Raw genomic sequence first — 237440 nt, forward strand, 5'->3', positions numbered from 1 at the left:
GTTTAATGAAAGTTATTATGGGTATGGAATGAGTGTCAGACAAGGGTCATTCAAAGTTTGTTAAAAGAAATTTTTTTTGAATAAATACATCTTCCTTGTAGGATGCTTATCTGAAAAAATAAATAGTTGAATAAACAAACATTCTTGCAAAAAAATGTATATTTAAACCTTTACATTTCACCTTTATAGTTCCCCGAAAAGTTACTTTAGAATATGTGAAATAAACGTTTGCACATGAAGTTCCAATTACAGCCACACGAAGGCGACACTTGCGTTTGCTGGGCGGAAGTGGTTTCCTCTTCTGTTATGTTTTGGTTCTGTTAGACGTGCACCTTAGCTAAGTCAGTGGTTGTCGTTTTTTCGTTTTTTTCCCCCCACGACAGCTAAACAAAAATGAAGAAGTTTTTTGAAGACTTAAAAAAGGACGTGAAGTTTAAATCAGCTGGACCCGGAAAGAAGCTAACCGAGGACTCAAGGTAAACTGGGCGCTTAGAAAAACGTCACTAGGCTAATTAAAAGTAATCTAACTATCTTAACAGGGATCATTGTAAAACAGTGCAAGCATGGTTTCTGTCTGATCCCCTCCCATCGACAGTCGATCGATTTGAACACCTCACAGATCGATAAGCATTGTACTGTAGCCGACTAAATCCATCGGCTGATTATTTCAAGAGAATTCCGGCTTTTGTGACACCCCTCCCCTAATTTGGTAAAATTACATTACGTGTGCAAACTATCTAAAAAAATAAAAGAGCGGAGCTCCGGATCATCTGCCGGAAGCTGATAACATTTACTAAATACCGGAACCTTCCTGTGGTTGTGATCCTTACGTGTTTCTCTCATCACTAAACCGTTCAGCTCCAACTCCAAGCCCGCCCGGAGCGACTGCAACTCCCGGCAAAACCGCCGTCCTCCCAGCGAAGGAGCGCAGATGGCCGGAGCCGCCGCCCTGGCCAGGATCGAGCACCAGCAGCGCCCCAAGGTGCACACCTCCCAGGACGCGATCAGGATCCAGGGTGAGAGACGGGGGGCTGCACGAGCCCACCCGAAGATGGCTGTCTTCTGGGGGTTGACATGGCATGCAGACTTGGATTACATCGATGTTGTTATCCTGTCGACCAAAAAATGGATATTAAGGAGGATCCTTTTGTAGACCAAACTGAGGGGGTGTGAACTGACCTGATACGGTGTTGAAGGTGATGATGATCTAAATCATATAAGTTTAATCAGCTTCTGGTGACTCGTTTAATCACTAAAGTAGTGACAGATTGGTTACATATGACAATAGAAATGTAAAATAATATAAATTCATTTTTTTAAAGATGAGGTAGTGTTTTTTGTCAGTCGATAAATGAAAATGGATCACAAAACCAGGGGTCTGCAACCTGAGGCTACGTGTGGCTGTTTTACCCTTCTACTGTGTTTCTCTGGTTAATAAGAATAAACAGTACCTGTAAAGTAAAAAGCAAGTTTCTCCATCAATCCTTTGTAGTTTACCAAATTCGTACCAAAACACGGACGGATTTTTACGTTTAAAATCAATATAATGCCAGTATCAGAATTCATACTTAAGATGTATCAGATTATAACGCAGATCGTCTGTTTTTGAACTCAGGGATTTTAAATGCATCTCATGGTTTAAAAAATACAGAAGAGTCACTTAATCAGCTCTAATTTAGTTTGTTAGATTGATGAATTTCTGGCTGAGATGCAACACAAATGGTAAAATAAAGTAATGACACTACATTCGCTGCACTGAGTGGATCCTTTGTGGCATGGGGTGTTTTTTATTTTTGAAGGGAAGTCATGGGTCTATGAATCAAGTCATAAACTATTCAGATTTTGGGGGAAAAAAGGCTATTTTATGTTTATCTTTATGTTTTATCCATGCCAAAAACAAAAGTTGATTCATATTTATCATAGTCGTAACAGAAACAAAAATACAAATCTGTGCTTTTTTTCCTCTAAAGGGAGAAATAAGACTTTTGTGGCTCCTTCCCAAATGGAATTGAAGGTTGCGGACTAAACGGTCTAAACGGACCAAATGTTTTTCACCAAGGGCAGCAGAGAGAGAGGTGGTGACCTCTGACCTTGTGTGGTTTCGATGCTGTGTAGTTTCCAGCCCCTTCAACTGTTTCCAGTCACACCCAAATCTCCGGAGAGCTTTCTGTCTGTGAAAGAGCAGTATTCCTGTGAGTTCATTTGTTTATGTTTACAGTCAAAAAAGAGCTGGAAGCGGAGGCAGCGGCAGTGGCTGAAAAGGAAAAAGCAGCAACGGCAGAGGTACGAGTGCAATGAAGCAGAGGGTTTGCAGTTTACTGATGTTTATGGTGAACAGTGACATCGAACAGCAGATAAGTAACAATAAAACCGTCTGTTTTTTATTTTTTCTTTTATTCAGGGATCCAAAGTGCCGGTGAAAGATCCAGCGTGCTTCTCAGTGTCAGGTGTTTACTTTACCTGTCCGCTCACCGGAGCGACACTGTCCAAGAGTGAGAGGGAAGTGCACATCAAAGAGGCGATCCTGATGGTGGGTCTCCTGCACTTTTAGCCCCGCCCCCCCGAGATGCGTTGATTTGAAAACAGACAAAAATAATCCCGCTTCTGTTGTTGATAAAATACGGACTGTTTTTACACCAACAGCGCTTTGAGGAAGATCCAGTCGAAGCTTCAGTCATGATGGTGCACACCTTTAACAAAGATAAAGAGAAAGTGAAGGCAGCCGTGGAAATCATCAGCAAGTAAGACGTTCATTGCTGATTCTATTAATTAGACTAATCAAACTCCACCTTCATGAGGATTTAACTTCCTATTAGAATACAGTTCAAACATTAATTTCTACTGTTTGGTCTCTGACTCCAAAATACCTCTTTGTTTTTACAGATATGTTGAAAATATTTGCAAAAATCCAACAGAGGAAAAGTACAGAAAAGTCAGAGTCAGCAACAAGGTTTTCCAGGTGACGATCAAACTGTTTCCTTTGACTCTTGGCTCTGCCCACACAAAGTAATGAGAATTATTTGTCTTTCAGGAGAAAGTGCGTTGTGTGGAGGGCAGTCGAGAGTTTCTGCAGGCTCTGGGCTTCATCAGCATTATGCTCCCAGTAGATGGACAAGGTAAAATAATCCAGACAATTATTTTACCTTCTTCTTATTTTTTTTTGAATCTGAGATTATTGCTAGTTTATCTTTTGCTTACATGTGTCTGTCTGTCATGGATGTCAGAAGAGGAAGAGGAGTTCCTGGTGTTGCCGGAAGCAAATCCCGATGCCTTGGAGCTGATGAAGGAGCAGCGAGATCGCCTTCAGAGGGGAGAGCCCGTCAGAGCAAAGTTGGACCGGCAGCCTCGAGCTTTTCGGCCCTCCCCTCACGCACAACAATTCGAGTTGCCGCCTGAGTTCTACAACCTGACAGCAGAGGAGCTCAGGAAGGAGCAGCAGCAGAGGTGGATGACATCACAGAATCAGTACTCTTTAAATTGGCTTCTGACTTAACATAAACACTAGATATCTCTTCATTTTGGTTTCATCTGTGAATAAATCTTCCCTCCTCCTGACAGGGATCTTCTTGCCTCATTTTCAACATGTGGTACTGAAGGCTGTCTAAAATAATCCTCAGCACTCGGATTAATTAGAGTTGAATTTTTGTTCTTCAGGAGTGAATTGGTGGAGAAGAACGCCATGCTGCGCACCAAAGCCATGAGGGAGAAGGAAGAACAGAGGGAGAGGAAGAAGTACAACTACACCCTGCTCAGGGTCAGGTTGCCTGATGGGAACCTGCTACAAGGTAGAAGCTCACTGATCTTTGTCGACTCGTCATAAAACAGAGACTGAGTTATATGTCTCAATCTTTATAGACCCACTCCAATTAAATGTTTTTGGTATTTTAACATGTTCATATCATATTTTCTTTTTATGATGGAGGACATGTATAGCAAAAATCAAGCTTGAAATTGCATTTCTGACATTTCTTTATTCAAATTGTTATGAATAAGAAGCAGATGAAAAAAGGCAGTTGGGACTATCAGGGACTGTAAGCTAGCGAGGGAGCACGTAAACAGCTAGATGATGGGAAGGGGGGGACCAGGCTTACTCTGCCCTAACAGTCCTGCCCCCTGCCGTTCTGCAGAAACTATGTCCTAGAAAACGACACAGATTATATAAATTCACTTCCTTCCACTTCCTTTCAACCAATATTTAATTTTATGTCTAATTATCCTAAGTTTGATTCCATGTCAAATCAAATCAAAAATTAAAAAAAGACCACTTTTACATTAGATCAAAAGCTGATAGGAGTGGGACTTTAAAGTTTGGGAATACTCTAGAAATATTTCACCGCCCTGTCCGTGACTCCGCAGGGACGTTCTATGCTTGGGACCGCCTCCCTGTGCTGTTTGAGTTTGTGCGGGAGTCTCTGGTGGACGGCTGGCAGCCCTTTGAACTCATCGCTCCTGGGGGTCAAAAGCTTCAAGAGTCTGAAGAAGTCAGTTTTGCTGAATCTAACTTGGTGAGTTGAAAGTTTTTAGTTTTTCTGATGGTATGGATCAAAACCAGAAAAACAGACGTGTTTTACAGTTAACGGGGCAAACACCCGGAAATTTTATTTACACAATAATTTATTTGTATCCCAGCTTCTATTAATGTTTTTGTTGTAAACATGCGCCAAAAAATGTTTGACCTTCTACACATTTTCTATCATACAAAGATGATGAGAAACTATTTTTTCCAGAATTACAGGTGATGTTTAACTGCTCTCTGTCTAGGTCCCTGCAGCCCTGATTACATTTGCGTGGGACGCAGCCGTGCAGGCGGACATCGCAGCTGCAGGCGGACAGAGCCAGAGTCTGCTCAAGCCGCAGCTGCTTGAAACCATCGGGACGTTGAGCTGAGCCCTGACCTCATCCCTCCCTCCCTGCTACCTCCATCTCCCACACGCACGCACAGCCAGGGGGAAAAGTGTCCCGTGATAAAAGTGATAAATGTATTTTTGTAAACTCTAACCTGAGGTAGAATCAGAGAAAGACAGAGGAGCGACTTTGTTTCGCTGAGCATGAACACTCAGCAGGTTGTGTTGAAGGAAGCTGTCAACTTATTTTTGTTGCATTGTGCGTGTGAACGCGGTTTAGTTGATGTTCTCTTGTAGCAGCCCTTTGGTGCTCGTACCAACAAATCCAGCAGTCAGGTAGTCTCTGAATTCTTCTCTGTTAACACTTTCTTCCTTTTTTAAGGGTGTATGTTGGGTCAGGAAGCTCCTGCTTTTCCTGTTCAGTAGCCGTCTGGCTTTGTTTTGTTGTTGTACAGCAGATCCTTTCTGTGGGAACTTTAGCTGTGAGCAAAACTCACAGCTTTTCTTCATCAGACTGAGACCAAGAAAGGCATCTGTCATTGCAGGTAGCTGTAGATCTTAATGCAAGAGAGACTGACTGTAACCATGTCCCAAGTATTATTCCACTTTTCCAACCTGAAGCACTTTTGAAAGAGTATTTAAATGTTCTAAACAGCTTTTACTGTTAAACTAAACCCGGCATCGCCTGCTTCTGTGATCAGCTCTTTGAGTTTGGATGTGATTTATTTCTGTCCAGATCGGCAGCATGAATTTCTGCCATCCGAGATTTCTGGAGAATAATGAAATCATGTGAAACAGTTTTCAAATAAACAATGTATCAATGTTTTGATGACCCACTTTATAAGTTGGCAGAAAGTCGTTAGCTGGTCTGTTATTTAAACCAAATTCTCACGCTTTTCCTGCTAGTCTACAATGACATGTGACAAATAACATTTGAAATAAATGAAATTGGATTACATTAAAAGTACATAAATAGCATTTGTGGTCTGGAGTTGGCAAAAGCAAGTTCAAGACAAGTTTGAAGTCCATTAATGAGAGGCTGCTCCCATCCATGCTCACATGTAGAAGAGCTTCACCTCTGCAGTTCTACTTTACTGCATTTGTGTTTCGTTACACAAAATTTACCGGCTGCCTGTGAACGTGTCATGTCTGTCAAACAATTGGACATTTCCAGACTTGTAACCCTTGTGCTATCCTAGGCACTTTAACTAGTGGGTCATCTAGACCCACTACTAGACAGTGCGGTGAACCTTTTTTCTTCAATGATTTGTGATCTTCACTGGTGTCCATGGATTACATGAAATCTTTCCACCTTTGTCATGGTAGGGAGAACACGTCAATGTAAGGATCGGGTCATCTGGACCCCATAGGATAGCACAAGTTAAAGTGGCAGTAAGCAAAAAAGTTTAGCTACACGATCAATTAGGTTTGGGGTATCCTCACATGACCCGATACTCTTGAGATGAATAGATTCGTTTCATCTCCTCACTGGAACAAACACAATCAAACCACCACAAAATGAAGTTGGGGCAGCCAGGTTTTTTTTAAAACACAGAAATGTACTTGTTTCACCAATTACTTGAGGTTTTTAAATAAGCATGGACGGCAATCTGTCAAATAATGCTTAAATTCACCTTTATTATAGCAATGCCTCCGTTCATCTCTATAGGTTCTGGTCAAGTGCAGGGTTGAAGTTGTAGCCTCTACTGTCTAGTACTGAGTGATAGAGGAAATGTAAAAGGTGCAGTACTTTTTATTTATACTTAATGAATGTATCCCGTTCAAGTATTCTTAGAAAATATAGAATACATATTTATAAAAACAGACTGTATCTAGCTGTACACACCACTCCAGTGAGGAATCTGAGAGGGATTACACTGAATAAAGGAATCAAAGGAAATCACGTAAATGTACAGATGAATTTTTAGCGCTGTTCTTCAACCATTTCTATTTACAGTTAGGCAAAAAAGAAAATATGATGCTTTTTTTGTTCTCGACCGCTCCAGAAAGCAACGGCAAAACCTCTCCTCCCTTCTCAAAGACGCTCGTCCAAAACCCACTGAATTTAGAAAATGTTTGAAACTTTTTCTGCTTCACGTTTCCAGGAGACACGACCCGTCTTGGACAGAGTTCTAAACCCGTGGTTTGGATGGGGGCAGCAGTCGGTCCAGTCTTCAGATGTTGTTATCATGGAGAGAAGAGGAATCAGAGGGGGTGACCTCCATGGGATTGTCCGTCTCACTGGGGGGGCTGTCTTGGTTGGGACCTAAAAACAATTTTTTTTTTTTACTTAACTATTAAAATCTTTGCAGAACATGAAAGGCTGAAGAGGACCAGCTGTTCTAGCATTTACCAGAACGGTGTGTTTCACCCCTCAATCATGAGTAAAAATGACAAGTGTGTTAAAGCAACCATCTGTTCTATGTTAGCTGACCGTTCTGAGTAGAAACGATGATGCAGTCGTCCTCATCATCCTCAGTGTCAGCCTGGAAACCGTCAGCCTCTGTTGCTTCAGTCTGAAGGAGAAAAGAGCTGCAGTCAGAGACGATGTTCTTCATCCAGCGACCAGAAGACTTCCCAGAAAAACAAATCCAACATAAAAACTGGAAGGGGTGATCGGTGACTACCTGCCGCGGTTCAGAACGCCTCTTCATAAACTTTGTTATGGACAGGCTGCCTGTACTCTTCCTCTTGCTGGAGGAGGAAGGCATGGAAGGTGTAGTGGGAGGATTCCCCTGAGGGTTTGCAGGAGGCAGGTTTTCCTCACGGGACTCCTCTCGAGCTCCTGTGGTGAGGTAGGTCCAGTGGCAGGGAACCGGCAGAGCCTCCTGACCGTAGCGGGACAGAACCTCAGCGTGCACATACCAGCAGCAGCGCCGAAAGTTTGAACGCTTCTCATAGACCGCGTTGCTCCTGATGAGACGTTTCAGCTGTATTCTGATCAAAGAGGAAAGGAACAGACATCCATCAAATGTGGCTTTATATCAGGGGTGGGCAAACTACGGCCCGCGGGCTGGATCCGGCCCACCTCCATGTTTGGTCCGGCCCACTGAACAATATCAGAGACCCATGTTTTGTTTTGTTCTAATCTGGCCACACGATCAAGACGTGACATTTTCTTCCAACCTTCTGCAGTCTGTGTCCCGATCTGAAACCCTCTAAAAGTCTCTGTCAAACAGAACAGAAGACAGTCTTCCCTTTCTGCGTCGCAGTTCATCGTTCAGGGTTTAGCTCGTTCTATTAGAGCATGTTGTTTTTTTAAACGGCGCACCCTGTTCTGGGCCCTGATTGGCTGGAGACCCTGTCAATCAATCTCCTCCGTGTCTCCTGTACAGAAACACAGAGCTCTTCAGATCTACAGCAATCTGCGATCGATCACAGATCAGATCTTTGTTTTCATTTCAAGATCCTGGACCTAATTTCTATGAAGGTTTGAGAATTTAAGTGTGAAAATTTTCATGTCTGTCTGAGAAAAGTGTAGAACGTGGGCAGTGAGGAGTTTTACTGCCATAAACATCTGTAATCAGACTCCGTGGATTTCACCAATCAGGGTTAATTTTAGAGTGCAACTCCCGCAATAAACGAGGAAACTCTATACTGGTGAAACGGTAACGCAGAAATATGCGTAGCTGCAGCAGAAGACAGAAATATGCTTTTTCCTTATTGTTTTCATTATTTTTTTAAATGTATCAGTATATTTTTTCTAAAATTTGGCTTTGAAAATCATGGTGTTATTTGGTCCTTGCTTTATTTCATAAATAATGTTATTTTATGAAACGGATCATGAACGAATGAAACTTTATTCATACAGCATTTTACAACTTCTTGAAGGTAGCAAAGGGCTTCACAATAAAAAATAGATCTAAAATGAGAACCAAAGTTTTAACTAAAATCTCTAGAATATTCTGTTTTTGAATATAATTTTCAATCCAAATGCTTTCATCTACATTCCATGTTATGTCATTCTCACTCCACGCATCTGCTCATGGTCCGGCCATTCTGTCCAATTTTAGAACCCAATGTGGCCCGTGAGATAAACCCCCCCCCGGTTTATATGGTGCTACAGGCAAACACAGCTTTGTTACCTGGTGGGAATGTTGTCTGTTTGGCTCTGAGGTGTGACTGAATCCGGTGATGATGCTGAGGAGCTTTGACGGTAAAACTCCTGAAACTCGGTGATGATCACTTTGCTGCTGTTGACATTGCCATGCAGCAGCGGCAGCAGCTGACCAAGCACTGTTGGAAAGATGTAAACATGAGACGAGTGAGTATTGGACCATTTTAGTTTTAGAGATGACGCCTCAATAACACGATCTTTGACACATCGTAACTTCAACTGTTTATGCGATCAACACCATCCAGGTGATTCTAATTAAAGAAGAGCTGCTTTTCATACTGGCAGCTGCTTTTCTATGCTGCAGGATCCGCTTATTTCTGCCGAACACTTCAGAGGTAGTGCACTTTGCAAGTCTCTCAGCTGGCCTGGGATTGCCTGAAGAGCTGAAGGAAGTGGACGGGGAGAGGGAAGCCTGGGCATCTTTGCATCGACTTCTGCCCAGCAACCCGGTCCAGGATGAGCGGAGGAGATGGACGGATGGACTTTACTACTGTCAAGTGTTGCTCATCAGTGCAAAGCTACTTTTCTCTGCCTCAGAATTTGCTGGAATTACGTTAACTGCGTAAATGGTCGAAGGGTTACGGTAGTCAAAAGACTGGAGCTAAAAGACCGTTGTAAAAAAGTTAAAGATCAAAATAAAAAAGGTCACGCTGTTTGTTAATTGTGTCTATAACGATCTTTCAGACTATTCTCTAAAGTCATCAGACTTTAAACAAATTTCAGCTATAACTGAATTTAAACAAACGTTTCATCTCAAAGTTTGTTGTTCTTCATAAGGGCCACCAAACAAAGCTACAACTGCGATCGTCATGCCAACAAAAGGCCTGTAGAGACCCACAATGGAGCACATGAGCATAAATCTCTGGGCGTTATGAAGTACTTACAGTGATCTTCCCTCTGAACCCTCTGCGACAGCTCCTCTGGACTTGGACTGGTGTCCGTTTTTGGCAGAGGCTCAAACAAACACACAGCATAACACTGGAAGCTCTCCAGACCATCTCCGTCTCCCTCCCAGACACAGCCTCTGACCACAGGCTCCAGCACCTTCATCTTCTTTTTGCTGGACATCAGTTCATCCCACTCTCTAGCTTTGAGCTTCTGACGCAGTTTCTGTTTTTCCAGGTCACCACCCTCCTGAAAAGTTTCACATTTGTTTAAAGTGATTAATGGAAAAAAGCAAAAGGAAAATCCTAAAAAGACCAGACATAGATTAACCATGTTTGACATAACAACCGCACATTGCCCCTCATTGCAGCCAAAATGTGTGCGCTTTTGAAAAAAATGTGTATTTTGTACAGTTGGGTGAAAAAGTAAATGGCGTATACTTATATAGCGCTTTTCTACCTACAAGGCCCAAGGCGCTTTACAGTCACAGTCCCATTCACACACACATTCACACACTGGTGGCGGCTCCGCTGCTGAGCACAGGCGCCCGCCTACCACCAGTGGCAAGGTGGGGTTCAGTGTCTTGCCCATGGGTGTGCAAGGCGGGAATCGAACCTGGGTCGACCGCCCTACCGCTGCACCACGGCCGCCCCAAAGCATCAGTCATGATTCTGCAAGTTGTCCTACTAATAAGATAAGTTTGGTCTGTAATGTTCAAAGATACACTTTAACTGTGAGACAGAATGTAAAGAAGAATCCAGGTAAATAACATGTTATTTAATTCATTCATTGAGATTTTGGGAAAAAACCCTCTTCCGCCAATGAGAACATTGAGGATGAAACGTGGCTGAATCTCCCAGCATGACAATGATCCCAAACACATTGCCCGGGCAACAAAGGAGTGGATAAGCACTTCCAAGTCCTAGCCAGTCTTAAGCCTGTCCCAAAACATCAGAGCTCTTGAGAAGATCTGCATGGAAGAATGGACCAAAATAGCCCCTACTGTTAGAAGTTAGCATTAGGAAACCTTAAAAATGACCTAAACAGACAACCTGCAGAACTTCTATACTCTCCTGAAAGTAATTTTCCCTCTTCTGCATCAATAGCGTCATTGAAGCTTTAGTAAATGCTCATTCTTGTAAAATAAACTTCAGAACCTGACGGTCCTAAAACTGACTGAGCCTTTTAAGTTTGACTTAACAAAATCAACCTGAGTGGCAAACGTTTAGTGTTAAAAAAACATCCAATACCTCCTCTAAGGCCCCTTCATCTTCTGAGAGGTAGCCATGAGGAACAAAGAAGCCGTCATCATCATCGTCATCTTCTCCTCCTTCCTCTTCATCTTCCTGCAAAAGATGAAATGAAATCACTGAATAAATAATGCTAGTACTTTTTAAATTCACCAAAATTTATTTAATATGTATTGTAACGATAAATGCCTTTAACCACCATTATATAATCAATAAGCCAATAATAAACATGTTGTCCTTAGGACTGTGTAAAAAACCCTTTAATGTCTGTTGTTTTGTGCTGATCGAGTTTGTTTTTATGCTTTACTGTTATGTCATCATTTCTATTTTTGTTTTACTGCCCTTTAAAGCTGAATGAGGCTTTATTTTGACATTAGAACAACAGGTTGAACTTCTTTAAAGCGTGCAAGGAAATCAAATCAATGGTTTCTTGGTAGGAATGGGCTGCCTTGGACACAGCACAGCAGACGCCACCTAGAGGTCTCACGGCTCATCAAAAGTTGAACGTGTCATGAAGAATTGTTGGATCCACAGCTCCTCTGAAAAATCAGGGAAAATATTTCCCAAAAATCGCTTCATTCGTAGCCACGGCAACATGTAAGGAGGTTGCAGCGCCACGGCCTGAATGAGACACCAACATCTCCTGTGATAGATGATGATGAGCGCTAGTGCTGCGGCAGAAATTTGAACATATCTGCTGTAAATCATTGTCACCATTTTTTTGAATGAGTTGGTTCGCATTTATTCACACGATTATGTTTCAAAGGAAACAGTTTCTATTTCAGTATTAAACATTTTTTTTGAATTTCGATAGTTTTGCACATGTGTAATGGAAACCAAGCTACTGTTGTCTGGCTCCAAAATGGCTAGCTCCGCATCACAGAAAAATGGAGACCGCATTGGCTTCACTCTGTTTGAGCCAGAAGTAAGACATTTCCTTTGGGAGACGTCACGCAGGATCCGTCTTCTCTTACACAAGCAATGGTATAAGTTGTGGCCATTTATGGTATTTCCAATAAAAGTAACCATTTTAAACCTCACGCTTTTGGAACCTAAAATTCCAGGAGAGATTTTATTGGAGGAGGAGTGGCAAACGTCAAATGTCAATAGTTTTCAAAACAACAAAAAGTTTGTAATAAAGTTTTAAAAAGTTACCCTAAAAAGGTACGCAAGAACAAAAAGGCAATATGATAAGAAACACGATTTACATTCTAATAAGTCACCCCCATCCCAAAAATATCAAAAGAGGTTTAACGATGCAAAAACTTGAGAGAAAACAACAAACATGGAAGTTTAGGTGAGAGGAAAATGTTATTATAAAATAATGTGGAGAAAAGTTGAAAACAGGCAAAAATTGTTGGGATTTAATAAATCTTACCCCTTCACTGTGAGACAGGGACTCTCCTGGTTCCTCTTCCTCCCATTCTTCATCACTGTCCACCTCATAGTCAAGCAAATCCTGTGCAAAGACAACACATTTATTTACAATCTAAATTCTTAGGGTAATAGGGTAATTTTCCATAAACGGATTCAAATTTAAATGCGATGGAAAAGCAAAGACGTGCCTGAAAACCCATCTAAAACAAGCAGTTCTCAAATTGCCATCCTAAAATAATAGTAATATTAATAACAATCCTAGGAAAAGACAAAAAAAGAGGGGGAAAAAGAGAGAAAAAAAGAAAGAAAAAAAACGATCCAAATGATTCCAAAAAAAAAAAATTTTTTTAATGAATGTAACATTAAATCTAGCGTCACACTTTTTGAACAGTTTGTAGTTTTTCTACTATAAAAGCTGATTTTAGAAAACTAACGGTAGTTTACCTTGTCTTGTTTGAAGGGGCAGCGAGGGGAAATACTTGAAGTCTTTTTACTCCAGGTGCCCCAGTACGCTGGACGGTAGTTCTCATGGAACTGCAGCAGTTTCATGGGTCCGTAGCGTTTGCGATCCGGTACTCCATCTGGTTTTGCCCCTTCGGCAACTATACAGTCACTGAGGGAACAGGTCAATGTGAAAGGGTTAAAAGGTAGCGGGGAATAAATAAAAACAGAGTACCGTAATTTCCGGACTACAAGCCGCTACTTTTTTCCTGCGCTTACAGCCCTGCGGCTTTTTCAGTGACGCGGCTAATTTATGGATTTAATTAGCGGCTGCCATGTACGTATTTTCGAACTCAGTGAATAGTTTGAATTCTCTATCTAACACCAAGCACGAGGCATTTTTATTCAACACACCTCTAAGCAGCCAAACAGCATGGACTTGACTTCAGGTCTTAGACACTTCAGTCATGGTTCAACAAAACGAAACACGCATGCCCGGCCGCATCCCAGAATCCTTTGGGGCCATTAGACCCAACGTGCACGTGATCGCCGCTACATTATGATGAAGCTTTCAAGTTAAAAGCAATCGTTAAAAGCAGCGTAAAAAAGTCCACCGTCACCAACGGGTTTGGAAAAGCCGGTTTGCTGCGTGACGGAGAGAACAGCGCATGGAGTGAATGTACACTCCATTTACGGTTTCTAAGGAAAACGTAAAAGCGGAATTTTGCTTTGAAAAACTCACAGCCTCCGTGTGAGCTGGAGACATCTTCTCCTGCTGATTGAGCTGCGGGGCCGATGGCAGTCTGATGGCTCCCACACGTAACAACGCACCCGCCCCTCATACACAAAACGTACAGTTTTAAGTCCGATTGCTTTGCACAGAAACGATTTGCTCCATCCACCGGCGCAACGGGGACGAAGTGCTCCTCCTTGAAGCTGCCCTGGCCAGAGGTGTCGGAGTAGATAGGAAGGGGAGACAAGGAGCGCGCGGGGCGGGAGCGGAGCGCAGAGGCTTCTGAATTCTGACGCACGCGCCGCACTGAGGCGCGCGCTTTTCAGTCGCCGCTGCTTTATTTTACCGTTGTGTTTTCTAACCAGTCCTGTTACTCCCATAACGCTGCTGCGACACAAGCGGAAGGAGAGCTTTTCCCGTTCACCCCTCCATGCACTGCTGCTACTTGCTAATTCTTAAACACGTACAACAGAATGGCGAGCCGGGCGTTGGCCCCGCCTTTAGCCCCTAAGACTCATGGGAAATGTGGAATCGCGGATGTAAATTTCCTCATTATAACTGAGGGATGTAATGTTGATTATATGGTTACTGTTTGTAATTTTATGTATGATACCTAGATTGTCAATAAGTAAAAAAAAAATGAAATAAAAACACCATAACTGAGGAACTTGTGAACAGAATATAGGTCCATGCTGTTTGTCAGATGTCGATACACTCAAATACGTGACTCAGAGGCAAAATTGGCACCACCCACAATGTGCTAATGAATTGCACTCACTCTGGGATGCTGGGCGTGATCTGTCAGGATGACAATATCGGCTATCACATGCGCGGCTTGTACTCTGATGCGGCTTGTGTATGTATAAAAGCAGTCAAACACGTGAATATGGGTGGGTGCGGCTTGTAATCGGGTGCGCTTTGTAGTCCGGAATTTACGGTAATTACATTATAAAGTTGGATTTCAATCCCAAAAATACAGCTACACAGCATTTGGTTTCACATTGTCATGTGTTTTGCTTCAAATTTGTGTTTACGGAACCAGAAAACCGCTTTTTGTGTCCTGAAAATAACTGCACACAATACAAACAATATTATTAGTAACTTTCGCATTTTTTATAATTAAAGACGAAGTTTGCAGGATAATGGAGACACACTAATAGAACATACTTGCTGGAGCAATGACCTTCAAAATACTTGCAATGTTTTTGGTTTTTGTTACCGTTATATATTATATGTTCAATAAATGACCATTTAAAATGTATCTTCTAAGAATTTCAGTTTAAATTTAAACCCTTATGGGTATAACGTTTGATCGGCTAAATCACTTTATATTCTGAGATCGAAGCAGATCGATCTGTCTGAGTCAAATCGATCTATACCAGTATAAAGCTGGCTTGAAATGAAATAAATTGATTATAATTGCTATTGGAAAATACCATTTGGATTGAGGTACAATTGGGTTATTTTACTTTAATGTCAATGTGTTGAAACACTTCAGCTGTATGTCTGAATTCCTTCACTACTCACTACATAGAGCACTATATAGTGCATTGGCCATTTTGTAGTGCTGTCCAAATTACAATTTTTACATCGAGTGCCCTAGAAATGCGTGCATTGATGCTCACTAGATTGGTAAAAAATAGACCACAATGCATTGCATTTGAACAAGTAAGAAAATGTGTTTGAATGTATTTTTTTAATAACAAATAATGACATGAATTGTTGTTCAAATGAATCATTACACCTCTATATCGATATATATACGCATTTCTGATTCAGTCTCATATTCTGAGGGTTTCATTAAATGTATGGAGTAAAACTAAATTCAAATTCTAAGATTACAAAATCAAAACAAAGTCTTATACATATAAATTTGTTGTGATGAACGTCTAAATAATTGAGGTCAAAAGGTTTCATTTTGCTGATATTCTAAAAATATTGTACTGACATTGAAATGAATGCATTTCTTCATTTTAGTTTTACCTGAGTGAGTCTGTCCGTCTGGGTTTGGTGGCTCCCGATTGCCGTGGTTTTCTCCCGATCCAGTCCTTTAGTGCGTTTGCCTTTTCAACAGGATTCAATAAACAGTGGTCCAGCTCCTCCAGAACAGAGTCCTTGCACTGAACACGGGTCAACGGCGCCAGAGCCATGTTTTCTTTGATCTCGAATGGAGCAAACTTCCCACATGCTGCTGCAAGAGTCTGTAAGTGCAGAGAAACAAGACATTGATTTTTATTGATGCAGCAGATAAGGAGAAACATGGAGACACAACCTATAAATATTTCATGAGACAGATTTCCAGACCTACACAGAACTGTCTCTCTAGAAACAGAACAACTATGACGCAAAATACAACTTCCTTTTCAGAAGAAAACGTCTTTTTTTTAAACAAAAACCGAAAAGTCTGGAGTGTAAAACGTGACAAAGTGAACATCGACAAACCTTGGGAACCTGCTGTGTTTTGGATTTCTGTAGAAACCGTGTTATTTCTGCTTTTTCCGCTTTCAGACGCTGCAAAAAGGATCAAAAGCTCATTTTAAAACCCATTTTAAACAGGACTTCAAATCTAGATTTTACTGCCTTATTAAAAACAAAAACAATATGAACAAACGTACATCCTTCTCTTCTTTCAACCGTTTCTCCTCCTCCTTAATTCGTTTTTCTTCTTCTCTCTTTCGTTTTTCTTCAAGTTTTGCTCTGAAAAACATTAACATTTGTTTCCATCAATGGTCTTCTTTGGTTTACGTTTGAGCAAACATTTGGGTGACCAGGGAAACATTTTCTCAAACAGGACATTACTCACTCTATCTTAGACTTCCGCAGCTCTTCTTTTGCTTTTACCCTTTCTGCCTTTTCTTTCTCTTCTTTTTCCTTTTTCTCACGTTTTTCACGCTCATCCTTTTCTTTTCTCTCGCGTTTCTCCTTTTCTCGTTCCTCCTTCAGCTTGCGGGCCTCCTCCTTTTTCTTTTGCTTTTCCGCTTTGGCCTCTTCTTTCTGCCGCTCCTTCTCCTGTCGCAGTCGGAGCTTTTCATCATGTTCCTGCAAACCCTAAATTCACATTATATTTAAAAAATATTTACTAATGAGGCGGATTACGTTGTGAAATTCCAACAAGAAAAATATAAGGGTTTAAAAATGCTTCAAAAATTATTGGACTGGTTGTACGATGCAAGTCTCACCTTCAAAGAGCGTCTTTTTGTGTTTTTTGGGGTCGGGGGGCTTTGCATCTCCTATAAAATAGTGACAAAAGCAAGACATGTGATGTCCTCCTGTTAAGAACTACATTAGAAAGATTTAGAGACAACATTGCATCAGTACATGTATTTTTTGAAAATACCTGTAGGTGTATTAATATGCTTTTCATTCAATAACACCTTGAAGTCCAGCATTAGTCTGATAAAAGCCCCTGAACAGATACCCGCATACCTTAGCTGTTCTGGTGGGTGTGGGGTCACCAGCTTTTCTGCTCTCTGGAGAGCTTTCAGACAGCGGGCTGCCAGGAGAAGCCGACCTGTTTTCACAACTTGAGACATTCCCTGACTCATTCTGCTCCTCCGGCTCACTGTGAGAGTCCTGTGTTGTGTCAAGTTGTGATGTAGAAACTGGAGGATCTTCCGCTTCCAACTCATCTGCTTCATCATCACTAATTATTACAGAGTCTGAGCTGCATGGTTTCAAAGTCTCCTCAACGTTGGGGGGTTGGCCAGAAAACGCTGGTTTATCCTTGGAACAAAGTTTGCTCTTTGCTGGACGACAAGCAGATGCAGGGGAGGGAAAGCCTTTGACGGGGGACGATGACTTGTCCACGGTTAAGTCAATGATCATCTTTAGATCAGAGGGCGGAGGGTGCCGGCGGCTAAAGAAGCCGTCAATCGGACCCCGACCGTTGACTAAAGGCGGCCCGCTCCGCTCAGATAAAGGTGTGGACTCGTTTTCATTGTGTCCGTCTGAGTCTCCGGGTTGAGGGCAGGCGTGGGCACAGGGGCGCTTTGGCGGCTGGTTCTCCTTGGGTTCAGTGTTAAGGCGCTTGAATGGGAGACGAGCTGGAAGCAGAATTGAACATTAGACATTTAGGACAGCTGTGTGGAGTAAACACCAGATTTAGGGATTATTCTATTTAAGTATTTGATAAAAGTAATAAATATTTATGTGTTTTACGGGTCAAGAACGTCTATAAGTTGTATTGTCACGTTGCAGATTATGTTATACGGCAACATCAAAAATTGCTTCATTCATCCATGACTTTTTTTATTGCATAACTGTAGGTTGTTCTTAGCATATATATTTAACCATAATATCCTGCACTTCTTTATTAAAATGTTATGCAAACAATATTTCAGATATTAATAAATATAAAACCAAAATTATTTATGGACTTACAGACTCACTCTGATGAAAATTGTGTTTTCAACATGTTCTTGTGGCATTTTTGACATGATGGAGGACGTATATTTATTTTATATTGTTGTGAATGAGGAGCAGACGGACAGTCGCTGTTTGAAAAAGCTTGTAGTTCTGGACGTAGAACCTACAACGGGAAGCCATAGGCTCCTTGTTTTGCTCCATTCTGATGCATCTTCATTTTCCACGTCTTAGCTGGAATCTGGTTCAAAACTGTACGGCTGGGCGAATCTGATTTTGCTCGACATTTTTGTTGCACCGCTAATTTTAGTTGGGGTTGTGGGGGGCTGTAAGCTAGCCAGAGAGCATAAACACAGATGGATGACAGAAAGTGGGGGCGGGCTTACTTCACGCCAACAGTCCCGCCCACAATTTAGAGGCGCATATTTAACAAACTCATGCCACACTGCACAAACTATGTCCCAGATTTTTTTTCTTTTTTATTATTTTGGCTAAAAACTGCACAATAATAATTAAAAGAAGATTGGAACACTTTTACAATAGATCAAAAGATCATTGGAGCGTGGAACTTTAACATACATATATATAAATAGAGAGAGAGAGATTTATATGTGTTTGTGTTTATTTATCATGTAAATCAAAAGCAAGTGACTTTAATGTGTGAGATAAATTCAACTATTCTTTAACTATTCCTCATGACCTTTTCTTTGCTTAGTACAGATACACATAAATGTGTGTAATAAAAACGTGTACTGACCTTGAATTAATTTCTTATTAGCATTATTATTTGATTTGCAGTCCATGCCTGAAAAGGAAACAAAAACAGAATCAAAAAAAGAACATTTGCAAGAAAACTGAGGGGAATACAGCAAATATATGGATATGGCCAGCACTAAAGCAGCTCTTCACATACATATTCACTATGTATACATATTCAATAGGTATGTGAAGAGACATAATAAATATTGTTACTGACAAAAAGTTAAAAATCCTAAAAATATAAAGTCAATCAAACCCCTATTGTTGTTGTTTGTTTTAGGATGGTTTGTTTATAGAAGGTAACAACAGTCATAATGCAACTGCAGCACAACAAGTGCTGATTTATTATCACAGTACTTTTAAAATGACATTGTACTACAGAACATGCAACAAATTGTTGACAATAGTTGTGTGTGAACTTTGTATCATACAATGGCTGAGTTTAGTTTGCTCTCCCGCCAACGGCTGCAGGGCTGCTAAAGGCCTGAGTCCGCGGGGCGACCCGGTCGGGTCTGTCAGCCAGTAAAAAAAAAAAAGCAGCAGCTTCCCTTTACTTCATAACAACCATAGAAATCGACTCCAACTTCATTTGACAGGACAAAGGTTGCAAACGATGCACTTATGGAACTGTCAAGCCGACAACGCATTTTACAACTTACGACCAAACTTTCGCCATAGGAACAAACATGAACTCAGTACGTGATGGGACTAGGCTAGCTTCTCAGCTAGGTTTAGGAAACTGGCATGCCATTGTGCTCACGCGACTAACATGTAGCAAACAACATATATATACAAGTAGTACTGATAATTTTCATGTATCTTCAATTTTATAATGTACCAGGGTCTATTAAAAAGTGGGTAATGTGTTTGTTTGTTTGTTGGAAAAAAAGTTGCTCCTAACACACAAAAGTTGCATTTATATTAGTGTTCAGAGCACGACACACTCCACAAAGCACACTCGCGTAAACGTGAAAACTGTTGGTTAGCTAACAGAGACGGCATTACCTCCTTTGCGTGGAGTCGATGCTGCCAAATGTCCGTCCACTGATGGGGTTTCCGCCGCCAACATCCCAACCACAGAGCCGGTCAAGGGTCGCTCCGGCGCACTTCAACACTCAACTTTAACCCCAAATGATAAAGAACTCGCTCCAGTAAGAGTATAATATCTATTTGAACGCAACGTACTTTCTACTTTATTTAAAATAAAACATATCTTCTAGTTTCGCGGCGTCCCTGTGTGCTGCCTTGATTTCGCCCTACTGTGAACCTCGCGCTCCTGAGTCGGAATTGGCGGGACTTGGTTCCCTTCCGCCAGAAACATTCTTTTGCTTTTAAGTGACTGTCAATAGACAGGACATTTTGCTCATTACCGCCACCTTCTGGCGGGAGTATTAAATGCAAGTAGATCATGACGGTGTTTTATTATTTCTTTTTTTTTTGCGATATATATATATATATAAACTATAATATAAATATAAATATAAACTATAAATTATATGTAAAATAGTTTTATATTTTAAAATAGAAAACAATTTTAAAAGTTGGACCTTCACTGAATTAAGTTTATTTTGCATTTTTTTCTTTGATTGATAATTAAAAAAAAATGATAATTGAAAAAAAAATGTAATTTACGTCTAGTGTCATAATTGCGTTCTTGGAAACAATGTATGTAAAACATATCTTTGTTTTATCTAATAAGCCTACTGGCTTATGGTGGCTGATAGCATAATAAACTGTTGACAGTAACGGCTCCGGGTGGAATGACTGTGGGTGGGTTCGGGGTCATATTACAGTCACGCGTTTCCTGTTTGCTGCCAGGACTACTCTCGGACTTTGTAGTTCTGAACAGCCCAGCCAGAACGTTAAGAAGCCAGAAACACACACCAGGAACTACAAAGGGTAAACCGTGACGCGCAGTCGCAGTACGTTTGAAAGGGGAGGATCGAAAAAGCGCATCCTGAATGATTTCTGGATCCCTGAAGTTGTCGACGGAAGCGTGAGGAGATAAGAAGTTCTTTCGGTACATAACGTAATTTCTTTATACTTTACGTTGACTTAGGCTGCTTCTTCTTTGTGTCATTATTTATTTTTACAAACGCTGACAATTAGAAAAATAACCAAAGGCAGAGAAAGAAAGACGGCTTAGTTACTACGAGCTGTAAGGACTGCGCCTACGATCTAGGCTACAACTAGGATTTTCAAAGCGTAAAATAAGCCCAAATGACCAAAAATGTTGTGTTTATGCGTTTTGTACACACCTACACAAACTACACAAACCGTTATACACACAAACTTCCATTGAAACGGTTTGTGTAGTTAATTGAAGTCACTCCTGTCTGTGCATGTCGTTGAAGGCCACTATTAGGTAGGATGACAAACGGATCCATAAATACAAAAAGTTGTGCACAAATGAACACTTTGTGTTTTCGGGACTTGATTTATATGCCTGTGACCCCGTGACGTATTTTTGACATTTTATATTCAAAACAAAGGCGCATTATACTGTATTCAAATCACAAGTTAAACGTAAAACCAAATGTAATTTAGATTTTTCTGCAAAGTGTGTCCTTATGAATACGTTTCATTTTGACAGAGTCCTCACCCCATACACGCAAAAGTATGTTGTGTGTAGCAACCTAATCTATGCACAAAGCATGTGTTCACCTTCAAAAGAATTAGTTTTGTTTTTTGTCTCCAATTATGTCTGAGTATAAACTGATAATGTGTATGTTATTTTCTTGTTCTTTATTTATTTTTAGGAATTAAGAAGCAGGATTTCAATATGACAGGTTTGAATACTTTCGTTGTCCATCTTTGGTTGTGATTTTTAGACACATTCAAGTTCAAAATGTAAAACAAAAACAAAATATGTGCTGACGAAACTTTGCATCCCTTTTTAGAAAGAGCCAATAACTTTCCTCCCCTGCCAAAGTTTCTAAGAATAAAACCATGTTTCTATCAGAAGATTGATGAAGAAATTCCTGCTCAGTACCAGCAACTGGTGCGCAGAGTGTTCATGCTGTGGATAAGTAAGTTATTAGTGAAATCTTTGGAACAGCGTTGTCATGTTAAGGAGTCTCTCACTTCTCCTTTTCTTTTTTGTCTTTCCTCAATTCGTTTCCTCCCTCTGCAGTGTATTCAGGGACGCTTTTCCTCAACGTGATTTCATGCATCGCTTGGTGGGCAGGAGGTGGAGGGCCCACTAACTTTGGCTTCTCCTTGCTTTGGCTCATCCTCTTCAGCCCCTGTAGTTACGCCTGCTGGTTCCGACCTCTCTACAAAGCTTTCAGGTTAGTTCTGATACAGGCTAACAGATGAAGGACTTCCAATTGTTTGCTTAATAGAGTAACTGGATTTCTTTGTATACACAGCAGTGACTCAGAGACCCACTCCAATAATAATGGTGTTTTTAACAAGTTCTTGTGGCATTTTTCTCGTGACGGAGGACATGTATAAAGAAAATTAAGACTAAAATTGAATTTCTGAGTATTTATTTATTCAAATTGTTTTGCATTGGGGGCAGATGCAAAAAATGCTGTTTGAAAAAGACGGTATTTGTTACATGTGAAATGCGCTGGGGGGGCCGCAGGGTCTCTGCTCTGCTCCATTCTGATGCATCCACCTGGAGACAAACAGATCCATGTAGTTCTTTTTTTTCCTCGTCTGAGCTGGAATCTGGATCAAAACTGTACATCTGGATACATCTGATATCGCTCGCCGTTTTTGTTGCACCGATAATGTTAGGTGGGGGGTGTGAGGGGCTGTAAGCTAGCGGGTAGAGAGGTGGGTGACAGGAAGTGGGGCTGGGCTTACTCCATGCCAACTGCCCACACACTCAGACGTGAATTTCTAATGAACTCCTGCTGCTCTGCAGGAATTAAGTCAGAGGAAACAAAAAAGCCTTTTTTTTGGGCTAAAAACAGCATAATCATAATAAAAAGACTCCTGGAAATGCTTTTCCGATAAACCAAAAGATGATCAGACACAAATCTACCAACTGTTATGAACATAACATTAAACGGAATGATTGTAATTAGCCGGGAAAGCTGAAATGCCGCAGAAGTCATTTGTTTACTGTAAATAGATGGGACTTATACAAGATAACCTTGGTATATAATCAAAAATAATAATAAATAGTCTAGAACAACGTGTGACTGTAAGCGATTAACCTTCTGAAGCGTTTAACTGCGTTGTCCGTTTAATATAAGTTCACTACATCCTGTTGCAACCTTAGATCCCGTGTTTGCCCAGAACCGGTTTGTTTTCCTGAATCGATCCAACAAAAGCATTAAACAAACAAGTTTTTAGTTGTTTTCTTTATGCTACAAGATGTCGTGTAAATGTGTTAAGACCCTTGTTTTCTGTGCTTCCTTTGGTTCAAGGGCTCCGTGTCCTTCTGTGCGAGGAAAATAAACATTCATTTAATTGTAGAGCATGGTGTAGAGAGGTTAATGATTTGTGACTGATTTACTCCCTCTGGGTCAGGGTGGAGGCTTTTTTCTTGTCGGTGTAAAAGTTAGATTATTTTGGAATTCCAAGCCCCGTCCCTGCAGGGCGCCACCGTAAGGAAGTGGTGTTTTATTTATGTATTTATTTATCAGCACTGAGTCTTTTCTTATTGAGTCATTTAAAATCAGCATAAAAAGGTGTCTGGTTGAGATGGCATCTCTAACTTATTTTCTGCTTTTGGCCCGCCATGATGAATACAAGACTGAAGCAGTGCACGACAATCTGAGCAGTTTAAAGGATCTTCTGTGGTGTAATTCCTCTGTTTTTCTCTTTGTTTTCATGTGCTGATCAGGGCGGACAGCTCCTTCAACTTCATGGCCTTCTTCTTCATCTTTTTCCTCCAGTGTGTGTTGGCAATTATTCAGACTTTAGGTATCTCTGGCTGGGGAACGTGGTAAGTTTAAGAAAAAAATGTAATTTATAATTCCTTGCATATTTTTTGAATCAAAGAATCTTTTTTTTTACATTCATTAAATAACAGAACAACATTCTCCAGTAGTTCACTTCCACTTATGTGGCTGGTTAGCATTTTCCTGCCTGCTTCGTTGTACCGTCATTCTTTTATTGTTTACAATAAACTTTAAAAAGGAGGAACAATGCATGTCAACCCGGCTAATGCTAAACACAAATTCAAAAATGCATTTCATTTGAGCAAATCTCAAATGTTGAGAGGGCTGTTGTCAAAACTGCAAAAGTTTATCTTTGAAGGGTGTTAAATGATCAACAACTAATAAATTGTATAACTTCTATAAATGGGACTTTTTTATGGTTTGTTGGATCTATTTTGTCGTTTGTGTATTTTTCCAGACGACTTGCTCTTCCCTGGGTCTGTATTTTACTTATTTCCTCTGGCTCTGATGCTTCGACCGCAGAGTCCGATTATTATTAAAAGCTGCGATAAGTGTCTTAACTGAACACATGTTTGCAATAACCCTCCCACTGACTGTTTTTTAAAGGTGCCATGTTTAGCCAGCTGACTGTTCCTCCCCTTAGCATCTTGGCCTGAGTCATTTTAAATATCTGATCATGTTTGTATTAAAGTCACTTGAGTGTGCTGTCGGATGCACTAACCCATGCCACCTCCATTTCACTCTCACCCACACATCAAAGCGGCTGGATTGCCACAGTGATGTTTTTCAGCACCAATGTGGGCTCCGCTGTAGTGATGCTTATCACGACTCTGCTCTTCACTCTGGTGACTCTTTTAATGGTATTTGTTCTCATCAAGGTTAGTAAAACACGAAAGGACCAAAAGCCCTGGCGCTTGAGTGCATCTTTACTCGTGTGATTGCATCCCAATGACACCTAACGAGCTGAGTGCTTTCCTGCTGCAGGTGCACAGACTGTACCGCGGCGGCGGCGGCAGCCTGGAGCGCGCTCAGGAAGAGTGGAGCACTGGTCTGTGGAAAAATGCTCCAGTGAGGGAAGCTGGACTCAATGCTGCTGCTCACACAGCACAAGGCCCCAGTTTGCCCGAGTACCCCGCTGCCGTGCCGAGTTACCCTAACAACAGCAACTGGTAATGCCTGACAATCACCCCTAGATGGCGACAGGTGATCTGCCATTTCCCCTGTGCTTGGAGAAGCAGCAGTGGGTGCGTCTTAAATCAGAGGAAAGGAGAACTAAAGAAGTTATGGCAGGTTTGCTTCCAGAGTTCATTTGAAGAAAAAAAAAAAAAAAAAGTGCCATTCCATTTAAACTTTGTTTACAAAAAGTTCGTAAGAACAGATGAGGATGGTTCTCTCTGGTTAAAGAACAGATTAATTTTGGAAGGTTTTATGTTTTTCAGATAATTAATTGGAATTTCAAATAGAAGAGTGAACCATTACATATGTGTATAGAGCATGTGCCTTATGGAAGTCAAAAGTGCTGAATTCTAGGTGTGTTCATGAATTTTTTTTTAAACCACCTACTGCTATGCTGCAACTGTTTGCTTCTGTTCCAACTTTGTTTTTGATATTTCTTTCTCAATTCCCACCTGCAGCTCACCTATATGTTTTAATATGTCCCCATACATCATGCATGTGAAAAATGTCTTGCCTTAACAAATGCAGCTTTTTTTTGGTGAAATTAGATATATGCTTCAGTGAAGCAACTCTTCTTTATTTTACTGATGTGCCAAAAAACACACCTCTTTCTATTTTGATACTGGAGCAGGTCACACCCAAAGTAGACGGCGTGCTTTAGTCTCAGCTTGAGTTTTTACCGTTTTATTTTTTCTGGAGCCTCCTGCTTGGCTTTGAGAAGTCTGAGCCGGGCTGAGAAATCACCACATCGACTGTTCTTGGTGTCATTACTATCTCTGCATGTACGTTTTTCTTTTTTTTCTTTTCTTATGTGGGGCACGACTCGCCTGTCAAAGCTTGTGAGGTTTAAACCCGGACTAAGAGAAAAAGAAATATTCACTACCCTTTATCTTGTTACTAAAGTGTCTTTTGTGGCCGACTGCCAAATTTAAAATCACGTTTTTTCTGTAATTTTGCCAGTGACACTAACTGATACTAATGTGACATTTAAATATTGCAAGATTTCAATAAAACATTGTTGTTCACATCACCTTTGTGTTGCGTGATTTATGATGTTGAAGTGAGAGAATTTATCCAACAAGGAGCTTTTGGTTAGAATTGTATCCAATAGTTTTCTGCCAGTAAAAGCATTATACTTTTTAGTGCACGTGTAATTAAGACTTTTATCTTTTTCCTTTATAACACCTCACTACAGCTTAATAGAGATCAGTCATCTAGGGGGAAAAAGCGACTCTTAAGAGCTAAGACAGCGAATTTTGTACATGTGGGTTGAAAGAATTTGATTTTATTCAAAAGAACAGTTAAACTTTGATAGTTTAAATCTTTTTGTGTTCTCTCCCATAACTTTGTTTAAAAAAAAGGGGCATATTTGAAACATCAGCTTAAGTTGCTGAACTTTACAGGTGACATTCTTTTAAGAAAATGATTTTTTTTTTAATTGTTTGTAATGATTCAAATAGATACCAGAGCAGAGGTATTGTAGGGTGGTGTTGATGGAAAGGCTTTAAAAGAAAAAAAAAAGTAAAATACAGATTTTCTAGATTCTGCAATGAACTTTCTTAAACAAAAATGGTGAATGGCGTTTACATATATAGTCCTTTAGAAGGCCCAAAGCGCTTTCTGGGTTAGGTCCCATGCGCACACACATTCACACACTGACGGTGGCTCCGCTGCCGAACACATGGCACCAACCTGTAAACGCCAGGAGCAATGAGGTTCAGTGTCTTGCGTTATTCACTTTGGGTGGACAAGGAGGGAGCTGAACCTGCAGTCTTCCAATCAGAGGTTGACCACTCTACCTTTGCACCATGGCCACCCCACCCTTTTACTAAACAAAAATAAGATCATTCGTTTTATCTAATATTAGAAACCATATTAATGATCAGACACCTCAAAAAACTGCAGCATGTTGGAACTCTTGTGAAATGGATATAAATCCATACAGACAACTGAACATAAACTAGCACTTGTATATATAAAAAACCCAACTATTTCTTTATATAAAAAACATTGTTTTAAAGTTGTAAATGTGCTGAGATTTTCAGCAAATTCAATGAAATGTACATTCTCCAAATAATCTACATTCAAATGAGCCTTTAGGAAAAAAAAATACCGTAAATTCACGTCTGAAATGAACCCGTGTACCTTGCCAAAAAGTGCCATGGTTACATGTTAACCCCAGATAACATTTAAGAAGAGTTGCAGTTGTTTTTTTTTTTTTCAAACACAATCAATAGATGGTATTATTGGAGTGTGTTCACGTGTGTGCAGCAAATCAGTGCCTGACAGCACAGGTATCAACAGCTATCAGGAAACACAGCAGCACAGTTGAATCACTGACAGTCAAACTCCAATAGAACCGTTTTGGACAGAAAAAGTCACCTTTTTCAAAGGGGTCAACGCCCTGCTAGTTTGTGTGCTTGTTTTTTTGTCTTTACAAGATGTAAAAAAATAAATAAATAAACATATTGCAGAAATTGAACCCAAAGTTGTAAAAACGAGCTTTAAAAAACATAATAAAGCCCACTATGGTGTTCTCACAAAGAACATGAGCCCCTTTAAGAGGAAATTATTGGTAATGTAAATAGTAGTCTATTATGAATAATTTCATTATAGACTTAGCAGTAAGAAGAACCTTCTGAAGAAACCCCTCAGCCTGTGCCTCAGTAGTCAAATCTCGGACTCGTCGCATATATATCCCAAACCATCCAAGCCTGAAATGTTGGCCAAGTGGTTGTCCCCGTTCACTTTGAAGTCCACACAAGAGTGATTGTTGTTGGCAATGACGGCTCCTGCCTTTGGCTCCAGGAGCTTTGTCTCTGAAGTTTTGTTCTGGCTGTGTATATACTCCCCCGACGGCCTTCTCCCCTCTCCACCACCGAGGGTTTGCACAATTCTCAGACACCTCAAGTGTTTTCGACCCCAGAACCAAAAAATGGCCCCAAAAAGGCAGAGACAAAGCAAGGACAGCAGACCAACAGCCACCTCCAGGTGACTCACTCTGCCATTGTCTTTTCGGTTCTCAGGGAGTAACGGGCTTGGCATCACTTCCTCTGTCTTTGTTGTCAGGGTGTTGGTGTGAGTGTAGTCTGAATATTTTATCATTGTGGTCCCTGGAGTGGAAACGGCGACCACTGGGGGGGCAGGGGGAGTCTTAACGCTATAAAGAGCAATGGTCCTGCTGAACGTTCTGCTGCCTATCTGCTCTACGGAGTCACAGGTGTACAGGCCGGCATCCGACTCAGAGGCATTCAGGATGAGGAGGCCTCCGCTGTAGATGTAGTATTTGTTGTTGGCCTCTAGTGTTTGGTCAGAAAATTGCCAGTGGGCCTGTGCCAGGTTGGAGTGAAGCCTGCAAGGCAGCTGGATGTTGTTCCCAGGAACTAGGTGAAAGTCCACAGCTTCTACGGGATCTTCAAACCAAACAAAAGAGTAATCACACAAAGATATAAAGATACAAAAGGGGTTTATACAAATATACACCCTGTTAGTTTGAATATCCATAAACCCCTATTGTAACAGTAAAACAAGATGTCCAAAACAAAAGGGCATTCAGCTCTGATCTGCTTGCTCAGCTGTTGGACAGGACAAGTAAAAAATAAAATAAAAAGAAAATCACCCAAAGACCTACTCTGTTTTGCTCAAAAACTACTTTTTACTTGTGAGTTACCCACCTACACCTATGTGGGGCGTTGACCCGCATGGATGCTGTGAGTTTTTGGATCATAGATAAAAGCAGCAGCATCTTAAGGGGAGCGCTGGTGTGTGTTGAGGTTCATGCGGCCACCTTGAGAGACTTCATGAAAATAGAACCTACGACTGTGGTGCATTTGGTAAGTGTACTGTGAAGTATTTATAAAGTTAAGTGGCAGACCCTTAAGACGTACTAGTGATGCTGTATTAGTATGACGCTGAAATCAAATAATTTTCTTCAGTAAAGTGCGAGCACTGGCCTTACAGACTTACTTACTGACCGCATGCGAATGCTGCGCAGACTGGGTGTGCAGGTGATTCCTATGCACCTGTAGGATTACCACACAATCTACGTTCTGAATGCTTAATTTCCACATTTCTAACAGTCAGACTGCATGCAGGAAACACACACTTATGATGGAAACAGCACTTACAGCCCCTTTGTGCAGTGTGTAGGATTGGGGGGGATAAAAATCTGTAAGAAATGCCTGTGTCTTACCAACTTCCCCCTTACTTTACCCCTATTATTTTGTATAAATGTTCAAAACGACCTGTCAACCACAGCATGCCCGTAAAAAAATGCAAATTTTCCCTCTTGGTGCTGGCAGAGCGGCCTACGACTTTAATATTTTGTGCGGACCACCTGCGTTCAAGTTTGTCCATTTTTCACCTGGCGACAGCCCATATCCACCCATAAGGGGAGTTGTCACTTAAGCTTTATGGATTTCATGAAAAAATGCAAATGAGCCCACCTGGTGCAGGACATTCCGACACGTCTCCCTCCTCCAGACTCTGCACCATATTCTTGGAGGAGGAAGACAAGCTGTGGACCCGGGAGCACTGCTCAGAGGAGGTATCCCAGGCACAGTAGGGATCCCTGGAAAGGACGCAGTCCACACAACTCTCGTAGCGACCACAGTTACTGACTGGCATCTGGATGACACTGCTGTCTGAGCCCGCATACAGTTGGCCCTGTAATCAAATAACATCTTTAGCAAAAATGATGCTTTGATGTTTAGACTTCAATTTAAAATCAGACGAAAACCCAACCATGACTGAAGGGATAAAAAATGTTGGTGACTTGTAACGACAGACACAGCAACTCCACTAAATGTCTTCAATTTACATAAAAACTTCTTCTGGGAGAATTCAAATATTAACTTCTTTGGCAAGTCCTGCTGGTACAGGTTTTGTGTTTCTGAAATGCATCCAGTGCAAACTGAAGTTTTGCTGCAGATGGAGCAAGACTGTTATAATTACCATACACTACCTTTGGGCAGCAGTGCCTAAATGTGTCCAGGCTTTTGATTTGACAATTAACACCTGACCCGTTAATACATCCACTGGCTGAACAATAAACTCTACCATGTAATAAAAACAGAGAGGAGGATCATGGGAATGAACTTAAACAAAACTGATCCCCCTTTGATCCAGCATTTGTAGATAACACTCCAGGATCCAAATGATATCCTAGAACCCCAGAGATCCCTAGCCTGAGAATACCAGTTGGATTTGCTGTTTTTTCTAAACACTTTTCTATAAGCGCAAACTGGGTGTCTTAACATCTAGGCCCACAGCATGATTTCTAATGTGTACTCAAAGATGCACTAACATTTTATGGCACAGTATTGGAACGTATTGGAGCCCGAGTGCCCAGAGGCTACTGATAGTTATTCGGTGAATACCTTGCTAGATGAGAGACGCAGGATGCCGACAGGCTCAGGGCTTTCGAGCACTTGAATCTCCTCAATGATTAACATCTCTCCAGCGTAGTTGACAGCTTTCTGGATAAATCCATTTTCTGATGTGGAGACCAAAAAGAATGCACAAAATGAGAACCACACAGACAACCTTACAGTTCTCATGTGTATTAAATGTTTTGACACCAGAGTAAAAAGTTTTGATTTTTTAGACAGATGATGTACCAGTAATAGTTTAGCAACAGCTTTGCTCAGTTTAAGTTCTTAGTGTGGCATAAAGTGTCAAGTTTTTTTTTGTTAGCTTCATCGTATGCTTTTCTGCGTTTAATGCCTTAGTCACAACTGCCCCTACAGGTGGATATGGGCTTTCTGGGAGGGAAAATGGTCACATTTGCACGGGGCCCACAGGAAATATCAAATTCATAAACCACTCTGTGGGGCGAATATGTTCATGCACATTTTTTCTATTAGCATGCTGCAGGCGACAGGTCATGGTGGACGCTTAAACAACAAATAGGGGTAAGTAAGGGTGAAGTAGGTGAGACGCAGGCGTGTGATAAAGATTTTTTTTATTTTTTTAATCCCCCTGAAACCTGTGCACTAACTGCAGTAGTGCTTTTCAATTAATGAGTGCACGCCCTTTGCGTACTCTGAGCTTGCAGCACGACTGTTGTGAATCAGGAAATTAGACAACCAGAGGGTAGTTTCTGTGTTCATCCTATGGAGTCCTACAGGCACAAGTGTATCACGTTCACACCCGTGCTGTTATTAAGTCGCCAGTGCTTGCAACTTACTAATTAGTAGAGTGGAGCGTAAGGGCATTACATGACAGCATCACCTGTACGTCAAAAGTCTTTGTAACTTACATTATCACCAATACTTCACAATACATTTACCACAAGCATGACAATGGTACGTTCCATTTTCATGACATCCCTTAGTGGGGTTACATGAGTCTCAAGGGAACTGCAAGACACACTTGCACTCTCTTGAAGATGTGATTCCTCCTCTACGACTCTCCAAGGGCCCAGACAACCCAAAAACCCTTAGCAACTGTACGGGCCACCCCTCGTACGTCAGCATGTGACTAAGGCATACATCGGAGCTAAGCAATGTAATGTTAATGCATTTTTACCAGTGCCAATGAACATGACATGATACGTCTGTTGGTTCAGTGCAGTCACGCTGTCCACCACAATCCGGGTCAGCAAAGGTCCCTTCTTCAGCAGAAGCGGTCTGCCCGTCACTGGACTGACGGCGTCGTCCATCAGGGGTCGGTCCCTGACAAACTGCAGGGTTTTGTCTGGAAGCTGCCGCGACTCATTCACCCCCATTTTACGCGCCACATTGTTGATGCACTGAAATGTATGACAGCAGTTTAGATTTAAATAAACCTTTCAGTGTCTCATGTTTAGCTATGTTGAGAACAAACTCTCTAAACCCACCGCTCCTGGTCTTGGGACTGGCACCTCCCCAGTGTACATCACCCACTTGTCCTGAGATGACTCCACAGCGGCACGGGTCTTAAACTTTCCCTCATTGAAAATGTTTCTAATATCAGAAATGCTGTACGCACACACTGCAGACACCTGAGACAGGCCTCTGGAAGCATAGCAACACAGGTTTATAGTTAAGCAAACACAAACAAAGGCAAAAACATCTATTTAAAAAGCTGCTGACTCATTATCCCCTTTATCATTTAATGTTAATGTCCACGTCGCCACAGATCTAATAGTAAACACTTACGACTGTGGTGTGAAGATACCATAAAATACACTTTTTCTCCAGTCATTGTGCTTCATCAGGAAAACATCCTGGACAATAAGGGGCAGGCTGGGTTCAGGGAGAGAACAATCCAGACGAGCTTTCAGGAACGACGTCCATTTCCTCTGCAGCGTCCGCTGGCCGCCCATGTCTCCCTACACTCAAAACACACGTTGATTAACACATGTTTCCCCAAAACCCCACATACAGGGGTTTAAATCTGTTACTTTTAATCATACCTTGCAGACACGAGCCACCCGTGACACTTTGACTTTAGTGTAAAAGTCATATTCCACAGCGTTCTCACTGAAGATGAAATACACTTTGTCGTCATCGCCGTCAGGACTGTCAAGACTCTCGCCAACAATGTCCATGAAGACGAAGTTTGGCTCTGAAATAGCAAAACATAAGAAAAAAAGAAAGAAACCATCACAAAAGTGTGGAGCTGCATGATATTTAAAAAGGTCTATTTTTGCAGAAGAGGAACTCACCATTGAGCCAGAAATATTTAAAGTCACTGCGAAGAGCTGCTGAGCTGGAGCTACGCAGAATCACAGGCTCAGAGCCCAAGAAATTGATGGATGTAGCAGAATACAGGTCACTTCCTGTCAGGGAGGACCAAGAAAGGATTAAACATTCCTGGAAATACATTACTCAGATTTAGTTAAAACAATAAAGCCTTTATGTGCTCACTTATCGACTAAGCAGGTTTGGTTGACTACTTATACTGCTGTAATGATGGAGCAGGTGAGGTTTATCAGGTGATCTCTGTAGTGTATTTGGAATATGGTGAAATGTCCACACAGAGAACATTCAGCGGTTTTCTGCTTTTGTTCTCTTTGGCAACAAAACCAGACACTCACCGACCATGAGGGAGGAGTATCTCTGAAAGGGATCAAAAGGACACTTCCCCTTTCCCTCCTCTGGCTTTCCCTTCAGCAAAAGCTGCCCATTAGCAAATGTCTGTGGGATTTAAGGAGATTAACAGAAAAGTAAGCTGTTGGATCATTCTTGAGCTTAAAACTGAAGTCAGTAATTAATGCAAAAGCTAAACAGTATTGGATTATTTATTCTAGCTGCACTGGACTCAGCTGCATGGAAAGCCTGGGGCTTTAAGGTCTTCTATTAGTCATAGACTGTGCTACATGATACAAGCATGATGCAGCTGTAGTCAGGCTTCCGTTTATTCCACTGCACTACAGCGAATCTCCTGTGTCAGTTCAATTACCCATCTTCTGTGTGATAAGGCTGCACTCTTCCTCTGTGAACCAAGACCAACACGGTTTTCTCCATTTATGGAGCTCTAACTTGTTGTTTGTGGGTTGTTGTTTTTTTTGTTTTTTTTGCATCACATTGTAGCAGCGTTTTAATCTGGGAGCAACATTAATCTCACTCCAAAAACCATCCACTTGCAACCTGGAAAACAAATCCAGATGCCGTCTCATTTCATTGGAGGAACTGCCAGAAGTGGTTCTTTGTGATTTCTTAGAAGTATTTTTTTAATGCAGTTTGAATATTCAGATCTATCCATCTCCATACCCAAATATTGTAATGTAAATGTTTTTTTTGGTCAGTAAAAATATTAAAAGAAGTCAGTTGCCTGTTCTGACACAAAAAGTTGTTTTAAGGTTTTGCAGATGCAGGTAAAAATAGTTAAAGTAGACAAACAAGCATTTCAAGATGTACAAAAACGTTTTCCAAACTAAAGTAAGAAACAACACATATAATCTTGGGAACACATAAAAGGTAAAGGGACCTAATAGTTTTATATAAACATTAATATTAGACCATAACTCACACATTTAACAGAGGGGAGAGGTTCTACACAGACGAATAAATTCAGAGACATATTTGTCTAATGAATATTTGAACATTTAACTCAAGTAACAAAGACAAGTAAGGTGATGGATTTTGTGTGCGATTGTTTTTTTTAAATAATTATACAAATTAAGTCAGTTGTCTTGTTTTTAAGTTATCTATTTTCGATTAGTGTTAGCATGAATTGGAGTGTACCAAAGTTCATATGTTCATATATGTATAAAAATAAATAAACTGTGTTTTATTGAACTCCTGGCTTTACCAAAAAGACGCAAAACCAACTTTTTGAAATTTAATGAAAACAATTTTTTATTTCTATGAAGAATAAAAAAGGAAAATAAATTGACACACTCACCAAATAATCACAGACTGGACTAAAAGCATATGTGCCACAAACGTAAATTGTAGTGTCATTTATGGTGTGCAGGGTTCGAATGTAGTTACGGCATTCCACCTGCAATGTGATCCAGCAGAGAGAACGCCAAGGTCAGAGTTTTGTTAGCTTAGTCCCAAAAACACAAACATACCACACACGTACAATGACAGCACACACTGCCAAACACTGAGCAGTGGGCCTAAAGGTCAAGGGTGCTTTTTCTTCTCATGCCTTTATTTGAGCATCTACTACGCAGCTTAGCCCTTCAAAGGGATTGCTGTAAAGCCAAAAAAACACAAAAATTCCCAGATAAATTATTTACTGCGAGAAATACACTGTAGGGTCAAACAAAGCATTTTGGGGGTTTACCAGATCCTTTGAGGAGCTGTGGTTATAAAACGGATTACACAAACCTCAGCTTGTTTACCCTTGTAGGTGCAATCCGTCTGCTTCACCTCAGTCACAGGCCAGTATACCTGCAGGAAGAGATTTACAAGAACTATTCAAAAACAGAGTTATGATGATGCAGCCATGCAGAAGTAGTCTGTTCACGCCATCATGACATTTAACAAAGTTAAGAGAAAAACACCTCAACACTAGAAAACTGGTACATCTGCATGTGAATGTTAACATAGCCCTGTGATTTGAAAAATGCTTAAATAGGTTTAAACATGTTTAAATGTGCTTGAATAGTTTAAAATGAATGATGCAAAATAATGTATGTTCTTTGTTGATAAAAAACAACAATTGTTGCATCCATGAATATGGTTATTTACGCTTTTAAAATGTTTTTACTTTTAAAATACAAAACAAAAATGATTTTTTTTAAAAATCAGTTGTCTTTTTTGAACAATATATATAGGGAAACCTACTAATTTATTTTTAAAGATCAATAATAATTGAAAAAATTGAAAAGTTAGATTTTTTTAACCTATTTCTAGGAACATTTTCACAGCCATGTTTTTTTTTCTTCTAACATTCAGTTTTGGCCATGATTAGCCAAATTTAAAAGAGTGCTAAAACAGCTGTTCGGTTATTTTGGACACGACAGGTTTTATGCAAATGCATTACATGGTGATTTGGACTAACGATAGAAAACAACACTGTGATAAACAAGAGCGTTTTGTCATTGGAAGCAGCGACCAATGTTAAAAAATACAAACACTATGGAAATTAATTTGTTGTTGAATACTGCCTTTTTCACATGAAGCAGAGGGTATCTTGTGCTTTGTTTCCTGGTTTTTTTAGGCTAAAGGGGAGGGAAAATGTACCAATGAGAAAAATTCAAACTTTAATTTTTTCAATGGCCAATCCACAAAACTCAGTTTTATATTAAAGGAAAAAAAAGTTGAGTTGTGTTTGTCCATTTTCCCTTACCCTTGTTATTCAGAAGTTTCATCAAACAGCAGCAGTGCCACTAACATTTGTTCCTGCCCACACAACATGAGTATAACTGTAACCACTCTGGTAAGCTCACATAGGTCTGTTAGTTATTTCCAAATGTGTTGCTGGATCAGCTGAAACCAACTTTTAAAAAATATGAGACTGGAATAATTTTTCAGAGGGGAACATGTATTACTTTTTAGAATGAATCGTAAAATAAATTTTTAGCAAACAGCGACCTGCCCCAATGGTGGCCTCTGTCTGGCAGATAATTACATTTAAAGGTAGATAGTTTGTATTATTCTAAAAGCCTTCCTATTGGTCTTTTAATTATGATTATGCAATTTTTTTTAGCAAAAAAAAAAAAAAACGTAGTTTATGCAGAGCGGTAGGATTTAGTCAGAAATTTGTTTCTGAGTTGCTGCTGTGTTGCTGACGCTGAGTCGTGTCAGAAGCAACCCTGCAGCCCTTCCTCTCTCTGTTCACACTCTCTCCAGCTAGCTTACAGTACCTGACACTCCCAACCTAACATTACAGGTCCAACAAAGAATGGTGAGCAATGTCGGCGCTATCTCACCATGCAGTTTGGAGCCAGATAAAAGCTCAAACGAGGAAAACGAAGACGTACATGAAGCTTTTTGTCTGCAAGTGGAAGCATCAGAATGGAGCGGAGCAGGGAAGTTGTGGCCTGCCGACTCTAGACTCAACGTCAAAAATACAAGCTTTTTCCAACTGCTTTTTTTCCCTCTGCTCCTCATTCACAACGATTTCAAAAAGAAATTCTCAGAAATGCAATATAACAAATAATTTTCATTATATATGTCCTCCATCATCACAAAAATTCCACGAGAACATGTTAAAAATGCCAAAAACATATTTATTAGAGTAGATCTTTAAGGGGTGGATCAAGGTTTTAGTTTTTGGACCTTTGCTGATTTGCATTTATATAAATGTCTCACGATTTTGTTTATTGTAGTTACTTTCCTGCCAAGTGGTAAAAAGTCTATGAATAAATAGTTGCATTTTGTCATATGTGTTTTTGGTTTGCTGGACCAAAAAAAATGCTTTTTGTTTTTTTATGAAATTCGTCCAGTTTTTCATTGGACAATCATTATGTCCACTTAAAATGCTAAGTTTATGAATGAAAATAAGTCTAAGGTTGTAAAGGAAAGCATAATATTTATATTTTTTCTTTTGGTTTTCTTGTGTAAGAGAAAGTTTAATTACTTTAAGATTAAAAAATGTATATTTTTGAGTATTATCCCCCTAGCAAAACTCCTTTTGAATTTAAGGAAAGTTCCAATTTTAAGACAAAAAGAGTAAATGATTACCGAATAAAATTATTTGACTGCAGGAAAACAACTACATTTTAGAAAGAACATTGAATCTTTTTGATAGGACTACTGACAGTTGCTTACCCAAGATTTTTTGGTAGAAATGTTGTTGATATCCAGAGCAAAGATGGCCTCTCTTGCCCCGATGAGCACCACACCCAGGTCATCTCTGAGCTGCATGGTTGTGTAGTTAAAGATGTTGTCTTCTCTGAACACCTTCAGATCATCTGCCCAGAAAAATCTGCATTACCGCTACGCTCACTCAAGCTCAAAACCATCTTCAGCCAAATGCTCCCACAGCCAAAAACAGCAAAATGCAAATTTACACCAAAGCAAACGGTTTTCTTTTCAATATACCGTACTTGATCATATAGAACACCCCCCCCCCCCATACACAAATGCAATGATGCACAGATGTTAAACTATTCAAATGTTAGTGATGTCATATGACGGGAAGACTTTGTGACTTACTGGGATGTAGGATGGTGTTTCTTGGGACACCGTAGTGGTTATGGAGTGCACCACACCAAACACAAAGCATCAATCTACAGACGATGCTGAGAGTCGGCAGAAGAGACATGGCTCAAAGTTCCCGTTTATCGAAGTGGGAGAGCTGTACAGTCCAGCTCTGCCACCAAAGCAACGAAATCAGAGCCTGAACATGTTCCAAAGTCTACATCTGTATGTCGCTCCTTTGATCTCACGGTCCTGCACACATGAATCCTGTTCATCTACGGAGGATTTCCAAAGGGGGTCGGTTCAGGAAGGGTGTCCACTTGAAAAAAGCAGGTGCAGTCTGTTTGGAGGTTGGTGGGTTTCTATGTTGGCGTTACCCTCCAGGGCAGTTCTAATGAGCTGGTGGTGTCTTCTCTGCAAGGAGAAGCTGGAGCCATGTTGCTCAGCTAGTGATGGGGGATTCTGCAGGAGACCATTGTCATGGTTCTGGGAAAGACATGAGAACATCTATGAAATAATCAAAGCAGTAAATAAAATAAAACAGTTGACTCCACTTCAAAGTATGATTTTCTTCAAAGCAAAGAAAATAGGGAGCTTGGTTTCCTTCAACAACTTTTATTATTTTTTTACTGAGTTATTATTCAAGAGTAGCGGCAAGTACAACCTTAACTTTGACAAGTCATTAGAATGAATCTTGCAGAGTAAACTAAATCTGGCGTGCCATGTTTTCCAGCAACCCCCACTACCTCTTCCTCCCCCACTCCCCCAGTATTTTCCTGTCCTCCTCCCTGATAAGAGCCTGCTTCCTCTGGGCTCAGCGGGGTTTGCACAGCAGAGGGGGATCAGCTCAGGTTTGGGCATGCATTCACGTCACGGTCATTCCTCGCTTTAGTGACTCAAGAGGAATTGTTACCACATCTTTGGTTTCTGTTGTGCCTATCTGAGCAGTGGGAGCTCATTCAAAATTCATCAAGGTTCTTAATCCCAGTGCAACACGCAAACTTACTCTAGAACACACTCACATAGTGAGAGCATAAACCTTTTGGGGGGACACGGTGAGCTCAGAAGCAGCCGCAAAATGCGGGCTACTTTGTAGCGGTTTCTTTCTTCTTTTTTAGATTTTAGCTCCCAGAGAAAATTCCACAGCTAAATTTATAGAGATGCCTTCTTTGAAAAACACCGCAGCATCCTCCACTGTTGACATAAAAAGAAGGATCGACTCCTCCAGAGGCACTCCTTCCTCCTCTGCCTGAAAATGTCACTTTTGAGACTGTTGTTTGGCATCCAAGTGGCACACTTTCACTTTGTTGTCAGTTGACAGAACAGGACAAGCTGCTGCACTCACATGCCGCAGTCTGTTGCTGCTGGCAAGTTTAGCACCACAGTTGAATGCAATAACTGCTAAATGTTTTTGACATCCATGCTTGCAGAGCGCGGACAGACGAGCTTAGCTGCAACAACAGACACGAACATATCATCATCCATCTTTTCTTCTGCACTGTTTACTCAAGATGACGCGTGAAACAGGTTCAAGAGCAGCATGGAGGCAAACGGATGAACAGAAAGACTGGATCGATATACAGTTACATAAGTTGGGAAATTAACCAAATTAAACTTTTATCATGTTTATCATGTTTTGGACTAGTATGTCCATCAAAGGATTCTTAAGGCCTGCTGCAACAAGCACCAGAGCAAGAGGTCATCCAGTCATCACTGAAAACCTTTAGGACTCCTCTACTTCTTTAGGTAATCTGATCACTATCAGTCAGATGATGCTCTAGCAGATCATGTTTGCTTATCAGATTTCTTAAATATCCCAGTCCTTTTTTAGTTCTTTTCAGGTATGCTAGTGCAATAAAAAAAAGTGTAAAACTAAGACTGTTTTCTTATGAGATTGACTCCTTGAATTATTGAATCCTTGAAACCTTAATTTAGCCAAAAGGCTATTTTTCATCTGGACAAGTGGTAAACGTGTCTACCTAAAAACAAAGTATAATTAACAACAACACAAAATCAACATAAAATATAAACCTGAATTAGATGTATAAATACTGTTAAAGGGCAAAATACAATGTATTATAATAGAAACAATATTGTTTCTCTGTTTTTATCTGTTGTATCAAGCTTAAAGATATTTTAAAAGAACATAAATCAAGGAAAAAGTTGCCTCAAATATAAACCCATCCAGATCTGAGTCTCTGATCCTCTTTTGATTATTTCATCTTTTTTGTTGAACCATGTGACTTAATTAGGATCTTCTTTTTTTAGTTGGACATTTCAAAATTTTAAAGAAGAATCCACCATAGCACTGTTGACCCTTAACCCACAGACCACAGCACTGCAGCGACTTAACAGCTTACAGCATTAACATCTTTAGACCAGTGTGGGAGGGTTATTAATATCAGTTATATGATCACCACCACACCTACAGTATTTTAGTCCCAGTCAGATATTAACAACGTATTGCATGTTTAACAAACACTCTTGTATTAATGTGTGACTGATTTATGAATATACGGGAGCTCTGCAGAGCTCCTTATCTGAAACAGGAATGTTTGCATTTCTTGTCGATGCTTAAACATGACCTTTGGGATTTTCTCTTACAGGAAATTGGTGAAATTTCTGAGAGTCAGGTTTGTGTGTGGCAGGTTTGAAATCTGTTTTTTTGGAGAATCGGATTTGATTCTAGTACAGCCAGCCAAACCTGCAGCGGTAGCTGTCATTAAACACACAGCAGTTCTCAATCACTTCTCTTTAGCTAAGGTCCTAATGGAGGATTTTCTTTAAAAAGTTGCTTTTTTTATTATTTACTTCTCATTTGAGGCTACAGTGAGTCACTATCAGGAATGATAATCAGTGGTTTTTTATTTCTTCTTTTTTTTTGTGGCTAATCTAGCAACACAGCATGAACTGCAGATGAACCAGCAGTTAAAGAGGCTCTGCAGCTGTATGTTCTACCACTTTAAGAATATTTATAGCCAGGTCAGGAGCCTCTACAATATCTACAAAGTGAAAAACAACGAGAGGCCATGTAAAGGTCCATGCATGTTTATCTAAAGCATGGACTATCACACTTATGTTGTGCACCTCAGCCACAACACCACAAGAAAAAGTGTTGCAGTGTAACAGGCTCAACATCCAGAAACTGACATCCTTGTGTGTTCGGCTGCTGCGGGTGAGGCTGTAACTGATTCACCGGCTCAGCTGACTAACTGATCCACAGCTCTGGGGCTGGCTTGCTCGCTGGAACTTCGTTTTTTCTGCCTGTCACTCGGTGGCACGGCTGGCGGCCTGACGCTGCAGCCCACCAGCTGGCGTGCTGGCTCTCTCACAGTATTCCATCTCGGAGGGAACCAAACAGGAAACCTGTTGTGGGAGGGTGTTCACCTCTGACACCCCTCTATGTCACAGAGTCCGTTGTGAAAAGATATCTGGAAAATACAGCCTGGGACAGCACCTGGTTATACAACATCAGACTGCCAACAAAATGACAGCTAAATAAAAGCTTGTATTTTGATGTTCATGGGAGAGGCCGTCTGTGTGACGTGTTCCAGCATGCTGGGACATGTACCGTTTAAGTCACCAGACAACAAACGAGTACAGCAACCTGTTTCTTTGGGTCCTCCGCTCCTGACAATTTGTCATTAATGAGAAAAGTCTAACCCACTGCCAGGCAAGTCTCAGCAGGACAACAGCAGGAAGAGAAAAAAAAAACTGGTGTTGATGAACTTTTTCTTTAAAGACATTTAAAACTGAGCTGTATTCTGATTAGAAATGTCAGTACTGAAATTGTATTTAAAATGTAAAAAACGATGCTACTTCAGTGTCATGATGCGGCATGATAAGAGATCTTATACTAACTTTGTCTTCCATCACTCTTCAGCAGCAGTTTTTATGCAATCTTGAGAAAAAAACCAAACCCCGAGCTGTGACCACAACATGAGAGTGTAACATCTGAGGAGCTCCTCTGCTGTGTGAGCTGCAGTGACAAACCCTGCGGTTGGTCTATAATTGTGGGCTCAGACGCACAGGTGTGTGTGTGTGTGCGCTTCATTTTGCATTTTGGTAATTTTCAGAAATGTCTGCGCGCAAAAGGGAGATGCTCGTTTTTGCTTTTTATCAGTAAACATTTGAGGGAAAACAAACAACTAATAAAGACTTTATGAAGTTCGGGGCAGTAAATCAGTGTCGCAACAACTGGGCTGAGTTCAAACAGTTTGGCTGTCCTCCCATAGATCCAGGCGACTGACAACACTCCTTCGTTCGGCTGAAGTTTGAAACCAGATCACCGCGTTTCCAGGCATCCTTACAACTGCTTAGTTCAGCTTCTTGTGGCTATTATTAGATTACTTTATCTCATAATCTTTAAATAAGTCGGGCCATTTGCAGCGTGCAGTCTCTACACCTCTGTCCAGTGCGCACAACCGCAGCACAGGGGACCAAAACGACCACTTTACGCACACGCGCGCTCTCATTCAGACTTACCGGGACTCCACACGAAAGCTCAGCCTCAGCTCCGCTTGTGCTGATTCAGGTACTCCTCTGCTCCACCTGCAAGCTTTCACTTCGCGATTTGGCCCCGAGAGGAGCGCTCGGCGGCAGGCACTGCCCTGTCACGTGACCCCAGGCCGTACCTTTCCTTACAAACAAAACAACCCTTCGCAGCCAATCAGACGGCGCGGAAAACAACCTGCTCCCATGGAACCGGCCTACGACGGAGTTTTAGGGCCACGGTGAGGAAAAAAAATTCTGGCCAACATGACGAGATTAAAGTCGTCATGTCGACTTTAATCTCGTCATGACGAGAAAAAACTCGACACAAAGTTTCGAGAAAAAACTCGTCGTGTCGAGATAAAAGTCGAAATAAAGTTTCGAGATTAAAGTCGCAATATTGCGCGAGAGCAGTGAAGCTGAGTCTTTCAGGAGCATTCAGTGTTATGGCTAATGTTAGAGAGCTAGTGGCTTTGTAGTTAAGAGTTTACAACAGAGTTTAATGGCCACCAAAAAAAAGTAAATTTATTAGGAGATAAAAACTCGTAAATTTACGGGAAAAAGTTCATAGATTAACAAGGAGAAAACACCGAAGTTGTCTGTTTATCGGAGCCTAGCTTGAAGATGAAATATGTGGAGCCTTTTGTGAAGCTTTATTTCCGGATTATAGGTTTAAAACAAAGAGATTTTGAACCTTTTGGCGACTCAAAATGAGATTATTTTCCGTGTAGCAGTCTTTCAGGGGTTCGGTGTCAGTAAAGCGGAGTTTCATCTGTAAAATAAGGAGCTCAGAGACACGTTTGGGTGTAGAGGATCGCTGCAGCCTTTATTCTCCTTTTCATTAGTTCGGTAAAGAGTTATTGAGGCCGGAAGTCCGAATCTGTGAATATCTTTCTAACTTTACCGAACTCTTTTCATTCACATAACCTGAAGTTCATCTGTCACATTACGTCATGAACCTGTCATCAGATCACCAATGCGGAAGTAAACAGTGTTACATACGCCCCCTCCTGCAGATGAAGCGACCCGTTTGATCATTAAAAAACAAAGATGAATGAAAATAGTCTGTTATATTAGCATTACAACGTTGAAAAAGGCAAAAAGTGCTTCTCCTCCTCAGACAGAAGCATCACACAAACATAGAGATCTGGTCTTTGGTGGAGGAAGAAAGGATTCAAGCAAACAGCTGCAGGGACACCCGATGGCTTCATGTTCATCGGGCTGCAGTGATCCTGCAAACCAACCATCAATAAATAAAACTTTAATAACTTGTGAATCAATCAAATGAGCCTCCAGACATTTGGAACGTTATCAATTAACATTCAGCTCACCTGTTCAGCTACGTTTAGTCGGTCTGCTCTGCTGCTGCACGGCGATCACCTGCTGCTCTGCATGCTCACTTCCACAATAATCTCGTAAATTTACGATTTTTTTTCTCTCGCGCGCAACATTGCGACTTTAATCTCGAAACTTTATTTCAACTTTTATCTCGACAAGACGAGTTTTTTCTCGAAACTTTGTGTCGAGTTTTTTCTCGTCATGATGAGATTAAAGTCGACATGACGACTTTAATCTCGCCACGTTGGCCATAATTTTTTTTCCTCACCGTGGCCCTAAAACTCCGTCGTAACCGGCCTGGGTTTGGGTGTGTGCGTTCTTTTTTTTCTCTCACTCCAAGCGGTTCATAAATCCGGAAACCCTTTATCATAATCTAAAAGTCATTTCAACAAGAAACAAACAAAAAAAAAACTATGCAGCCTATATTTAAATATTGATTTAATTGTCACCAGAGGAAGACAGTTTTACCGAGTTTGTTTATGATTTAGCCAAACGTATACAAATATTACATATTTTAATTTAAATTTTAAAAAAAAATTGAACGGACGGTAACTTAAAAAAGAAAACTTATTACAAGCAAAAATATTCTCTAAAAGCGACATCAATCGCCATCTAGCGGCGCATGACAAAAACGGAACAACCTGAAAAGTCACATTTAAATCATCTTTCATATATATATTTACAGAAAAGCAGAAAGGGTAAACAGTGGATGAAAATGGATAAAATGAGGACTGGGTGGGTGGATTGTCCTGTGCGCCCCTGGTTTGGTCAGGGTCTGAGTCTGCGTTTGCCCTCTTCGTACCTCCTGGAGGGGCTCGGGGTCCGCAGGTTCTGATAGGGTTCGGCCAGCTTCAGTTGATCCGGCCGGGGCGGAGGCCGAGGGGAGCGCTCCTTCTTCTTGGGGTGGGTGTTTGCATAGACGGGGTCTAGTTCATCTGTAACCCAGATGGAAACAAGGAGAACTTTGAAGATTTTTAAAGATGGACACACAATAGAACAAAGATGAAAGGTCCTTTAACGGGGAACCATCTGAGTGGGGCCAAACTGCTGGTGTGTTCATGTTTATTTATTATTATTAATTATGTTTTTATTTTATTTCATTTGTTGGTTTTGTGTTAAAGAACATCTATCAACTGTATTGGATTTATCTCATTGCTTTACTCTTTGCTTTTACTTGTCAGGACCAAAATGTATTGATATTGAAGAAAAACAATAAAAATACAACAAAAACTATATAGACAAAAATTCTTAAACATTAGAATGATCAAATACATAATAAATAAACAAGAAAAGAGTTGCACAAACTTTTTGCTTTCTGAGTCATCTTATTTTTTAAGTGCTTTCATGTATAAAGAAAACGTTGATTTTTCTCCAGTTTCTCCTCTAGCTAAATGAGTGTGATTGACTTTTATCACCTTTGTTCTCGTCTATATATGAGCCACCCGATATAATTTTTCTATGTGAAGACAGAATACAGTAACACATGAAACAAAGCAAAAAATACAACACAACCAGACGTCAAAGTTAAAATAAAACCATGTTTTCATTTTTCACCTCTCCTTATAAAAATGTTTTAAATGTAATCGAAGCCGTGCTCTGTCTGTAAAGCAGCAAACATTCTGCTGCCTTTCAAAATTCACAGGGTGACTTCTCACTGATTCACACTTTATTCACATGAAATGTCTTCTCCATCATTTCCATCATTGAATCAGTCTGAGTTGGATCCTAATGGAAATTTTTCCTGAATCCTTTAATCTGAACTGCCAACCCTATAAAGTCTTTTTGTGCCAAGGTTGTAAATTTGTCACAAATATTTTTCTTAAAACTCCAGCCGTCAAATGTCACTGGGACGCTCCGCGTCAATCAAGAAACAGCTTTTGTTTAAACTAAAGTATGAGAAAAATATGCCTAAAAGATGTTTTCTTTTCCTTTTTTACTAAATATTTTTGATTGATCTTTTAACAGCACATGTACAAGATTGAGACCAAACTGATGTTAATCTAGAACATCTTCCTGTATGTAACATTAACATACATGCAAAAGCCTTTGCAGTGGCAGAAACATTAAAGACAACTCATGAGGCTGTTCTGCTTCTGCTGCTCTGTCTTTTAGGCATTTCCTGTGGTCAGACCACACGGATGACTACTTCTGTGTTAGTCTCACAGTGAGTTATGAAAATGAATTGTAATAAGTCAGAAGGACTTCTTTTTTTGGGTGTTTGAAACAGTAGATAGTGTTTACTGAAGATGGTCTTAGAGCCCCTTCATCACTTTAGTTAGAGCAGGATAGAAAATCATCCTCAGAACAGAATTCTGAGAGATGAAGACAGAGACGGATGAAATCTGATCCAGATGAATGGAAACACTTGCAGAAGTTTTAACTTGGGTTTCTAAAGGGATCAAGTAAATTTTCCTGTTTTTTTTGTAAATAAGAAATGCTCCTGCATCAGAAATGTAATAAACTCAAAGGAGAACTGAGCTAAAAACTTTCATGTGAAAAAGTTGTGGTCAATGATCTTACCAATAGGTAGATACCTTTTTGTGAAAAACTCTCAAATTTGATATTAAATCTTTATACATCTAGACCCAAGCCACAGAGAAAAAAGATATTTTAGTCAAACAGTTTACATGTCATCACACCTCTTAAGCATCCGCTTAGAGTCAAAGTCCATCTGTCAGTATCTTTAAATAGCATTACCTCACTATCTCAAAGTGGGCTTGCTGAATTTGTATCAAGTTTATCTGCAATCTGTAAATGTATCTGCTGTTCTGATGTGCGATCAAACTTTGCAGAAGGCAGAAAGACTGGTACCTCTGTTTCTGAGGCACGCTCTTCTGAAGATCACACACAGAACCATCAGGATGACCACGATGAGAGAAGACACACCCACCAGGAGCCACGGCCACATCGAGGAGGATGGGCTGTTTTCCAGTGGTACTGTAAAAGGAAAACTCAGCGTTAAAAAGTTAAAACCTCTTGACCCACTTTAATAATCTTCACAATTACATCACAAAGTAGCGACATGTGAAGAACACCACCAGCATAAAGGAAGTTTGTAGTGTAACTCTTAGCAAACAGAGAAAAAACCCTGCCCCATCCCTAACATGTCCTGATGTTCTCCTGAAAATGATATGAATGTAAATGCAAAAACATCTCCTATGCATTCAGAGTCTGGACTATTCTATACCAAGTACCACACATCACATGGAGACCAAAAAGAACCACGCACACACCTTTTGTTTCTGTCCTTCTAGACAATGTTGTACTTTCCACTGAGCTCCCCTCTGTAACAATTAATACAAGAAGCTTTCCTCAGTCTTTGGGAATGTGAAGATTAATACTGAGTCTGTTTAAGATGGGACGCTTAAGCATTTCAGAGATACAGAAAGTCTTTGTAGGTCGTATTCAAAGAAGTTTTGTTCAAAGACTGAACTGTATTCTTTAAAACAATACTCACCGATGAACACTTCCACTTGCGTGCTCTTGTTCGTTCTTAGATCAGGAATCTCTGTTACAGTTTCACAAGAGTAAAATCCATTGTTTGCACTGGTAACATTGTGTATTTCCCACGTTGTACAGTTGCACTTCATGTAAGGCTGTGTTTGATTCTTTTGCTCCTGCTTTGTAGTGGAGGTTTCCAAATTACCACAAGTCCCAGTCTGACAGCTCAGGGAATTGTTCTTGGTATCATTGAAAAAAAAAGTCACACGATAGCGGACAGAATCAGCATGAATGAGGCACTTGAAAGTTAGAGATCGAGCAGAAATATTCCACCGTTCCTTGGGTGATCCATGACCTCCAGACTCTCTCAGAAGAATTTCATCTGAATTTCCCACCATGGCTGCTTCTGCCACTGAAGATTTAAAAATAGTTCAAGTCAATCATCACCAAAAGCCATAAACAAAACAGATTTGAAAGTGTTAACACATCAAATCATGTCAGTTCCTTTTGTCCTTTGGTTTAATTCTTAGCTAAAAGTCTGCGCTTATTTCTTACCTGTGAGTAACACCAGAACTGCCTGTTTCAACCACACTGCCATTCTATCAAGTGACAAGTGGTCGTGCTCTGAGTTTCATCCTCTCTCAGCTGCCTTTGTGAAAATGCATCAGACAGAGCTCGACACAAACCTGCGTGTGTGGGTGGGAAGGAGGGGTGAATTTCTCTTAAATGCAGAGTGACAGCGTTGGTTGCTATGTGGGCTGGGGTTTGGGGGGGGGGGGCTGTCTGCGGAAGACGAAAAGAACTGTATATAAGTATGCTATTTTAAAGTATAAAAGATAGAAAAAGAGCTCTCCTAAATACAAAGAGAACAGAGGAACCAGATTCTGCAGTAATTTACAAGCTTTCAGTCGACAAACATCAAAGGGTCCAGATCTTGTTTCACAATGTGAACATCCTGCTTTGGTGCTCAGTGGCAAAGACAATAATGCTCACTGTTTGATTACCCTACGGGGAAAACAGGACAACAAATCCAACTGGGGGTTTGTGAAACTCTTGTGGGTTTTGGTACTAAGGTGCTAAACACATTTACCCACCATGTCTCAGTAGAAAGGGAACACTTGCATTCTGGTGAACCAGCACAAAACTGGTCTTAGAATTCTTTATCCTGTCTTCAACTACAAAGTTATGTAGAGCAAATAGAAGACAAACAGCATTATCACCATCCTTTAATGATTTATGAAAAACAAGGAGCAGAAAAATGAAAAAATAATACGGCTAATGTCAGCACAATGAACTGCTCTGAAATCAAACTTTCCTCCTACTAGCCAAAAATTCAGTTATCAAGTAAATTTTACTGCTGTCGGATCACAGGAAAGAGACTCAAACATGAAGGTATGTGGGGGGGCGTACATATGCTGAAACCTCAGCTTTAAAAGTTTCCTTGTACAGACTGAAAGTAGGTCCCATCTGCTTATGACGAAGACCAATAATCTACAAAATTCTTGCAGCTTTGCATTTGTTCAAAAGGATTTAAGAAGGTTTTAGAATACTTCCTGAACCTTAAATAACTGAGAAATGCTGTCATTGTTTGTTTTATCGCAGCTTGCAGCTTTCTTTAAATCTGATGGTCTCTGATGGTATTTTACCTGAACCAACAATTTGAAGTTTATTGTTTTGTACTTTATGTTTCAACGACTGAACATTTAAAATTATCCACAACATTTGTTTTGGATGGAAACATGTGAAGCCAAGGCTTATTTCCCATACAAACATCACATCTTCCTACAAATTGAAAGAACCTTAAAAAAGAAAAAAAAAGAAGAGGAAAAAACAAAAAAAAACACTTTTTAAAATTTAGAGAGAATATGTGTTATGTGTGGTTTCCATGATAATTTATGATTCAAAATTACTCCAAGATATTTTATTTCATTTACTCTTTCAAGAACAACATCCTCAATCTTACCTCAGAAATGTTTTGCAGTTTTCTATAGCCAAATATGATGTACTTGTTTTTTATTTTTATTTAAAGGCAGTTTGTTTGAATCAAACCATTGTTTGATTATGGATATTTCTTTTGTTATGTCTGCAAGAAGCTTTTCCAGATTATTTCCTAATAAATACAAAGTAGTGTCGACAGCATATATAACACAATTTAACAAATCAGAAACTTTACAAAGGTTGTTTATGTACAAAATAAATAATATATAAAATAAATAATATAGGACCCAGTAGGGTGAATTAACAGAGACGCCATCCAAATGTCACTACCAAGTCTCTGATTAGTCAAAGTTTGACCTGGTTTAATTTTCAACACATGCTAAATCACTATGTTTTCTATGCGGAGCCCAAAAACGGTTAGAAAATGTTGTGTAGCAGCGAGTATGTGGTAGTTTTTTTAATGCAGAACAGCGAAATGCCTCGATTTTTCATTGGAAGTGGCCGCTTGAACATGCGTTGCTGAAAGCAGCTTTACACAAGTTTGTTTTTTAACAAGTTTTGAATTAAATATGTGATCACCTGAGATAAATTGACATGTGTCATACGGTATCAGTTCAGTTACACCTTTTTTTCTCTTGTAGGACATTACCTGAAAAAAGCCGAAGTGGTTTGAAAAAAATGTGTTTGTCTGGAACTCCACACCACAACTTCTTCCAAAGCAGAAATGAAAAGTCTAACGTGTTATGAAAACACAAAGAAGGGCACAAAATAAAAACTGTGCTTCAATTTCAAACTTATTTGAGAACAGACGCCATTGTTTTAAAGTCTCAGGAAAGTGCGCAGATATAAAGTCATTGCAAAACTTGTTTTCGTCGCTTTTCATTTTCTGCAACTTCTCCCCAACACAAAACAATGTGATGATACTGACATTGAAACAGTGTGTCAAAATGTGATGGGATATCAAGAAAAGGAGCAAAAAGTACTGAAAGGAACGGATTTATTGACTGCATCAGCAATGCAAAAGAGAACTAATACACAGAATGACCAACGTCAGGCTAATTCTTAAGAACTGAAAACTACAATGTGGTTAAAAAAGCTTCCTGGTTTAAATGAACGTGCTATGGGGGTCATAGTGGTGTAGTGGTAAGCATGTTAACATCGTCAGTCTCACCCTAGGCATCATCTTTGTCCTCATGCATGTGAGACACTACAGCTTCCTTCCATGGCCCAAAAACATGCTACAAAGTCTCTACAAAGGACTCTAACTTGTGTGTGTACTGTGGAAATGTACAGCACTGCAACACATTGGCAACCTATCCAGGGTGTACCCCACCTTCACCCAACAGTAGCCAGGACAGGCTCATCCAATTCTAAGACCCTGGAAGGGATCCAGCAGGTTCAGAAAAGGAATGCGTGTTGAGCAGGTTTTAAGAGGATCCTTTAATTTTAAGAAGCCCACCATTTCAAGAAAACACATTTCTTTTTTACTTTCTTTGTGCTCAAATAACATGTATCATGTTCAGATTCTTTTTTTTTTTAATTCTGTCTTTATAATTTTTTATTTTACAAACAGCAATTTTGAATAGTTTAAGATATGTGTGATGGACTCTCAGAGAGAAACTATTGGGTTTAAAGTTACAGTTTCCTGTTTCCTTAGAGATGTAATCCTCAATTCACACCAGGGATCTGGCTTCACAGGGTTTTGGGGGTGCCGTTTCTGACCCAACATGCTGCAGTCAACCAGACTTTGGACCAGCACAGGCAACACTCGAGAGCGCCTCCCGGTGGTAACAGTATCTTACAGCACTTGGTGGTCACAGGTCACCTCCAGGGCCTAACTAACCCTGCTCAGCTTCTGAGATCAGACGAGATGTGAAATGTTCAAGGGGCAACCTCGATCTCTGAAGCAACAACTGTGGCCCAAAGTGAACATGTCACCACGAGAATTTAACAAAGTGCAAGACAACTTCCTATTAAAAAACATAAACAAACAAAAAAGTAAAGTGTTAATGTTTCTTTTGTGCGACTATATGCAATTGTTATTATATTTATTATACATTTAATCACATTTAAAATTTTCAAAAGCAATCATCTGAACAATTGCACGGATAGAAAAAAAGACAACTTACAGGCAACATTTTAGAGTTGCATGACAAAAACAGAACAACCTATATACATTATATTTCAAGCTATTTGTTCGATACATATATTTCCAAAAAAAAAGAAAGAAAGTAAGATAAACGGAAATTAATGGTTAGAAGCAGATAACATAAAGACTCGGGGGATGGATTGTCCTGTGCACCCCTGGTTTGGTCAGGGTCTGAATCTGCGTTTGCCCTCTTCGTACCTCCTGGAGGGGCTCGGGGTCCGCAGGTTCTGATAGGGCCCGTCCAGCTTTAGCTGATCGGGTCGGGGCGCAGGCCGGGGCGAGCACTCCTTGCTCTTGGGTTGGGTGTTTGCATAGACGGGGTCTAGTTCCTCTGTAACCCAGATAGAAACAAGGAGAACTTTGAAGGCTTTTAAAGATGGACAGTTTATAAAACAGTAGTAAAACAAAATCTGAAAGATGAATACGGACGCAGATGAAACATAACTTTTGCTTATGTTGAACTTTCATGGTAAAAAGTCATATCAGCGATCTTTGCCAAAGAAAGAAAGCGACTCTCACTTTGTGAGAAGCTAAAAAGTGTCCCACATTTTCCCTGGAATCTTTACACCTCCTAACTCAAGACATGAAGAAAAAATGACATTGTAGTCAAACAATTTACATGTCAGCAAACCCATCAAAGTCAAAGTCCATCTGTCCGCTGTATCTTCTGTTCTGTTTCCAGATAGCATCACCTCACAAAGCTAACGCAAATGTTTGGTGGAAAAATTAAACTTTTTTTGACAGGTCTTCTTTTTTTCTCTTGACCTCTTTATCTCAAAGTGGGTTCGCTGAATGTGTGCAAAGCTTATCTGCAATCTGTAAATGTATCTGCTGTTCTGAAATTAGATCAACAACGCAAACTTTGCAGAAGGCAGAAAGACTGGTACCTCTGAGGCACGCTCTTCTGAAGATCACACATAGAACCATCAGGATGACCACGATGAGAGAAGACACACCCACCAGGAGCCACAGCCACAGTGAGGAGGATGGGATGTTTACTGGTGGTACTGTAAAAGGAAAACTCAGCGTTAAAGACCAACTCCAATAAAAACGATGTTTTTGACATCTTCTTGTGACACTCCTGTCATGACGGAGGATAAATTTAAGGAAAATTTGCACTTATGACATAGCGTTTCTTAGTATTTCTTTTACAAATATTTGTGAATTAGGAGCAAACAAAAAAATTGCAGTTTGAAAAACCTTTTAGATATCATGTACAAACTACAATCGGCAGGCTACAAGCTCCCTGTTCCACTCCATTCTGATGCACCTCTTTGTTTTCCTCGCCGTTGTTGTTACACCTGTAATGTTAGGTTGGGGTTGTGAGGGGCTGTAAGCTAGCAGGAGAGCGTGTTAACATGTGGATAGTGTGGGGACAGGTTTTTCTCCGTACCAACATTTCCCCCCAAACTCAGAGGTGAATTTCTAATGAACTTATGCTGCTCTGCAGAAACTATGTTTTTGAAAACAACTTTTTAAAAATTTTGTTATAAACAGCATGATATTAATTAGAAGACCACTGGGAACACTTTTACAATAGATCAAAAGATGATTGAAGTGGGACGTAAAAAAATTAGAACCTCTTGGCTCAATTAGAGAGCAGAATAATCTTCTCAATCACATCCCAGAGCAGCAACGTGTGAAGAACATCAGCTGCATGAATAAGTGGAACGCCTTGTCTCATCATTATCATGTCCTGATAAGGATGTGAATGATAACGCAGAAACAGCACCTGTGCATTCAGGGACTATTATGTACCACTTACCCCACACCCACACACCACATTGAGACCAAAACAGCACACACATACACACACACACACACACACACACACATACCTTGTGTTTCCGTCCTGCTAGACAATGTTGCACTTTCCACTGAGGTTGCCTCTGTAACAATTAATACAAGAAGCGTTCCTCAGTCTTTGGGGCAAAGGTGGTCCTGACCAGTTTGGCGCCCCAGGCGAATTCCCCTCCCCCGCCTGAACCTCAAAGCCCACCTCCAAGAACTCACGGCCTGTTTATATACTACCACAAGAACATCATATATTGTTTATTTTACTTCATTAACTGATATAGGTGAATATAACCCTAACACCAATTAGGAATGAATACATTTCTGTCATTTCCGTTGGCTTCATGAATGAACATCAATGGAAACGAAAGAACACATTCTTCTGTTTTTTCTGCTCAAGTGTCACATAAAACTGAACAAAAAAGACAAATGATTGTGTATATTGCATCTGAACCACATGACAACGACAGAAGAGCTCAGATGAAAGCTACCAATAGGCTAATTAACAGGACCAGTCTAGTTTAGTGCAAACCTTCATTTGCCAAATATTGCTCAAAATGTTACTCCTTGAACAAAAATTTTGGCTGTCTTAATTTTGGACACCGCCTGTATTCCTTTATTCGTGGAGTGCTTTTTACTTCCTCTTCGTTCTAAACTGGACGCTGGTGTTTCCTTTGATCTTTTGTCCGTTTTCCACAACTTGACTAGACTTTTCTGTCTGTCAAACACCCAGAGTCAAGATAAGTGAGAAGATGGAAACAAATCCACTTTGATGCAGACTCCTATTTTTTTTCTTGCACTTTCACTCAGACATTTTGGGAAAAAAAGTCTCATTTTGTATCTACCCATCTGTGTGATGATTATGAATTATTTTATGATCATATTGTTTTTAAATGTTTTATTTATGGAACATTTAAAGCAAAGACAAATTTAATTGCTAATTTACTCATAATTATGGCTAAATATCACATACATTAGTGTTAATATCCTGACAAATCCAATGTTTTCTGTTTTTCACAACAAGATGAGAAATTTGCACTAGGTGTGGAGTGTCATGTACAATATTCTGTAGGTGGACTGTGTAATATGTGCAACGATCCAGCCCAGCTGTCCAGACCAACTTTGCACTTATGCAGATATCTACGGTCAAACTTTGCACTTGCACAATAAGGATTGTACAGTCCTGATCCGTAAATGTTTTCTATTTTTTTCAACATTAAAAAAGTAAACTTTTACATTATTGTGAACATTTAAAGAAGCACCTATTATTGTTAACATCTCGAGCTAAAGTAGACGCATTCATGCATGCGGGGCACCAATCAGGCTGCCGTAAAGCTATGTTCAAAGCGGGCATGTGACGCGCCTCAAGGAACTTGCTAAACGCAGGTTATTTAACCGATTTTAGCCCCGAATGTTCACACTGGACAAACAGGAAGGGACTTCTTTTTTTCTTTTCTACCGCTTACTAATTCATGAGAGGCTTGGTGCAAAATATCAAAGTGGTGTGAATCTTGTTCTATTTTTTTTCTTTTACAGTTCTATTCTGATACATGAAAGACTTGGTGTCATATAATTCCGGTTGGGCACAAACCACAATGATTAATTTCTGCTCAATGATCAATTTTCAAATGGTTGGCACTTCCATAGAAAGAAATTAACACCATCTATATGTCACTACCAAATCTGAGTCCCTGATCAAAGTTTGAAAGATTTATTCGGCTCAATAGCCGCAAGTTTTGTATGTAGAAAATGGTCTTAAGAACTCACGTAGATACACGCGAGTCCAGGAGTATTTAATGCGGAAGCCCAAAACTCGCATTTACGTACGTTTATGCGCTCCCATGTTCAAAACTCATGTTCACACGTCGCTATGCAAGGTTTTAAGACCATTTTCTAGTTTTATGTACAAAACGCATGGCTATTGCACTCGTGTTGCCAATTCAAGTAGGTCAAACTTTAACCAATCAGGAACTCGGTTTTGGTAGTGACTGTGTGGAACTCACCAAACTCAAAGTGTAGCTTGTGTATCTTGTGAACCCAGACATGCTGACGATCCTGGCAACATATGCGTTTGTTTTTCCAAAAAAGGTAAACCAAGCCACTCACCTGGCAAGGATGCTAACAATGAACCGAACTGTTTCGTGTCTATGTCATGAGATTTTGCACCAAGCCTTGTTCAAATGTAGGTGATGGACATGCGATAGTAAACAAAAGAAAAAGAAGAAGAAGCCCCTCCCTGATTGTCCAGTGTGAGCACCATAATATCTCCGTGTTAAACTCATCAAATGCCCAGTGTGTATAGCAGAAGAGATTGCGCCCTCGGCGAACGCCCACATTGTCCGTAGATTAAACCGCCTCTGCTTTGGGGTCCAGAATGTGGGGAGACAATACAGATGTTGTGCTTCAGTGCTTCATACAAACATACAGAAAGTCTTTGCAGGTGGTTTTCAAAGAAGTCATTTTTAAAGACTGATGTGTATTCTCTAAAGTAATACTCACCAATGAAAACTTCCACTTCCATGCTCTTGATCTTAGTTAGCTTAGGAAGCTCTACTACAGTTTCACAATAGTAAAATCCATTGTTTGCACTGGTAAGGTTTTGTATTTCCCATGTTGTACCGCAGCACTTGTTGGGCTGTGTTTTATTTTGGCACTTTCCTGTTTGCTCCTCCTTTGGTAGAGTAGTGGAGGAATTTGAGTTTCCCCGAATCATAGTGCTACAGTTCAGGGTAATGTTGGTATTTGGATCCTTGAAATAAAAAATCACTCGATAGCGGTTACCATCAATTGGTATGCCACACTGGAATTTTAGAGAGCGAGCAGAAATATTCCACTGTTCCCTGGGTGATCCATGACCTCCAGACTCACTCAGAATAATTTCATTTGAATTTCCCACCACGGCTGCTTCTGCCACTGAAGATTCAAAAAGAGTTCAAGTCAATCATTACCAAAAGCCATTAACAAAACAGATTTTCAAGTGTTAACACATCAAAACATATCAGTTCCTTTTGTCCTTTGGTTATATTTTTAGCTAAAAGTCTGCGCTCATGTCTTACCTGTGAGTAACAGCAGAACTGCCTGTTTCAGCCACACTGCCATTCTATCAAGTGACAAGTGGTCGTGCTCTGAGTTTCATCCTCTCTAAGCTGAAGGGTGAAAGCGCATCAGACAGAGCTCGACACAAACCTGCGTGTGTGGGTGGGAAGGAGGGGGGAATTTCTCTTAAAAGCAGAGTGACAAGAAGTTGGGGGTGGTGTCTTCCTGCAGACGAACTATATTTGAGTGTGCTCTTTAAAAAAAATAAAAATGAAAAAGAACAAATATGATTAAATGTGCAAGCAGCGCAACCGGCCACCGCCGCCTTTGACCCGCCCTCACTGGCTGAGCGGCTGCCACACATGTATTTCTCTTCCCTTCTACCCCTGCATGAGAATTAATTCATGAAAAAAACTACTTTTTATTAATAAGACGACTTTTTATTTAAAATTGTGGCTTTTTTGTTCCATCCATAGCTACTGTTTCATTTTTTGGCCGGTTCTGGGTGACAAACACAGGTATATGTAATTTTTAGAAGAATCAGCAAAAGCAAACTTTTGGATTTCCTTGGCAACAGAGGTTTTTTGTTAACCACGGTCTGCATTCCTGTTACGTTCATATCATATGTAAAATCTTTTTGTTCAGGTTGAGCCAAGGTTTGAAAATTTTCACGCAACACGGGAACGCCACTTTCATGAGGTCGCCACAAAATCTACAACTTCTAAAACCAACATTTTTTCACCAAGTAGCTTCCAAATTATGCTCGAGGAGTTAAGAGGCTATGGATCGAAATCCCTGGGACGAGGTCAAAGTTGTAGCTGCTACTGAGGTGAGGATTTTTGGAAAATTCCAGATGGCAACCCCTACCTAAGGTCAACAAAACTTCACTCAAACAAAAGTTTTATTTTCCCATATTGTGCAAAAATGGAAAAAGTTTTAGACGTCACAAAATGCCCACGAAGCTGTAGGTGCTTTGGACACACCATTCTTTTTTTTGGGCAGTTTCTCCTGCTGTGGTGTCATCATTGGGGGGGGGGGGTTTCACAAAGTCAAAATTTATTTTTTGGTGCGTTCAAATTTTAGGGCGTTTTTAAGTGTAGTGAGGGTGAAATTTTGGCTCAAAGGCGCAGGAAGAAAGGATTATGAAAACTATGTCATGGTCCTTTCTGTCCAGATTCTGCAGTAATTTACAAGCTTTCAGTCGACAAACATCAAAGGGTCCAGATCTTGTTTCACAATGTGAACATCCTGCTTTGGTGCTCAGTGGCAAAGACAATAATGCTCACTGTTTGATTACCCTACGGTGAAAACAGGGCAACAAATCGAACTGGGGTTTTGTGAAACTCTTGTGGGTTTTGGTGCTAAGGTGCTAAACACATTTACCCACCATGTCTCAGTAGAAAGGGAACACTTGCATTCTGGTGAACCAGCACAAAACTGGTCTTAGAATTCTTTATTCTGTCTTCAACTACAAAGTTATGTACAGCAAATAGAAGACAAACAGCATTATCACCATGCTTTGATGATTTGTGAAAACGAGGAGAAGTAAATGAAATGAAATGAAATGGAAAAAAATGAGGCATCTAAACAGCCCAATAAACTGATCCAATCTCTTTTGAAACTAAAATGTCTTCCTATTTTCAGCCAAATATATAGTTTTAAAGTAAATTTTACTGCTGTCAGAACACAAAAAAGAGACTCCAAAAAAACACACACACACATGAAGGTATGTGGGGGGCGTACATATGCTGAAACCTCAGCTTTAAAAGTTTCCTTGTACAGACTGAAAGTAGGTCCCATCTGCTTATGACGAAGAACAATAATCTACAAAATGCTTGTCGGGCAGCTTTGCATTTGTTCAAAAGGATTAAAGAAGGTTTTAGCATACTTCCTGAACAATTAGAAGTTCATTTTTTTGTAATTTGTTACATTTTAACAATTAAACAATGAAAAATGTCCACAATATTCTTTTTTTTCAGTTAATACTTGATCTGAAATAGTTGCTAACATTGATACTACAGGCTGCAAAGTCAGTTTGAGAAACATTGGTATAAAGAGGAATTAGTCTCCTACTTGTGACAAGTAAATGCTTCAACCCTATTTATTTATTGTACTCCACCCCAAAGGTAGAGTACAATAGAGTTCAATTGTTAACACTCTAAAAGCCTTTATGGGTGTTATGGAACATAGATATTGAAAGGCTTCAAAGCTCTGTACAACAAAAGAAAAAAAGTACTTCTAAAGAGTTAGACAAGTTTTAAAACCTATGATCACCTGAAATAAATCGATGTTTTGATTTGGCATGAATTCAAATGCAACATGAATTATTTTTCTTTCAGACATTACCTAAAAAAAAATTGGATAAAAGGAATGTGCATCTGAAACACCACAAATTAATCAAAAGCAGAAATTAAAAATTGTACGTGTTATAAAAACACAAATAATGTCAATAAATAAAAACTGGGTCTATATTCACCAATCTAGTGAGCATCAATTTACACTGGTTTTTCGCAGAGACTTCTGGGAAATCCCAGGGCACACAATTTTGAATTTTTAGACAGCTATGCAAAATGGCGAACGCACTATATAGTGCACTATGTACAGAGTAGTGAAGGACTTTGGTCACAGAAACTGAGCCATCCAGCCAAAATGGGGCAGCCGTGTGCAGCGGTATGGCGGTCGACAGACAATCATAAGATTGCAGGTTTAATTCCTGCCTTGCACACGCATGTGTTGAAGTGTCCTTGGGCAAGACACTGAACCCCACCTTGACTCTGGTAGTAGGTTGGTGCCAGTGTTCGGCAGCGGAGCCGCCACCAGTGTGTGAATGTGTGTGTGACTGGGTGAATGGGACTGCAACTGTAAAGCGCTTTGGTCCATCAAAAGAAGGTAGAGAAATGGCGTATAAGTATACGCCATTTACCAAAAATGTTTGTATTAATTAGGTTTTTACTTCATGAAATCGGTGACAACGTCATATTTGCCATTTAAAAAAAAAAGATGACCATGGTGCCTAAATCGCTTATAAAATCCAGGACACTAGATAGTCTCGCACTAGATAGTTTTATTTAGTAATTAGGAAGCGAATTCAGACACATATAGACAAATACAAATATAGACCACAATACATTTTTGTGGAAAAAAAGCGTTTTATTTTTTTACAAACCATCCACAGTTTTAATCTTCAGAACACATCGGTTTATAAATAGTCTTCATAAAATGTTCATATTTATTTGTTTTTTTTTTCTTCTTTGGAAAATTGGTGATGTCATATTTTCTGTTTAAAAGAAGTAGTGCAGTGTCTGACTTGCTTTAGAAATCCAGGGCACTAGGTAGTTCATTTTTTCTTTTTGTTTTACTTTATACATTTACATGACATATACTGTGGAACAACAAACAATAAACTCCTCGTCAATTTTTCCTAAACACACACACACACACACACACACACGCACGCACACACACACACACCAGGGGACTAGAACTGTAAAATAGATCAATAAAAGCAGCACCATATTATTACGTTGAAACAGATAATGGGATTTAATTGCTTTTTGTTGTGAAATTGTGTGTAAATAATGTCTGATTTGAGCAATTATGTCAAAGAAATTTATATTTCTGTTACTAAATGGTTTGGGAATCTACTGTTTTGCTAAGAAAATCTGGAGAATTTATCAGATAGAAATGTGAAATAGCATTAAACCAAACAGAACGTTCTTTCAAGCAGGGCACTAGATGGACTACATAGTCTTTTAGCTGTTAGGGAATATGGAGGGAATTCGGACACAGCCAGAGAGGGAACATCACTACCCATAGTCCTTTTCTCGCGCATGCGTGTCAGGCCTTACGGCCCAAAGGCGTTGGTGGCTGGTGTCCGTCCGAAGATGCCGTTTACTCCGGCAGCATCAGTACCAGCTCTGCCCTGCTAACCGACGGCAGCGCGTGGACACAGGGGAACCGCACGCGGCTGGAGCAGCGCCCGCGCGCCTCGACGGCAGGATGGGAGACCAGAAGGTGGGCTGGGGCCGGAGGAACAGGTGTCCCTGAGGGATAGGACAAGCCGTTTCGCTTTCGGGGCGTAGCGTACAAAGAAAGGAACTGCAGGGAAAATGAAGGAGTTTATTTTCTTCGAAAGCGTCTCGTTTGACGGAGGAATCGGCAGTTTAGAATGTCGTGTCTGTCGATGGTTCGCCGCTGTAACAGTCACGGACGGAGGGGCCTTGACGCAGCTCCTTGCTCGTCAACAAACACATAGTTCTTATGAATGAATGGGCTCTTTGAGTGGGCGAGAAGCCCAGCAAGGTGCGGGGAGGGGGGGGGGGGTCACAATAGAGGGTGTCCAGCCTTTTAAAATGATCGCAGTATGACATTATCCTCTCTGCGCATCCTGCAATCCACGATGGATCCCTCCCTCCTTATTATACACGGAGATGAGGTCCCTCCATGAGAATCACGGATGCGTCCTGAAACAGCTCCACGCCTAAACCCCTGTGTGTCCACCGCAGCTAAGCACTGATTAGAGCATCCATGGGTCAGATTAAAGTGCACACAGTTTGCCGCTCTGCCTTCATGTTGTTCTTTCTGCAGGAGTCTCTGCGGAAGATCACCCACACGCTGGCCGTGAAGAACGAGGAGATCTCAAACTTCATCTGTTCCCTCAAACAAAGCCTGGACAACTTGGAGGTGCAGAGTCTCACTTCACTGTGACCCGCGATGAAGGTCACAGAAGGCACAAACGCTTTCCTTGGGTTGCCATTAATCGAACTTTGTTTTCTGTGGTGACACCAGACCAACTCCAACCGAGTGCAGGAGGACTTGGAGTCTGAGTTCAGCTGCCTTCACGCCGTTCTGGATGAGATGAAGGAGAGCATGCTGACCCGCATCAAGCAGGAGAGAGCCAGCCGCACATACGAGCTGCAGGTTGGATTTCTAATACGTAGATGTTAAAGACCCACCGATGAAAGTCGTGTTCCTGTGGTATTTTTCTTATGATGGCAAAAGAAAATGAATCCTAAAATTGCATTTCTGAGTATTTATTTATTCAAATTGTGGTGAATCAGGTGAGATGAAAAAACAATGCAGTTGGAAAAAGCTTTCAGATGTGATGTAGAAGCTGCAACGGCAGGCTCTCAGCTCTGACGCTTGCAGACAAATAGATTCATGCAACGTCTTTGTTTTCCTCGTCCAAGCTAGTGCCTGACTCAAAACTGGACAGCTGGAAAGCTCCAAACTCATGTTGTTTTAAAATAAAATACCAAATGTGGTTTATCTTTATCTTAATTTGTAAACATTTTTCAAATCTCTTGAAACTGCTCCAGCGGGGCAGAAATGTGTTGAATGTTTTCTCCCTCCTGCTGTCTGAAAATACCACAAACTGCTGGTTTTTCTGGCAAAAAATTTAGATTTTTGAATCAATTTTCTTCAAAAATGTCCAATTCATGCCTGTGGGAGAAGTAAAGTTGGATTTGATAGCCATGTTTGCATCCTTGTGGAGCATTGGGTGAAGCCTCAGGACAGAGCCATGACTCTCAAGTGATGAAGATGATTCCAGAACGGTGCTGCACAACAGCGCTATTATCTTAAGGCGAGCATAAACTTGTGGGATTGTGCGGCTGTGCTGCGTCTGACTCCCAGTGTGTGTGTGTGTGTGTGTTTTCCTCAGAGTCAGCTGAGCGCCTGCACCAAGGCCCTGGAGAGCTCAGAGGAGCTGCTGGAGCTGGCCAACCAAACGCTGTGCTCGTCTCAAACGGATGGCTTCTCTCAGGTGACTGGGACCCTCCTTACAAGCACACACCTGCTCTGCCAAAATGACGCAAATGGCGTTTTCTTTTCTCACTGATTATCACTGGATGCCTAATACTTTAACATGCAGAATCAAGAAATGTGGTTACATCTGCTCCTCGTGTGCACAAGCAGCTGTTTTTAACACACCTCACTACTTTTTTGCCTTACTTTAAAACTTGATGGACTCAGTTTTCGATCCAAATCTCTTCCCTCTTTCTCTTTCCCCTCATCTGCTTCTCCTCTCCAGGCGGCCAAAGACATTAAGGATAGGTATTGTACTGAGCCATCTACTGCCTTTCTTATGCCACAGCCTCCTGTCATTTTGTAGCCTTGCATGCACTCGGACACTGTCTTGCACCGTAGAAACTGTGGAAAACCTTCCGGTCTTTAGGCCTTTGATGTCCGTGTTTCCGACTTTCCCCTCCGCCTGTAGCGTCCTGTGTCAGCCTTTCCTGGATGAATGCTCCTCTCTTGCTTTGCAGTGGGAGAAGGTTAGAAATAGCGGCAGAAATCTTGTTGGTGACATTTTATCTGCGAGCAGAGCCATTACCTCCGTGTGTTCCTGCACGTGCTCTGCGTTCAGCTGAATAATGGGCTGTGCTTGTTTCCACCCCGTATGTTTGTGTGTTTTGGTGTGTCTCGTGTCCGCAGCGTGACGATGGCGCCGGCCTTTCGCCTCTCTCTGAAGACCAAAGCCAGCGACAACATGAGTCACTTGATGGTGGATTTCAGCCAGGAGAGGGAGTTGTTGCAGGCTCTTAAGTTTCTTCCAGGTTAGTTTTACTTTTATTTCATGGAGCTGCATTTTAAACAGTAAAGCAGCTAAATGTTTATTTATTTTTATTTTGGCTGCTGTTCTGCCCTTTTTTTGTTTCTACAATCGCTGACAACTTAAGTTAGTTACATCCCCAAAATTGGGTCCGAAAATTCAACACAAAATCTCTGTAGTTTTCCTAAACCTCACCCATAAATAAATATAATAGTTTAAATAATCGAACAATTTTGAAGAAGCTGTCACAAAGTGAATGTTCCTTATGAAATGAATCAGACCATGTTTGCTGGTAGACTTTTCTTGGCAGTCTGTACCAAAATAATCTAATAAAGTGGGATAATTGCAAAGTGGTATCTCCCTGCAGCTGTTGTTACTCTGTCCCTCTGCTTCCCTGCAGTTTCTCTCTCAAACTGTCTGTGTTGTAGTTCAGGAAATCCACATTTGTCATCGAAGTGGTTTTGAGTAAACTAACCATTCAGGAGCAGAAATAAACGGCTTTTGTTCATGTTTGTCCGCGCCTGAGATTGCAGAAGAACAGGGTCCGGTTGGAGCACTTGTTCAGTCTTTCCAGCTTTTGCAGCATTAGGATATGGATGAAATTCCTTAGCAGCAAATATTGAATTTAGGGCCATTGGACCATTCATTTTTTATGAGGACTGCACCGAGTGAGGATTTATATCCTGCTTCAATGAAATTAAGTCAATTCAGTCGCTATCTCAGATACCGGTGCCTCCACGTTGGAGCCAGACAACATCACTAAGCAGTGATTGTTGCAGATCGGTCTGAGTCATCATTTCTATGGCAACCACTCTTACCAATCAGGAGTGAGCATTTTGAAAATCCCCCACTCCCGTCTACTTCTTAAAAGTGGTCTTGGGAGAATCTGTCAACCAGACAGGTTGAAAGTTCAACGCGAGACCACAAACTCTGATCGAGGCATCTGATTGGTCTGTTTATAACTTGAATAACTTGCAATGGAAAAAATTAAGACTAGCAAGAATGTGTTAAAAAGGTAGCAGAGCAAGAATGGTTATTCTTAAAAAAAGAATGAGTAATGCCAGTTTATGTCTCTATAGAAGTCTATGGGAATTTGGCTTCTTGGAGCCAGCGGGTACTTCCTGTTTGGAACATGAGGTGGGAGGGGTCACTCGGTCCAGTTCTCATTTACAGTACAGTCAGTGATCCCAAACTGTTTTACAGTGCAGGTTAAAACTACATAAAAGACAGGATAAAGCAAGAAATAAAACACATAAAATAAAATAAAAAACAAATAACAAAAGCACACAAAGAGGAAAACTTACTCTTAGTTAAATTCTGCTAAAATGAAATGTTCTTCAAGTGTGATTTAAAAGTATCAGATGAGTTTGTGGAATGTTGGGCCAGAGGCAGAACATTCTAGAAAGAAAAACAGTTTCAAATCCTTACAGAGTAGTGTTTTAAACATTTTTTGTGCTCAATTATAAGAGACATTTCTGTAGAAAACCTAATTTCGGGCTTCATTAAAAAAACAGCTAGAAAGATACATTTCTATTTCTCAGGCTTTGCAAATGCCACATGTGTGGTGAATAAAATTACAAGGAGTAAAATGAACACAAGCAATGCTTTTCTGTTAGATCAAATCTCTAAGAAGCAGGCGAATTAGCGTAAAAATATCTCAGCGAAACTGGTGAACTGTCAGTGATGGGCTTTAACTGGCAGCACATTTTATCATATGCATTCTCACTCAATGAGCACAAAAGGCAGAGAAACAACAAAAGGAATCTGCTTTGCATATGTGCTCAACTCTGCAGGCTCTTTCTGCTCTATCTTGGGTAAAATAAACCAGACCCTTGTAGGAAAAAAGAGGCTGAAAAAAGAGCGTTAGATTTTACAGTTCTATTTATTTATAAGACCTGTTCACAACCGAGATTTTTGCAAGACGCCACGCAAACAACACCAACCGGGTTATGGTAGTTATTATTCAGTTCAGTGCAGATTGTTACAATAAGACCACACAAGATGCTTTTGGATGTTTAACACCAGACATGAACATAAGAAGGAAACTCTTTGACATACAAGATGTACTACTCAAGTGCAGATGAAAAAGTTTCCTTAAAAATGGTCACATTTTATTGCAAATTCAACTAAAAACTGTCTTTTGTTGGTATAACTTTCTAACTCCCTTTGGAAGCTTTCTTGACTATATTGTTTCTGCTTTTTAATTAATTATTCTATGCTTTCATGTCATCTTCTTATAGTTCCAGCAACTCCAGAAATTCAGGTATCAGAGTGCCAGGTGTGTGATAACACCGTGACTGTGTCCTGGACCATACCAGAGCCGGACAGCAAAATAGACCACTACATACTGGAATATCGACGCACCAATCACGAGGGGCCGCCGCGCGTCAGGGAAGACTACCCCTGGATGGTGGTGGAAGGGATACGGCAGATGGAGCACACAGTCACAGGTGACAGGACGAGAATGGAGGCAGGGCGGTTCCCAGTGCGTCATTAATCTTTCAGCAAACGACTCAAGTGTCTCTTCTTATCAGGTCTGCGTTTCGACACCCGATACATGACGTTTAGAGTGAGAGCGTGTAACAAAGCTGTGGCTGGAGACTTCTCTGAGCCTGTTACACTGGAAACTCATGGTAATGAACTATTTTTAGCTAAGCTACATGTTTGTTAGTTGTACGTGACAATCAAGACGTCAGGAGAAAATGCTTCATTGTCTCTGATGACTTGACTTGTTTACGAAATGACGAAAACATCGACGTCCTCATTGTATTTTCCCCTGCAGCTTTCAATTTCAAACTGGACTCTGGCTCAGCCCACCAGAACCTGAAGGTGGAGGACCTGAGTGTGGAGTGGGACAGCTGTGGAGGGAAGGTGCAAGACATTCGCAAAGAGAAAAACCGCACCAACTCACCAATGCACTCCCCCGCCAGGTTTGTGAGAGCAGATCTGCTGCAACGTGCACCTGCTGCAATGTGAATGTCTGAAGGGTTTTTGTGGGTTTCTTTGTGTAAGCAGGTCAGCTCTGATGTCACCTAAAAGAGCACCAACAGCGCGGCCTGGCAGAGACCGCTTTACGGCAGAGTCCTACACAGTGTTGGGTAAAAAACAGAATGCACTAAATGAACTAATGAAAAAGCATAAACATGTACGCAAACACAGTCGTGGTTCTGTCAAGTGTTCGAAGAAACTTTAAGTAAAACTGCTTAAGCTATTAAATATGCAAAATCTTCATCCTCTACTCTTTTCTACTCTTCTTTCTGTTTTTAGTAGCTGCAGGGCAACTAGACAAAAGCTGAACTATCTGTACCAGACAGGATTCCAGCTGCTCCTGTATAGTGCAAAAATAATAATAATAATAATAAACATCAGTTTATAAGAAAAAGCTGCAGAGCATCTAAGCTTGTAGAAACATTTCAATTTCAATTTATTTGTTAGAAGGATAAGCCCCTTGAAATGTGTCATCTCGTTTTCAAGGGGGTCCTCATTTGTTGGCCTATGGCTGTTATTGTTAGCCAGTTACAGCAGCCGCTAATTGTCTAAGAATAAAAACTGGGAAAAAGGGGCTGCAGTTTTACACATTGAAACCAAAGCTATGTTTCACATTCCTGAAGGTTTAGACCAGGGGTCTGCATCCCTCAACACTTAAAGAGCCATTCAGGTCAATTTATCACTGACGACAACCTACTAGGAGCCACAAAGTATTTCTTTACCCTTTAGATAAATATGACACAGCCATGTATTTTTGTTATTGTTACTATTATGATAAATATAAATTAAATGTTTTTTGGCATAAATAAAACATAAACAGAGAGACTTTAAAAAAAATGAAATAGTTTATAACTTTTGATACCGCTTCACATGAATTCCTTTCAATATAAAATACATCCATTTTTATCTCAATGTAGTAGTATTTAGTCTAATATAAGCAGTCATAAAAAATATGTTTTTTTATTGTTTATGGTGCATTTCAGCAAGAATTTGAAAAATCTAACAAACTAAAATTAAATCAGAGCTGATGAAGTTACCCCCTGCAATCTTTCTGAACAATAAAGTGCACTTAAAATCTTTGAGTTTGTTCCAAAAGTAGACATTTTTGCCCTATATTCCAGTAGGGCTGGGTTAATTCAAGCATAAAAGATCAATCATAGAAGTAGAGATCAATCTTTTATTCCTTTTGTTTTCCTAACATAAATGGAATTTCTCATAGGACGGCTAATGCTAACGCTTGGTTGACCTAAACATACATTCCTGACTAAATGAACTGCTTTATAGACTCTCACACATGAATTTTCCAAACTCTTCTAAGGAAAATTAAAAAAAAATAACCATTTGTGGTTTAAAGCACTGTTTTTACTCATATCTTTCTGGAATAAAGTGAATTGCTATAGCAGGCTAACCTGAAATGCCATACCGTAGAGGCAGAGCATTTATTTTTGTTATACGAGTCAGTTTAGAGCCTTTACAATGTTAATGATCTGCACATTTTTGTTGGAGTTTCTCTGTTTGAGAAGGCATGTTTAAAATCTCACTGGTTAATTATTTCACAAATAATACTTCTACAATAGGTGAACTGTATCAGATTAATATGAATATCTTCAAAAAATACAAAGATTATTATTATATTTTAATACAAATATGTCTAAATGTCTAAACCGAATAAATTAAAATTTGAATCGAATTTAACTGAGTGGATCAAAAGAAAGGAAACACCGTGAATCAAATCTAATCCATTCTGGAAATTATTGGTGATACACAGCCCTATAATCCAGTGGATTATTATTTAACTTGATGCAAAGGATTAATTCTGGTTGTGCTTACTGACCTTAAATTGATTTTCTGTGGAAAATGGAGCTCAAAAATCAATGAAAATGTTTTACTATGAGGTTGGTGATCTACAAAGGTTTGAAGAATTATTGTAGAATTATGGCTACTTTTGTCAGGTGCCTTGTTGAGTGAAGCTGTCCTTCAACCCATGGTGAATGAGTGGAATGAAGTTTGATTTAGTTCGCCCCCCCCCTTTTTTTTTTTTTTTTTTTTTTACTTACTTTTTACTGTTATATTTTAAAACTTAAAGCATTTTTTTTTTTTTTTTACCAAAGAGCCTCAGTGGAGGGTTACAAGAGCGGCATGTGGCCCTTGTTTTGTAACAACAAAAATTGGGTTTCATGACTGTTTTTCAAAATAAAAAATGTGAACTTTTCCTGTTATTTAGCACCACTTGGTTTGAGAGGAATTTGAGAAGCTGGTGTCCCAGAAAAATAATGATCTTTGCTCGCGTCTCATGACAGCTGACACCATGATCGATGCAGGCCAGCAGTACTGGGAAGTGCGGTTTGACAAGGAGAGCAAGGCTTTTGCCGTGGGGGTTGCACTGCGGAGCCTGGGCCGGTTCGACCAGCTGGGGAAAAGCAGCGCTTCGTGGTGCATCCATCTAAACAACTGGCTGCAGCAGAGCCTCACAGCAAAACACAACAACAAGGCTCGAACACTTGACTGTTCCATCCCAGGCAGCATAGGAGTCTACGTGAATTATGAGGAAGGTGAGGCTTTGGTGCACTTTGGTTGCAGAAAAGCCTTTTTTTTCCATGTCAAGTAGGATTTTTAGCGCTTGGTTTCCTCTCTCCAGGCATACTGTCCTTTTATAATGCCAAAACCAAGCAACTCATGCACACCTTCAAAACCAAGTTCCAGCAGCCAGTCATCCCAGCTTTCATGGTGGGAGAAGTTTCTTCTAAAACGCATTTTATTTACGCGTTTTCTGTCTTCTGAAAGTTTGAATGGACGGTTGTTTTCTGCTCTCAGGTCTGGAACGGAAGCTTCTCTGTGGTGACGGGGCTGCAGGTTCCCACCGTGGTGCAGAGCGGACAGAGGAAGAACAGCGGCACCAGCAGCTCCAACGCCAGTCTCACATAATCACGGCTGCAGATCATCCTCTGCACCCGCTGCAATCCGAGCAGTCTAACGAAAGAATTTCATCACAGGAGGGCGATAGTTACTGTAAAACACGGGCTTGTTCACTCTGTCCACCTCTGAAACTGGCTATTGTGACTGCTTGAGGGTGCATTAGGTTTAGTCTTCTTTTCATTTTGCTGCACATTAGGTCAGAACTGGCACACTGCTGCTAGAGCAACAATTTAGCGCTGGCCGCTGCCTCCTCACCAAAACAGTCAGCCGCTGGTTCAGGGTCATGATCTGTCATGTGCCTTCTTTGTCTTTTCCAAAATGCCGGGTGATCAGAGACATCCTTTAATGTCCTCCTTGTTTTAAAGCACATATTACGTCTGTGCCAGTATGTCGTAGTGTGGCTGAATCTTCCTCCAATTATGTCATTTACCCAAATAATATCCTGTATCTCGCCTGTGAGACTATGTGGGTCAATTCAAGTAATGATTATATGAAAGGTGTCTTTGCCACAGCATGCAAACCTTACATTCACTGCAGTTCTGTTTGTGAGAAAGAAGTCCTTGAACCTCCTGCTGAGAGCTAGTGTTGATTTGAAGTCTCCCTCCTTTCCAGAGTTTGGGAATTCTCCTTCTTTAGCTTCTTTTAGTGAAGTATTAGACGATGCAGATGTAGGTTGAGGGATGTGGGGATGACTACTGTATGAACTCTTCACAGTTTTCACACAAATGCTTGTATGTGTTTATATCTGAAGCCACATTCTTTTTGCAGCAGAGATCATGTCAAGTTGGGGGCTAGCTGCACTCCAGTTATGTCCATTAGCCTGTAGCTCCAGCTTACACATCCCTATTGAGGTTTTTTTTGCCAGGTTTGAAACACACTATAGAAGCGGTATTATCAAAGAAAAATGTTTGGAACTAATGTTTGTTCACCTAGCCTCAGACTCCCTTTCTCTTGTCTACATTAATTCTGCTTGTCTGTACTTTGTAGTTGTACCCTGCAGTGCTTTAAGGAAGCATTTACTTCTTATTTTTGACAAAACATCACAGTTTATTGTAAATACTTTAAGTTTTCCTAAATAATGTATCAGTCATTTAGGTAATAAAGGAATACGAGCAGTGTTTTGATGTATTATTGAACCTGGAACAAAGAGTTTAAAGTAAAAACAAGAAAACAATAGATTAAACTAACTACAGAACTCTATAAAACGGATTAATCTCACTGTTAAACTGCTGCATAGCAGATACCAAACGTTGCTTAGTGACATCTGATGTGATGTAACAAAAGCAAAAGTATAGTTTTCCACTTAAGACTTATGAATAATAAGAAACAGGAAGTTAAGCGGCTAAAATTAACATGTTGATTAGTGTTGACAGTACATAGAAACAGTGCTATCTAAATGACACACAAAAGCTCATGGATGAAAAGATCCAGTTGAATTCTACAGACTTTTTAAACTACAACACTGATCCAGTCTGATGACCAAAGGGCTCCTCCATCACTGCCAAATGTGCAAATGGTACAACAGAAAAGTGAAGATAATGTGCTAAGAACATCCGTCTCCACAGCCAGTTAGTTTTGCCAATGATTGTTCCAGAGGTAAATCCATAAAATGTAAATCTTCAAAGGGGCCTCTCAGACGGGAAATCGATGGAGAGGAGGGGTGCAGCTTCAATGCAAAGGAAGGAAACAGTCTCCGTGGGTTCCTGCATGGATGGTCTGTAAGCTGTAGTGTCGGACAGGATTTTAGTGGATGCTTCCGACCGTCAGAGCACTTCACTTCTGAATCACTGGCCTCAGGTTGAGTTTAAGCTTTAGCTCTGATATGGCTGCTAAAGGAACTGCAATACAAAAGAAGACAAGAGTTTATTCTCTGGCGGGTTATGAATGAATGTTTAAAAAACGGAAAATGTGCAGAATGTGACCGTACGCTGTTTTGGGCAGTCTGGACTGGTGTTTAGCTCAGCACTGGCTGGAGAGGCAGAGGATGGTGCGATGTAGCTGGCTCTGCGAGGAGCAGGTAGAGGAGGCATCAGTATCTTTTTTGGAGTTTCCTCTTTCTTAGCTGTTAAACAGAAATGGAAACAATTGAAGCGGTTAGAGATAAGGTGAAAACATTAAAAGCATTCTTTGTGGCGCAGAGTGCAGACACTTACGCCGTGGAGGAGGAACAGGGAGATCTGGCTTCTTTTGTTGCATCACTATCACTGTTTAAGCACAATTCCGTCAGTGACAGAAATGGGGAAAAAATGAAGACACACCTGTTTCACCACAAGACAAAAAAACAATGACACTCACGATCGTCATTCATGTACACCCTCTCCTCTTCTGTCAGATTCGGCTCTAGTTTTTGAGACGACATGGTCCGAACATCTTAAAGAAAGAAAGCATAAAGGTTAAAAAGTTAGATTAATGAGATTCCAGGTTAGAAAAATAATCAAGACTGTTGAGCTGTGACCAAGATAGGGGTGTGGATGTTTTGTCAAAGCAGAACAAAGGACTGTTTCCTCAGATGATGCTTGGTTGGTGGTGATCTACACTTAAATTTTCCTGTGAGTCACTCAATCATTCATTTTATTACTTAATAAGTGGAGAGGGGGGCCAACAGCGTTTGTTTCAGAGCATTTTTTGGAAATAGCGAGGTCATTGTGTGACGTTCAGCATCTCGTCCTTCAAGAAGTTCAACTTCAGTTCAACAAAAACCAACACACGAGGAACGCTGCGTAACAAAGCCTCTAAACTGCGCAAACACACAGTGTCATGGAATGGACTCACAAAAGCTCTTTTCTTCATGGTGTGGGTCAGTGATAAAGCCGGCTGAAAACCCGCATAGGAGTAAATTTATCACTTCTGGGAGCAGATGTGATTAAAAAAAATATAACCTTTTATAACCTTTTTTTCCATCTATTGTAAGAGTGTTCCCAGTGGTTTTTAAATTAGGATTATGTCGTTTTTAGCTAAAATAAAAAAACATTTGTCCTTTTCTAAGATATTGTTTCTGCAGAGTGGCAGTAGTTTATTAGAAATTTGAAAGTTGTGGGGCAGGACGGTTGCGGTTGGCACTGAGCAATCCCGCCACCTTTCCCCTCCCCTTTGCAAAGAGCTTGTGGCCTGTCTTGCAATTTTTTAGTTGAGTTTTCTTTATATGTGTCCTTCATCAAGAAAAAAATGCCACAAGAACATGTTAAAAACATCCAAAACATCATTTTCATTGATTTATGCTTGTTGAGGGCTGGCGAGGCTCGCCTTGAGTCGCATGATTTTAACAGGATAGTTTTCAAATAACTGACTTCAAGGAGTGAGAGAAACAGCAACCCATTTTAGAGGTTTCTGCTCTGGCTGTAGTGTGTCCACATACCCTGCCTTAACGCCCTCTGAAGGTTTGGTAAAGGCTTCTCAGTTCGCTCCCCACTTTCTGCATCTGAAGCAATAAAAGCTGTCCAGGTCATAAAAAAAGAGAAACAGATTACTTTCATTAACTCATTAGGGTGTAAATAATCATAGATAAATGAGCAGTATTGTTTGTGCATACAGAAATTTCTTTCATAGGGTCCCTCAATGATGAGAGGAACCAGAACTCCATTCGTCTGTTCTACCAAGTGGGTGATCACGTCATGCAGTGAGTCACAGTGGACCTGCAAGTAGAAAAAAAATAACTCAACAATGGAGTGCCTGAGGCTGTAGGTCACCACGTTTGCCATTACAGAGACTCTTCTAAACAGCTCTTACCACAAGTTTTTAATTCTTGTTGTGAAGTTTATCTTGATCCGTCAGAAGAACATAGCAGGAGATCCATCACAACAAGCCCAAATGTATCAGCAGCTGAAAATCCATTTAACCCTTGTGCTATCTTAGATGACCCCACCCTTACATTGATGTGTTATTCCTACCATGACAAAGGTGGATAAAGGTGAAGAGGATTTCATGTAATCCATGGACACCAGTGAAGATCACAAATCATTGAAGAAAAATAGTTTAGCGCACTGTCTTGTGGGTCTAGATGACCCAACTCCCATTGGTAAAGTGCCTAGGATAGCACAAGGGTTACGGAGTGATTCATCACTTTAGCAGCAGACAAACTTCACCTGTCTTACAGTTACAGGTGATGCAGTCAAGGCCATTAAGAATGTTTATTACTGCCACTTGAATCGTTACTGGAAGGAAGCTTCTCTTTTCCCAGCAGGTCAAATACCTGAACCGAGGTTCATATGGACCTTACATAAGGCCATAAACTCTTCGTGCGGTTAAAGATTATTTTTGCAGAGGTTGACAAGCAATAAAAGTAATCCATTTTCATGCTCGACAGGTTTATTGTCAAGAAGAGTACAGACGTTCTTGCAAGTTTTGTTTACTAGATTTGGGTTTAAATACTTACAGGATTGTTCACATCAATCACAAAACCCCCTTCTGGTCTGCTTGTCACACGGTAGTGTTTGTACAGAGCCCTTAAAAAAAGAACAGTACATATCATATTTTTCATTTCTTTTACATAATTCATATCTTTTTAGTTGTTTTTGTTGTAAAGAGACCGGAGTTGCACAAATGTTCAGATTTACATAAAAAAAGGAAAATAAAATAAATTGTAGTTCCATGCAAATGTTCTGAAATTATTTAAATATTTGGAGAATATTGGCGTGACACAAATAAAGGACATTATGACTGTTGCCAAGGCCAACAGACGAAGAGAACTAACCCTGACGGTGTGTCATTTTATCTATAGGAGGTCCAGCATTTCAAGACAATAGAAGAAATGCTTTAAAGACCAACTCCAATGAAAATAACGTTTTTGTTCTTTTTTATGTTCTTGCGGCCTTTTTCTGATGATGGAGGACATTTTCTAAAGAAAACTTAGCCTAACATTGCGTTTCTGAGTATTTTTGTATTCAAATAGTTGTAAATCAGGAGTAGACAATAAAAGTTCAGTCACCGACAAGGAGTTTCTAAGGGCTGGGATGGCCAGTTTAGGCTGTTTAGTTAAGTTTTAGCAATCAACTATCGTGTTTTAGAACTGATTTTATGTTCTATACAATTGTGAAGCCGGTTGAGAAAACCGTGTTGGAATATTGGGCTATATAAACAAAACTGAATTGAACCGAATCCACTTGTAGACAAATAGATCCGTGTACGTCTTAGTTTTCCTTGTACTACCTGGAATCTGGATCTAAACTGTACAGCTTGATAGCACCTGTATTGCTCGCCATTTTTATTCTCTGCTAATGTTATGTTGAATGTGTAAACAGATGGATGATGGGAAAGGGAGGTGGGGTTGCTCCGGGCCAATGTTCTCGCCCTCAGCTCAGAGGACAATATCTAATGAACTCCTGTTGCTCTGCTTTGTCCTAGAAATAATCAGACAAGTTTTACGCAGAAACAATCTGTGAACGTGACCTTACCTGTCAAGTTCTTGTCTTGTGGTAATGGCGTAGGACGCTCCATCCCTGCTGGGCCTTAGCAGCATGTTTCCTCTCGCAGCTTCTCTCTCGAGCAGCAAAGACGCCTCAATGCGGGAGATGGGATAGTAACATCTGCATCACAACACAACTTTTCACTTATGGCAGATCCACACCACATAATAGAGGAATCAATCTGCAATTATTTGTTCTATTAAAAAGAAAACATTTAAAAATTAGTGGTACTGACGCTGGCATATCTGCATGGACGCTGGTGTTTTGACCAGCGGAAGGTGATTGCAGATTTTTCAATCTCTCCTCTTCCTGCTCAATTACCTCATTCAGCATGTGGATTTGACCAGGCAGCAGCGTAAGAGACGGAGGTACTGACAGCTGCAGGGAGACACAAGCTCTTATTTAAAAAATATATATGTATATCTGTGCCACTGGTAAACTGAAAAACTGCAAATACAGCAGCTGATTAGACATTTAACTGTGAAGACGGATCTGTTTTCATGATTTGAAAGGAAAGCAGTGAGGCACAGACCTGAGCAATAGACTGAATGAAGGCCTTCCATAGCTCTCGACTTTCTGAGTTTGAGGCCTGCAGAAACGGTGAAGATAAATGGTAAACAAACATGTCCAGAAGGAACCAAAAAAAAGTTCCTACCGGTAATTGCATCACTTACAGTGAAATTGGTGGTTCCACTTTTCAGCTGGAGGCTGAACCTGGCCGCCTTTGAGAAATGATCTGAACTGATGTTTCTCACTGAGACAAATCCAGTCAGGTCCAGTTTTTCTATGTACTGATAACCACACACGTACACAGATCATTATAAAATAAAAAAGTCCAATTAAAAGTTTGGTTAGATGGATTTTCTGATGTTGACTTACATCGTTGTCTCTCTTTTCATTGAAGAAAAAGAGGGAGTTTCCACACAAGCATGCCCACAGCTTTTGGGATGTCTGCACAGACAGAGAGACATGGGTACAACAACAACAACAAAAAAGCACGCACAGAGCAAAGACAACTTCACAAAACACCAGAAACAAGTAGAAACCAAGTCCTAAAAAACGTTATGTCATTTAGCCATTAGATAAGAGGGTTTTCTTGTTTTTAACCCATTTCAATCCATGGTGACGTCAGTGTAACAGAAGGACATCAGAAATGTGAACTGTTGTCCACTTGTGGTTTATCCCACATAATTTTAATTTAGGGAAAAATGTGTCTAGGTTCTTATGGGTCAGGAAAATAGTCAGGACTATTTAGCTAAAGAAATCCTTCATTGAGTCCTTTGTGCCTGAGCGCATTGTTAAAATTAGTGACGCCCAGATAATCACAAGATCTGCAAATGTGTTCCATCAGTAACTATTTTGCTTTTAGCTTCTTAAAGTTGAATTTCTGAGCTCTATTTGTAAAAAATAAAATAAAAATAAAAATAAAAAGCCATCAGACTAGTTGCGAAGAAAAGCTGGGAGATTCCAGTAACATGGCAGAGTTTTAACCAGCAGCTTTACAAGACTATGAATTAAGCATCAGATGTGTTATTAAGTAACATCAACAGCACAAAAATGCTATATTTTTGTCTTAAAAAATGAAAAATATCTCTAAAAAATGTGATAAATCACATTCACTGCTGTATATTGCTACATAATACATGAGTGCTGTGATAATCTATCAACTTTGAACCGACAGTGAATAACAATTACCACACAATTACAAAGTTTTGCAGGTTTATCAAGAAAAGCTGCTGAACCTCATCATCATCAGGCGTGCTCTTCTCCAGGTAACCCTCGTGGTAACAGTGCGGCAGCTGATTCCTCTTTCGCCAGGTTCGGTTTGCCATCATGAGACGCGCAGAAACTTGAAAACAGCAGCGGCTGTGTCAGTAGTCACGTCTGAGTCATGAAAACTCCAAAGAAAAGGCACCTGTCTGACACTAACAACCGAATCCCTGCCTGCGAAGACGCCCTGATCACTGATTGGTCAGTGTGTGGAGATGGGCGGGCCAAACTACAGTTCAGGTGAGTGGAAAAGGGAAATTCCAAGGCTGAGCCACACCCACAAAAAACCTGACTTATGTGCGACTTGTGAGTCCCTGAATGAGGAAAACATTCTAAAAAAAACTTCATTCATCAAACACAATAGTATGTTTTCCTACTTGCACAACTGCATAAATCCTAAAATTAACTTTAATTTGTGGTTCAAAAATTAGAAAGAAGGAAAACAGTTTTAAAATTTTACCAATATTTGAATATTTTATGACTTCAGGACATTTTAAATTGTAGGATCAAGCCACACAAATCTGTAATTTTGTTTTTTTTAATGTTTGGATCCTAACTAGAGCTTATGTACAGTCATTGTGCAGATGAAGAGGTGTTTCATAGACTGCATAAAGAGATGTGCCAGATATTACAGCTTATTAAAAAGGGTTACTAATGTTGTTGTCTTAACTGAACTTAATTAATACTATTAATATATTAATTAATACATACAATTAATATAATAATTAATACATGTGTAAAAGCTTTGAGCATCTGGAAAAGCGCAGATAAATTCAATCCATTCTTATTATTATAAAAACTATTATTATAAAAAATTACTATAAAAACTTCATCTCTTTAGAGGATTGGAAGAATTGCCAAACAGTTTCCTTGCAGTCAAGAATATTTTTTAATAATAGTTAGGAGTCACTCATGGTTGTTTGTAAGTTTTTAGCAAGTATGTTGTACTATAGTACACAGAGAGGCGTTGGCATACATTTGCTTGTTAACCGTTCCATCACTTCCTTGTGTGCAAAAAAGCAGAACTCCACTTTAGAATTTTGTTGAAGTGGACATTATTTTGTGCAACGTAAAAACAGAGTTCACCATCTGCTTTTTTTTGGTCAAAGGTTTTACTTTTCTGTTGATCAATTTCTGTTTCTTAGAGGTTTGCAGATGAGTTAATTGTAGTTTTCGTTTGTGGTTAATCAGCCTTAAAAACCTTCAAGTTGTTTGTAATTGTGACCATCCCTATTGCTTAAATGACCCATACTAAACACAACTTTAAACCCAAAGGTTTCACAATTTGGTAGAACTCAATAAAAAGGAATTTAGATTTAATCTGAAGCACAGACACTGTTCTGACAAAAAAAAAAAAAAAGGTGAGACAACAAAGGAAGGGTAGTGGTTACCACTCTTGCCTCACAGTCCTGTTTATCCCGTCTGGGTCCTTTTTGTGTGGAGTTTGCATGTTCATCATGCATAGGTTTACTCTGGCCACTCCAGTTTAACCTCACAGTCAAAAACCTGCTTCATAGGTTAACAGTGGATTCTAAATGGTCACTTAGTTGTAAATGGTAAATTGTAAATGCCGTTTATGTCTATCGTGCTTTACTACCTTCTTAGAGGGTCCAAAGTGCTCTACAGTAACACTCCCATTCACACACACATTGACACACTGATGGCAGCTCTACAGCCAAACACTGGCGCCAACCTATAACCACAAGGGGCAATGTGGGGCTCAGTGTCTTGCCCAAGGACACAATGACACATGAGCAGGGTGGGAACTGAACCTGCGATTTTCTGATCAGAGGTCGGCCGCTCTACCGTCTCTCATGAATGTGAGTGTGTGCGTGTTCCTGCAATGGACCGGCGACCTTACCCCCCTTCACCTGACTATAGCTGGGATGGGGTCGAGCCACCCCATGACCCTGAACTGGAAGTAACCCTTGTGCTATCTTAGATGACCCCACCCTTACATTGACGTGTTCTCCCTACCCTGACAAAGGTGGATAAAGGTGGAAAGATTTCATGTAATCCATGGACACCAGTGAAGATCACAAATCATTGAAGAAAAAAGGTTCAGCGCACTGTCTAGTGGGTCTAGATGACCCAACTCCCAACGTTAAAGTTACTAGGATAGCACAAGGGATTTAGAAAATGGATGGATGGATGGAAACAACGAAAAACAGTGTGTACAAAGTTACTAAAGTAATTTGGATCAGATGTTTTTATTTATTTATATTTATTTAACCTTTATTTATCCAGGAATTGTCCCATTGAGATTAAGAATCTCTTTTTCAAGGGATTCCTGGCTAGGGGGAAACAATAAATTACATTTACAATAAAAATTTCAACATTAAATACATAAAATCAATTAAAAATGAGAGCTTATGTAAAACAGGTACAGTTAACAGTGACTTTCTCCTCCAATCTCAGCCTGGGTTTTATAATATTCAGAGGGATGAGTTCTTTTAATTTCCATCTTTTTTGTAGAGTGTTCCATGTGGAGGTGGAGTAAAGACAAAAGCCTTTTTTCCCAGTTCTGCACAAGTTCGTGGTTGAAGCATCGCGTGAAGCCGCGTCGGGGTAAGTTACGTCAACACGTAGAGCGCCCGCCCCCCTCCCCTTCCTTACGTAACGTGCGCGCTGTCTCCCATCATCCCGGCTGGCGCTGCACCACCCAAGCCGCCGGTGCAGCAGAAAAGTCTTCTCCGTCACCGCTGGGCTGTTCGCCAGCTGATCTCACAAAAATGGGGAACAGAGACGACGAGTATGATTTCTTATTTAAAGGTAGGCAGGACGGACGCTCCTCCAAGGCCAAGTTTTCCTGCATTAAAAACGGCTAAACCCGAGTTAGCATGATGCTAGCCGTGCTAATGCTCAGCTGTCCAGTTTAGCATCAGCTGTTCCGATCCCTGCTGGAGCTGCAGCGGCTGGACCCTCTCTGGCGTAGATTAGCTCATAATGATACAGGAACGATATAAACATCCGTCTGTTTTGTTTTTGCGTATTCAAACGAAACGGCACCAACAAAATACATCATTTAGGTCAGCCAATTCAGTGAAATCAATAGAATGAATTCAATTTAGTGGATTTTCTTCACAGAAACCCTCAAAAGACGCTTTGTTTTCATTTTCCCCCTCAGACTTACTCATTTTCCACACCATCCTCTTGTCTTTGATATAGCTTTAAAACTGATCACATTCTACTGATAGTAGGGGTGTAACGAGTCATTTTAACAACATTTGATTCACTTAATTTGTAATCCGATTCATAGTTGATTTTGGTTCATTTTGAATAATCTGATTCACTGACCAAAAATGGATCCAAGGCATCTTCAGCCAAACCTTCAACCAGTTTGACTCAGAGGAGATACCTGGTACTGAACAGTGCAGTTTTCCAAATTCTTTGTTTCCCTTTCAAGATAATCAAGTGTAAATTAAATATTTGCATCCATTCACATTTTAGTTTCCTAAAGTTCAGTCCACTGTTGTTTTTCCACATCCAAACAATCCAAAGTGAACATTATTAGAACATTCTAGCACACTGTTTTGTCACATGACTTTGCTAAATTCAAAGTTTCCACACGTTGGACTGGAATGATGGACTAATCCGTTTTTGCTGACATCACGTGTGTTGCTGCTGTGATGCACTTGGTTGTTTTTATGTTACAGTAAAAAAACCTATCATGCCTTAACCTAAATGGTATTTTCCAATATTGATTATAATCTATTTATTTTATAATGATTTTATATCGGCATAGGGCCATTTGATTAACACCTTTCCTCAGACAGAGGGATCTGTTTGCATCACAGGAATAGAAATCGATTCATCAATTAAGTCGATTAATCGTCACACCCCTAACCGATAAATGGGGATTTTGTTGTCAATCTACATGAGAGCAAGTCAGGCAGATTGACTGATAGAAACGTAAATGTTAGTAAAAAGCTTTTATGCTTGTAAAAACACAGTCAAGGAAGCTTTTTTTTTTTTAAATGCTGAGATTATTTTTGTCGAAATAAATCTCTGAGTAGAGAAAACTGATGATTCATCACCTCAACTGGAAGCCTCGAGTACATGATGAGTCAGCTCCTTCCTGCCAAAAGCACAACAGACCACAGTCAGATAAGACATTCATACTTTCCAGCTTAAAAAAAGCTTTCACCGAAAATCATCGAGATGGTTCAGAAGCATTTTATCCTCAACATTGCTTCAGACAAACATTTTTCATTATTGCATTCAAGTGTTCCCTTTGGGCTTTGTTCCAGTGGTTCTGATCGGGGACTCTGGTGTGGGGAAGAGCAACCTGCTGTCCCGTTTCACGCGTAACGAGTTTAACCTGGAGAGCAAGAGCACCATAGGGGTGGAGTTTGCCACTCGCAGCATCCAGGTGGACGGGAAGACGATAAAGGCTCAGATATGGGACACGGCTGGACAGGAGCGCTACAGAGCCATCACCTCAGCGTGAGTGCTCTCTCTCTTAGTCGCTCTAAGAAGCGCACACCTTTCTGTAGGTTATGTTTGTGTGGTTTCTACTCGGACAGATATTACCGGGGCGCAGTGGGGGCCCTTCTAGTCTACGACATCGCCAAACACCTGACGTACGAGAATGTGGAGCGCTGGCTGAAGGAGCTGAGGGACCACGCTGACAGCAACATCGTCATCATGCTGGTTGGAAACAAGAGCGACCTGCGCCACCTCAGGGCCGTGCCCACGGATGAGGCCCGCGCCTTTGCAGGTAGAGCTTGAAAGCTCATAGCGAGGCAGAGATTCTGGAGCCGGCACAAAACCTAAAGTGCTTTTAAAACTTTGTCCAGAAAAGAACACGCTGTCATTCATTGAGACATCGGCGTTGGATTCCACAAACGTAGAAGAAGCATTCAAGAACGTCCTAACAGGTGGGTTAAGGACTTCATCCTATAAGGTCCCACTCCGATCATCTTTTGACCTATGGAAAAGTGTTTTTTCAACTATGAACGTGTCATTTTTTTTAGCCAAAATAATAAAAAAAACAGTATTTTTCTAAGTCATAGTTTCTGCAGAGCAGCAGAAGTTTATTAGAAATTCAACTCTGAGTTGTCAGTGTGACTGTTGGCATGGAAGTAAGTCCGCCCTTCCATGTGTTAACACTCTCTCCTGCTAGCCTACAGTCCCTCACACCCCCAACTTAACATTATTGGTGTAACAAAAATAATGGAGCTGTCCAGCCGGACAGTTTCGAGCTAAGATGAGAAGAACAAAAACGTAGAAGCGGATGCATCAGAATGGAGTGAAGGAGACGGGCCGAATGTCACAACGATTTAAATAAAGAAATACTCAGAAATACCACTTTAAGTTGCATTTTCTTTATAAATGTCCTCCATAATGAGAAAAACAATACCAAAAATGTGATTTTCATCAGAGTGGGTTTTTTTATTATATTTTTTTAAAACTGTTTTTACAGTATAACAAATGGTAAAACATTACATTCAACATTTAATCTTTGTGGTGTGATTACATTTACCATTTTACTCCAATTTTCTGAAAACAGATTTCCACTTTAGCTTTATAGTTTTGTGTTTTCACTCTGAAAAAGATCCAAAACCTCCTGCCTTTGTGTGTGTTTGTCTTCACAGAAATCTACCGCATCGTGTCACAGAAGCAGATTGCAGACAGATCTGCACACGACGAGTCTCCAGGCAACAACGTGGTCGACATAAGCGTCCCGCCGACCTCTGATGGCCAGAAGGGCAACAAAATTCAGTGCTGTCAGAGTCCGTGACGCTCAGGCTGAAAATACACATCTCGGCTTTCAATTTTACTTGTGCACTTGTTTTTCATCATTTCAATTATGGCCATTTCTCTTTTTCCTCCATTTCTTTTGTTTTTACATATACATATATATATAAATCACAGGTCCTCCTGGTCTCAGAAGCCCTTATTTCACTTGATAGTTGGAGGTGTCCATGGAGTGGGTGGGTGGATGGGAATATCCCTGCCATGCAGGGATGAGGCCTTCTGCTGAAAGCAGTCACGTTCTGCTGAATATGAAACACATTTTCATGGTCAACCACTAGATGGTGCTGCAGCAACAAATTGTAATTATCAGTATTATGCATTTGACAGTGGAATCACATCAGTAAATATGCCAAAAAATCTTTATTATGTTTGTATTTAAATAATGTCTGGCTTTATTTGTTCTTTACTTTTTGCTTAAAAGTTGTAAAAAATAATGACAATAAAATTCTTCAATCAGTACATTTTGTAATGGTTTAATTTTTGGACTTTAACTTAAAAAAAAAAAAAAAAAAATTTAAGAATAACAGTTAGTTGCATCTCCCAGGAGGCTGTTGCATTGTGGAAGTAGTTGGCATTGAACTGTGAATCATTTGAGTTAATGTTAGAGTAAATGTTGACGCATTTGAAGAAAAAGGTATTTTTCAAGTTTTGTTGCAGGCATGAGCACATTTTAGTCAGAGATGGTTCAATGTTTTGTCTGCCTAGGAAAGCTCTGGCTAAATTCTGCTTTTGATGCAAGTATGGAAATAGGTGAACAGAGTAATTTTCTTCAGAAATCTGCTGAATGATAATCTTTTATTATGAAAAATAAAAGTGGTGCAATAGAAACAAGTTCCTTTATTTCTGTACTTAATTAAATATGAAGGTAGCATGACTTAAAATGTTTCCTAATTTTTAGAATTATTTGATTATATATAAATCAAGGAATTAATATCAAATCTACCAATGATTTTATAAAAGTAATTGAATTATAATAAAAAAAGAGGACGACTTATTGAAGTACCTCGAGAGTTTGTGCATTCACATTTTTGCCAATAAAAAAAGTTTAAAAATAATAATGCAGTTGGATAAATACAACTAACATCCAATAGGATTTACCTAAGGGCCAAACAAGAAGAAGATATTTATTTTCTTCTGAGACTAAAATAACACAACAGTTTGTGTTTTTTTCCTTTTTCCTTCACACAATTTCATTTTTGAAGTTTATAGTGAGCCTTTATTTGTGAACAATACGAAACTTTCCATGTAAACTTTTTCATATTGTTCCTTGTTTTTTTATTTCTGGTCTTCAAATCAGAAATTCACAGTTATTTTTGTAAAAATGTATTTAAGTCTATTTCTGCTCTATGTGAAGAAATGAAGAATTGCAACAACATTTTCATTAAATCGCTCATTTGTATTTAAGGGGCTGATTGGTTTGCCCCCCTCACCAAATGTGACCCTCTTTGCAAAAGGGTTTGGAAACCCCTGGACTACAGTTTCTATAACAAACTGCATGCAGATGTGACACAGCAGCATCTGCATGTCCCTGTTAGAGAGAATATTGTGTTTTGTAAGTTCTGGACAGCAGGGACAGGAGGAGGAGGATGAGGAGGTCACAGTTCCACCATCACCACCATCACCAGGATTACCGAGCTGTTTACCAAACCGTACTTGTTAAGGTAAAGCCCCCTCCCTCCCCCCTCCCTCCCCCACACAGATCTAGAGGATGATAAGTAAACAAGAACTAGATTAGACTCCGTTTTTAAGACCTTCCATGAAATAGAACAACACACAGCACAGCTGGAATCCAAAAGCATTTATTGGCTTTGCAAACACAGAGTTCTGGTCAAAACATTTTTTTTTCAAAACATGTTATCAGGGTTAAAAACAAAACAAAAGAAGCAACAGCTACTTTAACTGATAGCATCAACGCCCCTTCCTCTACAGAAAGGCAACATCAGAAAGAGAAGAGAAAAAGTGCTGCATGGTGCATGCATGTTTTCATTTCAATAGCAAACCATTCTCAATCTTTTTGGATTTTAAAAGCTGGAGATGATGCTTACATTTTTCTTTAAAAGTGGTTTGAACATTTTGTGCAAATTCTATTCGACGGACAAAAAAACGAAACAAAAAAAGATGGCATAATGAAAAATAACTGAAAACAGCTTCGCCTTGCCCGCCCACCCCGCCCGCCGACCAGCAAACACGATGCAAATGACGGCGGCAGGAAGAGCACTCAGCTGGCTGCATATAATCCCGTTCAGAGATCAGTCAAAAAACACAAACAAATGCTTGTGTAACGTCCGAGCCGGTGCACCAGCCAGACAGACGGAGGACACGAGTCATGTAAACGAGAGGACAGCGCCTCAGCGCCGACAGATCCTCTGATAATGTTGATCCGTCAACAACCACACTGGAGCAAAAATATCACCATCTGCTGGTGTTTAGTTTCTGCACCATAATACATCCTCCTCTCAAAACGACGCTCCCCTAACATTTATTATGTCTGTTTGAAACTAAAATGACAAAAACAAAAAAACAACCAAGAGTTTTTATTAACCAAATTTAAACCAACTTTTTGCGTAAGTTTGAGTTGTTTAAAGCTATGTTCAACTCAGAATTCAAATCTAAAGGTTTTAGATCCGTGCATCATGAGTATTTACACGTTTTACAGACATGTGTTCACAAAAAGAAGTTAAAGTTATGACAAAATCGTCATAAGAAAAAAAAACAAGCAATAAAATGAACGAGCATCTGAAGGCTCAATTAAATGCAAGCACCTTCATTCCTTATGCATTTGTCCAAAACGCAGACTTGCAAAGCAATGCAGGGTTATTCATCTGATAGTCTTTCAAACTTTTGTTTTCCCGGTCCAGTTTGTTCATTTAACAGTAGTTAAATCTCCACAGATTAAAACTCCATTCACCGTCTCAACCGCTGAACTTTGTAAAATAATGAACCAATGACTTCATCTGACTGAGCAGAAGCTGCAACGAGCTAGACAGAAGGAACCGGTCCTTCCTCAGACCCGAGTCCGCTCAGTATCAATGACATATCGGGGGTTTAACTTAGAATTTAGGTCGGCTTCTGTGAGGAAGCCACAAACATGGGAATGTAAACAAAACCTCAGCAAAATTCCAATTGAAAAGCTAAAAATGACTCCGTTTTGCAGGCAAAAATACACATCGCAAGAAATGTTCCTTCACAAGTACTTTGTCTCCACGTTCTTCACCTTTTAAACTGCTGTTTTGTACAAAAACCTTCATGACGACTCACGGAAATCTGTCTTATAATAGAAATTCCAGTTGAAATAACAGTCCCCGGTGTCACCGAAAGTGCAGTTTGCATTTGAAAAGGTTGCGTGTCGGCACACAGCTCTTCATGTCCTGTGCAGACCTGTCGCGTCCACAGTGTTTTTTGCTGGCCAGTCTCTGCGTTCTGCAGCAGCCGTTCCCGTAAACCTGCTGAGGGTCAAGCCTCCTCCCAGAGTGCATAACAAGGAGAGGATGGCGGGACACATCTGTCCGCCATGCTAAGGCGATGTTTCAAGCGCCTTTTGCATATTTGTGGTCAACGCCCAGCATGAGGGCAGCTCTCAAACTCACAAGATTTACCGACGGGCAGCAACTGAAAAACATTGCAAAGAAGACATAGAAAATAGGATTTAGATAAGAGCGCCTGTGAGAGACCAGATGACAGCAGGGTGAACTCCAACGTGATCTCATACGATGTTTTCAGTGCTGGACTTTTTCAGTAGTTCGTTCGAGAGCAAAGAATGCTGGGAAAAGTTTGCCTCCTTGGCTTCAGGAATGAGAAGACATACTCTCTGATTTGTTTTCCTCCACTCAGAGTACAGCTGACAGTGGTAGCGGAATGACACCTGTGGCAGACGGTCAAAAGTGGGCATGAAAAACACATTAAACCTAAAATCCCATTTTACTGCTACATCGCTGTTATTTTTTATTGATAACAGGTTTTTGTTTTTTCTCTTACCAGAGTCCAGAGGATATAAATGGTAAAGAGAGCAATGGTGAGAGCAATGAGACCAGTGGCCTGCAGCCATTTCCCCAGCTGGAGATGGTCCTGAGCGCCCCTCAAGCACAGCCAGCCGGAGATGGCGGCAAGGGGCGTGATAAACAGGAAACACACCATGTCCCAGAACAGCGTCCTCTTCTCGTTACGAGGACCGGGCTCCTGCAGCCACTGCAGAGTCATTAAAACAAACGAGAGGGACAGAAATGTTAGAAATAAGAAAAAAAAAAACTGCAGTGATCCCGAGTTACTTCAAGTCCCACTCCGATAAAAATGGTGTTTTGGATGTTTTCAACATGTTCTTGTGGGATTTTTTCTAATGACGGAGGACATATATAAAGAAAATTAAGATTACATTTTTATTTCTGAGTATTTCTTTATTCAAATTGTGGCGAATTAGGAGCATATTTGTTTGAAAAAGCTTCTGTTTGTTACGTGCAAACTACAATCGGCGGGTCTGAAGCTCTCTGCTCCGCACCGAGCAAGCGCATCCGCTTGCAGACAAATAGATCCACGTGCGTCTTTGTTTTCCTCGTCCGCGACGGGATCTGGATCAAAACTGTACGGCTGGATATCTCCGATGTTGCTCACCGTTTCTGTTGCACCACTTACGTCAGCTTGGGAGGGGCTGCAAGTTAGCGAGACAGCACGTAAACAAAAGGGATGATGGGAAATGAGGAAATTTCAGCAAGTGCCGCTCTGCAGAAACTATGTCCTAGAAAACAACTGGGGTATTTTGATTTCTGCTAAAAATGGCATCATCATAAGGAAAACAGATCAAAAGGTGAGCGGAGTGGGACTTTAATTGTAAAAAGGGATGAAAGGTAAAACAGTTTCGCACATTCGAGTTGCAAACACAGCAAACTCAAAGAGAATGGCGAGAAAGGCTGTTGCAATGGATGCGAGGTACTATGACTCACCTCTGTGAGAGGCCGCTGCTGGCGCTCGATGCAGAACTCCGTGTGGCAAAGCTCACAGTAGCTGGTGTTGGAAGACGACAGCCACTTCTCCAAGCAGCTCTTGTGCACGGCGCCCTGCGTTCCTGTGCAATCGCACGGCGACAGCAGATCTTCACTGCTGCCTCCCTCATGGCAAATACGACACATGGAGCCATCGCTGATGCAAAAGTAGGTAAATTATTAAAAGCACAGAATTAGATTGGAGGTGTTTTTTTCCCCCCCTTTTGACCCTTTATATATGCCAAACGCACCTGAAATGATTGACATAAAGGTTAGAACACACCCCCTCACCTTTGCACACTGACTGGCTTGAGCACAGAGGACAGCAATCGACCATCTATGGCTGTGACCTGGGTCACATAGTGCGCCTGGCACCCGTCGGCACCACCGTCCTCCACGCCCTTCCACAGGCCTGTGGCGTTGGCACAGTCACAGAGAGAGCCGGGCAGGTGGAAACACCTCCCTGTTGTCATGGTTACAGCGTCCAGCGACAGCAGCAGTGCAGATGAGGCCGCGAGGGCATCCAGGCGTTGGACGCAAAAATACAAAAAAAAAAATGCTAACACCTCCTGCTTTCCTCTGGTAAGGAGTGCTTCTATAAAATAAAAGCATAAATAATACATACAAGGTGAATGACATAATGAATTCTCTACTCTTTTTTACACTATATTCCGCCTTGAGGGGACAGTTGTAGGCTTTTGGGTTTTTGTGTCACATGACTCCACTAAACTGAATATTTCTAAAGACAATGTTCTACGGTTATTATTGACTTTTTCGGTCAATCATAAACGATTTAAGGATTAAAAAAAAAAAAAAAGAGAAAGACAAGAAACTCCAATTAGGAACCAGTGTCTGGTCTGCGTGGAATACTGGATATTCAGGTAAGAAATCCAGATTATTATTTTCTAGGAAACAGCAGCTGCTAAATCCATTATGACAGCCAGAGTAATGTCAGCGGCAATGACTGAGATGTGCAGCAGCCTGATAAACAGCTTCCCCCCCCTCAGATAACCTCTTTGTACAGATGGAGGCCTTCTGTTGCTGCTGTACTGCTGGCGGCCCACTTCTTCCCCTCTGAAAACACAACAGCAAAGAAGGCGGAAAACCAGGATCCCTGCCACTGTTAGTGTAGGGGAAATGAAGACGAAAACGTCTATCTTAAACAAAAAAAAAAAGACTTGCTCTCCTGAATGTTTGACAGCTTCATAGCATTTTTTTTTTGTTGTTGTTGTCAAATAATAAACTGGCTTTACAAAGAATTAAACTCTAATCTACCGTACATAATCCTGGACGCTACACACTGATGTTGTTGACCAGGAGATAAACCACAGATGTAAACAACAGTTATTGTTGAGGGTTTTCATTCAATTATACATCAACCGTGTTCTGGTGTCAAGAAATATTAGATTAAAAGAAAAATGTTGTCTTTTAAAAGCGGATCACTCTTTTTCACTCTTTGGTTTTTGTATTTCCAGAAACTGGAAGTGGTTTGGAACTTCTTGACATGTTGGCTTCCTCATTGAAGCAATGGTCAAACAGAGGCATTGCTCAACCATTTATGCTGATCACAACCAGATAACTGACAAAAACAACTAGATGAGCGCTTTTATTTTGACATCAGTATGATCATCACAGGTGGCAGAAGAACAAGAAATTAGTATTTCTGACTTAACGTTTTTTTTTAAATAACATAACATGTTGAGAACATAACAATCAGAGCCTCAATACCGAGAAGAAAAAAAAAACACATTTTCTTTAAAGAACAAATGCATCTGAGGGTCTTCCCCCTTCCCATCATGTCGTTTTCGGCTGCAGTCAGGATTTGGATACCGGCTATTGTCTGGATCACAGCGTTGTTTCCTGTCAGCGTTGGCCCTATATACACCACAGCAGCATAACCCGGGTCGCTGAATCTTACAGTAAATATCCACAACCCTTTGTTTTCCCCTAAACGCCCCGTAGGATTATATCAGGATGCTCAGGGAAACCTGGTTTCACCGATCCAGCACATACACGCGCTCCTGCTGTGACAGCTGTGCGAGCACTAACTGCTACGAGGTTTACTTTCTGTTAGCAACAAAATAATAGACTATTTACCCGGTGGCGTCTCATGTCCGATCAGGCATTTCCGCGCGTTGCTTCCACCGTGGGGTAAAGATCCGGAGCCCGCAGCAGCAGAGCTGTTCGTCTTCGCTGCTCTGCTAACGCAAAGCCCCCAATCAGCTGACAACACAGGCCGAGCCGAGCTTCCGCTTTTACGAGGACGTAAGCACACAGTGAACGCACCACCGGCCGCTGGGTAAGATATAAACACACGTCAAAGCACGCGCACGCGCGCACACACACATGTACAGTTGGATTTCCAAAACATTAGAATGTCATGAAAACGTGTGTGTGTGTGTATGTGTGTATATATATATATAGAGAGAGAGAGAGAGAGAGAGAGAGAGAGAGAGAGAGAGAGAGAGAGAGAGAGAGACAGAGAAATATGTATATATATACATAGATATATCTCTACATCTGTATCTCTTTCTATCTACATCTGGATTAGGACTCTTGGTGACCAAGTTATGATTGAGAATTCTGTTTAATAATTGATTCCTTGACATGTACAGTCAACGCACTAACTAAGCCCCCGTGCATGTTTGGATGTATACGTTTGTCTTGCTTTTATAAAAGTTCATTTCTTTTGGATTTAAGCATTAAGGATGTTAGCTGATAGAACTTCAAGTGCTGCATTCACAACTTAAAACGAACACAAAAAAAGGAAGCAAAAGTCACCATGTTGAAACCAGATGACTTCAGTCAGCAGTTCAGTCAACATTTCTATGGCAACCACTCTGTTCAATCAGGGGTGAGCTTGTTAGAAGTCCCCACCCCTTCTACTGACAGCGGGCTGTCAATCATTTTAAAGATCACATGCTTTTATTGAGGCATCTGATTGGTTTATAACTTGCGCTACAGAAGGAATATAATGAAAGAAAAATAGGATTATCAAGAGCATTACAGAGAGGTATCAGAGCAAGAATAATAATAATTGGTACTTTGATTCCACAATGGGGAAATTCTTCTCTGCATTTGACCCATCCCCTGGGGGAGCGGTGAGCTGCAGCCTAACCGCACTCGGGAGGCAGTAGCGTTAAGGGTCTTGCCTAAGGACCCTCACTGGGTGATGTTAAGAATGATTATTCTGACAACTAGAATGATGGTATAAAGATATATAGCCGTTTATTTCTCAATAGACGTCTATAGGATTGGCTTCCTGGAACCAGCAGGTTCTTCCTGTTTGAATGCCGGGTGGCTGGGGCCACTCAGTCCAGTTTTCTACATACAGCCAATGGTTTCGTGGAAAAAGATAAACTTGGGAATATATTTTGTCAATTTAAACTTAAACATTTCTTTGCTCAAAGCAAAATGCACTAAATGAAAAAACTATATTCATAATACAAGAAATAAAATAGTCCATTTCAACAGCCATATTTAAAATAACCACCACACACTCGAATGTGTAACATTTATTTGAGCATTTAGCAAGTGATGCAAATTTACAGTAAATGTTTTCTATTTAAATACATTGAAAGAAAAGTGAACTATTGCATGAAGCGTGGAATAAATCACACATTAAAACATTGTTACCAGAGAGATGAACTTCACCAAATTTGCATCTGTGACCAAGTTCCTTTTTTTAGCCTACAACTTCCAAACTGTTTAGAGTGAAAGACTTGGATTTTTTTTTTTTTTTTTTTTAAATGCAAAATGATCAACCCCTACTTCAACATCAGTGGATGAGAACAGTAAAAAAAAAAATGAAGAAATGTTTGAGACAGAAACTGTAGCTTTTCAGTCTTAAGAGCTTTCACGTTGCAACCAAGAGGGGAAGTTTCTTCTTTAAGATGCCTAAAGGGGGTTTTATTCCATTGAAATGACTGGATATTAGTGCAATATTTCATTTTTTTTTTTATTTCAGGACAACTTACGTGTGTCTCTATGTGCCAACTCTAATGAGAGAACTAAAAGAGGCTGTTAATCTGACCTCACAAAAATGGATCAGACAGCACAATCTGTTTTTTCTTACAGCCTGCAAAGCATTGAAATGATCACAAATCTGGTTCCTTTGGTATCTTTGTTCACCATGATTATCACATGTACAAATACATGATATGTTGCCTTTTGTTTTACACTTGCCCATGTGAATTCAGTCAGTCTGAACCAGCTCCAGTCCCTGCTGGCTCAAGCCAATTTCATGCCAAAATGGGAAAAGTGCTCAGAGTAACAACAACAAAACCCCCTCCAGACGGCATATGATGACTCCAAATGCCCCTTCTTCTCAGCCCCTCTTCTACAATGAGGTAGAACCAGACAGGCCACACATGGAGTTAAATGCTGCTGCTGCCATGAAGGACTGAGAAGAAGAAGATCCAGCTTGGAGCATTGATAAGCAGCCCCACAGATCCCTCACCACTGCCTCAGACACGGCGGGTCAACAGGATCAAGTGAATTAAAAGGGATTGTAGTTTACTACAGCTCTATAACCTCCGGTTCGCTTTCCTCTCCTATCCTGAGGCTGTCGGGCGCCTGCTGGGATCAGAAGACACCCAACCACAAGGAAAACGGCAAAAAGGAATGTCAAAGTGAAGGCTCTGAAACATCTAAATCAAAGAGGACAGCTGGACTAAACTGGACAGAAGAGGGAAATAAAAGTCAGGGGCTTTGGCAGCATGGGAGTTTGTTACCCCTCTGCCCATCCATAGTCGGGGGGACGCTTATGTCCACAACGTTGTTTCCTGGGGAGTCGTCATGCGCAGATCTGTCTGCTATCTGCCTCTGAGATACGATACGGTAGATTTCTGCCAGAGGAAAGCAAAGAGTCAGAGTTTGGCTTTGACATTTTCCATTTTCAGCACACTTCCCAAAAGACAAAGTCCTTCACCTGTTAGGATGTTCTTGAACGCCTCCTCTACATTGGTGGAGTCCAAAGCTGAAGTTTCAATAAATGAAAGAGTGTTCTTTTCTAAAAAAAAACAGAAACCAAGAAGATGATTTATATTTTCATGTATTACAGAAAAAGAAAACATATATACCGTAGTAACTTCATCCTGAACAATTGAAATACATTTTTATATTCATCCAGCGAGATTATTCATTTCAAAATGTGTTGAAGACAAATGTTTTCTTCAAGACAAAAATATTTGAAAAACTATTTTAAGCAAGTCTTTTAGAAAAAATGATCTTTTACATTTTTGACTTGTAGCTCTTTCACATTATGAACAATCAAGGCCAAAGCGCAGACACATGTTCAGTAAAGGGGGCAGTCAAATAACTACATGTGCAGATGTTTATGAGTCTCTGCCTTGCTTCAGGACACTTGGGCTTTTAAATGTGAGCACAGTTTGTTCTGTTAACAAACTGGTGACCAAAGTATTGGTCATAGTCTCTAGGTCAGTCTAAGTCTAAGTCTTTGGTGTCTGACTGAACATTGTGTCACATTGGCAGGATAATATAGATTACCCCCAATTGCTCAAACTTAAAGCAATTTACGGACCTTTACTTTTAGTAAAAGATGTTGAAGTCTCGCTCCAATGAAAACAGTGTTTTTGGTGTTTTTAACATGTTTTAGTAGCATTTTTCTCATGATGGAAGATAAAGAAAATTAATATCAAAATTGCATTTCTGAGTATTTCTTTGCTCAATTGATGGTGAATCAGGAGCAGCCGAAAAAAAGCTGTTTGAAAGAGCTTGCAGTTGTGACGTAGAAAACACTGTCGGCGGGCCACCAGCTCCCTGCTCTGCTCCATTCTGATGAATCCATGTACGTCTTTGTTTTCCTCGTCTGAGCTGGAATCTGGATCTTTCTCTAAACCTTCTGCTTTTACCTGTACGTTAAATATGATGGTATTTGTAGTAAACTGCTTTTAGACCAGATTCATAGCTCGACAAGATCAAAGATGTTCCAATTCCAATGCTTTACAGGATCATTTCCACCCGTTCTATTGCTCTTGTGGGAAGAATTTTAAAAGTGACCTGCAAAGGCGCGGGCCTCATCCGTGGGCACGGCCCTGAGGTGGCGCAGGTCGCTCTTGTTTCCAACCAGCATGATGACGATGTTGCTGTCAGCGTGGTCCCTCAGCTCCTTCAGCCAGCGCTCCACATTCTCGTACGTCAGGTGTTTGGCGATGTCGTAGACTAGAAGGGCCCCCACTGCGCCCCGGTAATATCTGTCCGAGTAGAAACCACACAAACATAACCTACAGAAAGGTGTGCGCTCCTTAGAGCGACTAAGAGAGAGAGCACTCACGCTGAGGTGATGGCTCTGTAGCGCTCCTGTCCAGCCGTGTCCCATATCTGAGCCTTTATCGTCTTCCCGTCCACCTGGATGCTGCGAGTGGCAAACTCCACCCCTATGGTGCTCTTGCTCTCCAGGTTAAACTCGTTACGCGTGAAACGGGACAGCAGGTTGCTCTTCCCCACACCAGAGTCCCCGATCAGAACCACTGGAACCCAAATGAACAAACAAAATCAATTAAACTTATTTATGGTGCCTGTCAACCTGCAGAATCTGTGCAGTCTTCATCATCTTACCCAATCAAAAGGGTCACACTAAGGAAGAACCAATCACTGGCGTTAAGCTTACACAGGATTTCAGTCAATTTCAAAGCACAATCAATTTTTATCCAGCAACTAAATAACATTTAGATATATTGTTTGTGTTGACTAGGCCTGCACAATATACCGCAAATTTATCGTTATCGCGACATTAAGCTGTGCAATATGCATACCGCAAAAGACGGCGAAAATCGCAATAAATGGTTACCTTAAATCTGCTATAACAATCTCATGGCAGCTTGAAATATTGAACAAATGAAATAAATCCCTTTATGCATTTAACCAATCGGAAGGACCCGTTTACATTGTTGATCAATCAAATGAGGCCTTTTATGTTTGATGTTTGCCTCCTATGTCAACAAGGGTCAATTGGAGCATAATTTTTAAACTGTTGCAGTGAAATGGAAATGATGTTTTTGGTTGTTTTGCTATTTGTTTATATACCGCAATTTATATCGTTATCGCAATATTAATCACCAATATCGCATATCGCGAGTTTTCCTCATATCGTGCAGCCCTAGTGTTGACCGAACAATATTATTTAGATCACAAAGACACAAAATGATTTATGATGACACCTAACATCTTAACACAAAGTCAGACTAACACAACAGATAAGGGCTGTGTCCCATTGGTGTAAAATTTTTACTTAACAATGATGAAGAAAAAAGAATTACCGGTAAAAACCTAAAAAACAAACAAACATGGAAAACCACAACAAGATATTTTACAGTCAAATAAGTTACGAGTTCATAAGATAGGACAGATATGCAAAAAATATTAAATTAAAAATATATATATATAAAAAAGAAAGGACAGATATACAAACACTGGGTTAAGAACTTCAACATATTAAAACTTACAAAAAAATCTAAATGTCATGGTTGTTTATTTTAGGAATTATATCTGGGAAAAACATTTACTAACTGTGACAAGAGTTTGGTGAATGTAATATTTCAATCTACTACTAGCTTATCAAACATTGCTTACATTTTTGCAGAAGAAGCTGAGATTGCAGGTTGTATCTTGTCAGAATGATTTGTTAGTGATGTCAAATTAGATGACTTTTTTCAATTTATTTATTTTAAAATACATTTTCAGTGCAGGTGTGGTTACTGGTTACATCCTTATATGGTGGAATTGTCAAACTGACTGAGAAGTGGTTTTATTTTTGGTGACATTTTCTTCCTTCTTTATTGTTTTAAGTTGTGAATGCAGCACATGAAGCTCTATCAGATAACATCCTTAATGCTTAAATCCAAAAGAAATCAACTTTTATCAAAGCGAGACAAACGTACACATCAAAACATGCACGGGGGCTTAGGTTGACTGTACAAGCCAAGGAATCAATTACAGAACTTTCACTCATAACAACTCATAAGAGTCCTAATCCAACATTACAGATATTTCTGTCAATATTAGTACAGGTATACAGGAGAAAACGTCATTTGTTTTGGTAGAAAACTTGTACTATTAACAGGTGCCTTTCTCAAAATGTTTGCAGAAACATAAGTTAACGCTGACGTAAAATGTTTATTATAATTCCATTTAAACAAATTGAAATAAGTAAGTGTGTATTAATATCCCTTATCAATTTATGTTTCAAACTGGTGAAAATTAGCTTGTATTACTAAAAGTTTAGAGGAGTTATCTATGATCGTAAGTAGCCATTTATATTTTACTTAAAGAAACTAATAAACTATATTTTTCGTCGTGTCCGTAAAATATACTTTAGTCAAATAAACTTCGTTAAATTAGTTTAAAAGTCACTGTTTTTCCATCAAGAAGTAGCTAGCACGCTAGCTTGACTGCTACTTTTAAAGCCACTTTATGCTAGCAAGATTAGCCTGCTTCTCGCCAAAGCTCGACTAGCAGATCGCTACACTTAAAAATATGACAGACTTTTACTGATAAGACAGTTACATAAACCGTGAAGGAACTGACGGTCTAAAAGTTACTTCGTGATCAACAACTTGACACTTTCTTTCACCGAAGCTAACTTTAGCCTCTATTCTGTTGACTTCCTGTCTCAAAATCAGACACCAAAAAACGACCAAAATGTCTACAATCGACTTGAAACGCACATTACCTTTAAACAAGTAGTCGTATTCGTCATCTCGAGTTCCCATTTTCCGGGATAAGTACTATTTCTGCAAAGATCAACAGCCCTCTTCGCTATTTGGGCGGCTAACAAGTCGACACCGCCCTCAAGGAAAAGAAAAAGCACGTGAATTTCGGAAGTCAGAGAAAGGCCAATTGGAGAACTAATAAGCTTGAGTGGCGTGTCTATTGACCAATCATGAGATGACATGCAAAAGATGACCAATCAGCGTACAGAATACGCATTGGGAGGAGTTACTTTTGTTCCCTAAGACAGCTCAGCTTCTACAGTTGTAATAGCGTCAAAGTAATGAGTATTTTACAAAGATGTAAATGCAAAAGTTATGTATAGTGAAAATAAAAGTAGGCTGAAATGGCAAAACGTATTTATATTGTATACTAAGTGGGACATTTACTTTATTAGGTGCACCTTGCTAGTACTGGGTTGGACCCCATTTTGCCTTCAGAACTGCCTTAATCCGATTCCTTGGTGGCAGAGATTCAACAAAGTTCTGGAAACAGTCATCAGAGAGTTTGATCCATATTGACATGACAGCATCACACGGTTGCTGCAGATTTGTCGGCTGCACATTCATGAGGACAACCACCCGTTCCATCACATCCCAGGAGGCCATTTGAGTCCAGAGAACTCATTATCAAGAAACCAGTCTGAGATGATTCCAGCTTTATGACACGGCGCCTTATCCTGCTGGAAGTAGCCATCAGAAGATGGTTCACTGTGGTCATAAAGGGACCGGGGTCAGGAATAATGATCATGTAGGCTGTGGCGTTGGAACCATGCTCAGTTGATACTAAGGGGTTCAAAGTGTGCCAAAAATGTATCCCCCATACCATTATACCACCACCAGCAGCCTGGACTGTTGATACAAGGCAGGGTGGATCCATGCTTTCATGTTGAAGTCAAATTCTGACCCTACCATCTGAAACAGAGACTCATCAGACCAAACAACGTTCTTCAAATCTTGTATTTGGTGAGTCTGTGTGAAATGTTACCTCAAATTCCTGTTCTTGTGACAGGAGTGACACCCGGTGTGGTTTTCTGCTGCTGTAGTCCATCTGCCTCCAGTTTGGACATGTTGTGCGTTCAGAGATGCTCTTCTGCAGACCTGGTTTGTAACCAGTGGTTATTTTAACTTCCTGTTATCTTTCTATCAGCTGGAACCAGTCTGGTCATTGTCCTTGACCTCTGACATTAACAAGGCCTTTTTGTCCACAGAACTGCTGCTCACTGAATATTTTCTCTAGATATGGTTGTGGGTGAAAATCCCAGTAGATCAGCAGTTTGGCACTTCAATCACCTTTCTTCTCTGTTCTGATGCTCGGTTTAATTTGCAGCGGATCGTCTTGACCATGTCTGCATGGCTAAATCGCAGGGGTCCCCCAAATCCAGGCCTCGAGGGCCGGTGTCCTACATGTTTTCCACCCAACCTGCCATTAAAGCTCCTTATTGGCTAAACACACCTGATCACGGTAATCAGCAGCAAATAAGGCAGGGTTTCTGGAGAATCAGCAGGACACCGGCCCTCAAGGCCTGGATTTGGGGACCCTTACCTAAATGCAGTGAGTTGCTGCCATGCGATTGGCTGATTAGAGATTTGCGTTAACGAGCCAGGTGTGCCTAGTAAAGCAGCCAGTGAGTGTAATTCACATCAACACACTGTTTTCTTTTTAAAGGTGTATGCTGTTTTGTCAAGAAAAAATGCTAACATTAATTCATAGAATTGCTTTATTTTATATTCAGTCTGATCGAGTCCAAACACACACACGCACACACACAGCCATCTATTTATCTTCATGTATAAATAGATGAATATACACAGATATACATAAATACACTTTTTTGATATGCATATTCATTTTGAAATCATGCTATGTCTCTGAAATGACTCTTCCTATTGGACGAGGGTACACAGCGGTTTTAAAACACGTACACAACACGGCTGAACGGTTGGAAGTATCCTTACTGATTAACATTTCAAATCTACCAATCTTTCGGTTTCGATTTCATACAGATTCAGCTGTTTCATACGCCATAAATGTACAGCAGCTGCATGTCAACAAACACGTCAACGTATGGGGTACAGGAAATTACAAAGACCGCCATCATTTCTCGCCTCAAAGCAAAAAAAAAACATGAAAGCAAATACAAATATTCTACAGTTGAAATGAAAATATATTTGTTTTATTTTCATATATGTATTTATATACTTATGTACACATTCTTATGAACTATGAGGCAGAAAAATAAATAAACAACAAAACAAGTGCGGAAAAGAAAAAGATAAAAATCAGACGCCAGATGAGAAATCTCTCAAAAAGGCATAAAAAAAATGAATAAAAGGTACAAAATATTGCTGCTTTGACCCCTATGAATAACAGCAACGTAAAAAACAACTGGCTAGGGCACATCATGAGGACAAACTCATTTTTGTTCTACCAGACCTGACGATGGCAAGAAGCACAGAAACGCACAAAAAAACAAACCCAAGAAAAGTCATGTGATTTGTAAGGTCTGTCGAGGTCTTCAGATGGAACCACAGAGACCGAGCACGTCATTAAAAAAGTTGACGTCAACACAAACACCCGCACGATCCTCAAAAATGAGTCGAAATCTCAGCATGTGGGAGCAGAAAATTCTCACCTAAAGACTGAAAAAACGAAACTTGCGGATGATGTGATGTGTATTCGTTTGGCCTCTGTCACATGTTCATCTTGAGGTCCCTCATAATCGCAAACATTCAAGCATCCACATTTTGTAGTGTCTCACCGACGCAGCCTCACAATGTGTTCATCCATATATACAGATAACAAGTACAATATTGACTGAAAATACAACAATGATGGTCTACGTCTACAAACACTTGAACTGTCTGTGTTGAGGGGAGGGCCAGCAGAAAGCAGCATTTCTGCCTATGCAACGTGGGAAATTTGCGTGCATCTGTCCAAAAACAGGAAAACTCTGGAAGACACTGCAGTAATGGTGATGTTTGCGTCTGAGAGGGTAGCAAGGATTATCTGAGCTGCTTCCATGTGCGATGACGTGTCAAATGTAGAAACGCTGCATGTCTTTGTGAGAAATCTTTTACGTAGAAGCTGCACTGGAGAAACGATCTTTGGATGCACATAGAAATAAAAAATAAAAAGCTCCTTTTTTGGTGAAACGGTGCAGATGGCACTTAACCATAGCATGACATATGAATAAACAACACAATAAATAAAAAGAGTTTGATACGTTTCTGTTCACGTTTCTGGATATGGAATAAAGCAAAATTTGTTGAACTCATGTCGTCCAAAAACAAATTCTTTCCTTTCATTTCTTTTTTGATCAGGCGGAGCCCTACAGGTTTTCAGACAGAGTTTAAATTTGGAGCTAAGATTTCTTCACTGGCACGTTTCAAAGGAGAAGCAATAAGTCTGAAGCTGGCCTTTTATCCTCAGAATTATGCTGTAGCATACTAAAGGCTCTAGTTTAAACTCTGAACTGCATGACGAAACAATCTGGGGCTTAAATTCACCGGTTAGCATTTCTTGTGTTGCAGCAGTTTGATTCTCCTAAAAGACCCACTCCAACAAAAATTGTGTTTTCAACATGTTCTTACCGCATTCCTCTGATGATGTAGAACATATATATAAAAAAAAAAAGAAGAATACTCGTTTCAAGTATTCGTTTTAAAAATGGTTGTGAATCAGGAGCGGACAAACAAAGGCAGTTGGAAAAAGACTGGATTTGTGACATATAAATATTTGCTACACAATAAAAATACTAGGAGTGGGTACTGTGGGTCTAACCTGTAGAGCTGGATAGCTCCAATATTGCTCGCCATTGCTCGCCATGCACCAGTAATGTTAGGTTGGGGGAGAGGGGCTGTAAGCTAGCAGTAGAGCGTGTAAACAGATGGATGACGTGTGGGGGAGGGGTTTCTAATGATTTCTAATGAACATCTGCCGCTCTGCAGAAACTATGTCCTGGAAAACAACAGAGGTTTTTTTTATTTTGCCTAAAAACGGCATCATCATAGCTAAAATACCACTGGGAGCACTTTTACAATAGATCACAAGATGATCAGAGCGGAACTTTAAGTACTTTTTCAAAGTACCTTTTCTTGTGTAAAAAATGTTATTAGATAACCAAAAATTAGAGACGACTAACAGCATTGATAACATTTTAAAAGTGACTTAATCACTTTTAGTGACGCTTTACAGTCTTACTAATAATGTTTTCAAAATCTGGAATCAAGGCTGCTGTTGAACAAGCTTGATGTTGTAAATTAGTGTTTTTTAGATCTGAACTGGACGGCTTCAATGCTTAAGTGGCCTCAGATTCAGACAGTCGTGAGCAAAACAAAAGCACAACATTAGTTCATGAAAGGAGTCATGGTGAAATTAAAAGCAACAAAAATCTTTTGGATTACAAACGAAGAGTGCCAATTGGGAATGACTCCCAAAATCTAAAGTCCCTTTAGTTTTACACATCTGCAGGTGTAAATTTGTTCTCCAGAGTGACCCGTCCTCCTGAGGGGTTAGGGGGCTGTATTTGGTTATCTGATCATATATGATTCATATAATATGAATGCCCCCCTGTGATACTGAAACTAATATTTTAGTATTATTAGTATTATTATGTTTCCTGCTGCATTGTTTTCATTTCCAATAACACCATTGACTGAAAATCCCAACCGCTGACACATGCTGTTTTTTCTAAAGTAATCAACTATTGCGCATGCATGGCGGTGACAATAATTTTGCATCTGATTTTTGCAGCCTTTGCGCAGAATCAGCGAAGTGAATGGACCGTCTCTGTACGCTGCCACGTCCAGCTGCTTGCAGCTTTAAACTGCAGCTCTGCCCACTACATTGGGAAACAGAGGTGAAGAGTATCCGACGGCTGCGCCTGTGTGAAAACAGAGCCAAAAGCAACTTACTGTGCCGCATTTCAGAGTCCGACCTGCTAAAGGCGAGGTCACAGATGCCGCTTTCGAAACTAATAAGAATGTCACTTGTTGAGGGTGAAAGGCATGGATGGTTAGATGTCATCACTGTCGGGATTCTTCCCTCCTCAGGGGCTGAAGTCACATTTTCCTCTTGGTATTTTCGGTTGCATGATTAAAATCCTGGTTCAGACGGAGATCGAGCTGCTACTGTTCATCAGGTGTGGACGTCAGACGGAGTCCCGCGGCCGAAGGCATTCGATTTTTTCCCTGCCAGAGAGCAGGACTTACTGAGGAGACACACAAAACACAGAAATGCACTTGGAGAAGGGAAAATAGTAGAAAAATGGGAAGGAAAATGTGCTAAAAAATGGAAAAGCACAGTTGATTTAAAAAAGTCATAAAGATAGAAGAGTGAGGAAAGGCAGAATTATCTCTCAACAGATTAAATGTTTAGCAACTTTTTAACAGTTGAAGGCTAAAAGAACTTTGTTAAAGCAGTAAAACAGGGTTCTACATTTTTATTTCTATTTTTACCACATTAAGTTATTTCAACTCGTTTTTTTCCAAAATATTTCTCTTTTAAAGGTTGCTTGAATTGGGTAAGGACATGAAAAACCAAAAATGATTCTTAAAATCCAGCCTATGATTACTGTCGCCTTCCTCGTCACATGACGTGTGGGTCAGTATCGGCCAATGCCGGCATCCAGATCCCTGCCCAGCATTGCGCTGCTGAGTTTCAGAGCTTTGCTCGTTTACTATTTCAAACCAGAGAGTGATTCAAGTTTAGATGTCATAAAAGACAAAATCCCATGAGACTAATCCAAAAGAAGATGGTACTGTAGGTGAAAGTTGTGCAGAATCCCGGTAAGATTTTCTTGGGACACGTTTAGTAAGCGCATCGAGCAACATGCGGGTGATGGATGGGAGGCATCATACAGCAGCTGGAGGCATGTTTGACACTCAGAGCAGCTTGTGGTTGAAGATAAAGGGAATGGCTGGTCTAATGGAACAAATGACCATGCAAGTGACTTGTGACCATTTTCATCCATTGAAACAATGAATGTTATGAGGCTGGGGTTGTTTTTATTCCCCCCCAAAACAAATCAAGTCTTCTCTTGAAATAGTTGTGCACTTTGGGACACGAGAGAATTTATCCATATTCAGTCACATCTTTCTGACTTGATGAGTGTTGGCACCCACCTAATTCTTTCATTTCAACCATATTCTTTTTTCTTTTCCTTTTTTGTTTGTTTGTTAAGTCTCACTTACTGTCTCTCTTTCCCAGTCCCCATCTGGAAGGCCCTTAGACTCTGAGCCATAGTGTAGCGGAGAGTAAACCCAGGTCCTGTCCTCTGGAGGCTGTTTTTACACACCCATCACAGCAGAGGGGGCCAGAGGGACAGAGACAAACCAGATGCACAGAGACAAGCAGCAGGAGCAGGCGGGAATCGGAAACGAAGGAGATCACAGGAGAAAAGACAAGACAGGAAATGAAGATTAGGGATGTATAAAGGAGGAAATGTTTTAGCAACAATCACAAAGTGAGAATCTGTCATGTTGGATGTGCTTTAAGGTATGAATTAGTACTGGCATCATGCCAATGTCAACTTTGACAAATAAGGCAAGTGATTTGTAGAGACATGTTGTTACACTACAGATATCTGGATGGCACGTCTGGATCATGTTTTTCTCGTGTGTTTAGTGCACAGAGCAAGTAATGAGGAGCTGCATCAGCCAAGCAGGAAGTATGAGAGGTGGAGAGGACGAGATGGGAAAAGTCAGGACGCCAGCCCACTCAGACACAGAAAGCATCTTCAATCAGAGCAAACCAGGGCAACAGGGGGGCTTTTCTCTGGAGTGCAGTCCGGTTATGTGCAGCTACTCCATGTTTAAACTTAGTCATGTTTGGGGTTTTTGTGCAGCAAATTCTCCAAAAGAGGAGCCTCTGCAGCATGGTGCATGTGTGCTTTGTTACAAGCAAATGACTGGGCTGTAGTGATTCATTTATAAAAAAAATGATTCGATTCAGTTCAATAAGGTTCATAGTGTCTGTATATGCTAACTGACTTCTTAGGTTCTTCTTTATCAGAGACGGTGACAGGTCACTCCGCCCCTTGATGTGCGTTTTCTGCTGGAGGATGTTACTCCAGGTCCGCCTCAGTCTCAATCATCTGTTTTTATACATTTCTCATCACTACCATTGGACGACTCTGATGAAGGTGGAAGACATCCGTCAAAAAAAGTGAGGTCTGGGAAAAAACACAACCGTGTCTGATAAGAGAAGAACCTAAGATGTCAATGATTCGATCATATCATAATTTGTGGCTGCTGCTACGATTCATAGTCGATATTGGTTCATTTTGATCGATCCGATTTGATCCGATTCACTGACCTAAAATGGATCCAGGACATCTTTAGCCAAAACGTCAACCAGTATGACTCAGAGATAAATACCTGGTACTCAGCAGTTAAGTTTTCCAGATTTCTAGTATGTCTTGCAAGATAATCAATTGTAAATTAAATATTTGCATCCATTCACATTTTAGTTTCCTAAAGTTCAGTCCACTGTTGTTTTTCCACATCCAAAGAATCCAAAGGGAACATTATTGGAACACTCTAGCACACTGGATGGTCACATGACTTTGCTAAATTCAAAGTGTTTCCACACATTGGACTGGAATGATGGCCTGATCAGTTTTTACTGTCATCACACGTATGTTGTCCGCTGTGTTGTTGCTTTTATGTTAAAGTAAAATAAATCTACCATGCCTCATTCTAAATGGTATTTTCCAATATTGATAATAATCGACGTATTTCATTTTGAAATGATTTTACATTTGGTTTAGGTCAACTCAAACAACAACTTGCCTCAGACAGATCGATCTGGTTGGATGGTAGGAATAGAAATGGATTAATCAATTATTAATGATTAATCATTACACGCCTACTAATGACACATTTGGTGGTCATGATTAGATACTGAAATATCAGCTGACACGCACGTGCAGCGAGGCCTGCCACAGGCCGTCAAGCGAGGGAGGAAACAGATGACAGGACTGAAAAGATGGCACAATGGCAATGACTAATATATGACACCTTCTGTGTTTTATTCTGCCACCTACACTTCAACTGAAAGAGAGGAGCCACTGAGATGAAATAATAGATCCCCTAAAACAAAGACACTCTCCAAAAAACCTTCTTTTCTCTCTACAGTGCGTTCTAATGCTTAGTGAAGGAAACGTCATTGCACACACACTGAGCCAATCTAGTCTAACACCAGAGCAGCAACACTTACACACACTTCTCACTTACTGGCCAACCGGACTGGCACTGCTTCCTTTGGCGGAAGGGAGAGACCACCCAGGTCTTCCCATCAGGAAACTGATTGCAACCGAGGACGAAAAAAGACAGAGAGGATGGAAAGAGCGAGAGGAAGGGAAGAAAAGCAAAATACACACGAATAGGAAGGCATGCTGAGGTGAAAATGGATGACTGCTCTGAACATGTGTCAGCTCTGCAAAGACACTCTATGAGTCAGCGGTGATGGGCAGATTTGGTGTTCGACTTGAACAGAGCATCCCTACTCAGCACGCTCATTATGACTCATCCCACCCATGAGACAATGCAAGGAAAAACGGAGGGCACAAAATGAAATGAAAACTGTTGGAGAGATGAGGTTAAATGGGTGATATAAGAGTGGGAGGAGTCAGGAGGAGAAGCACGCTGAAGACTCCCTGAGTACCGCACCCCCACCACACATTCACACATGATTCAATCACATTACACCGCCAGTTCACAGTGAGGTTTCCATTAGTTAGAAAAATGGAATGCTGGTAAATTATTGATGAATAGAGGTTTTAACCACTTTATTAAGACAAACCATCCCTGAAACAATGCTGAAGATCTCCTTTGTGTGTGTGTGTTTTTTGTGTGTTTAGGTCTTATTATAAGCAAAGGTGGCCACATTAAAAAACACCTTTAGCATTTTAACTTTAATTAATCAATGTACACATTGGAGCAAAATAAAGAGGTGTGGAAAAGCAGGTTGGAATGGGTGGAGAAAGGTATCAGGTGTTATTTGGGACTAAAGGGTGCCATTAGGAAAGAAAGGAAAAGTGTAGAAGACTGTTGTGAGGGCAGCCCTGTTGTTGTTTTAGAGCAGGGGGGTCAAACTCATTTTCACCGAGGGCCACATCAGCCCTCAAAGGGCAAGATATGACTTATACATGTAACTAAATGTAATGAAAAATAAATGTAACTACTGCTTCATGTTACCCTGCGACAGACTGGCGACCTGTCCAGGGTGTCCCCTGCCTTCGCCCACAAGTGGCCTGGATAGGCTCCAGCAGCCCCGTGACCCCGAAAGGGAATAAACGGTAGAAGATGAATGAATGAATGAATACACCTTAATGTTAAATAACTCATTATTTATTTATTATAACTTTAAAAAGTGACAATTACAGTTGCATAGAAAACATATGTTTGCTTGTTAATCTATCATAAATCCTTTTAAATTTGATTCTGTCAGGTTAGGTTATGTGGACAGTGTTTAAGTCCTAATGTATAGTTGCCCAATCCGATATTTCAAGTACAATTCCCCCTAGATATGAATAAATACACACCAATTTTTTATTGTTATTTTAAGAAATTTAAAACTTTTATGCTCTCGAGGGCCACATAAAATGACATGGAGGGCCACATTTGGCCCGCAGGCCTTGAGTTTGACACATGTGGTTTAGAGACTCTGATGCAGAAACAGGAGGCAGAGCTGGAGGTATCAGAGATGAAGATGAGATTCTCTATAGGAGTGATGAGGATGGATAGAAGCAGGAATGAATCCATCAGAGAAACACATCATGGTGGATGTTTGGGGGATAAATGCAGTGAAGCAGATTACGATGGTTTGGAGAAGGAACAATGATGATGTTAGTAAAAGCATGGGGTTGGAGAAAGAAGGAAAGAACTCTAGAGGAAGGTTCATGGATGTAGAGAAGGAGGACAATGGAGTGGTTGGTGTGACGAAGAAGGATGCAGAACTGAGGTGATTTTTTTACTGCAGCGCTCCCTAAAAGGGGCAGTTCAAAGACATAGAAGACGAAGAATCTTCACTAAAAAGAATGCAAATTTAATGAATCAATTTCATGTATTTGTGTCGTCAATAAATTGGTGTTGTCTTTGTTTTTAATAAAGGAATGAATAATTTTAGTAAAAGTATTTAGACTGCAAATTTGACAAATAAATGGATTGTCAATCAAATATCAGACTGTAAGCTTGTGAATCGAAACAATTCAGTGGTTTAAAAGACAAGACACATTATGGTAAAGATGTTTTTAACGTTTGTTTATTTTTCTTATGTGGGCAATCGCTACTGGTCCTGTGAGAGCGTAGTAACCCGACTCCCAGCAGCATGTTTCCTCGTAGTTATGCTTCATTCTTGTACGGCTTTGCCTCAGTCAGTATTCACAGCTTCAACAGTGAGCTGTGTATCAGCCAAAGCCCATGTCATTAAATAATAAATAAATGTTAAATCAACCTTTCTTGAGTTTCATTCCTGGTAGAAACAGCCGATAGGAAAGCAGCCAACTGGGGACAGCTAGCTACCCTGTTCATCCTCGGACACACATTCTTGAATTCAATTGAAAGCAGAGTTTCAAAAAGAGTTTGGTTTTTAATGCACAACTTGAAGTCCTAATCATTGTGTTAAAAACAGTGCAGAATTCAGAGATGCTTACTGTGTTTTCTTGCTAAAAGGTAGCTTCAATGATTGACAGCTTGTGGGCACGCAGTACCGATGAAGATACTTCCAAAAACCAAGCGAAGCATGGTATTGCATAAAAAGATGGTACACGTAATCATGCTAAATATGGTTGCTACCTTTCAGCATGAAAACATATCAAATTCACTCTCAAAGTTCCTCTATCAACTAAAACAAACACTGCAAACCAAACAGCACATCTGTGACCCATACCAGCATGGAGTTTCTGTCCTCGTGTTACTGCCTCTGTGGGACAGCGTCACACAACTCAGTCAACAACACAGGCCGAATATTATTTATGTAATAACGCTGGAACTAAAAAAACATGTAAACCTTCCAGCTGCTCCTTTTAGGAGTCGCCACTCTAACCGTCTCTTCTGCATCCTCCTCACTAACACAAACAACCCTCCTGGCCTTCACTACATCCACGAACCTCCTCTTTGGTCTTTTTCTCATTCCTGGTATCTCCAACCTCCTTTTTACCAACATCATCACTGTTCCTCCTCTGAATGTGTCCAAACCACCTTAATATGCTTCCCTGCATTTATCTCCAACACATCTACCATGATGTGTTCCTCTGATGTACTCAATCCATCCTCATCACTCTCAGAGAGAACCTCAACATCTCTGATTCCTCCAGCTCTGCCTCCTGTCTCTGCATCAAAGCATCTAAACCAACAACATGAATGCTCTCTCCAAAGTCCTCTACACCTTTCCTTTCATTCTTGATGACATTCTTTGGTCATACATCACACCTGAAACCTTCCTCCATCCGTTCCAACCTGCTTTCCCACATCCTCTTTGGCTCTGAACTATAAACTCTAAGTTCTTGAAGTCCTCCACCTTCACCTCTGCTTCCTGTAACCTCATTGTTCCACTTGAGTTCAACTTATTCAAACACAGAAACTCTGTCTTACTGCAGCTGACCTTCATTCCTCTCCTTTCCAGAGCAAACCTCCACTCCTCTAGAGGTTCCTCCACCTGTTCTCTGCTCTCACTACATACCACAGTGTCATCTGCAAACATCGTGGTCCACAGAGACTCCGGTCTAACCTCAACTGTCAGTCTGGCCATCACCACAGCAAACAAGAAGGAGCTCTAAGTGGATCCATGGTGCAGTCCCGCCTCCACCTTGAACTTCCAAAAACAGCACACCCCAACTGTCTTCCAGCTCTCACACCTTTTCTGCACAACTCCAATGTTCTTCACTGTCACTCCAGACTTCTTTATCCAAGCCACAGCTCCTCTCTCTTTAAACTGTCATAGACTTTCTCAAGATCCACAGACACAATTCAGCTCCATCTGACCTTCTCTGTTCTTCTCCAGAAGCTTCCTCACAAATTAAAATTTTAACAGTTCTCCTCTTTGGCGCAAAATCATGTAGTTTCTCACAAATGCTCCCTTCTGACCTTGGTCTAGCTTCCACTATTCTTTCCCAACCAAATGAGAGAGAAAAACTAAATGGTTAAAAAAAAATGCTTATTTTGCATTTCTTCAGACATGTTTGTTTTGTCAGGTTTTCACTTACAAAGTAGATATCCGTGATCGGCACATCATCATCATCATCAACCGAAGCCTGGCTGGTGCACCCTGACCCAGACACCTGACTGGCTCTGTCTGCCTCCACCCCTGCCAATCTGGGACTAGATGGCACATCCTCAGCAGGACCCGATGAGTAGGAGGCAGCTGGGGCAGGTGAGGATGAAGAGGGTGAAACCGCTTCAGGTGCTGGCAAAGAGTTGGATGGGACTGCCTCTTCTGAGACGTCCACTTGCTGCAGAAGCTCACTGTAAAAATGTGAAGGTGGTTTGCAAAATTACATAAGAATTCTGCCAAAAATGAGTATTTTCTTTCCCCTTTTATAGCACTAATCTCTTTAAATCAGTCTTTTCCTTTCTTCATCCCAGGTGCCCTCTCAACAAACTCCATTATTCATTAAAATAAAACAATATAAATCCACACACTCAATGCAGTTCAACTTTCTGGAAAATTAAAAAAGTTGCATGTGCAATTAGACTCCTCCTCCAGTGAGATGCCTTAGATGCTTGGGGTTTGTTTTTTTTTTTGGGGGGGGGGCGTACCTGGGCTCAGGAGTGGGCTGTGAAACAGAGATAACTGGCTCGCTGTCATGCTTTTTCAGCTCCACCTCCACTGTGATGGTCTGCTGATCCTCCTCGCGCACACGCAGCTCCTCCTGAGTCCTAAACGCAAACAGGCGCACAGAAAGAAAAGCATCCGCTGAGGGAATCAAAGGACAAAACAAACACACAGCAACGGGATGAAAGGGACGACTCACAAACACACTGAGCTCAGTCAAACAAGGTGCTGGCAGCATGAAAAAAAAACAGCTGAGCTACCTCGTTTAGAAAGGGCTTCTGATTCGACTCACCTTCCGTCATGGCTGAGAGACTGGGTGTGCCTCCTGGAGACAGAAAACAACAACACTAAACTGAGAACAAGAAACACACAGAAACAAGCAGGGTCTTGAGAGCTCACATCAGTTAAGCTTATTTTGTGGCATAGAAGACTTCACATGAACTGAACTTGCTTTTATGTGAGGGTAGAGAAAAACAGACAGATGTAAAATATTCTAAACCTTAGTAGTTCCTCTTTGACACGTCTCCATTTATTATTGGACTAAGCTACTGACAGACTGATGAAATATTTGCAGCAACAAGCGGTTTAACTTAATAAAGTAGCTGTTGGTACATTGTCACGCTGCACTATTAAGATTTGCAAGATAAGTGCTGACCCAACCACACACTTAGAAACATCAAAGACCTGTGAAATTTTAATAAAACAGGAACCTAAACATTCACAGTTATTGTTATTTTTTCTTTTTGTTAAGTTGTTGTTTAGAGCTTTAAAAGCACAGAGATGCTGATTTGTTTTTAAAAAGTATCGGTAATCCATTTTTACGTTTGTATTTATCCTTAAAACATTTCTCTGTCTTCAATTGGATGGATTATATGGCGAGTAAATGAAGTGATAGAACTTAAGAGTCAGTTTGGAGTTGGAGTTACTGTATTTGTTTGTGCAGAGTCGCAGTAACAAGAATAAATACCTGTAGCGGGGTTGTTCGGCCGTGTCGGAGGGAGATCTTTCAGGAATGGACAAAGAAGTGGTCGACGACAGAGTTGTGGCAATTGACGCTGTGGTGGCCTCCTCAAAAGATGGAGGAGTGCACGGAAGTAGATCCGGCCGGCCTGGCAGGAGAAAGACATTCCTGTTTACCTCTGAGAGATCAAGAACAAGTCAAATTCTTTTATGCCACATTCTGCTCTTCTAGCAGGACCTTCTCAGGTGCGCATCGACACGATGCTGAATGTATTTACCCTCATCTTCCAACGTTGGGAAGCTGCGAGCTCCTCTCAGGTCGTAGATGTTTTCGTCTCTCTCAGCAGACAGCTGGCTAGCCGACCAGGCGGCAGCAGGACCAACAAACTTTGGAACCGTCAACGAGACGCGGCCTTTCTTAGAGGGGGATGACTTCAAAGCTGGGGGGGCATTCAAGATGTTGCCATTAAAAAAGGTGTAAATACTATGTAGGAGATGCTTTAAGCATAAGCTGGTAAATAATTTTTACTGTGACAAACTCTTGTTTGTTTGAAACACCGCCATGAAAGTGGAAATCCTTTGTGTTTTTTTGCTTTAAAGTAATACTTTCAAGTGTCGTAAGGACCATCCTTGCTTTCAGCCCAAACTGATCTGCTTCTAAATTCCTGCTTCATCCTGTGTATGGAAAAAGGAAGGACAGTGGAAAAACCAAGTTGCTGTGGGATCAAAGAGGTCTTTTCCCCTGCCAAAGTGTTTAAAAAGCCCCTAATAAGGCTTTTAGATTTCACATCTGATCTTCTCATCAAGGCTCAGCTGCAAAAGAGAAGAAAACCTGGCCTCTGATAATTGTCTCTGTTCAGCTGTTCCCTCACAGCGCTGACTGACTATGTAAGGCAGTGTGTGGATGTCAGCTGAACTCACAGGAGCTCTTTCTGAAAACGGTGCTGCTCATGAACTTGAAGAACCTGTCAGCATAGAACCCTGGCCGGTGGACTGACACTGTGTCCTGTGGGAGAAACAGGGAATAATGAGACAAACAGTCCCTGAATTATGAAATGATCAAACTTGTCTCTAAACTGAGCTTTTTGCTTTATTTCGGTCATTCTTTTCTCTGGGTCAATTGTCATGACTGAGAATCGCACACCAACGCTGCACCAGACTGTGCTAACGCCACCAGCAGTCTGACAGATGACACTTGGGATTTGGTTGGAGTGGTGGAGGAGGGAGCTGGAGGAGGCTGACAAAGACAGCATCTCACTGGTGAGCTTTTTCACCACAGCATCCCTTTTGCTACTATGACCAGCTTAAATCAGCTGTGAGACAGTGAATATCCATCCCAGGGATTCACAGCTCAGATGTCCACAGGTTGTGTGATCCGTTACGTTTAAAAGCTGATCGAGCTGTGATTGAGGACAAGAGAATGGATTAACAGAAAATAAAGTGTTCCTCTCTATTCCTGATGCATACCCTCATTGACTGTGTAAAAGAGTGCTGGTAAAGGTATTTCATTTTTAAGGGCAGTAGAATGTTTAGGTCAGCCAAAAAAAAAAAAAAACTGTTGTTCTCTGAGACATAGTTACTGCAGAGCAGCAGCAGTTCATTAGAAATTCACCTCTGAGTTTTGGGTGGGAGTGTTGGCGCGGACTATAAGCCCACCTCCATTGGCCTATCCCATCATCCATCTGTTTACATGCTAGCTTACAGCCCTCACAACCCCAACCTAACAATATCAGTGCAAAAAAAATGGAGAGCAATATTGGAGCTATCCAGCCGTACAGTTTGGATCCAGATTCCAGTTCAGACGAGGAAAACAAAGACGTTCAAGGATCTATTAGTCTGAATTGGATGCATCAGAGTGGAGCAGAGCAGGAAGCTTGCGGTCCGCTCAGATTATTTTCCACATAAGAAATTAGCTCTTTTTCAAACTCCCTTTTTAAACTCCTGATTCAAAACAATTTTTAAAAAGGAAATATTCAAATGCAATTTTGAGCTTTGCTTTCTTAATATATCTCCTCCATCGGGAGAAAAAATGCCAAAGAAAATATTAAAAAAAACACCAAAATGTTCATTGGAGTGGGACTTTAACACGATCAAGCAACCAGTATTAAGGTTTTTTTAGTGCTGAAATGTTTCTATACAACAGAGTCGAATGCAAAGGAGCTGTGAAACTCACCCCGTCATGAACCAGAGCCTTCCATGTGTGCTCCAGTTTTTTGATTAGCCTGCAGAGACAAAGAGAAGCACAATGGGATGAGTCCAAATGGGTCTCGCATTAAAATTTCACAGGCATCTCTAAATATGGCTCATCATGCAGTGGGGCGATTTGGAACTGAACCACAGCTTTATTCCAGTTTCAGTTCCAGTCAGTGTGATTCTATAACAAAGCAGTTGATTGATTTCTGTGATTTCCTCACCTGTAAGATTGCAAAATATCAATGATCCCGATGTAGAGAAGAAGTCTCTCTCCTTTCCCATTAACGGCAGGAATACCCCCCATCCTGATGAGAAAAAAAATATATAAATAAAGTGAATTAAAATGTTCTGCAAGACACCAAACTCTAGCGTTAACTCACGTGTCGTCAGTGTCGATGGACCCTCCACAGGCAGCTCCCCCCTGGATGGACTCCATGGCAGTGGAGTACAGGGCCTTCTGCTGGGCCATGGGCTTCTTCTCATCACTGTCACCCTGAGAGCCTTCCATCTGCCGCTCCCTGTCTGCTTGGTCCATGTTGTGGACCCCCAGCAGCAGGCTGTAGTCCATGATCTTGAAGCTCTCCAGGACCTGAGCACAGTCAACAAACACAACCGTTCAAATGTGCAGAAGTTTAGAAAAGTCATTCCTAATGAAATAGACTGGAAACACTGTTTATTCAGAAGACAATAATCTGAACACCTAGTGTGCATGTGTTGTAGCAACAAAATGATTATAGATTCCGTGTTTTACAGCATAGTCCAAACAGTACAATGTCGGTGGTCACGGATGTCTTTACAGATTAGCGTTTTATTTCCAGCAACAATTGTCATTCCAGCCCGGAAAATCCCCCACCGTCTGGTTTGAGAGTGATGCTGTGTGTTTTTTTTTTAGATTTTGAAGAAAAACAAAGAAACATATTTAAATTTTCTTTTTTTATGAAGCTCAGTAGATTGTCTGTTCATATCCAGGAAGAGCTGTATTAAAGTTAGCAGAGATAAAAGTTCAGACTGGGTCCAAAAATGTTTATAGGAGTTACATTGATGGCTCTGCAAGTTCATGAAACAAATCAGGAGAAGGGATGAAGTAAGGCGAGAACTATTCAAATGCTTGCTGTTGTTAGAAATGAAGCAATTCTAAATTATTCTGAATGAAGTGGCTGGACACCACATGTCACATCTCAAACAAGTACTGGAACATCTGTTGTAAGACAAACATGGAGGTTAGTGAATGTCGTCCGTGTGGTAAGTGATGTATTTATATAGGTTAATATAAGTTAACATACTCATATGGCGTGCAGGTGATGTTGTCGTTCCGTGCTCTTATGATGCACTCTATTAAGGTAGAAGAACTGGCTTCTATCTTACTAAAGCAAACCAATGCTGCTGCATGCATGGGGGGTGTGCAGGTGATGCGCCAATGCCCTTAGGAAGCTCACACAAAGTACGCTTTGATTGTCTAATTTACTCATTTCTAACTCTCAGGCTGTGCACAAGGAGTGCACACTAGTAACTTGAACAGCATTACGGGGCCCTTTGCACAGTGCGTAGGATTTGAAAAGGGTGAAAAAAATGAAAAATCCGTATGACATTTTTGCGTTTCACCTCCTTCATCCTTTCGTGTTCCTAAGTGTTTGCTACAACTTGTCGCCCACAGCATTCTCGTAGGAAAAAATGTGCATGAACATCTTCTCTCTATGGGCTCACAGAGCAGTCTACAACCTTTCCTGCAGGCCTCCTTTGTCCATTTTTCACCCGCCGACAACCCGTATCCACCCTTCAAAGGCATATAACAAGCTTTTCTTAAGCCTTTAACAGTAAGCAATATCCATGTATATGATAATATATTACTTTTGGCACAATAAAGATATTTGTTTGTGAGTTTTTTTCGCATCTCATTTTCCAACCCATTTTAGTGGGCAGGTGCTCAGGGAGCAGGTTTTTTAGAGGAAGACTTAAAATTGCGTGAAAGGATCAAAAATACCGCTTTGGGGTTTCTTTTCATCAGGAATTAACATTATAATACAATTAAAAAGCTGTAAATTTAGTATGATAAAGGCCTTGTAAAACAAACCCTAAATTTATCAAAACAAAACAAAAATTTTTTTGCACTCTATGTTTCATCTCATTTGTTTGTCACTTTTTTTGAAAACATCTGATCATGACTGCATTGAAAGGCACCTTTTGAGCACTGTTCCTAACCTCACACCTTCACCAGGGAGGGCAGATGGTCTGGTTCTGCTGAGGGTTTTTTCCTGTTCTTCCATTTTTTCCACTTTTTTGCTGAATCAGTACAGAGAAGTCATCAAAAAAACCCTTCCATTGAATCTGTTGGTCACTTATAGATGCATTTGTTGACAAGTTAAGCCAAACTGCCTAAGCCTAATTCAGGACTGAACAGTTTTTTTTAAGTATTTAAAAAAATTCAGTTTGGATTCAAGTTACCTACCTTGTAAACCCTTGGAACAATCTTGGTTGTGAACTGGGGGGGTTATAAATTAACTAAACTGAAAGTCTATTAGACTGTCTATTTCATGAGAAAACTACTGTGTTCCATGCAGCCATCATACTCACCAGGCAGTCTCTCTGTAAAGTCTTCACCAAAGCATTGTATGTGTCCTGGTCTAGCATTAGTCCATCTGGGGTATCCTGCATGAAGTCCAGGTCTTTGAAGGTGGGCCTGGCCTTCTCCCTCTCCTTCTTGGATGCTCGCCTCTTGTAGGTGGAGCCCTTGAGGTCGTATTTAAGGTGCATGCGAACCACGCGGGGCAGGACGTTGTTCATTACCACCACGCGGATGTTTTTCCCACCGGACTGGACGCAGTAGAGGCCGAAAAACTTTGGCAGTAGCGTACGAGGGTTCTGATTCAAGTTCTGAAAGTGAGGAGAGTACAGAGGGACTTTGGATGGAATGTACTATATACTGTAAAACACATGTTCTGCAAAGTAAAAGGGGGAAAAAAAGAAATACCATAAAATCAGTTAAATATGTGTTAAAGTCACAATATGGACTATTTGGGGGGGAAAAATAAATAAATGCATTCTTTGAGACTACCTCAAAGCCTAACCAGGACAAAACACAATCATATACAGGCTTCATAAATTATGTTTTTAGGGTAAAACAACAAAAACTTCATGTAATAAATTTATAGGAAGAGTCTTTTTTGGTTGACAAAAAATAAGTGCAATTTTGACCAAAAAAGTTACATTTTTGTACCTAAAATTAATCATTTTAAAGTTTTATAAAAAAGATACTTCAAATATTCTCTACTTCAGGAAAGATTCCGCTTCTCCTTCCTCTCTTATCTTCAGTATGTGCTGAGTATTTCAGTATTTAGACCAGACAAATGAGGTTAGTCGAGCTGGGCGCTCTGAGAAAAACCTGCTTTGACCTTGGGAGCTGGGCCAGCGTGGTCCTATTGGAATAAACGGAGAGTGCTGCTGAATAACGTGAAACACACGGGGGAACACAGGCGAAGACAGGACTGTGAGAAATCAAGAGAGGCACAAATGTGGCTACAAAAGCCTGTATTTTGTTCTATAACCTTTGGCTCCACGGCAGAAACGATGATGAGAGGGGCAGAAAATAAAAGCTTCCTCTGCCTCTAAGCCACACACGACCCTTCTGTCAATGCTAAGAGGGCAGCGTCGGGATGAGGCAACAACACAAACACGTGAGGAAGAGGGGGAGTGTGCAGAGGATGGAGAACAAATGTGAGCAAGATAGAAAAGACAGGAAAAAAAATGTAGAGACAAGTAATCGAGTTGAGAATCAAAGTGGGGGGGGGGCTTTTATCAAATGTGAGGGTCAAGGAAGAGGCGCCTAATAGGAGGAAATCCACAGAAGACAGAATAATCGCAGCAGCTACATCCCTGTATGGAGCCCAGAGGTGGAATCCTTAGCTAGTCAGCATTTCAGTTTTTCTTTGACTTCTGTATTTTATTCAGGGATTCATTTCTGCTCTCGGCTTAAGCTTTTCCATAAGTCTGAAGTGTCACTACCTTCTATAGAATGTTTGCACCTTTAAATGCGCTTTAGAGCACAAACAACACCATACTAAGGTCACAGTCAATGTGTTAAGTTATTAATATCCCAAGAGGTTTAACACTGAAGTGGTGTTCAGTCCTCCACAAACAAAAAATTAAAGTAAAAAATAAAGCTTGCAGGCTTTGGTTATTTTTTTTTTAAATGTTGGGAACAATTTAAAAAACACTTTAATCGAATCAAGAATGTTTTTTTTTCAATGGCAAAATAATAGTTTGAGAAAACATGTCTTAATGATTACAATTTTTTTCTTAGGGTGTATTTAGACTGAAAAAAATCTGTTGGTCTAGACTAAGTCCTCTTAATTTGGTCTGGATCAAGTCCAGAACTTTGCATTTGGTCTGGATTCGGATTGCCGTCAAGGTGACTCTCCTGTCTTGAACCAAATCTTGTAAAACAAAGCCACATGACTAAAAATCTCTTCACTCATTGGTCAGGAATTACGAGGGCAGGGCAAAGCAACGAGAGGCAGAAGTTATGGAAGTCCCTTTCGGGGTAGTTCACTCATTCAAACTTTATATTTCACGGACCGATTCTACAAAATAAAAAAGGGCAAATTACCAGTAAACTAGAGTTCAGGTCTTAAGAAGTTAATCGCCTTTTTCAATATCTTATATTTTATAAAAAATACAGCACATAAAAATACATTATTTAGTTTTTGCTATCCCAGATAGTTGAATTGTAGCTTAAAAACTACAGGTGCACCACCTTCACCTTAAAACAATTAATTTTTTTGGAAAAAAAAATGCATCTTTGATCATATCTCTCAGTAGACGGATAAACAGAAGACTTAACCTCTGTGAACCTGTGGCCCCTATGAAGCAGAAAAAACATACACTTCATAGAGCTGTACATGGCGGACTTCTTTCAGATCCAGCTGGCAGAGTGTGTGTGGGGGGGTCTGAGCTACTGTTGGTGAACGTCATGCCCCGTTAGATTTCAGTACAGCATCTCCAGCTACAGAAAAACACAGGCCAGCCTCTTATGAAACAGCAATGCCTGAGGTCTCAGTCAGACAAGATAAAGGTTGTTATGTCTGCTTTGCATTTAAGGATGCCACGCCTAAAGGACGGATATCCGGGATCTTGCAGATGGAACCAAAAGCATCAGGAGATACCAGCATTCATATACAGCTTTTTGATCAACAGATCTAAAAATAGCTAATTAATTAAAGATTTTAGCAGCTTATTCTAATACATTTGTATGGGAGAACTTCAACTATGATTTCCACACTATAATTACTGTTTCAAAGGTACATCCTGGTGTTTGCTTACCATGTAGTATCCAGGCAGCAGCTTCTGCAAGAACTCGGCCTCTTTGTGCATCACGGTCTTTATGATGAACTCATCGTCCTTCGTCAGATAGAAGACTGAACCGCTGGCTCCAGGGTTGGACAGTTCAATCAGGGGCTCATTACAGAGGGAGTACTGGAAGAGCACAAAGAAACCCACTCAGAGATTTACAACATTCAAATATGAACTTGTGCCTTTACCCTACAATCGGTTATAGTCCAGCGAAGGAGCTGTCTATTTTCAACAGATTTACACAAATGTGTTTTATAAAGACAGCTGGCATGAAAGAAAATACAGCATTTCACTCACCAATGAGTGTTTGAATTGCATCCTGCTGGCAGCAAAAGCCCATGCAGCTGCCACAAGTGTAGATAGAGCCAAGTGGCCTAAATCTGCAGGTTTCCAAAGCCATTAGCAGACATCAGCATGCCCTTCTGCCACTTCCCTTTCAGAACCTGTCCCTGCACGTCTCTTCTTTAAATCCTCACATTTGCATCACAAGACCTCTGGTACATACATACATACATACATACGTACGTACATACATACATACATACATACATACATACATACATACATACATACATACATACATACATACATACATACACATATATATATATATATATATATATATACATATATATATATATATATATATATATATATATATATATATATATATATATATATATATATATATACATATATATATATATACATATATATATATATATATATATATATATATATATATATATATATATATATATATATATATATATATATATATATATATTGTTCTTTCATTTTAAAAACCACCCTGGTATTTGCACTTAAATCAGTCATGACGGAATTCTTTAAATACTTATAAATGTTGGTTTTATGAGGGGGAAAAAGACTAGAAATATATAACTTTTGCAGTCACAGCAAGATTGTATTTCCATGAATACATTTTTAAATATTTTTTTACTTTGGTTAATTTTATATGTGCAAACATTTGTAAATGTTTGTTGCTTTAAGATGTTAGGAAAGCACTGTAAAATCTAAACCTGTTGTTTTCAAAAATGAGAAAATATGGCAAACTGTTGAAAAGGAAGATTAACAGAGGAAGCAGGTGTGAAAAAAGCAATGAGCTGTTCAAATTGTGAAGAAAAATAACAAAAACAAAACTACTAATGAATGATAATGTAAAGGGCCTCCTGATCTGGGGACAGAGTTAAAAGAAGAAAGATATAAAGAGACTTGAGAAATGGAGGCTGAAGGATGAACTTCAGGTAAATAAAATTACAGAGGTCTGGAGGAACAAGAGACAGATTAGAGGATTTAACGCCGCCATCCAGCAGCTGTAAGGAGGCACCCTAGACAAAAACAAAGAGCTGGGGCTTCTTTAACAGGGTCAGTGCTGGATGTCCAGCAGGGCCATAAACTCTCCTCCGCCATTTTGCAGTTTGGTGCTGCAGCTGAGAACCTCAAACTATCAAAAACCAAAGAAATGTATCCACTTTACACGATCAATCTGGAAAAAACCTATGGATTTATGAAGAAAAAAGTGGGACTAGACTATTCTGCTGTAATTTTAAAAAGTGAGAAAACTAATAATATATGTATATAATGTTTGTTTTTGTTTTAATCCTAAATAAACTTATAAAAAATAAAATAATTGATGAAAAAAAATTTTTTCTCCAAAACTTGTATGAAGAACAAACTTTTAGAACGGATATTTTTGAGGATCTTGTAATGATTTCGTGCTTGCTTTGCCGCATGAAGATGATGGAGGGCTACACAGATGCAAACTGAACCTGAAAGATGAAGCTTTATACCTGAGGAAAATAATTTTCGGAATGTGAAAAGTGTGCAAAGATCATCAGACCGGACAGCAAAATCAATTAACTCTAAACAACAAAACGAGCCAGTTAAGTAATGCTCATGATAAGATAAAGATGGAAAGTCTTCATCTTAGAAAAAGCTTAGTTTTTTAGCAGCTGTCTCCTAAAGAGATCTTCAGAATGTATATTCCACCCTTCCAATGTCCCCTTCTGCAACCTTTGAGACCCTTATATTTCCATAGCAGGACATGTTTCTTCTGATGTGCATGTGTTAATGATTGTACAGACGCTGAAAGCAGAGAGACACGCTGCCGCTCTGTGTGGCTGGAGAGCTGATGCATTAAAGATAAGTGAACATGGTGCATGCATAAACTGGGACTTAGCAGGGCACGTATATGTGCAGCTGCAGGACTCCGGGGCACGACCGTGAATCATGTGGCCTTCCAATTCCACACTTGAGTGGACAGGGACGAGCGCCAGACTTTCCTATTCCGTTTTCTGCCATTGGCTCCCCTCCTCTCTGCTCTATGTAATACTTTCAGCACTTTTTCCTGTTCCTTTTTTCCCTTTTTGCCCTCCCTCCAACAACCAATTTCTCATCCGTGCTACTGTCGGGTTACTGCTTGCTCAATTTTTTCCCCTGGATCCTATTTCTCTCAATTTGCCATTCCTGCTCCGTGCTCATATTTATCCTGATTTGAACTTTAACTTCTAACACTGCAGGAGTTAGAAGTTTTATTTTATATGTTTTGGTAAAAACATATAAAAGTTCAACCTGACAGAGACTCATTCAGAAGTACAAAATTCGATCAAATTATTGGCACATTTAAAAGAAAGTTTTAAAGCACCCACACAGGAAAAAAAAAGAATTGAAGCCAAACAATTCTTGTAACAATCTTTATTTTTCAGTTTTCTTCTGGAATTTTAGACCAGTCTTGTTTTAGCAAACTCCTCTGGATCATTGAAATCTGAACTGCTGTTTATGGATCTCTGCAGAGGGTTTATGGGATTCAAATCTGGACTAATCTCAAAACTCTTGATGACTTTTTGAAGTGTCTTTTGGATCACTGTCCTGCTGTGACGTCCTACTACCTCCCACTGGGGTGTCTAAATACGAATGACAGGAGCATTGTGTGCCTGGAAAGCATTTTTTTTCTGACAATTTTGAAAATAACTTTGTTCTGTTTGACTTTTCTTCATGGTTTGTTTTTTGTTCCAGTGCAAACAAGAACAAACAAACACATAAATACCAAATGATTCCAGTTTTTTGTTTTGCAACAATTAATCAGCTTGATACATTGTTCGTTCATCAAACTCCAAGATTTTTAGTTTTTTTTATGAATGCATAAAAAAGAAACTTACCAAATAGTCGTCCGGCCTGATGCCGAACAGTTCTCGGAAGTATCGGAAGGCCACTGGAGCGTATGTTTTGAAGCGGAAGTCAGGGAAATGGTGCGCAGGAGTGAGGTTGCTCCCTTCGCTAGAGTCAGAAACCAAAATATCAGTAAGAACAGAGCTCTCCTGCTGGGCTATGTGGTGAGATTTGGTATGGTAGTGACCTGGGGAAAAAGATGCTTTCTACCACGTAGAAATCCTGCATCAACACATCTCTCTCGGGCTTAGAGCTCAAGTTACCCACGGTGTAACCAATTCCCAGCTGGATGGCACCTTTCAGGGCTGAAGACGTGGTCTGTGTTCGGTTAGAGGAAAACATCATGAAAAACAACGAATAAAAGGGATTTAAAAACAACTGTCATAGTGGTATCTTCCAAAAATCTATAAAGAACATTTCTCAGGAATTATTGTTTTTACATTTAGGACCTGGTTTTGTCTGCTATTTACAATATTAGAGTAGAAATACATAGGAAGAGCATTTGAGTGGCAGTGAGACTTACTGGATCTAAAAAAAATCTATAATTTTACAACAGTGGAGGGTTTTGCCCCAGCTGGTCAGGAAAACGCATCAACCTCTTTCTTTGGAGAAACAGAAACTGAGACTTGGATGAATTTTGTTCAAGACGCGGGAGTTAAGTGCTGCCTCTTTGTTTATAAACTACTATCACGTGAAAATGCTGTTCCCAAAGTTTTTCTACGAGAATAGTTGAATAGTTCTGAAACCTGGCAACCATAGCCCAGGGAATGTAACACACAAGCGGTAAACAAATTGGGTAAAATGATGAGTGACTTTTATAACAAAACAATTAAAAAAAACATTTCAGTTTTATTGTTTGTCTAATGTCTTATTTACAAGCAGAGCTCCCTCCCCATCAGTAGCTGTAGTTTATCACTAGATGCTGCCTCTGGCACCTGAGCAGAGGAGGAAGCAATTCTCTCTGTTCTGCCAGAAATGTCACTGCAATAAAGCAACAAATGTACACGCCAAGTCTCAACACTTTCTGCCTTTTTTAAATGCCATTGTTTATTTGTACTGGTAGTTCTTCTCACACCAAATATTGGACTGATTGTAGGTTGTGGAGGCAAAACCAGTTTGCTCTCTGCTGCTATTTAGATATTTATTTTATTTCCTGTGATTCGTTACTGCACTTATGATACATTTCTATAGTGAAATCTGTACTGGCTTAGTAGATGTCCTTTTTGCAAAACCTGTTCTTTACAGAAAACATTTAAAAAAAAGTTATTTTTGCTTAGATTGATCCATGTGATTATTTGAAAAAATACAGAATACTTTTCTTTTTTAAATACATGAGGTTGACAGTCTGACAGTTACTTTTTAAAGTAGTTTATAAACCCCATTGCTGTGGACATCACCTTTTTGTAAGTAGTTTCCCCGGATGCATCCACTCCTCGGTGGCCAATTTTCTTTCCCTGACCGTGTTGACCTGAAGAAGAGGGCATCTTAGCAGCATCTGAAAGAATCAAAAAGAGAGGTTATTCTGTTAGGTGATGTGTGCCAGGAGGCTCCGTTGCTCCATTCCGTGACAAAGATGAATCCCAAAAGGCTGACATTATGTAATAACTGTCAACATCAGCTACAAGGGCAGCAACTCCTTCTTCAAGCCAACGTCTGTGACTTTGTCTATTGTTTCCGTCAGCATGTCATATTTCATAGTGACATTTTTGTCTGCAAGCTGGACTGTTCATTGTTGTGGGCAACAGTACTTACCAATAAATACCCGTAATTTACTCATTGGCATTGCAGATATTTCTAGTATCATACAGTGGGTGGATTTGGGTGAGAACACTCTACTGTCATTAGATATAGCCTTAATCAGCTCTTAAAGAGTGTCTGTAAGCTCATATTAGCTCTTTCTGAATGTCATAAATACAATGAAACATTAAAAAAAAACCTTCAGTTAAATATGAGCTCAGGATGAAAATAATAACTCCAGTAATGCTGGATTTAAGTTATTTATGTACACTCTAAACGACGTAAAGGTTTTTATCTGTACAAAGATGCATCTTTACTTGGAAAAAAATACATATGTGTACACTGTGGTAATGAACATCATTTTCCTCAAGGAAAAAAACGAATTCTGGGAATCGTGCAGCCCTACAACTGCAGTTTAATAACAGGATGCAGGCAATGAAAAGCAATCAGAGGATCGTTTTCACCAGGAAGGCCTGAAATAGATTGTAAATTGTGGACACGTAACCCTTTCACAATGGAAGAGAAGGGTTAGGTAGGCACTAAACACACCACAAGTTCATAAAACGATGAAAGGGAGGATTAATAATGATATTTTTCAGCACTACAGCATTTACACTGAGTTTATGTGGGAGAGTAATGAAGGCCTGGCAGCTGGAAATGAATACAAGTACACACATCACTGATGCTGCTATATGATTAACTATGTATGCTTTATTGTAAGCAGCATATGGAGGAACAATATTAAAACTCTCATTATGTGTAGTAAAGTTGAAATGATGACTGCTTTTTCAACAACATTACCATCGAACCCTAACCCAGCAAGGCGCAACTTCCTCTGATTGCAGTAAAGTGAAGCACTGCTGTAAAACAAGTCTGTTTTGAAATGCACAAAGGCAAAACATGCTCTTCATCAACCCGATGCAGAGGAGTTTAGGACATGCTGCTGAACTTCATTTGATGTTTTCTGTCTTTCTTGTTAAAGAATTTACAGTTGCTGCACAAACCTTTCACCAAACGTAAAGGAGATGTAGAAATAAAATGAAGTATTAACCAAAACTACAGCAACATTTAAGAGAAGAGCTGTCAGAAACCACAGAAAGTGGTTTTATGTATTATTGCAGTATATGGCTGAGCCAGTTATAGGGTTTTAGCTGCTGCTTCAATCGTTTGGCTAATTTGAAATGGGTGCTCTGATGCGTCAAAGGGCAGCTGTTTTATTTGTATTTTTTGGGCATGAGCCGTTGTGTAATGTTTGGGTTTTTGACATAAGCAATAATAGTAAAATTTGTTCTACTTAATAGCATTCAGCGGTTCTTGACTTCTTTTCATTTTCCCCCCCAAAATTGATCAACTAATTGGTGAAACCAATCCTTTAACGGCTAAAAGCAGTCTCAGGGTTTGTACAAGCTTGAATCAGACAATCTTCTTCAAGCAGCACTCCATGATGAAGCATGGCCCTCACAGCGTGTCACTCAGGAGTGTGATAGCTTCCACACTAGAATCTGAACTGATAGCCTCTGCTCTCCTGTCTGCCAGCCTCTCGTGGATGGCCACGTGACCGAGGCACGGAGCTGTTGGTTTGCCTCCCCTCCTCCAGCCTTCTTCAGATCACACATCCTCACAGCAAGATGAGAAACGCAAAGTGTGCCAGAGGAGCTCCCAGCAAGCTGGAACATCAGTGGGTTTAGATTTAAGATAGTGAGAGGGAGGGGGAGGCAGAAAGCAGCAAATGAAAGAATGTTTGTAATGCAGATAATTAAAGAGGAGGGTTTCCTCTTCCTCACCAAGCCCCACAGTTCCAGCTGCACTCGTTTGTACTTGCATCTGAGCTGTTCTTCATTTATTTTCCACATGCCTGCACCTGTTAGGACACCAAAAGCTTGCTTCCCTTCAGCATGGGTGGGTGAATGTGGTTTTATGGGGCTTTAGAGTGTGTGTGGCTGGCGTCTGAGCCTGCTAAGGTCTGACTGTATTTCCATCAGACCCCTCACTGAGTCGCATCAAACCACATCAACAACAGTGAAACTGCTGAAGCTGATCAATTTAGAGCACCGCATTTTGTAACACAGAGCTTTGAACAAGCTGCTAATAGATGTGTACATTAAAAAGTCAACTCTGAACTAAACTATCTTTTTTTCAGAAGATAAACAATGTAGAGGATAGTGCAAAATAAAAACGGCATGTAATAGCTATGACAAAGCATTTCATTCCAAAAATAATAGCCATTAGTACAAACAACAAGCTAATTAGGCAAATATGAAAACTATGATGCCCTAAATTCTATTTCTCACTTATCCACAAATGTAAGAGTTGGTGATGTCAGTCATAAAATCGCAGATAACCTACACTTCCTCAGTTATAACAGGGACCATAATAATTGGAGGGTGAATGCTAGGAATATAAGAGGATATGGTTGCTGCTCCATCATTCTGCGTTGGTGTTCTTTAGGGAGTGGAACAACAAACAGACCCTTCCAAATAAATAACTGCTCACTACGTCTGTTGCCTGGGTGGGAATGCTATGTGTTGGGTTATGGCTTTTCCCTATAGCCCTTGTGGGCGCGTCCCACCACTGGCTGGTAATTACCCTCCACAGCAAAGTGCAACACAAAGTTATTTTGCAGAGCCTCTGGACGACGCATACACATTTTTATGTTTCCAACCTACATTCCACCCATTAATGTGGAATCCGATGATGCCGTTTTCTATGAGTATGTGCCTTTCTGCTGCACCACTGAAGACCACGCCCACAATTTAAAGAATAAAAAGGTTATGCGTGAACTGTATTAAAGGCACGTTAGACTTATCAAAATATGATCACAAATAGGGAGATGCAGTAGTGGGCTATTAAGGTCTTCTCTGCTGACTTTTTATAAAATACATTTCATTGTGTTTTTCTTAGATAAGTAATTAAATGACTAAAACTTTTATAAAATAAATAACTAAAGAAATTCTTCATAGTCTTCATTTCACTGTTTTCTTCATTTTCCTTTATACGTTCTTTGTTCAGCTGCTGAATTTGTTGTAGATTTTTATGTTAGAAGTTTAATTCAATTATACTTCAGCAAGCTTTGGTTTTCTGCTTCTGTGAAATCTGCTTCAAAATTTAAAAACCTGGCTGATGCAAACCAGAGTTCAAGTCTATGACAGCAGTAAGGCTTTGCAACATATGTCTATGCTTTACATCAAGGCTGATATATAATGCGTCCTGTGACAGGAAAAACTCCTAATAGTGGAGGACAAGCCCAAACTTGATCTGTGTTCTTTGGACCACCAATCTGAGTGAGTTTTTGGCTTGATGATCAATCCTTCTGTTCAGCGCTCTTTGTTGGTATTAAAACTCATGCAAGAAAAAAAGCAAAATAGTGGCTGGGTAGCTCAGTTGGTTGGGTGAAGGACTGACATGCAGGGCATGCAATGAGCTAAAAATCAATTGGTCTTAGGCAAGACCCCCTTACGCTGTTGCCTATTTAGGTCTTCCTGTGCCTTGAAAATTCAGGATTGTGTCAGGTAGGGCATCTGGGGTAAAAACTCTCTGCCAAACCACCTGTGAATGAGTGAAAGCTTATTCACTGTGGCGACAACTAATGGGAAAAGCTGAGAGGTGAACAACAGCTGTTAGCAGGAGCCTAAAACAAGCTTTTTGTGTTTGGTGTGTTTCAATGTTAATTCCTTCGTGCTGTAAATGTGATTACTATACTATACATGACTAAAGTCAAGATAAAGTCAAGATGCTACTCACCTGTTCAGGTCACATGACATAGGCTGTAGCTTGTGTTTGTGTTTTTGAGTCTGCTACACCACAGGGGTGTTTGTTTAGCTATGTTCAGCTGTGATACAGCACAGATTTGAGAGTTTTTTTTTATGTTGAACTGTGAGATTTATTAATATTAATAGGGCTTCACAGACGACAGGTGCAAAATGCATGGCTCACCACCGGTTAAACTGAGTTGCTAACTTACTCAAATTTACAAAGTTACCGAAAACAGTCAAACACAGAGCCTGAAACCTATACCTGCAGTGAAACAAAAACATTAAAAAGGGACTTTAAGAAAGCTTTAGCAGACTCTGATGCTGTACAGAGTCATATAAAGAAATGAGGGAAATGCAAACACATGAAAAGGTGATATTGCTGAAATGAGCTTGACCATGGGTAGTGCTGATCTTCACAGACCACTTGGTTTTTTTCAAAGTAGAACTTCATATACTGTTTTTTCGGACCTGCACCCCAGTTCTTAACTTTTGGAACAATTTGGAAAAACTCAATTTCCTGTGACAACCCAAACGTGAATGGAGAAAGCTGAAGATGCTAAAAGAGAAACTCATCCACAAACATGCTTATTAGCCTGCCTGCATTTAGAAAAACTTTAACCAATCACAGTATTAAGAAGGCGTGATTTCAAGATCAGTCATGGCTTATGCTTACACAGCAAGTCATGAAAACTCAAAAAGTGTCAACAACAAATCTTTTTGGCAAAAGAACAATGATTTTAAGGGTTTGAGGCTTTTCTTTTCCTTTTCTCCTTTTGGTGAGCTTAAATTTGGTTAGAATTGGACAAATCATAAAAAGTCGCCAAGACATAAAAGTAGAAGCAGGAAACTGCTTTATATACCAGAATAAAAAAAAACAACGAAGCTTTTTGTGTACAAAAAAATAAATATTGATAATAATTATTATTTTTAATAATTATGTTGTTTTATCATTTCTCCAACAGAAATTTAGTAATGGTTTGCATCAAGTTTATATTTCTCCAAAGCCTACTTTCCCCTTTTCTGTTGCTATGGTGACCTGTATTGAGGTCAACCAACTTTGTTTTTATTTATTTTTTTTTCATTTTGACACATGTGCCAGGAATCAACAGGTTGCCTACATAGTGTCCTGATGGTGTTGCTAAATAGGGCATTAGCCCAGCCACAGAGCAAGCAGTGATGGTGTAACTCACAAATCAGCGACGACTAAAAGCCTTTCCTTACAGGGCAAAATGACGAGTGCCCCAGACTGAAGGCAAAGTGAACCTGCAACTGTCCCCATGTCGCACATGAAGAGCGATGAGTAAACCCTCACTAAAATCAAGGGGTTACCTCACAAGCATGCATACATTCAGATTTGAGTAAGGAATCGTGCTTTGGGGTTTGAGCAAATGTGATCTGAAGCAACGATAAAATTATTCTACCATGGCTATATGAGCAGTTTGATGAAAAATAGTCCAGCGTGAGGCAGTTTCTTGCTTTATGAGTTAGTGTTTACAAAACATATCACAAGCTAAACAAGACGTGCAGTAATATACAAGCAGTTGCAATGTTACAGTTGATCACTAAAAAGGTGAGAAGCTCAGACGGGGTTTGTTTGATCTTTCAGTCTCCAGACTTCTTTCTGTTTTACATATTCTGTAAGTCACGATCCTTTTAGTCTAATTCAGAGGGTTACGGCTTTTCCAGCCCTTATCCTTAGATCTCTTTGGCCAGTAAGGCTGTGTATTTTTCCATTAACACAGCAGGCAGCCACCACAGTTCTCACCGTTCCCCCTTTGGCCTCGTCCCAGAATGAGTGAGTGGAAAGAGTAAAAAGAACTACCTGGGTTTTGAAGTGCAACAATCTGAGTCCTATGTCCTTGATTCTTCCTTACACACTTCCTTGCACGCAAAAAGTGCTTACAAATTTGTGACAAACTAAAAGATTGTTTTCATTTTGACTGGTTTGATCTGTATTATGTCATAAAGATTAGTTTTTCTAATTAGATCTTCCTTTCTAATGAAACTTGGACGATGACGCTTATAATTAAGAAGTCCTCAAATTCCAAATGCTATGCTTTTTAAAGAAGTTTTATGTGTTCCCAGCGATCAGGGTCCTGTCAGACATAATAATACCTCTGTGTGTGTGGACCCATTACAGAAGCAACACCCTGCCACAATGAGAGCTTCTTACACGGGGCGGAAAACTTTGGTTGACCCCGGCTCCAGACATCCTACTCCTACAGACCGGGCTTCGCTACTTCTTTCAAACGGAGTTATTAAGAGCTAAATTTGTTGATCTACTCTCTGTGAGAGGCACCAGACTCAGAAACAAAACCGGTGCTTACGCTTGGAAAATGCCTGATTGCTGGTGGCTATGAAGAGTTGCAGCTTCATCTGTGAGAAAGACTTTTTGACAGCAATGTAAACCTGTGACAACAATACTACAGCAACACTCTCAGTATTGAGTGGGAAGTGTTTTGGTAGCTGTTCCTCCAAACTTAAGAGTTTAGGTAACCAACTGAAGACACAAACAAGACTATGATCATTTTTCCTGGCATGTTAGAAAGCCATGTAATAAAAAATGGAAATGTGACCCCCGTTTTTCAAGTCTGCATCCAGAGTGTAAAGAAGAGCCTCCGTGTGCATCATAATGCTGACATAGAAGTATCTGCAATAGATTTGTCAACATTTTCTGGTTTTGTTTTCCTTTAGTGTGACACAGCCAAAATACAGTATTTTCTTTTCTTTACTGTTAATTGCAACAATATTGTTTGGATGATGTAGTTTATATGTAAAACATATCAAAGCAAAATACCCTGAAAACTTTCTTTACTATGGTGTTCATGAGTAGAATGACAAGAGAAGATTAAAGAACAGTGTAAGGTTTCAAAGAAGTGGTAAAAATTGAAATATTTTTGGAGGAAAACTGTCTGGGAGAAGCTCTTGGAAATTCTATTCTCTGGGGGAAACTTAAGGCTACGACGGAGTTTTAGGGCCAGTTTACAAAAAATAAAATAAAAATTTTATTACGACTTTTAACCAAATTTCCGAGATAAAACTAATAAATTTACGAGTTTTTGTCTCATAAATTTACGACTTAAAATCTCGTAAATTTACGAGAAAAAGGTCAAAGATTAACAAGGAAAAATCACCAAAGTTTTCTGTTTATCGGAGCCTACCTTGAAGATGAAACATGTGGAGCCTTTTGTGAAGCTTTATTTCCGGATAAGTTTAAAAAATCAAAGAGATTCAGAACCTTCTGGCAACTCAAAATCAAACTATTGTCAGTGTAGCGGCTTTCCAGGGTTCAGTGTCGGTAAAGCGGAGTTTCATCTGTAAAATAAGGAGCTCAGAGACACGTTTGGGTGTAGAAGACCGCTGCAGCCTTTATTCTCCTTTTCGTTCACATAACCTGAAGTTCATTTGTCACCTTATGTCATGAACCTGTCATCCGAACATCAATGCGGAAGTAAACAGTGTTACATGCGCCCCCTCCTCCAGATGAAATGTCCCGTTTCAACACAAAACAATACAGATGAATGAAAATGGTCTGTTATCTTAGCATAAGAACCTTGACAATCCCAAAAAGTGCTCCTCCTTCTCAGACGGAAGCGTCACACAGACGTAGAGATCTTTAATGGAAGAAGAAAGGATTCTAGTGGACAGCTGCAGGGACACCGATGGCTTCATCGGGCTGCAGAGATCCTGCAAACCACCCATCGATAAATAAAACATTAACAAACCGTAAATCAAACAAATGAGCTTCCAACCATTTGGAACGTTGTCCATTCAGCTCGCCTGTTGAGTTTTGTTTGCTCTGCTGCTGCGCGGCGTTCACCTACTGCTGCACTGTATGCTCACTTCAACTTTAATCTTGTAAATCTTGAGTTTTTTTCGTGTAAATTAACGACTTAAAATATCGCTATTTTACTTTATTTTTGGTGGCCCTAAAACTCCGTCGTAAAAAGCAGCTTAGTGCACCTGGAAAAATGTCACTTCAGCCCACCTAAAATCATCACATAGTGTGATTTTGTTTAATTGGGATTGTGAATTGGTGTTCACAGAAAGGTTCACAGAAATACTGTTTCAGTGATGTTAATCTTGTAACTGTCATGGATCTACATTCCCACAGCTTTCACTGACAAAAATACAGAGTGTTGCTCAGCCTTACACATTTGTTAGTGCTGAGAGCAGCACCTTTGGGCAGAGGCCGGTGACTCAGTCTAATCTACTCAAACTAAAGGAGCATCATGGTTGCACAACAGTGCGGGTCACCATTGCAGCAACAGCATAGCTGGAGACCAGAATATAATTGAAACCACAGTGCACACACCGCGACAGCCATGCCCAATCACAAAACAACAAACTCAGCAGGGCCCCTGTGGTGTTTTTTAATTTAGAGGTTTCCAAGGTTTAGCTAGAAAAATGTTTTGATAGCACATTGCAATGATAAACTAAAGTTTTCTTGAACTCATTTCAGTCCAAGTGCCTACTTCATAACACAAATGGTTTTATAGTTCCACATCCATGATTATTATTCTTAATTTCCCCAAATATGAACTGTCATTGCCATTTACTTCAAAGGACAACAGAAAAAAACAGTAGAAGGTTGGACTCTCATCCAAAGATCCTTAGAGGTGCAGACCTGCACATTTTTAGAGGATTTCATGCAAGAACAGATGACTAAATACCGAGAAACGTATTTAATTATGCTTATTCCATTGAATAAATCCACCTTAAAGATGCACAGCAGACTCCGATAAAGTTCAGGTTGTGTCAGTTAATTTCAGCTCCTCTCTTGAAAATCACACTTCCAAATTCCTACTCTAAGTCCTTCACTCCTACCTTTCCCTTCCTGTCTCTGCCTATAAACATCTCTTCTTTCTCTCCGTCTTCCACCAGCAGAAACGGTGGTGATGGTTGCTAACCCAGTCCATGACTGATCCAGTATGAACATTTAATTTGGGCTCTGGTCCATTTTTCTAGAATCTAGAAAGCCTTTAGGAGACGATCCGTCCAGCAGGGCTCGCAGCGACTGGCACTGGTCAGTTTAGCTTTCCTATCCTGAGCTACTTCCCTGCTCCAACTTTAAGGTAAATGCATCATCACATACGATGGGAGTAGAAGAGACAAACGCTGCCAAGTAAGCCCACACAGTTTAATGAATCATTGTGTTCTTAAAAATCAGAGTGAGCAGCTTTCTCTTCAACTCTGCAAGGCTCAGAGTGAGCCGGCTCATCCTTTAATTCCTATGTTTATTCCAAAATTCCTGAATCTGATAATAAGGTATGCAAAATGTATTTTAGATTGGCTCAGAAATAACAGAGAGGAAAAGAGGATGTCTGAAAAGCAGACATCAAACACGACCAGCAACTACAAGCTACGTATGTTATTAGTTCAATAATGAATTATTTTATATACTCTTGAAGACATGTATCTATCACCACGAAGGATGACTGAAGTCTTTCTGGTTGTTTTTTTTTAAGATTGAAAAGTACAAACTAAAAAAAAGTTTAAACCTCAGACTCTCATGAGCATGAACACCATAAAGAAAGTACCAAATACTTTTTAAAGGTGAAAAAAACTGTGTTTTAATGTGGACCAGAAGACTGATGGCTTTGCTCTTCTTTCTGACCGCGGTCATGCTGCAGGTGATGCTTATGAAATGATCATAGCCTTCACGGTCCGCATGTTAACCATCCTAATTGGAAAGAGCATGCTTTTGTTTTAAATGGTTTCAAGGCAGGTCCTGATGGATCAATGTTTGAAACAAAGCCAGAGATTTATTCGGAGGCTTTTACATCTTCAGAGTCACAAGGAAAATGCAGTCAGGCTTCAAAAACCCTTGGAAAACGATTGAAAAGGCCGTGCTAATGTTCTCCCCCCTGTGTGGTGTTTTTAATGCCCCCCACGTGCAGGAAAAAGTCAGTAGTATGTAAATATACGACAACGGCGTCATGGTGTGCGTCAAACGTGCTGATATCAGATAATCTGGCAAACTGTCAATATTTCATACAAGAACCCCCAACGTGCAAAGTGTGGCGTAGCAGAGACGGGCAGAAGGGGGCAAAGGGGGACCTTAAGGAAAGGATGAGCAGGAAGCAGATGGACAGTAACATACCCCTTTGTGCTGCCGTCAGCAGTTCCCGCTGACTGTAGGGGAACAGAGAAAACTGGGAAAATAGGGAGGGGGATGGCCGTGATGGAGACGGGGAAACAAAGGGATTTTGGAGATAGTGCACTTTGGAGGAAGGGACAGGAAATGTGAGTGTGGAGGTACGAAGTCAGATCATGTTGTCATTGATCCAGTGAGGACTAATGGTAGCAGTCAAGAAGCTTTCAGACAGTTTTTTTAACTGCAGTTATGATGCTCACAAAGCTCCACATTTAGAGCAGCTTGGGTGCACTAGACAAAATATAATTATACAAATGTCATGGGATGCCCTTTGACTCGTTATACAAACATCTATGTTTCCTAAAAGGCCGACTTACTGGACCTTTTCCACTGATTTGTTCATATTCATTTATATCAAAACCCATCTCTTCAAACGATCATATGGTTAATCCATTCAGTTACCACAACTTCACTTTATCTGTTGTTTTTCTACCCAGTTTTTATTATGTCCTATTGATGTTTTATCTTGATTTTTATGTTTATTCATGTTTTATTCTGTTCATTTCTTATTGATGTTTTATTCTATTATTTTTTACCCTTGTACAGTGACCTTGGGTGACCTGAAAGGCACTTGAAATAAATGTATTATTATTAAATATTATTATTAATGTGGAATTATCCTATTTTAGAAATTATCTTCTGCTGATCTGGATAATACTCATTTTCAAAAAGTTGATCACTGACTGGCTCACCAAAGCTTCTAAAAATCTAATACACACACTTTTTATTAAGTAAGAATTTCAAATATGCTAAAACTGGGGTCTATGACTGAGTGACTCTTTAGAAACGCATGTCAATCATGTGTTTCTTAAACTCAGCAAATGAATAAATAAAAAAAATAAAAAGGGGATCTGTTGCTTTTGTATTTTTTAGCTATGATTATCTATTCTAGTCCAATTACTTTCTCTGGTCACCTCCCTAAAAAGAAAAGAATAACTCACTGTTCAGAATTAAAGCTGAGATCCATCAACGACACAATGACCAATGTGTTTGCAAAGCTTTCATGTTCTCAATTCTTGTGTTGATCTATTAAATACCTTAGATGCTGTTTTGAAAACCGAAGTAGAAACACTTAACAGATATGATCTAATATTACTTCAGTCAGACTTTATTTTATTAACAATTTGAATGTGTTTTTACATTTGTTTTTTCATGTTGTCACGATGCAGCACTAGGTGAGCTTTTTGTTTTTAGATTTGATCTGATGCCGCATTTATCCGCTGTCCTTTTTGCAGCTGATCTAGTCCTCTGATCTCCTCCTGCCGCGTCCTTTCGGAGCGTCTCCTCGCCTTTGACCCTCCATTTTTGCATCGGAAAAGAAGATTGGAGGGATTTCTTTGAGGTCTAAAAGACTCAGACGAACCCCATCGGTCTCCTTCTGAAGAGGAACTCACTGGATTCTATACAGCGGTGAAGTCACACAAAATGTGTCTCAGCATTAAAACACAAGTTGAGAACACATGATCTGATTTAATAAAAAAAAATCTAAAGTTTAGCTTTCAATACCTCTTTTAAAACATTCAAGTCTCTCCCCTAACATTTGTGGAAATCAGACTTCTGACATCCAATAAAACGATATATCCTTGTTATAATCTGCATGTTGTTGTTTTTTTTCAAGCACAATTATTTCTCTACAAAAATATGAAGTTGTTTGATGTGTTTCTGTCATTTCTGAGCTGAGCTTCCTTTGTTTTCTGTGTCTGCTTTTGATGCATTTTTGTCATGATGTCTGATTTGTTACAAATCTTTTTGATTTGTTTTCAGGAGATTTATGTGACTATGTTTTGCATTAAATAAAATGTTAAGCTATGTTAGTGGGACACAGATTTACCCAACGCTTGGCTCTGTGGTGGAACGTCCCAGCTCCGGTCTAAGGAGCTGGGACTCCTCCATTTAGCAGCTTTTCTCCTCAAATGAGCGCTGTTTACAAGTCTCAGACTGCAGATTCCTCCCCGTCTCAACGGCAGCATGCGCAGTTTAAATCACCAGTTTGCAGGATTAAGAAGCTGCACATGAGAGACGATTAATTTTCCACTTTTACTGGAGAAAATTCCTTAAAATGTTTGATGCAAACACTTAACAGTCGGTCAATCACTCCTCATATTCTCTCCTCACAGGCTGTTATTTTACATGAATACACTTTCTATGCACACAGAATGAAAAAAGTGCAAACAAATCATTTGTTGTTTTCAAAAGGTTAAAGAATAATGAGGTAAGAACTAAGAACAAGAAGACATTTTGCCTTGCTTGAGGAGTGGAGATCCAACAATGACAGATGCCAGACTACACCTCTGCCTCTGTCATGAGAAAACAGCCCAATTCAAACAGATGACATGGTTTCTGGAGATCTTTCATTCAATAAATCAAAGTAGCCAAAAAGTTTGAAACTGTGAGCAGGGGCCTCAAAAGTAGCCGGCTCCCAGCTAATATTTGCCGCCTGTGAGCACGATAGTCGCTGCCTACTTTCTGATAACGGACACGGGTTTCATTTCGTACCATTTAGAAATGGCTCACTTCCACTTCCAACCAATTGCAGTCCACTCAGTTGCCTTTTTTTTTAAATATGGATGCTCCCATGTTGGAGCCATCAGTAAGCAGTGGTTGGTCCAAAATCTGACAATTAAATGTTTTCAATGTTTTACATGGGGGCCAGGCCAGGAGGCACCACATCCTTATATTGAGGCATCAGATTGGCCAGTTTATAGCTTTGTACACCAGAAGAAAATATTATGTGACAATAGAATTAACAGCAGGTAGAAGAAAGGTAGCAAGGCAAGAATGGTTATTTTGACAAATGTACTGATTGAGTAATATCGGTTTATTTCTCTACAGATGTTTATGGAAATAATGGGTACTTCCTGTTTGGAATGTGAAAGGGGGGGTCATTCTGTCAATAGATCCAAAAAAACAATATATTTAACAGCAATTCACCTTTTAGCCCGTTTAGCCCCATTTAAAAGTATAAAAACCTATTTTGCCCCAGACTACTTCAAGTGTTTGGTTGTAGTAAAAATTAACTTCAGAACAATCACTTTTTTGGAAATTCTTATATTTCTCATGTTCTGAAAGTACAGGAAGAGTGAAAGAGTATGGTGACCCTCATGCTGAAACTATGAATCCTGAGATTATCAAAATGCAATCATCTTGTTGCATCCTGAAAAAGGCCATGCATTTGGTCTCTAATAAAAAACACATAAAGAAACCATTACTAAGGCTAATAATGCACAGGTTGGCAATATTTTGTTTCAAACAAGATAGCTACCTATAAATGACCTAATCCCAGGTGGGAATAGTCATCCCCATAGAACAGTTATGTGTGTTATTATGATTGTTTTTTGGTAAACAAACCAGTCTAAGTAAATCCAGATTAAATCACAACAAGCTCTTTTCATGCCAAATCCTTCATGAATGCTGCACCGTGTAACCTGCTTAAAGGCGGCACACATCAAAAACGAATGCTTCAGACCACATCTTCTGCTTAAGGACCAGCCTTGCCATATCATGCTGAGAGGTAATGACCCAGCAGACACGTGCTTGTGAAATGACCCGAGGTGATTGCCAGCATGCGTGACTTCAGATGGATTTTTTTAATACTTGAATTTAAAAGCCACCAGAAGACTAATTTCCCCTCTTTTTTTACAGCAAAGCCAGCCATTGTGGAAATGACCAACACTGTTTCCATTGGTTAGGAGAAAAGTCAACAAAAAGCGACAGGAATTGTCACAATGTTGGGGTCTGTTGGAGCCAAAGGCAGACCTCACAGCTGAGGGTAGTCATGTGCATATTCACATCTAATTTGTTCAGCGTGCATGTGATTTTATAATACTGTGTCATTTATGAATATGCATACAACTATGGTGATGATATAATACTGGTACAACATAACGGTACAAGATAATAGCCTTGGCTAATTGCTGGGATCTTTAACTAATCTCCACAGTCGTACATTTAGTTTTTTTTAAAGTTTATCTCATTTTGTAAAATTGCTTGCAAAATCCAAAACCCTGTGTAGCTTTCTAGAACATAGTTTATGCAGGAATTCCTTGAAAAATTCACCTCTAAATTGAGGGTGGGACTGTTGGCACGGAGTAAGCCCAACCCCACTTCCCGTCAACCCATTGTTTACATGCTATTCTGCTAGCTCACAGCCCCTTCCATCCCTAACCTACACATTGGCGGGACAACACGAATGGCGAGCGTTATTGGAGCTCTCCAGTTTTGATCCGTTTTCCCCGCTCAGACGAGGAAACAAAGACGTACATGGATCCATTTGACTGCAATTGGATGCATCAGAATGGAGCAGAGCAGCTCTTTAAAAAACACACTCTCTTTATATAACTATGCAGTTCTTTTTATTTTACAGTTCTTCTTCTAAATAACAAAAGAATGCATTTATTTAAAGATATTTTTCGTTTAAAAAAAAACTTGATCAAATCACAAAGAAGAATTTACAGTAATTAATTCATATGATATGCATGGTTGGTTTACATAATAAGATATGCGCATATATTTAAACCCACAACATTGAATTATGTGACGATAGGTTCAGCCAGCATGATGAAAATAAATAAATAGGGTGCAGCTTTATCCTTACTAAACTCATATATAAACTAGTAATTTTATGACTGTGTTGTTTGATTTTCATATAATGCTGCATTCTGTTAATATGCGTAAATGAATCCACTGTCTGTCTGTCATCAGCCGGTGAGCAGCCTAACTTCACCTGTTCATTAGTTAGCCTCTAGCCTAGCTAACAGCCCCTTTGCTAGCAGAGATGAGTCGGGTCTTTAGGGTGAGAGCGGCGGGAAAAACAGAGTAACAACTGAAACGGACAAACATAATGGGTGTTTACAGAGCACGTGAATGAATGTGTTTGTGTCAAATTACCCATGTCTGAAGCGTCCATCCCGTACGTAACCCCCACCACCGCGTCCGCATCATCGGAGGATGCGGCCCCGGACATCGGGCTCCCGTCCCTGGCCTCCGTGAGCCCAACCGCTCCCTCGGCTGCAGCTTCCATTCAGCCTCTCGGAGGACAAAAAAAAAGAAGAAAAGAAAAAAAACAGGAAAGCTTCTCCAAATGACGAGCCCACGACGACAATCACACGAGAGATGGGAGACAGAAACGCTCCGTCTGATACGGTATTTAAAGGAAAGACGGAGGGATAGGGATCTCCTGCGGTCGCTTCATCAGTGCGGTCTATCCTGACGACAGTCAGTCTCTGCTCCTCTCTCCGCTCGGCAGCACTTGCTGCTGCTGACTGGCGCCATCTGCAGGCGGATGAGGGAAGTGCACTCAGGATCTCATCAGATTCCTCTGAATAAATGAAAATGGTAAAGACTCCCTTAAATGTTTATTAACCCCTTTTCCAGGCAAAAAGTCTCAATTATTTTACATAATTTCTTTGAATGAACAAATAAAATTTTGTTATTTTACTAATAAAACACCATATGAACAAAAGTACATCAAAGCTGTTCATAAGCAAAGCAAAATCTTTTATTTTATCCAAGCAGGATGCTTTCTGTTATACTTATCTGTTTGTTTGTTTTTTTTAAATATATATTAGTGCAGTAACATTGTGATTATGTTCTAAGACACTGGGGCTTGCTTTTATTTTATTTAGTTATAACCGTTTTCATGAAATTGTGTTTGCAAAGGTTTATGACTATTTTATTTATTAACAGTCATGCTCAACTGAGTTTTCATTTTTCTGTCTATTCGGCCTTTTTGTTCAGTAAAATCAGTCCTTAACCTTTGATTAACTGATCATGTCAACTAATGAACAATCACAATTTAGAGCTAAGAAAGTGTATTTTGAATATTATACATTGAATATTTTACCTCTTATATTGCCTGTGTTGTTCAGCTGACCTGTGTATTTTTTCTTTCCAGAACACAATTTTTTTAGAGCAATATGGAAAAACGAAAACAATACATTTTAGTAGAAGGAATTTATTTATTAAGAAAACAAAGCGGGATTTGAAGCTGTTCAAATATTGATGTGCTCATGCAGGGACGCTTCTCTGCACTTCAGGAAACCAAGGAAACATAAGCTTTGCAATCCTCCCAGCAGGTTTGCACGCCATTTTTATCAGGTCTGTTCTGCCCACCGAGTGGGTTTCCAAACAGTCCGCCATTGGTCTGGGGTGGAGTTCAAACTATGTTCGCTGGTGCTTGAAGAGATAGAGAAAGCAGTGCAAAAACACAGAATAAAAGGCATCAAAACAGGAATAAGCTGTCTCTTAGAGGGTTAAAGGTATTTAGGAAGATCCTTTTCCACCACCTGGAGAAAGAAAGAAAGCAAAAGGCATTTTTTAAATTCCATTTTTAATACAAACTATTCACAGCAGATGCACAAATGTCACTGTAAATTTTGTCAGTTTACAAAGAAAGCTAAGTTATTATTATTTATTTTGTTCACAGTGATTCAATATTGATGACAAGCAGAGATTTGGTTCTTACACTTGGATCATCCATTGGTCCGTATCTTTTCACCACCTGTCCCTCTTTGTTGATCAAAAACTGGAGACAAAAAGGAGAAAAAGTGAGAAGCACGTTTAGGAGAGGAGTTTTTTTATTTGAGCTCCGTTTTAAATGTGGAAAGAAACATTTACCTTAGTGAAGTTCCACTTGATGCTACTGCAAGAACGAAAAAGAAAAATGTTAGAAACAATTTATCCTATTAAGCCAAGGTTTAAATAACAGTTTGTGAGATGAAAACTGATGTTATTTTAATTACAACATACAAAGCAAATTGTAGATGCTTTACAGCAAACCCAGCAGCCCTTTTATACAGATGATTTTAAGATTTATTGTATAGTAACAACTTTTCGACTTTCACTGGATTTCTGCTGCACTTACTTTCCAAAAAGGCCTCTACCGTGTGGCTGCTCCTTCAACCACTTCCACAGCGGGTGAGCGCTGGGCCCGTTCACGTCAATCTTACTGAACAGATCAAAATGAGCGTCGAAAGACTCAGCAAAACTCTTGATCTGAGTCTCATTACCAGGCTCCTGTAAAAAATAAACAAATAAAAAAAACAGAGCGGTCACATCCTGTGAGCCCTCGCACGGTGGACAGGAGGGTAGGAAAAACCTGGAAGCGTTCAGAATGAAGCCATATGAGGATAAATAAATAAGCTTCAGGCTTCTTTTAGGTCTATCAATAAGGTTAAAAAGTTAAAAAGGGCCTGGGTATTTTAAGACATGCAATGTTGTTGATTCACAGAAATAGATCTAATACACCAAAAACACAATAGGGGTGTGGCGATTTTATATTCCAACGATCCAACCAGATGGATCTGTCTGAGGCCAGTTATTAATCGAATCAAATCGACCTAAAACAGTGTAAAACCGTTTCAAAATGAGATAAATGGATTATAATCAATATTGGAAAATACCATTTGGGTTGAGGCACAGTAGGTTTATTTTCCTGTAAAGTAAAAACGACCAAGTGCATCACGGCGGACAAAACACGTGATGCAGCAAAACCGGATCAGTCCATCATTCTGGTTCAATGTGTGGACAGACTTTGATTATAGCAAAGTCATGTGACCATCCAGTGTGCTAGAATGTTCTAAGAATGTTCCCTTTGGATGTGGAAAAACAACAGTAGGCTCAACTTTAGGAAACTAAAATGTCAATGGATTTGACACTCATTCTTGTTTGCTCGTATACATATTTAATTTACACTTGATAATCTTGAAAGAAATCCTAGGAATCTGGAAAACTTAACCTGCACTGTTCAGTATCCAGGTATTTATCTCTGAGTCACTGGTTGACGTTTTGGCTGAATATGTCCTGGATCCACTTTAGGTCAGTAAATCGGATCGTTCAAAATGAACCAAAATCCACTATGAATCATATCAACAACCACAAATTATAATATGAATCAAATAGTTCTTCAAATGAATCCTTACACTGCTGTGAAATAATATACTGTGGTAAAAAAAAGAAAAACAGTTTGATACTAAAGTTATGGTGTAAATACAATAAATTCCCATAACAGCACTTGCTAAAAACCCTCTCTATAATTTTTACATTTGTAATTCTTTGAAAATAAGTTTACTGTTTTTTGCTTCAGTCTGAGCACTTCCTGCTACCAACAAGAGAATTATTTCCCTGTATTAACCAAAAACATCCATAGTTTACCAAATCTTACTTACAAAACATTAGTAGATATTATTTACTTAACAACCTTTTAAAAATAAAAGAAAAGCATACAAAGACCTTTAAATTGGTACAGTTCTTCAGAACAGCAATAGACAAACACAAAAATCAATGTTCCCCTCCCTCCCCTGACCATGGTCCACTAAACACAAAGTTTTTTAAGAATCATTCTTCTAGTGTTTCTGTTATCTGGCTGAGAGGCAAACATGCAGCCAAAGGAAATGAACAAACTGCAACTATGACTCTGCAAAAGATTAGGACTTTTGAAAAAAGCACAACTGCTTTTTACATAAATTTACATCATAAATTTCAACCTCAAATCCACATTTCATCCTTTCTATACCCTGATTTGTAAAGTACACCCAAAGCTTTATTAAAACGAATGCAACAATTATGAAAGAAAGTTGGAAATTTGATCTCTTGGGATATTTTACCTTCACAAACACAATTTTAGACGACAAAACATAAATACCTGATTCCCAAACTGGTTGGATGGGAAAGCGAGGATGCGTAAACCTCTCTCAGCATACGCGGCGTGCATCTTTGCAAACTGAGAGTAGTTTACTACGGTTTTGCCTCATTTGGAGGCGACGTTGGTGATGATGACAACGTTCCCCCTGAAAAACACACACAACGGGAAAATGGATGATCGTCGTTTTACCAGAAGAGCAAAACGAGAAAGAATTGATCTCAAATACCTGTATTTTTCCAAGGAAACCAAGTTGCCATCGATGTCTGTTGCATTGAAATCGTAAATAGATGTGGCCCTCTGCCAGTCCTCTGTCGGAGTGGACTGTTGGTTAAAGGTAAACATTGTTTTAAAGGCATAAAAATGTCAATCTGGGTGAAAATCAGCACAAAAATAAACAAAAATATACCAGACATGACATAAAACATAAGAAAAAATGAACAAATCCATTCTATAAAAACACAAAACAAAAGCAGAGCTGGCAAAGTTAGGTTCCAGTCCAATGCAGCTCCTGTCATTTCTTACCATAACCTGCAGCAGGACAGAGAAAAGCACTGTACAGCCTGTCAGGAGCATGGCTGCCCTTCAGTTCGCCTCTATAAAGGCAGAAAACAATCCGATCTCTGATTCCCCCTCCCCGCGACTCTGGCTTTATACGCAAAAAGCACACGTTGCAGTGTCCTCACAGAGAAAACATGTGATCTGTAACGCAGCTGATAGGATGGGATTGTCCAGCACTTCCTACTTTCCTGCTGGCAATTAAAGCCTGCAGATCAAAAACACCTTTGTACTGCGGTCCACAGTTCACAGCATTGACATAATCTCAAGACAACCTGAGCCATTTGCCCAGGCAAAGGAAACAAAAACACATTGTGTCAAATGATTAAAACTAATAGGGAAAAGAATCTAATCCCAGAAAAAAAGAGATCTTAAATGTACTGATTTGATCAACAAACCACGACAGGAAATAAGAAACTTCACGATTTATCAGTCATTGTGTTTGTTTTGAACTGTTCTTCTGAGCTGTCTTGGTATTTAGACTCATATAAAAACCTAAATGGAATTTAGCAATGTGTTCTTAAATGGCAAAACATACAAAATGTGAAGGTAAATGTAAAAAAAATAAAAAAGTAAGGCAGAGGTTTTTTACGTCATACAAAAAAAAACATCTAAAATGTTGACACTGTGATATGTTTATCAGCTGGTGCCAGTGAACAGACGGAGTGAAGGATGCTGGCGCTGCTCCAGCGTTTGTGACTATAGTCTGTTCTGTTCCGGACTGTTCGGAACCATCCAGAACTCGCTGGCTAACAAATATAAGAGGTTTATGAGCTTATGGAGAAATCTCCTTACGAGGTGTTAAGCAGAACGATGACAAAAACACAACAATAACAGGAGACATGCCTACGTATGCATAGACATGTAATAATACATGTACTCCAATGGAAACGCATGCACTGTGCTAGGCTATGCAATCAGGTTATAGAGAAGAAATACTTTACCGTGGTGGACAAAACAAAGTACAGTACCATCGCCAGCAGTGCTCCGCTGCTCGCTATAGCCCCAACTGTCAACATAACAATTAATGGCCTCATTTTTGACAGCGACTTAAATAAAAATAATAATAAAAAGGCCCCAGTTATCGGAAAAAATCTATTTTGTTCATTGTAAGCGCACGTGACTCATTTCCACCCAGTGTTGTGAAACTCAAGTGGGTGGAGTCAAATGCTTGACAAGACAAGGAGGAAATGACGTATGAGGTTTTTCAAAACAAAAATAAAAATAAAATATAGGTCAAAACGTTCAAAAAAAGGGGGGGGGGTAGGAGATAGAGGTGCACGATATGAGGAAACTCGCGTTCTGCGATATCAATGATCAATATTGCGATGACGATATAACTAGCGATACATGAACAAATAGCAAAACAGCCAAAAGACAGTTTCTATTTCACTGCAACAGTTTAATTTAAAGAAGAGTCAAGATGACGTACTTAAATTATACTCAATGACCCTCGTCTACATTCTAAGATTTTATCTATTTTTATAGATAAAATGTGTCATAATTAAAACATAGAAGGTGATATATTTATTTATTATTAGCAAAATATACTAAGCTTTTTTAAAACCTAAATTCAGTCAGTAAAAAATAAATTTAGAAAGAGATTTTTAATTCTGAAGCAAATTTTTATTTTAATTTATTTTTTTTACCATAAGTAAATTGTCTTCAGATTTACATTTCCAATTAGCCGAAGTTAAAAAAAAATACCGAATAATTAAGAACATTTTATGAAGACTTAATAAATTCGCTCTGAAGATAATAACCTGGAGGACTTTTCTTTAAGAACAGTTTTTTTAAACGTCAACTCGATCAAACGCAATGCATTGTGGTATATAATATTGGCCAAGCCAGGAACCATCGATGCCATCGGATTTTTAGAAGAATATTAGTGATTTAAAAATACGAAAAGGAGAATAAATTGAGAAAGGATGGACGATGAAGAGGAAACTTACCGGCTGTGGAAGATCCGTAAAACAATAATGCAGGTGGATTAAATAAAAGGATATACTAGCTTAGCAGCGAACTAGCTGTTAGCTTCACATGTGGCTCGCGTTAAAGAGTCGCTTTTGACTGCCATTGTTAAAGTTGTAACTAAATCTTTTACGTTTTGTGTGTTAATCTCTTATTCTCAGTGCAAGTCGTTCCAATTACGCGCTCAGACTTTTTTTTTTAATTATTATGTGTAGGAATGATGCATTCGTTAGCCTCGTTTGAACGAAGGCTAACTTTAGCACACCCATGATGACCCATTAAAAAAAGCCAACATGTTTTCGTACATGTAGACTACATGTATGACAACATGAATGCTTCAAATCATTAAATACACTTTCACAAAGTTTGCTGCTAAACTGCTTTTAGATTTTTGTTTCTGTGATGTACTGAAATATAGTTATCAGCTCTTTATTACGTTTAGGCTTTTTTTAATCGACAATAATTATATGACATTTATGCAGAGAGTCAGGTTTTGCAGTGTTGGACTTCCTTTGTCAGCACCCCTGCAATTCGACTGGGCATGCTGTCAATCAACTTTAGGGCCAAATCCTGACCGATAGCAACCCAGATTGATTAAGATCTGGGGAGTTTCCAGGCCGTGGACCCAAAATGTCAACATTTTGGTCCCCGATCCACTTAGTTATCACTTTTGCCTCATGGCACGGTGCGCCATCGTGCTGGAAAATACATTGTTTGACGCCAAACTGTTGTTGGATTGCTGGAAGAAGTTGCTGTTGGAGGGAGTTTTGGCACCATTCTTTATTCATGGCTGTGGTTTTGGAGAAAAATGCGAATGAGCCCACTTCCTTGGATGAGAAGCAACCCCACACATCAAGGGTCTCAGGATGCTTTACTGTTGGCACGACACGGGACAGGTGGTAGCTCTCACCTTTTCTTCTCCGGACAAGCCTTTGTCCAGATGCCCCAAACAATCGGATAGAGGCTTCATGGGAGAATAGGACTTTGCCCCAGTCCCCAGCAGTCCACTCGCCATACTTTTTGCAGAAGATCAATCTGTCCCTGATGTTTGTTTTTGGGGTGGATAAGTGGCCATCTTCTAAAAGTCTCCGCCTCACTGTGCATGCAAATGCGCTCACACCAGCCTGTTGCCATTCCTGAGCAAACTCTGCACTGGTGGCGCTCCGATCCCACAGTTAAAACCCATTAGGAGACGATTCTTGGCACTTGCTGGACTTTCTTGGACGCTCTGAAACCTTGTTAACAAGAATTGAACCTCTTTCCTTGAAGTTTTTGATGATCCTATAAATTGTTGATTTAGGTGCAATCTTAGCTGCCACAATATCCTCGCCTGTGAAGCCATTCTTATGCAACGCGATGATGGCTGCACACGTTTCTTTGCCGGTCAGCATGGTTAACAGTGGCAGAACAATGATTTCAAGCATCACCCTCCTTTTAACATGTCAAGTCTGCCATTCTAACCCAACCGGCCTGACATCATGATCTCCAGTCTTGTGCTCGTCAACATTCTCAACTGAGTTAAAAAGACGATGACTGAAATGATTTTTGGGGGGGGGATTCATTTAATTTTCATGGCAAAGAAGGACTACGCAATTCATCTGATGACTCTTTGTAACATTTTGGAGAACATGCAAATTGCTATTATAAAATCCTAGGCAGCAACTTTTGCAATTTCCAATATTTATGTAATTCTCAAAACCTTTGGCCAACACTATACATATTAAAATGTTGTTTGTTTTTTTTAACCACAGCTCTGCCACGATCGAGGCTATCTGGTAACACAAGATGAGTTGGACCAGACCCTGGAGGAGTTCAAGAGTCAATTCGGAGACAAACCCAGCGAGGGTCGTCCCAGACGGACGGACCTTACAGTCTTGGTCGCACACAACGATGATCCCACTGATCAAATGTTTGTTTTCTTTCCTGGTAGGTTTATACTTGAGAATAATTTGGGAACTCATCCTTTTATCCATAAAATAACCAAAAGTTTAAGTTACACTCCAATCATATTTCGATTTATTTTTAAAGGAGTCCCCAGTGGTATTATATTTATGAATGCTCTGTTTTTAGCCAAATTCATAAAAACCTGTGTGGGCATCACTGTTGGCACGGACGTAAGCCCCTGCTGATATCCCATCATCCCTTTTTTGTTTACACACTCTCCCATTAGATTACATTGACTTTATTAGAGAATTGAGCCATGGTGACGTCGCCTTTCTTCCGGCTCCAGAGAAATGAAGCCAATAGACCCTTTTCATGGTGACGTCAGACAAAACAGAGACATGGGCGCCATTGTGTCACCGTACTTCTGGTTTTAGACGAGCAAAGCTGACAACTGAACGCTGTTTAACACCATTCTATGAGAAGAATACACACTAACCTTACCAATCGCAACGGCACTTTTTACATGATTTATTTTATAAATGTCATATCCAACTGTAGTCAATTTCCTCTTTTAAATCTTTCACAAGTCAAAATACAAATTTAAGTAATCCATCAATATTTAAGGTTCAGTTGAAAATATCAACCTTTCATTTGAGTCTAACAGGTTATATTTTTTTACAGTTTCCTATTCTTTTTATCATTTTTCTTTTTCGCAGATCAGACACAGTTATTGGCAATAGCAAAGAGGTTCAGTGTTAGAAAATATTGCAACCGTAATTAGTTGTACTTTAATATAAGACACACTGGAACTGTCTTCAATTCTGTCATATTTGTCCTCCATATTAAAAAAACACCGTTTTCACCGGGGTGGCTCATCAAACATGGGAGCAGCGAATGTATTTACATTTCTGAACAAGCCTAATAAAGCTTTATTCAAAATGATTCTTTTTCTATTCTGGATTAGAGGAACCCAAGGTCGGGATCAAGACAATCAAGATGTACTGTCAAAGGATGCAGGAGGAGAACATTACTCGAGCCATCATCGTGGTTCAGATGGGCATGACACCCTCAGCTAAGCAGGTATGTGTAATCATTTAAAACTAAGGCTGGGTATCGTTGCTAAAGTTTACATACTGGAACGGTTCCTGATCATTACATTGTTGGATACTGATTCAAAAAAATATTTTTATAACACATTCTTCAGAAATGTTTTATCTTATTTTGAAAGTAATGACTTATCTCTAACCAGTGTACACACAAAAAAAGCACAATGGGCACAAAGTGAAATCAACACAACATATCTGTACACACAGACTGCTAAATAACTTGATATATTTGAGGCTCACTATATATAAGTATCAAAATTTGGTATAAGACTCAAATTATTCCTTCAATTGTTGATATTGTTAAGATATTTAAGTCAGTGTCTACAATGACTCTAACTTGATGCACGGCCCTAATTGAAATATTACTAAAATAAGCAAAGACGCTGAACATTTACTTGAAAATGTAATCCTATTTTACAGTCTCTTGTGGACATGGCACCAAAGTACATTCTGGAACAGTTTCTGCAGCAGGAACTGCTAATAAACATTACAGAGCACGAGGTAAATTTCTTGTTATCAGTCTAAAGTTTGATAGAACTGCAGCAAATGACTGTGAGTTGTAACTCGTTGTCTTGTGTTTGATTTTCAGCTTGTCCCAGAACACATCGTCATGACGAAAGAAGAAGTGACGGAACTTCTAGCTAGATAGTATCTTTTACACTGGTGTACAAATTCACTCACTATCCCGGCCTAACCCATGAATGACTATAACGTGTGGGACTATTGAGTGAGCTGGATTTTAATGCGATCTGAACTGAAGCGCCTCACTGTTTGTTTGTTTTTTAATGCTAAATATGACGTCACCCATTGGCCAAAGTAAAAACTAAAGCTGGGTTCACATCGAGCGCGATATGAGTGGGAGGGGCGTCCAGTTTAATGCCAAGTAAAATGGTAAATGGTGTATGCTTGCATAGTGGTTTACTACCTTCTTGAAGGCCCAAAGCGCCTTACAGACACAGTCCCAAACATACACTCTCTCTCATACACTGATGGCGGCTCTGCGGTGGCGCCAACCTAAAACCACCAGGAGCAACACGGGGTTCAGTGTCTTACCCAAGGACACTTCGACACATGGGGGCGGGAACCGAACCTGCAATTTTCTGCTCAGGGATCGACCGCTCTCTCTCTGCCCCACAACCCAAGTCAATGTCCAGTCGTAGTCCTTGGCCACATTTTGAGCGTTGGTCGCTGCACGATTTTCTAGCAACAGCATGATTCGGGTGGCGTGATGTTTCCAGATGTATCAACCAATCAGGAACTCCGGTTTGGCCTCCGACCAGTTGATGACGTAATCAGCTGGTGGAGTCCAAAACCGAAAAGGTGGAGAATCTGATTGTTTCCATTTGTTCTCCTGAATTTTTGATGTTTTTTATTTTTGTATTGAGACAATAATAAAAGAAGTCATTTAATGTTATTTTTTCGCTCCTCGGACTAACGGAGGAAAGGAAGTCGTCAAACTGGGTCACAGAGAGACTGTAGTGCTGCTGTCATTCAGATCCAGCTCCTGCAGTAGATGGTGCAGCTCACCGTACTGCCAGAGTTTTCTGATGATGGAGCTCTTCAAATAAATCAACCTGATCTCTCAACATCATCCATGTCATCCATGATGTAGCGATGAGGTTGAAAACCTTTGACAGTAGCTCCTCCCACATGCGGCAGGTTTACGAATCCACTAGGACAAATGTCAAGCGGCGAATTTGACCTGCATCCAAACAGGCTGAGGACGCGAATCACGTCTGGTTTGAACGCAGCGTAATACTTGGTTCTGATGATGTAAACTTGGATAATTTATTTAAAAAAATACATTAACATTAATTTTTAGAATGAAAAGTCATTCAAAAGTAATGCATTGTGTTATTTTCCAATCTAGTGAGCAACGATGCACACTGCCTTTTCGCAGAGACTTATGGGAAATTTCCAGAGCTTTGGATTTATTAATCGTAGATTTGAACAACAAAACGGAAAACACCTTGAACAGTGCACTAAGTAGTGAGTGAATTTAGACTAATTCACTGCTGAATTTAATAAAAAGTGAATTGTTTGTTCTTTGAGTCCTTAACATATTTATTTCAGTAAACTGAAGGAAAGCCAGCTGCCAAGGATCCAGGCCGGGGACCCTGTAGCTCGCTACTTTGGCCTAAAAAGAGGACAGGTAGCAGACTGTGGAACCTTCAGAAAGCATATAATTATGCAAATGATAGCATTTTAATCAGTATTCTGTTTAAACCTTATTTGCATCATGTGTTGTTGTTTTTTTTATATTTAGCACGGAAAAGGACAGAGTGCTCACTGTCTGGTGTTTAACACGACTTTGAGATGTTTTTTTTTGTTTTGTTTTTCATGGATTCTCAGGTTGTGAAGATCATCAGACCGAGTGAGACAGCCGGACGATACATCACATACCGACTGGTTCAGTGACAGATGAGTATGTGGTGATGATTATTCTCCTCCAGAGAACAACTCGTCAAATATGTCACATTAAAAAGTTGGGAAAGTGTTGCCTGGCATGTGGAACAACTACATTTATAATTAACTATGACTATAATCTGTTTTTGTAAATGATTTATTTTTATTCTTTAGTTCTCTTGGATCAACGTGTCGCACCAGGGTGGAGAATACAGTTTTCATCAAACATCTGTGAATCTTCCTGCTTTTTTGATGACCAATTTTGTAAATTACAGTTAACAAGGAAATGTGTGTTTTTGTTGGAAAAAGAAATAAACATTTTTACAGAAATGGATTATTTTCTTCTGTGAATGGGGCGGGTGCTTACCTTCTTTTTCCTCTTAAAAGGCATCGTGTTGTCGATGCAGTAAGACGTTTTTCACCAAGCGCTGTTTTTGTTCCTCATCACCGTCAAGCACTTCCTCGTCTGTCAGAGAGGCGACGAAGCTGCGCGATGGGTTAAGGATGTGAAAGCTGATTCGCTGTGGCGACTGCTGACGGAATACGCCACATGTTGAACAGCTGATGTGTAAATGGTGTGACCTTAAATACTGAGTTCCTCTTCGGGACAGTGGTGTATGGATTTGTGTGTGCGTAATACTTGATTTTTAACTTTTACAAACTGCATTTATGCACAGGTCAGAGTTCCAAGTGCACGAAGGGTTCTGAGACTTTTCACGTCTCCAGTTTTGGGCCTAGATGATTTTACAGGAAGTCCATGCGTTTGCATGCTCTCCTCATGCACTGGTAACCCTTGTGCTATCCTAGGCACTTTACCATTGGGAGTTGGGTCATCTAGACCCACTAGACAGTGCGCTGAATATTTTTTCTTCAATGATTTGTGATCTTCACTGGTGTCCATGGATTAAATTAAATATTTCCACCTTTATCCACCTTTGTCATGGTAGGGAGAACACGTCAATGCAGGAGTGGGGTCATCTAAGACAGCACAAGGGGTATAACACTGAAATTATTACTTTAATTGTTGAGATATTTGAATCAGAGTCTACAATGAATCTAACTCAATGAACAGCCCTATTTGAAATATTACTAAAATAGGCAAAGACATTAACATTTACTTGAAAATGTAACAATATTTTACAGTCTCTTGCATGGGTGGGTTTTCTTCAGCTTTCTTCTACCGTTCAAAAACATGCTTCACATTCTGGTGGCTGCTCCGCTGCCGAACACTGACGCAAACCTCCCACCAGAGGCAGGGTGGGGTGGGGTTCAGTGTCTTGCCCAAGGACACATCGACACATGGGTGTGCAAGGCGGGAATCAAACCTGCAATATTACGATCATGGGTCGACCGCCCTACTGCTGCACCACGCCCCAAGAGTATTTAATTAAAGAGAGCGAGTAGTGAAGAAAAAAAAAGTACAACAACCCAAACTTTATTCAACTTATGGCATTCACAAAAAGTTTCAGGAAAGTACATGTCACAAGTCAAACTAATTCATTTGGACAGATTTTTGTGCGCTGTACCACAGAAAATCAAGTGGAGGTCATGACCACAACCAGAATTAAGGTGCACCAAGTGGATTTTCTAATTTTGGATAAATTAAAAGGATTGTAAGTCCACCTTGTGATTCAAAAAGTACAGTAAGGGTCACTTAATTGGCCCTGATTTAATTTTGATTCGTTAGATTTACAAATTTCTGACTGAGATGCACCACAAACCATAAAATATTTTTTTTCTTTTAAATCCCTGCTGACATTACCGTAGCTGCTAATACATTTGCAGCATTTAGAAAACCCTTTATGGTATGGACGTTTTTCTGTTCCATCAGATTCTGAATTTTTTTAAACATTTGAATTTTATTTCAAAAAACTTTCATATTTATGGCACAGAGTGCCTTTTACTTTGAAAGGAAGTGATATCATGAAACTGTAAAAGGTTTTAAACCATTTCACATTTTGTTGTCTTTCTGCCAAAAAACAACAGTTTACTTATATTATACAACAAAAATAAATACTAAATTTGTGCCTCATTTGTCTAAAGGGGGTGAAGTTTGTGACTCCTAATGGGTGGTTGTCAGAGAAAAATTGACCCGAATGGCAGTCCTCTGCTACAAAGCACAGTTATTTCTTCATACAGTGATACACACACTGAAGATGCTCGCATGTTGTCAACATCATGAACTGGAAGTTAGCCGTTTTCATGAGACCCATTCATGACCCAAGCATTGGCCTGTATCCAAGTTACAAATGACCTCTCCTCTTCTAGTGGTTTTTTTCCGTCATCTTTGTAAATGAAATATTTTTAGTTGGGATTCTCGTCACCATCTATAGCAGTTTGGGTTCGTTAAAGCTGGAGTCACCGTCTGCGAAATTCTTTGGTTTCTTTTCAGTCTTAACTTTCGGTTTTCATGAATTTCAGAACAGAAACCTTTTCAAAATAAGAGACTTTTATTAAAATAGCTCAAACAGCCATATGAAGGAAACAACATGTATCAGAAACAATTACTCATTTTCAAAATTATGAAAAAGGTAGAAACAACATCCTCAAAGACTGATGGAGCCTCTTTTTCTCAACTGAGAAAGGGCCTTAAAACAAAAAGATCAAGACAAAGTACATCAATAATCATTATTAAAGTAAGAGTTTTGAAATGAAAGGATCAAGTGCATCAAAGAGTATAAGACTTGCAGAGGTTTCACTGCCAGGTTAGCTCAACGCAGCTGCAAACAACCACACAGATGAAAACCTCAGAATCTGATCTGGAGGGTCAGAGCATTCTCTCCCTGTTGGGCTTTGGTACATCTAAAGTATAAAACACCACACAATCCTCTCATTCTCATCAACCGGACTCGTTCAACAGTCACAGCATCAGACAAACTCTGGCTCACTGTTACGCTTTCTGGTCAGGGCCAGTTTCTTTCCACACAGGCGTGTGAGCGCCGACAGACTCTGCGTGGGGGTCAGGGGCTGGTTGTTATTAGACTGGTTCACATTAAGCTCAGCCATGGAAGCTGTCAGATCCTGCTCTATGGGCACCTCCTCATCTGGGGGGGCGCTCTCTGGCAGAGCGGGGGGGTCTCCTTCCTCCGAGTTGTCCTGATCTTCCTGATATGGATCCTGATCCAGGCAGGGTTGGATGGCGGACTGGGCGGACAGATCCTCATTGTCCCAGAAAGTCAGCTGGTCGTCGTCCGTGCTAACTATGCTCTCCTGCTTAGTAAGACAGAAGACCCGGGTGCCGCTGTCATCCAGCTCCGAGTCAGAGTCCGGGAGCTGCTCGCTGGAGCCCAAAGAGCTTCCTGAACAGAAATGAAACAACAGCATTTAGAGTTCTCTATTGAAGATGGTAAGAATTCCAGGAAATTCTGATCTCCCTGAAGACAACGTACCGCATCCCTCCAGTTTGTCAGAGTCAGGCTTATTCTGCTCCTCTCTGCTGCTGTCCTCTTCTGCTGCAGATGGGCTCTCCATCTTTTCACGTTCGATATTTTCCTGAAGGGAGAAACAAATAAATGTGAATGACAATCTTTTCAGGGAGGAAAGAACCAAGCATAAAAATAAACGTGGTGCCTAAGCAGGACTGGCAGCTTGAATGTAAACCCGTCATTTCCATGTTTGGGTTCCCCTTCACCAGCTGATCAAATTGTCAGTAATTCCCAGCAACACTTTAGAAAACAATATTTTCCTTTTCTGGCCTTTGGTTTCTTCCATTCTTACCTGCTGAGCGGAGCTGGATTCAGGTTCAGACGGCTTGTTGGAGTGGGCTATTTTGCACTGAAAGATGGAGGAGTAAAAGACTATAAGGGCTTCCACTATGCGGGCCTGGTGGGGGTAATCCACCAGAGAAGACAGCGATATTGTTGCCCCCGTTGGACGGGGTCGTATCAGGGACGGCCCGAACACTATGCCCAGGTTACTGGGACTCATCTTGTTTTCTTCCTCCAACTCTGCGATTCTGAAAGGAGGATGAGATTTGTGAGCTGCTGTCAATCATCACCTTGTTACACCCGAAGGGCAGCTGAGGTCACTGACCTTCTCAGGTGGTGAATGATGTAGCGCAGCGTAGCAAAATTAGCCTTGGGCAGCTCCTTTAGGATCTCTTTAAGGCTGTCCACCAACGCCAGGACATCCGGGTCAGTGTCTGGGCCGAGGTCAATCAGCTCGGGTCCTCTGCTCACCGCCGGGTTGATGGCGCTTGGCTCAGACTCCTCCCCCTCACCATGCAGGCTCTCCTTTGCCATGCCCATGAGGGTGTTGTACAGGCGGAAAGGCATGATGGGTTCTGGCAGCTGCAGAAGTAGGAGCATTAGTCCAGATTAGGCAAACACCACCTTCCATTCAACAGCTTTCAACTAACATTAAAACACTTTCAAATGATCTATTTATTATTTGGTTTTCTTTTAAGTTCTTTTTTTAAAAAGGTTTGTGGGGATCTTTGGGCCAGTAAACACTAATTAATCATAGCCCAGATACATGAGGAATGGGACGCTTTTTTAAGGTTTAAAGCATTTTTTTTTAAATCTAATGTTTTTAGTTCTTCTTACCTGATATGTCAGTTTACAGAGAGTAGTCTAAAGTTACCTTAAATTATTTTGGATGAGAACCAAGTAAAACCAGATTTCCTTAACTCATCTTCTGCCTTTTGAGGACATTTCTGTTTCAAGATTTTATTTTGGACAAAGTGTAACATTAAGCAAAGATTTTTAAAACATCCCATCATTAAAAAGATTTTAAACAGATTCCTTTTAGCTTTAAAAATCCCAGAAAAATCAATTGAGACATTAATACACATCTGCATAACTTTATCTACAAAGAATAATCTATAATGTACTGATTGTTTATTCTTTGTCTATTTGTAATGGACACTTTTTTTGGTAGTAAATGTAGTACTGACTATTGAAAAGCTTTCCTACTGAATACAACATGGATTAACGTTGCTGCGCCTGTTAGGGATCCATTCATCTGCATGATGACATTTGTGCACAATGTGTTTGCTGCTCATGGAACGTTTTGTCCTCCATGTTTTAGTGGTTGATAAAGTTTACTTTAAAAATCTTTTGGACAGATATTTGGACTAGATATAAGATATATCTTATTGCTCACACTTGTGATAATCTGCATCCGCAGAATAAAACAAAATGCATCATTCTAAAATTAAAAAAGCAAGTATATTATTTCTAATACCTGTTTGTCACTCTGTATTTATTAATTTGATTAAATTAATGTTTCACCATTAAAATAATTATTTATATAGACAATAATTACTTACAAGTAGGATTCATGCCAAATTACAAACAGAAAAATATGAACTAAAAAAATGTGTATAAAAATGTTCACAGGGATAAATAATGGCTTAACTTTCCTCTTTCAGATTACAATAGATCAGCCAGTGATCAAAAGAAACACTTCATAAGATCTCCAGAATTACTCAAAATATATGGTTCATGCTTACATTAAAAGAAAGCAACGAGTTGGTGAAAATAAATACTTTTGTATAACTATGCCCTTACTGTCCATTTATCTGTTGTCATTACTTCCAGATGTGCGTTTAATCACGTGAGCGCTAAGCCTGTGTGGCTGTGTACGCACCTGTCTGAGGTAAAGCTTGAGGACGTTGCTGATGTCATGTGGCGAGCACTGGGACAGCTCCACCAGCTCCTTCCCATTCTCGAAGGCCTGGCACAGCTTCTCCACACGAGTCTTCACCCCATTCACTCTGTAAATCCCCTGTGAGGAGAAAGCAGCAGCTCAACCCCCACATCTTCAACCAAATCAGCAGACAGAGAAACAACGTTCTTACCTTCATCTTGAGCGCGCGTCTCTCAATCTCCGAGATGCACTTGGTGATGATGAAGGGGATGCAGTCACTGGCACAGCCGGCGACTTGAGCAAAGTCCCTGCCAAACAGCTGCAGGCGGCCCTGCAGCTTCTTGTGGCCACACTGGATGGCCAGAGTCTCCAGACAGCGCTTGTGACACGCCAGGAAACACTAAGAGCGGGGCAGAAAACCCAATAGAGCCCTCTCCAGTGACCAAAGAAGTGTACACAAAGAAACAGTCGAGTCTGTGCAAAACTGCAAGGAAATGCACAAGCAAGAAATCTACTAAAGGAAAAAAAGGGTTGAAGTGAAACTTGAAATAGAACCTGTTGCTCAGTGTTCAGACAGGAGACCTCTACCAAGACAAAACGTTTCTGAGGCCACCTAGTGTCAGATGGTGTCCACTACACCTAAATGTCTAAAAATTAAATTTAAAAAAGGCATATTTTGTGGTTCAGTACAAACACTTTGACAAGGTTGTCCAACTTTCTACTGTAACGTTTCTCATAAAAAAATTATAAAACATTTAAATAGTTCCCCAATATGAAAACGATAAGACTATTACGACATGAACTTTTTCTAATGTTTTCAGCTTTTACCAAACTGGTGAACCAATTCTGAACCACAAAGGAGTTTCTCCAGTGGAAGTATTGATGGTCAATGATCAACGGCTCTTTAGGTTGTTATGATGCATGTGTTCAGTCCGACATAGGTGAGAAAACTGAGGAAAACATTTGTTTTAGAAAATTCTGCATGACGTTGGTTTACAGCGTTTCCTCGCTGCATTACAGTTCACGCTCTAGTTGCTTACAGATTTTTTTTTTCGGAGCAGTTTTGCATGTTTTTTTTTTCCCAGCAACTCCCTGTCAAGAGAGAACAGATCGTTCTACTATTTGTTTTTTTTCACATGGCCTAAATTTGATAACATTTATTAGGATTATCTTTCAAGCGGCTGGATGGTTCAGTTGGCTGCATGCAGGACTGGCACATAGGAAACCAGGGTTTGATTCCAAGGTAGTGCAATGAGTTTAATTCAGTGACCCTTCATGCCACTGCCTAATTTTGTCTGAGTTTCCCTGTGCCAGTCCCCAGTACGGATAAAAACAGCGAAGGGCATCCGGCGTGAAACACTGCCAGTGACAGTTGATTTGACTGTGGCGCTCCCTGAAGGGATACACCAAAAGCTGTTCAGTTTCCTGATTGGCTGTTGATTTTAATCTCCTCTGTGCCGTGTCTCCTGAGCAGAATGCGTTCAGATTGCCAAATTTACATTCATGGATAGTGATCCGATCACAGGGGATGTGGCATTATACAAGTTCGCTTCCTCCTACTCCCTTTCAAGCAACCAATTAAACTCCTTAGTCAGGTTTCTATTCATGATTAAGAGAAAATTTGAATTATTTGCAAGAGCATTTGGATGTATGCGTATGTATTCACGACTAATTATCCTAGGTTTGCCACATCTCTATATAGATGTATGTTTCTGGTTGGTTTAGGTTGCTTTTGTTTTTCCATTTGATTGCTTGAAATAAATAATTTCCTGATGATGCTGGCTTGCAACTGAAATCTATTTCTTACACAGGAGTCAAAGTGTTGCACCAGTAAAAACAAAAACAAAAACAAAAAAACTCACCTCCTCACACTCCGCCCCTTGAAAGTAAACGTAGCTGTCGCACTCGCGACACTTGGAAGGCGCCCGAAGCTTCCTCAGTCTGTGGGTCTTGGCTGCTTTAGACAGGCCAATGTTACGGAAAGGTCTGGTAGAGACGACCACATCTGGATCCATCCCGTTCATGTCTACATACAACAGGCTTAGTGACACACAAATAAAGAAGCGATGGCTGTTCTGATGACAAAATCTGAAAGCTTTACTTGTTTCGAATGAGGAGACGTTTCCGTCTTTCTCGTCTGCGTCTTCATCTGAAGACATCGTCCCAGTCGATGACGTCCGAGCAATTTTTTCAATATCGCCTGAAACCAAAACTTGCTTTACAAAAAAAAAATGTATGACAAGCTCCTTACACTCACTTTTGAGCTACTGTAAATATAATAAAAATAATTTCTAGAACATTCTATTTTAAAGGGGAACACAAAGCTACATTCATACTTGTGCTGGCATTGAGGAAATCGATGCCTCCGTCTCCTCCAACACTGTCATTGCTGATTGTTGAACCCCATGATTTGTGTCCCTGTTCTGTTAACGCAGAGAATAAAAAACAAACAAAAACGTTTTAACATAAAAGCCCAAATTCTGGCAGAGGGGTTTTTTTTTTCCAGGAAAAAAGCAGCACGACGCATCACGTACTCTTGCGTTGAGCCTCCGCATTTCCAGATGAGGCCTCCACACTGATGACGGGGCACTCCGAGGGCGGGTCTGTGTTGAAACTGTCATTTCTGGGTCTGTGGCCATGCCTGTAATCGATTGTCTTTCATTCATCACATTTTACAACAACATCATTGCAACCATTGTGTACAATTTGAGACATAATTTATACTGTCCTTTTTCTAAAGCTGACCGCTTAGTGTTACGACCGCACATCTGTAACTCTGATAAAGACCCTCTCCAGTCATCTTTTGTAAAGCGTTCTCAGTGGTCTATTAAATATGTTTATGCTGAGAAAAAAAACTGTTTTATTCTCTAGGACATAATTTCTGCAGAGCAACACACTTTTGTCAGAAATTCACCGCTGAGTTGTGGGCGGGACTGTTGACAAGGAATAACCCAACCCCACTTCCAGTTATCCATCTGTTTTTGTGCTCTCTGGTTAGCATACAGCCTTTCACAACTCTGTCCTAACATTTTCTTTTGGTTTTTATGCTGCATGTGTTACATGATGGCGCCAAAAATGGCGAGCAACGTTGGAGTAATTCAGCTATACAGTTTTGAGTCAGATTACAGTTCAGACGAGGAAAACAAAGATGAACACGGATCTATTTGTCTGCAAGTGCATGCATCAGAATGGATCTTACGATGTTCCTGAGCTGGATGGCGAGTATGTCTCAAAGACGTAGTGGACAGTGGGCTGACCAGGCAGCTGCAGGTCTCGCACGTGGGCGGCGTACTGCTGGCCCGGGTCGTACAGTTTACTGCTCTCACACAGAGTCTGATAGTGGACTGGTAGAGCTACCGTCTGCATGTGCATGAGCTGATAATACGAGATGGTTGCCTGCAGGAAAAAGTCAAATTTAACACACAAAAAGGGCTTTCTCGTCAAAACTGAGAAGTTTTCAGGTTGTCCTCACCGAGCGGAGGGTCTGATCGCTCTGTTTGATGATGTCCTGCAACTGTCTCAGCACTGTGACCTTTGTGTGCTCCAGCTCCAGCTGTTGGGTGGTGGCGTCAGCTATGCAAGTGCGATAGGTGGCCTCTGCTTCGACCGCCTGCACAGACAGACACTCTTGATTCACTGCTCTCCTTTCTCTGTCTTTATCGCTCACGTTTTACCCACAATTTGATTGAACAAAAACTTCAAATCTGCAACAGACTGACAACCTGCCCAGGATGTACCCTGCCTATACCCATCAGTAGCTTGGATAGGCTCCAGCAACAATACGAACTCAGAAGAGATACGGTGGGTTTGGAAGATAGGTGGCTGCATTTAGATAAAGTTGCCTATTCCAACCTTGTTGCGAGCTTCTTCTTCCAGACGCTTCTTCTTCTCCACCGACTTTGCAGTAGACCCTGTTCCTTCCTCCTCAGCTCGGCAAGTTGCCGTTTTTGCTTTCTCGTACTCTTCACAACGAGCCATGTAGGCCTGCTTGGCTTTCCGCAAGTTTGCCTCACATTCAAGCTGAAAACAGATAGCCACCCATGAAACCCATATTCTTAAGAAAAACACGATGCAAATGCATGGATGGTGAAGTGAAGACAACAAAAACCTACTAGCTTTCTCCTAGCTCGAAACCAATTCTCCTTGATCTCCTTTCGCTTCTTCTCGTGCTCCTGCTTGCGCTGCGTCAGCGGCTGCTCGGCCAACGTTCATGCAAGGAACAAAAGATCAAGAGTTACAATGCTGCAGATGAATTCAAGAGCCAGGCTGAAGCTAAGGCTTTGGTGCATTTGCCTGGACAAAGGTTTGGCTTTGCAGGGTGTTGCTGGCTTGCTGCAGCCCCACGCTCTGCTCCTGGTCCTGCTCCAGAGCCAGAGAGTAGATGGAGAAAAGCGGCATGTGGGGCTGAGTGAGAGAGAGAAGACATTTTTGTCAAACACGTCAAAAATGGGAAAAGTCCATCTCTGAAGGTAAGTTGAAGGTTATTTACATGGGTTATGCTGTGCTTGCAGGACTGATATAACTTCTGGAGGCCTTTAGAAAACTCCATTTCTGGAAAAACAGAAGATCTGTTGTGACTCTGTGACCTCTCACAGTGCACACGCGCGGTCAGTCCACTTACCCAACGAAGTTCTCTTTTCCACGTAGCTTATCAAGTCCTTCATGTACTTGGCAGTGCTTTTGGCATAAAGAAGAGCTGAATCCACCCCTCCCTCACTGTGCTGAAGGATCACATCCACTTCCTCAACTCTGCCTGCGCATTGACACACCAACATTCGTCAGTAAAAAGCTTAAAATGGCGACAGGCTGTTTTTTTTTGTCATAGCGGGAAGTTCACATCAAAAGCCTTGTAATTTATTCAAGTATTGTAGGGGTGTAGCCTTTTACGACGGAGTATTAGGGCCACCAAAAAAAAAAAAAAAAAAAAAAAGTTAAATTACGAGTTTTTATCTTGTAAATTTATGAGAAATAACTCGTAAATTTACAAGATTTTAAGTGGAAGTGAGCATCATGCAGAGCAGCAGGTGAACGCCGCGCAGCAACAAAGCAGACCGACTAAACTCAGTTGAACAGGTGAGCTGAATGAGCTTGAACGTTCCAAATATCTGGAAGTTCATTTTTTTGATTTACAATTTATTAAAGTTTTATTTATTGATGGTTGGTTTGCAGGATCCCTGCAGCCCGATGAAGCCATCAGTGTCCCTGCAGCTTTCCACTTCAATCCTTTCTTCCTCCACCAAAAACAAGATCTCTACGTTTGTGTGACGCTTCCGTCTGAGGAGGAGGATCACTTTTTTGGCATTTTCAACGTTTTAATGCTAATATAATAGACTATTTTCATTCATCGTTGTTGTTTAATGATATAACGGGACGTTTACTTCCGCATTGGTGTTCGGATCTGATGACAGGTTCATGACGTAAGGTGACAGATGAACTTCAGGGTTTGTGAATGAAAAGGAGAATAAAGGCTGCAGCGATCCTCTACACCCAAACGTGTCTCTGAGCTCCTTATTTTACAGATGAAACTCCGCTTTACTGACACCGAACCCCGGAAAGACGGCTCCACTGACAATAATCTGATTTTGAGTCGCCAAAGGTTCAGAATCTCTTTGTTTTAAACCTATAATAATCCGGAAATAAAGCTTCACAAAAGCCTCCACATCTATCATCTTCAAGCGATGCTCCGATAAACGGAAAGATTCAGTGTTTTTTCCTTGTTAATCTATGACTTTTTTCTCGTAAATTTACGAGAAAAAAACTCGTAAACTTACAACTTTTTTCTCGTAAATTTACTAGAAAAAAGTCGTAATTTTCCTTTTTTTTTTTTTTTGGTGGCCCTAAAACTCCGTTGTAGCCTTTAATCGACTTCATCGATGAATTGATTTATATTTCTACCATCCAACCACATAAATCTGTCTTTGGAAGTTGTTAATATAATTGACCTATCCTGTTATAAAAATGTTTCAAAATTCAATGTATAAATAAGCTGCCCAAAGTGTCTCTACGGTTTAGTGACTTGTAACAATTAATGGAGCTAGAAAAGATTAAATACACTCTGTGGGGGCTCCAGAGTCAAATTTCTATCTGTGTGGGGCCTGATGCCATCATACTTTAATGAGCTCAAAACTGTTTCTAAGTAACAGATTCCAAGTACTCTCCTGTTAAGATATTTTGGTTTCTTGTGTCATTGTCACACTGAGCCTTAGTGGTGCATTCCTGCTTATTTCACTTGAAGTAATCATTTGTTTCATTTTTTGGACGCCCCTCCTGTTCTGTGGGGTGGGGTTCTGCTGTTTGTTTGTCTTGTTTAAAAAAAGGGGGAAAAAAAGAAAAGAGCATTGTTTGAATAACTTCTGACATTTGCTTTTGTTTCTGTACATGTTCTGTATTTCTGGTGCTCAATAAAAAAAGATTAAATTCTAAATTAAATTCATTGGCTATATCAATATTGGAAAATACTATATTTTCAGTCCAATGTAATGATTGGAATTCTGCAAAGACATACAGTGTGCCATGATGTATGCTAGAATGTTCTAATAATGTTCTGTTTGTATTATTTTATTGTGGAAAAACAACAGTGGGCTGAACTTTAAACTAAATTCTTGTTTACTTGTGTGTACACATATTTAATTTACACTTGACTATCTAAAGAAGAACAAGGAATCTGGAAAACATCCCCTTCACTGTTCAGTAACCAGGTGTTCATCTCTGAGACACTGGTTGAAGTTTTGGCTAAAGATCTTCTGGATCCATTTTAGTTTAATGAATCTATCGTTCAAAACGAACCAAATCAACTACTAAGGAGTATTTCTTTACCGAGAAGGTAGGTCTAAGGGCAGGGATGCCCAGTTTAGATAATTCTGTTTAGTTAGTTCAGTTTAGAATTTTCCTATTAAATTCTATGCCTTCATGATCCTTTGATTTTGTGTTTACCTTACAATTACCGGTATGAATCCCATTGAGATGACTATATATGTATAAGACCTTTACCATAAAAGTTTCATGTCTTATGGTTTTTTTTTTCCAAACTATGAGCCTCTATTCTCTGTTCAGAGAATTTAAAAGCTGCTAAATAAGGAGTCAAAAAAGGATTACTGTTGCATTACTGCTAAAACCAGATATTTGAGCTTTGTAAAATGACTGTAAACTGTCCAGACTCAGGTGGTGCTGCCTACCCAGGTCCTGCAGGTCATTCTTAAAGTGTCCACCGTCCCCTCCCTGGCCTCCTGCTGCTGCATATAAATTCTCCATTGACTGTCAAACACAAAAATGATTCATAACAGATTCAAAGGGGATTTTTTTTCTCCACCATTCAGAGGAAAGCAGGAAACTGAAATATCTCTCTGTAAAGTATTTATGATGAAGTTGGTAAATGGAGGTGGGGGGAACCTCACCCTGCTCTTCTCAGTCGGCAGCAGAGAGAGCAGCGTGCTGCTGTCCACCTCTCCCATCAGCAGCTCTGAAACGCTGAGAGAAAAAAAAACACACACACACACACACACACACACACACAGGAGCATCTTTACAGCGAGGCAGAAACAGGCTTGTTTTTAGGACACCAGGCAGGGTTTAAAGAGGAAGAGGGCAGAGTGAAACCCTGACAGGTACAGCGCTAACAGGAAGTGATCAATTTCAACTCCTACACTCAAACATTATCACTTTGTTTTTCTTACAGGACACTTTTTTTTTCCAATTTACAATGAATTTGTTTTAACATAACAAGCTACGTTAGAGAAAAGCAGTGCCATCCAGGCATTCGCTGTTATTGAACGGCAAAACGAGTCAGAGGAAGAGCGGAGGGGGGAAAGCGGAAACCGCCTTGTCAGACAGATTTCAACCGTCCCTGCCAACTCACTTCCTCCTGCAGCTCTGTGACAGCTGTCTAAACGTCCAAACAGTACAAAGATGATAAGCCGATGGAGCTCAAACTGCACTTAAAAGATCATTTTAATTTTATCTTTTGAGTGACAAAGATAATTCAGAAAGAAAAGTAAATGAAGCTTTGTTTTTTTTTGTAGTTCCCAACTAGAACTTATTTTTAGGAGATTCTAACAGGTTAATAAAGATTTATCGTCTTTTGTTCCTTCTTTTGTGTTCCTCCACGCAGCAATCAGGTAGTCGAGAACATCTTCAACTATCGGTTTGGTGACGACAGATGAAAAACCACTTCCTGTTTTTGGCTTCGTCTCATGCAAATGTCTCACCATCACCGCACTTCTCTTTCATTCCCAAAAGCAGACTCTCGTCTGCACTTCCACGCGCCACCTGACTGCTGAGAGTGTGCGCACAGAGGCTATATGACTAAGGCAGATCTTTGGCTTGTGATTCTATGACGTCAAACACTTACTTGCTGCTAAAAGCCACTGCAATGGTTTCAATCGCTTTCTCAAAGTCCATCTTATCTGCCTCGTTACACGCCTCATAGTGGAAACCTGAAAATTGTTCATATTTTCAAGTTACTTGATGCTGAAAACGTATTTTCTCTTAACCGAGCGCTGCTGAAAGATCTCCGAGCTGTCAACTCACCTTTAACCTTTGATATGAGTTTCCCAGCAGCAGTGAGTATCTCCACAGTGTTGAGCAGAGGGTATGTGTTGATGACCTGACGGAGATTCCGCAAAACTTCTCCCAAGCACTCGTGAGCCACCGGTCGCTGGCTTTCCTTACCTGCGTGAGAACAACGCTGTATAAGAAGAGGTGGCAACAAAATGGCTGATGAGTTCAGACACAAAACGCTGACGATAAGATTCTTTCTCGGAAGCCGACAGCTTATGGAAGCTCACAAGAATGGATCATTTTTTACTGAAGTTCACTGAGGTGGTGAGCACCAAGAAAACCGCTGCTTTGTTATCATAACACGCATCTCTGTTTCAGTTTGAAGAGAAAAAGAAAAAAAACTGCAACTGAGACAAACTTTTCTGGTTTAAAACTGTACAGGCATAATTTTAATATATCTGAAAGGTCTATGAATGCAGGCATGTTCCCCTCCATGTTGATTTAAAAACATTACAACATGGAGGTGACAGATGGAGACAAAAAGGTCAAAAGGGCATTTTTTGATCCATTTTAAAAAGGGTTTCCCATTTCCAGGAGTTTATTAGAAATTCGCCTCTGAGTTGTGGGGCGGGACTGTTGGCACGGAGTAAACCCACCCCCAATTCCCATCACCCATCTGTTGACATCCTCTCCCGGTAGCTCACACCCCCCCAACATCACATGACCAGGGCACCAGGGCAACAAAGATGGTGACCAATATTGGAGCTATCCAGCCGTACAGCTTTGAGTCAGATTCCAGCTCAGACGGGGAGAATGAAGACTTAAGTGGATCAAGTCGTCTGCAAGGGGATGCATCAGAATGGAGCAGAGCAGGGAGCTTGTGGGTCAACGATCTGAATACAGAAATACTCCAAAAAAATGTAATTTTATGCCTATGTTTCTCTTTTTATTTCCTTCATTATGAGAACTACACCACAAAAACAAGTTAAAAACAATTTTCATCTAAGTGGGTCTATTATATTATCATATTTGACTCTTATTTTGTTTTTTTTTATATCAGAAGAATGTTGTTTAATGGCCTGATGAATGGCCGGTTAACTTAAAAACAAAAAGAAAAGCTTCCAGTTCCAATTATGGCAATAATGGCATTATTGAGATTGCAGGGCAGCAGGTATGAGAAACTGTCACTCACCTGGCATCTTTTAAGAAAAACTATACGCTCATACGTGTTGCCGATGAGCGGCTGCAGCCTTGTTTTTGCACAAGTTTGTTCCAATATTCTCTAATAATACAAGCATTAGCTGTGCAGTCTGCTGTTCAAATAGCTTATTTGACAGAGGAGGACAGTCAGCCCTTAAAGCGTGTCAGAAAAACAGCTTTTTCTATTGCTTAATGAGAAAATATCACTTTGAGACAAATCTTGTTGTTGAATATTTAGAAAAATGACCAACTTGGAGAAGGCTCTCCAGGTTCAGAACAGCAGCAGGTGGACGAACCGTGAATTTTATGTCACACTAAGAGCAGTTGAGGCAGGGAAATACGGCCTTTGTGTTTGCTTCCTGTTTGAAAGATTTACATAGAACAGATAACAGAAGAAGGGCACTCAAAACCGAAAAGCAAAGACTCTTCCAGCAGGTGAAATCCAGGGTGGGGTGCTGGGTTGCTCTCTGCGTCAAGCTCAGGTGCTCTGCACAGGATGGAGCACACACGTGGGGCTGCAGCACGCATGAAGCTGGCTTCCTCAAGCCAACAAGAGTGCAACTCGGAGGGTGCAGCGGAAACAAACCTTTCAGCTGGAGAGAGGAAGCTCACAGCGCTCTTGTGCACACAGGCTCCGCCCCTTCAATGATCTTATGCATCGTGTCTGTGAGCATGGCTGATGTAACACTAACAATAGGCCGTTAATTGGGCACCTCTTGCTCTATTCATGTGAGGTCTTGTGGAGGGGAAACAGCAAGAGAAGCCAAACAGCTTTGTTCGGTCTGCAAACTTGCAGGAAAAAAAAAAACAACTGCGTCGAGCCACAGAGGGGAAAACAAACAGTTCTTCATCGGCTCTACTGCACGACACAGAAGACTGCCAGAGGGCCACACAGGAGCCCCACTCATTGTGACAGGCAGGCCGGTAAATATTTGGAGCCTTCTTGTGAGGGTTATCTTGTGACGGGCTTTGACCCCCCCCCTGGGAGCCCGTCTTACCTTCAGTCAGAACCACGTCCTTCAGCTTCTCCACAGCTTCTGCGAAGCGGGCCACATCTCTCAGCAAGGCCGGGATGTCCTCCACTTCAATGGCTGTGCTCTCTGGGGTCTCAGACTGAGGAGAGGGGGTCAAGGTGCCCTTTCCCTGGCCTTTGGTGTGGACCCATGATGGGAGAGGAAAACCTGTAAAAAAAAAAATGTTTTTAATTTGATCTTTATGTTGTAAAACTAAAAAGGAATAAACTACCAAATGTATATAAATTGCCTTTACATCTGAGGAATTTTCTCATTTCCTTTTTTTAGAAGGTCAAACATTCTTGTCCTTCAAACATTAAACAACTTTGTTCCACATTTGGTGAGACACAAATTCTTCTATGGAAAATCAGATCAAAAATGTACCAATCGTTACATTTTTCTCCCAAGAGCTGAAACTCACTGGGGCAGGGGGTGAGCCGGGCTGGAGCAACAACAAACCAGATTGTTAAAGAATTTATTCAATGGAGTAAGCTGCTCCTTTCACTCTTAGTTAAGGATCTTTGAAATGTTGGGCAGAGCACTAAGAAACAGATGTTTAGCATTGATAAGTGCAAGTTGATGTGATGGCGTCCAAAAATATCAAGGTGGACAGAGTGACAATTGATGCATTTTGAAGAGATTTGCCAGTAATTTAAGGAAGTTTTTGTCATTTCAGTTGTGAACCTGTGCAGGACGTGTAGTTTCAGCTCAGGTGTGATTTCTGAAGCACATTTTTAAACCTCGTGGGTGTTTCAAAGCAGACCTGCAGCGCTGGCGTGACGGCTCAACGCGGTCGGCCTCTTCAGCGTGGACACCGGGGACGGGCAGCCCACTCCTTGCATTGTCCCCACCTTGGCATGCTGAGGGTTCGGGGTCCCGGGGCACGACAAGGAGGAGTCGACGGCGTTCAGGTTAAGCGTCGAGGAAGAGGATGGTGAGGATGAGAGACAGGTGTCGGCTCCATCCTTTCGAGGCTGCTCCTGAAGAATGGAGAGCTGAGGGACAAAGACAAAACAGTCACTTCTGGGCCTCCAGCGTTTGCCGGAGGTAAACGCAGAGGAAGACTTTCACAAGATCCTGCGCTGCGTTGTGCAACACTTCCTGAGTGCAAGCTGCGATCGGGTGTGGCCTACTGCGCATGGCGCTGAACTATATGTTCGGTTTACAATACAGACAGTTGAGGACGACTTTTTCAAAGAGGAAAAACACCAAACACACAAAGACAGTTTTAAGTTCACATGTACGGCGCAACCTTCGTTTGGTGGTTTTTAAATTTCATCTCGACTATCAGTTCAGTTACAGAACCTAAATCTGAAATCATACATACTCATGCATCCTGCTTTTCAGGACATGAATACACAGAGACGTACCTGCTTAAGCCATATGCTGTGCCTGTTGGGCAGAATGTCCAGCTTGTCCTTGCTTTTGGACTCAGCTTTCTTAACCCTCTGACCAGTCGAGTAAGGGTTGTAGCTACTTTTCCCCCCACGTTTCAGCATATTTCTGCCTTTGAGTTGGTCCGCATCCTAACTGCAGCCTGAATCTAAAGTACAGCCCTGTGCCGCTTCAGCGCCGAAAACCCCCACAGGATGGGTACTTCCTATGTGCTGCTGTCCAGATCTGAGTCGTAGAAGTTGCGTCAGGTGCACATCTGCACATCCAGCCCCATGACACTACACTTTGGCTGAGGTGGCTTCAAACAGGTGACCCTTTCTTATTCGGATCATGGCGGCATGGAGGCAGGAACACAAGCTGCAGTTGACTAAACAAATCTGGAAGCAGGTGTGAAGAGTATACATAAACAAGAGCACAAAGACGCACAACTATTCCTCCTGGTCCTTCTCTCTGCAGCCTGCCCACTCCAGCTGAAGGTCATCTGACTACGCGCACGCGCGCACACAAACACACACACAGAAACCAGAAGTGATGGTTACTCACAGAGGAGGCGCCGCTCTGCGGCCCGGGGCTTCCTGCTCGGCTCTTCTTCGAGATGGATGGGGTTTTGATCAGATCCCGTCTCTTCTTGGTGAACATCTTCAGGGTGCCTTTGCCGTCCATCCCCACCGCCTTCAGCTTCACGTACAGCCCCCCCACCCACCCCCCAACTCGCCACTTGTTCGCTTTGGCGCTCGTCGGGAGCTCTGTGCCCTCGAGGCCGACTCGCAGCCACGGTGACGGTCTGTCTGTCTTCCTCCTCCTGCTGTCGCTCATCGAGCCGCGCAGGCTCACAGACGGAGAGACAGACAACTCACCGCAAACTGTCTCGCGGCATCCGCCCCGCGCGCGCTGGGGGAGGAGAGTTTACCAAGGGGGGGGGGGGATTTTTGTTGTCGTTTGTTTTACAACCCTTTAAAAGAGATAATAATAAGTTTAAGTTAATAGGTTTTTTATTAAACAAATTTCCTTGTGAGTTAAAAGTTAACTTAGTGTAATGCCGCGAGCCAAGCACGAGCACACACTGAAAGTTACAGCAATCACTCGATCCGGGCGCACGTGCGCTTCCAAGATGTATTGTCCCACCCCCGCGTGCGCGGTGCACCTGCTGCAGGTACGAACTCAGGTTGATCCACCCCCAACGTTTCCCAGCGAGCTTCAGAACACAAATTAATGAGACATTCAGGCCTATAACTGAACAACAAAACATAAAAAGTCTTCTAAATCTCAATGTGATTTATCTGCATCATCTTTTGATGGAAAAACATATTAACTTTAGAATTTCATTCCCCCCCAATTATTTTAAACATACTTATGTTGCCACGGAGGTTGTTTACAAAAAGATGGAGATGTTAATTATTTTTTTGTGATTCTTTGGAAGGAATCTTTTGTTCCGACATTTGATTTGAATAACTAGATCCAGGATCCAGGGAATTTCCTAGAGTGCCAAAGGGAACACAGTGAGTACTATGTAATTTACCCTTGGTTGGTGTGCGTAAAAGATGCAAACTGGGCAGCGGCGCAATAGTATTACCCGGTTATCTAGAGTTAAACGAGAAAAATGCTGACATGCTTGTTGAGGCTGCAAATAAAACAATTTTGCATCAAGCTAAATTTAATGCTGGCCACTGTAGGCTTCTCAAGCCTTGATCCCTCATCAGTGCAGGGTAGACACACACAAGGGCCAGACCATACCTCAAAGTTCAATACTCTACTCCTACTCGTTGCACCTGAAATTTCTTCGTCAATCAGTATTCATAAATCAACAGCAAATCCACATTTAGGTGCCCGTTTTGCCCCCTCAACTGGGATCTTAGTAGTAAAACTACTACTAACAATTAACAAATGGTTGGTAATAAAACCTGTTTAGTCAGGAAATAACTCTTTCATTGTTTGATCTACTGTTAAAGCATTCCCATGGGTCTTTTAATTATGATTATACTATACTTTTAGCTATAACTAAAAAATATGTTTGTTTTCTCGGACGGAACAGCGGTAGTTTATAAAAAACAAAGTTGTCCTTTTCTAGGACAATTTCTGCAGAACAACGGTATTTTATTTTTAAAAAGTTGTCGTTTTCTAGGACATAAACAACCCAGTGTTTTTTGCAGGCACAAAGCTCTTCACATTTAGATTTTTCTGCTGCTAATTCACAACGATTTCATTTAAGAAATACACAGAAGTGCAATTTTGAGCTTTATTTTATTACTATACGTTCTCCATTATGAGAAAAAAGGCCACAAGAACATGTTAAAAACACCAAAAACACACTTTGAATTGGTTTCTTTAAATTGATTTAGTTTTTTATGGATGGAGGATAAAATCATTTATGATTAAAAATGCCTGAGTATTTCTTTCTTCAAATCGTAGTGAATGAGAACAGATTGAAAAAGCTTTAAGTTGTGATGAAGAACTGAAACAGGCAGGCCAAAGTCTCCCTGGTCCACTCCATTCTGATGCATCCACTTGCAGACAAATAGATCCATGGACGTCTTTGTTTTCCTTGTCCGAACTGGAATCTGGATCAGAACTGTACGGCTGGATAGCTACAATACTGCTCCCCATTTTGTTGTGCCGCTAAAGTTAGCTTGGGGTTGTGATGGGCTGTAAGCTAAATGGAGATGGTCTAAACAAGGGGATGATGGGATATCAGCACAGGCTTACTCCCAACACAACTCAGAGGCAAATTTCTATAATGAACTGCTGCTCTGCAGAAACTATGTCCTAGAAATCAACACAGGTTTTTTGGATTTTGGCTAAAAACTGCATAATCATAATAATAAAAAAAAAGACTACATGGAACACTTTTACAATAGTTCAACATATAGTTGGTGTGGGATTTTAATGAAAACTGGTAAATTGAGATTAAAATGTCCAACAGTCCTGGAAAGAGTGAAGTTGTGGATTCTCATCATCCTTACCCTGATCACTCAGATCATTAGTGTTTAATCTACTGTCACTGTTTTTTCAGTTTTAAAGCCTAACGTACAGCATCGGTAAAGGACAATCCATATTAATGTCCATACAATTTTAAATTCCTACTAATGAATGTTATAAAGGGATTGACAGTTCACACTGAACAAAAAGCATAAAAACTACATAAAACATATTAATCCGAACATTTTATTGTAGAAAAACATTTTTAAAAATAAATGGGAAAAATCCTAATTGATAGAAAATGTTTTAAGGCCACACTTTGTATGTAATGAAGGTTTTACAAGAATCTGTTTTGCCTACAAATGGAAAATATATAAATCAAACACTTAGATTGTCTTGTTCAACTGTGGTCATTCTGAACATTTCCAATCATTTTAACAACCAGGCATTCACATTCTACAAAGAAAAAAAAAGTTTCTTGAAAGAGCACACTTTTCATAAATGTTGGTGGGAAATTCTTAACACTAAAATCCTCAGTTTTTTCTAAAGTTCAGTTGCAGGACCCCATTCAATGTCATCTGTCTCGTCCTCGTCAAACGCTTCAACTCCCTCCTCATTCTCAGAGCTGTCGCTGCCTCGGATCTGTGTGCGTCTGAACTGAACCGCTTGGTGTTGATGAGCTAGCCTGTAAAGAAGAAAGACATTCATTGGCGGTCAAATAAGCAAAGGACTTTATGGTTTCCACTATTCCACAAATCCCCAAAACGCTTACACAATGAGTGCAGAGGGTTTCTTATCCTCTCCCTGTGCCTGTGGCTCTGCCATTCGAGTCTGAAACACAGGACAGACATAATTAAAATAAGGAAAACTTAATATTTCTAAATGTTTGATTATATTTTTAAAATTAAAGTCAAAACATGAATTACAGCGACTATAACAACTAAAAACAGACTGACACACAGGAGAATCCATGGTCATATAAGTGTAATGCACAGATTTCTATATCAAAGTGATTTCCTGCTGGTATGCAGAGATAGAGCAGTCGACCTCTGATTGGAGGATTGCAGGTTTGATTCCCCCATAGGATGGTTTTTTCAGGTTGGTGCCATGTATGACGGCGATGTCGCCATCAGTGTGTGAATGTGTGCGTGGGACTGTGACTATAGAGGGCTTTTGGCCTTAATCAAGGCAGAAATTTTTTTTTTTTATCCCTAAATAAAAGGATTTTTTCTGCCTTTAGATTAGTTTCTTGGCACTTAGGCTGTCATTCTATAAGTTAACGTTCCCTATAAAAAGGGTTTTCTTTTAAAAAGGGCTTTTTTTCTTGAGAAGTTTTAGTTTTAATTGACATTATTATGCAAATAAATGACATTTTCTGTGTGAAAGCCAGTATGACAAATCAAAAATTTATTTTATGATATTTTAAATATTTTTACAATTAAAAAGTATGTTTATTAATGAAGTAGAGGGTCCCACATAGATCTCATAAGAAAAACAGTCTCTAATCTTTAAAGCAAAGTACTGCTTAGAACAGGGTACAAACCTGCTGTAGCTTCCTTTCAATGGTGGACAGGCTGGCATGTTCGGGGTTCTCCTGCTGGACTTCCTCATCCGATGGCTCATCCATTGAGTATCGAGACGAGGGCGCGGGGGCAACAAAGTCTGGGGGTCCATCTGATGGAGTGGTTGGGGCTGGCTGATCGAGAGCACCAAAATCTGAGTCTGAAAAGCTGCGATTAGAGAGATTGTCCTCCCCATCGCTGTGGCGTGGGCTGTATTGCTCCCGATAGGGCGACTTAGGCTCTGGCACAAGCATCAGCGGCGGGATTTCTCTGGGTGTAAACCTGTCATCACTTGGCTCGTCATCCATTACCGGGCTATGGTGGCCAAAAGCCGGCTCAGAGGATCGAGCTAAGGCAGCTCCAGGGCCCCTGGAGTCTCGAGAGAGCAAAGGTGCATTCTGGCCAGGAAAGGCCTCCTCTAGGTCCTCGTTGTCGGTGTAGACTTCTCCATCAGTGTAGATCTCACCATCAGTGTCCTCCAGGTCACTGGCAGCACTGAGATAGTCTGTCTGGGTTTGGTCTAAAGTGTCTAGATCAGCTTCTCCTCCACTCTCCAACTGGACAGGAAGAAGAAAATGTTACTTCTAAGGAGAAAGCTCCCTCTAAAATACCTGACAAAGTTTGTAAAAAAGGTTTGTAATGTTTTTGTCAGAAAACACACAATTAGGTTAATCAGTGTTTACAAAGTCTAGAATGTTATTTCCATACAGAAAAGATGGGCAAGTCTCCAACTTATGGCAGAGCCAACACACATTTATGCAAACTCATTCACACCCAGTTTAGTGTCAGTTAAACACAGGAAACGTGTTTTGAGTGAAAGAAAATATCCAAATTTATCCTGCCTTATATCAAGAAAGACAAAAGCAAATAAAAGCAAAAAAAGAGGAAAATAGTAGGAATATAGTTTTAAATGTAGACTAAAGAAGCTTGCTTTGAAGTTAAAGGTGAGAAGTTGTTGGAATGTTGAAAAATGAATGACTTCTTTGTCATTTTGCAAACATGCTAGTAGCAAAACGACAAGCCTTTTGTGCAGCCTGTGGCTGCTGTGCTTGGCAAGCAGGTTGTTAAATTCAGCGAAGAATGCAAAATAAACTGCTTAATAAGCAACTGATTAATCTTAAATTAACTAAATTCATTCTAGCTTTGTGGCGTCCGTAAGCGGTCGTGGTTGTGTGCGTTTACTGTGTGTTTTTTATACCGTGATTTCAGACACCCAGACAGGTTTGGACTGCTGGTGACGGATCTTCTCCTTCAGAGAATCGTACCAAATACTTGAACCGGGGTCCAGGTCCACTCGAGCTAAAGGGAAATGTTAGAGGAGGGGAAGAAAAAAAGTGATCTAACGTGCCACATAGAGTCGTACAACTAGACACAGTGGTGTACCTTGCCTTTGCTCAACAGAGGTTGGGATAGGCTACAGCGACCCCGTGACCCCAAAAAGGATTAAGCGGACGTAACCCTGGTGCTATCCTAGGCACTTTAACATTGGGAGTTGGGTCATCTAGACCCACTAGACAGTCCGCTGAACCTAATTTGTTCAATGATTTTTGATTTTCACTGGGGTCCATGGTTTCCTGAAATCCTTTTCACCTTTATCCACCTTTGTCATGGTATGGAGAACATGTCAAAGTAAGGGTGGGGTCATAGGATAGCACAAGGGTTAAAAAAACGGATGGAAATAATGTGCATTAACTGTAAAAGTAAAGGAAAAAATAATTTATTTTAGAGTTGGTCATCTTAAGAATTATTAATACCTGAGAATAGATGGCTGGCATGTTTCCTTAACTTGAGGGCTTGCGAGTACAGACGTCGGGAACTCTTGTTGGAGGAGGGGTCGTACCTTTGCCTCATAGCTTTGACTTCTTTTCGACTACGAGGGTCTAAGAATACCACTATGGGATGGTACTGGATATAGTTCAGCCTTTCGACTGCAGTGGGAGTGATGTCCAGCAGAGGATGCTTGTCCTGAAAGAAAACAAAAAAAAAACTTTTTTAAATACCAATTTTTCTAAGCTAGTCAAACAACAATACTTATTTTTTACTTATTTAATGGGGTATTGATAGTTGCTGCCTACCTTTTCAGCAATTTTCCTCACAGTATCTAGCTTAATTACTGTTGAGCTACTATCTGTTCCCCCACGAGGAACCATCTCTGCAAAAGGGGAAAAACTCAGGTGAATGCAAGTTATAGTTAGGCAAAATAAATCACAAAGGCCAAAATATCGTGTCCACTTTTTAAGAATACAAAACTCCATGTTAGAAAGTATTTAAAAAAAAGTAAGTTACCTGCCGCTTCAAAATCATCGGGCATCTCTCTGGTCAGCTTCTCCATTGCAATGTCATTCAGAGGACCCAGGATGACCACAGGACGTTTAAAATTAGCTGCACAAAACAAACATTTCATGCGTGTCAAAACCTGTTGGGTGAGTTTTGAGTTTCTGATGAGAGCCAAAGTTTTTCTGACGAAGTAGAAAAATTGTTCCTCACCTTCCCTGAGCAGGACTCTCTCATAGGCCGGGTAATTGCCCTGAATGGTGAGCTGCAGCAGGTCGTCACGGCTACGCCTGGTCTTGTCATTCTTTTTCTGCCCTCTGAGGCCTCGCAGCTTCCAGAACTCTGCTCTGGGCCCCGACGCCTGCCTCTCAGCGCTGGGTCGTTGCAATCGCTCAGTCTTGGCTATTTTCTCTGCGCTGTATGTCATGATGGACTGAATCATTAAAAATGTGAGTTAAAAAGAAAGAGAGTAAAAAGCTCTCCTTCTATACCTCTCTTGGTTGGGAATGATTCCTTTATCCATCTCGTGCAGGTCATTTCCCATACGGATAGCCAGCCAGTTTCCCAACTTCCCTTTGTGCATTGTATCTATAACCCTGAACACTTCTCCTCTGGTGAACGTCAGACCGATGGGATGGTTGGACTCGTGATCAAAGTGAGTACGAATGTAGAAGTTGTCTCCCAAGTTGGACTTCATGATCTTCTTATAAACTATAAAAACAAAGTAGGAGAAATGATTGGAAAGGAAAAAGATGGTAATGACGTACATTTTTTTTGAGGACATGGACTTCTTTACATCATGACTTAATTGCATTTCAATTAGGATGATTTCAAATTCAAAATATCATATCATAATGTGGCGTAAGCTGTGGTAAATCTATCATTAGCACAAATGTCACTAAGATAAAAGATTAGGTTGCTTCGTCAGTATTTTCTCTGCCGATCGTAACGTCAAGCCATACCAGCTTTCAGAAAAGGCTTAAACCTACCAGATCATTAGTCAATAATGTCTTAATTTTAGAACGCATAAAGTTGACACTTGCAGAAATTTTAATATTTTAAGAAAAAAGGTAATAAGTGTATTTTACAATACAAAAAATTTGTGAGCTTTAAGAAATCCGTAACAGCCTGAAAAATACAACTTCAACGATAAGAACAGTTTTAAGTGACCATTTGAAATTAGTTTCAAAATGATCCAACAGTTGTAATCTTTTAAAACCCTTTTCAGCACATACACTTCTACACAATTTTGCAAAGTGTTTATATTTATAGTAATTTTTTTTAGCTTTTTTGAAAATAGCTTTTTAGTTTAATATTCATCATGTTTTATAAGCACTTATTCATTGCTCCGTAAGTGGTTAGCCCAGGACTAAAGACACTCATGTTGTTTTATCTCGCTGAAATGACAATTAAGATCCTTGAATCCTATCTTTAGATGCTCATTGTTGATGCTCTTAAAATACACGGCTGTGTCAGGAAGGGCACAAATCCTGAGGGGACTGGCCGAAAGGTCAAACCGACAAACTCTTGTTGTTTTATTTTATTTTATTTGTTTTACATTTTGATTATTCTATTTGTAATCATAACTGCACTATAAAAACACATTAGGAGATTTCTAAAAAGTACTTTTAATATGCAAATATTTTCAAATTTGTTTGAGGAGTTTTTTAAAACTATATGTCAACAATGCAACTGAGCATCTACATAAGTGTAGTTTTGTAAATTGCATACCAACTGGAAATGATAAACAGGATCCAGACTTACTGTCCATCTTACGCTGTGTAGAGATTTCAACCTGCTCTCCTGTCTTGATGTGAAGGAGGAAGTTGGCAGCTTCTTCTCGTGTAAAATGGTTAAAATCTACTTTGTTTACCTAAATAAAGTGAGAAATGAGTCAATTTTAGTGCTTTTTACATCCAGTCGAGGTTGTGAAAAATAATGTCTTTGGTTTTAAAGCCTAAATGAGCTCACTTCTAGGATTTGGTCTCCTTCCTTCATTCCTTGGTCATATGCTGGGCTGTTTGGCTGAACTCCACCAACAAAAATGCCCACATCGTTGCCTCCCACAAGTCTCAGCCCCAAACTTCGCTCCTTTGCAAACCTCAGCGTCTGCACATCTGAACTGTACCTTAGGCAATCAGAGAAGATGGAAGTGCGTGAAACAGAGAGAGCACAGACAATGCAATAGAAGTTTTTCTGTCAATATAAAACTTACTCTGGATTTGATGACGGATAAGAATCTGGAGGTAAGAAATAAAGAGGCTCCTCTTCAGGTTTGGCTGGAAGAGAAATCAACATTTGTTAGAGTTTAACAAATGTTTAAGCTGCTTTTTTTAATTTTTTACAAATGAAGCCAAAAAAATAAATAAAAAAAGAGCACAAACGTTGCCTTACACTGAAGTGGTAAGTTGTTCTTCACAGAAATCCCAGACCGGAGGGAAGGCTTTCCGTCAGAAGCAAGTTTGGTACTGTCCAGAAAAAAGTACATCAGGCATTTCAGTACTGAAATTGTTTTGTCACATCAACTTAGAATTAATATATTTATAAATCATAATTCATTGTAGTTTGTTTTAAGTCTAAATTATTACTTTTCTTTAAGGATAAAGCACAGCATTACATCAGTTACTATAAAGTTGTGTAGTCATTTTTATATAAATTGTATATTATAGGCCCAGATGTACACAATACTTTATCATCACACCTATAATAACAGTAATAATAAATTTAATAATAACAGTAATAATACATTTTATTTGTTAGGCGCCTTTCAAGTTACCCAAGGTTGCCGTACATAAAAGTGAAAATTTTTTTTTAAATAAAAGCAATAGAATGCACAATAAAATATACATATACAATAAGCCAGGAATAGGAAGTTATTGGGGGGAAATAGGCAAGTTGGAAGGTGAGTTTTTTGTTTTTTGGTGAATTGTGAGAGAGAATGAACACAATGAACATTTACACTGACTGTTGGCAAAAAAAACGTCAATAAAGTACATATTCCATTTGTTTTACAAAAGGGATTTTTTATTTATTCATCTACTTTTGAATCACAAGGATAATAGTTATTTGCATTGGATTAAAAGTTACCAGAATATTCTTTCAATGACAATAATGTTACACATAAGGGAACAATCTAAATTAATTTACAAATATTGCAAAAATATTTGTTTTTCCAAGTTTAGAGAAAACATTTCTGAATGGTAATCTGACTAAGACACAAGTCTGCATATAAGTGTCATTTTCATCAATGAATAAGTCTATTAAATGCTTGAAGTTAGTTGGCTTTAAAAAAATAATGTTATTTGTTCAATTTTAGAAGAAACTGCTAGGAGTTCAGAAAATGTTGAAGGTGATATTTTCCATAAAAAGTGTTGAACTCAGAATCTTTTTATAAACAAAGGTACTAATTACTAAAAAGTAATTTAAAGTCGTGAACTTGGTTCCTAATTTAATTTAAAAAAATCCCTAGATCTAAACTTTGTAGGAGCTGGTGTTAATAATTAATTATACTAGAATAAGCCTAATCTTGTTTATTACACAGTCCTCTTCCAAAAGCAGAAACATCCGATTTAGCCTCCTATGCAGGTTTATAGATTTATTTAGATGAATGCTGCCATCATTACTTGACAGTACCTGCGGTGACTCTCCTCCCGCTCAGAGCTGCCAGACCGCCTGAGGTGTGAAAGGGGATCTGAATCTGAAGACTCTAAAGGCAATAAAAAGATCTTCATTTAGACCTTAGCAGTGAATAATGTCAAAGTACAACCCCAGAGAAGAATGATGGAAATAAATACAAAACAGAAGAATGGACCGACCATCATGAGTTGGTCTTGCAGGGGATGGGAAACGACGTGGAGCATCCTCCTTCACTGTAGGCTTCCTTGCAGAAGCTCTGACAAAAACAAATTGTTTGTTTCTTATAAAAAGTTATTTCTTTCAAATGCAAGCAGGTATGTCGTCAATTGGGAATGAACGGCCAAACCCAGCGTGACCATGTCAAATGTCAAACATTGTTTTGACTGTAAGCACTTAAAGTGATGCAATTTTAGCAGGAAGTCATGTGGCTCACAAAGACATGACCTTTGTGTTACAGATAAACCAGCTGCAGACACTTCCCCATTTTCATCACCAAAACTGATGACTCAGTAGAACCATTTGATACACTCACCCAACTTTCACAGTATTTTTAAAAATTCCTACTTAAACTTTGACTGATCCTGATCTAAACTTGTAAAAGTAAATGTGTGGTTTGACTGAAACCAGTGAGACAGGATCACTGGCTTGAGTCTTTGGAGGGAGTGGGTAAGTTTGGGTTCTGCCTAGTTCATCCTATATCAAAACTGTTACTGGCAGTTCAGATGCTGCAGAATTGAGGGCATTAGGCTGCAGGTCTCTTCTCACCTGCGTCTGCCGCTGGCTCTCTGTCTGCTTCTTGTGGTTTCAACTCGTGGAACAGGTGCATAGTCAGGCTCTGAATCAGAGTCAGAGGAAGCTGTGGAATGAAATGAACCAAGCATGACTACAATGTAAATAACGGTTGGATTGCTTTGGGCAAAAGTTCTTCATAAAATGTAAACAATAGAATGATTCATATAGAAAAAGTATGACATGTCATTTCACAACTCCAAACTCAGGGGTGCAGGAAAGACTCCTTATGGACACACACCTGCTTGCGGTACAGTGTCGGGAGTGCTCCTTTGCGGCGGCTCCACCTGAGACTGCAGTGAAACTTCAGGCAGAGCTCTGGAAAAGATGAAAGGGAGGCGGGAGTGAGGGAGGAGGAACAAATCTCAGTTACGTTTGGCGAAAGGGGGGGCAAGTGGCTAAAATGATTATAGGAAACTGAGACTGAAATGTTGAATATTCACCTGAGTGTCTGTGAGGGAACTGGGGAAGTGCTCTTTGTGAAGTTTAACTGCTTTGTGACCAAACGATATGAACCTTTATAGATTGTGCAGTTTTTAAGCTGCCTGGTCAGGTTCGATATAAAATTATAAACTTTTTTTTTTTTTTTTAGTGCATAGACAAAGTGGTCAACAGATGACCGACCAGTCTTACTCCATCAACATCTTCTCATTGAGTCACCACTAAGCCACATACAGGAGAACACTTTCAGTGAAAAGCCTCTTTTATTTCATTGGTTAACAATGAAAAACCACCTTTATTTCAGGGTTAACAAATCGTCAACAAACAGAATATACAAATCAAAAATACCCACAACAACAAAAATTTAAAAAAAAAATCTATAAAACCTGATCAAATCCATAAAAATTAGAAACAAACAAAAATAAAGAGACAAAAAAAATGTATCAAGAATTTCTTTTTAACAAATGACTTTTGATTAGGTATGGTAAACATTGAGAAAGGATTGTCGTTTGTTCAGTTTCCGTTCGACGAGCTCTTGTTGAGTTTCGGTTAAGGGGTGAGGTTTGGAGGACCTTCATCTGTACCTGTATTTGCTGAGGGATTCCTGACTGTGGGAGGTGCTATGCCTCTGCAGAGGCGGTGAGGTGCTATCGGACTCAGAATCAGACTCTGGGGAAAAATAGAGGATAACCAATATTAAAGCATATGGCAAAACTTCAGTCACTAGTATTTTAAGTATTTTTTAATATTTTACTAATTTGCAGTTAACGTTTTATCATCCATATTTGTTTGGTTTTCTGAAGCAATGCAGAGATGCATCAACTTGTTAATCAAATCGAATCAAGTGCTTAACAGGATAAAAAAAATCTTTCAAGTAAATAAAAACCAACGACAAAGCAAAGACCTTCACATTAATTAAAAAAGTATAATAAAACACACAATGCCAATTTTACAGGCAACCAAAGCAGCACTTTTAAAATCAGTGAAAGCTCTTCCCACTCTTCCCACCCTCCGGTCTTCTTCAGAACTGAGTTCTGAAGTAACTGAAGGTTTCATTCGCTCTTTACCGGAAGACCGGAGAGCAAGGCATTACCATAATCTGTTCTGCTAGAAATAAAAGCATATATTAGCACCTCTGTGCTGGAAAATAGAGAAATTGGTGGACTCTGAAAATGTTTTAACATGACAGAATCCTGTTTTTGTTCATTTGTAATATGTGGAATAAACTTTCAGCTCAGAGACAAACAGAACACTCAACACTGAAAGAAGAAATTTCATAATTGTATAGTTTTAAAGGTTTCTCTCTAATCTCGATAAGTCTCGATGTCTTGTTCTGAAAGTCCATAACATGTACGATCATCTCTGTCAGCAGGAGACACAGCGATGTAAAGCTGTGTGTCATCAGCATATCGTTGCAAACGAATGCCATGGCTCTTGGGAAAGGCTTTCTTTAAGAAGAACTTTCCTGTTACACCCTGGCCTCATCTTTCTTTGTGTACACCTGCATATCAGGCATTCACATTTATTAGGTAAATATTGGTGAGGAAATGTTTTAGAAGGAACTGGGCGTGCACAATTACGAGGAAATGTAATGACGCATGTTTGCTTTTCCAACCTGGTCGTGGAATCCTCAGGGGAGAGCTAACTCTCCTCAGTGGCTCCTGGCGAACAGGGATGGGAGAGGATTTCAGGGCGCCATGAAGATCAGGAAGGACTCTGCAGACGGGAGGAAAAAGCATCTAGTCAGGAACAATCTGAGCTGAAACACTGGCTGAATCCTATACATATTCAATAGAAATATCAGTACTTGTATCTGCTGTCAACATGGGGGGTCTGTCTGCGTGGAGGGGGGGTGCCACTGCCATCCGAGTCAGAATCCGACACAGGTCTGCGGGGCAATGTGGAGGTGTTGGAGGAGCTAGGCAAGGACCAGTTTTGATGTATAGGGGAGGACCGCGGGTTGGGGAGGGTGGACATTCCCGACAGAGGTCTGTAAAAAACAAAAACAATAGTTCAACAGTTTAGGTCCCACGGTCCTCCACAAAGCTCCTTCGCATGGTAGACGAGGATAATATAAGAGATGATCAACTCAGATTGTAAAGACTTTTGCAAGAGCATGAGGATGAATAAAACTGTTATTTAAAATAAAACGCCCTACAGCATCTGCAAAAAAAGGAAGATGATCAATTATTATGTTAAATGATTTTTGCAACTTATATTGTTTTTATTATACATAAAAAATGCTAAATACAGATGCTTTTAGTCAAATCACCTTCAATAATCGTGAAGCTGACTTTTATCCATACAGGGGTTATCTTGCAGGTCAAGAAGGAATAAATACACTTCACACACAAGTTCTCAGTTCAAAGAATGAAGGTGAACTTACTTATATTTGCTGGAATCCCTCATTTCAGGACTCTCTCTTTTGACGGGAAGAGGGGAGGCGCTGCGGTCGGACTCTGAGTCAGAAGGAGCTGAAGAAACAATGAGGGGTTTGAAACATTAGAAGGGTTCTGTCAATAACTGCTGTCAGAAACAAACAAACTCTTCTGCTTAGAGAGTTTTCATGTATATCTCTGTACTATTAAAGCATCATCAGTTAGTGATGATGTCTTTTATTTTGAAGAGAAAGTGGTTGCAGCAGGACTGACGTCTGCGAGGGGCGTAGTTTTTTGCAGGCCGTCCCAAGGTGGAGCGCATCGGGGAGGAGTCACGAGACTTCACCACAGGAATTGGCTCAGCTCTGGTTCTGGATTAGAAATAACGTTTTTTGTCAATAAAGTTTGCCGTCTACTGGACGTGGCTTGTTTAAAGTACGGTGGAAGTCTGTACCTGCGTGTCCGCTTCTCTTTAGCAGTTTGACGGGCTGTTCTGCGAGGAATCAAGTCTTCATCAAGGTCTGAAATTTCTGCAAAGACAGGATGAAATACTGTAAGTTCTTTATCTGATGCTTTAAGACTCTTGGTTCTCAAATGAAACCCAAGAAAATTGTATTGACCTTCCAGTTCAGAGCTACTATATCTGCGGCGCTCGTCCCCCGTGTTGTGGGGGCTGTCGTCTATTTCTGGGATGCTGACCAGGAACTTGCGGTCATCTCTGAGGACCATCATGGTCAGCTTTCCCCTGCTCTTCTCCACCAGGTGCTTGGTCTCCAGCAAAGATAGATTCTCTGTTGTCATGCCGTTGATCTGCACATTAAGAGATCAAGACAGATGGATTAGGACTTTTTAATGCAGCATCGATAGGAAAAAAAAGTCCACAACCGTTACTGTAGCAGTTCTTCACCTTGAGAATGAGGTCTCCCTCCTGCAGGGAACCTTCTCTTGCAGCTAGGCCAGTTTCAGTCATGTGCTTTATAAAAATCTGGCTGCCCAACTTGAGTCCATATTCTGCAAAAAGAATTCGAATAAATGAAAGAAAACAAAACATGTTAGAAACACAAATTAGGAGATGTTCAAGTTTGAACATAAATGTTACACTAAAGCTATTCTTTACCATCTGTGGTTTTCTTTTTGATCAAAGTGGTTTTGATAGGTTTGTCTGAAGCAGTGCTTTTTGGAAGCCTCTTGTAGCTAGAGGACACCAGAGTTGGCGAGTTGTTTCCATAGCCATTGCGGTCAGGTGTCGTGCTGCGGGGTTTGGAACGGTAGCGATCTGCATCCCGGGGATCACTGCTGTCGGAGAAGCGGCGGGTTCGTCTGGGGTAGTCTTGATCCAGCAGGTTGGACTGGGACACTGCCCGCTTTGGTTTTGTGGTTGCTGGGATTTGTATTTTTCGAGAACGTTTCACAGTCTGCAAAAATAAATAAATAAATAAATTGGCGTAGATTGATGGTTTCCCTCTTTCCTTTAATTTGTTATTCATTTTTCCATACTTACTATGTTTGCCGTCTTTCCGCATGTTTTGAGAGTTTGAATGGTAAAGTTTGAGTGGACGTTGTCCATAGGTATGCCATTGACCATGGTAATTTGATCCTTATGACTATAAAAATCAAGGAAACTCTCATAAAAATGTGAATCTGTGAGCATGAGCTACTTAGGGTCTATAGCGATAGAAGTGGTTATCTAATGGCCAAGAATGGTAAACTCACAACAGTCGTCCCATGGCTGGTCCATTTGGCAGAACATCAGACACCACCACAGCAGTTTCTCCATTTTCTGGGTTAGGTTTGTCTCTCCCTCCTGATATGGCAAAACCAAAACCCAGTTTGGGGTCCTGTGATTGAAAAAAAAAAAACCAAAAAGATGAATGAGACAAAAAAGGAAGCAGAGGAGAAGAACAATGCAGAAGAGTGAGCAGGTGATGCCAGAGGGAGATAGAGGGAGACAGAGCACATTCCAAAGACAGGAGGGTGCCGCGGTGCAACAACAGGGTGTGGCGCTTCTGAATTCCTGCTTGGGTCTGTGCTGCGAAACCCAAGCACCTGCAGCAGAAGCACTGAAAGAGCCACACAAAGCCCTGAGAGACGATACGGAAACTGCCTGAGCCAGGGCGCCTTCCGCATAGCCACTGTATACTACCCAAATGCTGCCGTTGGAAACACTAGGCAAAAACTGAATTGAATTGAATGAAAAGTAATCTAAACACTTATTTTAGCCATATCCCTCATTAAAGTCTGATCAGAAAATTCACTTACTTTGTTCAGAGTTATTGTCTGCTGGTCCCATATTGTTATTTCTTCCATCCCGGGTCTCTAGAAAGAAACACAAAAGTCATCTTATTAGGTACAACAAATATTACACAATTTTTCAACCTAATGTGTCAGTTCTGCTGTCGAACGCAGATCCTTACTCGAATGAAAGTTGATTCTGAGGCGAACAGTGAGTGTTTGTTTAAGTCAACCTGGTCTGAGCATGCTCACACCTGTTTCTACCTCACCTGACCGGTATGGAGGAAGGCTTAACTGGTATGTGTAACTAGTATCTGAGGTGTGGGTGACACATAACTTTACAAACAGGAAACCCATTTATGGAAACAAACAGTCATTTCCACTTGTCAAAAAATTTTGGAACTCATTTCTACTAATCTGATCATAGCTTTATATTGGTCAGATTATTTTACTGTTGGGACATAAAACTACATCTTTACAAATGAAACTAAACATGCTGGGTCCACAGTATCCACCTAGGATTTGCATTTCTTACATTCAAGCTCGTTTTACTGCAATATTTTGTAGTAGTGAACACACAGATGCTTGTGGTTTCATACAAGAAACAAGTAAAGCTGATACCCAGGTCACAGAGACATAGTTGTAATATTCAAAAGCAACCTGGAGTTTGGAGTAGCCAATGTGAGCTGCTTCTGCCTATTTTAATAGCTCAAGTAATGTAACTCTGGGACAAAAAAAATAAAACCAACAACTTGTAAACCAACAACAATTACTTGATTCTGTTCACCGAATCAATTTTTCATGTATTTATGGTCTCAAAAACTTTCTCGAATAAAAGGCTTTACAGGCAGAAAACAAATGCGACCAACACAACGGTCTTAAACCTGCTGAGGTGTGGAGTGGAGGACCTTTGAACAACAGGCCACTCGGTCGGCTAAGTTAATGATAAAATGGATAAGAAAAAAGTTGCCTAGCGAAAAGGGGGGATTGCATGTCCTGATCATGCATTGATCTGGTATTTTGGTGTGGTGCTGATGCCGTTTAATGCCACTGTTGGAGAAACGAGGAGACTGACAGCCAGAGAAAGGTCTTCCAGTCAGAAAACGAAGAGCAGCCTGTTCACAGGAAATCCTCGAACGCCTCATCCCGCCCTCTCAAAGCGAGGCGAGTTTGACCCAGAAAACACCAAACCTTATGCCGAGGAAGATGAAAAGGAATAACGCTGTTTTGAGACATTACAGCACTTTGCCCAAGAGATCTGCATTAGAAGGAAAACAACCATCTAAAACATGATGTTACAATGAACATTACCCCCTTGACACCTGGATTTATTGCCAGCTATGTAAAAAAAACTTAATTTATGTTTTTGCTTACATGTAAATACTAAATTAAGGTAATTTTGGTCTCAAGGGGTTAAGATTTTGACAAAACAAAAAGATGGTTGACAAAGCGATCAAGCACTGTTGAAAAAGCCAGAATGGATTTCACGACAAATGAGAATTTACCTCAGAATGACAAAAACCTTTCCGAACGATGCGGTTTTGTCATCAGACAGTTTATAATCTCTGCTAGAAGACACAGCAGAACGCTGCAACTGCTTTGATCAATCCTTGCATCAGTTGCACTTACCGCTTGGTCTTTAAACCGCACTTCCATTTTCTCCAGGGGCCTTTCCAACACAACACCTATAGCCTTAAGCGCTCAACAAACAGCCCGCTCTTTATATTCCATACAGTCCACGCAACAACAACCTCCCTTCCACATACACAATAATCAACTCTAATTCGGATTTTCTCTGACTACAAGAAGGCCTCAGTACACCAGATATTTGATCCTCCTGTTGAAATAATTTGTAACATGACCAGATATGGTGTCTTTTCTCAGCAGAGAAAACTGAGAAACATGGAGTACAGTCCTCACCTGGAGAGCGCTCCACCCCCTCCAGGTTTTCCCCTCAGGCATTCACTCTCTAGTGGCCGTTCAGGAAGAGTTTCAGGGGTGGAGCTGCACGGCCTTTGACCTCCTAATAAACTGATACCAGAGGACAAGGCGGTCTTTGTAAACAAACATTTAAAACCATCTGCAGCCCAACTTCAGCCATTTTCTTAATTAATTTAGGGAATAAAAAAACTTCGCATTTGATTTTTAAATCAGCTTTCTTTTATAAATGTTTGGCAAAAATGAGTATCAGGTGTGGGATGAAACTTCTTTGCGAAACAATGTAAACTATAAAATCAGAGAAGCCCAACAGAGAGACACAGGCAATATTAAAACGATAGAAAAAAGGGGAGTCACTTTCCGAGTTAAAATGCAATCAAATCTTTCACTTTTTTGTATTTTCCATAAACTGCGGTTTTCAAAAGGACCATCCTCTTATCTTTCTAAGAATTAACTTCTCAAGCCAGAGTGTTTCCAGGAGAATCATCGCTAATATTGCATTTATGTTAAACACATTTTTAGCTTTTGAGCCATTTGCAAGAGTGACATTCAGTTAAATGCAGCAGAAAAGGGATAAATCAGAAATAAAGACAGTAAAATTACAGATATTCTGATGGACACAGCCTTTGACACTCAACATCTACCTCTACTTCTCAAGGTGATTCATGATTACGGATGTCAATTTACACATTTTTGGGATTCATACATTGTGATACAAAAAAAAAGCAGCTTTTAGCCTAATTTGAAAACAAAAAACACTGGAAAGGTTGAGATCCTTACTTTAGAAGCTTTCAACCAGTTCAACTTAATCAAAACTAACTTTTGTTTTTTCTAAAACACCAAAAAAATGAAAATAAAATAAAAACTATAAAAGTACATGTTTGATGCAATAAAGTATGAATATGTTGTAGCTGTATACTTCTTTTACTTACAGGCACCACCAGCAGCGGCGGCAGGGGCGACTGCTCCGGGGGGACAGAGCCAAAGTGTTTCAGCAGTTTCATTCGCTGTTTCAGATTCATGACTTTACAAAAAATATGGTCCCTCTGTCTGTTGGAAAAGAATTCTCAACAGATTTCCATCTACAGGTTCCTCAAAGACAACAACAGTCAACTCCTCAGCAGGAGGAAGCTAAAATATATCCTAAATTAAGTAGGAAAAAAGGACCAACTGTCATTTCTTCCATCTAGAAAATAACAAATGCCTTCCTCTGCCTTCAGTTGTACTTTCCGGCAATTATTTCACAAAATAAGACGCGTCCCCCCGGCTCAAGCTCTAACTGTGTTCTTCTTGACTAACTTTCCCACAAAGTAGCTCGTCCCAGGCCTCGACTGAGTTTAAATCCTCCGGGTGCTATGGTTACGATGCAAGAATGAGAGCGCTGGGCTGTTAATAATTGATGGGTTGTTTGCTCCACTATAGATCCTTCTGCCCGGAGTTAGGTTTCCTGGGTTCGTCCACTGGTTCTGCTGTGTCTGAGAATCAGGAAACGCCACTGTGGCAACAGAGAGCTTTGATGGTATCTCAATTTCATGGCTAACATTTAGGCACGCCCAGAAGCTGGAGGGCTGTAGTCCTTTTCATGGATCGTTTAGAGTTTTGGAAAAGCCCCAGAAATCATAGCAGGTGACTTATTAACGTAGAAGTTAGAGGTGTTTCGAACATGCAAGATGCACCATTAAGGTATTATGTGACTCTCAGGTATAGTGCTGATAGTAACATCAAGGAGCTTTGTCACAGAGGCCTTCGGGGCGTCCACATCACCTGCAGTGAATTATTAATCCATAGGAAACAAAACAGAGGTCATATGGCTGACATGAGAAGTGCTTAAAGTCCCACCTCTTTGCTGTTTAGATCTATTGTAACGTGGCCTTTTAATTATGATTATGTTGTTTTTAGTCAGAAAACCAATAAACCCTTGTCATTTTCTAGGACATAGTTTCTGCAGAGCACAAGGAGATCATTAGAAATTCACCTCTGAGTTGAGGGCGGGACTGGTAGCGTTGAGTAAGTCCATCCCGTTCCCATCATCCATACATTTACAATGTTCTCCCGCTACCCTACTGCCCCTCACAACAATGAGTTTTATCGCTATAGGAGGCATCACGCGATTCCTCATGGGAGGAGAGCACCGCCATCTTGGTGAGGTCAAGTCACTCCTGCAGTGCATGCATCTGAACCTATTATTTGCAAAATGCCAGCTCATTGTGCGGGTTTCAACTGCCAAAATCGGAGAAATGAGTCCATGAAGGAGGAAGGCATAACATTTCACAGGTAAGATGAGGAAAAAAAGAAATTCAGGCGTTGGGGGGATTCCGGCTGCCGCTGCTGCTGCGGCGGGGGTCTGGGTGTGGGGGTGGCTGGGCGCTCCTCCTCCTTCTTTTCACATTCCACCATCCATTTTAGAAGAACATAAACACTCACCTGAGCACAGGTGTTAGCTCACCTTTGCACTAATAGTTTGCATGATTGAATGAATGAAAGATTTCACACTAATTGGTTTAAAGGCATAGGTATGCGTTCGTGAACACTATCTGTTTTGTGTACATGTCGACATGTGGACATTTTTTGCAGCTAGCAGGTGTGTTGATAATATTTGAGTGTGTGTGGACAGGCCCCGCCCTTTTTGTACTACATTTGAACCGTACCGTAATGATAAACAACCAGTAAACCTGTCTGCTCTATGCTGCTTCATGGTCTTACCCCCCCCCCCCCCCTCTCACTATCACCCCCCCCCCCCCCCCCCCTCTGACATCCCTCCCTCTTCTTCCCTTCTTTCCTTTTCCGTCCGGTCCAACACCAAAGATTTTCAATCATGGTTGAAATGAATAAAGTTTGGCCTCAATTACAAAAGGGGTTTATTCAGTCATGCCTTTGGTTTGTCTGAAGATTAATAACCCCTCTTGTTAAAGTAAAATATGTCCAACACAAGAGGCCCACAGCTCTCATCTGCCTGCCTAGCTGTTGGACAGGACAAGTTAAAAAAAAAAAAAAAAAAAAAAGAAATTCATGGATCTATTTGTCTGCAAGTGGACGCATCAGAATGGAGTGGAGCAGGATGCTTGTAGTCTGCCTTAGTAGCTTCTAGGTCACCACGACAGTCTTTTTGAGAACACATTTTCTCATCTGCTCCTGATTAACAACAATTTGAATTGAGAAATACTCAGAAATGCACGTTTAAGCCTAATATTATGTATATATCCCATCTATCGAGAGAAAAAAACACCATTTTCATTGGAGTGGGCCTTTAACATAAAAATCGATGACTGACAGAGTTTTACTAGAACCAGCATTAATGAAGGTTTGTCCCCGGTGAGCTTCAGGTTCTTGTCCGTCCAGCAGTGAAAACCACAGCACATTCCTTCCATATTAAGCTCTAAGGCTGAGTGTTTCACGTGGAATTTAAAGAGCAGTGTGTTTACAGCAAAGTCTTGAAGAACAATGCCTCACCACGAACACAGAAACCTAATTTAATAGTTACTCTTTCTGTGAGCTCCAACAAAAAGTCTATGATTAAGCAGAGCGCTGAGCTGTGGTTAGTGGATAACGAGGAGCAGCCAGGCCTCACTGAGTAAATATGAGGCTTTTGCACTACAAACAATCAGGTTTACAAAGGCGGTCAGATCGGCTGTTCTCCAGAGGCCTGGGCTTTAGCTTCCACCCTGAGAGGACACACTTGAAGCATGCAAGCAGTTCAAACAAGCCACTATACAGCTACCAACACACAAGTGCATTCGCTCATCTGACCCAGCTCTTCATCGTGCTCTGCAGAGGCGTGGCTGTTTATTCAAATCAGGTGTGCGGAAGCAGGTAAACACGGGGAAATCCTGAGGGCACACTGGGTCACAAAACACTAGATAGATTTTGATCATTTACATAGATTCTTCCTGTTTATTAGTAAATATGCGATAAACTGGACATTTCTACTCTGATCTGATGTGTTCTTATTTTACGGGTCATTATGGCATCAATCCTTCAAGAAAACAATTATTTGGCTGACTAACTTTATCTGGGAGCAAATGACAAAAAAAAGTTTGCTGTATTGCTTAAGAAATATAATTAAAAAGCAGCTCCTTAAAAGGTTTTAAAAATAAGTTTTGATGAACAACTGGTGACACAGACATGCCTCAACCAAACCAAGCTGCAATGCAGTTGCAACTGTGACGACATGATGAGACATAACTAACCAGATACTATACATTTGTCTATCAAAAGGTTTGTGGTTTGATTCCAGCTCCCTGGATGTCCAAACCCCTGATTCCATTGTCACTTTTTATGTTTCAGTCTTTACCGTACACTATAAAGAACAACCCATGTCTATTACTCACAAAAATGATATGTAACAATTTGCACCTGTTTTATTTGTGCAAATTTGTTTTGAAATTTTAAATAAAAAAATACTCTAACAGCTTAAAAAATATTTGATACGAGTTCACGACAGACAACTATTATACAACTTTTCTTCTGCAAAAATTGCCTGTGCAAAAAACTACCTTAGCAGTGAAAAAAATGATTCGCAAAAATTAATCCTTCTCAATTACTTAAAAAAAATGGTTTTAAATTCTTTATTAATTTTGTTAGGTTTTTCAATTAAATATACATAGCCCGTAAATACTATCCCATTCTTGAAATATCAAAGGGCAAAAAATACTGTAACCTTTAACAAAAAATGTTGTTTTTGTATGCAAACCTTTGGGGTTCAACAATTAATCGATGAATCCATAAAACAATTTCTGTTCCAAGGATCAAATCAGATCAATCTGTCTGAGGCAGAATTGAATCAAACACCAACATTAAAAAAAATGTTTCTTTTTCCAAATGATGTAAATCAATAATTGAAAGCATGTTTTTTTTTTTTTTAACTAAACATAAATATCAATATTCATTAAAGGGTAGCCTGGGTACATTTTGCCCAATAATTAGATAATCATACTATTAAACAAGTAAATTGTAAACAATCTGACTCTCTTGTGATTACACCCCTTTAAAATATTTTTTTTGTGTAAAAAAAAAATCATTTTTACTGCTTTGGGGTGTCAATACACACTGCCTATATGAGGGTTAAAGTTCATTTATGATCTCAATGTAGCATTATAGCCTTTATAGTGGTTAGGAAAAAACACCTACTACTGATCAAATGTAGGCTACATTAATGATAAACTTTTGTTTAAGCAAGTTTTTAAAAAAACTAATTGGACTGTCAGGAAAACTTTTTATATTTAATATGTTAGTGCTGAGTTGTTTTTTTTTGGGTAAAATTTCTCCATTAGACTTGTTTACCAGGGGAATTTAACATCTTCTGAGCTGAATCTACTGGAAAATGTTCACCAAAAAAAACAAAAAAACATGACCAAAGACTTTGAAACAGAGTCAGCGTCTGTCCTCTTGGCTTTAATAAAAGCTAAAAAGAGCAGTTTTGTGCAAAGGCTTCACGCCCTATGAAGGAAGAGTCAGGGTTTGGCAAAAATTCTGAGCAGACAACTTATTGCATCAGTAAGATATTATGTAATCCAAAGAATAGTCAACTGCCTGAACAGCTACAGCATTACAATACAAACATACTATGCAACAACCCAAAGAACCAAAACATCCAGGAGGGAAAATAGAGACATTTACTGTTTAAACCAGGGGTGGGCAAACTACAGCCCGGGGGTCATGGGCTAAACTATTTAATTTGGCCCACCAAACTGGAAGAAATTACTGTCTTTTGTTACTTCTAAATTGTATTTCATTTTCCACTGTAATTCTGGTGTCTTCACAGTAATGGTGCACTAAATTGACCCTTGCCTATATGTGCACAGTTATTGGTGGTGTTGGAGGATTTGCTGTTATTCTGATGTTCACGTGTTTTTTCTGAGTCAGACGGGCGTTTTTCCAACTACACGAAGGCAGTTTGCCTCTAAAATTTGCATTTTCCCCTGATGGACATCAACCCATTGGTGGAGGAGGCCCTAAAATGAGAACAAAAGCCACAGTTTTGAAATAAAAACTAAAATTATTCCGTTTTAAAATATACATTTCCAGTCAAAATGAAAGCAGGTTTTGTCTATTCTATGTTGTTTTCCTTTCTCTTATGAGTTTGGTTACCAATTCCACACAACTGCTTCTTATCTGGCCCTTCTGTCCAATGTTAGAACCCCTTGTGGCCCTCCAGTCAAGAAATTTACCTTTTGAATAGATTATCAGCAGCAGGAAAAAGTACAGTTTGGACAAAAGTATGTCAACAACAATTAGCTAAGCTGATTTGACAAGAATTTGAAATAAACGAACATTAAATCGTACAATTTGTGTTGCATTTGGTTAATTCTGACTTGCATAACAAGAAGTTAGAAGATTCTACAATATTTATCAACTAAATATTAAATTGAAGTTGATGTTTTGTAATCAAACTATTATTAATATTCATATTATTAAATATTTACTGGTATGTCAGACACTTAATTTAGCCTTAAAAAGCTATTAACTAAAACCATTTGTCTTACAAAGTACAGCAAAGCCAGATGAGTGCAGTGTTTCAGTGCACAAACAAACGTTAGTGCGTGAGAGGCTGAGTGGAGCCAGCTTCCCCTTTGACTCCAACAGAAGCAGCAGTTTTTGGGAATGTGCCCGAAACTGTGCGTCAGGCAGGCTGAAACCTGCGCGTGCAGAAGAACCAGTAGAGTGAGGAAGAAGAGGAGTGCGCTGCAGCTGTCTGTCAGTCACCGTCCCCAAACAGCAGCTGCGCATGAACTGCCACGCATCAAAACAGACCCGCATTTCACAGCATCAAATACAACAACTGTCGTTTATCTTCAATACAGAATTCCATAGATACTGGGGGAAATTAGCCCAGACGTGTCTCCAACTGTCAGCAGGTGTGGAGAAAGAATCCGCACCGACAGTGAGACACAGGTGAGCGTGAGCATGAAAGGTCAGCGTTCACTGACTCACCTGAAGTTGAAGTCCTCCTCTCCGTCTCGCTCACTCCGTAAAACGTTTCCTCTCCGCTTAAAAAGTGTAGTTTCAACTAAAATCTCCAAAGGTTTTCAGCTGAGTCTCTTTCGTTTGTCTGCTCTCTGTGACTTGCAGGAGTTTCTCTTTGGTTTTCCTGAGCTCTCAGGTGGGGTAAGGGGGGCGTGGCGTGGACGGTTAGACGCGCAGGTAGGTTTCATAACGTCACACCCACAGTGAGTCAGGTGGTACGTGCACCGGAAATCCCCCGTCCTCTTTCCAGAAAAACCCTTCCAAATGTGCGCCGAACCCTTTTCATTGATTGATTAGTCATTTAGGATCATGGTGCTGCGCTGTTTACAAACAGTGCTTCGGTTCAGATCTCCCTAACTGACATCTCGTTTTTCGTCATCATAACAATGAGCAACAGGAGCTGTCAGGCCTGGGGGCCCCTCAGGAGCACAGGTAGATCATTCATGACTAACAGTTTCGTGGACCAATATAGATTTGTGGATTTCTGTAGGTAACATTCTCGTACTGGTCTCTGCATACAAGAAAGGGTTTTGGGAGCATTGGTTATTGGCTGCTCGTTAAATATTTAACCCCTTGACGCAAAAGTAAAAGCTGAATTAGGGTAAGTTTTTAGAAGGTTAAAATTTCCATTAAACCTCAAATATGAATGGATCATATAGCATTTAGCATCTCTGTCACCACTCTGTTCAGAAGGCTTCATTCCATTATTCTCTTCTCAAATACATGGAGGTCAAAGTAAGTTCTAATTCAATACAAAACTGTAACTGTAACTGTATCAAAAACTGAAAATACATGCAGGTTGTAATTGGGAGTATTTGAAAAATGAAACAGGTAAATATTTAAGGGGAACTTGGCACTCTTTTCTTCTTTCTTTTTGGCTTTTGCCTTCACAGGTCACCACAGCAAATCACCTTCCTCCATCTAACCCTGTCTTCTATCATCTGCTCTAACACCAACTACCTTCATATCTTCATTCAATGCATCCATAAACCTCCTCTTTGGTCTTCCTCTAGATCTCTTGCCTGGCAGCTCTAGACTCAGCACGCTTTTACCAATATATTCACCGTCTTTCCTCTGGACATGTCCAAACCATCTCAGTCTTGTCCCTTGTCCCGGACTTTATCGCCAACATGTGCTGTCTCTCTGTCATTCCTGATCCTAACCATCCTGGTAACTCCCAAAGAGAACCTCAGCATCTTCATCATCTCTGCAACCTCCAGCTCTGCTTCCTGTGTTTTTTCCTCTGTGCCACTGTCTCTAGACTGAACAGCATGTCTGGCCTCACCACATATTTGTACACTTTTCTTTTCGTTTAAGCTTAAACTCTTCTATCACACATCACATCTGAAACATTTCTCCACTCATTCCAACCTGCCTGCACTCGCTTCTTCACTTCTTTTTTCACACTCTCCATTACTCTAGAGTGTTGAACTTAGTTAAATGTGGCTAAAACAGGAAGAGACTAATGCTTTTTTTCAGGCTCTTACCTTTAACCACAGAACTGAGACTGAAAAATGGAAACAACACAGCCTTAAATCCATCCATCCATCCATCCATCGTCTGCATCCCTTTAGGGATCAATCACATAAGATGTCCAGCTCGACACCTCATTCTCGACAGGGCATCAATTTTTTTTTATTCCGAACTGTCACTCAGTAGTGATTCGAATAGACTGCAAATCATGTGATCGATGAAAACAAGGCCTCGTGTACGTCACATCACTTGGCGAGCACATTGACAGTCTGTCAATGGTCGAGCTGTTGTGCGATTTGAACAGAATAGGTGCAGCACATTACCCAGGCTTTATAACGGACCAAACATGGCTCTTGATCATGATGCTAAATATTCTCGTCTGTTAGACGGTTCAAGCAGAGGAAGAAGAAAATCAGTTAAGAGTTAAAAGATTTGTTTTAACTACACCTTTAAATTCAGTTAAGGTTCCAGACTTTGATTATCCACTAAATGTTCAAATGTGTATTCTATTTTTAAATTTGTGACAAACTTTGAGATCCATATTTCGATGTGAACAGATGTGACTTGTTTCCATTATTGACCTGCTTTCTGTACATTTGGATGCTTGGACTCTGTGAATCCATTTCAATGACTTTGCTCTTTGCTTCTTCTTTTTTTTCTTGGCAAACATCTGCATAAATAAGCCAGAAATGTAAAATATTTGTGTATAACTAATTTTTTTAATTTTGAGAATTCAAGCTTTATTGTTGTAGTATTCAGTTGTCTTCCTTTTCTAGTCAAATCAAGGACTGCTTGGTAAGCAAAGGCTAAATTGGCTGAGAACATTGGTTTCTACCTACTACAGATAATCCTGAAGATTTTAGAAACAAAGTTCAAACTGTTTTATTTACAGGCATCTGTTGATTTGAAGTTCAGGTCTGATGGTGATGTTTATGGAAGTATCGCTTCCATCCAGTGACTGTAGTCCCAAGTAGATAGATAGCTTCGGAGGAACGAATTGTGGCTTTCTCAGCTATAAAACTGAAAATATTTGACCAACATTGCATCCATTTGATGAGCATTATTTTATCCTTTTCTAATTCTAAATTCATTGGTGCAAATCAAGTGGTTGTTTTAAATTTTATGTGTTTTTTTGTTTGCATAGTATTTCATGGTTTAGTTGGTAAGGAATTGTTTTTAAATGTTAAGCCAGTTTAATCTGCAAAAGGGGAATGCCTGGGGTTCTTTGAACTTTGTTCAGTCTCTGTGGTGAGGTCTTCATCGGGCTCTGTGGTCACTCTGCATGTGCGCTGCTGTGGGCTGGTCTTACATTGTGGGAGCTCTCACTTGCTTCTTTGAATGTGTACTTGTGTCTGATCTTCCTCCACTTAAATGCAGTTGTGATCAAACACATTTCCACAGTGTTGGCACCTCTGGCTCCATCTTCTGGTTCCTTTTTTATGCTCCAGTGTTTTTCTGGAGTGTTGCTTTGATGAGCAGAGTCGCCCTGGAAATGGTCCTGTTAGCTCGACTGGTCTTCAACCCATCATCTTTGAAAACCTCTGCAGAATCAAAGAATAAACATCTCCATCTCAGCATCTTTTAATGTGCCGTCACTGGGTAAAATGTTTGTATTTTCCACAGAAGACTTGGGGATTTGGACTTGCTAGTCACTAAAGCAAACTCCTGCAACCAATCTTTTGAATAGATCTGGGTTTTCTAGAGGGAAGGAACTCTCTGCTCGTCTGTCTCCAAACTGAAACCATAAGATGTCTAAACCATCAGTAAAATAACTACAGGAAACAATGAACAAGAGAGTTACACCTACTGTGTAACCAGAAAAACTATGGTTAAAATTGTGGAAAAGATTGCTCTAAACAATACTTTGTGCTACCATAGTAACAATAGATTGATGACATTCAAGCCAGTGCAGTCTGGCTTTAAGCGCTGTGATGGAGGCTGTGGGATTAGGTCAACTCCATCAGTGGAAACCCTCTTGTCTGCTGAATGTGGAAATGGAGCACACGCCTCAGAAAGAGGGAGCATGAGGGACACCAATTTGCATCTGCAGAGGATGTGAACAGGTGTACATGCAACAAGCAGGTGAAGTGACTGGCAATGCCCTCTTCATGCACCTACCAATCAGCAACTACTCTGAAAAGGAGACAGAGAAGAAGGTGTTCTTAAAATTCTTATTGATGTGGGTCAAATTTTGGAATTAGCGACCACATTTAGCCACCGCGTTATGACAGAGCATTGCCCCCTGTATGCCTATGCTTCTATGCAGCCTGATTCAACCAGGTCTCATTCTGAAGTGGGCTGTCTAGTCAGCTCACTTTGATAAAACTAAGTCTGACTCCAAAAGTTACTCCATCCTTTGTTTGTGTTTCTTGTCTTTAGTTTTTTAATTTTACAACCTGCAATTCTGTACCCATTTGAGCTGCAGCTGTAGAAATTGGATTATCTTGTGTTCAGTCAAAAAAAACCAGTAGAGGGAGATGTTTAGCTGAAAATGTCAACAGCAGGAGGAGCTGTTGAATTTAGTCTTTTTCTGCTTTGCTTCCTGCTGCAGAGACTGAGCTTGATTCTGTTGATTTTGTGTGTTTGTGTTGCAGCCAGGGTGAAAGAGACCATGAGAGCACGTCCTGATGGACCCAAAGGCTGTGACTGCTCTCACACGACTGATACGAAGCAGCTTTAATCTGAACTTCTGAGCATAGTAAAATCTCCAATTGTTGTATACCTCCTCAAATGCTGTTCAGAACAATCAATTGCTTTAAATTCTTTTACATTTTTTTAAAATGAAAATCCAACATCCGCCTGCCTGCAAGACTTTCTTCACTTTCCTGTGAGGTGGTAATTTTCCTCTTCCTTCAGCTCACAGGTGTCAAACACCAGGGGGGTATTCCAAAAAGCAGGTTATGTGAGTTACCTCGGTCTGTTTCATTAATTTTCTCCAAGCAGAAACTCTTTTTTTTTTTTTTTTTTGCTGATGCAACTGTATTACTTTTTTCTTCATATGCCGTCATTAAAATCTCCGACTCTGTCTCACTGAAGTATAGCACTCTCTTTTTTTCTCCACACGTTTACATGGTGACTCGGGATATCAGCGATCCATTGAGAAGGCCTTTCTTTATGTACTTGCCGTGCACGCTAACCCAGGATTACCAAGTCGTAATTACGCCAACTCATATCCGGTCTTTTGGAACCGACATACCCAGAGTAAGCAAGTTCAGGCGGATTTCAGCCAGAGTTCAGGGTTAAAGTCAGGGTAGTTTAATCTTGCTATCTGGAATACCCCCCAGACCTAAGGAACCAGTGTCCTGCATGTTTCCAACAAACATTATTGTAGCATCTTATTGGCAAAACACACCTGATCCAGGTCATCAGCAGTAGGTCAACAACACAGAAACAATTAAACACATCAGGATGCTGGTCCTTAAGGCGTTTGACAGGAGTTTGACACTCAAGTGCATCTTGAAAAACCAAGTCATTTTGCTTACCTAATCATTTCTCTACAACTAAGCTTTACCTATAGATCTAATTAAAGCATGGCGGTCAAGCAAGAAACCAGCTCACTACACCCCAAAATTTCATTGATTCCTGTAGGATCCTCACTGGTCGTTCTGTCTAAGCAGGAAGTGGATTGTTTTTCATTCTTTTTGCTCCAAACCACTTGATAAGTGAGATACCTGATCAATAAAGTCATATTTTTGAAACCAGGAACATAGTAAAAAACCCCATGACACTTCAAAACAATTTTATTCGTGAAAGTTTCAAAGCAAAGTCCAAAGCCCCGCCAGAATGACATGCTTTTGACAAGCAGGTTTGTAGTAAAGCAGCTTTGTCTGAAATTAACAGATTTCATTTGTAAACAATACAAAAAAAGATTCTTAAATTAATTATGTAAATCAATGATAAAACGACACTTTATTCATGTTAAGTCTTTTCACTCAATCCTTAAAATAAAGTTTGTTCTCAGAGTACATGATCAGTGTGTTTTTGTTGCTACAAGCTGTAATCTTATAGATGATTAAGTCTTCAAGAGGTGGGGAAGTTCTAATTCACATCAGACATTCGATTTTTCTTCTCATTTTTTCTTCCAAGATTTAAAATAGTCTTCAGCAGAGTACCAAACAGCTGCCAAGAGCAGAGACTTGTCAGCTGAGTGGGCTCAGCCAAAAGTCCATCCATCTTTTTAACCCACTGTATCCATTTTGGGCTCACAGGGCTGCAGCCTGGCTACTGTTGGGCCAAGGCAGGGCACACTCTGAAAAGGTCGCCAGCCTGTCGCAGGGCTACAAAATCACACACCCAGGGACAATTCAGAGAAATCAATCAATCCATGAAGCATGTCTTTGGACTGTGGGTGGAAGCCAAAGTTATCCGGAAAAAATCCATGCATGCACGAATAGAGTATCTGTACTCCACACAGAAAGGTCCCTTCTGGGATTTGAACTGTGTCTTTCTTTGCTGTGAGGCAAAGCGCTAACCACTGCGCCCCCCTGCAGCACCCACTCAAAGTCAATAATCTTTTCATAATCTTTGTCAATAATAAATTCTGATCATAAAGGAATAAAAATGTTAGATATGAAATAAATAGAACAAAACTGTCTGATAATTGTTGGACCTTTCAATTTCTACACTAATCTCTCAGCAATTCCTCCCCGCTTTAAGATTGTTGTCATTAACACATGGATGTCGTAAAAATAAGTCCTGAGCTCTGAAGCAAGCTCACTACGTTTTTTTGGCTTTGCTAACTGGTTTACTGCCTTACACCTGCTGACACGTTTTAACTTGGACCCGGTCAAACCCTCATGACAATCATTCCTTGAACACTTTAGCTGAGATAATGACGACGGTTGTCAGGAGATTCCAAAAATTTCCTACATGAAACAGACTGGAACCGCCTACTTTTTCTACCGCCATTGGTTTGTCAGTTGGAATTAATGAAACCCTGCAACAGACTGGCAACCTGTCCAGAGTGTCCCCTGCCTTTGCCCACAAGTGGCCGGGATAGGCTCCGGCAGCCCCGTGACCCCGAAAAGGGATAAAACGGAAGAAGATGAATGGATGGATGAATGTCTTTGCCTTAGTTCTTGAAAAATTACAAGCATTTTTGCTTTAGTTTTTTCACATTATTGTGTTTTTATTGCGATCCATTTGAAACTTAGCATAGATTAGAAGAAGGAGGAGAATAGAGAAAGGAAATAAAAAAAAAACCTCTTTTCTCTGCTGCACCAGCAACAAAACCAAAACATCTTATTCATCTTCCTCACATAATGAGATCTAAAAGTTTGATGCAACTCTGAGAGATTTACATCCACCCAGAACTAGTCTAAAATTAGAAGATGTTGCCCTGATTTATGTGGAAAAGTTGGAGGTGGGGGCAAATTCCATGGCTGCTGCAGGCAGGAAGTTTTGGAATCTCCATGGAAATTAAGGCAAAACACAGAGCTGCACTATTAATTTTTACAATGATCACACAGGGTTTTTTATGTTCTCATAAATTCTCAGACCTAGTCAGATGATTTGTCGATTTTCTGTAAATCTGCCAGGTCACATCTCTTTATGATTAAAATTTAGATTTGAATGCAAACATTTAGAAGAAAAGAAACAGATTTTTTCATTTGGCAAGAAGGAATTTCTTTAAATTTCAAGAACCCAGACATCTGTGGTTGATCCACATGACTGATGTTGTGGTCAAGGCAGAACCACTTGTGATGAAATAATGATGATAAATGCGTCAGCGGTGAGCACAGTCGCAGGAATTCAAGCAAGTGTCCAGATGTGAGGGGAATGCATTAACGTGCAATGCAGTTTTCCTCCTCCTGGCTGGAGAATGATGAGTTAGGGACACATGAGACTCCATCAGAAATGAGTGTCAGTCTCTGAGACAGTTCAAACTTGGCAGTGTCTGGAGTCACATAAGCCTGAGCAGGCTCCCCTTCACGTCACTCACAGTTTAGAGGGGGGCTCGTGTCTTACATGCAGTGAGACTGAAGTCAAGGATTTGAAACGTGATCAGTGTGAACATAGATGAGACCAAAATAATGGTAAATCACAGACACCATGGTGCCGCATGTGTCAGTGCTGAAACTGGTGTTCAACATATGGAGATTTATTATTGCAGGCCTTTAAGGCGAAGGAAAGTGGCACTGGGCTACAAAAAAAAAAGAGGCAGCTGGAGGAAAATGTTTGGCATCTGTGGAATGATTTTCCAGCCTCACTGGGGGAAGAAGGCAGGCAAAAATATTTACAGTTTACGAAGGAAGTTTCTCGTTAAAACATCTTAGAAATGTACCAGAGAAAAAATGTAAAAAATTCTTACAGGCGTTAAGATAACATTGCAATAGACATGGATCTGTAAAACCTCCTGACTCACTTTGAGGTCTTTTTCTAAAGGAATACATTATTTGTGTCATGTTGTATGTACACTTTGTCATGGAATAAAACCTTCTTAACATGGGGTTTCAAACATGTTTTTTATTTAATTAAACTAACTAATGAAACACTTTAACTTCCCTGCAACTCTGAACAACCTGGCAGTAAAATAATATTGCCTTGTAAAGTTGTGATCCCATTTAAACATTCAGTTGATATACGGGCCTCAAGGCAACCTTTCATAGACACCTGATTCTAACGTGATGCTTCATTATCTCTGTGACATAAACTTTGTCTGAATGTGGGCTGAGGATAAGTCTATTATAGATACGAAACAAATAATTTCATGACATACTTTTGGACCTGGATCAATCTCAAGGATCTCCAGACTGAACTGGAGAGTACGCAGGAAACGTCTTCATGCCAGAAGTCACACCAGCTGACACAAATGTTTTGAGAAGAAGGAAGAAGAGAGGAGGTGTCAGTAACATGTTAAAGCTTAGAAAATTTCAGACCTCAATCCCACTATAGACATTCTATATTTGCAGTGCATCACATCATGTGTGATGTGATGCACTGCAATCCACGCCAGTACAGTGTTTATTTAGTGCTCGGGATCTTTTTACAAGCCCTAAACCTTTGTCTATCACAGGGTGGTACAGCCCTGGTCCAGCTGGCATCTTTCACTCTGCTTGTTTTCTAGCTTTTCCTGCCCCTCTGACCCACTGATTACTTTACCTACTCAGGTGTGTTCAGTCCATTTAAACCTGAGCAGGCAAAGCTAGATGGAAAATCTGCAATGACAGCAAAACAAACGGCAAACCTGAAGGGCGGGAAGTAAAGCTGTTGTTTATAGGAACAAACTGTGTCGAACTAAAACGTTGAAAACTCTGACATATACTTGAAGAATTTGGTGAATGTAAAACTTTCATGTTTGACAATGCAAAGAAAGATTACAGAATTATAAAACTTTTGCATGACTTTTGGAAAAATACTTATTTTGAGCTAATTATACATGGACTTACAAAGGCAATCCTGGCTTTCAGGAGTATAGCAGAAGTGGAACGTGTCTGTGCAGCACAAAGAAGGGCTTTGATGACCTTATTCAGGTGCTCAGCTTTAGCTCAGATATTAGTTTGCAACCAAAATATGTTATTCATTTACTATTCCTTAGTAGTCTCTGAACTCGTCAGTCCATTTGCCAATTAAATAGACTATTAACGATAACGTGTGATATCGACCCCTCCATTGGTATAGTTTTTTTTTAAGTTTGAAAAAGTTTTTAGCTTTGAAATTCATGGTTTAAAACTAACATAACCAGAGGTATGGAACACAATTGTGAATAAACCCTTGGAACATTGTAGTTTAGTGGAGCTTCGCCTGGTTTTTTAGACATTTTTCATGTGTTTTTAAGTTTGTCTTTGCTTTTTTGGGGGGATTTATACATTTTATTTAGTTTGATAATGTGTTATAAAACATAAAAACAGTTTGATCTTAATGTTTGTGATTTTGCAGTAATGAAATGAGACTACTTCTTACTCCACATTTAGCTTTTTTGTCAGTTTTATATTCATTGTGGAATTATTGTTTAATATTATGAATAATATCTTCAAAAAATAGAAACTATGGTTGTACTAAAAAGATGGATTGTCACAAAAAAGACAGTTTTAAAGATAAATGAATAGAGCAAATTGTTAAGTCGAAAAAAAAAAACCTCAAAAAGGCCCCTGACTCTAAAGGGTTAAGCCATAAATGATTAGTTCAATTAAACAAGTTCAAAGCGTGTTTGGTATATATTAGGACTTTTAATCTATTATTGTGAAATGCAGAGACATAACAGAAAAAACATTTCTTTTACAAAAGTTCACAGCGACATCATGGAGCTGGAGCAAAGCACATCGGCAGTGCTTCTTGTATTTGTCACCAGACATAACTTAAAGGTGAAGGACATCTTTGGCACATGAAAACCAAAACAGTTTACAGACATAGAAATGACTAACACACAAAAATATATTAACTTTTCTTGCTTCAAACAGCCATTCGTGTAAACATTCAGGAAAAAATAAAAGATAGGAAAAATCCAAACTAAGAAATGGCATTGACCAGCATATGCGTTATGGGGGAAAATCTGAAAGAGCTTGATGTGAAATATCAGTTCAGGTTTCACATGCAATCTTTGCACTTCAGAAAACTCTGTGTGTTTGTTTCCACTAGCTGAAGCTGAATCTCATTAGAATCCCTCAATTACATTTATAGGCCTTTCAATCTAGAGACAATAGAAAACTGTGACACTTTCCAGTTCAAGAAAGAGCATTTTCCTTAAAAACAGTAGTCTACATTCAGCAGTGTTCAGTAATCCTACATTAAGCAGGGAGAAATAAATAGAGGCGTCCATTGCTAAGCGTAGAGTTCACTCAGAGAATGCGAGATAGCTGAGCAATGAAGAAAACATGGTCGAATATATCACAGTGATAGAGACAACAAATAGAGTAGCAAATGCAGGCCAGTTATAGCCACCCATTACTGTGCTTATGATAGAACCAGCTACCATCGCCCAAAAGAAATCAGCGGCTCCGGGAAGGAATCATGTGGAGAATGTGTGCCATTTTTACAAGGCCGAGGGGTCAGACTTTAGATAGCCTTTTTCTTTAACTGGAGCATTACCCCAGCGAGGAATGTGAGAAGATTAGCTCCAGAGTGTCATCAGAGGGCAGCAAAATGTTGGGCGGTAGCCATTTGAGGCCCCAAACATTAATCCGGGATCTGGAAAATTGGACCCCAGTGAAACACTGTCAATCCTCGAAGGCTTTTTTAGGAGAGAAAAACGAAGGCGCATTGCGAGCTCCACATTCAAAATTCCCCACTAAGATGTGAGCAGGAGCTTTAAATGTATTTTCACAGAGGGGCAACTGTGAATTTAAATCTGGGCTGAAACAGAATAATCCTCAGACATGACAGTAAAACACATAGCATGCTTATTCTGGGTTTCTTTATAAATATTCCTATTACTTTAAATGGTGTGCTAACATAAATGCTACAGTAAACTTAAGATAAACAAAAAAAATAAGAATAATCATATAGTTATGGAAATATAATTTAACAAGGTGAGCACACGAACACAAGTCATTTATCAAACTGTCACATCATCAAGAGCAGCTTTTTTTGAATATAAATATACATTGTCAAACAAAACACAAACAACATGCACCACCAGCAGCTCAGTTCCTGTCGTCTCACAGAATACTGTCCAGGTACCTTGAAGAATTCTCACTGTCCAAATGAGGAACGTGCAGACGCAGCAGAAGGACAGCTCAGCTCTCCTCTGCAAGCTGCACCGTCGCTGTGTCAAACCAGACATCCAAGCAGGTCTTGAAGACCTCAGGAAAACGCTTCTGTCTCCTCATATTAGGATTTCGATGCCCTCTAAGTCGGAGCTGTTGATGCTTTTGAGCGATGCCTGTGGCTCCTCTGCGGCATCTACAGTTAGGAGCAAATAAGAAACGTGATGTGGCTGCAAGAACTTAACATACCAATAAGGAGAGCTCTTGTTCTTGTTATTTTTTTTAATTGTTTCACATACAATAAAAGACCCACTCCAATGAAAATTGTGTTGTTTTTTTTGTTCTTGTGGCATTTTTCTCATAATGGAGGACAATTAAGATTAAAACATGCAGTCCTGAGTATTTCTTTTTTTCTAATGGTGGTGAGTCTGGAGCAGAAGCAAAAATGCTATTGGAAAAAGCTTGTAGGCCTGACATACAGGTTAGCGCTGCATTCTGAAGCTTCCACTTGTAGATAGTCTTTGCATTCCTCGTCTGATCTGACATCTGGTTCAAAACTGTACGACTTGATTGCTCCAATATTGTTCCCAATTTTTGTTGCACCTCTAATGTTAGTTTGCGGTCGTAAATTCTTGTAAGCTAGTGAAAGAGCGTTTAAACAATCGGATGATGGGAAGTGGGTAAACTAACTCTGCTCCAACAGTCCCACCCACAACTCAGAGGAAGATTCTTAATGAACTCCTTAATTCTTAATGTTTTGCCTAAAAACAGCCTAATTAGAAGTAAAAGACCACTGGGAACACTTTGAAAATAGATAAAAAAAATTATTGGAGTGGGACTTTAAGACATTAGCGGTACATCCTTAAACTTCTAAAATATATAGGTGATGAATGATTCACAAAACAAATAAACCCACCAGTGGTAGCTACTGAGATCCCCTCAGATGCTTTATGCTGGCTGGGCTCTGCCATGACCACCAGTTCCTGCAGGTCCACATCGCTTTGAGTTCTTGGGTCTTTACTTGGACCCTTGTCTGCGACGACGGATGAAGGGTTTGGCGCTGAAGCACCTGTCTGGTCATCTGACAGGCTCTTCCCTACAAACGCAGACAAAGCAAGGTCAATGTTTAATTACCCTCAAACATCCACATTTACACACCCCAGAACATCTTCCCGGAGTTCTTCCCATGACTATTCTGGAGGGTCTATTCTGGAGTGAGAGATGATATGCATTCCAGTTTAAAAAACACTTTGCCTATTTGAGTCACACCAAAGGGTTGTGTCTTCTGCTCCACTCTTTTTAGGATGCATACATTCCGGGAGTCTGGCTGTCTGGCGACAATCTGTCAGTTGGTAGCACATTACATCAAAGATTCAAAAGCTTTCATCGCAGCGCGAGGAGGCTCACCGCTTTTCTCCGTGCTGCAGGTCATGGTGTGGATGGTAGGGACGGATCTGGCGGGGCGAAGGCCCTGTTTGTCCAGCTTGCCTTGCTCGCCTTTGGAGCGCTGCTGGAGGACTTTGATCACAGCATCCTTTTCCAGGAGCTGAGCGTGGAGAACACGAATCCTTAACGGAAAAAAACACACTATTTTACAACTGCCACAAGACAAAACAAACACTAAAAGGGCAACACAAAGTCACATAAAGTCAAGTACCTGTTTTCCATTTCTTGATGTCTGTGACTCAGCAAAGGCAAGTCCTCGTTGAAGCTGCTATTTGGAGAATGCCGGGGTGAATGGTTGATGATTGTTGTATCTCTGAAAGTTAAGCCGCAGATGTAAATAAACCTTATCTTTTAACTCTTCCTGGTGAACAATCAGGAGACTTTATCTTGCCACAGCAGGATCATTTCGTCACACCTTTGCGCCGCTGCGGTGGCAGCTGCATCCATGGCAAATTGCCTCATTGTGCTCTCCTCCAGGTACTTTTGCTCCCACTTGGTGATATCTGCCTCCAGGGCCAGAATTTGCTCCTCCTTTTCCCGCAGCTGCTGCTGAAACGTAGTCAAACTCCTTTCTGAAGCTGTGAGATGAGCTGGCTGGTTCTGAGACTGTGAGAAAAAAGACACAAATATGCGGTTGATTGAGATCTTCATGAAGTGGGTAAAGCATGACAGAACCTGCCCTGAATTATCCGTGGATTACCAACACAGACAATGATGTATGAGCCTGAAACAGGCTGTGGCTACACATTTCTTTTGTGTTCCAGCATTGGTCACAATTCCTCAGTTGACAATGACTAAAGTTTAAGGATCAGTCAACTAGTGTAGGGCAGAGAGCAAAACGTCAAGTGTTCTGATGAGCACTACAAAGACTGGCCTGAACTTTTGGGCACAAGTGTTGCTTTTTCTTGCCTTCATCTGGATAACAATGGCTGTGGGTGAGCCCCAACTTCACAAAATATAAAACAAATCTGTACTTTCCTTTTCTTTGACCAAAACCACCATGGCTCCAATTCCTTAAGTTTTAGCTTATAACAACTGAGCCAGATCTGGCTCATATTCTTTGGGGCAGCATCAAACAACAACTGTTTGATATTTGCCAAAGTTGGCAAGATTGGTTACAAAGAGTGTGTGAACTCCTGCGTCCTGCTTAACCAAGTTTAGCACAAATCTATTGTTAAAATGCACATTTGTCATGTTTATCCTTGAGGCTGTAGATGTATTGACTCTGTATACTAACCTGCAGAGCCCTGAGGCTTTTTAGTTCCTGCTCCAGCCGAGTGCGCAGCCGGAGCTCCAGGACCTCCCTCTTCTCGCATGCCGCCTGCAGCTGAGCCAGCGCGCTCTGCAGCCGCTCCACTTTCTTCACGTATGCTCGTTTCCGCAGAAGCTCTTCCTCCAGCTGCCGGTTGCGTGCTTGCGCCGAGGCTAGAGCCTGTTCCAGCAGCTCCCGTCTCCGCTGACATTCCTCTCCGGACTCGCGCAAATGTTGTATCTGCTTCTCCAGATGTTCTCTCTCCCTCTGTTGCTCTTCATCTGTGAGGCAGAAGTTAAAGGAAGGACAGGTGAATGAAGAGGGTGTTTCAGTCTCCTGATTTTGGACAATATTTAAGCATTGAAGACATTCTAGCAAGAAAAGCTAAATGACCCCAAAATAAGAATGCTGGGGCCAGCACAGTGACTTTTCACTAGCTCAGAGCGCTGCATTTCCCATGATATGTGACTATGTGAAACACACGAAAACCCAGAGCTCCTAAAGAATATCAGCCATTAGCAAGCTATCTGTTGCTTTATCTTCTAAACTGAAAATGAATGAGAGATGTAACCAGTTTGCCAAACCTGAAAACAGTGGTAAAACATCTGGGAATTAAAAGTGAGCCTCCGTTTGAGTACGTTACATTTAAGCAAGTTTATACAGCTCTCCTGAGCCACTTCGGAAAAGGAGGTTGATTACACAACACAAGTGCATGCCTGTGAGGGAATGCAGACTTCCTCTTATCCACTTACGCACACAAGCATAGCTTTGTACTGGCAAAAACTCTGGAATGCGTCTAAGGGCGTGAAGTAAACAGGCAGCTCAAAATATATTTCAAGTGTTTTTTGTACAAAAAAAAAAACAAAAAACTTCCCACGGTCGCATTCTCTTTAGTTGGTCCACTTCTGGTTTGCTGAAGAAAAACAAATTCCAAGCTAATTCTTTAAATCAATGTCCCAATTAGTGCCAATCTACCTTTTTTTTCCACAAAAAGACAAATGATCAATATTAGCTGAGGAGCAGGAATGAAACATTTGTTGTCAATCAACCTTATAAAACAAGGCCTAAACAAGGAGCTGGAGCTCGCTAGGTGTCAATCGTAGGTCAGGATGCCCTGCAGCTCAAGTCTTATGTTCCCCCCGTGAGAAGTAACATCAGCAGTGATGCAAGACAAAGAATGGAAGATGATTGGATCATTTTCATCTGTCAAGAATATTTGTGAAAGAGTAACTTCTGGGAAGGACAACTCACTTTGTTCCAGCAGTTTAACAAAGATGTGCTGCCTCGGGTCTGGGCTTTCGGCCTCTTTGGACGCTCTGTGTTTGTTTGCTTCCACAAGTTGTTCTGCACAGAGGAAAGAAATAGTAAAACAGCTGTTAAACACCCAAATCTTATACTAAAAGCTGTCAAAGCGGTTTTAGTGAATTTTTTTCTCCATCTCCATAAATACCTCTCAGGTCTCTGTTAAAGTCGTGCATTCTCTTCATTTCTGCCTCCATTTTGTTCCTCATTGTTTTCTCCAGCATTTCCCGCTTGGCCGAGCCTTTCATCAGGGTGTCGTAGGCCTCAGATATCCTCTGAATTTCCACCTCCAGCTGTTAAGAAGCAGGGAGGGAGAGGTTAGTCTGAGCTGGGACTTCCCAGTGGGTGTCTAGACTGTGGTTTATGAAGTAGTGGTAACTATCACAAATGTTAATTACTCATCAACACGTGGCATTTAAACTGAATAAGGGATCAGGAATTCCTAAGTGAACTCTTTGGCATCTATTTCCCCAAACAGCATCAATACCAAGATCTAAAAGCTAATGTGTGAGAAAAAATGGATGCTTCCAGAAACTGTGGGGTCTCCATTTCACCTTCTGCAGCCTGTCATCCTTCTCAGTGTGCATCTCCAACTCCTTTCTGAGCCTCCCATTCTCACGCATCAACATGCCGCTGGCGTTGGAGGTGGAGGTGATGCTGCTGTGAACCACCTGGGCTTGGGCAGACCTGCTGAGGACACACAGGGGAGTTTAGAAGCTGCTCTTGGGCTCTTGAAACGCTTGTAAATGTCAAGATGCTGGGATTACCTGGGATGTGGAGGGTACATTGGAGGAGGCAGGTGGTACTGAGCGTGTTCCTGTGAGTGGCTGAGCATGTATTCAGGAACTCTGGCATAGAGGGGATAATCCGGGGGTGGCGCTCTCTGCTCTCCACACTGCTTGGCCCCTTGTCTGCCCGGAGGCACAGCACTGACATTATTGCTGTGAGGGAGCTGTGGATAACTGCTTGAAGTGCTCATGGCCAGACTGGCTTTAAGTCCATTTCTTTCCAGAGAAAGCTGCATGAGCCTTTCACTCAGAGAGCGAGCGTGCTCTCTCTTCAAATCCCACTGTCCCTCACTTTGACTCCCCTCCATGTCACGGACCTCCTGTGCTGCTTGCTCCCTCTGTGAGTTCAGGTACTGGGAGTGTGCTTTGGCCTCCTCGTAGGTTGGCAGCTCCTCCCCGTGGAGCTGGTACAGGTGACACAAGGGGCCCTCGGAGTGCAGACTGTCCCCTTGGTGCTCCTGGCCCTGAGGCTCCTGCCTCATTGACATTTGCATGTACTGGGTCTCCTCCTGACTCAGGCTCTCCAGAGAGGAGCGGGGGCTGCCTGTGCCCCCGCCACTACTGCTGCCTCCTCCTCGCAGCGCCTGCTGCTGGATGGCCAAAAGCGTACGAGTGTCAGTCAGGTTTCCGTATCGCAGCTGTTCTTGAATGAGACGGTGCAGCACCGTTCCAGAGGAGGCTTCAGACGTTCTCATGTCTGTCAGCTGGAAACACGTTTGAAAAGAAAAACCGATGAAGAGAAGAGGCTCCCAAATCACAGCTCTGAGGAGACAAGAAGAAGCAAGAACCATCTTTAGTCTTGGCACTGTCTCATACCAGAGCAACATTCCTCACTTTTAAAGTTCATCAGCTCTCAATAGTATCCCAAAAATACGGTTCTCATGAGCAGCTGTTGAAGACAAGAACCAAAGAGGAATCACTGCAGACCATTTATTTAGAAAAGCACTTCAATGTATAGAGAAAGATGGTTAAACGAACAACAAAGCCAACCCAAATATATCAGAGACATTCACAATTTTAGAAAAAAAGATCCAGTTCTGCATAAAACTCAAAATACAAACAAAACTTTGAGATCCAACAGCAATAAATCATGAAAATAATGCAGATCCAGTTAGGAATATATTCTTAAAAAAGGAAAAAAAAACGTGTGTGAAGAAAACCTCAAACTTACCACTTTGGAGTGGCATCACAAAGACAGTATCTTTGGGAAAAAGGATGTTTAATGTTAAATCAATAGCAGTCTCCAGAGCTCCTTTACTCCGTGAACATGTGCGCGCGCGCCGGCGGCCAGCCGTGAAGTGAGCGGAGCGCAGCGCGCGGCGCTCTAATCAGTAACTGAGGGCCGATTGTTCGCTGCGCCTGGAATGAGAGGAATGTAAAGGCTGCGAGTCCCTGTGGGATCGACAGCAGGAGCAGGGGGGAAGAAGGAGGAGGAGGAGGAGGAAGAGAAGGGGGAAGGAGGAGCATGAAAAGAAGAGCAGCAGCACTGCCTCATCTGGGCACTTGTGTCATGTAAACAAGTGTTTTTCTCAGGAATTTAAAGTCCACCGTTAAAACATTTGCATACCCAAAGGAAAAAAAAAACGACTGGACGTTGATACTGCAGGAAGTTCAAAGAAGTAATGTAGCACCAAAGAGGTTTTTTCTATGGTTTTCCTGGAAGATACACTTGGGAATTAGTAACTGTAAACTGTTAGTTTTGTGACCCCTTATAAATCCAATTTTTTTATTTCTAAACATCTCTAAAACAAACAAACCTATAGCAGTTTGTATTCAGTAGTAAAAGTATTTTAAATAAAAAGGAAAATGTGTTTTTGGGGGAAGTTTTTGAGTTGTATCTTTCTAGAAAAAAAATTGTTTGTCTGTTTTTTGTGAATAAACTTGGACATTTCTGCATTTTTTTTTGTTTGTTTCCAACACAGAAGGACACCAATACAACTAAAAGTAAACAAAAGAGAAAAGGATTTCTAATGAAAAAGGTTAAAATATAAAAAATTGAAAGACCACTGTGGGTTTGTGACATGATTATGATGACAATGAGGCAGCCTTTAATTCTATCAAATCAAGCAGTCTAGAGTTGAAATTACCTTTAAATCAGGGGTATCAGAGGGGAAAATAGCTGAAGAACCCTTATGAAAATTAATGAAAATTATTTTGCAATGGGATACTTTCCATTTCTCTGCATAGAACAGAAATGAATGTAAATGTACACACATGTAGAAACATTTTTATCTAAATTTCTGTGAATTTTTGATTTGAAAAAAGGAAAAAATGTGCCTAAAATTTTTTTAATCTGGCTTGATTTGAAATGTTACATATTCACTAATGTATGCTCCCTGTAAACTAAATGACGTTAACAGAAAATAACACAAATAGTTATCTTATTCAAAAGTCCAAACCACTGTGTTGTTGTTGTTTTTTTTAACACAGAAACAAATAAATCTCATCTTTGAGGCTCTGAAGGTCAAGTCGCCACAGGTTGCTGCCACAGTTAACGATGGCTTAAAATGTAATTTAGCCAAACACAGTACAGAAATTGTATACACGGTTCTTAGAACGTGCCGGAGCCCCCATACTATTACTTTTAGGACAGGAGCCTGCAGGCTGCAGAAATCTGAACACAGGCCGCATTTGTCCCACGGGCCGGACTTTGGACGTGCCTCTTTTAGACGGTCCAAATCTAAAAAAAGCATGACCGTGTTTTCTTCAGTGTAAAGAAATAACGGCTTATCTACTAGTTACCGTCTAGAAAAGCAGAACACTCTCCTAATGAATTGAGACATTACTTTTTCAGACAGCGTTTTGTTTGCCTGGCTCTGGTAAATATGTAAGCTGAGGCCCGTGCCAGTTAATTGCAGAGTGTGTGTCTGTGTGTGTGGACGTGGTGTGGGAGAGGGAGGGAGGGAGGGTGTGTGCGGAGCATGCTGCCTGCCAGCTGTCTGTGGACTCAAATCCCTGTCGCCTCCTTTAATAGGAGCTCTGAGAGATGCATTGTTCTCCCCAAAAAGCAGACATGGCGGGGGCAGCCCTGCCATCTGCCGACACCCCCCCCAGCCCACGACCCCTACCCTTCTCCACCAACAGCACCAGCACTTCCTTCACAATCACACCCATACATGTGGATGGAGGCACGGATCAGCTGGCGGTGATGGGGTTGGGCCATGGTATTGAGGCTTTAGCATGAAAAGCATTATCCTAATGTGATGACTGAGGGTTGCGGAGGACTAAACAAGTCTCTGCGTGTTTTGCAGGCGATGCACAGACTCTTGGGTATTATTCCTGAGTCACAGGCAAACAGGGCTCATTTGCATGGCAGTTGGATCCAACAGTTGCTTTAGGATCCTGGACAACAACTGATGTTCATCAGGCGGATTTTTTCATGTTGTAAATCATCTGGGTTGACAAGATTGCATTTTTCCAACTCCTTAATTTACTTTCATTTTACAAAATGAGTCATTTCTGTTTCACTATGTGCTGTCATTGTGAGAGAGCATGCCTGGCATCATCAGTTTGCAAATATTTCTGGATCTACTGAAATGTTATCTCCTTACCAATGTTTGAGTTGTAAAGACCGTTGACTAGTCTACTTTAAAATGTAAAGGCATAAAGTGGTATTAAAACAAAGCTAGATGAACAGATTCTAGATCAACAACAACTATTTTAAAAAAGATCTTTATGAGTTTTTCACATTGTTGTGAAGGAATTCCCCCCCACTCTTCCTAGAAAATAGCTTGATCACAATTTTTTCCATCACAAAGTTTCTTTCCTATGCCAATCTGCAAATGGACTATTACCTATGGCTGTACTTAAACCACAAATAACTAAACTTCCACTCCCGTAAAATTGATAAAATAGTGCTGATATAAGTCTCTGTACAAGATGAGAAACGTTTACCCACTTAAGACAAAAGTCTCAGGCGTCCAAGTCTTTACATGACAACAAAACAATAGCTATTGCAGAATTGGCTGCCTGGTTTTGAAAATGATGAGAGGATTTTTGTTGTTGTTGTTTCGATTGGGTCTGCTTGACCATTTTCAACATTACCAAGCCCCCACATTGCATTTCTACATTCCAAGCCAATCAAGATGTACCAAATGTTGTAGGTTTGTTTCAAAAGGGAGCAATTTCCCATTGACATGGCTGTTAAACAGTCCAAAACGATGCCACAAATAAATCTTTGTACAGTCCAGTGTCAAAAACGTTTTTGATGTTTATTGTTGTATGTATTCTTCTCAGATAAATCTATTCTTTCAAATTTTATTGGAGCTCAAATTTCTGCCTCATTAAGGATATGATTATTTAATTGACACGTGGAAAGACTTATAGAGTAGCTAAACAAAACATTTACTTTACTTTGTCCCGCCCAACTGCCCATTTTTGGAAACTCCCGTTAACGTGTCCAACCTATTTTAGGCTTAGTTTCTGCCTTTCAGAATCACTTGACAGGGATGTATATAGTTATTTCACATGGTTCTGCTGTTTACAACTGTTCAGTTCTTTGGTATGAAGTACGACGGCTTGCGTTGAAAATACCAGCTTCCTGGCTGAGCATGAAAGATTTAAATGGTAGAGGCTCAAAACACACAAAGGACTCTGAAACTTGGATAAACAACCAAAAGGTTCTTAAGTTTGCCTCAGACTGCATTGTCCCTCCCTCAGAAGAGGGTTCAAATGCAGATAAAAAACATCACTTCTTAAATCCAGGGTCGGGACTACCAATGTGGGCTGCATGGTGGCGCAGTGTTTACCGCTCTTGCCCTGGTTTGGATCCCGGCTAGCACCTTTGTGTGTGGAGTTTGCAGTCCAGTCCAAAAACATGCTTTATAGGCTGATTGATGTCTCTAAACTGTTCCCAGGTGAGACAGTATAGCTGTGTGATTGTGTAGCCCTACAACAGACTGGCAACCTGTCCAGGGTGTATCCCGCCTTTGCCCAACACTAGCATGGACAGGCTCTGGCAGTCCTGTGACCCCAAAAGGGACAGAGCGGGATAAGAAAATTGATGGATGGATGGACTACTAAGATGAGCACATCTATGGTTCATATCAGAGTGTGTCACCTCAGATGGTCTTTTTTTCCTTTGGACAGGTGTGAAAGCTCACTTTACCCATGGTTTTGACCAAAAAGGCCACTGTGCCTCACATTAAAAGCAAGGATAGTGATGCTATTTTATGCTTTTGCAGGTGAATCTGAAAACATGTGGAGTGTTCAGTGGACTAAAGAGGACTTAAAGTTGGAACGTGTGAACATGCAGAATTTGGAGAGGCATTGGCATTAAGCCCTTTCCTAACAAGATGAGCAACTGCTCTTAAAACAAATTTCTTTAGTGTGTCTTCCAAACAATAAAACAATCCATTTGACAAAGAAATTACACTCTTTCCCATAAAGATTAACATTGACAGTTACTGTTTCTTTGCCTTTTTTCCCTCTAGAAATGTGCTGACACCTAAATGCCCAAAGGGAGTTAACTGACAAAACCTCCTTTTTGGTAAAACCTGTGCAGAGCTTCAAAGATGAAGAGTGATTAACAGATATGTGGAAAAATAAGGACTTCTGACACCCTGGAGCTCCATCTTGCTTGGATAGGTGTGAAAAAGAAGACAACATTAAGGGTTGTGTGTTAGTGTTGTATGTGCTGGGATCTACATTTTTGAAATATAGGGATGGACTGATGTTGGTGTTTGAAATGCGTCTTACTTGGAATTCAATGCAGTGGTTTCCTGCATTGAAGACAGTTTACATTCTCAGGTTCTTTATTTTTTCATTGTTTTGTGAGATGACAGCCGTAATATTGAACACATTTGTGGCTGGATATCAGGTATGCAGATGAGTTTATTTTTTTTTTTTAATTATGATGTACCTCCTTACATCTGAAGATTCCATGGCTTCAGACGTTCAGAAGGGTCCTGTTTGATTCCTGGTGTGTTTCTGAAGAACAAGAACGATTTACCTGAAGTCACAAATGATCCGCGTTCCTCTCCCCGGTCACAACAGAAAGTGGGATTTCAGTTGAACCACTTGAACCTGTTGACAACTTAACCTAGGCCTTCTGGGTTGAGTGAGTTACTGAGGTGCGTGTAGTTGGACAGGTTAAATCCTCCAACACCTTATTTTGTTTCCTGCTAGGAACAAATGGCCACATTCCTAAACAGGGATGTGATGGAAGCTCCTGTCTGCAAAACCTGTCTGTCTCCTTCTTTCCTGGGAATTACAATGAGGGTTTTTTTTAAGTGTTGCAACCTCTGATCTTTTTTTTTTTTTTTTTTTTTTTTTTTTACAATAGCAACAGAAGACAAGTGTTTGGAAATAGCATCAACAAACATTAGCAAAGACAAGGTGAGAAACTTTCCCTGAAGTACCCCACTCTTCAGATGTAACAGAAAGGCTTCTCTGCACTCATTACTCAAGGAATTCCACACTACAACATAAAGGCAAACAAGTGACACAGACGTAGTGAAGGGTTGCAAACAGAGCTGAGCTTGTGAGGTGATGTTGTTTCCCGAAAAAGGGCGATACTTTCATGTTGCACAAATGAGTCCATCCCCTATATTCATTCACCAACTAATATAGTCAAAGCCGGTGGTTTTTGACTCTTCCTGAGTGATGAAAAACGACATCTTCTGCTGGGATGTGTTCTTCCCAACATCTGCTGAATCTCACTATGACAAATAGTCAAACTGATGATAAATTCTATATTGAGTTGTCTACATTTACCCTGTAAAGTCCACTACATCAAAGAATGGACAGAAAATTCAATTTTTTGGGAATTAACCTGTCTTTTAAACACTTTGATGAAATCCACAATATGTTGCAACATTGTTTTTTTATGACATATGGACAATAGTGATATTTTAGGTGATCATTTGACACTGTAGGTTTTTTAACATCAATGTTAGTTCTTAAAGTACTGACATCACTGTTTGGGAAAAAGAACACCTTATGTACCCACTGTCTCAAATTTGAGCCACTTGTTTTTAACATGGTACAACTGTATTATAAAGAATTAAATGTCAACAAATTCAGCATTTTTTAAAATACAGCAACCCTTGTGCTATCCTAGGCACTTTAACATTGGGAGTGAGGTCATCTAGACTCACAAGACAGTGCGCTGAACTTTTTTCTTCAATGATTTGTGATCTTCACTGGTGTCCATGGATCACATGAAATCCTCTCCACCTTTATCTACCTTTGCCATGGTAGGGAGAACACGTCAATGGTCATCTTGACCCCATAGGGTAGCACAAGGGTTACAAAACCCAATAACAACAGACAGGTTATTCTCACCATAGGGTTGAGAAAACTAGCTTTTTCTGCAAAATTTTAAGATTTCCCGGAGGCAGCCATTTTAAAATAAGCAAGAAAAGTCATTCTACTGCCCCTAGTGGAATGACGATGAGCTACAGGGCAGAAAGCATGGGCCAAGTTACATACAATAGATTTTTACAGAAAGACTGGATCATGCTAATGAGATAGGAGTCGCAGAAATTCATTGATCAAAAATGATACAAATGGTTACATAGGGTTAATCTATTTAACAAATATTTATCTTTAGTTGGTTTGCCATTTTGTCATGATCCCACAGGTTCTGTTTCCATCACAGCTTCTTCCGCTTGGTTTGATTGCTCCTCTGCATTGTATTTTCTCCCTCGACTATGTCATTTTCTTTGACCTCACTTTGATTTCAGGTGTAATTTTGTTGTGCCCTGGTTTTGGGGAATCAAAATGTATTGTTGGATGATTTCTTGCCATTGTTAAATTATGATTCCAGAAATGGTCCTGGGTGTGAATCTGATAGTAACCGTCATTCCACAGTAAGAGGATCACGTTTCTGGATCTGCAGGAACAAAGCGCTAGACTTCTTTATTATTTTATAATTTTTAACTATTCTATAAACTGTCCACACTCTGAAATAATCAAAGCAGAGGTAAATGGAAGTTAAGTGATAAATGCAGAGGGCTGACAATAGTATTTTACAGTACATATGTATTTAATTTGTATCGCCTCTACCTAAATTCCAACAGAAAAATCCACCAAAGCAAATAAATGTGTTGACTATTAAAAGAGCAAGTCCCGTTGTCACATAGAAAGCTACATTTTTTCACTGTCATGTACTTGTTTCAGTTTCTTGTTTCATTTTGAGGCTGAAATGAGGCTTGTCCCCGCTGCTTTCACACTGGTACTGGATCATGACGATATAATTTGTCTATAACACATCTCTTTCTATGTGCAATGAAGCCTTAAGAAATCTTAAAACCGCTCTTGCTCACTGAGTCATGGATGTTTATGTTGGATGATCGGTCTTATCTGTTCCGAAGAAAACCCTTCACTGTCTTTTCTTCCAAATTGTAAAATAAATTCCAGTTTCTCCAGCTTGAACTCACAAGAATTTTCCTGTTTGACTGGAGATTTCTGTGAAATGAGAGTTTTAAATTACTAGAGAAGATGGTATTTCTCTTTTAACTCTTAAAGGACTTTAATGCTGATATTTGTAACTGCAATGCTTGGCAACTTTTTACTCTGTTTGGTTTAGTTTGTTATTGTTTCTCTTCTGTATTTAATTGGAGTTTTATTCTATTTGGACAATCTGTTTGTTCATTCTATTATCCTGGTTTTCCCAGAATGCACTTGAAAATAAAATTTGTATTCCTAACCTTTTGTTTAAAGGTAAAATAACAAATAAATAAATAAATATGCCCCAGTTGTTCCTCTCCAAGACTTTTAATTTATTTTTTATTTATTTATTTGCAAATGGGCAAAAAAGAGAGAACAAAAAACATGCCAAATATAAATGCTTGTGACTAAAAACAGGTATAATGATGTGATAAATGTGATAAATGGTCCCAAGTATTCAGAAAAGTTGTATTTAAATAAAGCTCTTTGGAAGATAAGCAGAGATAAGATAAACGTACCGTTTTATTTCCAGGATTTCCACGAACAAGATCCTGTCCTGTACTTTTTATCAAGAAATAAATAAGAAGTGGATCTACAATGTTTACCATGTGCACAATGCACTGAAGATGAAAACATTTTTTTGATGTGTGTAAACATTCAGAGACGCTGATGAGCAAACATTCCTTGCTGCTACTGTTGCAGAAAGCTTGGAAAACAGTTGAAGTCAGTTTGGCAGTTACAGGAAAACAAGCCCTGCGTGTTTGACTCACAACACAGGCTTTGTGTCCACACACAACATGCTTGAATTGCCCATCAGAGTGCTGACAAATACAAAGCCCAACGCCCACAAAAACAGCATAGAAAACTTGGATCGCACATGGAATTTTGTGGATATTTTATGTGGATTTCTTTGCTTTTTTTTTTTTTTTTTTGCATGGCGTGGAAAGTCACAGAGCTTCAGGCTGAGAGGCAGATGTTTTGTGGTAAATACAAAAGAATACGGACTGTCCTCTGCCCTCCAGCGCTGAGACAGATGCACCTGTCGGCCCCCATCAACAGGAATGCAAAGTATAAGTTGGAAAAAACAGCCTGAGCGAGCAGTCAACAACCAGAATACACAAAGAGAGAGAGCTCAAATTGCATTTTATCATTTCATCAGTTAAGCAGCTGTCTGTTTTCCTCACAGTTTTCCCCACAGATCCTTTATTTTTAAGGTGGAAATAAACATTTAATGCCGAATCAGCTACAGGACTGTTGCAAGTTTATAATCCTAAAACCTGTCAAAATTTCATTAACATGATAGAAACTGGATATAAAAGAAAGCGCAAGCCTGAACAATGAATCATTAAAGCCCCTCTGCCCCCTCCCAGTCTCTCTGGAAGCAGATGGCTGACTAAACCACGGCTTCCAGGTCAGATAAAGATGCCTCCCAGGGGCATCTGGAGTACTTAAACTGCCCCTCCACCAACAAACAGAGATGGATGTCTGTGCAACACCCAGAGGAGCCTTCTGTCACGCTAGGAGCAGGTGGCAGGTTGGTGTGACACAATACTAGCTGTCCTGATGCTGGACAAGGACTGGGGGATCACAGCTGGTCACAAAACACATGAAATGTTTTAGAACTAAGGATACGGACCTTAGTAGCACAACAACCTGTTTATTCTTTGTGGCATGAGAAAAATACACAATTCTACTAACTGTTAGTATGAATTTCATTGAATTTATATATTGAATTGAGATGGATATAAAAACACGGACATACTAAAAAAACAGCTGTCCTATGCCCATACCATAATGCATGGGACAAATGCTAACTTGCAGCATTTGTCCCTTGATGGGCTGTTTTTTTTCTCGTTTTTTTTTACAAACATGAGAATTACTAAGATGAGAATAAAATACCAGAAATATATAAACAGTTAATGTTAAAAAATACATAAAACATTGAAAAAAAACAGAGACACATCAAAAGAATAAAAAACACACATCCGACCAACCCCTGAAAACATGTGTACAGCTGCTGGTACAACCAAGTTTAAAAAAAAAAAAAAATCTAAAAATGGTCTTGAAATCAGTGGGATGTAAATTATAGAGTCTTGCACCTTTTGCAGAAAGTGCAGTTTGAGTTAAAGAGGTTTTGTAAAAAGAAATCTTAGCCTAAATCCGAATTTCCTTTCGCTTTCTCCCTACCCCGGGTTTTGGAAAAATAGTGTCCTAAAATTCAGGCATCACTCCCACTTGATGATGTCATCACTGGTCGCCTGTCATTTATGTTAGCTCACAGCTGCCAGCGCTCAAAAAAATACGCAGATGAGACTGGATGGAAATTGTAGTATGGAAACCAGGAAGTGGTCAGTACTTTGATGATTGTTCCTGCTGATGGCCAGAGGGGGAGACAGGGGACTGGTTCCTAACACTACTTTTGGTTAACTTTTCACTGACTGCGCCACTGCTTTTACCAGATAGATAAACAACCATGTCGTCAGCAAACATTTGTACGTTATGGGAAGCATTTCTGTAAATCGTATTGTGAGTTTATTGTGTGGAATCAAACAAATTAACATTCAGGTACTACATTTACTCTCTTACTTCCATCAAAATCGATTTATAACCCATCAAATTTGAACTTTTGATCTGAGAAAAAGTATAAAATTAACAGGTGATAAATCAAAATCCTGCAACTATAGTTAATTAAAATATCTGGCTATTCCTATTTTGATATATAGGTGTGAAAAGTGGAGACAGTCCTGCATGACAGAGACTGTAGCAAAAAAAAAGCATCTAATCAACGAAACATACCAGTTAGATGGAAAAGATCTCAGTAGATAAATACATGTTTATAACAGGATTGACTAAAAAAATTGTTCTCACATAAAATCGTTTTTGATTTAAAGTAGAATAAATTACCACTTAAACAATAAATGAGAAACTTCCTCCCTCATAGAACTTGGTTCGTGCTTGGATTTATGATTACTGAATGTAAACATGCATGCAGAGGTTATTGTGTGAGAACTGACACAGTTTCCTCTGTCTGCCCCCGCCTCTGTTCCAAATGTCTGACTTTGTGTTTCTGGCAATTTGCTCCCATTGTGCCGCACTTCCTGATAGGAGGCACTCTGGTGGACTGGGTTCAGTCAACTGCAAAGGAATGTGACATTCCTTTCTAAAATTACGGATGTTTCTTTGGATTTCTGGAACCGATTTGATCCATTTTGCCCGTGGAGCCCAGAGAAAGTGTTTCCGGGCTGAAGTGAGCGGCAGAGTGAACACTCCACTTTATATCAGTGATAAACTTAATCAGCTCTCTAAATGTAAACAGTGTTTTCAGGGGCAACACCCATGTACTGAATGTTTTTGAAGTTAGAAAATGTTAAACAGCAATGAAAAAAAAAAAACTGTTTGATCTGGTATAAATAATTACAATAAGGCCAAAGGTCATGATTGACTACTTAAGGCAGGGGGCTTGACTTGAATGATGACAACTAATCAGTGTAATGGACATGCCAGTCTCACATCTAAGATTCAATTGAAAATTGATTTTACGCATTTATTTTATTCCTATTCTTGATAAAAGATAAAACATTTTGTGAGTAATATAATGACAGTATTGTGAAATACAGGATCAACTTACTAGAACAGAACAAAAAGAATCTGTTCTCTTCCATGAAGTGAAATACTTTTGGAGAAATGATTTTTTTTAGAAAGAAAGCAATGCTTGTTTATTCGTGAAATCATGTACCGGTACATTTTTATTAAATAAAAGTTAAAAAAAACGTATTTTCCCCCCAAAAATGGATTGCTCTCTTTCTATGTAATTTTATATAACCTCGATAGTTGATTCTTTTTAGTTCTTATTATGGAATTTTCTCTTGCAAAAGGAAAAAAATTTGCACAACTCCAGCAGTAGTTTATTAGGGAAACAATTTGAGGTTGTAGAAAAGAAATCAAGAGTGAAAAAATGTACACCATGTTTCTCTCTTTTTTTGTTTTTTGGGTGGGATAATTGTTGAGGGTAAATGATCAAAGATGTCAAGGTAAAAAGAAAAAACAGTCTCATACTGACAGTTTCAGGCATTTCTGAGTTTGTCTGTATAATGCTGAAAATGCAGAGAAATATAACAACAAGTAGTGATCTACAAAAATAATGTACTTCAAACATAAAGGAAAACCAGTTAACTATAACACCTAAAGCTTAACACTTTGACAGCTGTTGATGCCAATACACATCAAACCCCTTTTTTAAGCTTTTTTCCAGCTTTCCAAAGGAAGTTTGGAGGTTAGAACATTTTTCAGTAAAACTTAAGGGGTCAGGTTGAGATACAAAAGATGACACCACACTTTAATTAAAATCTAACGAAGCGTAGCATCTAAAAAATTACATAGGGTACATATTTTTATCAAAAAGAAAACCAAAAAATGTACAAAGATTTTCTGCACTTGCACATCAGCAGAGGCTCTATAGTCTGCAGCTCTGCTGATCAAAGAGGAGCGAAGAAACACATGTGGACCATCACTGCGTTTACGGCCAATTAAGTAATTTTACGATAATTGCACTGCAGAGCAGCTTCAGAACTGCAGACATCAGGGTAAAAAAATGTTTAGAATTTAGAAAATGTAAAAAGCCGTGTCAATGATGTTTGGCTTTACAATGACTAACACTCCTGAGACCGTCAAAACTCTCCAGCCTGTCAGCATGAGCTGCAGCTGTGAACAACACCAGCTACAAGCAAAACACGGCAGTCCCTCCTTCACTGCCTGAGCTGTCTCTGCTCTGCCAAGGAAACCTCAAACATCTGCTGAGGTATTTGTTGCAGAACGTCCAGAATCCTCCTCCATCACTCTTCACCTGCAGCTCAAGAGATGTTTGCTGGGGAGCCAAACCCAATGTCTGAGCTGGAAGCTGCAGCCTCAAAACCAAGAGAAAATTTCAGAATGTGAACAATTGGGCTTTTTGCTACGAGAACAAACAACAACTAACAGATTTAAAATTTAGCATAGGGCAATGGCATTGGAAAACTAAAAAGCTATTTTTTACAGAGTAGGGGTCAACAAGGAAACAAACAAAAAAAAGTGGAAAAACTTGTGAGAAGGTGGAATAGGTAATATGTTGCTCATTGTGCCATCATTACAGCTTTACATTTAAAGAACATATGTTCTCTGTGTCACATTTTTGGCATAACCTGTCACTGAAAACTTGTTTTTTTATTTATTTTTATTAATTAGACCCACATGCAGGGATTACTGTGTTTAATCACAGGTTCAAACCAAACAGACCTGAGGTTTACTGGGATAACCTGCCTCTCCAGATGGCGGAGTGGAGTTAATGAGAAAAGGGAGACAGAGGAGTAGTGGGGTCAGGCATCAGGAATGAGGAAATCCCACCCTGGCCCCTGCAGATAAAGAACAGGAAGCAAAACCATTTGGATACAAATTCTCTCTCAGCGGTGCAACACGCAGCTCAGGGTGAGTGTGTTAAAAGCGTGGGAGGAGACCCGCAGACCACTGCTGTGTAATGTCAGCTGGCTTTATGTGCCCGATACTGCCGTACAAGCTGTGACCTTAGAAAGACGATGAAGTGCGGATTGAAAATGTGCATTTAGGACAAAACTCTTGTCACAGCAAACTGAAGTAACTTTATAGGTTGCAGTTGTACAGTAAGGTTTTCCTGACTCTTCTTTTTTAAAAAACAAAACAAAAAAACCCAGTGTAAACGTCTTGCTAACATTTAAAATTCAGAGTTTAGGGAGTTTCTCTCTGTGTGACGTTCATAACTGTTAAAAACTGAACAGAATTTATTTATTATCATGGGTTATGGTTATTCTTTGTCTCGTACACATACCAGTCCATAAATGTTCATCCAAGCTGCAAGAGACTTGAGGCTCTAGAAACAGAAGACTTGAATAAGAATGTAAAAACCTCAAAATGCTGGTGATCTGTGTGCAGCTAAAAGCAAAAGTTTGCCCAAGAGTTGCACAAGACAACTAAGAAAGTATGCAAGACCAAAGCGCACAACATGTAGTTCATACTGTCAATAATTGAACAAAACATGGAAACAAAGCAAAAACTGAGACAAACAGAACAGATGTTTGACAAAAAACATCTTCAACAAGTCCAAGTTGATTTCAAGTCCCACTCTGATCATCTTTTTTTCTATTCTAAAAGTGTTCTCAGTGGTCTTTAATTTATGATTATGCATGTAAGAAGGTGTTTGTAAAAAGTACAGACAAGGCACCTGATTCTGTGTGGAAATGATCTCAAGAAACTTATCTCTACTGGCTCCATGTCAAGAGACAGAAGCTGTCTGAGGAACGGGCCTCGAAAAAGTTTTTTGTAATCAATTATACTCTAGTTTATGTGCTCATTAATACTGAAAAATGCATTTTCCAGTGAGTAAATCTAATGACAGGCACATTGAGAAATGGATTTCATTAAGTTATTTTCCCACAACCTTAAAGTGCCAAATCTGAGGAAGACCATCTTATCTCTTTCATGTTGAAGTGTGCCAGCAAAAAGTCTGGCATTGTTCTGGAACAACCACCACTCACCCCCCAGGAAAAGATTTTGTCTTAATGGGTGTTTATGTCTGTCCAAATAGATTTGTAATGATAGAAGCTCAGAATTCACACTAAGACCTGCTTTATCTTGCAGGCAGTTTTCATAAACTTTCACTGGAGAAAGCTGCATGGGAAAAATTCCAGTTCATTGGGCCCTTTACCATCACAGATTATCAGCTGGGACGATCTCGCTCAAACTGAAATAGGAAGCTCGGAGCATGTGTCTCCACTGCACACAATTAAAATAAATTCCTTTGTTAGGAATTATCAATAAAACTAGATTTCCTTAGACTACATTCATCTCCATAAAACCTTTTTGGACTTCTAACACTGAAAGGAATGAAGATTCTGTGGATATTTTCAGCTAAAATAGATGTGAGTTTACTTATTTTAATTAAGTTGAGCAGAAAGGTTGGGAGTTGTGACTACACCCTTTATGAGAAAGACTTTCCGACTTTCCTGGAAGCTCCCTTTGAGGCTTAGCCTGACTCTTTTTCTGAATCTTCTCTCTGCTTGTAGTAAAGATTTTCTACAAATGCTGTCTTTCATTGCTCTTCAAGAAACTTTTCTGATGGCGCAGCTGAGTCAAAACTCCAATATAGATTTTCTAAATTCATTCAAGTTGGAAACAAGTTTTAAAAAAGAGACAATTTTGGATCAGCACTGCGCTTTCAAAAAACAAAGGGGAAAATGTGTTTCCTTTTTTTTTTGTCAGCAAAAAATACTTTTTTTTCTTTTTCTGTTTGGAACACATGAGTTATTTCTGAAAGCACCGAAGGTCATTTTCCATCTCCCCACTGCACAGCAGTGTTTTGCAGAACTAACAAAACAATGACTGACGATGAGAAACTTTGAAGCATCTTTTTTTAATTTATTGCATTGACAAATGAAAACAGACGTTTTTGCCTTTAATGAAGCAATGCTTCTAAACCTTTGCTCTAATGTCCATCCTCATGCTGTTCACCTTTCTGCATTTCCCTTTTGGGGTTGCCAGACATTTTGTTTAGCAGAGATTTTTACACTGGATGATGACACAACCCTGTATTTTATCCGGGCTGGTGACCACCACAGGGAAACCCAGACTTGGGCCCTGTTGTGGCAACATAGTTAGACAGTTGCTTGAAAGGTCTTGCCCAAGGACCCCCACTGAATGAAGCTCATTGCACAACCCAGGAATGGAACACTGTTTTCCCTTATGCCCAACTGAGCCATTCAACTGCTCCATTGTCCATACCTACAACCTTTAAAATTTCTAAGTTGTGAATTTCAACACTTGTGAGGGTCTTATATTGAAAATTAAAAACACATTTTGCAGTCATTTCTTCTACTTGTTTTAAAAGTCTGTTGTTGAAGTGGTACTAGACACAAAGCTGAAACCTCTCGGATGGTGTATCTTTTCTCAGTTAACAACTTAATTAGGTTGCTCTGGGTTTTTTGAGGTAATTGATAACTCGTTAACCTGAAGGAGAAAGATATGCAGATTTATTTTTGCCACGTTTGTTGTCAACGTGTTCTATAGACTTGTTCCCTCAGCTCTCCTTCCATTCGTTCACTGAAAGCTGCAGAGACTGACAAAAGTATGCTCTAGACAAGAAACAAGTGGCTACCACAAAGCCTCTTGAATAAAAAAACATAAAATTTACCCAACAATTTTGTACTTTAGAAAAAAACACTGATACAGTTTAAACACAAAAAACTGCTTTCACAGAATCTAATCTTTTTATCTCTTTTAGCGCTTTGAGATTTTATCTAAAATGTAAAGTGCATTCTAAATAAAATGTATAATTATTATTATTATCTTTTTACAAATGCATGTATGTGCCATTCAGCCTCATTTACCGATAACCTCTCAAGACCTGAGCTTCTGTTTGATGTGCTTTTTTTATTTTGTACTCACAGGGCCCCAGTCAAGAAGAATTAACTACCGGGAATGTGGTAATAAAGCGCACAATGTGATGTCCATGCGTGTGCACGCCAGGTCTACAGAGGTCCAAAACGGCAAAATACAAAAAATATCAATAATACCGCTGAATTTTAGCACATTACTGCCAACTTTTGAAATAGAGCAAAGCTTTGTGAACCTGCTATTTTTGCAGGATACTGCAGTATCTTATGGGATTACATACAAACAAAAAGATTTTCCTTGAAAACGTGCACAAAAAAGTAAAGTTTTATTTGCTGATACATTCATATTGAGTCACAAAAGAGCCTTTTTGATAAAGTGTCTTTTATTCCTCCCCTTTTCCCTGGTTTCCAAAGTAGGTCACTCGTCTCTGTCAGGGGTGCGTTCCTATATCACAGAACATTTATCTTATTTGGTCCCTTGGGAAACAGAGGGGGTCTGCCTTGGTCTTATGAGCAACAAGGAAGTGTTTTCACTCCAGTCAAAGTCATGTTGTGTGAGGAAAATCATCATCATCATCATCAAAATCATTTGGTATCTCTAAGACTACAGTAAGGACTTCATTCAAGAAATGCAAATAAAGTTCTTAAATATCAGCTTTTATTCATGTGCAGGGTCGCTTTATCACCATGTGAACTGACTGATTGCGATGTCAAATTTTTATTAAGTCTTCTTCCTCTTTCGGCTTCTCCCATCGGGGGTCGCCACAGCGAACAAGTCGCATGGTATTTAGTGGTTTTTTTTATTACTTTAGGCAATTTCAGATTTATTCAGTGCTTATTGTGAGTTTATCTTTCATTAACTAAGGGGTACGAGCTATATTTTAACCTTGGAGAACACCTGAGAAGATCTTCCAAATGTAAAATTTCAGGGGTTCTGCAACAGTATCCAGTCTGAATCAAAGCCAGCAGGAATAATGTGATGTTTGAATGTTTCTTTTGATCGTTGGCCTCACTTCAGCTTGAATAGCTTCAGCCAGTTTAGTTACACAAAGCAGATTTTGCTGCGTGTTCTCGTCAAAATTCCGGTTGTGGGAAGATGGGAATGTTTTTCAGTCCTAAAAATGAGGAAAAGCGTCACGTCTTCAAGAATTGCTCTTGCAAAGGCGCAGAAATGAAAACATGTTGAGCTGTTTATATCACAATGCCTGCAAGAATGTAAACCGGCTCTTCCCCTCGTCTATTCATCAGTGTATCCCAGGATGCTTGTGATGCGTAGATTAAAATCAGCTGCAGCACAATGTCTTGTGCCTTTTTTTCCACTCTTATTTTCTTTTACAGGCGAAGCCATGTCAAGCATATCGTAAAAATATCTTTGCAGCTGCCTCAGACTCACTGGCACCCTGTGAATTTTTCATCTGATCACAGAGTTTGGGAAACTTGCTGACTATGGAAAATTGTGGCACAACACAAATACAAGAATACTGTTGTGAAAATAGGGAAATAGCATCAGATTAAATATTGTACAAAAGTTTCCTCTTTTTGTTCTGTTTACTGTGCAGAAATAAGATTTTATATTAAAAAAAAAAGCGTTATCAGAGGACGCCTCCGAATCAGGCAAAATATATCTGCCTTTCGTTGGGTAGCTCGTTAATTTCTTGTTTCTTTATGATCAAAAGTTTTGTCAGCTTGCAGTTTTGGGGCATTCAGGTGCATTAACACAAACATATGAGAGATCGAAAAAAAGGATTGATGTTAAACTATTTTCCCGGCAGGACAAAATAGTTTGACAAACAAATTTAAATGTTTGTGAGCCCAAAGTTTCTGCCTTATATTGCTGAAGTTTAACACAGCACAAACAAAAAATGTTAACAAGCATTTTAGCCTGAAAGACACTGACTTTTAAGGCAAAGAACAAGAAATAAGCAGATTCATTGGCTTTTCACAAACTGTTTCATTTTATATTGTTATTTTTGTCTATTTCACATGAAGATTTATGCATCCACTTCTGTTCTGGCATCTGGATCAAAACTGTACAGCTGGATAGCTCCAATATTGCTTGGTGTTTTTGTTGCCCTGTTATATTAGCTTGGGGTGGTGAGGGGCTGTAAGCTAGCGGGCCAACAGTCCCACCCACAACTCAGAGGCGAATTTCTGATGAACTCTGCAGAAACTGTTGTACGTGTCCTAAAAAACGACAGCGATTTTTGAAATTTTGCTTAAAAACTTAATCTTAAATAAAAGATCACTGAGAATGATTTTTACAATAGATAATATATAGTTGGAGTGGAATTTTAACAATATTTACAGTGTCTTTGCTGGTGTTGTAGATTTTGGAAATCAGACTCACAGGATAAGAGTTGACTTTTTGAAACGACAGCAACCTTTTGATAGAAAACAAGAATCTTACTCTCCTGAATCCAGAAATGCCGCTCCGTACAGTCCTGAGAAACCGTGTAAACAATCTTGTGAATTTGTGTTTCCAATCGCATCCAGACAAAATTAAAGGCTGACGTTATTCCCACATATTTATGTGCAGCCAAGATGCACATTGCGACATTGACCGGATTGATTTTAAGTGCATCCAGGGCTAAAGGTTGTTGGCGCATATTAACCAAATACTTCTTCCGGGTGTGTGCAGCCAAGGAAAAAAAGCTCTGAACGCACATATTCAGAAAATTATGAGCGAACAGGCACAAAAGCACGTTTAGAAGATTGACTTGCAGCTTTGTTTGTTTACAACAGAACTCGCTATTTCTTCTTCTACGGCCGTTTCCGGGATTTTTGATAGTTTTGCGCATGTCCAAATGATTTATTAGGATCGAAAGTGTTTTGTATGTAAACGTGTGTTATAATCAGATGAAGTTTTTCTGGGCCCATGTACACAGTTCAATTCTAATCCGATCAAAGACATTTTTGCACATGTAACATGAGCTACTGAGTTGATGAATAATTGCATACCGGTCTGAGTCAGAGCCGTTCTTGGCAATAATCATCTTCAGTTTGCCAAGATCGTCGGCTGGTGCTCTCTCAGCGCCTGTGGTGAACTGGAGAAACAGTCTTTTCTGCTCATCGCTGAAGGAGTGAATAGTTTTCCAAAAATCCCTGTAACTGCAAAATTAAAGAAGACAACCACACATGTAATTCAAAATGAGTGCAATTTCAGAAATAATTGTTTTCTTCTTTTTGCAAACCTGTTCACAAATTTAATTTCTAATAAGCTGTCTCCACTCAGTTAAGGCTCAAAAACATGGCTTTAACTTTTCAGTGTGAGATATGTCGACCAAAAACGCCATAGTTGCAGGAGTTGCATGACAACAAACCTGTGCAACCAAAATACAGATTAATGTGCAAACGTTGGTTAAATTAAGACAATGACACAATAAATACAGGTCAGTTTTCATTTGAAATCAGTCCATTTTTATTAAATGCAGATAACTGTCTCTTTGGAGAGAGGACTTTGGGTTAATCAGTTCTGTCATGACATTTTAAAACTAATTCAGATGTAAAATAAGGATTAAGAAGATGGTTGTGAAACTGCATTACCAAGAGAGACACATTTGTATTTACTACTATTAAGATTTAATGCATTATTACGAATTTAGCTTGTTGATCTGTAAAGGAATTATGAGAGAAGGTTATAAAGATATGAAAAAAGTGAGTTGCAAATGTATTTTGTTACAGTATTAAACTTTTTTGTTCATACAGTGAGAGCTAATATTTAAAAGAGAAGGGTGCTCAGTAGAAGTCCCAGTCTTTTTTTATTTTATTTTATTTGATCAACGTTTGATGGTACAGTTTCCGAGGGAAACACATCTATGAAAAGCCAGAAAGGGGTAACGGAAAACCTGATATCCCTGAAACCACTACCTTAAACATACTAAATTTTAAAAAAAAGCATGTAACCTGGAGCATGAATTAACAGAAAATAAGGCACTTTGATTAAAATATGAAAATTAAAAATAAACCTAAGTTGCACAGCCAGAGTCAAAATTGTCATAAAAGAAAACTCAAATGAAGATCCCCACAGACTAGTGTTTTGAATGCTCCTTAACTTCTAACACACATCTAATTGTAAGTGTTGTCTTCAGCCTTTCAAACTATAGATGATCTTCCTGATCTTTTTCTTTTATTAGGTCTTTATCAAGTTAAACAAACAGCCTGTTTGTGGCTGCCTGAGAAAGCTGCAAACTAATTACTCCAAGTAATCCAGATATTATGAGTAAATGAAGAAGGAATGTTCAGAATATTTGCATGGTGCAGCAGAGTTCCTTTTCGACATTAAGCTTGGTCTGCCTCACCCCAGTGTGTTAAAGACGATCCCTTTCTTACTCTCACTGATTAAAAAAAAAAATTACCTTAAAGATCACACGTCTTTGAACCTTTCAAGCCAAGGTCCCTTTGAAACACCTACAATAAAATGTAAACGTGCTTAAGGTCAAGTAATGGCTTTAGGTTGAAAGGAACAAAGCAAATTGTCATTTGAAACAGGAAACATTTGTTTTGTAAGTCCCCTGCCCCCCACTGCGCTCAGACTTGTGGTACCTCATTGTCCATTTTCATCAACGTATCATTGTCATCATGTTTGGTGGCTTTTTTCCAACCATATTGCGTCTTGGGTAAATTTGAAGAGGTTTTTACAACAGAGAAATGTAAAATCCCTTAAGCACTCTCAACAAATCTCTGTTTGGATTTAGATATTTCTTACAGAAGTTATTTTTATGACCTTCCAAAAATGTTGGGAATTTTCTGCTAGAGATACCTTAGGGCAAACATTGTATCAAAAACAACTGGATTCTCAGAGCATCACAGACCAGGATAATGAGAATCACAATGGGAAATATCTTGTGAAATTAAAGTCCAACTCAAATCAGCTTTTGATCTATTGTAAAAGCATTCCCAGTGTTCTTTTACTTATGATTGTAATTTATTTATAAATGTTGGCCAAAAACATTTAGCCAAAATAAAAAAAACGTGTTGTTTTATTGGACATAGTTTCTGCCTATCAGCAGTAGGTAATTGAGATTCACCTTTGCGTTGGGATGGAAGAATCCCACGGCCATTTCCTACTATCTCTGTTTACACTCTCTCCCACTAGCTTACAGCCCCTCACAACCCCAATCTAACATTACCGGTGCAACAAAAATGATGAGCAGTATTGGAGCTATCTAGCCGTCTGGTTTAGATCCACATTCCAGCTCAGACGAGGTAAACAAAGACGTTCATGGATGTAATTGTCAACAAGTGGATGCACCAGAATGGAGCGGAGCAGGGAGCTTGGGGCTTGCCAAAGTTGCTTCTACGTCCCTGCTACAAGCTTTTTCAAACTGCATTTTTTTGTCTGCTCCTGATTCACCACTGTTTGAATAAAGAAATACTCAGAAATGCTAAATTCTCTAAAAAGCTGAATGTTTGTGGTTCAGGTGCAACTATCTGGAACCGTCAGCATCCCATCCATGCAGTTAGAGACACATTTTGAGAGAGCTGAACATTGGCAGCTTTGAAAATGTTCCGATTCTTTCTCCTCCCAGAATTCATCTGACTCATTCGGGACTTTACGACTTCATCTGCCCGCCAATGTTTTCAGATTTTTGTTTATTAAATGAAAACATTCGGCAAATCCTACCAAAAAAAAAAGTGTAAATCATTCATGACCGCTTAGCCACTTTACAATTGCAGCTAAATGAAAATTGGCTGTTAAAGAATGTGTCAGACCCTTTTAATGTATATTGTCAACATTATACGTCATTTGGATGTAAAGCATAAAAAAAAGAAAATCACAAGTGCTTTGAGTCATTCTGCATGATCACAGGCTACACTTTCATTGCCATCTGATATTTTTAGTCTTTGATTGCGTATTAGTCTTGAAATGCCATAGTTTAGTTTTGAAAAACTTTAGAGCCGTATCTGCTCTATAAAGTTTTTTAACAACAAACTTTTATTCCTTGTGCTCATAAACCTTAATGCAGCATTTGACACTCAAAAGTAGGGCATTTTCTTTCTTGCCTATGTAATTTAAGTCTTACTTTTGTTTAGCACAAATGATTTGCAAGTTTCCCTTAGCTAAGGGGTACCTCAGGGCACTATTCTCTCACTCCCTCTGTTCTCATACTACTTGCTGGTGTTGGGTTACATTTGAAAGAAATGTTGGCATTTCTTGTTATGGTCTCATTGATGAAAACATACCGTTGAAAGAGCATGACTGTCATTCTACAGACTTTGTTGAAATGCAGCTTTGATGGAAGCGTCAGATTCCAGTCCTTGACAGACCTTGTCTTGCTGCTTTTTTTAACTGTCTCTGCCTGTTCAGTATCTAATTGGAGGAATGGACCTGGTAAATCAGGTAATCAGCAACATGTGGGGGCAGGAATATCTAAAACACTTGCGTTTTTACTCATGCAGTATAACAATCCCAAGAATGGGCGCTGGTACCCCGAAGGGTAATTAGGCACATTGCAATGCGTACGTGAAATACCGCCCATATCAGAGAATGTTGAAACTTAGATATCTAACTATTGCTTCAGAGTTTGGTGTGTTTGTTTTCTCTCTAAGCTATTTACACCAATGACATACCACAATGAAGCAGCAAGCGTGGCAGCATTCTAGTACAGCACAAAACCCACAAATATTATAGGTGGAAAAAGACTCGGTAAGAGATCATCAAAGCTAACAAGCAAAAGACAGAACTCATTTTAAAAAGGATAAATACATCATAATAGGTTGACAGTATATAACCTTTCCTGGTTTCACTGTTACCAGTTAAATAAGTTTACCCCACTATGAATATATTACAGGTGGATTTTTCTTCGACATTACGTGATGTATTTAAAGACAGTTTCGTCAAATAAAAAAAAAAAAAAAAAATGACCTGAACCAGTAACTGCAGTCCGAACACTTGCATGTGTCATGACTGTTTGGATTGTTTAACAGTAAATTGATAACAAGGCATTAAAGATCTCCCGATCACTGGTCACAAAACCTGTTTTACAGTTTTACATGACAGCCGATCAATAAAATACGAGCATGCAGATGTAGTCAAAAAATACAGTGGACCTGGGTTAGGGCAGCCCTGTTGTTGGTTTAGAGACTGATGCAGAGACAGGAGGCAGAGCTGGAGGTAGCAGAGATGAAGATGTTGAGGTTCTCTCTGGGAGTGATGAGAATGGATAGAATCAGGAATGAATCCATCAGAGGAACAGATCATAGATTTTTTTGATTTCAGTTCAGGGAAGCACATTGAGATGTTTTGGACATGTTGAGAGGACAAGCAGTGATGATGTTGATGAAAGAAGGCTCAGGTTGGAGCTACCAGGATAGAAGCCTCAAGTAAGACCAAAGATGTAGTGGGTGTAGTGAAGGAGGAAATAAGAGTGGTTGGTGTGTGAGGAGGATGCAGAGGAGAGGGTTAGATGGAGGCAGATTATTTACCTCAATCTCTCTGTGGTGACGTCTAAAGAGAAGTACAAGGAAAAAGTGAAGATGAAAATCAGGGTTTATCAGTCTCTCTTGAAGTTGTCCTACATTGTAATGCTGCCACTCCCACACACTTTGCAAATAGGATGGTCTTTAAAGGTCTGTAAGATTTGGCATTTGAAAGACAACGTGATTTTCAGCAGAGTCTTTCCCTGCTGTTATGGGCTTCATTTTGAATAAAGCTCAATTTTCTGAGAATTGCTTTCTTCTTGAACAAAATGATCACAGTCTGCTCCTGGGATCTGTAACTGTTTATAGGGCCTATACCATGTAAACCCAATTTCTTGAGCTTTTAACTGTGTCAAACTGTTCATTCCTCACAAAATAAAAACCCAATGTGGTATTTTAAACCGTTCTCACATTTCTGAGTATTCCTCTAAAAACCTGCACTCTGAGTACTAGCCCCTCCCAACCCACGAAAATGAGCGGGTCCTCATATTGTGACATAGATAAGTGAGAACAGCCCCTTCCAGGAAAAGTCTGCGATGCCAGCACCTGCCCCCGGCTAACACACACACACACACGCACACACACACACACACACACACACACACACACACACACTTTCTCAGCCGAGCCAGCTGTGATTGGTTATATTTAATCAAAATTGTGTTCTTTTGTGTGTCAAAGTATTATCATGTTTATGGATATTGTTTACTATAAAAGGCTTAAGAATAACACAATATAGGCTCCTTAAAAAGACAATTGTGGGACATTCAGGCATCTAGAAAAGTTGCACTGAAGGATGAGTCACACTCATGAAGCTCCACATTTCTTCCTGCCATCTTCTACAGTCATGCCCAGTTACCCTGATGATGTTTTTATTTCCATAACATCCTCATGTGAAATTTTGTTGAGGTTTCTTAAGTTGACGATTTTAAAACAGGGAAAAGTTGAATTTGACTACGTTTGCGTCACTTCTCCTTAAGTGGAGGAAAGATAAATTGGCTCCCACTATAATTCACAGAAGAAGCACGATTAGCAAATCAAAGCTTAGAAAACCGTCTGATGGGCAATTCTTTACTCCAGTCTTGTTTCCTTTTTTATGGAGTCCTATACTGTTCATAATTAAATAAATAAATATTTAATTCAATAAATAAATATGACCTCATGCAAATACACAATCAACCAATAAATCTCTCATAAATATATAAAAAGATCAGGAAATTGTGAAAAAGCTGCACACCGATTTTAAATTAGCCATTATATTATTCAATATATTTCATTTTGCTTTAAAAACCTGTTCATTATTTTAAAACAACATTTTAAAATATTCATTTTATTCATGTGGAATATTATTATAATTCTACTTCTTTTTTCAGAACCTTGGATTTCAAAATCAATATTTTCCAAAGTAGCTTTGTTTTTATTTCATGTTGCTGTTTTTCACAATGGCGTATTTATTTCATGAAGAGCGTTTTCAGGAGAATGGGTCTATCTGTCAATCAAACCAGACAAGGCGGAGACACTTTTGTGATTGGCTACTTCTTTACTCAGACATGAGCAGCAGCACCCTGACTACATCGGTCGAAGATGTTTCAGCGAACGTGACGGCGCGATGCCCACTCCTCAACACTAGGGGAAGTATGCACCTCAACACATCCACAGTGTTACCAGAAATTGGGCAGTTTTGGTTCTAAATTTGCGATAAAAGTGGCTTTGGGCGAGTGTGTTCAGGTGATTTTGTGGTCGGTTCTGCAATTTTCATCTTCTCGTGAACATCTAGTAGTGGTCTAAGTTAGGCTGAGTGGTCGTTGGAGTTCCACAAAACTTCCATGAACTTGAGTTCATTAAACACAGCATGCCGCGTGTGGGAGGAGCTAGCAGCCAACGCTTTAGCCTGATAGCCACTTGGAGCTGTACCTGTGTTTATCTCACTTAAAATGCATGGATGCACAATCAATGCACATGGAGAATGTTAAGAGATCAGGTTTATTTATTTTGAATAGTTCCACATGATAACAATGTTTCCATGTTTGAGTTCATGAGATCATCCCAGAGAGGCTCTGCTTCAGGTCCTGCAGTCAAACTACGTCTTATATTACGTGTAAATCAGAGAGCCCAGCGCAAAAGTGTTTGTGTGTGAGCGCAAGTTAAGGGTCTGTTGTTCAGTTCGCCAGAAAAGTAATAATAAAAAAGTATATCCAAAGTATAGAGACTGAATCTTTTAATAACCCGCTCTGGGAGCATCTGAACGGGGAAGTGAACCCCAAATCAAACCCCGGATCTCCGCTGCGTTTTACAACCAGAAAGAGAAACTTTCGCAGGAAAAGTTCAACCTTTTTCCTGAGAGGGGAAAAAAACAGAGGACCTGATTTATAATCATTGTCTCAATGAAAATAGAAAAAATATCATAAGGTTCAGGAGGCCCGAGCAGGCTTGTTCCGCTATCCGCTGCTGCCTGCTCTGACTCTCTGTCGGTCCGCCAGCTCGCCTCCTCCTGCGAGCCGACATAAGGCACGATGACGTCAGACTGGATCTGAGAGCTCAGACAGCAGAGCTGGTATGGCATGGCTTGCCATAGAGCTGTTAGTGTTACCTGCAGAGCAAAGGAGTGCTGAGTGAATGACGTGACAGTCAGGAGTGTTTCACGGGGAACTTGGACACGTGGACAACCGGAGCTCCTTTGGTCCACACAAACCCTCAAACTACAAAAACAGAGTCGTCCATGTTTGCACATTTTGCTGCAGACAGATAGTTTGTATCAAATGTCAGCAAAGCCGCGCAGATATCGCCGAAATTTGTCATCTCTCTGACTGGCACACCGCTGAGCGGGTATCGAGGAATAAGAGTCGATTTCCATGGATGAGCCAATGAGCGTTTAGATCCCGCCCACTTTCACTGATTGACAGATAGACCCATTCTCCTGAAAAAGCTCTTCATGAAATAAATAAGCCATTGTGAAAAACAGCAACATGAAATAAAAACAAAGCTACTTTGGAAAATATTGATTTTGAAATCCAAGGTTCTGAAAAAAGAAGTAGAATTATAATAATATTCCACATGATTAAAAATGAATATTTTAAAATGCTGTTTTAAAATAATGAACAGGTTTTTAAAGCAACATGAAATATATTGAATAATATAATGGCTAATTTAACATCTGTGTGCAGCTTTTTCACAATTTCCTGATCTTTTTATATATTTATGAGAGATTTATTGGTTGATTGTGTATTTGCATGAGGTCATATTTATTTATTGAATTAAATATTTATTTATTTAATTATGAACAGTATAGGACTCCATACTTTTTGACCATTTCCTCCTTGCAGTGTTAAATGCACTATTTACATGCTTTTTTTCTGACTTTTCTGGCGCTGGGTTTGCAGACTACCAAGCTGATAAGGAGAGCCCCTCTTCTCGCAGGTCGATGTCCTCTTTCATACGAGACGCGTTGACCTGCTCTCACTGCCATCCACAATCCAAGACCACGTTCAGACTGAAGAATAACGAGACGTCCCCACTGTATCAGGACCGTAACAAGAACTCAAAGTAGGATGGACTCACATGAGGCACATCAGGCCTGTACCCTGAGGCCCCCGCCATGGAATGTGAAACAAAGAGATGCATGCAGGCTGCAACAATTCTAGGAAAATGTTGACTCTTCTTGTGAGGAAACGGAACAAGTCGCCAAGGCGTGCTCGTTTATCCTGGACTGCTCAATATAGCAACTTTCTAGCCGTTTGCGCTATCCAAGGCACATTGATGTTGGGAGCGGGGTCATCTGGAACCCAGATGATAGCTCAAGGGCTAGAGGAGTCTTTCACTCTGACACTCATCCATCAGAAAATCTATTCTTTGTCCTCATGCGTGTCAGAAAGAGTTGACTCTTTTTTAGAAACCTCCACCAAAATATGCCCAGCTTTAGAGCCAACAGATGGAGATCTCCCATGTTTACACACAAACTTTACTTGTGCCAAATGACAACATTTACGGTAGTTCTGATAAAAGTAGGATTTAAATGTATAAAATCACAATTCTGGGGATGTTGGCAAAAGAGTTACCATACATACAGCCTCCATGGATGCTCCTCAGTTCACAGCACACAGCTTTTACTCTTGGTGAGGGTATGGAGCATCTTATTGCTCCATCTGCTGTTGGTTTGTGTAACAGCACAAGGAAAATAAAGCATGAAATGATTCAAATACCTGTTTCTTTTGGTATTTCATTTCCAAAAGCAGGCTCTCATCTATAATGACATTTCATTGTGTAGAAGAGGGTAGATATGCACACAAAAAACACTTGAAGTTGTTTTGTCACTGGCTCAAAGCGAGTGTTTTTGGTCTTTATTGCTCATGCAAATTTCAGAAAAGCTCATCTCAAAGTCTTCTTTTGAACCCAAATTTTCTTAGGCAATTTTGTTGGTTAAATGCATGCATCCAAAATCAGCAACAGGATCCATAAAAGTTGCATTTCTGCTATAGATGTGGTAAAAGATTTCTGAAGATTTGGAGTCTTACCAATTTCCCAAAACGTCTTGAAATTGAGTAATGGCATCTCTTCTTGAAATCCTCTTCCTGAAAAGTCTTACCAATGAAGAAGAAGATTTTAAGCCTAGATGCAACGACTCAACGTCAAGACAGCATGACCTGGATAAATGAGAAAATTCACCAACAGGTTCAAAAAACACTTCATCTAAAATCTTTGGTGCTGCAAACGGCATCTGAAAATCTTTAACCCTTGTGCTATCCTAGGCACTTTAACATTGGGAGTTGGGTCATCTAGACCCACTAGACAGTGCACTGAACCTTTTCTCTTCAATGATTTGTGATATTCACTGGTGTCCATGGATTACATAAAATCTTTCCACCTTTATCCACCTTTGTCATGGTAGGAATAACATGTCAATGTAAGGGTGGGGGTCACCTAAGATAGGACAAGGGTTACAGACCTCCTCCGATGAAAACTGTGTTCTAGGTGTTTTTAATACGTGTTTATTGCATTTTTCTGATCATGGAGGGCATTTATAAAAAAAGGTTTGTTCAAATGTAAATCAGGATAAGACAAAAATAAGCAGTTTAAAAAAGATTGTGTTTGTGCGGTAGAAAATGCCCTGGGGAGACCACAAGCTCCCTGCTCTTCTTCATTCTGATGCATCCACCTGTAAACGACTTTGTACGTCTTTGTTTCCCTCGTCTAAAAACATAGCATAATCATAATCGAAAAAACAACTGAGAACGCTTTAACAATAGATCATGGAGATGGGACTTTAGCATTCGTGCAGAACAGAGAGTCCAGCAGATTTCAGACAGGGTCAAAGTCCCTATGACTGAAGGAGTCTCCAGTCATGAAAACCCCTTCATCTCCCTCAGGAGAGAGCCAGAGGAATTCCTGCCCTGCTAAATTCCTCACCGCTATTTGTTTGGGGCTTACAGTGCAAATAAATCAGACGGCCAAATACCAGAGTGAGTCAGAGGCCTCGGTGGGAGCGGAGCATCCAGGCAGGAACTGCACCAGGAAAACGAAGAACACATACTTTCTGAGAACGGATTTATCAATGTGTTGCTCATTAGAAAGACAGGAAAATACACCCCTCCCAAAACTTCTCACCCACCCCCCTCCCAACCTTCCACATGGTTGATATTAACATTCCTCCAGGTTTGTAATGATGAGGACAAAGCAAGCCGCAGGGAAAGGTTCATGACAGCCCTGGCATGCTGCACACATTCCTGAGCAGGCGAGCTGGAGGCCGGGGGGGGGTGTGGGTGGGGGCTCGGGGGTTTGCAACGGTGATGGGACTGGGTTGTTTTGGAGACCAGTACAAGCAAAGGAAGCCCTGCTCTCCTCTTCTCCTAAAAGACCGTTCTGATAGGCGCAAAGGGAGGATGGACACTCTTCTGAAAGTTCTGACTGCATTCTGGGAGTTATCAGAGTCAAACGTTTGTTTATTTTTAATGGCTAACGTCAAAGTCATTCAAATGAAATATGACAACAACCAGGAATCATCAGTAAATTCATTCTGCGGCTCCCAATGGTTACTTTTTAAAGTTAAAAGCAATTTAAAAAATATGCAGGTTTTTCAAAACAAAATGCAATCTATTTAAACTATTTATTTATCTATTTAAGCTGATGTTTGCTTCATTTACAGAACATTGTCAACTTGCTCACACTTCCCAAAAAATGTGATGGCAAACCTCCCTCCTCTCTAAGCTGTGTACTTTGCTCATGAAGGTCCATGACAGCAGGAAGATTCTTTACATCTTCAGACCATCTTTTTTGGAAATCTTTTTGAGCATCGAGGTTTTTAGATCACATTTAAACTGATATAAAATCCATGTATGATGTTTTCATGTAAAGCAATAGAACAACATTCCATCTTTTCTATGTTTAACACTGCATCCTCCTGATATTGATCCTATAGAGACGATGGAAACATCTTCAGTGAAGTTAGATAACATGGTGCTCCTGAGAAGTTTATAGAAGTTTATTTTAGAAGTTTTAAAATGACCAAGACATACGACTTGGTGGCCATGTTGTGGCAAAGTGTGAAATTCGCCAATTTTCACATTTTCCTATACTATGTGAAAAAAAAAACTTTTGTTCAAGCAATCTTCATGAAGATTCACGCACATGCCATCAAGTTAAATTGACCTTTGACCTTCGGGAAATACCACTATCTTTAATTTTTGCTTTTTTGCTCAATTGGAAAAAAATTACTTTTGCTGATTCTTCTAAAAATTACATAGACCTGTTCGTTACCCCCAGGCGACCAAAAAAGTTTTGTGTTTAATTAAAATAAATGCGATGACAGCTCAAAATGAAATTAGAAAAGGAAAATATTGATGAAGGTTCTCATTCATCTCATTCATCTTTCTTGAAATCTCAGACAACTTATCACATTTCAGTGAGTTGATCACAGATTTGATCCTTTCTGCGTTTAAAAAAAACTGAAAATGTACATCTCTCTGCTCAGAACATGGAGAAAATGAATCTTGACTTTTTTGGTTCCTATGGATGATGACTTTCAGTTGACTTTCCACAACACTTTACCAGAAAAAAGCATCAAAGCTGCATCTGAAAGCTCAAAATTTAGAAATAAGTCAGTCTATTCCTTCAGAAAAAACACGTACAGTTGTATGATCAGTTGCAGATTGAGCCTTTTTATTTTTTTTTGGGCTCCCCAGGGCCAGCACAGTGGTGCAGTGATTAGCACTTCCGCCTCACAGTGAGAATGGT

General features: G+C 40.1%; 16 protein-coding genes across 33 annotated transcripts; 5 read left to right on the top strand and 11 right to left on the bottom strand.

Annotated features, from left to right (window-relative positions):
- Positions 1 to 288: 288 nt before the first annotated feature.
- ubxn6 (UBX domain protein 6) lies at positions 289 to 5806 on the top strand. The gene is made up of 11 exons (XM_004068196.4): positions 289 to 476; positions 859 to 1016; positions 2219 to 2283; positions 2402 to 2530; positions 2644 to 2741; positions 2884 to 2959; positions 3032 to 3116; positions 3225 to 3444; positions 3655 to 3785; positions 4357 to 4505; positions 4762 to 5806. Exons 1-11 carry the CDS (start codon positions 394 to 396, stop codon positions 4885 to 4887), a joined length of 1320 nt encoding a protein of 439 aa, XP_004068244.1. The 5' UTR covers positions 289 to 393; the 3' UTR covers positions 4888 to 5806.
- A 656-nt stretch (positions 5807 to 6462) lies between these two features.
- chaf1a (chromatin assembly factor 1 subunit A) lies at positions 6463 to 20078 on the bottom strand. Its single transcript, XM_004068197.4, has 16 exons — positions 19774 to 20078; positions 18767 to 18814; positions 17074 to 17690; positions 16827 to 16877; positions 16451 to 16695; positions 16263 to 16344; positions 16090 to 16158; positions 15631 to 15848; positions 12918 to 13086; positions 12475 to 12555; positions 11097 to 11192; positions 9846 to 10095; positions 8930 to 9080; positions 7472 to 7781; positions 7279 to 7360; positions 6463 to 7110 (listed from the first exon to the last, which is right to left on the bottom strand). Exons 1-16 carry the CDS (start codon positions 19835 to 19837, stop codon positions 7019 to 7021), a joined length of 2625 nt encoding a protein of 874 aa, XP_004068245.1. The 5' UTR covers positions 19838 to 20078; the 3' UTR covers positions 6463 to 7018.
- Positions 20079 to 20678: 600 nt separating this feature from the next.
- Positions 20679 to 25833, top strand: LOC101159427 (secretory carrier-associated membrane protein 4). The gene is made up of 7 exons (XM_004068198.4): positions 20679 to 20788; positions 21528 to 21557; positions 21669 to 21797; positions 21902 to 22058; positions 23570 to 23671; positions 24388 to 24505; positions 24612 to 25833. Exons 2-7 carry the CDS (start codon positions 21551 to 21553, stop codon positions 24798 to 24800), a joined length of 702 nt encoding a protein of 233 aa, XP_004068246.1. The 5' UTR covers positions 20679 to 20788; positions 21528 to 21550; the 3' UTR covers positions 24801 to 25833.
- A 233-nt stretch (positions 25834 to 26066) lies between these two features.
- Positions 26067 to 41952, bottom strand: LOC101161968 (semaphorin-4E-like). Its single transcript, XM_004068284.4, has 14 exons — positions 41813 to 41952; positions 37343 to 37813; positions 36956 to 37098; positions 34568 to 34630; positions 34134 to 34232; positions 32824 to 32923; positions 32452 to 32565; positions 32200 to 32351; positions 31943 to 32115; positions 31642 to 31798; positions 31332 to 31554; positions 30182 to 30297; positions 29249 to 29468; positions 26067 to 28216 (listed from the first exon to the last, which is right to left on the bottom strand). The coding sequence occupies exons 2-14, from the start codon at positions 37449 to 37451 to the stop codon at positions 27474 to 27476; spliced, it is 2412 nt and encodes an 803-aa protein (XP_004068332.2). The 5' UTR covers positions 37452 to 37813; positions 41813 to 41952; the 3' UTR covers positions 26067 to 27473.
- Positions 41953 to 43577: 1625 nt separating this feature from the next.
- LOC105353998 lies at positions 43578 to 55703 on the bottom strand. 4 transcript variants are annotated; one of them, XM_020702621.2, is made up of 5 exons: positions 55535 to 55676; positions 46614 to 47009; positions 46390 to 46440; positions 45968 to 46093; positions 43578 to 44091 (listed from the first exon to the last, which is right to left on the bottom strand). In XM_020702621.2, exons 1-5 carry the CDS (start codon positions 55575 to 55577, stop codon positions 43925 to 43927), a joined length of 783 nt encoding a protein of 260 aa, XP_020558280.1. In that variant the 5' UTR covers positions 55578 to 55676; the 3' UTR covers positions 43578 to 43924. The 4 variants fall into 4 exon arrangements, with proteins under 4 accessions (XP_020558280.1, XP_011472679.1, XP_011472680.1 ...); XM_011474377.3 differs by lacking the exon at positions 55535 to 55676 and adding an exon at positions 47153 to 47319; XM_011474378.3 differs by lacking the exons at positions 46390 to 46440; positions 55535 to 55676 and adding an exon at positions 47153 to 47314.
- Positions 55704 to 59340: 3637 nt separating this feature from the next.
- fsd1 (fibronectin type III and SPRY domain containing 1) lies at positions 59341 to 69089 on the top strand. The gene is made up of 13 exons (XM_004068199.4): positions 59341 to 59528; positions 60102 to 60197; positions 60303 to 60434; positions 61177 to 61278; positions 61546 to 61568; positions 61950 to 62071; positions 64308 to 64517; positions 64602 to 64700; positions 64850 to 64997; positions 65083 to 65165; positions 67356 to 67607; positions 67694 to 67782; positions 67870 to 69089. The coding sequence occupies exons 1-13, from the start codon at positions 59514 to 59516 to the stop codon at positions 67978 to 67980; spliced, it is 1482 nt and encodes a 493-aa protein (XP_004068247.1). The 5' UTR covers positions 59341 to 59513; the 3' UTR covers positions 67981 to 69089.
- LOC101162205 (signal-transducing adaptor protein 1) lies at positions 69004 to 75332 on the bottom strand. Its single transcript, XM_004068285.4, has 13 exons — positions 75116 to 75332; positions 74253 to 74324; positions 74048 to 74164; positions 73906 to 73962; positions 73609 to 73751; positions 73362 to 73493; positions 72344 to 72413; positions 71501 to 71603; positions 71327 to 71404; positions 70267 to 70341; positions 70125 to 70175; positions 69899 to 70033; positions 69004 to 69809 (listed from the first exon to the last, which is right to left on the bottom strand). Exons 1-13 carry the CDS (start codon positions 75206 to 75208, stop codon positions 69745 to 69747), a joined length of 1191 nt encoding a protein of 396 aa, XP_004068333.2. The 5' UTR covers positions 75209 to 75332; the 3' UTR covers positions 69004 to 69744.
- A 2421-nt stretch (positions 75333 to 77753) lies between these two features.
- On the top strand, positions 77754 to 81362 carry LOC101159906 (ras-related protein Rab-11B). Its single transcript, XM_004068200.3, has 5 exons — positions 77754 to 77915; positions 79394 to 79589; positions 79670 to 79863; positions 79943 to 80023; positions 80741 to 81362. The coding sequence occupies exons 1-5, from the start codon at positions 77876 to 77878 to the stop codon at positions 80884 to 80886; spliced, it is 657 nt and encodes a 218-aa protein (XP_004068248.1). The 5' UTR covers positions 77754 to 77875; the 3' UTR covers positions 80887 to 81362.
- Positions 81363 to 82686: 1324 nt separating this feature from the next.
- Positions 82687 to 88171, bottom strand: LOC101160153 (E3 ubiquitin-protein ligase MARCH2). 2 transcript variants are annotated; one of them, XM_020702624.2, is made up of 7 exons: positions 87974 to 88171; positions 86889 to 86950; positions 86168 to 86471; positions 85838 to 86033; positions 84879 to 85088; positions 84613 to 84765; positions 82687 to 84512 (listed from the first exon to the last, which is right to left on the bottom strand). In XM_020702624.2, exons 3-7 carry the CDS (start codon positions 86347 to 86349, stop codon positions 84456 to 84458), a joined length of 798 nt encoding a protein of 265 aa, XP_020558283.1. In that variant the 5' UTR covers positions 86350 to 86471; positions 86889 to 86950; positions 87974 to 88171; the 3' UTR covers positions 82687 to 84455. The 2 variants fall into 2 exon arrangements, with proteins under 2 accessions (XP_020558283.1, XP_020558282.1); XM_020702623.2 differs by lacking the exon at positions 86889 to 86950.
- A 1205-nt stretch (positions 88172 to 89376) lies between these two features.
- Positions 89377 to 94707, bottom strand: LOC101160399 (ras-related protein Rab-11B). Its single transcript, XM_004068202.4, has 5 exons — positions 94569 to 94707; positions 92172 to 92367; positions 91898 to 92091; positions 90807 to 90887; positions 89377 to 90723 (listed from the first exon to the last, which is right to left on the bottom strand). Exons 1-5 carry the CDS (start codon positions 94606 to 94608, stop codon positions 90578 to 90580), a joined length of 657 nt encoding a protein of 218 aa, XP_004068250.1. The 5' UTR covers positions 94609 to 94707; the 3' UTR covers positions 89377 to 90577.
- A 1601-nt stretch (positions 94708 to 96308) lies between these two features.
- pip5k1c (phosphatidylinositol-4-phosphate 5-kinase type 1 gamma) lies at positions 96309 to 135992 on the bottom strand. 5 transcript variants are annotated; one of them, XM_020702625.2, is made up of 18 exons: positions 135605 to 135992; positions 120469 to 120566; positions 119259 to 119389; positions 119062 to 119179; positions 115853 to 116005; positions 113108 to 113407; positions 110917 to 111125; positions 110758 to 110841; positions 110517 to 110565; positions 109265 to 109349; positions 108622 to 108783; positions 108351 to 108522; positions 107676 to 107708; positions 107368 to 107487; positions 106815 to 107073; positions 102844 to 102912; positions 100801 to 100890; positions 96309 to 99818 (listed from the first exon to the last, which is right to left on the bottom strand). In XM_020702625.2, the coding sequence occupies exons 1-18, from the start codon at positions 135735 to 135737 to the stop codon at positions 99816 to 99818; spliced, it is 2268 nt and encodes a 755-aa protein (XP_020558284.1). In that variant the 5' UTR covers positions 135738 to 135992; the 3' UTR covers positions 96309 to 99815. The 5 variants fall into 5 exon arrangements, with proteins under 5 accessions (XP_020558284.1, XP_020558285.1, XP_020558286.1 ...); XM_020702626.2 differs by having other exon boundaries at positions 108351 to 108492; positions 135605 to 135987; XM_020702627.2 differs by lacking the exon at positions 102844 to 102912 and having other exon boundaries at positions 135605 to 135988.
- Positions 135993 to 136654: 662 nt separating this feature from the next.
- On the bottom strand, positions 136655 to 147725 carry LOC101160642 (phospholipid hydroperoxide glutathione peroxidase, mitochondrial). 4 transcript variants are annotated; one of them, XM_020702632.1, is made up of 7 exons: positions 147648 to 147725; positions 139585 to 139679; positions 139359 to 139503; positions 137580 to 137731; positions 137333 to 137357; positions 137181 to 137240; positions 136655 to 137001 (listed from the first exon to the last, which is right to left on the bottom strand). In XM_020702632.1, the coding sequence occupies exons 1-7, from the start codon at positions 147669 to 147671 to the stop codon at positions 136969 to 136971; spliced, it is 534 nt and encodes a 177-aa protein (XP_020558291.1). In that variant the 5' UTR covers positions 147672 to 147725; the 3' UTR covers positions 136655 to 136968. The 4 variants fall into 4 exon arrangements, with proteins under 4 accessions (XP_020558291.1, XP_020558288.1, XP_020558289.1 ...); XM_020702629.1 differs by lacking the exon at positions 147648 to 147725 and adding an exon at positions 140858 to 141077; XM_020702630.2 differs by lacking the exon at positions 147648 to 147725 and adding an exon at positions 140885 to 141056.
- On the top strand, positions 141725 to 147611 carry polr2e (RNA polymerase II subunit E). Its single transcript, XM_004068203.4, has 8 exons — positions 141725 to 141898; positions 143636 to 143810; positions 144733 to 144848; positions 145295 to 145375; positions 145464 to 145522; positions 146948 to 147026; positions 147227 to 147299; positions 147455 to 147611. The coding sequence occupies exons 1-7, from the start codon at positions 141842 to 141844 to the stop codon at positions 147290 to 147292; spliced, it is 633 nt and encodes a 210-aa protein (XP_004068251.1). The 5' UTR covers positions 141725 to 141841; the 3' UTR covers positions 147293 to 147299; positions 147455 to 147611.
- A 1986-nt stretch (positions 147726 to 149711) lies between the features above and the next one.
- Positions 149712 to 166016, bottom strand: arhgap45 (Rho GTPase activating protein 45). 2 transcript variants are annotated; one of them, XM_011474387.3, is made up of 24 exons: positions 165517 to 166016; positions 164342 to 164573; positions 163564 to 163746; positions 161396 to 161536; positions 161217 to 161301; positions 160264 to 160336; positions 160045 to 160123; positions 157491 to 157622; positions 157359 to 157420; positions 157163 to 157273; positions 156982 to 157062; positions 156722 to 156889; positions 156342 to 156479; positions 156069 to 156265; positions 155404 to 155510; positions 155206 to 155292; positions 154971 to 155069; positions 154732 to 154895; positions 153081 to 153269; positions 152870 to 153007; positions 151313 to 151569; positions 150998 to 151235; positions 150670 to 150772; positions 149712 to 150579 (listed from the first exon to the last, which is right to left on the bottom strand). In XM_011474387.3, the coding sequence occupies exons 1-24, from the start codon at positions 165787 to 165789 to the stop codon at positions 150149 to 150151; spliced, it is 3768 nt and encodes a 1255-aa protein (XP_011472689.1). In that variant the 5' UTR covers positions 165790 to 166016; the 3' UTR covers positions 149712 to 150148. The 2 variants fall into 2 exon arrangements, with proteins under 2 accessions (XP_011472689.1, XP_011472690.1); XM_011474388.3 differs by lacking the exon at positions 165517 to 166016 and adding an exon at positions 164949 to 165428.
- Positions 166017 to 167817: 1801 nt separating this feature from the next.
- On the bottom strand, positions 167818 to 190254 carry LOC101162919 (tight junction protein ZO-3). Of its 5 annotated transcripts, none has more exons than XM_011474386.3 (30): positions 190070 to 190254; positions 181229 to 181285; positions 180683 to 180807; positions 180471 to 180573; positions 180087 to 180384; positions 179877 to 179980; positions 179590 to 179779; positions 179424 to 179499; positions 179243 to 179340; positions 178978 to 179065; positions 178399 to 178581; positions 178207 to 178307; positions 177176 to 177260; positions 176392 to 176468; positions 176127 to 176217; positions 175541 to 175617; positions 175359 to 175431; positions 174120 to 174193; positions 173941 to 174004; positions 173697 to 173853; positions 173490 to 173598; positions 172217 to 172436; positions 171939 to 172141; positions 171738 to 171833; positions 171527 to 171603; positions 171206 to 171416; positions 170650 to 170750; positions 169433 to 170008; positions 168662 to 168720; positions 167818 to 168574 (listed from the first exon to the last, which is right to left on the bottom strand). In XM_011474386.3, the coding sequence occupies exons 2-30, from the start codon at positions 181274 to 181276 to the stop codon at positions 168433 to 168435; spliced, it is 3906 nt and encodes a 1301-aa protein (XP_011472688.1). In that variant the 5' UTR covers positions 181277 to 181285; positions 190070 to 190254; the 3' UTR covers positions 167818 to 168432. The 5 variants fall into 5 exon arrangements, with proteins under 5 accessions (XP_011472688.1, XP_011472686.1, XP_020558292.2 ...); XM_011474384.3 differs by lacking the exon at positions 190070 to 190254 and adding an exon at positions 184072 to 184580; XM_020702633.2 differs by lacking the exon at positions 190070 to 190254 and adding an exon at positions 183122 to 183208.
- A 9469-nt stretch (positions 190255 to 199723) lies between these two features.
- On the bottom strand, positions 199724 to 207503 carry amotl2 (angiomotin like 2). Of its 2 annotated transcripts, none has more exons than XM_020702635.2 (11): positions 207179 to 207503; positions 205987 to 206769; positions 205774 to 205909; positions 205368 to 205512; positions 205169 to 205261; positions 203903 to 204198; positions 203081 to 203271; positions 202877 to 202978; positions 202627 to 202787; positions 202136 to 202315; positions 199724 to 201415 (listed from the first exon to the last, which is right to left on the bottom strand). In XM_020702635.2, exons 2-11 carry the CDS (start codon positions 206700 to 206702, stop codon positions 201339 to 201341), a joined length of 2097 nt encoding a protein of 698 aa, XP_020558294.1. In that variant the 5' UTR covers positions 206703 to 206769; positions 207179 to 207503; the 3' UTR covers positions 199724 to 201338. The 2 variants fall into 2 exon arrangements, with proteins under 2 accessions (XP_020558294.1, XP_020558295.1); XM_020702636.2 differs by having other exon boundaries at positions 205774 to 205906; positions 207179 to 207502.
- Positions 207504 to 237440: the final 29937 nt, after the last annotated feature.

Source organism: Oryzias latipes, chromosome 4 (genome assembly GCF_002234675.1).
Source record: "Oryzias latipes chromosome 4, ASM223467v1".
Taxonomy (NCBI): domain Eukaryota; kingdom Metazoa; phylum Chordata; class Actinopteri; order Beloniformes; family Adrianichthyidae; genus Oryzias; species Oryzias latipes.

Bases quoted from the DNA above. Each gene is read 5' to 3' on its own strand.
- ubxn6 (XM_004068196.4), top strand. From the start codon at position 394: ATGAAGAAGTTTTTTGAAGACTTAAAAAAGGACGTGAAGTTTAAATCA. The intron at 477-858 runs GTAAACTGGGCG...TAAACCGTTCAG, and splicing joins AAGCTAACCGAGGACTCAAG to CTCCAACTCCAAGCCCGCCC. The intron at 2,284-2,401 runs GTACGAGTGCAA...TCTTTTATTCAG, and splicing joins AAAAAGCAGCAACGGCAGAG to GGATCCAAAGTGCCGGTGAA.
- chaf1a (XM_004068197.4), bottom strand. From the start codon at position 19,837: ATGTTGGCGGCGGAAACCCCATCAGTGGACGGACATTTGGCAGCATCG. The intron at 13,087-15,630 runs GTAAAACTAAAA...CTGTTCCCTCAG, and splicing joins AGACGGACAGACTCACTCAG to TGACTGTATAGTTGCCGAAG. The intron at 7,361-7,471 runs GTAGTCACCGAT...TTTCTCCTTCAG, and splicing joins GGCGTTCTGAACCGCGGCAG to ACTGAAGCAACAGAGGCTGA.
- LOC101159427 (XM_004068198.4), top strand. The intron at 21,798-21,901 runs GTAAGTTATTAG...CTCCCTCTGCAG, and splicing joins AGTGTTCATGCTGTGGATAA to TGTATTCAGGGACGCTTTTC. The intron at 24,506-24,611 runs GTTAGTAAAACA...TTCCTGCTGCAG, and splicing joins TGGTATTTGTTCTCATCAAG to GTGCACAGACTGTACCGCGG.
- LOC101161968 (XM_004068284.4), bottom strand. From the start codon at position 37,451: ATGTCTCTTCTGCCGACTCTCAGCATCGTCTGTAGATTGATGCTTTGT. The intron at 31,555-31,641 runs GTGGGTTTAGAG...CATACATTTCAG, and splicing joins CAGTCCCAAGACCAGGAGCG to TGCATCAACAATGTGGCGCG. The intron at 28,217-29,248 runs GTGGGCTCATTT...TTTGGTTTGAAG, and splicing joins GTCGGAATGTCCTGCACCAG to ATCCCGTAGAAGCTGTGGAC.
- LOC105353998 (XM_020702621.2), bottom strand. From the start codon at position 55,577: ATGGCAGTGTGGCTGAAACAGGCAGTTCTGCTGTTACTCACAG. The intron at 46,094-46,389 runs GTGTGTGCGTGG...TTCCTTTTACAG, and splicing joins TAGAAGGACAGAAACAAAAG to TACCACTGGAAAACAGCCCA. The intron at 44,092-45,967 runs GTACCAGTCTTT...TCTGGGTTACAG, and splicing joins AGCGTGCCTCAGAAACAGAG to ATGAACTAGACCCCGTCTAT.
- fsd1 (XM_004068199.4), top strand. The intron at 64,998-65,082 runs GTTTGTGAGAGC...TTGTGTAAGCAG, and splicing joins CCAATGCACTCCCCCGCCAG to GTCAGCTCTGATGTCACCTA. The intron at 65,166-67,355 runs GTAAAAAACAGA...GTCTCATGACAG, and splicing joins AGAGTCCTACACAGTGTTGG to CTGACACCATGATCGATGCA.
- LOC101162205 (XM_004068285.4), bottom strand. From the start codon at position 75,208: ATGATGGCAAACCGAACCTGGCGAAAGAGGAATCAGCTGCCGCACTGT. The intron at 74,325-75,115 runs GTTCAGCAGCTT...CTGTCTGTGCAG, and splicing joins GCACGCCTGATGATGATGAG to ACATCCCAAAAGCTGTGGGC. The intron at 72,414-73,361 runs GTAAGGTCACGT...TCTTTTTTTAAG, and splicing joins ACAAGACAAGAACTTGACAG to GGCTCTGTACAAACACTACC.
- LOC101159906 (XM_004068200.3), top strand. From the start codon at position 77,876: ATGGGGAACAGAGACGACGAGTATGATTTCTTATTTAAAG. The intron at 79,590-79,669 runs GTGAGTGCTCTC...CTACTCGGACAG, and splicing joins TACAGAGCCATCACCTCAGC to ATATTACCGGGGCGCAGTGG. The intron at 79,864-79,942 runs GTAGAGCTTGAA...AACTTTGTCCAG, and splicing joins TGAGGCCCGCGCCTTTGCAG to AAAAGAACACGCTGTCATTC.
- LOC101160153 (XM_020702623.2), bottom strand. From the start codon at position 86,349: ATGACAACAGGGAGGTGTTTCCACCTGCCCGGCTCTCTCTGTGACTGT. The intron at 86,034-86,167 runs GTGAGGGGGTGT...CTTTTGCATCAG, and splicing joins AAGCCAGTCAGTGTGCAAAG to CGATGGCTCCATGTGTCGTA. The intron at 84,513-84,612 runs GTATGAGATCAC...AATGTTTTTCAG, and splicing joins AGTCCAGCACTGAAAACATC to TTGCTGCCCGTCGGTAAATC.
- LOC101160399 (XM_004068202.4), bottom strand. From the start codon at position 94,608: ATGGGAACTCGAGATGACGAATACGACTACTTGTTTAAAG. The intron at 92,368-94,568 runs GTAATGTGCGTT...TTTGGGTTCCAG, and splicing joins ATACGACTACTTGTTTAAAG to TGGTTCTGATCGGGGACTCT. The intron at 90,724-90,806 runs GTGAAGGACTTT...TTCCTCTGGCAG, and splicing joins GTTCAAGAACATCCTAACAG to AAATCTACCGTATCGTATCT.
- pip5k1c (XM_020702625.2), bottom strand. From the start codon at position 135,737: ATGGAAGCTGCAGCCGAGGGAGCGGTTGGGCTCACGGAGGCCAGGGAC. The intron at 119,390-120,468 runs GTGATGTCCACA...AACCGAACACAG, and splicing joins GGGAAACTACTTACAAAAAG to ACCACGTCTTCAGCCCTGAA. The intron at 113,408-115,852 runs GTAAGCAAACAC...CCTCACTTTCAG, and splicing joins TGCTGCCTGGATACTACATG to AACTTGAATCAGAACCCTCG.
- polr2e (XM_004068203.4), top strand. From the start codon at position 141,842: ATGGACGATGAAGAGGAAACTTACCGGCTGTGGAAGATCCGTAAAACA. The intron at 141,899-143,635 runs GTGGATTAAATA...TTTTAACCACAG, and splicing joins TCCGTAAAACAATAATGCAG to CTCTGCCACGATCGAGGCTA. The intron at 147,027-147,226 runs GTAGCAGACTGT...ATGGATTCTCAG, and splicing joins TTGGCCTAAAAAGAGGACAG to GTTGTGAAGATCATCAGACC.
- arhgap45 (XM_011474387.3), bottom strand. From the start codon at position 165,789: ATGAGCGACAGCAGGAGGAGGAAGACAGACAGACCGTCACCGTGGCTG. The intron at 157,274-157,358 runs GTAAATAACCTT...TCTCTCACTCAG, and splicing joins GCAAGCACAGCATAACCCAT to CCCCACATGCCGCTTTTCTC. The intron at 156,890-156,981 runs GTAGGTTTTTGT...ATCTGTTTTCAG, and splicing joins TTCGAGCTAGGAGAAAGCTA to CTTGAATGTGAGGCAAACTT.
- LOC101162919 (XM_011474384.3), bottom strand. From the start codon at position 184,161: ATGAATCTGAAACAGCGAATGAAACTGCTGAAACACTTTGGCTCTGTC. The intron at 178,582-178,977 runs GTAAGTTCACCT...TGTTTTTTACAG, and splicing joins AGGGATTCCAGCAAATATAA to ACCTCTGTCGGGAATGTCCA. The intron at 170,009-170,649 runs GTATAAAAAACA...CTTCCTGTCCAG, and splicing joins TCTGGGTGTCTGAAATCACG to TTGGAGAGTGGAGGAGAAGC.
- amotl2 (XM_020702635.2), bottom strand. From the start codon at position 206,702: ATGAGAACGTCTGAAGCCTCCTCTGGAACGGTGCTGCACCGTCTCATT. The intron at 204,199-205,168 runs GTGAGTTGTCCT...TCTGCCTCACAG, and splicing joins TGTTAAACTGCTGGAACAAA to ATGAAGAGCAACAGAGGGAG. The intron at 202,316-202,626 runs GTGAGCCTCCTC...CTGCGTTTGTAG, and splicing joins CTGCAGCACGGAGAAAAGCG to GGAAGAGCCTGTCAGATGAC.